Source organism: Ictidomys tridecemlineatus, chromosome 9 (assembly GCF_052094955.1).
Source record: "Ictidomys tridecemlineatus isolate mIctTri1 chromosome 9, mIctTri1.hap1, whole genome shotgun sequence".
NCBI lineage: Eukaryota > Metazoa > Chordata > Mammalia > Rodentia > Sciuridae > Ictidomys > Ictidomys tridecemlineatus.
In genome coordinates this window covers 19,409,174-19,697,531 of record NC_135485.1, presented here as the reverse complement: position 1 = coordinate 19,697,531, position 288,358 = coordinate 19,409,174, and the positions used below count along the sequence as shown (strand labels likewise).

General features: G+C 38.1%; 2 protein-coding genes and 2 long non-coding RNA genes across 8 annotated transcripts; 2 read left to right on the top strand and 2 right to left on the bottom strand.

Annotated features, from left to right (window-relative positions):
- Positions 1–9,756: 9,756 nt before the first annotated feature.
- On the bottom strand, positions 9,757–21,647 carry LOC144366645 (uncharacterized). The gene is made up of 2 exons (XR_013425746.1): positions 21,522–21,647; positions 9,757–10,621 (listed from the first exon to the last, which is right to left on the bottom strand). It is a non-coding gene; the product is annotated as an uncharacterized LOC144366645 (long non-coding RNA).
- Positions 21,648–53,832: 32,185 nt separating this feature from the next.
- Tbc1d19 (TBC1 domain family member 19) lies at positions 53,833–195,490 on the bottom strand. 3 transcript variants are annotated; one of them, XM_005318905.5, is made up of 21 exons: positions 195,357–195,490; positions 166,025–166,097; positions 165,135–165,180; positions 158,420–158,495; positions 149,098–149,172; positions 147,896–147,959; positions 146,656–146,702; positions 143,147–143,257; positions 125,218–125,290; positions 120,688–120,726; positions 118,539–118,651; positions 112,832–112,906; positions 108,804–108,866; positions 95,420–95,504; positions 93,064–93,108; positions 78,179–78,211; positions 74,326–74,435; positions 71,966–72,057; positions 65,419–65,534; positions 60,760–60,830; positions 53,833–59,791 (listed from the first exon to the last, which is right to left on the bottom strand). In XM_005318905.5, exons 1-21 carry the CDS (start codon positions 195,453–195,455, stop codon positions 59,717–59,719), a joined length of 1,581 nt encoding a protein of 526 aa, XP_005318962.1. In that variant the 5' UTR covers positions 195,456–195,490; the 3' UTR covers positions 53,833–59,716. The 3 variants fall into 3 exon arrangements, with proteins under 3 accessions (XP_005318962.1, XP_040148500.1, XP_040148501.1); XM_040292566.2 differs by lacking the exons at positions 158,420–158,495; positions 166,025–166,097; positions 195,357–195,490 and adding an exon at positions 148,253–148,331; XM_040292567.2 differs by lacking the exons at positions 165,135–165,180; positions 166,025–166,097; positions 195,357–195,490 and adding an exon at positions 148,253–148,331 and having other exon boundaries at positions 158,420–158,456.
- Positions 195,491–195,564: 74 nt separating this feature from the next.
- LOC120892390 (uncharacterized) lies at positions 195,565–203,560 on the top strand. 3 transcript variants are annotated; one of them, XR_013425745.1, is made up of 4 exons: positions 195,565–195,985; positions 198,925–199,511; positions 200,365–202,239; positions 203,046–203,560. It is a non-coding gene; the product is annotated as an uncharacterized LOC120892390 (long non-coding RNA). The 3 variants fall into 3 exon arrangements; XR_013425744.1 differs by lacking the exon at positions 203,046–203,560 and having other exon boundaries at positions 200,365–203,009; XR_005737049.2 differs by lacking the exons at positions 200,365–202,239; positions 203,046–203,560 and having other exon boundaries at positions 198,925–199,579.
- Positions 203,561–274,790: 71,230 nt separating this feature from the next.
- Positions 274,791–286,427, top strand: Cckar (cholecystokinin A receptor). Its single transcript, XM_078021164.1, has 5 exons — positions 274,791–275,182; positions 275,832–276,083; positions 279,378–279,639; positions 281,963–282,090; positions 283,103–286,427. The coding sequence occupies exons 1-5, from the start codon at positions 275,071–275,073 to the stop codon at positions 283,636–283,638; spliced, it is 1,290 nt and encodes a 429-aa protein (XP_077877290.1). The 5' UTR covers positions 274,791–275,070; the 3' UTR covers positions 283,639–286,427.
- The last annotated feature ends 1,931 nt before the right edge of the window (positions 286,428–288,358 follow it).

Genomic DNA, 288,358 nt, shown 5'->3' with positions numbered 1-288,358 from the left:
GAGATCCTGTGAATTGTGGAAGCTGCAACCTAGTACTTCAGGGATCCTACTGAAGAGGTCAGAGGTGATAAAAATCTCAGTAATACACAAACTCTGCCCAACTCTGGACCCACACCTAATTATAAGGGCTTACCTATGTCTCATTCTTTCAGTCTTTTACCGCGTGTTGAAAGTCAGTTTTAGAGGAACATCTGGTCTACACAGGTAGAATGTCACCAAAGAACCGAAAAGATAATCCAGCTAAGTTACAGATAGGAGCTTGGGAACCCTCTGGTGACATCTCCACTAGAATGTGAGACTGGCCTGCAGTGCTTAGGAGTCCTGGTCAAACAAGGGTGTTTTCATCCATGAATGAGCATTATTTATTCAGAGATGACGGAGAAGGTGATTTGCAAGGACCTGACACGTTGAATAAACAGTCTTGTAATCTTCCTTCCAAATTCAAGTGTGAGATTGAATGCTGACTTGGGAAGGTCACCTTCATACAGAAATCTCTTTTGTGGATCATGGCCAATGAAGACCAGGAAGCCCAAAGCAGATGGAATGGCCAAATCATAGAGACGCATCCCTTGAATCCAGTCCCTAGAGGGTTCCTCTATTGCCTGATAGGTGTGGTTGGGGTGCCAAAAGGTAAGCTAGTGTCCTGTTATTCTGGAACATCCTGGGCTGTCACCCACATCAGGTTACACTACTTACTAAAGAAATTCCTGAGTGCAAAACCCCACCACTGAGTACTCCGCCATGCTTTGTTCACATACATCACAAAACACTGCCAGGACCCAACGCAGCAGCAGGTTGAGTCCTGATGGAGCCAAAATAAAGGGAATAAACCATACCTGCCTCTAATAAACCTTTACCTTGTACAAAATGGTAATTCATTTCTTAGCCTAGATAATTGCTCTGTTAAGTCATAATCAGTTTAACATTTTTGTGTATTAGTGAGGAGAGAAAATTAGAAGATACCACAAATCTGCATGGGGCAGATTCCTATGTCCTTCCTTCTCCTCTCCCTCACCTCCCACCATAGCCAGAACAGAGGCCCAGGAGGGCCACACCTGTGTATTATTAAACAACTGAACTGCAGTATGGCTTTTCCCATTAAGGCATTTTGTGCAGGCAAGCATTTTATAATAAACTTCCCATGAGCTCATTTAAAGCTCCATTTAAAAGCAAACATTTTTCAAAGTGAGCTCCTTCTAATTAGTTGTTATTTGAGCTACATATTTCCTTTCAATCTCGGGTACTGGGGAGCTGTGGAAGCCCAGGCAAAGTGCATAGCTCTCAAGAAAGATAATTTGTTCGATAAAGGTTGAGGATGCACTCAATGACTAAGGAGAAAGAAATAAATGGATTTGTCTGCTCCCCCTTCCTGACTCCTTCCCAGTCTCCTGCGTCAGAGCCTCCATCATCCATAAGATTCATCTAAAAGCTGACATGTACTCCGTGCCTACCAATTGCCAGTGCTGTCCCAAGGGTTAAGGCCAAACACAGCATTTCCAGGCACTATTCTAAGTCCTTTACACTTCTGAATGTATCAGGTTATCCCTAGAATTCTGTAAGGAAGTTAGCTTCACAATTCCCATTTACCAATGAGGAAACCAAGGCACAGGGAGGTCAAATAACTTGTCCAAGTTCACATGGTTAAGAAAAGGCAAGGACCTGAAGGTAGCAAGGCTCCAGAGCCCCTCCCTTTACTAAGCTGCATTATACTTGGGCATGCGTAGATGTGGGGAACGATATCTTGAAATGGAAATTTTTAAACTGAGCTTCCAACAGGTATTTTGCCACCTAAGGAACAGGCTAGTCCAAAGATGGCTTGGAAATGGCAAAGTGGTTTCTGCGTGATGATCTTTCAGTATAAAACTGTTAGTTCTAAGATTCTATGAAATGGCCACACTTGTTTCTGTACCTTCATTTCATCTCTGCCCCTGTAAGGATTTCTGAAAGCACTACCAGAAGAGCCTACTTCAGGCCAAACTAGAATTCATAGGTGAAGTGGCCTCCATTTGAGACAGTTGAGGCTACAGTCTAAGAGGCTGAAATTAATTTTCCCAGTTGATGTGCATCATCTACCCAGGAGCAGAAATCAGAGTGAGTATGCCTTGTGTTGACACACAGAGCCTGTTGGTCCTCTATGAGCCCATTTTACAGAAGAGGAATGCTGGTAACACCCCTGGGGACCACATGCCTAATGAGCACCAGAGCCCGGGCTGAGGAATTCTGATTTGTACCACTTGGCAGTTTCCATCTTACCATTTAATACCACAATTATCAACACATCTGCCAAACAAGATCCTGGGGAATAATTTCAAAATGATTTTAGAATTTTCAGATATGGATTTATTGGATTCCCTCTGTTAATCTCAGAGCCCATGAAAATGGTTTCCACTCTCCCAAACATTTGCTTGAATAGTTCTAGGCAGGTGGTGTTTTGGACCTCATGTTTTGGACCCCAAGGATGGATTTGGTGACTAAGAAGAGAGCCCCTTGAGATAGTAACACATAGAAAGATGGGTATTTCAACTAAGTGAAAGTGAAAACAAGGCATTTTCAATCCGTGTGAGCATTTGTCACTTACTGAGATCAAATCAGTGACAAGGAATCAAAGAAAGGTTATGAAACCAGCCAGCTTCAGTTCCCCAGAGCTGTCACCGGAAGACCAAGCAATCAACCAAGCCACGGTGGTTAAAAGTTAAAAATTAGTTACCTTTCCCCCTGATACAATTGAATAAGCACATTACCAGTTTATAAAAGAGGTTGTGAAATCTCCTAAGGGGGAAAAGAAAATATTATGTAACCAAATTAGAGGAGAGACTTGCCCCTTATCTCAGCAGGGGGTTGAACTGCATGGCTGGGAGGTTCTTTCCTGTGTCATAACTATTATTATTTCTCTGGAACGGTTTATCTTTTATGGCTAATAACAATCCACTCTCCTTCATCCTTTCTACCTACGTCATTGCCCACACCCAGAACCATTATAAACATCTACCCAGCATGGGGCACCAACCTTCCTCAAGTGAAAACAGTCATCTTTCCTGCCTGCTAACAGGTTTATAAACCTTGAAATGTCATCGTGCCAGACTCTGCTGAAGTATTTATGATTGTAACAACTCCACTATCTTAATAAGGGTAGTTTCTTTGTTTGGAATCAAAAACATGGTGAGTAAAGAAGCCATTCATTTTTTTTTTTCTAAATAATGTTCACCTGCTATAAACTGACAGTAAAGGGCACTGGTACATATAAACTTGTTTTAAATATCCTGCTTTTAATGATTATTACCATCATGAAATATGTATTAAGTAGCTGGGCAAGAAGGCTCTGACGAATTTTACATGATGGGCAGGTGGAACAAGAAGTTCCATGGAGAGAAGGAATTACATTTTCCTTCAATTACAAAATGTGGCCTTTAAATAAACAAGGATGCATATATACTTCCCAGAGGTGAACTCGAGGTCCATTACAACATTTTAACAAGGAGACTTGGGCTACCTCTGAAGCTTAGTTTCCTCCTTTATATATATAATTTAAAACACATAACAAAAGGAGCTAGAGTTGCTGAAGGTCAAATGGACGTTTGGATCCTACCACAGTACATGTTCAGCTCAGTTTAGCTATTGGTATATTCCCTTACTAATAGCACTGAGGATCAAACCCGTATCTTGGTGCTTGCCAGGCAAGTGCCCTCCCACTGAGCTACGTCCCCAGCCCTTCTGGTTTTATTCTGAGGCAGGGTCTCCCTGCATTGGTGAGGCTGACCTCACATTTGTGATCCTCCTGCCTCAGTGTCCACAGTAGCTGGATTATAGCCGTGCACCACTAAGCCTGGCTAGTTAATGCTTATTAAGGGCTTAACTTGTACCAGACCCTGATACAAGGGCTTTACTAATCTTACTGATATCATAACAATCCCAATAATGTAAGTACAATTATCCTCATTTTATGAATGAAGAAAAGGAGTTATGGAGATTTTTAAGTAATTTTACGTAGTTGTCACAGAAATGCTGAATAATAAGGCGGGATTTAACCTTTTAACCTACTATGACTACCCAACAGTACCTCTCAGGTCATTTTATTTAACTTATGGTAGGTCAGATCAGTGATAAGAGAAAATTGGCAGTAAATATTCAGAAACAATGGACAATGAGTGTTTCTAACCAAGGCCTGGAATTTTTCTTTATGCACAAACAGAAAATATCATTGGAAAAATACCAGAAATGAATACTGAGACATACCCTTATATATCTAGGTCCTTTGGAAGAACAGCAAAACAATCCCAAATCTTTTGGTATCAAGAGACAAATCAAGAATGTCGTAATAAAAATAGCTCTTCCTATCTCTGAAAAAAAAATGCTCATCTTGATTAGTAATTGAGATAGCAGTAAGCCAGTGTATGCAGCGGAGCTACAGAGGGACAAATTCAGATAATCTTGTGCAGGGTAACATTGCCATGCGTATCAAAAGCCTTAGCAAACATAGCCTCTTACTCAGCAATTCAATTTTTTTTTCTATACAAAGTTATATATACACATGTTCATGTAAAGATTATTTAAACAAAAAAATTGAAAAAGAATCCTAATAAGGAATATATTATACATATGGCCATGTAAACTTATTCTCAGGAATGACCATGCATGTGGGCAAAGGTTTATCAACACAGATGTTCATTATAGTAAACAATAAATAATAGCAACATTCTTCAGTTATGGTTGGGTGCAGGTCTCGCACAGTGTTGTTAGAACTTGGTCCCTCTCTCACGGTCTCTTGATGTCTCGTCTGTCTGTCCTCCTTATTGCTGCATTTCCAAGAATGTTCTTCCCGTGTGGCTGTGGCAAACATGTCCGTGAAAATGTTTCAGAGTCGGTCCCATCATCTGTCCATCCTTGGCAAACTCTACCAATTGCCTTTTCAACAAGAGTTAAAATAAAGGCCCTGGGCCCTATTTTCACTGGCCACCTTGAGATCATGTACCTCATCTCTGGTCTAAGAAAATTGCCCTGAGAATGGAATGCCCCAATTGGTTTTGACTGGGCCATGGGCCCATCACTGAAGCCAGATGTGGGGTCTGTCTAGATGGTATGGAGTCAGAGGGGAGCAAGGAGTCTCTCTAAGAGTCCACAGGGTTCCATGAAAAAGGAATAAGGGAGGGATGCCAGGGAGATAACAGACCACAGCGGCAAAGAAACAAAACCCGTGGACCACAAGTTGCATTTTGTTCAGATGCTGGCTCAGCTTGGTTGGGAAGAGCATTCCCAGCCTTGCACCATGTAGATCTCTTGTGGTGGCAAGTGACAGGAAACAGAATATATTGGCTCCCATAACTGCAATTCCAGAATTAGGGCTGGCTCCCAGTGAGCCTCAGCCACCCAGGGTTTGCCTCTTCCTGTCTCTGCAGGGTGCTGCTTTATCGCCAGGCTCCACCAAAAGTCCCTTGGCAACTCTCCTCCCAGTAACAGATTTCTCTGGGAGGGTCCGATCCTTATATCTCCATACTCTGCCAGGTGTCACCCAGGGACAGAGACTGTCTTTCAGGGTTTTCCATACGAGTCTTTGTGATCGTCACCTCTTTCATTAGCCCAGATTGGATCATGGGCCCATCCCTGACCAATGTGGCTGGCCAGAAGGAGGACGTGTGCTGATTGGCTTGAGGCAGGTAGAGTTCATTCCTGGGCAGAGTCAGTCCCATCCAGACACCACTGTGAACAGAAGAGGGCATCTTCCCGAGGACAAGCCAGGCAGGGTAGGAAGTCATTTGTGCTACACAGGGAACCAGCAAATGTCCAGCCCAATTCTAGAGGGCTCAGACATATTTTAAACCCTAGCTACTATTCATTTCCACATGGTAAATACCTATTGAAAAGACTTCTCGCTTGTGGACTAGTGTATCCCCACTGAAGAAGTATAAATTTATCATAGGTCTTTAACCACACATCAATTTAAAAAAAAATGTTTCTTAATTGTAAATGGACACAATATTTTGATTTTGTTTATTATTATTATTTTTTAATGTGGTGCTGAGGATCGAACCCAGTGCCTCACACATTCTAGGCAAGCGCTCTACCACTGAGCCAAAACCCCAGGCTACACATGTCAATTTTGAACCTTTCAAAAGGGCTGCTGCTATGAACAGGGGCAGAAATGACCAGAATACCCTGTAAGGGCCCTCCAGAGCCCACAGGCTGCCTCTCTTCTCCTGGGCTCTAATAACCTGAAAAAAGGGAATTTTATTTTTTTCATGTATTTACATGAAACTTTGTTTAGGGAAACATATGCAGCTTTGAAATGTCAGCACACTGGGAGGAAAGCAGGAAGTGTAGAGAGTTTGGTGCTCCTCTTATTTACAGAGTGGGTTCAAAGTCGTGCTGGGTTAGCAAGAAAAACAAACAAAATGATCCGCGTCTGCTCTGGGTGACATCTGTCCACTAGGACAGTCACTTGCTTTTGGAGAAGGCACAGGCTAGGAATGAGATGTTTTCTTTTCGTTTCCAGAAAGCTGTTTGGAAGGATCCTCCCAGAGCCAGCCTCTGATGTGATAACAAGAAGACCTCAGCAACGGACAGCTTAACGGGGAAAATCTCCAAGGCGAATGTCACTGCAAATGAGGGACAGCTGTGAAGGTTAAGTGATTAAAATGCTCTATGCAGACAACAGCGGGACTTGGCACATGTTGTGACTGAGTGATCTGTTTTCCATGTAGCAACTGCTGTGGAAAAATTCCCCATCTTGTCTCACATGAGTCAACAAAATTCTGCAAAAGCATCATGAAATGTCAGTGAGCACATTTCTGCCACCAGGGCCCAGGAGATGATGATGGCGGTAGTGGAGAGAGGAGGGACACCGAAGGAGGGCATCTACCTGGCCACAGAAGGTGTGCCACATTGGGAGAATGGGGACCCAGGAGGCCTACATAGGATGAGTAGACAGGGACAAGGACTTCCAGCACCTCCTGTGGAAAGTCCTGGCTTCAGACTTCTCAGCACAGTCACAAATTTTCCCAGCAATCTCACCAGCACTCCAGGACCTGCCTTTATAGGCAGTAAAAGTGAGATTCGATTTTTCTCATCTGATTCCCACCAGGAGTGTTTTATCTGTCAGATTTTCTAGGTCCAAGACCCAGGTCGCATGAGATTCCAGGAGCCCGTAAATGCATCTGAGTCTCAAAAGAAAACAACTATTGCTCCGAACTACACAAAGAGCGCTACAAAACCCAAGTTTGTAAGCGCTTAAGTAAATGCATATGAAGCATAGAACTATAGCAATTTCATTCGCTCTTGAATTGATTGTTGGTACAAATTTCATTACATCTCAAAACAACTTTAAGGTTAGATTTTATTTCACTTTAAAAGAATTTCCAAGTGTATGATGACTGCTGAGAATCAGAGCCAATTGCAAATTAAATGAATCACTCACTGCCAAATGATTTCAAAAGCATCATTATAATATTACTTCGAAAAAATTTCTGCCAAAATGATGTCTCATGTGGAAGATAAGTGCATTCAAATCTCCGTGCAAAGATGTGAGGTGAGACCTTCAAAAGAAACAAAGGACAGGGTGGCAGTCCTAGTCTGGGATCTCTGGTGGTTTACTAACAGGCATGCTTGATGGCAAAGGTCCTTCTGTTCATGTATCACATCATCCTTGCATCCCTACACCAGTGAATGCAGAAGTGGGGCTCACAAGCCTGAGGAGAATAATTCCAGATCATTCAGTACCCAAGCAACCGATAGCTACGGGTCTATTACATTCCAGGAGCTTTTGGAGGAAACATTTGGTTAGTCTGAGGAGCAGTGAGAGGGGAGGGCAGTTGCAGAGGAGCAAGCAAGGCTGAGACCAGCAGGGATAAGAGGAGAGAGGGATCAGCAGTCAGATGAGGTGGGCCTCGTGAGCCCTTGTAAGGAGTTGATTCTGAGAGGGATGGGAAGCCACGGAGGCAAAGCGGGGGCAGAATCTTGATTTCTAGTTTAAAAAGGTGTCTGTGGCTGTAGTGTCAATCCCACAAAGGTAGCAGGAAATCCATAGTTTCTGTACTGTGATGGCTAGGATCATCACCCAGACGACAGGCAGTGGACAGCTGTGTGTGGTGGAGACCCTGAGAAATCATAAGAGGCTGAGACTATGAATTCTTACTGGTTCTCCACTATCCCATACTTCATCCAGAGGACACAGAATCAAAACAACCCCAGAGCTGGAAAGGGTGCTCCAGGAGCCTGGACACACCAGCAGGCCCTCCCCAGTGGACCTTCCACCCTCCTGCCTTGACCTCCTACGTGTCACGTCCACACGTGAGTCTCTGAAGCCTGCTGTCCTGGGAGAGGACACACACCCAGGATGAAAGCAAGCTGCTCGCGAACACTGACGCACAAAAAGATCTAGCCACCCTTTTGTTTTAGGAACCAGTTACTGGGGATTTATTGTGCCCTTGCTTCCAGAGGCTCTCTCAGGAGGTCACAGCCTGCCTTTGCTTGTTGAGCGTCAGTCTCCCTGGCACCCATTTCTTCAGGGATACCACAGCCATTGTTTCCAGAAGCACAGATGATTTTGGTTCATATGCGCTAAGCCTGAGGCTTAACCACACACCTGAGGTTGGGGAGGACGCACCTTTACAGAGGCCTTTGGGGGCTCTGTAATAATTCCAGATCATTCAGTACCCATGGTGCCTACCGCAGTGTCAGGAATGTGCCAGGCGGCGGCAGGCCTGTGGGAACAGGACTGGCACCGGGCAGGGGTTAAAAACACATCTTAAAAGTAGGAAAGGAGTACATGCCTGCTTAAAGATATTCACATAATATGAAAATATTTTAAAGTTAAAAGTAATAATTCTTATTCCCTCAGGTGAAATTGCTGGGAATGGCTTGATTTATGGTCTTTCAGATCCTGGGTGTTTGTGGGTCCCCTGACATTGAAATATGCATTTTAACAAGTTCACTGGGCAATGCTTATGCACCGTAGAGTTTGATCTTGTCCTTGACCTTTCTGTTAACACCAAATGTGTATATATGCATATAGTTTTGCACACACATATTTGTTGAAATTAGACACATACATGTAGAAAAGAATTCATACAACACAAACTGAATGCAACTTATTTTATTTTGGTTTTGGTAATGGGGATTGAACCCAGGGCTACTTTACCACCAAGCTACATCCCCAGTCCTTTTTTTTTTTTTTTTTTTTTTTTTTGAGACAGGGTCTTGCTGAGGGGCTCACTAAGCCAACGAGGCTGTCCTTGAACTTGGAATCTCCTGCCTCAGCCTCTCCCATCATTGGAATTACCATTTAAGTTATTTATGACTTGCATTCCTCCTTGGCCCATACAACAAAGTTCCTAAAGTCTCCCCTAAGGTAGTAGTTGTGAGGATTGGTTGCAGCCAATGTTCCCATTTACCTGTAAGTATTTATGCATCTGAAAGCATCTTCATGAGGGAAAGGGTGCAATTAGAATCAATGGTTACCTAATAATGAACATTCAGTTGTGTTCTGACTGGCCTCACACTTTGGGGTCCAAAAATATGATATTTTAAGACAAATTTCCCATGTTCTAGCTGGAGCATAGAAGGGGTGCAGCTTGTATTTATGGGAGCTATTTGAGCAACAATCCACAATCTAAGGATGCAGATTAGTATGGTGCCTATTCTGGTCAATTATTGCCATGATACAAAAACGAAATTTGAATCTGCTTTAGAGAATATATCCTCAAACTGTGTTGGACTTTTTTCCTTTTGATTTTAAATTTTGACATAATTGCAGACATAGACACCTTGGAAGAATACTATAAAATGTTTTACTTATGTACCCAAAATGTTTTTACCATTCATCACATTTGTTTTATACACATACACACGATTTTGTCCTGAACCCTTTGAGAATCAATGTTACTAGTGTGATCAACTTCTCCCAGTCTTCCTGGGACTTTCCTGATTTTAACATTGGGAGTCTTGTATCTTGGAACCACGTCCATCCCAGGGAAACCAAAATGATTGGTCCCCATGGTTCAGCCAATGTGCCCATTTACCTGTAAGCACATAGGCATCTGTTCTGAAAACAAGAACGTAACCACTGTACTGTGACTGGAATCTGGAAATTAGCTTTGAAACAAAATGCTATTCAACCTGTGAACTTGGTGTGGGTTTGTCGACCTTCCCAACAGAGTTCTTTATGAAAGGGAAGTCCCAGATCATTGCTGTATTCATTTGTCATGTTTCTTCTCTGGTTCAGTTCCTCAGTCTTTATCTGCCATGACCTTGATGTTTGTGAAGATTATAGCCAAATATTATGTGTTCTGTCCCTCAGTCTGTGTTTGTTTGATGTGTTCTCATGATTGATTCCAGCTATTTATCTTTTGGGCAGGAAAAATCACAGGAATCAGGTCCATGGTGTTGCTCGATCTCATCAGGTGTATGAACTGTGGTCACTTGATCGAGGCGCTTTCTGTCAGCTTTCTCCACTGTGCAGTTGCGATCTTCCTCTTTGTAATGAATGGAGTGTTGTGGAGAGATATTGGCGATTATGTAGACATCCTGCTTCTCATTAATCTCTCCCACTTTTGTATTCACTGATGACTTTTGCCGAGTCAGTTATCTTTATGATAGGTTGGATTTCCTGTTTGAAAATGTTTCATGGATTCTTTATAAAAAAAAAAAAAAGTACATGGGTTTATGGAGGAGATCACAGGGTACAATGTAGCAACTGCTCTATTAAAAGAAAGTAAAGCAGGGGTTGGCCACCTAAAAGCCCCTAGGTCAAATCTAGCCCAACGCCTGTTTTTATAAATAAAGTTTTATTGGAACATGGCCACCCCCATTTGCTTGCTTTCCTATTGTCTGTGACTGCTTTGGCACTGCAACAGCTGAGAAGTTGGAACTGAGACTACAGTGACAATATATTTGGCCCTCACTGGAAAAGTTTGCTAACCCTCCCTGGAAGGCCTGGGGCCAGAGCTCTGCTGAACGGAACTTCAATGCAGTTTGACTCACACTGAGGGCGCTTTATCACTCTGTGGGCCCTGGGAGAGGGTAGCAAACACAGCCATGCGTCTAGAAGCTAATAATACGCAGGGCTCCCCATCAGGTTACCACACACTTAGAGGTGTCTGTCCTGCCATCTCTTACTCAAAAGAAATTAACTTTTAAAAAGGTATAACTATATATTATCAAGAAGAAAGAAAATTGTACCAAGTTATAGTAATTAACTACAATTACCCGAAATTAGCCTGGCCAATGCCACGTTGTAAAGAATGCCCTCTTCATTTCTAGCTCATATTGGGTATGACAAGACTCCAGGAATCAAAAAAAATTTTTGAACAACTCTTGAAGTGTGTAACATGAAGACCATGCCTGTTTGGGCATCAGGGTTGATAAAGCTAAATAGTAGGAGGCTAAAAGTATCTATCAGTCATTTACATATGAAGTCATCTTTATATCCAGAATGTATTTTGCTCAGTAAAGCTCTCTACCCCCAGCAGAGTGAGGCTTCTGTGTTGCTCAGAAAACTGTGTTTTGTGATAAGAAGAGGAAATTCTGGAAAATCAATTAAGAACTCAAAGTAACTTAATCTTGTTGATTGTTCTCTTGTATGGGACACACCCATGTGGTGCTGCAATGACCGGCTCAGGAAAAGTCCTGCTTTGAAGGCCAAGCTTATATGATTAAAAAAACAGAGAGAGTTAAATTTCTTTTTGGTGCATTTTGGCCACAAAACGTTGATGTAAATTTTTCCAAAGCCAAGACAACGATTTCTTATTGGTAAAAGCCATCCGTGGGAGATTCCTGCTTAAGATAGTCTTGGGATGAGGAGGTGAAAAGAATGTTAGTGAGCCAGAGAGTTCTTGCTAAATAGAGCTCTTTGCTTATTAAAAAGACTTGAGACTCTTGGGGAGCCTGTGACTTCAAAGCAGATCAAGCAACTAGAACACTGGACAGAATGTGGAAGGTATGGAAGAACAATGGACATGGAACTCCAAATGCAGCATGGTGGAACGTGGACAAGGCCAAGCAGGTGTATGTGGATGAGACTCAAGCACAGACACAGAAGCCCAAATCACTCCCAGCATAAGGTTAAGCACAGGCAGCAAAGGACAGCAGTGTCCTGAAATAGACCAATAGGAAGGAGTGGTCCCCTGTAGCCCCTTGCAGTCTTAGCACAGTGCATCAGAATACCTTGCTAAAAAACAAAGCTAATGCCCTTTTGCACAGAGAAGTTGGGGAAAGGATATTTGGAATAATCAAATATTTTACTCTCTTAAGAGCTCTTAGGTTTCTTGCATTCCAGTTTAGAGTTGCTGGAACATTTTCACATACATTGATTTGTTTTATTATCACGAATCACTAGGAAATAGGAATCACTGTCCTCTCTATACAGATAGGAAAATCTAGGACCTAGAAGTGAAGCGACTTGCCCATAGTCAGCCTAACCTCCAATGTGGGCTCTTGACTTGTACCCTTCCCTGGGTACTGCAGGGACTCTCTGATTGGTCATTCCAGTTGATGTGCAGCAGGAAACTGTTCATCAGGGTAGATGGAGGGAGAGACTTTAACCAGGGACTGCTTACAAGGCTGTCAGTGCGCAGAGAACAAACGAGGTGGTTGAAGCACTCAGGGCCTGAAGGAGTGGGGAGCAGTTACTATGCCTAAGAGCCAAAGGCAGAAAGGGAGGGTCAGGGTTCCACAGATCATCACTGGATGTCAGAGCTGCAAAGGTCAGGGTTCCTGGCAGCAGCGACTTGGGAAGCCAGGCAGGTAGTGCCAGCAATGGACGCTCAAGAGAGGAGGAAGAAGGGAGGAAACGCCTGGCCTCCTTCCCTGTTGGCCTGAGCTGGCGCTGGCCCCTTTGGGAGCCAGTCAGTGTAAGACCATCCACAAGGGTTCTTCCTCTTCTGGGTGGGGCAGGGGGGTGGGGTACAGATCCTGGAGCAAGTGGGAAAGAAGTGCGGCAATAAAAAGGAAATTGTTAGCACCCAACTTTCACAAAATTGGAAGTCTAGAAAATGTCTAAAACTAAAATTAAGTTGAACATAATTTACACCAGCTCAGCCCTGTGGGCCAGATATACTCTAGAATTCAGAATATTTTGTATTCTAGAAAGATACAAAGAACAATTAACTGTGTGTATAAGCTGTGTATTACATAATATTGCCCAGCAGAACCCTGGAGTAAAACATGTGCAGATTTCTGCAGCAAAAGTTATAAATCTTTACTCTGAGATAAATATTGATTATAAATAACTTCTCATTAGTTCAGGTTAGTGTTTGCTACCACATGAATGTGGGTGTCCAACTTGCCCCTCAAAATTGAATTTTAAGGTCATTATTGTGAACACTGGTTGTCGTTGGATCATTTTTCTTTTCCTACCGACTTATCCATGTGTATGTTTTCTGGATTCTAGAAAAATGAGAATTTGCCTTATATTGTTTTCAAAAATTATCAACTTAAATTAAATCAACAACAAAAGAGGATGGCAATTCACTTTAAACGAGTCTGTGTCCTGGAAATGATTCACAGCAGGATTCCTTTAAATAGCAAGCATCCTGGTGCTTATGATCAGGCAACAGACGCGGGATTCCACACTACTCTTCCTGAGTGGCCTTGAGCGACCTGTGAAGGATGGGCCCCTGAAGGTGAAGAGGACATCTTGCATCTCTGCACCCCAAAGGGGTGGCGTCCTCTGCTATGCCCAGGCTCAGCAGAGTGAGGAATGGCTTCTTGGAACTCAGTGAGGATCGCTGGTGGTGATTTTGCTGGCAGGAATTCCTGGTCTCTAAAGCTCTGAAAACCACAGTTCTCAGAACGACTTAACAGGAAGCCTCACCCAGTAACAGAGGAAGCTGAGGAAGGAAGGGAAGATGGCAGTGTTGGGGGAGGGTCACAGATGAAACAATAAGCGAAGTCACTGGCTTGGGACGACGTGGCCAGGGAAGCACCCCACCTATGCCTCGCTGGCTGCTCCTGGAGCCTGCGCCAGGCACCCCACACTTTTGCTGAAAAGTCCTCCCTAAGGACTTTGCACTCAGGGTTCCCTGTCTCTGGGACGCTTCCTTTCCCGGCTCCTCACCTCCAGTTCTTCTTCTGAGCCACCACCATCCCTCAAGACCTTCCAGGGCGATGCTCACCTTGCTTTTAAGGAAGTAATTGTTGCCATCTTCTCTCTCTTGCTGCCTGCAGAGCGGTTTGGACTTTCCTCCTAATAGTCACCCTATTGCCTTGTTTGGAAGAATTGAATCCCTTTACAAAGTTAAATGATTTGTCCATTGACTACTTTTTCATTAAATCATACATTAAAAAAACCCTACTCTGCATAATACAGCATTTGGCTTGGGAGTCTGAAGATACATAAGAGTTTGTGCGTTCTGGAAGTTCTAGTCTAGAAATTGTGAGAAAGTGGGCAACATCCGAACAAGGCAGCCCAAGAGCCCAAAAGAGGGACACGTTAACGAGCTCTGGAGTCTGCTGGGGGTGGTCAGGAAAGCTGACACCTCAGAGACAAGTGGGAGGTACACGACTCAACAGTGGGTGAAGGGTGTTCCTGGCAGAGAGAACAGTCATGGCGTGGGGCCAGAACTGGAGGATCAGGATGTGTTCCCAGAACTGTAAAGAGCTGAGCGTGGCTGCCATAGAGAAGTCAAGTCGGGGAGTGTGCAGGAGAAGGGACGGGGAAGAGGGAGCCCGACAGCAAGCAGAGGCCTGATCATGAAGGGTCTTACAAACCTCGCTGAGGAATTGAGGCAGCTGAGCTCACAGTGCCTCCTAAGTGACCTGTACAGAGGAGACTTGAGTTATGTCCCAGGTTTCTCAGGTTGAGGTCTCGCAAAGCAGATTCTGAGACAAAGTCCCAAGTGCAAGTAGGTTCATCAGGAGATGATCCTGAGCACTGTCGGGGAGTGTGTGCTATGACGTGCATGAGTGTCCCCCACAGGGCCATATGTAAAATAGCACACCGTGGGATTGTAAGGTGGGGGAAAGCTAAGAGGAGGGCCTCAGCACAATGGAGGCATGCTTTCCAGAGGGCTCGTGGGACCCCTGCCTCTTCTACCTCATGATGTGACCACTCACTCTGACATGTGTTCTAGCCACGGTTACCTGACACCTTGTTTTTGGCCACCAGAGTCCCAAAGCAATAGGGCTGCTCAGTCTTGGACTTGAACCTCCAAAACTGTGAGCTAAATACCCTTTTTATCTTCATACGTAGCTTCTGTCAGGTATTTTGTGTCATAGCATAAAGCTGACAGAGCCCAGTGGGGAGGTGGGTCAGGACGTGGGTCGGGAAAGGGAAGGCGGAGGACCCTGAGAAGCAGGTCGCTGCTGTGAGCAGCCCAGGTCAGACCTCTGGAAAATGGAAGAACATGTTTCAGAGTCACCCCACCCAAGGACTGAGGAGGCTGGGGTCCCACCCTCCAGCTCCCCTCAGCCGTGGTTGAGGGCTGCTCTCTTGGGTGTCACTCACCTTCCCTGACACCTGCCCTATTCGAAGGCACACAGGGGAAACCCCTTCTCCTTCAGGCAGACAGTCAGAGGTGCCTGGAGAAGCCGTGGCCACCAACAGGAACTGCGGGTGAGGAGGGACACCGGGGGATAAAGGCATCTGCTACATCTGCTGATTCAGACAGAATAATGTGGGAAACATGGCTGGTGTTGGCTCTTCACTCTTGTTATGGGTCAGGGCAGCAAAGACTCAAGGGGAAAACTGAAGAGAGGTTGGTCAGGGGATTACAGCATCGAGGGCCACGAGGGCAGGGGAAGCCAGGCCACGCTCCTAGGTTCCTAGAGGAGGGGGCCTGGTCTCCTCCCGACTCGGGTGGGACAACGTCCCATAGTTCCCCAGAGATCGGAGCTGCGCAGCTCAGCCATGCTCATGCCCATCGCTCACTGCTCTGCTTGCCCTCCTTCCCCTGACCCACTTCGCTGCTCCTGGTAATCAGTCCTTCTTGGGATCGGCTCTCAGTTAACCTACTTGGTCGACGGTGAGAGCTGGAGTCAGGGGAAGAGGTTGCTCAACAGGAGTTGAGCAGGTCGAAATCGCAGCCCTGCCAAATTTCAGCTTGCTTGGCAGGAAGCTGAAGGCAGAAACACTGTGTCCCGGCTCTCGCCCAGTTTCCCAGCCACAGAGGACAAGGAAGCCTTCGGACATGGCTGGTCGAGAGCAGCATCTCCCGGGGCATGGAGCAGGGAGGGAAGGGAGCAGCACACTGAGCAGTGTCCACCCAGGCATCCACACCACCAGGACAGTCACTGCTTCATGACAAGGCACCACATCACCCCGCTGCGCCTTTATTTGTGAGCTCCTCACCACTTACACTAATTTCTTCAAAGACCCTGCATTTCTTTGGCCCCAGAATAATCGGACCCGTTGAGCAGAGCAGGTGCTCACATCCATTCTCTGTGGAGCCAGGAGTCCCAATGTTGTGTTTGCAACCAAAGCCCAGCGCTCACTTCAGTGCATCATGTCTTTTCAACAAATAAGAAGTAACTGCTGCTCAGCAATGACCAAATCATTCCTATTTACCCCGACAGTGATAGTTTAGTTGGCTTTAAGTCAGCAGCCAAACTCCTTGATTTCTGGTGTCCCTTTTAGCTTCAGGTTTCTTAATAATGATCTGACTTGACGTGCCACTTTTGACCTAAGGTGAAAATGTTCTATCTCCTTAAATGTAGAGTTTCATCTAAAATCAACGTGGGCAGAGGGAGGCTGAAGGAGTTAAAATCATGGATACCTACTGTGTGCCAGGCTACATGTGTTTGTTACCCCTTTAAAGATGGAGAAATCAGGGTTCAGAGAGGATGAATAACTTGCTCAAACTCACACAGCTCTTGGGATAGAGTCAGGAATGCAATCTATGTCATATTAACGTCAAAGTTCAAATTATTCTGCTCGAATAAATGGATTATTGCTCAGAAAATCTGTACTACTTAGTTTTAGAAATGCAAAAAATAAGGAGGGATCAAATTGGTCCCTTTACGATAACATGATGTTGCTTCTTGCAGAGATGTGCCCTTCAGCTTCACTGTCATCAGTGACTAAGAACCTGGGCATGGGAGACAGACCACCTGCCATCAGCCTCTCACTTGCCACTTACTGCTTATTCACCATGTAACCTTGGGCAAGCTAGTCAATCCCCTGTGCCTCCGTCCCCAGGAGGAGTTAAGAGTCCTCACTGGAAGGTTGTAATAAACACTGAATGAAGTTAATTGTGCCTGGCATGGAGTTAGATCAGTTATGATTATTTCTGAGTCTGCTTTGTCCTATGATCTGACATATTCTGTAGATAAATATATCTTAACCTCTGTCCTCGCCTCTAGAACATAGGGATTGACCTTGAAAGGTCAGGAATCCGGGACCCAGAGAGAGAGAGTGAGAGAGAGAGAGAGAGAGAGAGAGAGAGAGAGAGAGAGAGAGAGAGAGAGAGAGAACCCTAGAGGAGCTGAGTGCTTTCATGTCCCTGGTGAATTAATAGTGTCACATGTGGATGGACAGAATGAACTTGCCCAGCAAGTGGCAACCTGAGGGGTGGCTGGTTCTAGTCAGAAACATTATTTTGGTCTGTGGTTTCTCTGAGCCATTTTTATCTTTGCAAAATTACCCCCTTGGGAAAACGACCAAGCTCAATACATATATAAATAGACAATGTTTGAGAGAGGAAGTGAGATGTCCCCAGAGAGGCAGGGCTGGGGGGCTTAGTGTGTGCCCCGCACCTGGCACACGGGCACTCCTACTGTCCAAATCATGGCAGGGCATAAATGGAGTTGGTTGTGAAAGGCATTCCTCCCTGCTTGGAGGAGGATATTGGATGGCAGGTGGTGGTTCCGGAATCTTAGGTCATATTGAAATGCCCTTGGCAGAAGGCGGGGGGTACTGACTGTCTCGCCTCTAAGTCGAGGTGGTGGGAGCCCTGGATCCCCACTCTCTTCTGAGGGAGCCTTCTCTGTTAGCACCCTGATATGCTCCTTGGGAATGTGACAGGATAAAGGAGAAGGGAAACCTTGGCCTTGCTGGGGGGTTCAGAGACAGTATCTGATTCCCTCACTCATCCCCAGTTACTGGGTGTCATGCTGGTTTCCTGGGGCTGCCATAACAATGGATCACAAACTGGGCGTTTTGAAACAACAGAAATGTATTCTCTCACAGTTCTGGAAGGCAGAAGTTCAAAATCAAATTGCTGCCTGAACTGCACTTTCTGCAGGCTCTCGGGGACGAAGCTTCCTTGCCTCTTCCTAGCTTCAGGCTTTTGATGACGATCTTGGAGGCTGCCTGGCTTGTAACTGCATAACTTCAGTCTTGGCCTTGGTCCCTACATAGCCTTCTCTCCCCTGCGCCTGTGTCTCTGTGTATCTTCACGCGGCCTTCTTCTAAGGACACCAGTCATTGGTTTTAGGGCTCGGCCTATACCTAGGGTATGACCTCACCTTAACTAACTGCATCTGCAAAGACTCTGTCCAAATAAGGGCACATTATGAGGTTCTGTGTGGACATGAATTTGGCGGAGAGGACACTGTTCAATCCAGGACAGGTGACTTTTTCATGCCCGGCATCCTGCCAGTTGGCCTGGATATAAAGATGAGCAAAACCCCTGCCATCTCATAGTCTCCTGAGAAGATAGACATACACATGAATCATTTGCAATTCCATGAGCTAATGCCTTACAGTAATTGAACATTTACTAAGCATCTGACATAATTTTAAGATATGGACATTTAAACTTGTTTGAAGCCTCGTAATAAACCTAAGAGCTGGGTTCTATTATTATTACCCTACTTTGCCGATGAGAAGACTGAGTTTCAGAGAGGTAGATAGCATGCCAAGGGTCCCAGGGCTGGTTCTTTGGACAGCAGAGGTTAGGGCTTGTCTCTCTGAGGAGGTGGCTTCCTAGTGGAGACTCAGCTCAGGAGAAAGCAGCAACTATGGGAAGGCTAGGGACCAGATGGGAGGAAGACAAATGTTCCAGGCTGGAGCAAAAGCCAGTGTCAAGGCCCTGAGGTTGGCACCGATATGGCATGCTTTTGAGGGGGAGAAAGGAGGCCCCCTGTGGTGGAGCCCAGTGCCAGGCAGCCCAGAGGCAGGGGAGGTCAGAGAGAAAGAGCCCTGAGCCTGTGCGCAGGAGCCTGCATCTAATACTTTGAACATTCTCCTGCAGTGGAGCCCTGGGGCTGACTTGCCCTCTGCAAGTTCTCTGCCTGTGAAGGGAGAATGGACTTTAGTGGGCACAGGTGGAGGTGGCAGGGCAAGCTGGGTGCTGCTGGCAGAACTGACTGATAACCATGAAGGGTCAGAGGGCAGAAGAAAGCACTCCCTTTTGGTCTGAGTGACTGGATGGACGAGGACACCCTCAGGGAGACAGGAAGAAGGGGCCAGGGAGGAGTGGTGGCAGACAAAGGCTGTTTCGTGTGCCTGTTGGGGATCCATTATTTCTGGAGCCAGGGGACTGAATCTGAAGGAGGCCACCTAGACTGGGGATCCTGCTGGCCACAGCCGCTTGGGACTGCAGGACTGTGTTCCCAGACCGGTTGCCCAGCAGAACCCCCCAAGACAGCATGTTCAAAAATACAGACCAGAGGGCTCAGGGATCTGTCCTTTGAACAGGACTAATGTGAATTGGTGATAGTTCACTATCACTAAGCAATTTTTAAGTGCCAGCACTTTACCCAGCTTTGTTTTAAATCTCCTAAGGATTCTGTGAGGTCAGCGCTGCTCCCTCCGCCTTTCAGATGAGAACACCAGAGGAGCCAAGAGGAGCCAAGTGATTTGCCCATCATCTCTTGGGGACTGTCAGCATCCACGGGAAGGACTTAGGCCACTTGATCAAGGCCCTGAGCCGCTTTCAAGAACCTCAGGCCTCCTTTCCTTCTTTCTTTCAGCGTGGGGGTTTCTTTCCTCCCCACAGCTTGCCTCAGAAAAGCGACTTTCCACTTCTTGTGCTAAGTCTAGGTTAGAAGTTTCAGCTGTCGGTCCATCTCCTCTTTGAGTAAATATTTAAATTTTTTCTCTTCAACCTTTCTAAATAAAATAAATCTTGCCATTTCCGGTTTCTTTGAGAGCTCCATGTAAGGCACCCAGGGAGAGCGCTGGGACAGTGGAGTCCTGGCATGAAGTTGAGGGCCAGTGGAGGCAGGAGAAGGGAAGGCCCCAGGCCCTGTTGGCCTCCTCTGCAGCTGCTCTGGCCACGCTGGCCTCCCCTCGCCTGGCTGTGAGGCCTGTGAGAGCAAGGACACTTACCCAGAGACCACGGTGCTCCCCAGCTCTCCCACATTGTCATTTAGCTTAGGTCTGCCCAGCTCCCTCCCTCTGGATGAGAGGCCATGAAGGGTGTCGCATTTCAGAGACTCTGGATGCCAGGGCCAATGCCTAAGATCTGGCACCAGCTCCATGTTTTTTTAAAAAAAACGCATCTTTTTTTTTTTTTTTTTTTTTTTTGAGGGTGCTCACTGGACCCTCAAAGACAAGTCCCATGAAAGAGGCATTGAAAACGCTGAGTCAGCCTGCTCCTGAATGAATGTCACTTGGTTTCCAGAAAATTCCCTTTGTTCCCTTTCTCCATTCGCCCTCTTTGCTTTGCTTATCATTTACCTAGAGTTTATCTAGACATGCCAGCAAAGTTTCTTGTTCGGAAAACGGAACAAGATTTTTGATGTTTGCAAAATCAGAAGTGAAATGGAGACATGTGCCTCTTCTCCCTTTCCCCAGTCGTCCTCTTTCCTCCCTTGTTCTGCCAGCAACCCCACCAGCTTGCCAAGAGCCACCCAGGAACAGATTTCCTCTCTAATCTGTTGCATCTGTTCACCCACTCCTACTCCCTGCTAATCCCTCCCAATGCACTGTTTGCCACAAATGGGCAAGGGACAACTGGAAGCAAGGCCCCGGGCTGATTCCTGTGGCTCCAGCCACTCTCCCTTGTTCTATTCCCTTCTGAGACACAGACAGGCCGCCACCTGCATTCTACCCCCCAAGTGACACTTAAGAACTCTTAAGTCACAAGGTCAGTTTCAAACTCTCTGTTCACGAGGCCAAGGCTTTGTCATTTATATGTTTGAGCTCATTGATTTTACGCCCATGACTTAGTTATATTTATCTGGGAATGGTTCCGATTCAAGCCATGGGAAAGTCAGGAGGCTTGGGCAGTATTTATGGTTCAGTAATTGCCTTGCTGTGGGGCCCTGGCTCAGGAAATAATCCTTTCTGAGCCGGCATTTCTCCATTTCAAAAACAGTAAGAAATCTTCCATGCAAGAGCTATCTGTCAGGTATGCTGACTCTGCTCATAGAAATCTTGATTTATTTCCTTCTTTCCTCCCTTTTCCTTTTGAGTTCTTCTATAGTACCCCACAATGCATCCTTGGTTCCCAGGAAACCTGCATAGGGGACTGAGAACTAATCTGTTCTGAATTTTTGTGTCCCCTGGCCCCACCCCCAAATGCATATGCTGAAGCCCTGACCTCCCAAGTAATGGTATTAGGAGCTGGAAGCTTTGGGAAGTAATTAGATCATGAGGTGAGAGCCCTCAGGAATGGGACTGATATCCCTGCAAGAAGGAAGAGACTTACTTCAGAGCTGCTTCTCTCTGCCATGTGAGGACACAGTGGGAACGCGGCTTTCTGCAAGGCAGGAAGAGTCTTCACCAGAAGCAGACTGCTGGCACCTTGATCTTGGCCATCTTTGCTCCAGAACTGTAGAAAACAAATGCCTGTTATTTAAGCCACTCAGTCTGTGGCATTATGTTATAGCAGTCCAAGCTAAGACATTATTCTTCCTATGTTTTATTCCAGATTATAAACACCAATGTACATCTATAAAGATACATATAAGGTGTTTGCCACTGTTTTAAGTGTGTCTATATTTTGCTTTTTTTCCCCTCTAATACATAATACCACCTTAAAAATATTTTTAGTGTAGATGGACACGATATCTTTATTTATTTTTTTATGCAGTGCTAAGAATTGAATCCAGTGCCTCACATGTGCTAGGCAAGCACTCTACTACTGAGCTATAACCCCAGCCCACATAATACCACTTTTAATTCACCTGGTTTAGTTTTAATTCCTTGTTTGTTTTCTTGTACCAGGGTTGAACTTAGAGATGTTTAACCACTGAGCCACATCCTCAGCCCTTTTTAAATGTATTTTAATTAATCAATTAACTTTTCAGATCAGGGGATGGAACCCAGGGCTTTGAAAATGCAAGGCAAATGCTTTGTCTCTGAACTACATCCCAGCCCTTCTTTTTGGGTTTTGTGTGTGTGTTTTTTTTTTTTTTTTAAATTTTGAGACAGGTTCTAGCTAAATTGCTTAGGATCTTGCTAAATTGCTGAGGCTGGCTTTGAACTTGTGGTCCTCCCGCCTCAGCCTTCAGAGTCACTGGGATTATAGGTGTGCACCACTTGCCTAGCAAATTCACTCTTTTTAATGGCTGCATATAACCATGGTACAGCTGTACTATAATTTATTCAACCACTCTCAGGTAGATGATTCACTGTTTCTAATTTTTGCTATTATTTACAGTAGAGTACTCTTCTGTATAAATATGCCCTTAGATTTTGAAGCTTTTATTCCTATGGGATAGATTCCTGGGACTGAGATTTCTGGGTCAATGATATATATAGCTTAGTGGTAACAGATGTGACCATATTGATTTCAAAGTGAGTGTATCTACACACGTTTCCAAGCAGAAATGTAAAAAAGTCCCCAAGTTCCCTTTAGCCACAGGGATTTTCAGTCTCTTTTCCCTGAGCATCGTAAACTGATGTGTCATTGTACCTTTTCACAATATGTCCCGATCTGATGGAGCTGGAGCCTCCTTTCATCTACGTGTCAACCACGTGCAATCACTTTTCTATGAATTTTCTTCAGATCCTTGGCTCAGTTTTCTATTGGGGTGGTTATCTCTGTCTTGTTTACTTGTTTTATAAGAGTTCTTTGTATATTATGGCTATTCATTCCCTGTCTGATCTCCGGGTTGATAATCTTCCCCTTCTGCTCAATCTGTTGGCTTAGAGTCTTAGTCTGTTGAGGCTGCAATAACAATAGACGTTAGACTGGGTAGCTCAAGAACAATTGAAATGCATTGCCTCTGGTTTTGTAGGTGAGGTCCAAGATCAAGGAGGCAGCAGAGTTGATTTCTGGAGGTCCTGTTTCTCATAGATAGTTCCTTCTCTGCCCATACATGCTGGGAGGGTAGACAAGCTCCCTGAGGACTCTTTCAAAAGCATGCATGACCTGATCACCTTATAAAGTCCCACCTCTTCATGCCATTACCTTAGGGGTTGGATTTCAACATATGGATTTTGGAGAGATACATACATTTAGACCACAGCATCTCATTTCTGGAATTTTTTTCCAAACACAAGTATTTAATTTTTATTTGGTCATATATATTTGTCCTTTTATAGCTTCCAAGTTTCTAGTCTTTCTCACAAAGGTCTCACCCACATTAGATTTTCCTTGATCTGGTATTACTTTTGTTTAAATGTTTACACATAGGTCTTCAAATCACCTAGAATTTATTTTTACATATAAGAGAGGGATCCATCCATTTTTATTTTCTTCTGATTAGAAAATCAGTCATTCTACCACACTAATTTTTTAAAATAATTTTAGACTTTGATGGGCCTTTATTTTGTTCATGTATTTATATGTGGTATTTTTTTTTTTGAGAATCAAACCCAGTGCCTCACATATGCTAGGCAAGCACTGTACCACTGTGCCACAACCCCAGCTCCCTGCCATACTAATTTAACGTCCAATCCTTATTCAGTGAGTTCAAAGTTCCCTTCCTTTCCCATCCCTTTTCTTTTTCTTTGAGAAGGGGTCTTGTTATGTTGTTCAAGCTGGTCTTGAACTTGAACATTCAAGTGATCCTTCCACTTCACATCTCCAATAGCTAAGACTACAGGTGTGACACTACCCCTAGCTTCAAAACAAAGTTTTGTTTTTTTTTTTTAAAAAACTGTTTTTTTAAAGACAGCATTATCAAGGAATAACATACCATAAAGGTGGCCCTTTGTTAAATGACATTGGTAAGTTGATAGTTTTACGATCACTGCAGCAATCCAGTTTTAGAACATTTCAATCACCTCTTGCACTTGTTCACCTTCCAGCCTGGTCATCCACAGCTTTGATCCCTGTCTGTAAAGGTGCCTTTTCTAAATATGAAAAAGAACTCTTTATCCTACTTGAAATATAAATATGTAGATATGTAGGTCTGTTCTGGAGTCTGTGTTATTTCACTGATCCACTAGTCTTTCCTTCAACTTAACAGAAATATGAACAAAGAATATGAAGAGTTTTTGAGAAGAAAATACAAATGACTCTCAAAAGGAGCTCAATCTCACTCCAAACAGGAAAAAATAATACAAATGAAAACTATGCTAAGATACTATTTTTTGCCTCTTTAATTGGCAGTAATCCAAAAGTTTTGTAACACACTGTGTTGATGAGGCTTTGGGTGAACGCATTCTTTTTCATTGCTGGTAAGACCATAACCCCGTGGGATGACCCCACTGTAAGGCAATTTGGCAAAATTTCAAATGTGTATTCCCAGCAGTTCTACTTTTGGGAAATTATTCTACAGATATATTTTAATTAGGAAAGAAAGATATATAATTTGCAACAGTGCTTTTAGTAACAAATTACTAAAAAACCACCTCAACTTCAGTAATGGGCAATTAGTTAAATTATGGTACGTTTATAAAATAAAAACCTTAGGCAGTTAAGGTAATAATGACAAGAAAGCTTTTTCAAACCTTTAATACAAATATCTCAGAGATATAAACCAAAGCAAGATTCAGTGTGTAAAATATGCTGTGGTTTGTGTAAAAATATGGAAAAAAACAGGATTCTGTATTCATATCTGCTTATTATATGTATATGGAAATTCTGGAAGGATATATAGAGAGGGGATTGAGATAGAACTGGGTGGATATGAGACATAGAGAGAAAGTTTTTCACTGTGTACATTTTAAACTTAAATTTTTACCTAATCAAAATTTTCTCTTAGCTATCCTCAGACATTCATCCTTCTATATATTTTGAGAAATTTTATCCAGTTCTCAATACTGCTGGAAATCTCATAGTCATTGCATTACATTTATATCTTATTTTTTATAGGTGAATTTTTTAAGTCAAATTGTCTTCTTAATTAAGATGGTAATATTTTCCCATATGCTTAGATATTTTTGATAAGATACCATAATTTTTGGTTCTCTTATTGAATTTATAATAAAAATGTTGTTTTATGGTGAATGAAACATGACTCTGTTCTCCTTTCTGGGTACTGACTGCCAGAAGAGACAGCACATCTAGTTCTTTTATTAATCCCTGTAGAATTTTATAAGGTTACTTGTGTTTTCTGGGTAGTTAGCCACATCATCAACACAGTTTAGACTCTTTCAATATTTATAAAAGTTACTACATATTCTCTTCTCACTGAATATGTTAGAACCTAAGACAACATTAAATAATAAAAGTTCTTTCTTTCAAAGTTCCTGATTTTAATCGAAGTATTTTAGCACTTTGACACCTTAGTTAATATTGAGTTGAGCCATATGAAATGGGTGTTTTTATGAGTCGAAGAATTGAACATTGGTGGTTTCCTATGATTCAATATAAATGCTTGCTCTTGGCTTCCACACATATTTTTACTAATGCTTTTATTTGAAATCACTGCTAAGTTTTATCAAACACTTTTTTTAGCACTTGGGGTATGATGGTATGGTTTTTTTCTTTTAACATTATGGTATACCTTGAATATTCAGTGACCCGCAAAGAACTAGATTTCCATGTGTCCACACCCATGTGCTTCTCTTCCATATTGATTTGGGACATTCATGCAGCTTTAACCATTTGGACATTTGCAAGCATCAGTGTTTGATAAACATTTGCACAGTAGAAGTCGTTCTCTTGAAAACCCTCTCCCATCCCTTGGAAAACTGCAATAAAGCTTAGACTGTTCTACTCAATGATAGCCATCTTGGCCATTCTAGTTCTAGTCAAACTCTGGATGAAAACGATCACATACATGACTCATTTATACCATCTGGAGTAGAACTGCTCAACTGATTTCATCCAAACTACAGGATCACAAGGAATAATACATTATTATTGACTTAAACTGCTAGTTTTGGGGGTCATTTGTAACACAAAAATAGAAAATATGGAAAAATGTTATAGTAATGAATAATGTTGATAGGTTTTCTAATACTAAACTACTTTTGAAGCTGGTCATGATGGAACATGCCTGTAGTTCCAGTGACTTGGAAGGCTGAGGCAGTAGGATCACAAGTTTAAGGCCAGAATCTGCAACTTAAGGAGACTCTGTCTCAAAATAAAAGGGCTGGGGATGTAGCTCAGTGATACAGCACCCCATAATTAAACTTTAGATTTAATTATCCCTTTATTATTGTGTTGATTTCTATTTCAATGCTAGATTTTGGTCTTTTATTTTCATCTTAGTTTCTTTTGGGTTACTTTCTTACTCTTTATAATTTTAATTTCTTTTGAGAGAATTAATAAGCCTGCAAATTATTAATAACAACAATAATTCTTGACTAAGATAGGACTTTTTCCTTATAAAAGTAAATTTAAACAAGTAGTGTAGAATGCACATTCATATGTACACACACACACACACACACACACACACACACACACACACACACACACGAGACAAGATGGGCCAATCAAACTACCACCTACCCTCCCCCAACCAGGACTTGCTAGAACCATTGGGAAAGAGGATCTCTCTGTCCTGAAATTTCAGCCACTATCAAGTAAGATTATCTGGAGCTTCTAGAGGCTGTCTTTCTTGCCACTTAAACCCAATTTGAGAATAAAACCAACACAGTGGTACACAGACAGAAAGAGATGGATTCTTAATGACATCATGTGTACCATTGATCACTGTATCTGGAGCTGATTCATTCTGTTTGAACATTCTTGTTATGTGAGTCAAGTTCCACTTTTGTAAAATGAGTTTGAATTGGGCTTCTGTCCCATATTCTGGGATGAATTCTGATAGACACAGGCTACAGGGTGCCATTTTCCATGGGGATTAGATCTCTTGGCAGAGAGGTCAGGTCATCCTACACATTCTAGGCCTTGCTTCTCCGGTCTTCCCAGACATATCTCTCAAAGTTCCTGACTCCCTCCTTCATGGAAGGACCCTATATTTCTGCCAGTTATGCTTGTTTGATTTGCTTTGTTTATAGCACAACTCATTCAACAGGTTAGGTCTAAATTTACTTTCTCCACCTCTGCTTATCCTACTTTTTCCTTCAATCTACTCCTATCAAATTTTTTTTCCTCTTTCTCTTGTTAAGTCTCTGTTAGGCTCCATGTTGCTAAATCCAATGGTCAATTATCTGCCCTAGCTTATTTGACCTCTGCAGAATCTGACCTCATTTATCATCCTCTTTTGGAGACACTCTCTTCACTTGGCTTCCAGGACTCTACATCTGCCAAGGTCTCTCTCACCATGGCTACTCCTTTTCAATCTTCTTTGCAGGTTCCTTTCTTTTCCCAGTCTACTTACTATGGGGGCCTCTTTTGATACCTGCTTGATCCACGTGTTTTGACATATGATCTCAGCCAGTCTTACAGTTTGAAATGTTGTTTATATGCTGACAACTTCTGAGTATATAACTCTGGCTGTACCTTTCCCCTGAATTTCAACAGCAAACTTGACACCCCCACTTGGATGTCTACCATGCATCTCAGACAACACACCCAGAAAGGAAAGTCCTCATCTTCCCTTGTTAGGGATGCAAATCAAGTCAAGATGGTGCCTGGCAGTTTGCCAGGAGGAGTGGTTTGTGAAGCAACGCCAGCGAGCCATTAAAATGATGAGGATTCCTTATTGGCTGACTGCTGTATCTAGATGATGTTAAGTGAGTCAAGCTGTGTGTAATTAGTTAGGTATATATACCTCTGCTGTCCCTCAGAGAAGCGGCTCCTGCTACCTTGGGTGCCTGCTACTTTGAGTTCTCTCTCAGTTCCCGCTGAGTTCACTTGCAATAAAGTAGTTCCCACTTCAACCTTCAAGTTTCTTGTCACCTCCTGGTTGTTTGCCCAGCCGGACTGCGGCATTCCCTTAATAAAACTGCTCCTGCCCCATCTCATTAAGTGGCAGCTCTTTTATATTTTCAGGCTTTCAACCATGGAATCATAATTTATCCTTAAATTCCACCTCCAATTGGTCAGAAAAGTCATGTGACTCTCTGTCCCCCAATTCCCAGTGGTGCCGCGTTAGCCTAAGGTGCCATTTTTTAATCTCCTCTTGCCAAGATTATTATCTTGACCTCCTGGCTTCCACTTTGCTCATGTTTGGCTGTCTCCCCACTAGCAGTCAGAGGATCCTTTCATAACTACATCAGATCATATCATGCCTCTGCTTGGGACCCTCCAGGTCTTCTCAATTTGCTGGGAGTGAAAGTCAGCCTCCATTGGGTGGTCCCCTGGTCTCTCTTGATCCGGACTCTTCTCCTTACTCATTCCATGCCAGGCACACGGGAAGACTCCTTGCTGTTTCTTATACACAGGTTTGCTCTTGTCTGATTTCTTCTTCCCAGAATACTCCTCCCTGTTGTACACATGCCTTGCTCCCTCACATTCTCAGGTTTTGGCTTAAATATCACTTTTCAGTGAATCCTTCCCTGATCACTGTGTTTAAAATGCATCCTCAACCCTACTCCTGATATCTACTGTTACCCTCTTTGATATATTCTTCCCATATATATCTTACTTAATCATACACCATAATTTAACTATTTTCCCCTGGTACTGAAGATTGAATGAAGCTAAGGCAATGCTCTACCACTGAGCTCCATCCCCAGCTCTTTTTATTTTGAGACAGGATCTCACTATTTATCCAGGCTGATCTCAAACCTGCATTCCTTCTGCCTCATTTCCAGAGAACTTGAGATTAAGGTGTGAGCCATCAAACCCAGTTGATTGTATTTATTTATGTATTCTAGCTTCTATTGCCCTAATGTAAGCTCCGAGAAGGATTTTTTTTTTTTTTTGCCTGTTTTCTTCACCACTGTATCCCCAGTTCATAATGAGTACTCAAAAAAAAAAAAAGTCTGAAGAATCAAATCAGTGATTAAATAATACACAGCATCAGTTTGTTCTCCTCTACTATTAAACAGCTCTTCTCTAGAGAAGTCTGAGGTTCTCTGTGGGAACTAGCCAAAAGCCATGCAGAATTGGGAGCAGGGGAAAGATGAGTGATAGAGGAGGATTTTGGTGTGATTGTTCTGGGGAAAGTGTACAGGGTGGATTTGGGAGTGGGCAGGAGCTTGAGGAGGAGACTAGCACCAGGTTGGCCACAGGAGGCCATTTTAGTTAAAAGTTGACTTTAGGGTTTACATCTTAGTAATGGGGACAGAAAGTCACCCCTATAAGAGAAACACCAACATTCGGAATAGTAGCACTACAAAGAGAAGCCAGTTAACAGCTTCATTCATTCATTTATCTTCTACTTAAACAAGTATTTTCATTATTATTTAAGTGGAAAGGTGGAAATATTATTTTTGCATAAATCCACATTTGGTTGAAAAGAATGTCTCATTGTCTCATCCAGTATTATATCTCCTGGTATAATTCTTTTGTTTTTCTTCGAGGAACTTAGAAATGTGCTAATGAATGACTCATCATATATATATATATATATATATATATATATATATATATATATATATATATATATATATATATATATATTATTTTTTTTTTTACAATGCTATCTTTTGCCACCAAAATGCAAAACTTACAGCTATACAGTAAAAGTATTTTTGTTAATATTATCTCAGAGATTTAGAAAACAATACTTTGTGTCCAACAGCTTTTGCAACCTTCCCAAATAAATCTTGCTTTCTTTCAATATCTATCTATCCATCTATCACGACAATAGCAATTGTTTACATAGTTCATTTATGTATGTTCCAAGCACTATTCTAGGGGCTTGCATATGCTAATTAATTTAATTCTTACAACAGTCTCACTTGATAGGCTAATTACTGTAAAAATCTACACTAAATTCTCAATATCTTAACATAATAAAAGTATATTTTCACTCAAGCAATGGTTCAGTGGAGGTGTTTGGCAGTTGGCCTTCCACATGGTGACTCAGGGGCCCAGGCTCCTTCCATCTGGTAGCTAGATCATCCTGCAGACTCCCCCAGCCACTCCACCTCTTGTCCTATGAGACACTCTCAGCCAGCAGGTGGTGTAAGAGAGTATTGGAGGATCACCCTGGAAGGTTTCATGCGCCCAATTCCGAAAGTGACACATCATGTCCACTCACATTCCATTGGCTAGAGAATTAAGTCCCACAGCAAACCTAACTACAAGGAAGGCAGGGTTTAGAAGAACAGTCTCCCTATGTGGCAGCAATGGGTTTAACTGGCACACAGCCATCTCTGCCAGAGGCAGGGTACTAGTATTACCCATGGGAAAACCAAGGTGCAAAAGGTTAAGAAACTTGCCCTCTATAGTAAGTGACAGACTCAGGATTCAAGTCCAAGCTGTCAAGTTTCCAGAGTATAACTAGGGGCAGATCCACTGAGTCAGTCCAAGGTAACAATTGGTCACCGAAATAAGAGCAAGGAAAAAAAAAAAAGCAACAGTGATCCCCAGACCCCAAGAGAGCACTCATGTTCCTGGTCACTCTCAATGTGCTCTTTTCCCTGGGTGCGCAGCCAAGATGGCCTGGCTCAGCAACACCACCCTCCCCAGGGAGGCTTGGTAATTACGAAGCAGCCTTGGCAATCCTGCAATTGTTAATGTCTGTCATCAAGAGCACACTGTCCTCTTAGCAGGAAGCCAGCCTAATAGGTGTGTGTGTGTGTGGGGGGGGGTTCTGCAGGGCGAAGATAGTTGGAAGGAGGAGGAGAGACTAGTGGCATGAAGGCTTTCAAAGTATTCCTTCTTGACACATTTAATTTCTGTGACATTTAGAATGCCATAGGTCACTTATTTTAGGCTTTTTCATGGGATCAAGGCAGCAGAGAGGGTCCTGAAGACTGCTCTGCTCTCCACTGATGGTGTGACTTTGGATGAAACACCAAATCACACTCTATGGGCAAAATTAGTTGATACCATGTCCAAAGATAGGTTGGGGGTTCTCTTAAAACCAAATGTATCTCATTAAAACTATGGGTCCCCTCCCCAGAAAATGCAAATTTTCACCTGATTTTGCAGGGGTTGACAGAATTCCTGATGGGTACCCATGAACCATCCATCCATCAAGACCAGGCAGACACTAGGCACTGTCAGCTGGAATACTCCTGCTTTCCAAGGGCAATAAAGAATCACTCCCCTCGACTCTGCTGCCTCCTACGGAAGGAAATCTCCGGCTCCCCTCTTCTTCCTCTGTCAGCCTCCCTGAAGTCTTCATGGCCAGAAAGCGCAGCCCCTCCCCAAAACCCAGGGCCTGGGAGACTCTAGTGTCCTGGAACTGGGACCCCAGATCAGCTGGCCTTGGGCCTTCTCTGCAGTCTCTCTCAGAGGGTGAATCACACAGCAGATTGAAGATAGCTCTTCTGATTCCGAGATGATAGTGTTTGATGAAAGAGGCTTAAGGGCCCTTGCTTCTTCCCTTGTCCCATCTAATCTTTAAACACCATTTGCTTCTTAACTGTCATCTGAGAGTTCCTGCCTGTAGTAGCCTTTCCACTGCTCCCTGGAGATGGGAGAGAGAGTTGGCTGTGAGAGTTCCACAGCTGTCCTGGGCACAGGAAGTGCATGACTACTTGTAAAAGGTAAGGGGAACTATAAATACTATTAAACATGGGAGCTTCCAAGTTCAGAGGAAGCCCGGATGTTGTCAAGGTCAGGCTGCAGAGGAAAGGGGTCCCCTTAGGGAGCCTCACGACTTCCTTCTGATCCTTTAGTAATCCCAACTGACCTCCAGGGAAAAGCCAAAACTCCCTCGCACTTCAAGTCTTCTAACTGGGGCCCTGGTTTGCCTTTCCAGCCCCAAGAACCTGTGGCTCCAGTCACCCTCGCTTAGTGACATGGATGGTGACTCTGCCTTTCCAGGCCACACCCTCATCTTGCTCTTCTTGGATCAGAGATTGCCCTGTTCCCCCTTCCTACTCTTTTCCTCATGCCTGACTCACCCCTGTCTACCATCACTGGTAATAATCAGCACTGTTTTTGAGTGTCCACTATAAGCTAGGGGCTTAACACACCTTATGGCATTTGAGTCCCTCAACAAACTTACAAGGTAAGAATCATCATCCCTATCTGATAGGCTGTTAAACCTCCTGAAGTCGAAGTCATGTCACTAGTAAATGACAGAACTCTTGTCCAATTGACTTCACATCTATTCTGCTAGGCTGCTGCCTTCCCTCACCAACCCATCACCTGCCCTGCCTTCCACTGCCCATCCGCTCATCTAGCTGTGCCTCCTCCAAATACCTGCAGGCAGCAGGACAACTCTCTCCCTCCTCCAAAGCCCTGTGTCAGCCCTGTGTGGCATTTCTCCCTCCCTAGTGTAGACATCACTTTAATGAGCCTGGAAGCCCAAAGAACAGTGTCTCTGGCAAAGCCTAGCTAGCCCTGAATCTGAGGAGATTGGATGCTCACTGACAACTGGCTAATGACTGAACACTCCCCTTGCTTATTTTGGGCAGCCGTGTCCCCCAGGGAATGAGGAACCAGGAGGCAAGGTCTTGGGGTAAGCAGATCAAATGAAGGCAATTCAAGAAAGGTCAAGAAATGAGGAGCCCCTTGCCAAAGTACTCAGTCGGTATCTCCCTGAACTCAATGGAATCCTAGTTTAAAACTTTCAAAACCTTTTTTTACAGGAAAACACTGCCTTCAAGAAAACGGTGCCGTGAACATGGGACTTTAGCCTTGAGATTGTAATCGCAGGAAACGTAGTGTTCGGTTTCCTGAGCAACCATGATTCTTTTTCTTTCCATCCTGCTGCCTGCCCCTTTGTATTACAATAGGATCTTGGATGTTGGAATACAAATCCAAAACACAAAAGCATCCTAAGTGCTATTCTTAGAAAGCTCCTGGAGACCCTGGAGCTGCGTATTGCGTGTGCACACAGGAAAATGACACAGGCAGCAGTTGTTTGAACCCGACCCTCTTCCTTTTCACACAGATGAGCCGTGGTATTTCCAGTCATCTGTGCCATCCGTGCCATGTGCGCTGCACGCCTCTGTTGGAATGCCTTGGTCCCCACCACTGCCTGCCCCCTGTCGGGGCTGTTCTCCTCCTGGTCCTGGTCACACTTCATGCATCATTCTTACTGTGCTGTTCTATGGTCATCTGTTTACTTGAGTGCTTCCTACACCAAACTGAGAATTTTTTGTCCCAGTGCTGGGGATGGAACTCAGGACCGTGGTCATACTAGGCAAGCACTCCACTACTAAGCTCAAGCCCTCAGAATTTCTTGAGAACAATGATGTTGCCATTGTCATGGTGACAGTTAGCATTTTTCAGTATAAACGGATGGCAAATGTGTCATCTGGTCTTTGACATTACTGGACTTAATCCTGCTCCTGCAATCCTTTGGGACAGGTGTCCTTAGAGTTCTTGGTGCTCTTTTATTCTCTGGAGTCCTGTGCACAGTTCAGCATGGTCTCTTATTGTAAAAGCTTTTCCCCCCTCCCAAAGCTATTTGTCAGAAACATCAGGCAATCATTTTAGTGCTAAAGAACTTGCCATCTCTGAGAAATAAACTTTTGGAATTGAATTGCAAGGATCGTCACTGCCATATCAAAGTAACAGCTGGAGGGAGTAGGGGGACAAAGGCAGAGTATTGGGTATGGTGGGCTGTGTGACAGAGGGCAAGTCTTGTGCCACTCTGAGCCTGTTTTAACACATGGGAAGTAGGGGTGCTAGTTTCTTTGTTGGTGGTGCTGGGAACTCAGGAGGATACTGGCACAGGATTCAATCATGGATATTGTTATTATTACCTTATGGTCAACACTCACCTTTTCCTATTAGAGAATAATATAACTTGGAGCTTATCCTGAAGCTATGTCAAGTCATTTTTTTAATTCTCTAAAAGTAATTTTTCAGTGTTCCCCAATTCAGAGAATATGTCCTCTCATAAATTAGAAAGTGTTCAAAACTAGAACATAAACCTGCTATCCAAGATACAGAGGGATACTCAAACATGTTGTGGCCTATAGTTAACATCTTTCACTTTTTAAAATTAATTTTTAAAATTTATATATGACAGCAAAATTCATTACACTTCATATTACACATATACAGCACAACCAGAAAGTACAGCCCCTCCCCCAAACCCAGGGCCTGGGAGACTCTAGTGGAATGCATTGTAATTCTTATTATATAGAGAGAGCACAATTGTTCATATCTCTGGTTGTTTCCCTCATTTCCCTTTCCGGGGATTTGTCACTGATATATAGAAATGCCTTTGATTTATGGGTGTTGATTTTATATCCTGCCACTTTGCTGAATTCATTTACTAGTTCTAGAAGTTTGCTGGTGGAATTTTTGGGGTCTTCTAGATATAGAATCACGTCATCAGCAAATAGTGCTAATTTGAGTTCTTCTTTCCTATGTGTATCTCTTTAATTTCTTTCATCTGTCTAATTGCTCTGACCAGTGTTTCAAGAACTATGATAAATAGAAGTGGTGAAAGAGGGCATCCCTGTGTTGTTCCAGTTTTTAGAGGGAATTCCTTCAGTTTTTCTCCATTTAGAATGATGTTGTCCTGGGGCTTAGCATAGATAGCCTTTATGATGTTGAGAAATGTTTCTGTTACCCCTAGTTTTTCTAGTGTTTTGAACGTGAGAGGGTGCTGTATTTTGTCATATGCTTTTACTGTTGTCTATTGAGATGATCATATGATTCTTATCTTTAAGTCTATTGATGTGATGAATTACATTTATTGATTTCCATACGTTGAACCACCCTTGCATCCCTGGGATGAATCCCACTTGATCGTGGTGCACTATCTTTTTGATATGTTTTTGTATTTGATTTGCCAGAAATTTTGCATCTATGTTCATTAGAGATATTGGTCTGAAGTTTTCTTTTTTTTTGATGTGTTTTTGCTGATTTTGGAATCAGGGTGATATTATCCTCATAGAATGTGTTTGGAAGTGCTGCCTCTTTTCTATTTCTTGAAATGAATTGAAGAGTATTGGTATTAGTTCTTCTTTAAAGGTCTTGTAGAACTTGACTGTGTATCCATCTGGTTCTGGGCTTTTCTTGATTAGTAGGCTTCTGATGGCATCTTCTATTTTGTCGCTTGAAACTGTTCTGTTTAAATTGTGTATATCACCCTATTTCAATTTGGGAAAATCATATGATTCAAGAAATTTGTCGATACCTTCAATATTTATATTTTATTGGAGTACAAGTTTTCAGAATAATTTCTAATTATCTTCTGCATTTCTGTAATGTCTGTTGTGATATTTCCCTTTTCATCACGTATGATAGTAATTTGAGTTTTCTCCATTCTTCTCTTTGTTGGCATTGCTAAGGGTTTGTCAATTTTATTTATTTTTTCAAAGAACCAACTTTTTGTTCTGTCAATTTTTTTCAATTGTTTCTTTTGTTTCAATTTCACTGATTTCAGCTCTGAATTTAATTATTTCCTGTTTTCTACTGCTTTTTGTGTAGACTTGTTCTTCTTTTTCTAGGGCTTTGAGATATAATGTTAAGTCATTTATTTGTTGATTTTTTTTTTCTTTGAAGGAATGAACTTCATGCAATGAACTTTCCTCTTAGAACTGCTTTCATAATTCTTTTTTCATAAAAGGGGAAAAATTGGGTTGGCTAATATTTCTATTACATAGCTTTTCATTAAAAGTGCTTCTCTATCTTGGTGTAAGGCATTCCAAATTGTTCTGATCTTCTTGAGCTATTCAAAACAGTTTTCAGGAGACCTTCAGTCTGAAGCCAAATATTCCCCCTCATGCATTTCAGCAGGCCGCTCCTCTAATGCTGCCGGTGATGACAATCTAGAAGTGATCACTCCTCAGGCACTTAATTGAATTTTCAAGTTGGAAACTGCACCCTAGTGAGATTCTTTATTCGAAATACCAAGAGAAAACATAATCAGCTTCATTTCTTGCCATAACAATGGCAGTTTTCCATAATCTGACCTTCAGTTGACATCAACGGACCAGAAACTTTCTTCAAAGGAGTGTGTATATTTGTATAACCTAGATGCACAAGATGACGACAGGGGATTATCTTCGGTCATTAAAGATGTTGGAACATTTTTTATTACAGATGGAAAAAATAGCCCCATGGCTAGTTAGGATCTGTGTTTGAAGCTGACTTGAGTTGTCTTTGGTTGTCACAAGGCGTGGACTCCAACTGTTGGATTAAAAAAAAAATACCTTCATTCTTTAGGACTAATATTTAAAAGTAGATTAGATATACGACTCACACATTCTGCAGTCATATTTTGCAGTATGGTTGAGAGTCGTGTGTGATCATAAAGAAATGTTCAAATATACTCATAAACAAGAAAACTGTCTGCATTCTTTTTCCTGTGTAAGCTGTATTTCTTTTTCAAGGCAAGTTTGCTGAGGCACTGTCTTCAGGAAATGCTGGATTGTATTCTTCCATGACCTTTTGTTTGCTTTATAAGAAAAAAAAAACCTTTTTTAATCCACACATCCTTTTCTTCCAGAGTACAAATAAACGATCAGTTTACAAAGAGCACTGGCATACCCATGAGATGCCAATGTCAAGAGAAATTTAGTTTGATAATTAAGCTTTTAAGTTTTTTTCCCTTAAGTGTAGAATGTACAATGCAAAATTTAGGAGAAAGATGAAAAACTGTGCATACAGTTAATAGTAGAATGCATGGGCTAGGGCTGTAGCTCAGTGGTAGAGCACTTGCCCAGAATGCACTGGGTTCAATCTCGGCATCACATAAAAATAAACAAAATAAAGGCATTCTGTCCATGTACAACTGCAAAATAAAAAAAAAATGAGTAGAATGCAGGTTTTGATGTTAGCTGCTGACCACTCTCAAGCTCCCCCTCTCCATGGCCCCTGCCCTTGGCCCATTCTGGATATGATTAGAAAGCCCAGGTGTACCCTCCTTTCGTGCTAGTAGGAAGTTCATGCCACACAAGACGTCTGCACAGGAAGCCTCACCCCAGCCTTACCTTCTAACTGCAGTTCACACCCTAAGCTGGTCCCTTTTCTCCACTCTCTGAAGGCATTTTTGGACTGCCCTTGGGTCCTGCCCTGCTCTGCTCTACCCAGAGAAACTCACTGATGCATATTAAACCTTTCCATACTCTTGTATGTGTGAGATCAATCAGTTTTGACACCTGAATCAAATTTTGGGTGAGAAGAATCCATCCTGCCTCTGTAGTATGTTCACAAAAGAATACAAATAAGATTCCATTACATTTTAAAAATATATGTACACATTATACATGTGAGCAGGAAAAAGGCACAAAAACATACTACAACATTGGCAACATTGATTTTGAATAGTAGGGTATATATAGATTTTTTTCTTCACATTTCTCTGCACTTTTAAAACTTCTGCTAAAGATTATATATGTATATATATTATATATAATTCAAAAAGCATTGTAGCATGCAATAATAAGGAAAATGCTAAAAACTTTTATTAGTTTTATTATATTAGATTATTATTTTATTATATTGGTCTTATTATATTTTTTACTAATTCTGAATTATAAATACCAAAGAAAAACCCATATAAGAAAAATCAAGCCTCACATGATTTGTCCATCCTAAGAAGAATAAATAGAAAAAGGGAAAACAAATGCATGAAATATCACTTTTTAAGAACATTTTAATCTAATCTTTGAACTATTTGGATAAAAGTCAGCATGGGAAAATATATTTCTGCAAAAAATTCTATCTTTGGGACTCAAAAGCTCAACTGAACATAGGCAGACCTGGAGCCACTTAAAATTTTAATTAAAAGCATTTTAACAGTAACATCCTGTGTATGTGGCCATCTCCTGTCTCGCAGATGTTTACCCTAGAGACAGTAGGTTCTGCTCTGCAGACTTTCCTTTATATAGCCGAGGGTTGGGGAGAGACAACAATGAGATGCCGCACACTCCCGGCCTCCATGTGGAAGAGGCTTTATTTCCTGTCTCAGAGCCTAGGGGGCTGGTAGAAGTGTGCCCAACTGGCAGGTTGCAGAGTTAATGTTCAGAACTTGGTTCTCTGACTTGAAAGCCCCACTTGGCCACCTGGCCTCCTTTGCTTCAGCCTGATTTAAAGGGGCTGAGCAAATGGTGATGATTTCACTAGAGCAGAGGACCTCTGAACTGAGCCTGCCCTCCAATCACCCAGAGAGCTTGTTCCCCCAGACTACTGAATTCCACCAACAGGGATTTAACTCAGCAGTCTGGTATAGTGTCTGAAGAATATTTCCAACAGGTTCCCAGGTGATGGTGATGCCACCTCCCAAGGATGAAGCTGTGAACCAGCCAGTGAGAGCATGGACCTTAACTCTGGGCTTTCCAAGACAGTTGGTCCAAGGAGTTGATCCTAGTGGCCTTAAAAGTTCATCTAATTGGATGCTTAAAGCTGCCAGAGGGCCTGCATGGCCTCTGGAACCTTTTAATCTCATAGACAGCCAAGCTGTACCCACGGGGATTCCCTCCAGAGTTGCTTGGCTTCTTCCCTGATCCCCTGTTGTCTAACTAGCTATCCCTTAAATGAAGTCTCACTAGGTCAAATACTTATGTTGCAGGAGATTTTTTCTACTTTAGCCCTGAAAAGCCTATATTTAAATAGGAGGCGTTATTAGGTTGGGGGAAGCGAAGAGAGGAACTTAAACCTACTTAGATTGGTCAGAGAACACCAGAGGCCCCTCCCAAGAGGCTGGACAGACCTCACTGTGCATATTTGGTCACTTGCTAGCTGGGGTGTAGTCTTGGGGAGGTTGAAGCATCTCTCTGGGAAATGAAGCCTTTCCCTAGCTCTCCTTTGGGGAACAACAGGGATTAATTATCACCTGAGAGTTCAGCAGAGCTGAGAAATCTGCTGTCTCTGGGCTATAGGTCCCAGAGTGGCTTTCCCTGAAAGGGTTGAAACTGGAAGGAAATGAAAGAGTCTCAAAAATCTGGGGGGAGAAACAGTTACCCTGGAAGTTAAACAGGTTGTGTTTGGATGACCAGTGTTGGAAAGGCATTCTACTTGAGCCAGGTATTTAGTGTTCAGAAAAGTATCAGAGAACAAGCTCCAGCTGAACAATGCAGAATGATCCCAACATAAAAATTGAGATGCAAAACCCCCTACCTGGCTGCCTTCACACTGGAGATATTCTGAGGTCGGTTTTCTCCTTTTCTTCCAATTGTTTCCTTTCTAGCAAACCTAGAGAAAGTGAATTAGTTCATTCTACCATAGAGGTTACCTTTTTTTTTTCTCCTGGATTGAACCCAGGTGTATTCTACCACTGAGCTATATCCCCAGCCCTTTTTTATTATGAGACAGTGTCTCACTAAGTTGCCCAGGCTGGCTTTGAAGTTATGATTCTCCTGCCTCAGCCTTCTGAGTCACTGGGATTACAGGCATGTGTCACCACATCAGAACTAAGGTCAACTTTGGGCCCTGTGGAATTTTGGTGAGTGTTCCACCATCTCAGAAGTGGTCAGGTAAGGCAGTTAAGGAGATTCTCAATTTAAAAATAGGGATAAGAAAGCCTTATAATGCTATGTAAAGATATAAAATGATAAGATTTCTATAGAAGAAAATCAATTCAGCCTTGGTGTGGCCAAAGTGCAGGCCCACCCTCCTTTGTTTCACCACCAAGCAACCACACTCAGTCCTACAGGCCAAGGGATTTGAGTTAAAACTGGGCTACTGGACCAGTATTATGCTAGGCAAGTCCCTCACAATCTGCTGATGACAGTTGCTTGGGTCTTGCCAAAGGGAAAAATATGTAAATTATAAACTGGAATGAGAGCAGGGCATGTTAAGTCCTGCCACAGTACAGTTGTCAGGACAAATCTCACATGTCTTGAGTTGGAGTCAGGGTGAAAAACAAGTCAAGTTCTGTCATGCTGTGTCTCTGAGGCACTCAGCTCCATGGCCCTTCTTATTCTCCTCGCTTAAGTTCCTTAATGTTATGGCCAAAACTTTGCAGTCAGTCCAAAACTCAAATAAGCACCTGTGGGATCAGTAAGTGCCTTGGGTACTGTTGGGTAGCTGGACTCAGGAAGCCAGATAAAAGTAAGAGGAAGACAAGTGGGGACGTAGTGGGTGGGTAGACAGATGGTGAAAGCCCAGGCCGGGAGGAAAAAGTGTGTGCGGGCAAGAGCTCCTGCCCCGGGGTTGCATGCAGCAGCCTGATGCTGGTTGGCCCACAGCCCTAGGAACCACAGATCCACCCCACACCAAGTGTGAAGTACCTGGAGGGCCATCCAGGAGCCTACAGCATCCCCTCCTCTTCTCACAGAGTTCACTATTTTATCTCACCTGGAGTTCAGCTAGGACCTGGCCTTAGAGAGGCTTGCCTTGCCTTGCCTACTACTCATACTTACTAATATTGCTGACGGAAGCCCCAGGTAGTTTCATTTTACTTCAGAAACTCCTTGGACCAGCAGCACCTGCCATCTGGGAGCTTGTTAAAAATACAGAATCTCAGTCCCTACGTTGGTTCTACTGAATCAACACCTGTGAATTCCTAGGAACATGAAAGACTAACAGCATGGCCTTTAATACTGATTCCCAGCTATGCTTTGGAATCAGCTGGGAGTTCAAAAATACTGTATGCCAATGCCTGGAGCCCATCCCCAGCCATTCTGGGATTTAATTGGTAGGTGTTGTGGCTTGGGAATCTGAATTTAAAATTGATTCCAAGGGAGTCTCATATGTTGTAAAATTTGAGAACTAATTGCCTAAAGTTCCTTCATATTTTTCTCTTAGTCCAGTGTTTCTCAAATTTTAAGGAGCATAAAAATCACCGGGACAATTCAGACTCTTTCAATAAACCTGTAGCAACTGAGATTCCACATTACTAAGTGCTCCCAGGCAATGCCAATGCTGCTGGTCCAAGGATCAGGCTTTAAGAAGCAAAATTTTAAGGCATATGAGAGTGACTATTAGAAGAAAAGACAGTGAAACACAGGAAAAACTCAGAGGTGATGTACCTGGACCCAGGTAGCAGGGGCATGGGAGAAAGACCATGGGATTCAGAGTTGAGCAGACCTGGGTTCTAGTTATTCCCCTAACCAGCTGTGGAACCTTGACCAGATTGTATAATCTTTCTAATGATTAGTTTTCTCAATTTAAAAATAGGGATAAGAAAGCCTTATAATGCTATGTAAAGATATAAAATGACCAACTTCCAAAGATTTCTGTAGAAGAAACTCAAAACAAGGAAATATCACAAATTCTAAAAAATAAAATTCATGAAAACTTTCTTGAAATTAAAGAAAACGAAAAATGATTTGGGATTACATATTGAAAGAGCATATCACGAGCCTCAGAATACAACACAAAGCCACCAATGCCAGGCCACATCTTGCCTATCAGCTTAAAGAAAAAGAAAAAAATCTTTAGGAAATCTAGGCAAAAGAGCAAGAGACAAGGGAAAGAAAATCAGACTAGGTAGCTAGTTCTAGGCCAGAGATACTAGCAAGAATTTGATGCAAGTACTGGTGGTGGGTATTCATTCTAGTTACTTGTGGAAGTAAAACTAAGAATTAAGTGTACAGGTTCTCACCATACGTTCTGACAGTGTACATATGAACACACGAGAGGGACATTTGAAAACTTTTATCTCGGGTGATAGTTTTGTTGTCTTGGTATTATTGCATGTGAATTGTTAGGTACAGCAAATGAATAATACAGTATTTCATTCATCACCTATTATATCCTTGAGAACCATGTTTATTAGTGTGGAGAAGAGAAAAAATATATGAATTTCAGTAAAAATACTAAATCTGTATTTGAATTGAAGTTGCTTCTGAACACCTGCAAAGACCTAATAACAATAAAAAACCTAAGAGGAATGAATAACCCTGACAACTAGATTGTAACCTTCAAACAGTTTTTCATTTAAAAATATAAGAACTTCTTGGGAACTTGGCTGATTTACAATTTAGGTTGAAAATGTACAAGATGATGTTGAATCATCTCATCATACCAGACGACAGACAAGCTTTCAGTGATGATCAGAGTTATGCTGAAAGAATTGAGCAATCACCTTAAAGAGGCTGTCACTGACCAAAGATGGGCAATTCGAGCTTCAAGAGGATAAGAACAGCAATGGATTAAAATCCATAAAATATGTTTAAATCCATGAGTCCACAATGATATTTAAAAAACTTAACTACCACTTAATAATAAAAAATCATGACCTCATAACTAAAAAATAAAGGGGAAATAAACATATTCTAGCTTCCTAAATGTATTAATCTTAGTCTATTTTGTGCTGTGACAGCACAAAGACTGGGTAACTTACAAAGAACAAATTCATTGGCTCACAGTTCTGGAGGCTGGGAAGCCCAATATCAAGGTTCTGACATCTAATTATGGCAAAGAGAGAACATCCATTTCTGAAAGCCCTTTAAGGCACTAAACCCACCCATAAGAGTGGGTTCCTCATAGTTTACTCCCCTTTTAAAGGTCCAACATTGGCAATTAAATTTCAACATGTTTTGAAGGTGCAGTTCAAACCATAGCAGTACTGTAGCAAATTACTCAAACACAAAAGAAAACGTATATTGTATCTTAATAGATAGAAAAAAGGCATTTTTACAAAATTCAATATCAATTTCTAATTAATACACTCAATAAACTTGGAATAGAAGGGAACTTCCTTAACCTGACAAAAGGTATCTATGAAAAAACCTGCTGTTAGTGGAGAAAGAGTAAATGCTTTCCTCTTTAGGTTAGAAATATATGGAGAGGTTCACTCACAACTTCTACTCAACATTTTACTGGAAGTTTGAGCCAATGCAAGAAAAAAAAAAGAAAATGTCAGTGATAAGTCATTGATATTGGAAAGGAGGACATAAAACTGTCTTTATTTACAAAAATACTATCATTTATGTAGAAACTATTAGGGAATCTAAAAAGAAAGCTACTAGAAACTAATAAATGAGTTTAGCAAGGTTTCAGGATACAAGAATAACATGCAAAAATCAATTATTTTTTTTTACACATTATCAGCAATCAAACAGAAATTGATATTACCAGTTTATTTGTGTATTTATAATTGCATAAAATATATAGTACTTAGGAGGCTGGGGCAAGAGGATCACTTGAAGTCAGAAGTTTGAGGCCAGCCTGGACAATTAGTGAAATTTTATCCTAAAACAAAACAAAACACTTAAGGAAAATTCTGAAACGGATGTGCAAGACCTGTACATTGACAACAAATGCAGAGATATATTATGATGACATTGTTGAGAAATTTAAAAAGACCTAAATAGATAGATATATCATGTACACGGATTTAAGTATTCAGTATTGTTAGGGTGTCAGTTCTACCGAAATTGATCTATGGATTAAATAAAATCCCAATCAAGATCCTAGAAGATGTTTTTATATAAATTGACAAACATTAAAAGCTGAGCCAAGGGAGTATACTAAGCTGCCAGGTGCCAGAGTAGCTGATTAAGGCACTAAACAAAAATGAAAAAAAACAACAACAACATTCAAGTCTTCAATCACTTATTATGACAGTATAAGCACGAGGATAATCTAGGGAAAGTGCTGCCTCCCCTTCCCCCATCTATTTCCCACCCTCACCCCAGAGCTCTGATTGACAGACAGGTAGATCAACATAGATGTGGGGATTTGTATTAGTGGAAAGGGATCCAGACAAAAGACTCCAAAGTATTGTGTATCTGGTGACCAGGAGGCAAAAGACAAAGAATATGAGTGAAAAAGTGCTGGGTTACAGTAGAGAAAGGTGTCTTTAGTCTTTCCTTCCTCAACCAGAAGACAAAGTGCTTCTAAATATAGATATTGGACTAGAAATGCTGAGTTAATGAGTCTCCCTTTAGAGACTGCAGTGTTGGTGCACCAAGTCTGGTTTAGGGACAACAGCTTCCTCCCTGGAGATCTGCCTGGTAAAGACTTTTGTGGCTAGGTCAGAAAAATCTCACAGATTTTTGGCCAGAAGCCAGACTCCTCAATATGGAGATGCAGAGAATCCAGTATAGCTGGAGCCACTTAATTAACAACAAAGTTACCAGGCTAAAACCGCCTGCTATCAAATTCATGGGTATGACGTTTTTCATAATGTTTCCTGTAGTTATGACATCTCTGACATTTTTTAGGTGTTGATGGCTCTTTATTTTATTCATTTATTTATATGTGGTGCTGAGAATCAAACCCAGTACCTCCCACATGCTAGGCAAATGCTCTACCACTGAGCCACAACTCCAGCCCTATTTATTTATTTTTATGTGGTGCTGAGGATCGAACCCAGGTCCTCACACATGCTAGGCAAGCGCTCTACTGCTGAGCCACAACCCCAGCCCCTCTGACATTTCTGATGTTGGTGATTTTTTCTTTCCCCCCTCAGTCTGTATAGAGGTTTATCAGTATAGAGGTTTTTTTTTTCTCTCTCTTTTTTACTCTAATTCATCAATTTCTAATCCGAATCCTTCATTCTATTCACTTTGGTTTAATTTTCTCTTATTCTTTTCTAATATATATGTATCTATATATTATTTTTAAATTTTTTAAGTATATGTACTTTAAATGTACTAAATTTTAGTATACAATACATTATTGTTAACTGTGCACACAATGTTAAACAGCAGATCTCCAAAACTTGTTAATCTTGCACAATTGAAATATTATACCTATCATAAAGCAACTCTTCATTGCACCCTCCATTTGCCCCTGGCAACCACAATTCTGAGTATGATGATTTTAGAAACTTCATGTAAGTAAAATCATGCAGTGTTTAATCTTTGTGACTAGCTTATTTCACTTAGCAATCCTCAGGGACTCAATAGTTTATCCTTATTTTCACATATTGCAGGATTTCCTTCTTTTTCAAAGTTGATTTATATTCCATTGTATGTTTATGCCACATTTTGTCCATTTATTTATAAACATGAATTTAGGTTGTTCTTATATCTTGGCTATTTCAAATAATGCTGTAACAAACATGGAAGTGCAAATATATCTTTGAGATCCTGATTTCAGTTCCTTAGAATACTCAGAAAGGGGAGTGATGGATCATATGGTAGTTCTATTTTTAACTTTTTTTGTATGTGTGTGGTGCTGGGGATTGAACCCAAGGCCTTATGTGAGGGAAGAACTCTACCAACTGAGCTATATCCCACCCCTATTTTTAACTTTTTGAGGAACCTCCATACTATTTTCCAGAGTGGTTGCACCTTTTATGTTCCCACAACAATGCACAGATTCCAATTTCTGCATATCACCAACACATCTTTTTTTAAAAAAATAATAGCCATCCTGATAGATGTGAGATAATATCTCATTATGGTTTTGATATGCAGTTCCCTGATGATTAGTAATGCTGAGTACTTTTTCACATACCCGTTATTGTTTTTTTCTTCTAGGTTTTGAATGGAAACTAAGATTTTAATGTGAGACCTTTCTTCTTTTCTAATATTGGCATTTATGGCATATATTTCTCAGTGAACACTGCTCTAGCTCTATCCCCCCAAATTTGATAAGTTTTATATCAGTTTTCATTCAGTTCAAATACTTCTATTTCCTTTTCAATTCTTTTCTTTGACACATGGGTTATTTAGCAATATGATAGTTTCCAAATAGATCAAGACTTTTTTCAGATAATTTTGCTATTTATTTCTAATATTATTTCATCATTATCAGAGAACATAGCTTGGATTGTTTTGAATTTGTTGAGCTCATTTTGTGGCTCAAAATATAGTCTATGTTCACAAAAGTTTTGTGTACACTTGAGATGAGTGTTCTTTGCTATTGTTGGGTTGAGCGTAGCATAAATATGTTCCTATAGATTTTTCTACTTATTCTACCAATAGTAAGAGAGATACTAAAATCTCTAATTATTGGTCTTGTAGTCCTTCTATCAGTTTTGTTCACATATTTAGAAACTATTATGTGCATAAACTTTTAAAACTGTTATGTCTTCTTGATGAATTTAGCTTTTATCATGATAATGCTTGTTTCTTTGAAAATAACTCATCTTACTTTTGATTAGTGATACCATGCTTTAATTTTTCATATCCATTTATCCTAATTGTGTCTTTATTTTAAAGTGGGGTCTTGAAGGGAGTGTAGAGTTAGGTCTGTTTTTCTTTTTATGCAATCTGACAATCTTGATTAACTTCAAGTAATATCCCATGAGTATATATAGAATAAGAATATTAAACAGCATACTTACATTTCTGCCCTACTTGTTGTTTTTGTGTTATTATCATACATTTTCTTCTTTTTTTTAATTGATGTTGCTAGGGATTGAAGCTAGGCTTACTCATGCTAAACATACATGCTGTCACTGAGCTGTATCCCAGTCCCTACTTCTATGTAAGCCTCATGATTTATTGTTATTATTTTATATGGTTTATTTTAAAATTAGAGTAGTTGATAATAGCCTTTATAGATGCATCCCACATAGTTATTTCCAGTTTTCTTTATTTTTTAATGTAGATCTAGATTTTCTTCTGGTGCCAAGTTTCTAATGCTTGAAAGACTTCCTTTAGAATTTTTTGAACATTTTTTTAGTTGTATAGTTGTAGATGGACACAATATGTTTATTTTTATGTGGTGCTGAGGATTCAACCCAGTATCTCACATGGGCGAGGCAGGTGCTCTACCACTGAGCCACAAACCCAGTCTTAGAATTTTTTTTTAAAGGCACATCTGCTGGTAATAAATTCTTTTAGCACTTATATGGGAAAAAACAATCTTTACTTCACATTCATTTCTGAAAGGTATTTTCTCTGGGTAAAGAATTCTAGATTGACACTTTTTTTTTTTTTTTAGTACTTTATTGTTCCAGTATCTTCTAGTTTGAATGTTTCCAATAAATGATATGCTGCCATTCTTATCCTTGTTCTCTATAGAACAGGAAATTTGGGGATGCTTTTAAGATATTTTAGTATATTATTGGTTGTAAACAATTTTATTATGTGTCTTTTTGTAGTTTTCTTTATATCTCTTAAACCTGGGCTTTGATAATCATTTTGGACATGAGAGCTTTTTATTTTTCATCAAATTTAGAAAACTATTATTTTAATTTTTTCAGATATTCTTCCCCCTCTTTATTGAATCTCTTTTTGGAGATTTCAATAACAAGTATATTAGGTTGTTTAAAGTTCACATATAACTCACTAGTTATCTTTTTATATTTTTCCTGTCTTTTTCTGTTTCATTTTGGATAGTTTCTATTGCAATGTCTTCATGAGTCACTAGTCTTTTTTCTTTTGAAATGTCTTACCTGCTATTAAAACATTCAATTACTTTTTATCTCAGACATTGCATTGTTTTTCTCTAGATGATGTGAAACTTTAAAAAATCTTCCATGATTCCACTTAATAAGACCATTTCTTGTACATATAGAACATATTCATAAAAACATACTCTGTATTTTGTGTTATTTTCAATTGGATTTAATTTATTGATTTTGTTTTTACATGTCTGGTAATTTTTTGTTATATCAGATATGATAAATTTTACCTTGTTGAATTCTGGATGTATTTGCATTCTTATAAATAGTTCTAGGAGGGGTTAAGTTACTGGAAAATCATTTAATCCTTATTGGATATTACTTTTAAGCTTTCCAAAGAAGGACCAGAACAGCATTTAGTCTAGGATTAATAATTCCCACTGAAATGGCAAAACTTTTCTGAGTATTCTACCTAATGCCCAATGAATTATGAAGTTTTCTATTCTGGTTGGTGATAACAGGCGCTATTCCTGGCTCTGTATGAGCTTAAGAGATTGTTTCCTCTAAACCATTTAAATAGTTCTTTTTCATCTTTGGGTTGTTTCCTTATGTGCATGGTATGAAAAGAGTTCCCAGTGGAATAATTGAAGGAAATCTTTAGTAGATTCATAATTTTCCTTTTCTGCACATCACTCTCTTTTCTCATACTCTCTAAATTCTTGTTGCTTGTATCTCCTTGGATTCCTAATCCCATCTCTTCAACTCAAGGAGATCACCAGTTTCTTCCTTTCTAACTTTCATAATAGAAAGTTTCTATGGACAGTAAGCTGGGGCAATTTTTAGGCTCACTGTTCTCAGGGCTTGATTTCCCATGTTTTGAGGACTGTTGTTTTATATGGTCTGGATTTTTTTGTTTGTTTCAGGTGAATATTAGATCTGATTCTGGTTACTCCACTATCTTAGTCCATTTGGTCTACTACAACAAAGTACCATAGATTGGGTGACTTAAATAACAGAAATTTAATTTTAACATTTCTCAAGACTGGAAAGTATAAGACTCGGGTTTCAGTAATGGATTAATTCAGAGGCCTTTTCTCTTAGTTTGTAGGTGGCTACCATCTCACTGAGTGATCATATGACTTCTTCTTTATGAACATTTGTGGAGAGAGCTGCAATCTCTTCCTCTTCTTATAAAGACACTAATTCTAGCATGGGAGCTCCACTTTTATGACCTCTTCTAAACTCAAGTAGCCTTCAAAGACTATACCTTCTAATATCATTGGGAGTTAGGGATTCAGACTTTTAGGGGGACACTTTCTGTCCATGATACCTATCTTAGAAGTAGAAATCTTCCCAAATTGTATTTTGAGAAAGACTAAATCCATAACATGTTCTTAGTTTATGTCTATGCAATATTAAGGAACTTTGGGTTAGGCAATTAATCAGGTTGTTTTACTATAGGAATCCTTAGAGTCTAATGGACTAGTGTGTAGTATAAATTTCCATGAGAAAAACATAACATCAAACGTTCCCAAACTTATTGATCATAAAACCCTAAAATGACAGAGCACTTCTGATGAGTCCTAGTGTTCTGAACTCACTATTTTTTACATGACTATATATCTATTAATTGTATACATCTTTCAGGATAAGAATAATTTTTCTCCTTGATAATTAAAGAATCTAGTGTTAAATGTTTCCTATTCATTATCTCTTAATCTTCACAGTAACCAGCCCATTTAGCATTGATTTTGCATTTTATAGATGAAGAAATTAAACCTTACAAAGCTTAGGTCACATAGCTAGCACAGGTGGAGTTGAGATTCAAGTCCACTTCTGGAAGAGTGTAATAAAAAAAATGTGGGGAGGTTCTGAACAGACACTTCTCAGATAAAGATATACATTTTATCAATAAATATATTAAAAATGTTCAACATCTCTAGCAACTAGAGCAATGCAAATCAAAACTAAGATTTTATCTCATGCCAGTCAGAATAGCAGTTATCAAGAATACAGACAAAAATAAATGTTGGCGAGGATGTGGGGAAAAAGGCACATTCATACATTGCTGGTAGGACTGCAAATTGGTGCAACCAATCTGCAAAGCAATATGGAGAATCCTTAGAAAATGTGGAATGAAATCAACATTTGACCCAGCTATCCCATTCCTCAGTCTATACCCAAAGAACTTAAAATCAGCATACTACATAGATGTAACCACATCAATGTTTATAGCAGCTCAATTTACAATAGCTAAACTGTGGAAGCAAACTAGATGCCCTTCAATAGATGAATGGATATGGTATATATACACAATGGAATATTATTTAGCATTAAAAGAGAATAAAATCATGGCATTTTCAGGTAAATGAATGGAGCTGGAGAATATCATGCTAAGTGAAGTAAGCCAATCCCAAAATACAAAGGCTGAATGTTCTCTCTGATAAGTGGATGCTGATCCAAAACGGGTATGGGGGGGCATGGGAAAAATGGAGGAACTTTGATAGGGGAAAGGATAGGGAGGGTAGAGAGGGTGCATGAGGGTAGGAAAGATGGTGGAATGAGATGGATATCATTACCCTAGATACATGCAAGACTGCACATAGGGTATGATGCTACATTGTGTACAGCCAGAGAAATGAAAAATTGTGCTGCAATTGTGTATAATAAATCGAAATGCATTTTGCTGTCATATATACCTAATTAAAATAAACAAATTAAAAAAATTGTTTGCAATAGTGGTGACTAATTTCTTAGTCTCCAGTACAGGGTTGCTAATATGTATGGTTCTTTACAAAGTACAGGTATAGAAACACTCCCCTTCTCTTTCAACTACCTCCCTCACATGGAATAGGTGTCTGGTGGTTTCTTAGAGAACTGAAGATAATACTGAGAAGTGTCCTTTATAGTGGTTGAATATTCATATTGGTAATAGGAGTCTGGAATGTCAGGAGTGTTGCTCCCATTCTCTGGCTAAGGCCACTGACTTGTCTTAGGCCTAAAGTGTTGGGTTGGCCTTTTGCCTAAGAGAGTAGTTTCTTGTCCCTCACATAGTGGCCCCCTTGGACCATTTCTGCACTTGACCTCCAGTCTGGCATTATCCAGACCTCTGACAAATTTGGGGATGACTCTTAAAGAGGGAGTCCCATATTTTCTTTCTTTTCAAACATGCTTTCATTTCTTTCCTTTTTCTTTAGGCTCTCACACATAAAATACTCATTTATCCACTTTTCTCCTACTCTAGGGAAAGAAACCCATCAACACAAAAAGTATATGTCCTTTTCCAAATCCCCTTTCTCTCCTTTACCTCTCTTCCTCCATCCCTTCTTGGGTTAGTTCATTACCCAAGTCTTTGGTGGAATACTATAAATGTTATGGGTGCAAATTTAAGATGCATATTAGAGATAATTTGTGCTATTTCACAACCATTTATAAAAGAGTTCCTTTTGTCTGAGCAATTAAAATAGTCTCTCTCCATGTCCTGAACAAGTAGAAACAATGAATAAACAGAAGCCAAAAGAGGGAGAGAGAAGAACTAAATTCACTGATAAGCAATAAATAGGTGAGTTACCAAACTAGCATAGTGCTAGAGCAGAGACAACCATAGTGAGTGTCTAAAGAAGCAGCTGACAATAGTAGACTATGCTAGTTTTCCTGAGGAGGCAGCTGCCCTACCACATGGAGAAATGATCTGGACCAAGCAGTGGAGGTTATTACTCAGATACTTCTGAGAAGACTGGCCCATGTGTACATCTCTGTTTATCACCATTTCTATCAGATTCCAAGTTCCCTAGACATAATTACTTGAACTTTCTTCCTTTCATCTGATCTAACTCCCCACCCTTACCTCTCAGACCTGGATTACCTTCCAAGCAAACCATTACCATCTACCTCTTGGAATTCCCAATTCTCAATGTGAGTTCAATAAACTATGTTTTGTAACCTCTTTTCTGAAGGTTCTGTTTACCTTCTTACTTAACTAAAAGGCTATATATTCTGGGGACAGTTTCTCTGTATCCCTTTTAAAAGGAAGTTTTCTGTCTCTTGTCCAAAGTGCTTCAGCACCATCCTTACTCCTTAATGCCAAGGAGAGTGTTATTCTCCCTTCCCTCTTGCAAACCCCTTCTGCTCTGTGGAGGCTCACACCATCTGGTTATATCACTCTGCCCCCTCCATCCTGCTATCATCTACTAGTAGTCTCTGGGTCTTTTCTTCTTATTCTCAGGAAAGCTAGTTTATAACTCAATTTTCTTCTTTATCCCTCCTTCTGTGATTCTTTTTAGTGACTTCAATGTGTATGATTCATCTCACACCATGGACTCTTGGTGTTTTAACTTTCTCATATTTTCAATAGTGTTTTTTCCTACTCCAGTTATTCATCATGCCTTACATCTTGGCATCAACAGAAATGATACAACCTCCAAAATTTCAAATGCAAACATCTACAAATATGAACCTTTTAAATTACTTGCCTTGAAAAGGACCATTCCTTTAAAAGTGCTTTTTTACTTTCTTGCTTTGACCTTGAATCCATCATTCTGGTTTATTTATAGGAATCACCATTTGTTCCCACCTTTTACTTCTCTTTTCTAGTTTATATTACATGACCCATCATTATGATTGCTTCTTTGCAATCCTCAACTTCCTTGTCCTGTTCAGTGAGATTGGGAGTCCAATAAACAGCATGCTTTTCATGACCTGAGTTCTGCAATACCTGAGAGAGAAAATTAAAACTTAGACTGTTCATAGCAGAAGAAGATGATTTCTCTGGGTTTTATAATGATCAAATGAAAAGTTAATTCCAGAAAATGTGACTTCATTTCACAGCAAAGACTGACTTTTTAAAACTAACTCTTATACATATTCACTTAGTTATAGGCAGCACTAAACATCTATACCCTTTCCCTCTCCCCACCTCAATCCCATACCATGGGATCAAGACTTTGTAATACTTAGGCAATAGAGGGGTAGTGCAGAACATATGTTCTCTGGATCCCAAGAAAGAGAAGAGAGGAAGTTGGCTTTACATGCTCATTCTAGTATCCCAACCTGCCAATAATCTAATTCATTCATCTCCAAGGGAGGAGGGGTTTGGAGCCAGCTATATATCAGGAGCATTACACCAGTGAGAGGCCTCCACCTGGAAGGAAACATTAGAGCTTGATGATAAAATTTTCCCAAATATCACTCTTCCTTCCTTGTATTTGCCCAATGTTCTGTGGTCTTTTTTGTATCAGCAACAGAACAGTAGAAAGTAGTTGTCAAAATACCTTTACATGGCTGGGGGTATAGCTCAGTTGGTAGAGTGCTTGCCTTGTATTCACAAGGCCCTGGGTTCTAATCTCCAGCACCACACACACAAAAACCTTTTACATATTTGCCTCTTTTGATCATTATAAAACCCAGAGAAATTAGACATGTAGAGTCACCTATTTTATAAAAAAAAATTAAAACAATGTGAACTTATTACTGTCATATATTATAGTTAATCTGGTAAACTAAATTTATCTGAGAGGAGGTGGATTCATTTCCTCTTGTTGCTGTAACACGTTTCCACACACTCTGGGACTTAAAAACAACACTGTTTTATTATTTTATGCTTCTGGAAGTCAAAAGTCCTAAAATCAAAGTTCAGCAGGGCTGAATTACTTCTGGACTCTCTAGAGGAGAATCCATTTCCTTGCCTTTTCCAGCATCTACAGGTTGCCTGTATTTCTCAGCTCATAAGTTCTTTCCTCCATTTTCAAATAGCACCTTCAGTTCCCTGATTTACATTCTCTTCCTCTCTTTTTCACATATAAGCAACCTCCCCTGTCATAACATTGGGCCATCTGACAATCCAGGATCATCTCTCCATCTCAAAATTCTTAAGAACATCAGCAAGTCCCTTTTGTCATGTAAGGTAACATATTCACAGGTTTCAGGGATTAGGATATAAACATCGCTGGGAAGAAGATTTTTTTTTTTCCTACCATAGGAAGCAGGGAACCATTACTTGGAGAAAAATATGATGATTCTCTTTACTTAGGAAGTACTATCTCTTACCACACTTATTACTGAAAAAGCAATCACAAAAATGTACATATGTACTGAATGTCCAGCACAGTATCTTGCTAAAAGCAAGCATTTAATATTTGAATAAATATATGCATACCACATATTTATGAGAAAAGTTTTAAGGATAAATAACAGTTGAAGTAATTAAAAAACGATTTTCTTATTTTCGTGACAAGCACATTGACAATACCTGAAACCTACTGTTTAAAAGAATGATTTTAAGAAGTCATTGGGATGATCAGCAACATAACACTTCCCCAGGCTTATCTCATTGTATGTCAATGTCTCTCCTGACCTTCCTTCTGAATCTCACTTTCCTTGATGTTTATATCTAAATTGGCAACATCTATATTTATACATATTTTAAAATATTTGTTACATTTGTTCAGGAAAGATGTACATTTCATTTAAAATTAGGTGAGCTGCAACACTTCTGTATTGTAGGTTCTAGTTAGTAAGAGAAGCAAAATAAAATAAAAGGCATAGAGATTTGAAAGAAAGAAGCAAAACTATCTTTATTTATAGATGTTATATATGTAGAAAATCTTGGGGAAGCCGCAAAAAGGGCAGTAGCAGTAGTAATTGAGCAAGGTCTCAGGATACAAGGTCAATATAAAAATTCATTGGTATGTCTATATATTAACAAAAAACCATTGGAAAGAGAAATTAAAAATACCATTTACAATAACATCAAAATATGAAATAATTAGAGATACATTTAACAGGATTTATGCACTGTATACTAATACCACAACATACTGCTGTGTAAAATCATACAAGACCTAAAGAGAGTGGTATGCCATTTATGAATTGGAAGTCTCAATATTGTTATGATATCAATTGTCCCCAAACTGATTTATATAACCAATGCTCTCTCAATAAAAATCCCAGCAGGCCTTTTTTCCCCCCTTCTCATTTTGGTACAAATTGAAAAATGATCCTAAAAGTTATTTAGAAATGTAATGAATCTAGAATAGCCAAATTAGTTTTGACACAGGCAAATAGTTAGAGGTCTTACCCTACCCAATTTAAAACTTGCTATATGGCTATAAAAATCAAGACTGTGTGGCATTGGAATAAAAACAGGCATAAACCCATGAAACAAAACAGAAAGTTCAGAAACCAGCCTACACATACATGCAAATCGGTTTTGAACAAAGTGCAGATGTAAAAGGAAAAGATAGTCTTTTGAGCAAATGGTGTATATATGCATATGTAAAAACATGAGCTCAGTCCTCTACTTGCACCATATACAAAAATTAACTTAAAAAATGGATTGTAAACTTAAATCCATAAAGTTCCTAGAAGAAAATATCGGAAAAAAATTTTTGTGACCTGGAGTTATGATGAGATTTCATAGAATGCCAAAAATATAAATAATAAAAATAAATTAAGCCTCAACAAAATAAAAACTTTAGCTCTTTAAAAGAATAATTAAAATTATGAGATAATTATAAGCTTGGAGAAGATTTTCAAAAAACACAATGTAGCCTAAGTAAAGAATTCTTACAATTTAATAATAAGACAATCGATTAAAGGTGATTTTGTACTCTTGACAAAAGAATATTGTACATATAAATGGAAAATAAGCATGAAAAGATGATCAACCTCATTAGTAACTAGAGAAAAAGTTAAAACTAATTATTAGAATTACTAACATGTTAATACCAGTGTTGGTAAGGATATGGAATAACTGGAACTTTTAGAGATTGCTGGTAGAAATGTAAAATGGTAGAGCCATTTCAGAAAAAATTTGAGGGCTTTTTAGAAAGTCAAACATGTGCTTGTATATTATATAGAAATTATACTAGTACACATTTGCCCCAGAGAAATAAAGATATATATCCTTATGAAGACTTGTATTCAATAATAAAAAGGAATGAACTATTGATTACATAATAACATGAATAAATCTTAAAACAGACACAGAAGAGTACACATGCTGAAACTCTAGAAAAGGGAAATCTAATCTTTAGAGCTGGAAGTAGATCACTGAGTATTTGGAGTGAATGTGTGTATAAGTGGGAAGGGGCACAAAAAGAACTGTTTTGGATGATAAAAATATTCTGTACCTTGATTGTGACAGTGGTGGTATGGGTACATATATTTGTCAAAACCTAAGGAACTGCACATTTAAAATGAGTTTTATTTTAAAACATATAATTTTATTGTATATAATTATACCATAATAAAGTTGACTTAAATGAAAAAAAATTAAGTGAAGCATTTGCAGTTTTTTCCCTCAAAATAATTCTTTTTTGAACTTCCATAGGCAATGTCTCAAATCAACGTGGTAGACAAAATAGTTGGGTAACACTGGACAGGTAAGTTATTATTTGAACACAGAAAGTTCCTTATCAGTAAAGTAAGTGAATTAAATTAGATGACTTCACTTGTTCATTTAATAATCGCTTATTAAGTCTACTATGGGGCAAGCCATTATGTTAGATTCTAGAGACTTAAAGCTAAAAAAACCAAAACATTTTCTACTAGACAAGGCATCTCAGAGTAGCAGAAAAGAAAGATGAGCTAACATACGATCATGATATAACATATGTATATTAAGGGTTGGAGGAGGGTTCATGAGAGGAGTAGTCTTCCCTGTGTTGGGTTTTGAGGTACAAGTTACAGTTAGATAGAGAGAAGAGAAGGCATTCTAAGCAGAGGGAGCTGTGAGCAAATGACCAAAGGCAAAATATATACCCTGTTAGGTACTTCAAGTAGCTTAGTAGGTCTAAAATGTAGACCTCCTAAGGTCCTTGTAAGGTCATGGTTGCATCTTGATTGAAAGAAGGTAACAAAATACTACTCTAGTTTGAGCAGTGTGTAGGCAGGGGTTCTGTACCTAATGGTACCCATATTTAAAAAGCTGATCACCTAAAAGGGAAGTAACTGTCAGCAGTTAGGATCCTTCTGTTGCAAGGAAAATCCTATGGCTCATGTAACAAAATGGCCCATGGGAAGCCTGCAAAGACAAAGAAGAGCTTTTCATTCTCCATTCCTAGGTTGCAAAAGCTCAGACTCTGCATCCTTTTTCACAGTGAAAGTTCCCTGAAAATTTAAACCAAGTCTTCTAATGGTGTTTCATTGGCTTTCACTCCTTGCAGACAGCCTGGATCCTGGGGCAATCCCTATGGCCAGGGGAATGGCAAAAGGTAATTCCTTGGCCAATCCATGGATCCTGAGGTTGGGAGTAGCCTCACCTGAAGCACATGGGGGAGGGGGCAGAACTCCAAATAAAAATTAGAGACTTTGTGGAAGAAGGGAGTCTATAGATATGGAAGGGGAATTATGTTTCAAGAAAAACATCCAAACAATTTTGGATCACGTGAGAGGATACAAACTCACATGGACAAATTTCTTGTAACTTCTACATATAAGATGAGTCAACAAAAATTTCCTTGGGAATAAAGTGACAATCAGAAAAAAAAACCCCTTAATATTATAAGCACCATATGAACAGATAAACAATTTTACGGAGAACAAAGAGAGGGGAGTAATGCTAATTTATAAGCTCCAGGGTATCTTTACAACAGAAGAAAGTTTTTGAGGGGCACCTTAAAAAATGGAGAGGATCCCTCTGGCAGAGACAAAATGAATAGCTGCAGCTGGTCTAGGATCAGCATGCAATCTGGTGATGCTAAAGTTTAGGATAATGGATCAGTGTGGGAGCATAGAAATGGGAAGATCCAGCTGTGAAGAATTATTCCTGTGATGCTACAGAATCTGGACTTACCCTTTAAGCAATGAGAAGTTGGTGAATTTTTTTAGGAATAGAAATGACCCAATCAAATCTGCATTTACAGAACTATAGGAATAGATTAGACACTTTTTGAGACAAGAAGGAAGAAATTAAGCATGGGGAACAAAGTTAACTTTTGAAGTTGAAGGCTGAGGAGGCTCAAGCCTAATGGTTTCTAGTTTCTTTGGAAAATAGGAGAGTGCATGCTGAGTGTAACAGGGTGCTATGCAGTTAAGACAAGCTGGAAATTTCAATTATGCAGAACACTGGATTACCACACATTCAGATAAAAAGATTATTAAATAAGCTCTTCCAAATATTAGGTCACAGCATATAACATTAGTGGGTCAACTGAAATCTAGCAGAGCCAAACATAATTTGCCCAGGCTATTTCTTCATCAGTGCCAATGGCCATTGATAGAATAATTACCACTGCTCACTCAGATACTGGGATCACTGGCAGTGCAGATGTGAAGTCAGTGTTAGTGGCAGACAGGAGGTGACATGGGAGAATGCAAATGGAAGGAAGATAAGCGAGGTAGTGTGAGGAAGTGCTGTTAGAGATAGAGATAGGAAGAGCCTTATTTCCCCTTCCAGTATTCCAAAAAGTAGCAAAGAGCAGGGCATACCAGAGAGGTCTGCGATAGCAATAAAACATATGGCTGCTTACCAGGTTTGGTTTTGGGATTGAGATTCAGAATTACTGCTAGAGCCACATGTACCAAATGAAAGAATCTGCTCTGTCATAGTCCACTTATTTTCTTAGAGACATAGTCTCAAATTTTCAAGAAAAAAAATAATACAAATGCTAAAGTAATTGGGCAATCTTCATATATTATCTGTGCCATTTGACTTTAAAATGTCACATATGAAATTAGTTATCAACCATATCTTATATTTGCTTGGTGCTTTGCAGTTTAAAAATCACTTTCAAATATATATTTTTATTTGCTCTTATATAATCTTGTAAGCTAAACAGAGCAGATACAATAATTTTCTACTGTCCATTTCCCTCCCATCCCTAAATTGCAGTTAACAGAGACTTCAGCTAGGGCCAAATCCACAATATTCTGTATTAGACTACAAAATCATCTCTTTTAAAAAAGCTTATGAATATTCTAAAGAAGAAAGCCAAATATAGTAGTATCTGTACACATTTGACAGTGATAATTTAAACCACACTTTCTTCCCAATATTCTTGTCATCTTTTTAGAATGAGGGAGGTGAGTGATAACAGTCATAGATGTATACTTATCCTCTCCATGTATGTGCATTTGTACATGTTCAATGGCAAAGCATGTTATAAATGTGTCACCTTCAAAAGCAGTAAAATAGAATTTATTAAGAATCAGGAGTGATAGTCTTCATGGGAAAAAAATCAATCACAATATTTACTACTTAGAAAGTCAACAAATACCTGATGAATATAACTACATAAATAGATTTTCAAATCAATAAACTAGTTATACTAAACTTCATCATCTTTAAAGTTTTGTGCTAATTTTCAAACATTTCCTAATATATACTGTCAAAATAAAATATTCATGAAATACATCTGGATTAAGCTTAATAAAATCCTAGTCAATAAGAATCTTATCTATTGATTTACAGTTTTACTAAAGTGATCAGCCTCTTGACTTTGAACCTATAGTCAGAAGACAATGGGTTTTGGATTTTTTTTCACATACTATTATTCCATATTACTGAAAAGGTGGTTCTTTAGAAAGTAATATAAAATGAGGCCCTAGACTTATAATGAAGACCAAAATACAACACAATGCCTTGCATCATGGCTTCAGTTCTGGGTTGAGTGTCTACCTCAGCTGCTTGGCCTAGAAGTGGATCTTGTTAACTCAAGCTCCAGCAGCAATGGATGTGGTTTTGGTTCTTCTTTCTCTTCATTCCTTAGGATGCCCTCTTTGTGTTCTTCTAGAAGAAAAGAACCTGACAACAGGCCTCAGCTTCTAAACAAGAGATGGAAGATTGAGAAGTGCAGAGGGAAATCTCTATAATGTTCTGACTTTCAGCGAGTGAAGAATAAAATATTACTAGATGGAGAAAATAGTATTAAACCTTTCCCAGTAAAGATGCTTAAGGGAGAAATAAAATGGAGAGAGCAGAAAATCCTTAGTGAGTGAAAAGTTACTAATATCAAAAGTGTACCTTTTTCAGGCCTTCTCACATCATATTCTACCCCTGGCTCTGGGGGAAGAGCAACTTAAGACATTTACAAACATTTATAATACATTATCTAGGGATAAGTTTATACACTGACATAAAAGAATTGTCCAAGAAGCTACATGACCTCTTGAAGTTTATTACAGCATTTTTAGTTCTTATTGCATATATTCTTACATGCCTTTAACAAGTCAGGATTATAGATATAGTAAGCTCAATGTAGCAGAAGTTATGTTTATTGCTTCTCTCTTGAAAATCAGCAGCATGCAATGCAATATTTGGTGTGCAGAATTATTGTTTCAAAAAGTGAAAAATGACTTAGCTTTAACAGGAGGGAACATGATCTTTATTGGCTTATATGCAAAATTTAATTTTGGTTTTATGCAGAGTTTGCATAGTTCATGATTAGTTTCTAATGAAAAACTAGATGTCTTGTCAATGACCTTGAAGAAATCAGGTGACAGTAGCAAACAGGAAAATTTGAAGAAGTGGCATAACTTTTAAAGTAGAAAGGTCAGCAAGGACTGCCTGAAATAGAAAAACAAAAAGAATTATTAATTGCAAAGTGAAGTCTAGGAAATAAGATACAATAGAAACACTATTACAATGTAGTTTTGGCATGATTTATCTTAAATCTCTGTATGAAAGCTACAACTCCCCTCTTTTCTGAATGCATTAATGTTAGTACATGTGCACAAAGCTAAAATGTGCAGTAGAAAATAACCTAGACCTTCACAGGCTGAGCCTTCTTCAAATATACAAGGTAGCAAGAGTTTATAAGAGGTCTAACATTTCAACTTGCTTCTATAAATAAACGTACATTATGAATCCTAGACCCGTTATTATAGTCTAAGGAGTAACTGACTTCAGGAAATCATTTTGAGATGGAATTAATATTTATTCAGTTGCAAGACACGTAAACATCCTTTTCCCTTTAAATAAAGCATATTGGCAGCTATTTTAAGGATAAAATTTACATTTCTATTAGTGGTAACTAATAGAATAATATGGTAAGCCCTATTAATTGAACTATATTTCAGGTGTAAATTGTACCATTGAAAATAAATCAGCTTTAAATAACTAACTCACAATAAAAATAACCAAAAAAGCTGATATGTCTTTATTATTATCATCCACACACACACTCTTTAACACTCTCAACTGGCTTTTCTCTATTCTATAACATATGAATGTAAACAATAATAGGAAAACATAACACAGCTTCAATAGTTTCTATTAAAATTACTACGTTTCTGCTTGCTATAATGGTAATAATGGTTTTCTATAATAAACTCATATATGGTCCCTTCGTAAGAAGGTTGTTTTCAAGGGATTTAGGGAAATATGAACACTTAATATTAGCTCAGAACTTAGAGGTTTTACCAGAGTTAAAAAATGGGCTACAAGTGTGTCCTATGCATCAGATACTAAAGTGACTGAGCCTGGCAATCTCTCAGGAACTATTTCCATCCCATCTGAGTGAAACTTATCCTTACTTCAGCTGCAGCCAGTGATGTCACCTCCATCAGGTTCACTGCTCGGAAAGCAAACACGGCAGCTGCCAGGACTGGAAAAGAATGCACACTATTTCAACTGCAGGCCTACTCAACAGCTGGCAAAGTTCCTGCTATGCCCACAAGACACTCAGAAAGCTCAGGACCAGTGCTTGACACAGCTGCACCCCTGCATTTTGAGTTAAGGTCTTGTGATAAAAAGAAACTGTCTACCGTAGAGATCCATGACTGAAGGCTAGACAAACTGTATGCCAGTTCAGCGAAAAGGAAAATTCAGTGGTCCTAAAATAGTCATTTTATACAATGTTTCTTTCATACCTACAATTAAATTATAACAGTTTTTACATGGCATGAAGCTCTAAGGACTGTCCTATAAAATAAAGGTTTATTTTGACACAGGTGTTTCTTATTAATGCCTTGGGGAGCTTCGGGAAAGTCAATGAAAGCCAAATTTGTAAGTATATCAGATTGCATTTTATATGTACCCAGGAAGTTTCCTGATGGAAATACAACTTTTTTCTGAAAAAATGCTTTTATAATATTTGATTATATTTATATTTTATATACTCAGCATTGGTCTCTTCATGTTACAAATGGATATTTCTGTGGGAGGACTGCTCTGGGATTGATCTTGACACATTAATGTTGGCTAAAGGAAAAGGAAGATGAAATTTTGAAAAGTAGATTATAGAACAATTTGAACTTCAATAATATACATTACATAGAAAATACAGATATTATTTCCAATCAAAATCTACATAAGAGCTGGGGTTGTGGCTCAGCGGTAGAGCACTTGCCTAGCACGTGTGAGGCGCTAGGTTTGACCCTCAGTACCACATAAAAATAAATAAGTAAAATAAAGGTATTGTGTCTAACTACAACTAAAAAAATATTTTTAAAAATCCGCATAAGGTAAAAGTCATGCTAAAATTAAACACTTATTAATAAATAAATTACCATAAAACTATATGTGAGAATGAATCATGAACAATAGAAGAACCCATGTAAAATAAGAGGTAGGTGATCCAGATAAGGAGATGGAATTGCCGGGAGACCGTGCTTGATTTCTTCCCTTTATTTCTCCCATCACCAGTGGTAGTAGTGCTTTCTCTACTCATCAATTCATTGAAATTTAGGAGACTAGTTGTGATAGGTATTAAGAATTATTTGGAACCTGGTTCTAGGTATATTATATTATTCATGCAAACGTGAATTTTTAAAAATACATTTTACTATGAAAATAATAGTAGTTAATTCTTATACCAATTCTATAAATTAAATACTATTAGCTCAATTTTCCTAATGTAGAAACTGAGGCACAGTGAGCTGGGGGAATGTTTAGAGTCACTCAGGTAGAAAACAGCAGAGCCAACAGTCTTCTCTGGCTCTGCATCTATGCACCTAACCACTGCATGGTGCCACTAATGAGACTGAGGAAAGCAGTAGTCACTCATCCCTGACATAAAAATCCATATGCTTTCCTATGCAGGATGTGTTCTTCTGCCCCTCAGAATGGTTCCACAGAGATGGCATGCAGGATGACACCATGGTGTCCTGGCCATGGCAGCAGGTGTTTTGTGCTTGAGGAGTGGCTATCAGGAGGGAGGCTTCTTAATTTCCCAAAGCAGGGTGGGGTGCAACCAATGATTGGGAAGCTCAGGCACTTTTTTAGGGAACAAGAGATTTTGGAAAATCTGGCAAAAAACATTAGAACCAGTTAGAGGAAAATTCTCAAGAAAAAAAGCATAGTAGTAAAACAAAATTTAAATTCAAATCATCTGCAACTATTCAATGTGTAACAAGAGATTTGGGACAAAGAATTTTTCTTTAACTGAAAAAAAGAAAAGTATTTGAAAGTCATGGAGCTCCATGTTTATAAGCATATCAAAAGAAACCATTTTCTATGGGCCAGTTATGTAGCTTCCTAATATCTGGACTCATAGGAGGAACTAGGAACATGATCATTACTGCCTTGTCTGTGTATAACTGAACTGAGTTGCTGAAAGCTTGACAGGACATGCAAATTTTCTACCATATCAGAAAAGACCTTTACATGGTGGGAAGTTGTTTTGCCAAGAGCAGATAAGAGAAGGGGAAGAAAGCAGTTTACTAACTGACCTCAGCATCCACAATGCTTATGTGCTCATAACTTTTATTTATCTTGTGTCACATCACAGAAGTTCCTTTCTGTTTGCTTCATGTTTAATCTGCCCAGTCCTTCTGCAGAACAGGTTTGTTTGCCAAGGAGAAACAAACTTCTGGATATTTCTGATCAAAATCATGCTTTGTACAAAATGTGGACACTGTAATATTCATGTCTTATCTTTTAAACTATTCTCATTAATTATACTATTATGAACATGGATACCATTGCTTTAAATTGTTCTTTAAAAGGCTCTAATTTGCAATTTAAGCCAGAGATATTTATTAAGATATTCTTAAATACCAATAACTCACTTTATCCAAAAAGGTGGTCCCAAAATACTCATACTAAAAATGTATGAAATAAAATGAATTTGGGGCTGGGGTTGTGGCTCAGTGGTAGAGCGCTTGCCTAGTGTGTGGTGAGGCCCAGGGTTTGATCCTCAGCACCACATAAAAATAAATAAATAAATAAATAAAACAAGGGTATTGTGTTCAACTACAACTAAAAAAAAAAATAAATATAAAAAAAACGAATTTGTATACTTCCATATGAAATTATCTACCCCTGTGGCTTTTTACCTGAATTCCATGAGAGGGGAATTCAGATTTATCCAGTTTCATTTCTAGATGTTCTAGAATTCTTTCCTGTTGATTTTTAAAAAGATACTCAGGTAAAGTAGATGAATGAAATAGTGCAGATTACTTTTCCACCTATTCATCAGTATGTTTTTCATTAATGTATTTAGCTCATAGCATAGTGCCTGGTTTATAGAAAATACAGTATTCCACAGACATCTATTTCTTTTTTCCTTTAGGCTGCTAGAAGGTGATAAGGCATAGGATGAGAGATTTTAAATTGAAAGAGGCCTCGAAGGCTTTCTAATTCAATATTTTTTTCAAGTTACAAAACCTCTTGATTTGTCAGGTGACAGTTTAAGAGCTCTTTCTACTTTTGGAAAGTTCTAGTTATTAGAAAGTACTTTCTTATACTGAGCTCCCTTCTTTTAAAGTTTTATTTTTTTTGAAATGATATCAAATGCTATATATGATACTCATAAAAGTATTTGGCATACCCAGAGTAAGGCTATTTGGTGAACTGTCTATAGTCCTGTCACTTGAGAAAATAGTAGCAGAAAAGGAGGCTGCTTAGTTTGGAAATGGAAGACTTTGGGGAGAGGTGAGGATACAATAGTAGAAAAAACATAAAAATAACCTTGGTTTATAAGGAGTAAATTTAAACAAGTCATATTATCCAGAAATGAAATGGTCCTCCTGCTAAGGCACACATTACCCAATACTGAAGGGTTCAAACAGAGGATAAGAACTACTTGTCAGAAATGTTTGAAAAAGTTACCCTGATGTCCTTTAGCATTCCTTCTATCTCTAGATTACACATATCACTGTCATTTGGTCAAAAAACAAGAGGGAAGACCATTTTTTTCTCACTCATATTTGTATGGGCTTTAAAAAAAGCTGAGAAGGATTCTAGGAGTTAAAAACATCCCAGTCAGTGAGTATCTCTGATTACAACAGGGATGCTATTTATCTTCATGGTACTTTATTATTATTCTAATTTTCCTTTTTAAAATGCCACCCAGTTATTATAAACCCCTTAGCATTCAAAAAATGTTAATATGGTACCTAGAGAATATTTGAGCCATATTTTTCTTCAACTAAGCAATATTTCCAACGTAGTGCATACAGTGATTTTAAAATATTAAATATTTCAGGTAAGGAAGAAAATAGTAGGCCAACTTTTCTGCTATCAACCTATTGTTAGGAAGATTTCCCAATTATTATTTTTGTTTCCTGATAATCCCAATGATAAAAATAACTGAGTCTATTGCACTTACTCGTTATATTATTGCAAAATAATATAACGAGTGCGTATGTTGTGTTATAAATTTGCTTTGATGTATATCGTTTGCATGAACTGCTTAATTATAAATTAGAGATGAATCTGGCTTCCTGAAAAAAAAAACAAGAAAAATTTATTTTTGTCAAGAGAGAATACCCAAAAGGGCAAATTCAGACTCTAGAACATAAGTCACAGACTATTAGCAAAACACAAAAAGTTTTGAATCCAGTATAACTTGAGACCCAGAAGAACTAGATTTCAGCTCTGCAGGGAAACTCAGTCTTGCTTTGGATTTTAGGTACAGTTGAGTAGGGCACAGAGAACAGAATGCTAAAGAAGCTGCCCAGAACTCACAGGTGCTGGGACTCAGTAAGTCCTGGCTAGACTAAGAGACAGGTGAGGAAGAGAGAGAGAAAAGGGCTAAGAAAGACAAACTAGGAGTAGACTGGTATTGGGCAATTAAAAGACTGAAATATCGACTTCAGAATCTCTGTACTTATCTTCTAAACCAGATAAATATATTAAATGTTTATACATTAAAAATTATACAATAGTAGACTCAATCTCCAATTGTTAGAAAGGAAGGGGACCTTACCATAAAAACAACATGTATTTCACAAAAAAATATTTACTCTTACCAGCAAGAATTTCCAGAGAGTTATATCCTAGGATTCTATCCCACAAAAGCAAAAGCTGGTCTGTAGCTAAGTATCCAGAGAAAGCTCGAACCATCCATTTAAATGATATGCGAAGTCTGTAGGAAGGAAAAATGAAAATTAATTCTATCACTGGATTTTTTTTCCTCACAAAAAGGCAATATCAGAACATCCCATCCAAATAATATTAAGGCGATCCTCTGAGAGTCTTAGAGATCACCTGGATATTTAAAACTCCAACCTTTCCCTAAAAGCTGCAAAAGTGCAGCAGTGAGAAACTCCAAGACTTCCAATTGGTATTCTTAGGCTATTAAGAGAAAGATGTTGTATGCTGGGACCTCCTTTATGTTATATCTAGTCTTTATAAAAACTACATCTACGTAATGTTTTCCCGAGTATAATCAATGAGCTGATCTTCTAATAGTCTTAATTTCAGGCAGGCCAAGATAACCTGAATTTTTATTCAAAATATTTGCTCATTCAAAGGTTTCATATATATTTTTGCTAATGTTTATTTATGTACTTGAATTAAACAGTCTTACTTTTCACTCCTGTTTCTGTAAAAATATTTACGTAATGTTTTTTTGTTTCTCATGAAAATTCTTGTTTTCTAATAATTATATTTTAAATTGGTACATTATAATTATACAAAATAGTGGGATTCACTATGACATATTTACACATACACATGACATAATTTGGTCAATTTCATTCTGTAGTTCCACCCCTTTCTCTCCTTTCCTCTCTCCCCGTCATTCCCTTTCTCTAGTCTATTGATCTCCCTTCAAATTTCATGAGACCCCCCTACCCCGCTTTTCCTTTTTTCCCTCCACATATGAGAGCAAACATAAGACTCTTGACCTTCTGACTTATTTTGCTTAACATAATGCTCTTAAATTTCATTCATTCATTTACTACAAATAACTTATTTCATTTTTCTTTATGCCTGAATAAAACTCTATTGTATGTGTTCTTAATCCATTCATCTGTTGATGGACACCTGGGCTAGTTCCATAACTTGGGCATTATGAATTATACTGCTATAAATATGGTCATGTATGTATCCCTATATTATGCTAACTTTAATTCTTTGGGATAAATACCAAGGAGTGGGATAGCTGGGTCATGTGATGGTTCCATTATTAGTCTTTTGAGAAATCTCCATGGTTTTATATTTTTTCAATTTAATAAATTATACTCCTACATTTCAGTCAAATGGCTTTATAGGATGCATAAAATAAAATAATGGATAGGAGTTTTAAAGCACAAATGGCTTTACAGGTATTAACAGACCTTGGAAAAATATTTCTGATTTCAAACCCTTCATTTTAGAGAGGTTATCAGAACTCTGAAAGATCAACCAGAAAATTCAATTAAATTCCATTTCTGCTACAAAAAATTCTAAGAAGTATGAAATCCCACTATTTGTAAGTTACTTATATTATAATTAGTTTCTCCTTGAAACCAGGAAATGAGCTCCTTGATTCTAGTACTTGGGAGATAACAATCCCTCATATTTCTATATTACCTAAGAGCATCGAATTGATAGACACTGATAAATGCTAGTCCAACTATTTGTTGGAATTACTCTAACATTATATTGCTAAATATCTGTACTACTTTCTTAAGAAAGCAAAAGAGAGCTAGGTATGGTGGCACACACCTGAATACCCAGGGGCTCAGGAGGCTGAAGCAGGAGGATTGCAAATTCAAAACTAGTCTCAGCAACTTTGTGAGGCCCTAAACAACTTAGTAAAACCCTGTCTCAAAATAAAAAATAAAAAGGGCTGGGGATATGGCTCAGTGGTTAAGTGCCCCTGGGTTCAATCCCTGGTACCAAAAAGAAAAAAAAAAAAAAAAAAGGCAAAAGTGATCCCAAGGTTCTTGGCTGCTGTCACAGTACTAATTCTCTTAAGACTAAAAAAGACCCCCAAGTTTCAGAAACTTCTCAAAACCAGATAACTATTGGCCTAACATGATGAAGTGCATTTAGGCAATAGTATTGAGGATACCTTTTTTTTGAGAGAGAGAGAGGGAGGGGGGAGAGGGAGAGAGAGAGAGAGAGAGAGAGAGGGGGGGGGGGAGGGAGGAAGGGAGGGAGGGGGGAGAGAGAGGGAATTTTTTAATACTTATTTTTCAGTTTTCGGTGGACACAACATCTTTATTTTATGTGGTGCTGAGGATCGAACCCAGCGCCCTGTGCATGCCAGGCAAGTGCGTTACCACTTGAGCCATATCCCTAGCCCTGGCCACTAGATATCTTAATACTTGAAAATTGCATTTGACTTTTAAGTCTAAATAAATTATTATCTTCAACTAGTTTCATTTCACTAAAATTCTTAATGTATTATACATACATACACACACACACACACACACACACATATATAACATATAGATACACAGAAAACAGAATATCTGTTTTTTTTTTTTTAAATGAAGCTTACTGGGGTATAATTCATGTTAAGTAGAATGTGCCCTTATAAATGTACAGTTCTATAAGTTTTAATAAAGAAGAACCACATGAAAATTGTAGGACTAAAAAATACAATAACCCAAACCCAACCAACCAAACAAACAAACCCTAAAACTCCAGAGAAACAAAAAAACAAATTACTAGATAGATCTGATAGCAAAATGGGAAAGTCTGAGGAAAGAATGAATCTGGGTATAGGTCAACAGAGAAATGTCTAATCTGAATCATAAAGGAAAAAGTATTGAAAAATAATGAATAGAGCTTTGAAGACCGTTGGGACATCATCAAAAGTTAACATTTATGTCACTGTAATCACAGAAGAAAAGGAGAATTTGTATGGTACAGGAAAAAAAATTGAAGGATTAATGGTTGAAAACTCCCCAAATTTGTCAAAAGACATAAATATATAGATTTAAGAAGCTCAACAAACCCTAAACAGGAAAAATTTTAAAAGTCCATGCCTGGCTAAATCATGATTAAACTGCTGAGAACAAAAGATCTTGATAGCAAGCAGAGAAGGATTAAAATTATTTCTTACTGTAATGTTTAGTAGAATTTGCTAACGAAGCCATCCAGGCCTGGAGTTATTTGAAGTATTATATGATTACTTAAAGATATATACTTTAATCATATGGTACCTATTGAAAACAATTTTTAAAAAACAGTACAAATAATAATTCAATAGCAGAATAAAATTGAATAAAAACTACTCAAATTTCAAAAGTAGGCAGAAAAAAGAAAAGGATAAATGGAACAAACAGAAAACTCAAAATAGTACATTCCATACCAATAACATTATACTATCCACTTAAGAAATAAAGGCATTGATAACTGATAGGTTAAAAGTTAAAGAAAGAAAAAATATATCATGAGAATTCTAATCAAAAGAAAGTTAGAATGGCTATATCAATCAGGTAAAGTACATTTATTACTAGGAATAAAGAATGACACTACAAGATAATAATAGTACCACAGTTCTTCTAAAGACAGACTTTTGAAATATGTAAAGTAAAAACATATATAACAGTGAAAGAAGATGACAACATCCACAATTATAATTAGAGACTCTAATATTCCTTTCAATAATCAATAGGAAAAGTAGATAGAAAATTATTAAGGAGGGTATAGAAGTACACAGAAAACTTGTGCTACATTATCAACAAACCTGGTTTTATTGACATTTAGAAAACGTTCTGCCCAACACTTGTGGGACGAAAAATTCTTTTCAAGTACACATGGAAAATTTGCCAAGATGTATATGCTAAACTTCAACAAAGTTAAAAGAATTGAAATCATATGAAGTATGTTGTCTAACTGTAACAGAACTAAAATATAAATCAGTAACAGAAAGATATTATTCTTTTCAAATATTTAGAAATTAAACAATATTCTTCCATATAATCAATGGTCAAAGAGGAAGTCACAAGAGAAATTAAGAAGCATTGTGAATTGAATGAAAATGAAAAGACAACATATCAAAATTTATTAGGTAGGGTAAAGTGGTACTTTGAAAGAAATTTATAATATTAATGCTAAAAGGTCCCAATGATCTAAACACCAACTTAAACAAGTAGGAAGACAAGAGCAAATTAAGCCTACAGCAAGTATAAGGAATAAAGGAATAAATAAAATAGCAGAAATCAACAAAATTGAAAAAGAGAAACAAGAGAAAAATCAATATAGCCCCAAACTGGTTCTTCCAAAGATGAATAAACTAAATAAACCTTTAGCCAGAATCATCAAGAAAGAGAGATGATACAAATACTAATCTCAACAATCAGAAAGGCGAAGTCAGCAATGATTCTACAGATATGAAAACATAAGTAAGAATAATTAGGGAATATTATGATTAAATATGTGCATAAGTATAATAACTTAGATAAAATGCATAAACTATAGAAGCTCACTCAAGAAGACATGAATAACCTGACTAGTTCTATAGCTATTAAAGAAATTAAACTCAAAATGAAAAACCTTCTAATTGGATCAGTTCATTATGAAAACCTTTGAAAAACTGATTTATACTATGACTATAGGAATTTTAATATTTCCTTCTCCATAAGAATGTCAATGTTTGTCATAAGTCATTGAAATTTGTTCCTTTTAATGATTAAAGTGTATAAATTAGACTAGGAAAAAATACCAGAGTTTTAGTTTTTTAGCAATAAACTAAATGTGCTCAATCTAGTGAAAAAAACAGTTAGTATACAGAAGACAAATACTACATTATTTTATTTCCCCTTAACTCTTTCAGTGGCCTCAGAGTAAAGCTCTTTTCAAATGGGGTCTTTTTAACAGAGAAACATTATAGCTCAGAGGAGAAGACAGAAACAAAACACTGATAAATCATTTTGAAACTTCAGACATGGTATTTAAAAAGAGACAAAACCAGGGACTGGGGGTGTAGCTCAGTAGTCTAGCGCTTGCCTTGCATGTGTGAGGCACTGATTCAATCCTCAGTACCACATAAGAATAAATAAATCAAAAATGAAGATATTGTGTGCATCTACAAATGAAAAAAAATATTTAAAAAATGAGACAGAATCTATAATATTGAAGTCCAGAGCTATTCACCTATAACTAATACTGAGATCAGAGAAGAAAATTCAAACTTCTAGAAGGAGAAATCATAGGACAACCATTAGGTAGTTAAACAACTTGGTTTCGTTTAACAAAAGACTTTAACCTGTAGAACTTTCATAGGATGTTCTCTGATCAATTTACTCTATCCTGGCTTAATTTTAGCATTATCACATTTCTCAGTTTGTATTTGTTTCGACAAATGTTTGCCTCAGTTTTGACTAATATTTTTCCTTATGAATAGAAATTAGTTCATTTTGGTGATTCTTGTATCAGAGATAAAGAGCCTAATGAATAAGATTTTATTAGGATTTTAGTAATTCTTTCAAGAATTTTTTGCACATTGCAGTTACAATTACTACTTGATAGTTATTATTTTATAATAATAAAAACTGTTAGCTTGATTTTACTGAAGAATTACTATATATTTGCAAGTGCTTTACCATGATGAAAAAATAGCTTTCTGATGTGAAACTATTCTTGTTTGTGTGTGTGTGTGTGAGGGTTGCTTTGTAGCTTTTATTAACTCCACAGTGAAATCCTATGCTCCTGAAACTTAAGAACCATATTTCTATTTAATTAACATACATACAATTATACATGAAAACTACCAATAAATACTGAGGCAAGCAGGGTGTAGTGGTGCACACCTGTAGTCCCAGTAGCTTGGGAGGCTGAGGCAGGAGGATTTCAAGTTCAAAGCCAGCCTCAGCAACTTATCGAGGCCCTGAGCAACTCAGTGAGATAGTGTCTCAAAATAAAAAATAAAAAGGGCTGCAGAAGTAGCTCAGTGGTTAAGCCCCCTGCGTTTAATCTCTGGTTCTCCCTGCCCCACAAGAAAACAAAAACAAAAAACAAAACTGGGGTAAAATAAGGAGATTTTTAAGAAGATAAGGTTATTGTCAAAGAAGCATGTCATTAATTCCCTGAATTAGAATTTACTTGGTTCTTTGTTTTTTAATACTTGTGTTACTTTTATTATTTATTTAATTTTTTGTTCTTTTTAGATACACTTGACAGTAGAATGTATTTTAATATATTATACATACATGGAGTATAACTTATTCTAATTAGGATCTCATTCTTGTGGTTGCACATGATATGGAGAACTGGTTGTGTATTCCTTTATGAACATAGGAAAGTTATATCTGATTCATTCTACTCTTTCCTATTCCCCTCCCCTCTTCCCTTCATTCCCCTTTGTCTAATCCAATGAATTTGTACCTGTCCCCGACTCCTTATTTTGTGTTAGTATCCACATATCAGAGAGAACATTTGGTCTTTGATTTTTTGGGACTGGCTTATTTTACTTAGTATGATAGTCTCCAATTCCATCCATTTACTCACAAATGCCATAGTCTTTTATATGGATGTATAATATTCTATTGTATATATGTGCCACATTTTCTTTATCCATTCATCTGTTGCAAGACACCTATGAATCTATTCTTGTTAAGAGAGAATAATACTCACGGTTGAGCCCCAATTTCACGTAGATGGTAAAAGAGTTGAGGGAGATATGTTTGAAGAAGGGTCTCAAACAGCAAACAGAGTGACACAATACCCTGGATATAATTATGAATCATAAGAGAAACGGGTTAGTATTTAAAAATTAACTATGCCAACTCATTACTCAAAATGGAAAACAGGACACTATGAACAGAAAAAGTCTTTATATTGTTGAAAGGTCAAAAACAGGGAATGCACTAATGGATCTCTAACAGTGTATTTAAAGATATATTTTATCTCTCTGTGTACTCATAGATATGCTAAGAACTCTCCTTTTAACAACAGCCTCCCTACTAACCTTCTATGTAATACTTGGAGAGCCCAAGGTAACATCACTTTACAGACAACCTGCTACTTTGTAAGCTACATATTATTATGAACATCCAACAAAATTATTATTATTTCTTTTTTTTTTTCCTGAATTCATTCCAGTTTCCAAGTATTTTCCTGGTGCTATGACCACATCCTTTACTCTCTCCACATGTCTCTTTCTCTCCAGCCTCACCCTCTCAGGAAAATATTTGCTGTTCTTTTCACTCCTTCTTTGAAAAGACTGAGTGCTGACTGCTTGAAATTTGCATCAGGAAGTTATCAAACAAGAATGTTTGATCACTTAGTATAAAGTTTTTTTTTTTAACTAAAATCTACTTTTTGTAAAGAGCATTATTTGTAAAGTACAAGAAGTAACTAAGCAGATGGTTTTTCAAGTGTGTTTATTATTTGACAACTCTGAATAAAACCTTTTTTTGCAGCTTAGCATTCCTTGGGGTTGATCTTGGTAAAGAAGTTTTAATCCTCTTTTTGAATTTCTGAAGAAATAAGTTGACATGGCTCCAAATAATTCAGTGTGGCTGCAAGCCAGAAAAGAAGACGGCCTGTCTTTATTCCACTGAATAAACAAAGGGTAGGGCAGGGCTGACCTAATCAATTAGCTGAAAAGGGACACCTCAGGGCCAGCATACAGAGAGAAGGGATATACAGAGTTGCTCAGGGTCAGGCTTCATGCTCTGCATAGGGAGAACACCTTGGAATGAATTGGAGGGTCAGTTTTTTCTTTTTCTTTCTTCTTTCTTTCTCTCTCTCTCTCTCTCTCTCCCCCTCCCTCCCTTCCTTCCTTCCTTAACTCTGAAGCATTACATGACAGAATATGAGATTAAAAAATCTGATTCTAACAAAAAACTATTAGAGAAGAGACTTATTGATATTAATTATTAACATTTCTGGTTATTCTATATTAACCATTAATAATTATTAACATTTATATTAACCATTAATAATTATTAACATTTCTGATTATTCTATAATAACCATTAATGTAAGGTAATAACTAAATCATTCTCCAAGAAGAAGCCCAAGATAATTGGTGGTGCTTTGTTTATCTGTGACTCTGTTACTTGACAAGTTTCATTAGCAATGCAGGAGAACAAAACTGTACATAAGAAATGTGCAATAGGGATATAGTCTTAAAATAGGAGCAGGGGACAAAGAGCAGTTATTTGATTAGCAGCAGTAACACAATCGTCTCTGGGGAGAAACATGGTAGCCTTGAGACATATTCCAATTGAATACTTCTAGAGAGGCAGTCAAGTTAATCACAGGTAGGGCAAACTGGATTCAAAGCTGGGGAAAAGCATAACAGAATGAAATAAACACTGCCTTTACTTAGGTTTATAGGAAGGGGGAAAAGATAGAAGAAGGGAACAGAAAATAAAACAGATAAAAATATGCAACTCCTGGTAAGCTTTTCCTTGACCCTCATATTGAGGTCAAAGGTGCTTTACAATGAATAAATACAAAGAAAACATCTATTTACCACAGTAATTGATAAGTAGCCTAATAAGAAACTGAAAAACAAGACATAAATAAATGTTTGATTTTCATTAAAAAAGAAGAGATGATAATAACTATAATAATAACAATGAAAGCAGCAGCCATTTACTTACTGAGTACCTGCAATGAACCAAGTCTTAACTACCCTCCGTGCTTTGTAGACTGCTCTACAGCACCACGGATGATATAGTATTAACCTCATTTCACAGATGAGCAAATCAGCAAAGAAGGTGGGCATCCTTGTCAAGGATAGTAACGCAGATATTCTATGTTTGTTCTTTGAATATATAAAGATTAAATTAAATGTAGTTGAGAAGAAACTTTTTCCTATTACCAAAAATATTTAAATATGATTCTTCTCTTTTGTTTATTCTACAGAAATATGTTGTTTGAAATCACAAACTTTATATGACTTTATAATTTGAGTAGGAGACTTCTCTTAAAGGAGAGAACAGATTGGAGTATGATAAGAATCAAACTTTTTATGAACTTACAGAAGGATGAGAAGAGATGGAATGGAGTCTGAAGAAAAAACGTACATACATCTCACGGAATATCTGATACAATTTGTAAGGTTCATGATATAGAAAACAAAGTGGTGCAACTGAAAGAAAAAAAATTAATTGATAATACTTCCAAACTACTAAAAATTTTAAAATAAGCCCATGAAATATGAAACAATATGAATATTTTATAATAATCATATTCATTTATAAACAAGTTTAAAATCTTATCTAAATTTTTCATTTTGGCACAGGTGAAAGTTGAGTCATTAAATTATAAACTATTATACCATTTTAACAGTAGGCCGAGAATGACAGAACAGAATTATATAAAGGATATTAAAAATTAAAAGTAATATTTAAGAACTGCATAAAGTCCAGTCCTTTTTTTTTTTTACAGTACTGGGGATTGAACCCAGGAGTGCTCCACCACTGAATTACATCCCAAGGACTTTCTATTTTGAGACAGGGTCTTCCTCCATTGCCTCGGCTGTCCTAGAATTTACAACAGCACATTGGCAACTCCTTTTTTTTTTTAAAGTAACAAGAAAGTGACAATTAGACAACTCATTTTTACTTTGTCCCACAAAAGATTTAAGCAACTTTTCAAAGCTTTTAATTTTGAGTCAGGTAAGTTAAAATATGACTATCTTTTAGAATCAAGGACTTCAATTAACACAATTTGAAAATAAAGATTATGAGTAATACTTTGACACTATTGATCTATATTAGCATATCTCTATGTAGAGCAAGACACTTTTCATTGACTTCAAACAATGCTCTGCCAGAGAACTTATTTCTCTAGTGAACACTGAAGTACATTTTCTTCTGCACCTAGTTCTTGGCAATTACACACAGGTGGATCAAGTCAACCAGATATCCCACAGCAGGAAAGTGCTACTCTGGGAGACTGACCTGACCACAGGACTATTCTATGCTGACAAACATTGTCACACTTGCCTTCTTTTCAAGCTTTATGAATTTTATGTAGCAAAACATATTTATTATGTAGAGAGACAAAACTACATTACTTATATATTAATTTTGATAAAAATGTCTTTCTTTTAGGGTTATTTAAATGATATAAATTCAACAAATTAGAAGTTCTGAGACTTTATAATCTGCAGGTACACCCCAGAAGGCAGCGGGAATTAAGTAAGCCAGGATATCAGGGAGCTGATTTAGATCTCTTCTTTTTGACAAAATGAAAGGAAAAATGGTAAACTATTTTAAATGTCTGTAAGTATAAAAATTCAATTATCTAAGATAAAGAGCATTACATACAGTATTAATGATTAATAAGTCACTGAAAACTACCATTGCCAAAAAAAATTTTACATTTTCTGAAGGGCGAGAAACATTTTGAGATAGTTAAATAAATATAAAAATGACTATATACATACACATAGAAAAACATGTAATATGTATTTTATAGAGAGACATATAAAGTTTAAGAAGACAGGCATGTCTTACCATTAAAAAACTAACTTTAAAAACTTATCAAAATAAGTGACCGATTATTAAAGTTGCCCAAATAAGGGTATTCCACACATTTTAAAAGAATAATTCATGTTCTAATTGCAATAACAATCTAAGAGAAAGCAATGTGGCACAAATACATGGCATTAATATAAATTCAAAGTGAAAGTTTAGAATTTATTTTCATTTTAAAAATGATGCATATTTTATAGCTATTTATACATAAATTGATACATAAAAATCTATAAGCTGAATCTGAAGATTTTTTGAGTTTAGAAATTTTTAGTGACTGTTTCCAATGAAGGAATGAAGAAAAAACTTTAAAAAAATCACATTTCTAAAAAACATTTATGATACAAAAAATAAAATTAATTATTACTCAGGATAACACAATTGTTTATGCTGAATTTCCTTATATAGCTAAGAAATAGAAAAACTTTATTATATATAATATGTAAAAAATCTTCTACATGATTTAATTTTTTTAATCTCAAGCATTTTTCCTTATTTGGCTCTTACATAAAAATAAATTTAGCTTATTAGTTTATTCAACAAATTAAATACTGTATTGTAGGAATTTATTTATGAAATCATAATAACAATTATAATTATATACTAGTTTATATAAATGGGAGAACAGAAGGCAATTTAGAGAAAAGTTTTGAATAAATTTTTGAAAATTTAAGTAGCATAACTAAAAAAATAAAACAAAAAACAAACTAAAAGCGAAGTGGTGAAGTATTAACTTGAGTTTCTTAGGGATGATCTATGATTATTCTAGATACTCATTTTAAATGACTACTTAATTTAGTATCTGTAGTTGCTTAAAACAATTTTCTAAAATGGTGCACATAAACCTACATCAAACATTTTGCACCATCTATTTCCTTAGCTCTTGTTTTCTCTTAGCCTATTTAAATGACCATGAAAGTGAAAAGTCAGATCCTAACTCCAAGGATTAAAACAAAACAAAACATTCTTTTTGTGGTACTGGAGGCTCATTCCCATTCCTTTTAAAATTTTATTTTAATACAAGGTCTCTTGAAGTTGCCCAGACTGGCATCGAACTTGGGATCCTCTTCCCTTAGCATCTTGCATACCTGGTATTACAGACCTGGGCCACCAAGCCTGGATTAGTTTTTGTTTTTTGTTTGTTTGTTTTAATTTTGTGGTTCTGGGTCTTGAACACAGGGCCTGTGCACACTAGCAAGTGTTCTACCACTGAGCTATATCCTTAGCCCTCCATGATATATTTTGAGCACTGACAATTGCTAGAAAATTTAAACTTATGCAGCATCAAGTATTGTCAAATCACTCAAGTATGCCTAAAAACTATTTACTTGGAAAATCCCTGCAGTTAGAATTATTAAAAAAGGATAAAAGGCTAATATTTGTTATTATTAGAGGTAAAAAAAATTGTACTCTCAAGCTTTGAGGCTTTTCTATTTTAGATTTTTCATATTTATAAAAAATATGTGGGAAGGATACTATGTTATAAAATTTTATTCAGTATTCTTTTCATTGTAAGTTGTTAAAAAGTTTTATGTCATTCACCTTGACTGTCTGATGGAAACATGAAGGTGCTTTTATAAAAAGAAAAGTGCTAATTTATTGCTGATTCTTTTTACAAAGGTAAGACATTTATCTGTTTATTCTAAAGGGAAGAGGTAGAGATAAAGGGGACAATAACAAGTTTATGTGTATACATGAACATATTAAAATCAAATGATTTTAGTGCAGAGCATCCCTTCTTTTTCTACTCTTTGTTAAGCTTCTTGCATTTCTCACTCAGTGCAAGTGGGGCCCATGAGGCACTCAGCGTTCTCATTCCTGCACATGCCTTTTCCAGAGGATGACCAAATGCTCCAATGTCATTGTTGCTGTGTACACCAGTAATCTGGAGAAATCATGAGCTCAAATTCAGTATTGTTCCTCCCTTCAGATTCTTTCTGACCTATTCTTCTTCTTCTTCTTTTTTTTTTTTTAAGACTCATATAAGAATTAGTTCAGGAATTTAAGCAAACTGATTTTATACCTATTAGAATTAACAATGTGTGTCTCTGTTTCACTGGATTAGAATCAGATGGTAAATCTCAGAAAAAAAAACTTAAGAGTATTCTATTTCTAATCTATGCAACAATCATCAACTAAACAATTACAATGACCTATTATTTCTGATTTTTAAAATTTGGACAGATAAACAAATACTAAATTCAATGTTTAGAAATGCTCATAATAATTTGTTAAGTGTGTGATGATAATAATATACAGTGTTATCTTTATTTTTTCATTTTAAAAATGATGCATATTTTATAGCTATTTATACATAAATTTTCAACAATGAATATTTTAAAGCCCAACTTACCATACATGGAAAATCCATGAAAAGGGATGACACCTAAAAAATTTAAAAAAGTATTTCTTATCAATAAGTAGTATAACTCTGTTTATTAGGTAAACTTTAAAGAATTAAAACCACAAATAGAATTAGAGTTTTAGAATAGGAATAAGGTTTTCAAGGCTCTTGAAAAACATTACAGAAAACACCATGAATATTTAGAGAATTTACTACAAATTATATATGGGAGATGGTTTAGAAGAAATATTGGCAGGAAAATAGTACAAATTCAGTATAATCTTTGGCAAGAATTACAAGTAAAGTACACATCCTTTTCAGAGAAATACTCAAAGAGTAACTCAGTGTGCTAAACATCTTGTCATATTACAAGTGAAAAATCAGAATCTGTACAGACTAGGTTCAAAACAGAATTTCTGTAACATATATCACTGTACATCTAACACTGCACTAAATCAGGTTGCAAACAGTACAGAAGAAAGATGAGTTTACTTTTTTGAAAAATGGTATAGAATTGTTTTATTCATTTGACACGTTTAGAAACAAAGACTTGGTGTTGGCAGGTCATATAGAGTAAGTTCTAAGAAATCATAGTTCAGTCTCAGTTGAAAACATGTCCAGCAATAGGGGATGCATTAACTCCCAATGCAATGAGTATAATTTTGCACCGGTTAATTTGGGGAGAATTATTTCTCATGCCAAGTCAAACTCTGGCTCCCAGTAATGCCTATTTCTTATTCCTAGTTCTGACCACAAAGGTCACACAGAACAAGTCTAATTTATCTTCTAGAGTAGATGAAACTTTCAGAAACATTTGCTCTCTCTTTAGCCCCATCACCATAGGAGCTTTTAGCTCTAAGACTTCATGAGTTTCTTTAATTACTCCTCAGATGAAGTGGTCTTAAATAGCTTCCTATCTAATTTTCTCTGGGCAAGCCACAGTTAATCACGGACCTTAACGGGAATATCTAAAACCTCTTGGCATTTTTCTTCCTACATACCCCACAGCTAAAACAGTACATTTGGGAAGTAGTTTCTGGACCTAAGTAAAGGATTACATTCTTATCTCTGCTAAATTTTTCTTTGGTGAACCATTCTAATTGGAGATAATTCTGGATTCTCATGACTGTTATCTAATGTGTTCCTATTCTTCCTGATTTCACATTACTGGAAAATTTGATACATGCACTATCTATGTCCTCATCTAAGACAATATAAAAATGCTGACTAAGACAGGGTGAGAACTATAATTGTTACCAGAAACCTCCTGCCATGTTGATATCAGTTCACTAATCAGCACCATACTGCAATTAATGAAGAGCATGACTGGACATCAGCCAAACTTGGTTGGCTTCATCTGACTGTCACTTAAGAGCTCTGTGTGCCTTTGGGTAAGTTTTTCTAAGCTTCAGCTCTCTTATTTGCAAATCAGAGATAATGCTAGAACCCACTTAGGATGATTAATGAGATAATGACCATTGTTTAGTCATTAATAAATAGCTTAGGCTGTAGTAAATGTTAATTGTTGGTATTAACACTCATACCGTAGTTCACTTTTCTTTGTTTCTAGAAATATTTAAATTAAAAAATAACATAAGAGAAATCTAATTATTATATTTTTCTTAACTAGTATGCCAGGCCAGCTTCAGAAGTTTGTTAACATCACAACCAAAAATTCTTGGGACCTAACTTTTCCCATCTCCTCTCAGTTTTATAGCACGCTGCACAGATTTATATTGTCTAACTTTGGCTGAATACTGTGGTGCTTATCAATTGTCTTATTGATCTCTATTTGATTTGCCAACATATTCTTTTAGAACTTTCCCACTTTGCAAGCAGACCTTACTTTTCCTGTATGAGAAGGCTGTCACTGACATGAATTCTTTTGGTCTGCTCTTTATATTTCATTTTTTTCTCACTTTCATTCTCAGAGGAAGACACACCCCTTTTCATTTTCAGAGCTATTATCCTTACCTGTGCTTTGAATCCTGTTTCCTTGACTTTAACAGCTGTTGGTAAGCTAAGGTCACTGAGCAGCTTGTTTATGTATGGTCTGTGAGTTAAGAATGACTTGTACATTTTTTAAAGGATTATTTATAAAACAAAGAATAATATGGAACAGAGATTGTGGCTAGCAAGATTTAAAAGACTACCATTTGGCTGGTTGTTAAAAAAATTTGCCAATACCTGCTTTGGAATCCTGCTCCATCAATTATTCCCAACTCCTTCTCTATTCATTGTACAACAAATATGTATTGAACACTATTCTAACTAAGTACTGGAGCTGACATTTTATTATGGAAAGGAAAGTCATCATAAAATAAGTGAGTACATGCCAGATAGTTTTAAATGCTACAAAGAAAAAATAATGGAGGAAAGAGAGAGGATGGGAGGTCCAAGCTAGGGAGGAGAAGAGCAGGTCTCACTGTAAAAGAGCACTGAAGACTGGGAGGTGAGACTCACTAGATAAGGGGTGACCTGGAAGCCCTGGGCTTCTTGTGATGATTGTCAGAGACTGGGATGTTTATAGAACATATCTAATCTTGAGATGGACAATGGTGGGGTCTGTCTTTAGAAATGGATGGGTAAGTTCTATCAAAATATTTATCTCTCTTGTCTCATATATCACTGCAAAATTTCAGCCAAGAATATTATAAATATCTTCACATTATGATCATACTCATCATCAAAAGTCCATTTTCTTCCCAGACCCTTTTTGTCAAACAAATGTATAATCTCTCTTCTTCCTTTGAAGCCAACTTAATTTTTTAAAAAAGAAAACTAATTCTATTCACTCCCTATACTTCCTCATATACCAGGAAATGTTTTCAAACAATTTTCCATATCTGTGGTCCTAACTTCTTATTTATTGCTAAATGTAGAGGTTTCCTTTCCTTGAGCGTTGTAGTTAATGGCCTCACAGGAACTGAAAGTTCCTTCTCAAACTTAACCATACCATAGCACTGGTGACATTATGCAAATCAGGCTCCTTATCACTGAGAAACTTCAACTGTTCAGTTTTTTGTTTTTGACTAATTATCTCTCCTGTCCACTCTTTAAGCATAGCTACCTTCTATCAGACTTACTTTCATTCTCTTTCTGTCAGTATTCTCATCATTAACATATAATCCAAACTTTAAAAGCCCAGTATTCTGAGCCTCCTTCCAGAGACCCTATTTCTATAAATGATTTGCCACCTCCCTTGTTTTTCAGGGGAGAAAACTTTGAGCCATTTCTACTCTGGACTCATCCCTTAGTCCTGTCACCAAAATGTCATATGCCCCCTTTTGGTTCTTGGGTGCTTAACTCTAATGTCAGCAGCTTTATTCTTCCTCCCTATCCCATAAACGTACCTCTAACTCTCCCAAATTGATTGTTACCCTTCCTGTCTCTGGGTGCAGGACAAGGACTATAGACAATATTCTCCACTTCCAGCCCTGTCCCTGACTCACCCCTTCAAGATTTTCAACATACACCTCTTAGAAACATCTCTCTGACTCTTTCCCTCCTAGAAAGTCTCCTGCTCCTCACTGCAGGCAATGAGTTCAGGAGCACTTATGTTTCAGCTATTTGGCATGGCTGAGGTACCACCCTGGTGTGCTCCCGATGCTGTGCAATTCTGATGCTGTGCAATTCTGGCTCTGCCACTTTCTGCTGGAGATATGTGGGCAAGTTTCTTAACCCATTTTCTCATCTCAAACTGCTCTTAGACAAAGGAAGTTAGGACTGGGCCGAGGGTCCTGCTCTGGCCCTCCTCTAGCTCTTCCTATCTCTGAGTCCATATCTTCCCTTATAGAGCACATCCCAGGCCCAGAAATTCCCAGGCCTTTTTTGGTAGAGTTACCCTACTGATGGGTGTATACTCCAGGATACAGAGGTGACAAAAGGGTGGCTATTTGTGGAAGCATGAAACCTGGACAAGATGAAAAGGGGGTGGGACACTATGGGCTATGAACAGCTGATGAGTCTGAGAATTCTGAATTTGAACCTGGACTTCCAGATTGTTATGAAGGTATATGTATTAAGGCAAGAAAATGGAGTAGACTTTAACAGTTTATTAATCTGACGATAGCTTTTAAATACTTAGACATGATAGGTTGGCCTTTATTTATTTATTTTTTAATGTTTATTTTTCAATTGTAGTTGGACACAATATCTTTATTTTACTTATTTATTTTTATGTGGTGCTGAGGATCCAGCCCAGGGCCTCACACATGCTAGGCGAATGCTCTACTGCTGAGCCACAACTCCAGCCCCTGGCCTTTATAATACAAAGTTAGTACTTAGCATGTTAATTTCCTGCCCTTATATTACTGCCCTATAATCAGTTTTTATTTTTTTCTTTACCAACAGAATAAATCCTTTGAGTACAGGAAATATTTCTCACTTATCTCTATCCCCAGTGATAAACAGTGCTCAGAAATATAATAGGTACTCATTAAATGCTTGCAGAATGAATATATGAAGCCCTAGAGCATCTACCTCTACCATTCTCAGCCATTTATTTCCTTACCTACTTAAAGGTCCTATAATCAATCAGGTTCTGATGAACTCTTTTCTATCATCCTGTAAGAACCTCCTGATTGGTATTCTTTTCTCCAAACCCTCAGCTCCCAAAGCAACTTTTGAAATGGTTCAAATTACCTTGTGAAAATATTGATGAACCATGAAAAAGACCTCTATGACCATTATTTACTTATGATTATTCATTTATCAATCAAATATTCACTGAGTTCCTACTCATTAAATTAGCCAATATATAAAAATCTACTCTTCAGCCTCTGGAGATATTAAAATGAACATGTCATTGTCCCTCTATTTATGGAATTCACATTATGGCCCTGTAGTATTGGCAAAATGACTACAGGGTGCAATTCAAAACCTTTGACCTGGCCTAAACACTTACAATCATGTCCTGAAACCTGAGATGCACCTACTTTCCCTTTGCCATTCCCTCCAGACTCCATACTCGGTGTGTCATAGCCACATTAGATGATTTGTCATCACCAGACCTCATCATGCACTTTTTGTACTTTGGTAGCTTTGAGCTTGATAATTCTATATACTACTATCCATTCTATCAGAACCTTACCAAGGAGTTATAACCCCAAAGAAACATTTTCTGATCTCATAATCATAATTACATGTTCATCTTTTGGGTTTTCTGCCACTTTGTTCATAATTCCAACACTACTATTTCACCATATTTTGTTATAATTAGCTGGTTAGCAGATTGTTCAGATGTTGGAAATGTGTTTTATTTATCTGTATACATCTTGTAGTGCTATACACAAAATGATGATGAATATATGTTTTCTGAATCAATGAATGGGGAATAGGTAAATAATTATGAACAGAGAAGAAGCAAGATCTTTAATCTTCAATCAGAAGATTAGAACCCCACTGTGGGTTTAACACAAACCAGCTGGGTGACCTTAGGAACCAAACTCCAGAGCTTCAATTATCTGTCTGATGCACAAGACTGTCTCTGAAGCATAAACTAACTAAAATTAATGTGAGTTATGTCTAAAATAAATGCCAAAAAATTGTGAGACTTAAAAAAAACAGTACATATAAAGATCTTCCAATGGGAAGATTTTTTTTTTCACCAATTTTAAGGTACTCTGTTCTTTAGAAACTGAAAATTAAAACCAGATTAGAATAACACTGAAGGCCAGTATGCTTTTCTAATGACATCACAAGCATCAATCCCGGGTTTGGGGGCACCTAGGAAGAGAACTCAAATGTCATCTTTCTTCTTCAAGTCTCTTTAGCTCTTTGTGTCTTTGATTGAGTCTTTTTTCTCCCTGTGAACACACATCATTTTTGAACTTCTGCATTTGCTATTTCAGTTTATCTTCTTTACTAGTTATAGATTGAGCAAATAATAAAAATTGAGTTCTTTATAAACCAATCAATACAGATACTTCTCAAAATAAGAAATACAAATGGTCAACAAATATATAAAAATATTCAACATCCTTAGCAAGCAGGGAGATGCAAATCAAAATTACAATGATATTTCATCTCACTCCAATTAGAATGGCAATCACCAAGAATAAAAATAACAAATCCTAGCGAGGATGTAGGGAAAATTGTATATTTATATACTTATATATTGTTGGTAAGTCTGCAAATTGGTACAACCACTTTGGAAAGTGGTAAGGCGACTCCTCAAAAGACTAGGAATGAAACCACCACATAACCCAATTATCCCATTCCTCGTCTTCCAGAAGAACTATAATCAGCATATTATAGTGGCAATACTGATGTTTATATCAGCACAACTCACAATATTTAAGTTATGGAACCAGCCTAGATGCCTGCTGGCAAATGAATGGATAAAGACAATGCGGTGCATGCACACAAAAAAACATACTCAATGGAGTTTTATTCAGTCATAAAGAATGAAAGCATTTGCTGGTAAATGGATGGAACTGGAGGACATCATGCTAAATGAAATGTCAGATTCACAAGGCCAAGCAAGGATTGAATGTTCTCTCTCATGCGTGGAAGCTAGAGAGAGAGAAAATAAAAGAAATTACAAAATACAAAGGGTTTTCATGAAAACAGAAGGAAGACCAATGGAGTAAAGGAAGGAGATCAAGAGGGGGAGACAGAGAGTTATGGGGAAGTACTGGGAAATGAAATCTACCAAATTATACTTGAATGAACATACTAAATTGAATTCTGCTTATATACATAATTATAATGAAGTAACCAAAATAATAAAAATAATAAAAGGGGGATTAGTAGAGTAGAACAAGTGGATCAGGGTGAGGGAGGAAGGGAGAGAAAGGAAAGGCACTGGGGAAAGAGACTGATCAAATTATGAGCATGTGTGAACATTACATTGTTAAGGTCTGTAGACAAGTCAAAATATTGTTAAGGTCTGTAGACAAGTCAAAATAACACGTGGTATTTTGCCAGAGAAATGTTAGAGTTCATAAACAAGTCTGGATGGTGCCTGGCAAAATGCCAGAGGGAGTGGTTTGAGAAGTAACAAAAGCAAGCCATTAAGTGTGGAGATTCCTTATTGGTTGACTGATGTATCTAGTTTATGCTAATTAAGATAAGCTGTGCAAAATGTATAAATAGCTCTGTTGTCCTACAATAAACGGCTTCCATTCCTGCTGTATCAATCTACAGAAGTTATTCGTCACCCCCCGGTTATTATGCTGCAGCCGGACTGCGGCATTACATAATAAATTCTACTGTATGTATAAAGCACCAATTAAACAATATTACTCATGGTTAATCATTCTTTCACTACCTTTCCCCCAAGTTCTGGAATCTATAGTTGCTCCATAAGCAACTAGGTTAAAAGCTATTTGAAGTTAAGACCCACATATCATTTTGTGTATTATCTTCAGCATCCAACATAGTATCTTCTACAAATGAGATACTTAGCTCAATATATATTGTTAATAATGGGAATTTGAGCATTTTTAAGTATTATAAAGAATTACAAATAAAATATAAAAAATAAAATTCATTTATGAATACATAAGATACAGAAAAGGAAGGAGGCTCCAATAACTCAGTGTTGAAAGGCTAAATGATCAATGATGTCACACAGACTTGAGTTTTAATTTTTTTGACTTTGGGAAATTACCAATTCTCTCTTAATTCCTATTTTCATTTCTGAAATAGAGATAAACAAGAGTGACTTCACTGAGTTGCAATGAAACACATATGAATTAACGTATTTAAAATGCACCAGTATGATGTTTAGTGTACCACAAATGCTCATTAACCCCTAGCTATTTTATGTTCTCAGAAGGGAGAGTACCACATTTAATTATGAATTTAAACCTAAGAAACCTATTTCTCTTTTTGTCTGAATTAGATAAGAGTGCACTTTAGCTTAGCCAAGATTAACCAGGGCATAAGGCTCCAAAAAAGCCTCGTCTACTTTCTTGAAGAGGAACAAAATCAAATTCTGGCAAACAAAAGCAAGAGGCCTAAGAAGCAGTGAGGAATCCATTAACACCCTAGGGCACATACCACCTAGAACGTTTCTTTGATCTAAGAGGTTATCATGTTCTTGGCCAGTTTTTTCAAAATCCTTTCCTTGCCTCTCATCACTTCAGCTTCTCAAAGGTCAAGTTTCATTCACCTGGCTATCATCCAAGAGTACACCCAACAGGCATCAGCATGCTGGGAACAATTCTTGTATCTGGCCTTAAAGTTTTAGAAGCATGCTATGAGTAATTGTTTTAAGATCGTTGTCTTCTCTTATGCATATGAAGAAGGTCTAACATATGAACTGGTATTATATTCAATATACATAAGAAGATGATTTAGTGGGGCTTGACAAAGCTCAGAATGGTAAACATTGTCAACAAAAATAAACCTTGAATTAGATGAGATATAAATAGCAAATATGACTCAGAAAATACCCCAAATATTAATATGCTTTGCACTTACTAAATATTTTCCTTTCCTTTCCTCACTGATTTTATAATTCACATCTGATCCATTTCAACTTCATCCCAGCTGAAAGCAAACTATTACACTCTTTCATTTGGGATTACTTAGGACAGTTTATTTAATTCATTTGTTGAAATGATCATTTCCTCTGTTTATTCTCATTCCACATATAACCAACAGGTCTGTAAAAGTAAAAATAAAAATAATGGATAGTTTTCTAGCTATTTCCATTGCCTTTCTGAATTAAAATTCCCAGGTTATAACTGTTACTTCATTTCAATAGTTACAATTTTACAAAACATCAGAATAGGACCATATTTAAATACCAATTTAAAAGTCATATTTGAAATAAAATTTTAATGAGGTCTTCAATTTATATCTAAATTTATACTTCAAATGGATTTTGGAGTAAGAGATATTTTCAAGTTAGTTAATTAACGTAGATGACAAAGTACACTGCTACTTATCAAAGAGATTTAAGATTCATTATTTCTTCTAAGATCCTTTCTTAATCTTTGTTCTGAGGGGTTATCCTGTGTGCTGTAGGAATTTTAACAGCATCTACCCCACCTCCTACCCACTTGACAAGTCTTCAGATATTCCCTTGTATGTGTGTGTGTGTGTGTGTGTGTGTGTGTGTGTGTGTGTGTAGGAGTAACGGCCCCTAACTGACAAATCACTGTTCTAGAGTGCTGAAACTTCCCTAACTAGTGTTCTCTAGCAATTACTTGTTTTTCCTACCTTGCAGGAAACAAATGGTATTAGCAAATTATGATTTTTTAAAAAATCATTTAACTCTCAGGCAGACTTATCTGTTATTTTTCCTATAAGTTTAAGAAAATTCTAATCATTTCTGTTTGAATTCTTCTGTATTCTGTGTTCATTCCTGCATTCATTCCCTCAATTCATTTGCCCACTCATTAAATGTTAGCTGAGAACAGACTTTAGGCCATGCATAATTCTAAATGCTGGCTATGTTGCTTATGAAATTTAAAAGTCTTTGTTCTCTTGAAGCTTACATTCAAGGGACACTTTTTTTTCTACATACTAGTCAGGATGATCTTTTTAAAAGTATTAATGAGAAATCAGAAGAGAGCCATCACTAGAAGAGTGGAATAGGGAACTCCTAAACTCTGACCCTCCACCAAAGCAATGGTTAAGCTAGTAAGAATATTAAAATCAACTTTTTAAAGCTTTGGAATCTAGTAAAAAAAAAACTTAAAACAATATCAAGGGAATGCTTAATGAAAAAATAATTTAGGTAAGACAGTATTTTAGCATTTTAATTTACCTGCCTTCTATTCCCTGTACTCCAGCTTGGCAGCAGTCATGAAACAGCATACCACATTCCAAGTGTAACTTGCTGGTGCAGGAGGGAACAATACAGTTCTTGTATCAAAAATTTGTGTTTGTGTGTTTTGACCTGTTTAGAAGCTACCTGAGGAACTGTCTCAGATTTGCCTTTGTTTCATCTGCCTAATCTCAGAGCTTTCTTAGTATACAAGTGGCTTGCCAGGCATCATTTGTCAAGAGTGTAAACACAAAGGCAAATACTAGATTTTTCTCTCTCCCTCACTAACCCTGGTTATGAGGCATAACAGATGGGGCAAGTACTAGACAGACTAAAAAGCAATGGGATGCAGAGGATGGGGAAGGAGAGAATAAGTAAAAGCTCCTGGGGGGATCTAGAAAGCCCTGAGATGCCCTTAGGCTTTCACCTCCGTCTGACTTTTAGGCCCTGTGCAAAAAAAGAGTAAAGGCTAAGGGACAGTTGTAAATGGCCTGGGTAAGCCTTGAAGAAGTGATCCATTCCAAGCTGATGTTCAAAGTCTGAGAGAGTGTGTTTTATTTTGATATTTTGGTTGTAGATGTTTAAGGAATCTCTGTCAAATCACTAGCTGACAATTAAACTAATGGAGCAGAGACTTCAGTGGGCATACAAGACAATCTTTTTATAGAAATAGTTGAAAAAAGTCATTAAATAAACAACTGTAAAAATAAAACAACAATAATGAATTCTGGGGTGGGGAGAGAATCTGACGTCCAGAGTTACTACATTATAACGGTTAAGACAGCCCATTTTCAAATTGAGACCATAGAGGAAAGGGACCAGGGGGTGGAAGAAGAGGGGGAGGGAAAATGCTGGGGAGTAATATTGTCCAAATTATATTGTTATGTTATGTACATATGTGAATATGCAATACAAACCCCATCATTATGTACAACTATAATGCACCAATAAAGATGTGGAAAGAAAAAAACACAAACAGCCATATATTAAAAAAATAGCCAATTTTCAATAATGAAACAAATTAGACATAAAAAGAAACAAGAAATTATAGATTATCCCCAATGGGGTGGGGAAAAGAAACTAATAGACATTGTCCTTTAAATCAACTGTCTTCTTAGCCTGGTCCCTGTCTATTTCTCCTACATTACCTGTATCTGCTCATTATCATTCACTGGCCATCTTGGTGTTCTTCAAACCATTAGCTTGTTCCTACCTTTGACCCTCAGACACACTGTTCTTCTGCTTCTCTGTAGGGCTCACTCTGTACCTGCTGGTCTTTGTTCTATTCCATCTCCTCAGAGGTGCCTTTCCTGTCTACCTTATCTAAAATAGCCACGCTCTCCCTAACTTCCTATAATTTTCATTTTTCTTTCATTGTTTACTTATCACTGTCTAAAATTATTCTCCCCCTACCCTCATATGTCTCCTTTACTAGCATGTAAGCTCCTTGGCAGCAAGTACTTTATGCTGTGGATCACTTACTTACAGTCATGAGCCACAAGAGGGCTGAATATTTATCAAATGAATAAAGATTATGCATACATGTTGAATAACTGGTACAACATGTACAACAACAAAAATGAAAAGCTTTAAAATTTCTGTGAGATGTCTCAGAAATGTTCCTTACCAGTTGTTTAATGAATTTATTAGAGAAAGAGTCATTTGAATCCTCAAATGAAGTGAGAAATGCCTGATGCACTATGACCTGTCCTTTCCATCCTAAAGAAGGTAATCTCAGGTATGGGTGTGGCGTTGGTGGTACAAAAATCTCTGCCCACTCTAACCACACATCTTATCAAAGACTGAGTATTCCAGAGAGCTGCAGACAAACCTGTGTTTCCCTGTGGAGACTAAGAAAGACAGGCTGGTTTGTATGGTGGTAGAGGTAGAGGTGTCCTTGGGATTTCACAGTAATATTATCACTGGCAGGGGTTAGAAAACAAACTGGGTAAAAATGTTGCTTAGTATTGCCTAAGGTAAAGAAAAAAGGGACAGTAGACTGACTGGTCTTTGTCTTTTCTTGTTCTGCAACTTAAGAATCATTGCCTACAGAAAGGAGTCCTTAATTCTGGTAGCTTCTAAAACAACCTAAGAGAAGAAAATATTGTATAGAATTAAATTTATGAATAGATGCCAAATTATCTTAAAAAGTTTAATCTTTGGATTAAACTTTTTATTCTGGATGAAAATCTTTCTAAAACCTATCATATGCATTATTCACTTTTTCAATATATTAACCACTTTTCTTTCTTCCAAGAGAGACTATAATAAACTCAGTATTTTCTCAGGGATTAAGGTAATTGTGATAAGAAATTGTTTCTGAAGACAAGACAAAATCTGGCTTTGCCACTCACCAGGTGAGCAGGTTCATATTCCGGGCCTGTTTTTTATTTGTAAATAGGGATATAAATACCTGCCTCATGGGGCTAGTGTAGAAATCAAATGAGTTTAGCATGTAATATATTTAACACACTGCCTAGTATATAGTACTGCTAGAAAATGTTAGCTGGTACTGCTAGAAAAACACAGATTCTCTCTCTCTCTCTCTCTCTCTCTCTCTCTCTCTCTCTCTCTCTCTATATATATATATATATATATATATATATATATATATAAACACACACACATATATGTGTGTTGTAGCATATATATGTATACATATGCTCTAACTTGTAACCTAGTGATACCTTTTCAAAGGATATAAGATTATTGGTTTAACATAAGATAGTTCCAGGCTGCTTTACTGCAGTGCTTTCAAATACTGTTTTATAGTTTTAATATTTTCTTTTATGAGGTCTCTAATTTCACTTCTCACTGTTGTTTGTCATTTTTCATATTTATATCAGTCTCTCTCCATGTTTCTATTTTTGCAGGGGGCATAAACCAAGTTTGTTAGACATATGTGTTAAATGAGAGCTAATATGTTCTTAACTAAGTTGACAAAGGTGTTCTATGTAGAGAGAGAAAGAATTGAAATCCATAAACTTTGCTTTTGACTATTCAGAGGTATTTTATTTATTTTTTATTTCCTATTTCTTAATAAATAAAAAAAAAGTTACCAGAAAGTTAAGTTTCTGGAATAACTGATGCAACAACAATATTACATTTATATATATAAACATCTAAAAATTTACATTTATATACACATTTACACACACATAAATGTTACAAATAACCATTCTCTAATTTAATTCAATAAATGTTCATTACATTCTTACTAAATGCTAGATACTGGGGAACAATATAATCTTGAGCCTTCTGAAGCTTACAATATCAAGGGGGAGGTAAAGTATAATCAAACAGTGTCAAGAAAATATAGTAAGAGATACCAAAGGTTTTTTTTCCACCAGGTCTTATAAAGGCCTAGAGGAAGGGCCCTTTACCCTACCAGGGGATTCAGGCAAGTGCTAGTGCTGAGTCTGGATGGCAGCTGGGTGGAGAAAAGTTATTCTAAGAATGGAAACAGGAGAGGTACTGAAGCAGCATAGTTCTTTTGTGAGAGTATGTGGCTATGAGTAACAAGAAAAAATAGTTTGGTATTGCTATGATTAAAAAATAATAATGAGAAATGAAACTGGGAGGTAGATTATACAGGGAACAGATTCGAGAGGTCCTCATATATATGCCATGCTGAGAAACTTGGATGTTACTTAAGGGACAGGAGACACTAAGGAAATTCTTATGTGAATATAGCTCAGGAGCAGAGTGCCTGCATGAGGCCCTGGTTCTATCTCTAGCACCACAAAACAAAAAGACAACAAATAAACAACAATTTTTGAGAAAAAATGTCAATCTTCAGATTTTCATTTTAGATATACAATTCATCAGGGTACAAGACAGAGCACAAAACCAGAGAAGACAAGGAAGATAGACCAGGTAGGTGGCTAGAGATGGTGAACCTGGAAGGCGAGGCAGTAGCCTTTGTGTGGAAGAGGGTCCAAGATATGAAGAAGATAAAACTGCAGGACATGAGACTGACTGGAATCTAGGGTAACTACCAGGCTCCATGCTTTGACTTACTGGACAGATGATAATGCAGTTAACTAAAAGAGGAACAGTGTTTGCTTATTTTTTAAAATTTAGCTTCCTTTTTCCTTTTGGGGTCATAAGAAGATAAAATAGTTTAGGTTGGGACATGTTAACTTTGAGGTAGTCACAGAAGAGGTCAGAACTGGAGACAAAAAATTTAGAATAATTAACCTATAGATCCATGAAAGCAAATGAAAGCCCCTATGGAAAGCAGCAGAACAATGGTAAGGTATCTAAGGAGGGGCAGAAGTAGACAATCATGAATGAAACTGGAACTCTATGTTGAGAGGCCTTGGGAAAGAATAGTGCCATGAAAGCCAGTTTAAAATGTAGTGGTTAATAGAGCTAAACACACTCATTCACAGCTACATTTTCTGAGAACTCACTATGTGTCAGGCATTATACTGTTTTACAGACTGTATCTCATTTAATCTATAATCCACATGCTACAGTTGATGAATCTAAAGTTCAGAGAAGTCATGTAACTTACCCAAGATCATAGAGTGAGCTGGCAGAACTGGGATCTGAACCCAGGTCTGCTGTATTACAAAACCCATGTTCTTAACTCTGCTGGGGTAAAAGAACTTCTTCAGGATGCAACGTAATATCATCATAATAAGAACTGCTATATACTGTTTTTCCAAGAAGCATATCTTAAAAACTGCCTAACAATCTCAAATGAATATTTAATATCTAAATATTAAATATGAGGTCATTCATATTTGTTCACTTCAAAATAGATTATTTCAGTGGTAACCTCTTCATAATCTGTATTTCATAAATACCACACAGGTCAAATTATGAAAATAAAATGCAGCACAAGAAAACTCACTTCTGCACTGTTCCAATAATGCCAAAAGGAAGGTCCCAGCTAGACTACTGTTCCTCAGATGAAAACACATACCTTGACTTAATAAGCCTACTTAGCTTTCTCACAAATTATTGGTCCAAAGGAGAACCACAGAAGGTATGACTCGTTTAGCATGGAAAAATTCACTGAAGTATGTATTCCATGGACACTTATTTTAGATGATAAATCATTTTCCATTTAAAGACAGAGAATAAGAAAATCTCATTCCTATTTTATAGAAGTTGTAATTTTTGTATTTCCCACTAGAGGAAGCAATAGCATTACTCTTACCATTTGGTGGATAAAAGACGGCATATTCTTCTAATCCTAGTTTTCCTGTAAGAGAAAACCATAGAGGGTTTCAATATGATTTAAATCAATTTTTAAAATTAACTTATTATGTGAATATACTAATAATGGAATTTTCAAGAATACTATAGTCTGATTTTATTTCATATTATGGAATTTAAAAATTTGCCAATGTTTTGATAATAGCAAACCCTTTCATTAATTAAAATCAATAATATAAACTTCAGTACAAAGGAAGTGATACAAAATAAATAATAGAACAAATGCTTTCAAACTCCTTAAGCATGTAAGAAGGGAAAAAAATCTATAAGCATACCATTATTTTGCTAAATATAAATAATTCTTTCTTTTTAGAGAGAGAGAGAGAGAGAGAGAATTTTTTAAAATTTATATATTTTTTAGTTTTTCAGCAGACACAACATCTTTGTTTATATGAGGTGCTGAGGATCGAACCCCAGCCACATTTGAGCCACATCCCCAGCCCCCAAATAATTCTAATCTAGTCATTAAAGCAAGTTCTAAGCTTTGCAATATCTCATTAGCTTACATTTTTTATGGAATGTGCTGAAAAGCTAAAAGTTAAGTGTCTTTAACTGTACAGTGGTCATATTTTCTATGACCAGAGAATGGGGCTAAAATTTGAAATCAGAATGTCCTAGAAAGTATATTCACTATAATCAAATGTTTTTAAGAGTTTTACAAAGTAGCTTTCCCTCAAAGCTTTTAAGTTTCTCAGTTTGTCCCACCTTTCACTGAATATCTTTAGGTAGCTTTTTTCTTGACTATTTTTCTAACCCCTTTGAGTCTACTGAAAAGATATTCAGACAGGTGCAAGGAGTACACCTGTAATCCCAGGTACCTGGCAGGGTGAGGCAGGAAGATTCTAAGTTCAAGGCAAACCTGGACAATTTAGCAAGACCCCTTCTTGAAGTAAAATAGAAAAGGGGCTGGAAATGTAGCTAAGTGATAGAGTACTTGTTTAGCCTGTGTGAGGCCCTAGGTACAATCCCCAGTAGCAAAGAAAAAGTAAATAAAAATAAATTCATTCTTATGCTGGTTTTTTTAAAAAAGTCTTTAATTAAATTTTTTTTTTCTTGTTCTTGTTAGAAACAGTGGCAGAGAGGAGACAAAGAATAAGAAATATGAGAAGAGAAGTTTAGGATAGAGTAGAAACAATAAGGAGTAATTTTTGTGTAAAGAGAGAATAATGAAAAGGAAACTGATTACTGCACTAGATGTTGAGAGGCAAACAAAAATACAGTTATATAGTTTCTCAACCATATAGTTTATGAAATAGAAAAAATCTTAGATTATTTTTACTAACTTTTTTCTTTTTCTTTCTTTTTTTTTTAAAAGCAGGTTTTAAGTGTTTAGAGTTCAGAGGGAAGGGAAATTGATGACATTTTGGTGACACAGTGAGATATACTCAAATTCTTCAAAGTCCCAGAAAATTTTTTAGAGTGGGGGAAGGGAAAGCTTTCCACATAAAGAACATATGGAGGCTAGAATGAATATGGCATATTGTGGAATAATCAGGGTAGCAAAGTTAGCTAGTTTAAGACTATCATCCAATGAAGGGACTTGAAATCATAGCCGTGTTTAGAGGTGAGTCTATTAGGTAATTAAATTCTGTAAGTTCATTTTAGAAACAAGGAAATTAAGAGACCCCCAGGGTATGTGGAGCCCAAATCCAACACAACATGAAGTAGCATGTCCTAGGGCAGGCAGGAGTTGGAGCAACCAGGCGGGTAGGTCAAAACCCAGGAGAAATAGTTTCATTCTTCAAGGAAACACAGAGAAATCATATACAATAGGGCAATGAGCTTTCTGTGCTGGCTATTCATCACTTAATAAAAAGGAGTTGAGAAGGGCTGTCAACTAAAATTAGTTCAGTTTTCAAGATCTTGATATGGTGATATATTATAAGCAATTAGTGATAAAGAGAGTTACTAAAATAGGAATTAGAGCTCTAATAACACGTTACTTTAAAAGGCATTTTGAAAGAAGGAATATAGAAAATTAAAAAAAATTTAAAAAGCAAATCTATGTGATAAACCCATAGTTAGGAAAAGTCAACAGATACAACAAAATAGCAATACTGGAGAAAATTGAGAAGGCAAAATGTCTTCTGTAGTGAGAAAGTCCCTGAAATGCTGCTTCCGGGACCTGTGATACGTTGTATTGATTTAAGTGAGAATGAAAAGATAGTTAACGTCAACTGAGAAAAAAGTAATTTACAATTAAAAATTGGTAAAACCAATATAAGCTATGAAATAAACATTCTTGGCATGAATCTGTAAGTCTTAAATAAAACTCCTTAATATTACCAAAATATTACCTCTTATGTATGATTTCGGTGGTGAAGCACTGTTGTATGCAAAGTGACCCAATACTGACGTATCCCGGGAAAAACAAAGTAATACCTGGATGTAACATTGGAAAAAAATAAGCAATTAGGCACTGTTATAAAGTCAGATAATTCATTATTATTATTGGGAGGCATTAAGGTGGAATCCTTCAAGCTTAGTATCTTGCAATGGGAAGAGTGCCCTCTGTTGGTTTACCTATGTTAAATGTTAACAATGAGATGCCAAGTATAGATAGCCAAAGTTCTTCCAAAGATTTCTCAGTTTGCCACTAAAGTTTGAAGAATATCAGAAAATATAAGTTGCTAGCTACCAGTTGATTCTTTTCTTGTTCATCTGGAAATGAGAAACACCTAGATGAAATTTAACAGATGAGAAATATATACGGTAGACCAGGTAACCATAGTGTCAGAACAATGTGGGAAATGCAGAAAACTGGAAATAGTCATTGCTGAGATGCTGCAGATAGTTGGCCTTATCAGGGATGAAGGGAAAGAAACTCATGGTGTTTAGAAGGAATGGCAGCAGTGGTTTCCCAATACAGAATAGAAGTTAGTAGTCCTAATCATCAGGTAGACTGTGGCAACTCTATCTGGAGATAAACATCAGTATAGCTGAATCAGAATCAAGGATGCACATTAGAATAAACTGGATGCCGTCTGACAGTAGCCTGAAATTTTGGGCCAGGAGTCCAATCCCCAGGAAGATGACCAGTGACAAGAAATCTGGGTCCTGGGATTCTAAAAGATAATACCAAAAAAAGAATTCAGGATGACTAAAAAGGGCAAAATAGGGGCATAGAGTCAGGGTTGAACTTGTAGCAGAGTGAATGGAGAAGGAAACACTTTGTGTCTAAAACACAAGAAAAAAGGCACAGTTTTTCTAAAAGGATAGATGTGGAAATTGCATATTAGTCAGATTCAATGTTAAAATGTGTAACAACTATTGCCACTGATTTTATTGTTTTAAAAGACTACAGAAGTGATACACGTATATGATAAAAATGAAAAAGGCAGATAATCAAAGAGTAAGAAAACATCCATAATTCCACTACTGGTAATATGTAGATGTAAGGCCTGGAATACCATAGTCATTATCACCTATTTTTATATACACATGTACAATTTTTTTTTAAAAAAGGATTATGCATATAGTTCTATAACCTATTTTCCCTCAATGTTATAAATATTTTCTATATTCTTTTAGCTTTTTAATTTTTTGTTTTAATTAGTTATACATGATAATAGAATACATTTATTTACTTTGATATCATACATAGATGGGATATAATTTCTCATTCTTCTGAGTGTAAATGTTGTAGAATCATACTGGTCATGCAGTCATACACACACACACACACACACACACACACACACACACACACAGAGAGACACACACAATTTGTTTCGTTTTACTATCTTTCCTATCCCCACATCCCCTCCTCTCCCTCCCTTCACTTCCCTCTACCCAAACTAAGGTAACACTATTATTCTCTAGTGACCCCTGCCTTATTGTGAATTAGCATCCACATATTAAAGAAAACATTCAGCCTTTGGTTTTTGGGGATTGGGTTATTTCACTTCACATGATATTCTCCAGCTCTATCCATTTACTGGCAAATGCCATAATTTCATTTCTCCCTAAAGCTGAGCAATATTCCCTTGATTATATATACCACATTTTCTTTATCCATTTATCTATTGAAGGACACCACTTATGTATTAACAATAATTCATCTAGCCCATCTTGTTTTCCATTTCCCAGTTACAAGCAATGCTGCAGTGAACTTCCTTAGAACTCTTTATGTACACCTTTAGTTAACTTTCTAAAACTGGACTGTTTGGTCAAATACTTTACGCATTATATACTTTGCGTGGTGGTGTATTGCTACTGGGGATTGAACCCAGAGCCTCACTCATGCTAGGCAAGTGCTCTATCACTGAGCTAGATCCCCAGCTCTGCTTCAGGCATTTAATATTTAACACTTTAAAAATCATTGCCAAGGTAGGAATTTTTCTAATTTCTTATTTATTAACACATCTAGTAGTAAGATAGGACACTTTTTTCTTTAATTAAAACAGATTATCATCATTTCATAGATAAAAATGGCATATAATCATATATTGCTTTAATTTAATTTGTGAACAGAAAGGTATTCAACACATTTACAAAAATAATGAGTTGAATTTGCTTTGTTATTTTTTGATCCATTTTTAATTCATTTAAATGTTTTTTAACTTGATTTAAATTTTGTGTATAAGGATCTTTGGTTTAAGTCTAATTATATACAGTGTGTGTGTGTGTGTGGTGTATGGGAGGCAGTACTGAGGACTAAACTCAGGGCTTTGCTCATGCTAAGCACAAGTTCTACCACTGAACTACATATACCCCCAGCCCTAAGTCTAATTTTATTTTGAAAATGGTTTTGCTCAAATAATGTTAATTATTTTGACACAGAGATGTTTTTAATTTTTATATGCTCAAATCTACCATACTTTCTATCATACTTAGATATTAATCCATTTCCACATTTATAGTCTACGTTGGACTCTTAAAAAAATTCTAGATCCATAAAATGTTATTGAATCAGTAAATAATATTGACTCTACTCTTGCCAGACCTTCATGGACCACTGTGGTAGGCAGAACAATGCCCTCCAAAAATGACCATATCCAAATCCCTGGAAACCATGGATATGTTACCTTGTATAACAAAAGGGATTTTGCAGATGTGATTAAATTAGCAATCTTTACATGGGAATATTATACAGATTATCTGGCTGAGCTCAATATAATCACAGAATCTTTTAAGTGAGAGAGGCAACAAGCCAGAGTCAGATTTCAAGATGTTATCTGCTGGATTTGAAAATGAAGAAAGGGGCCACACAAAGAATGCAGTTTCATTTATTGCATTCTAGAAGCTGTACAAAGTGAACAAATGCATACTTTTTCAGAACTTCCAGAAGCAACATAGCCTGTGAGTATCTGTACGGTCACGTGACTATAGGCCAGTGAAACCCATTTTAGATTTCTGAACTTTAGAACTATGGATAATATATATGTATTAAGCCATGAAATCTGTGGTTATTTATTATAACATCAATAATAAGCTAATACCCAATAAGTTAATGCAAAATAAATGAATATAAGTAAAGTAAAAAATACAAGTAATGTAAAAATATATACTTAACAAATTTCTATCATTGTCTTACAGGGAAAATAATTCCTAATAAAATGTTCATATTAATTTTCCCTTAGTTAAGCAGAGTGTAGGTAGCACGGTACTTTTAGAAGGAGCTCTGTGCTTAAGTATATCCCTCTGGAGTCCCTGATGTCATAGAAAAGACAAGATATTTGGGACTACTCTAAGGAGAATATTGGTTACTTTAAGGTGATGATGCCAGAGGTGGTATGTTAGACAGTATGGGCTAATGTGAAACCCTGGGACACAAGCAGAGAGCTGCCAGCTCCTATTCTAACTTGAATTGTTACCTTTTGAGATTCTAATGTCTGTATGTGTAAGGAAATGACAATACAATTAAAAATTTGCTAGAATATGATTATATGATGATGATTTAAAATTGAGTTGAAAATTTAACTGATTACTTACAAATTAAGAAAAATTAAATTTTACTTGAGTGAGGTTATACAGGGTAATGATTTACTTTATTTATGGGAGTTTGAAGAGACTGGACTCATAAATGTGAATTTATGGTTGCTATAGCAGATCATATCTAAAATGTCTACATACAACTACAAAAGTTTTACTTGGCCTAAATTTTCCTTTATTTGTAGAAAATACATTTATGGTAAGTGATGTAAATAATTCTGAGAAATAGGTTATTTACATTATACAAAGTAGATAGGAAATTGCAGATATCAACTGGACAATCACTTTAACATCCAATTACTATATACTTATTTTCATTTGTGATGCTCTTACATTTTCCTACAAATGAATTTGGAGAATTTCAAATGATAAAATTTCAAAGATGGCTTTTTAAAACATTCTGCCCTAATTTAATTTTCATACATAAAAGAGCCATGTAGCTTACTGGGCTTTGAAAATTGACAGATCTGGCTTGGGGTTCTGGTAGCTGTATGAGCTGGGCTCTTGAGTCTCTGCTTCTTCATCCGTAAAAAAGGAATAAAGTTACCATGTAGGGCTGTTGTAAGAATGGGTTACAGAGTTGGAATTGCTCTAAGGAGAATATTGGTTACTTTAAGGTAACGTTGCCAGAGGTGGTGAAATCTATGAAGTTGAAGTAGAAAATACCAGGAATCTATCTTTCCACTTAGACAACAATTGTACTGGCAGAATATGTCTGATGTAACTATTTCAGAACTCCAGAGTCTATTGAAGTCTTACAACTTTTGAGGGAGGATTTGAATAGTAAACTGTGGTTTCCTTTGGTCAATTCAGCTCTTAGTACAGTAGCATCTACCCACCCTCAAACCAAGCCCCTTGGCAGGTAGATATGCATGTGTCCAGGAGCAGCATAAAGAACCCAAGGCAGGGGGAAAAGTACCCTATCCTCCAAATAATGGGTATATATACTCGGATTGTTGATTGCTGCTTCTGATCAGAGAGGCACAGATAGGCAGAGGGCAGGAATGGAGGGGAAGCAGAAATTATTTGTTGTGCCTCCTCCAAGTGTCCCAAACCCTTCCCCTCTGGCTGAAGTGACTTTCAGTGAATTTAAGGGAACAATCTCTCACCACTTTAATTCTTCCAACAGAAAAGGAAAAGGAAAACTGGAGGGGGGCTGCGGGGGTGGGGTGGGGGGGACTGCATGCCTTTGAGTAGCAAGGGAAGATGAGTTTCAGAATCCAGATGCAGTAATGGCCCCTATACTATATAAAAGCAAGGTCAGTTGATCCATTACAAGAGTAAGGGAAAACTGGGTATAAAATTGCAGGTGCATGTAAGTGGAGTATGTGTGGGGTGAAAACATGGAGATTCTCTTCTGATAGCCTATAAATATTCTTTGAGAAGCAGAAATCAAAGTCAATCAGCTGAGAGAAAAAGGAGATTTGAAGAGGTTGAAGGTACTCAAAGTTATCTAGGAGAGTGGATGTGTGAATGGACTAAGAGAATGAGGTAGATTTGGCAGGCAGAAGAATGGACTCTTAAAGTTAGTGGTCATGAAATTAAAGTAAAACTAGTTAGCATGGTTCCATGTGTAGCCACAATCAAAATCACGATGTAGCTACAGAATTGATAGGGAGCTCTATTTATCCAGGGTTAAGGCTTTGTCAGATAATTTCTTCTAAAACGAGGGAGAAGGGCAAGGGAGTTGAACACATATTCAAGAAGTGACTGGAATGCCAGATCATGCTGTTGACATGTGAGTCACATTTGTTCTCTCCTATCTATTCATAGAGATCTTGCTCTGTGTCAGGTGCTCATGAACTCTAACCTGAACTGCTGGAGCTATTCACTGCCATACTAAGCTACTCTCTCCTCACCAAACACAGCATATTCGTGATTCATATTTATTTTTGCTTTTCCCATCCTTCTCCTAATTCTTTAACTTTAAAAACTAAACATTTCCTAAAACATTTCTATTCTGCAGACACCACTCAATTCTGCATGACTCCTAGAATTTTAATTGTACTTGGTTAGAACTGAATAGAAATCTTTATTCATGTACTTATCAATTTATAACTGTGTCTTTTCTCTCATTTTCCACTAAGATGTGACTTAATATCTTCTTTTGCTACCACAGAAGCTGTATCAGAGTAAACACTTAATAATTTGACTAAATGGATACATGAATAAAAGATATCTAATTGCACTGGAAACTTTAATTTCTAGTTGTAAATGGATACAATATCTTTTTCATTTATTTATGTAGTGCTGAGGATCAAACCCAATGCCCATGAATGTGAGGCAAGTGCTTTACCACCGAGCCACAACCCCAGCCCTGTAAATCTTTTTTAAACTCCACTCAGTGGCATAAAAGCATCTGTAAATATGGCAAACTCCTCAGTTCTGCTACTAAGTATATGCGAGATGAGCAAGCATTTGAGGGAGGCTTGGGTGTACTACACAAAGAGTCAGTCTCCATGTTTTTCATTTATTATATGAGTTATTTTCTATCAATATTTTATACTTTTTGGACAACATGTTAACTTATATAGGTGTAATAATGCCATTCAGTACTGGAAACTGGTACTGTCAAACTACCCAATTTACTTCTGTTGAATAAAAGGTGTCTTTTGAAACTCTGACATAATTTAAAACTATCAAAATCTCTAAATATTTTTAAGAATTTCATGCAAAATAAAAACTGACTAAAGTTTGCAATACTAAAAAGCTGACTTATTACTTAAAGCATGATTTCCATAAAATTCAGTGCTTTTTGCCTACAAAATCTAAGTAACTTTAACATGAGGCACTTAGGAGCAGTTTCTGTGTATCCTAGTAACATGGGCCCATATTTTCTTTAAAAAGGGATTACCAGAGGTTTTCTCATCTGTATGTGGACACAGCAATGCCACATGCCAACTAATTTTGTAGTCTAGTCACAAAATCCAATAAATGGGTAGCAGCTGGAAGGGATATGGGGCCCAGACTCTAGACAGAAACACTAAATTGCTCCATTATCATTAATTTTCCCTGAGCAGTTGTGTTGCTACAAAGCTCTGCCAAAAGAAAGCCTGTAATGAAAGATGAGAAGCTTTCTTCTGACATACACAGACACATACATCTATAAATGTAGATTTTGTTTCCAAGAAAAAAAAAACAGAACTCAATTTTAATGCAATTACATATATTAGTTAAAATGAACTAGTAATAATTCAGACCAAGTAAAATAAATAATTAAAAAATATCACAATAGAAGTCCATGTGAGGAAAATTTACTTTTGCATAATCTCCCCAAAGAAGTCTATGTGAGGAAAATTTACTTTTGCATAATCTACCCAAAGAGAAATTTAGGTGTTTGTTGTAACAATCCTTCTGTTAAGTAACTGGGATCTTTATCTGCATTAAACCTTATTTCTACAGATGAATGAACAAAGAAAATGTAATACATATATATAAGAGAATATTATTCAACTTTTAAAAAGAAGGAAATTCCCCCATTTAAGACAACATGGATGAACCTGGAGAATGACATGTCAATTGAAATAAACATCTCACAGTGGAAAAATATGATATGATTCAATTTATAGGAGGTATCTAAAATAGCTGAAAAAATGGTGTTTTTCTGGGGTTGGAAGGGAAGAAGGATGGGGAATTGTTATTGAATGGGTTCAACATTTCAGGTATGCAAGATGATTTTAGGGATATGCAGAACATTGTGACTATACTTAAAATTATTATATTGAACACTTAAAAAGGTTTATTTAGTATCATTTCCAAAGTCTAAAATCAGCAGAATCCTTGAAACATAACTGAAGAAATTATTTAATGTTTAAAAATAACATAATTTGGACCAAAATATTGATAAAATGAAAAAGGTTAAAGTACACTCCTATATTACTTACTACACTAATTTAATACTAATGCTTTACACAACACTTTAAAACAATTTCCAAGAATTTTGTATTCATGTCCTGCCTCCCTAGCTAGCATATGCATCCAGAGGTAGTATCATTTATATATAATGTAAGGATCACAAAATATTTACTGATGATCATTGTGCTTTTTCTCAGAAAATGTATCCACTGTTTATAAATAATTCTGTTGTCTGGCTCAGTCCTCAGTAAGTTTTCTTAGAACTTACATGTATGTCACTAATATGTGGAAGAAACAAAAATAAACATTCCTTTAAGGATATTCCTGACACTATTTGGACAAATTGTTACTATTCTCATTTAAAACAAATGCTCTCAATCCCAGTAACTTGGGAAGCTGAGGCAGGAAGACTGCAAGTTTGAGGCTGGTCTCAGCAATTTAGTGAGATTCTATCTTAACAATAACAAAATAAAGAAAAAGGAGGGCTGGGATGTGGCCTAGTGGTAAAGCACCCCTGGGTTATTTTAGTATAAAAAATAAAATAAAATAGATAACCTCAGTAACTTTTTCTCCAAATGAGGCTGATTTGTTATTTGGCAAGCCCCTTTCAGTACCACCAAAGAGGGTTGGTAGTTGTCACTTCAAACTGGCAATCCTCTCCACTACAATTAACAAAAGTGACAAACTTAACAAAAAATTTACACTCTTTCTATTCATTCTCTGAAGCAGATTAGCCACAGACTATATATATCATGTCATTATGTATAATTTATGTGTTCATATACTTGGAAAACAGTTTTGTGTTCAGGATCAAAATAGCATAAGAAAATAAAAAAATTAACTAAGTGGTTCAATTTTGAAAGCATAGATATTTGGCTTTATTTTTTTAAATATATTTAACTGTGACATTAACCTATTTTCACTAAAAATCAGTTCATAAAAATGGATCCATCACATCTAGAACAAAACTGAGAAATCTAGACCTCATCAACATGACAGTAAATCTCAGTCAGCCAATAATTACTAATATTAAGCTTTCATATGAAAAATGGAAACTTTTTTAGTTAAAAAAAAATAATTCTTTCAATAAAAAACTACATTATCTTAAGAATTTTATTTGTTATTTACAGTGTGCTAGGCACTAAAATTACAATAAGAACCAAAACACACAATTTATATGAAAGAAACAATTATAAAATAATCAAGTAAGGTATAAGAAATACTATAAATAAAATATATTACACAGTACTTTGAAAAACACATATTAGATGTCTTTATGTTGGAGGTTAGAGGTTATTCAGGGAAGATGCAGTACATGTAGTAAATTGCATTTACCTGGGAGCTGAAGGGAAAATAGGAGTTTATTAGGTGAAGAGAGAAGGGTGACAGTCTTCCCTATAAGATGACCTGGAGGTCTTATTACCCTGAAGCAGAAAAGAGTTTAATGACGAGTCAATGATCAGGGTGGCTGGAGCAGCCAGCATCAGGGCAGAGAGTGAGCAACAAGGCGGGAGAGGTGAGATGGAGACAGGGTGGCAAAATCCCGTGAAAGACTTTTGTTTTGTTTTTTTTTTAATCACACAAGTGACGTGAATTTACTGGTGTTTTAAAAAGCCCAATAGGACTTCACTGTGCAGACCAAATTAAAGGTGGGTTGGCCAGCGTTAGGCAAGAGAGAGAAATATGATGGTCAGTTTACTCTTTAGTTGTAGTATAACAGAAGACTTGTAGATTAATACCAATAAAATAATTCCATCTTTGGAAGAAAACCAATAGAATTTTTATGTGTAACAGATTATAAAAAAAAAGTCAATGAGTAAAATCCAGCAACTATTAACTCTTGAGACAACAGAATTTTAAAACCTGGATTTAAAAAGTATAACACTATCCGTAATCAATACCTTTATGGAAAAAAACAAACTGCTTTGTCTTGTTTTAAATCAGATAAATAGCATTTTTAGGGTAATTCTGATATATAAGTACAGTTTAGTCCATACTCCATTTGAATTAAGAATATGAAAGCCCATGAAGGTCTGGTAAACTGCCCAGGACCGCAAAGACGTCTGTCTGAAGACAAAACTATTAGAATGTGAGTTAAATAGATGGAAAAAAAATAAATATTTATTTGAGCTCCTGAGATTCTCTCATTGCTTTTGGGTTTGACATTCTATGATATGTCTGGGCATGGGTATCTGTTCACTGAGTTTCTTTAGATGCGTAAATTAATGTTTTCCATCAAATTTGAGATGTTTTCAGTCATTATTTCTTCAAATTCTGCTTCTTCCTCCCTTTTCTCTTACTTGTATTCGTTTCATAAATATGTTGATGAGCATAATCATACCCTTAATTTTTCTGAGACTTTGTACATTTACCATCTTCCTTGTTCACTGATTCTTTTCTGATTTTCCAAATGTACTGCTAAACCTCCCTGGCAAATCTTTCATTTCAGTTATATTTTTCAATTCCAGATTTTCCATTTGGTACTCTTTTACATTTAAATTCTTTCTTTTTCAGCAGTACTGGGGATGGAAACCAGGAGCCCTCTACCTCTGAGAGACACCCCCAGGCCTTTTTATTTTTTTAATTTTGAAACAGGCTCTAAATTGCCACAGCTGGCCTCAAACTTATAACTCCCTGGCCTCAGCCTCCGAACTGCCTGGATTACAGGCATGCACCACTATGTTCATTTTACAATTTCTTTTTATTGCTTTTCTTGATTTGATGAGGCAATGCCATTGTAAATAGCTTTACCTATAGTAAAGATCCTGAAGAATGCTTTATTTAGGATGATTAGAACTTATAATTTTGGAGAGGTAGAATCTTGTAGGTTCAGAGCCAAAATTATCTTGGGCTACATATTGGGCCCATTAATGGCCATTTACCTTAACTTTTGTATCTGGCCTAACATTCTCATGATTATTATGTAAACTAGTTGGAATGTGTCACTCAACTTAGCATACCTCTAGCTTCCACCATCCTAAAGCTAAGAATACCATAAGACAACATCTAAATTCATGCAAGAGATACCCCCTCCCTTATTATAATCCACCTGCCTGATGCTCCCACCAGTGTAACTGGTATATATTTTCACCTACGACTTTCTTTTGTTCTGTGACTATAAGAGTTTATGTAACCTCTTTTGTGGTAATACATGTTATTCAAGGTAACTGAAGTCTATATTTCTGGGCCATGATCACTTATATTTGGCTCAGAATAAACTACTTTTAATTGTGTAGGGGGGGCAGGTACTGGGGATTTAACCCAGGGGTGTTATCCACCAGTTCTTTTTTATTTTTGAGACAAGGTCTCACTAAGTTGCCTAAGCTGGCCATGAACTTGCAATCTCCCTGCCTCAGCTTGCTCAGTCTCAGGGATCACAGGTGTGTGCCACCATGCCTGGTCAGAATAAACTATTTTATTTCCTTTAAAGTATGAACATTTTTTTATTTTGATACTATCACACTTTTTTTTACCTCTTTAATCATGGTTTCCTTTAGTATTTTTAGATATACTTACAATGGCTGCCTTAAAGTTTCTATTAATTCTAACATTGAAGCCCTTTTGTAGGCAGCCAGGGATTGTGGTTATTGTTATTTACTTGCTTCTTTAGTGACTTGGTTGGAATATGTTATTCAAGTCTAGTTCTCATACAGTATGAAGGCTCTGATGTACCTCAGAGGGTATAAATTTGGACATACCCACTCTTCAATGATACTGATTTTAGCAGGTATTTTTGACTATCTCTTCCTCTAATCTCAGTTAAGCATTATGTCTCTGTTGGTATCACAGATATCCTGTTTCACTAATCGCAAGCTGTTTATTTTACTGTTTGCAACCACGTCCTCAGGTAGAAACTGAGAAACCACAGTCTGATTCAATTAAGTTTGAACACCTTTGCACAAGTCATTTTTGAAATTTGTCTTTGAGGTTTGTTCCTATCCCACTGGGACTTGTTGTAACTGTCTCTCTAGTTCTCTTTGGTACACTAGCTACTTGTGGTTTAGTTGACACTCTCTTGGAGTTAAGAGCCTTCTATTAATTGCCTATCATTAAAATCTCTAGTATTTTAGACTCACTGGGTTGGAACTTTATCACACTCCGTATAAACTCATTTTCTTTGAGGAGAGTCTCAAAGATCCTGTTGTCAAGACTCCCTTTTCCCCTCCAAACAAAATCTCGGAGTCATTGCTTTGGAGCTGGGATGGGGACATTGACCAACTTCTCTTGGCATGACACTTCTACTTTCTGAGAACAGACACTGGCTAAGGAAACAACCTCTGGTCTTCTCTGCTCACCTTTCCCATAGAACCTCCACTCTACAGGCAAGCTGGGTGGGCATTCGAGCTCCTAGTAGTCTTGGCCTGCTAAGAGGAGGTAGAGCTCTTGAGGAGATCTCTGCCCTGTGGGAAGGGAGCCCCCAACTTCTAGGTAGCACTTCTTCTGGATTCAGCCATCTGTTAACACAGAACTGAGGGGGAAGAGTAGCTGTCTGCCACTCATATGGAGATACTGTAGCGCTTGACTAGGAACTAGAGGGAGTGGGAAGCCTGATCTTGTTGGCCATACTCAGAACTGAAGCTGTCATTTTGATCAGAGGGTGAGGGGAGGCCAAAAGTAGGTCTCATGTGCCACAAATGGTTTTCACTAGAATTTAGTAGCTTTTTATGAATAAATGCTTCTTACTGACTTGTTGTAGAATCTTGGGACAGTTTCCAGAGACTTTTATTTTTCTTATAAATAGTTTCCACTAGCTATGTTTTGTCTACTGGGGATAGTTCTGTGGATCTACTCATGCCACCATTACAGAACTGATAATTTCTTTTCAACATTTCCAAAGAACAGAGCTATCAATAAACTAGTAGTGTTATATAACTTTATATAACTTTAGACATTCAAAAGTTTACTGGGTACCAAGAACTAGACACAGTGCTACATATTAGCTACATAAGCAAGTAAACTTTCCAACTTTTATTTTTAGATTTCTCAACTCTTAATTAATATCCAATTTTATATTAAAGAATAGAATTTTAAATCTTTACTATTTTTTTACATTTGAAATTATAAAATCTCAAAATTGTTTCTATAGTTATTTCAAATTTTAATTTTAAAAAGTCTTATACTTAAGCTCTTAGAATGTGTGATTAATTAAGCCTGTTTGAGAGATTCTTATTTAACTTTATCTTTCCTTTAAAATATATATAAACCACCAACACCATTATCAAAGAAAACACTTGTTCATCCAAACAGCTGGGACTGATTTACGCTTAATCAATAAGAAATTATTATATGGAATCTATACATTTCCTTGATGACATTTATATTGTCATTCATTCAAAATCAATATGTATGTGTAATCTTTATCTAAAAAGTACATTATCTAGATAATTCTATGTGAATTACTTATTTTCTACTTATGATAAATTATTTTATCTTAGTAGATATGAAAAAGACCCAGGGAAGGATCCAAATCCACAGTATCACCATATGAAATTGCCAAGGAATAATCCTGACACTACACATTGATTTCAAAATATTTACTCAATATTTTTAATAAAAAGTATCATGTAAATACTCTCTCTAAAGTTATTTGGATGGATTAAATATGAATACAATTTAAAAATCTCTGTCAACAACAAAGATAGAAAACTTACCTCTGATTGTAGTATATGTGACTAAAAGGAACAGTCTAAAAATTCATTGAGGAACTTTTATTCTCCCACCCCATTACACTGTAAGGGCAAAAATTAACTTTATCTCAACTTTAGAACATGTAATATGATAAACATGATTTTGATTTTAGAAGGATTTAGTTAACAATAGAGATAACTCTTAAAGTATAATGATTCAGAAAACCTAAAACAAAAAATTACATATTTAAAATTTTAAACTTACCTGATATAAATAATCTTCAAATACAAAATAATAATCATCATTGCTTGCTGTCAACTTTACATCCTATGATAAAAAGTAAAGAATATGTTATTGTTTAGATATTAGACGGACCCCCAAAGTTCATGTATGAGACAATGTAAGAAGGTTTAGAGGTGACATGATTGACTTATGAGAGTCTTAACTCAATCAATGAATTAATCCCCTTCAGGTAACTGAAAGCAGGTGGGGTGTGACTAGAGGAGCAGGTCATTAGGGACTTGCCTTTCAAGTTTATATTTTGTTGTGGTGAGGAGAGCTCTCTTTCTGCTTCCTGATCATCATATTCTAAGCTACATTCCTCCCCCACACTTTTCTACCATGATGTTCTGCTTTACCTTGGGCCTCAAAGAATGGAGTCAGCCATGTATGGACTCAGACCTTCAAAACTATGAGCCCCAAATAAACTTTTCCTCCTCTAATTGTTCTTGTTAGGTCTTTTGGTCATAGCAGCAAAAAGGCTGACTAAAATAAAGACTGCTTTCTGAAAAGAACCCAGATGAATGTCTATAGTCCTAAAGCATAATTATTTAGAAATTATTTAGAAACAATGATGCAATGAATCTATTCCTTTATGTAAGATTATAAACTTCTCAATTAGATTTTATCACTGTTACATATTTACTTGACTAAGATATATGATACATTATTTGATCACTACTTCCTTACATTTTTTAAGGTTCAATTAGTAACTTTATTATTTATTTCAATTTTATATCCCTTTAATATTTAGGTGTCATAAAACTTGAAAACTAGATACAATCATAGCATCTAGAAGCAACCAAAATTAACTGGTCCCAAATTTCAGCTTTAATCTCATAATTCAAATATACATACTTGCCATTCCCTCAAAATACCAAATATTTTCTGGCCTTTGTGAATATTCATTTGCCAATCACCATTTGTTCCTAGGAACCTAATATTGACTTTTCATAAACTCATCTTCTAAGAGCTAGTCACTAACTTCTCCCGAGTCAAGTATTAGTTCCTTCCTTTAAATATAACTCTATTCTCACTTCCTGACCACTTTATAAGTTTCTGCTCTCCTTGATTTTTATATACTCAGCATCACCATAGTAACTTCCACATAGTAGCACCCAATACATGTTTGAAGAATAAAGGACAAATAAATAAAAATTAACAGAAATTACACGATGCAGCAGGTATCCTTCCCCAATAACAAATAAACAAAAGCCCAGAAAAGTAAACCAAAACATCTCCACTTTCCCCGAGATATCTCTGAACATTTTGCACAGTGAGTTGGAAGCTGCTGCTTTGTATAAGAACATGGATATTCTTTATATACAGAGATATGAAAAATTGTGCTCTATATGTATAATAAGGATTGTAATGCATTAAAAAAAACATGGATATTCCAACAGATCTGACAAAGATTTGAAATCCAGTTCAACTACTTCTAGCTGTAAGACTTTGATCAGGGACTCCAAGCCTAGGTCTTCATATCTGTTCATGGGACATCATTAGCTACTTCAGAAAGTATGGATAAATGCCCAGGACAATATGAGAAACAGAGCAGGCCCCCAGAAATCTATTTTAAAAGTTAACTCAAATCCTCTATAATTATAGTAATTTTCATTTTTTCATCAGTACATATATTTAAATACAGATCCCGAACTTGTATCAAAAAACCCCAGATATAAAGCACACCATACTTTTGGACCTAAGTAATATATAATCAATTCAACAAGTATTGATTGATTGGTTGGGATGAACAAAAACATCAAAACACAAAGAAATAAGAAAGACAAATATTTAGTTCCTAATGTCTACATTCTTGCTGACAAGAAAATATACATAGCAAAAATATGGAAAGAAGTACAAAGAAATATTGCAGAAGTCCATTATAACATAGATGAAACTTTGCTGGTGAGCACATCAGCAATTGGTAAGAATGAAATGAGTCATGGGTGACTGTGGAGGTAGTAAATGTGTACCAAGTCTGGAAAAACTTAAAGCCAAAGAACAAAGGGAAAGAATGGGGTGGGTCTTCTATGTCGGAAGACAATATAGGCAATGGTAGAGACTGGACATCTGTACCACTGGTGATACTGCCTCTTACTGAGTTAACTGGTTCTTGAGGACCAAAAATCTTTGCATGTTTTAATGGTAATGTGATTCTCCCAAACTCATCCCTAGCCAACAAAATCTGACTCTCTAGTATTTAACTTTTCTTATTAGAGAGAAATAATTTTTTTCCCTCAGGGATATGATAATGAAGGAAAGTTAAGAAACCCTAGTACAAATTATCAAGTCATAGTAACTTTTAGAAAACTGTAGGTATGGACACAAGGCAACTTTGTGGGAAAACAGAAAGCAGTTAAGGCAGAACCATTTAATAACTTAGTGTAGTAGGGCTGGAGTTGTGGCTCAGCGGTAGAGTACTTTGCCTCATATGTGTGAGGCACTGGGTTCGATTCCTAGCACCATATATAAATAAGCAAATAAAATAAAGGTCCATCAACAATTAAAAAATATTTTTTTTAAAATAAAATAACTTGGTGTACTGAGAGACTGATGATATTTTGTATTTAGAATTGCCTTGTCCCATTCATCCCTTTCACCTCTTTATTTTCAGTTAAATTTAAAACTTTGTCTTTGTTATAGGGAGTGTAATAAAGCTTTAATAAGTTTTAAAAATGCAACTGCTACATGCATAGGCCATAGGCCTTCATAGCTTCTTTTTTAAAAATAAAATATACATTTGCACTGGGGGTCCCTCTTCAGAGCGGCACCTCCAGCCTGGTATATTTTTCAGTTGCTGAACTTCTCATAACCACTTTATCAGCAGCCCCAGTGACTTAGTGTACCACTTCCATTTGTATTATTTTATTATTTTTGGTTTATTTCTTTTAGCAGTTGTTTTATTATTATTTTGTGTTTTTAAATAGCTTTTGCCTAAGTGTGTGTTTTTATTAGTACTCTGATTACAAAGCTGCAAAAGTTTTGCATGGTGTACTCTATTTTCCCCTAAAACTCTGTGATTTTTAAGACATATTATTGCAGAATGGGAGTCCTCCTCACCTCCAAGGAAAACACTGACAGCTTAAATGCTGGTGCCTACTATTCTTATGGTAGTTGCCAGGATTAAATGATAGTCTAGGTAAAAGTTTGGTACACTATATGGCAAATAGTAAGCAGTCACACAATCACAGTTGTTATTATTGCCCTTGGCCATGTTCTACTCAGACACATTTCAAGGTCTTCAACATGTTATCTTTTCTTCCCCATTTATGAGAACTGCAGTAAGAATCTCCTTTACATTTTGAATTATGAATTTAAAATCCAAGTCTCTTAAATAGTAAAATTACTAATCCGGCAGTAGTCATATCCTATGTTATGTGTTAAGCATCTACAACTTGACTCAACAAGTTGATTAACAGATGCTTGAAGACAAACATTCAAAGTATTCCTACCCTGAAACTTGAAATATATATGGCCATATATTTAGAAACTAAAACAAATTTTAAGACTTCAGTTCAAAGAGACATACAAGTAGGCCCTAAAGAATCATGAGATAAAAATGATGAAATTATTATACTCTGTTTTTCTTTTCAGTTGCTTCTATATTTTGTTTGTGTAGAAAACTTAAATTTTTAAATCTGTTTTTCTTACTGAAAAAACAGGAGGTCCAGGAAAGAATCATGAGGATAGATTCATAGGGAAATGGAAACACTGAATTCAGACTATAAGTTTGAAGGCCAACCTTAATTTTATAGGTAGAATGATAACTTAAAATTATTATTCATCTATTTATTTGAGACAAGGTCTCACTAAATTGCCCAGGCTCACCTAGCACTTGCAATCCTCCTGCCTCAGCCTCCTGAGTAGCTGTGATTACAGGTTCCTGGCACTAAAAATTATTTTTCAAGTTTAACATATATCATTGCACCTAGTACCTGACCTTCATATGAAAAACTCTTAATTTTTAATGATAATGGAATGAAAAAAAAACTATACATATTTTTACTTACTTTATATATTAGACTGTCCACCAAAAGGTCATGTTGTATCACATTCATCTTAAGTTGCTCATAATACAAGATGTCCTAAATGTAAAACAGGTCAAAATATTAAAGGTCAGTCACATTTATAAAGCCAGTCTCTATAACTTTAATAAGTAACAATCTTAATAATATCATAAATACTAAGAAAATAGGAACTCTGTTCTATTCATTACTACATCCCCCAAGCCTGACCAATATAAGATGTTCAACAAATATGCCTGTTCCTTTACTCATGATAACATCTGGCACTTTGTGGGTATTCACTCATTATTTGCTAAATTGATTTTCATTTAACTTTAATAGCAAATATAGTAATTTATTAAGTAGTTTCTAAATACAAGGCACCATTTAACAATTAAACATGAATTAACTCATCTAATCCCAATAAAATGGGATTGAATTTTATTTAATTTCAATAAAATGAAATAGATCAATGATTACTATTCCCACTAACATTTCAGAACTAAGGCCACAAAACTATGAGATTTGATTAATCCATACTGCCTAATATGCAAATTATTACAAAATAGTAAGTTCAAACATAATAAGTCACTACTAGTAGTAAAAACAATCATATGGTATAAAAATAAATCAGATTTTATATTAGAATATGGTCTCATAATACTTTAAAATTTGACTCTGTATCATGATGAGATAGGCTATGTTTATTTAATAGAGAATAAGAAATAGAAGGAAGAAGAGGAAAATTAAAAGGAAAGGACTAAGAAAGAAAGGAAAGGGAATGAGGGAGAAAGGTAAAGCGGGAGAAGGGCTTGAAACTGTAATAAAGTTAAGCATTAGATTAATACTTGATCAGAAAAAAAAAGTTGATCAGAATATTAAGGACAAAGGTCAGGATCAAATGGGTAGTAGCTGTCTTAAAGGGAGGTGGCAATATTGTCTCACTGCTTTAGCAGATCCCTACATTCTTCTGAATGCCACCATTCATCTCACAGACCTGGTCTCCACCCATGCCCACTGCTTGGCTTTATCATATACACTGTGTGATTCTTTCCAGAGACATTTTCCTAAACAAGTAAGAGTTGTGGGAAAGGATCACCTGGGACAAGGAGGAATATTTATTGCAGGATGATATCTTACTCTAAGTTTCTGGAAATACTGATTTCTGTATATTTTTCATATATCCATTTGTCTTACCAAAATGTCTTGTTTACATGTTTTTATTAGTATACTATCAGTAAAGGTAATATTGGTGTTCATTCTGACATAATTATACATGCATGAAATAGAACTTGCTCCATTTTAGCTTCCAGTACTTCCCTGTTCCCCTTTCTCTATGCCATTGGCATTCTTTCTATTTATTTATAGTTAGTTAGTTGATGCTATATAGAGATGTGAAGGTAAAATTCACTATTATATATATGTATGTATGTATATATATATACATACATACATATACATATATCATAAGCTCTTACTTATCACAGTCATTTTTTGATCTCTTGGATTTTCTAGGTAGACAATTAGTCATCTGCAAAGAAGATAACTATGTTTCTTTTTGTCCCCAAACATAAACCAATTCATTTCCATATCTTATAGCTAGGACCTCAAAAAACTATGATGAATAATAATAATGATAGTATTACTACTTTTTTCCTAATTCTAATGAAAAGAACTTTGGCATTTCTGTTTATTTTGTACTTATTGTGTTTTGAGAACTAGTCTTACTATGTTTCAATAATTCCATTTACTTTAAAGATTTGATTAGAAATGGCTGTTGAAATTAATCAAGGCCGTATGATACCTACTGACATTTTTTCCCCTTTAATACATGGATGTCTGAGAGGTAAAGGCCTACAGGCTGTGACACCCATCATTCAACACTCTCAGTGTTGATTCAGTTGATCCAAACTGGCCAGTCCAGTCTCCCTTTTTTCTCAGTGGTTCTCTAAGCTGCATGGTTGGTCAAACAAATGACCTTTGTGTTGAAGCAGATTACCCTTGAGAATTCTTATTAACATTTTTATTAAATGATTTTGCATTTTATTCAAGGACCTTTGTATCTCCCACATAAAGCACTGAGAATTAATAGGTCTTACAGACATTTGAAAAAACACTGCTTTAGAACAATTTTGGTAATAATTTATTTTAACTTGAAATTTGCTTTAACATTTTTACTGACATAAACAAAGAATATTGATTTAAGGAAATATTTCTTTAGGTAATATATATGGAACATGTATTCATATCTGCATTATAACCCATGAATTATAAGTACTCAGAGAACTTAATTTTAGTTGCTAAATTTATTTGAAATTGCATTTGTAATACTTTTTATTATAAATAAATAGTATTCCCTTTGTAATCAATGCTAGAGAACTACTAAATATTTTTAAAAGTAATCACTAAAATATTAATTTTAGTATCACATGCTTCCACAAAATACATCTTCAAAATGCTGTGAATGAAATGTTTTTAACTCTGAAGAAAATTTTTATTGATTCTTGTTTTTTTAAAAATATTTTTATAGTTGTAGATGGACACAATAATTTTATTTTATTTGTTTATTTTATGTGGTACCAGGGATTGAGCCCAGAGCCTCATGCATACTAGGTAAGCACTCTACCACTGAGCTACAGCCCCAGCCCGAAAATTTTTATTGGTTCTTATTGTTCCAAATGGCTAACTAGCCCATAAATATAATTCTACAGTATTCTAAAAAATTAATGTACAAATACTGATTCAGATGAATATTAAAATATTTTAATAGCAGAGCATTATATATGAAATACTGACTGACTGAATGAAAACTATACCATGTTGGTCAACAATTCTCATCTTTCAATAAAAATTTCAAATTTACAGATCATATGTGAAAAGTACTCCATTTCTGAAGTTTATAATTTCTATATATTGTTTCACACAATTTAACAATAACTTAGAATATATTGGCTTTTCCCAACATATCCCTTTACACTGACTTTATTACCTATTAAAATACAAAGTGAATTAAAAGAACCTATTGATAATTGACATTGCAACAAAGAAACTATAGACATAAGAATTACACAATTACATATGATCCTAAATTTACATATGTAAATTATATTGTCTAATTACGTACATATTTGACAAGTAAATATTTTATGTTTTGTTGTTTTTTGTATATCACATCATATACCTAAGTAAAATGTAAAATTTTAGTATATTTCATTTAAAATTTATCAGATGTTTAATATTCCAGGTTAGAACATAGAGATATAATAGTAATTCAGAGATGAGTTTCCTGATCTCAGAGAAATTTAGGTTAAACTTAAACCTTGGTTATCAAGTGATTTAGACATAAGTTCAGATAGAGTTCACAGAATTTGAGTTATGCTACTGTTTACTAGAATCAACCATTGTCTAATATATTTTATCAATACATGGGCAGAATTGTATACCTTATAGTTTCAATGTTTATTCAAAATAAAATTATTATGTGGATTTAAAATTTTGAGTTTCCTAACAAATGGATATAAATAGTAAATTGAATTAAGGGAAAAATGTTTTTTCCACCCAATTATAATTTTTGAAGATCTAAAAATATCTGTTAAACCAGTTATAGGGCAATTTGCTGCCTCAGAGCAGCACGAAGATATCCAGTTATCATCTGTATTCCTACCAGGACCCCTACTCACCCATGAATTAGGAAAGGTTTCCTGGAAGGCAAGGCACTATAAAATGCTGTGAATAAATTAAAGCCTGCAACTTGAGACATATAATAGTGATATTGACAAAATATATCTTCAATTCTAGAGGAAAAACTCAGGAGAATCTGAAACTAGAAAAGAGTTAGGAAATACAGATATCTAGTATGCTTCTCTTATTTTTACAGTTAAAAAAAATAAGATTTGGCCAAGCTAAATGTGTTACCTTGTGATTAAACTAATCCTCCTACTTCTCACTCTACATTACATTTTCCATTCAAAATATATAGTTTTCAAAGAAAATATATTTACTTAATAAATACTTGATGTTGGCGAGGATGTGGGGGAAAAGGTATACTCATACGCTGCTGGTGGGACTGCAAATTGGTGCAGCCAATGCAGAAAGCAGTATGGAGATTTTTTGAAAAATTGGGAATGGAACCACCATTTGACTCAGCTATCCCACTCCTTGGTTTATACCCAAAGGACTTAAAATCAGCATACTACAGTGACACAGCCACGTCAATGTTTATAGCAGTTCAATTCACAATAGCTAGACTCTGAAACCAACGTAGGTGTCCCTCAATAGATGAATGGATAAAGAAAATGTGGTATATATACTCAATGGAATATACTCAACTTTAAAGAAGAGTAAAATTATGGCATTTGCCAGTAAATGGTTGAAGCTAGAGCATATCATGCTAAATGAAATAAGCCAATCCCACAATACCAAAGGCCTGATGTTTTCTCGAATATGTGGATACTAGTTCACAATAAGGCAGGGGGCACCTGTAAAGAATAGTGTTACCTTAGGTTAGGTAGAGGGAAGTGATGGGAAAGAAAGGGAGTGGATTGAAGGTAGAAAAGATAGTATTACTATATGTATATATGTGACTACATGACCAATATGATTCTGCATATGTATACTCAGAAAAATGAGAAATTATATCACATCTATGTATGATACATCAAAATTCATAAATGCATTTTACTATCATGTATAACTAATTAAAACAAAAAAATTTAAAAAATAAATCACTAGTGTTATAATTTTAAAAAGGAAACATAATTTTTGACAGCATTGTTCATAAGAGATTTTAAAAATATACACATACATAAATAAATATACACATGAATTCAAAATTTGCAATGGCAAAAGTATATCTTTTATAATATATATTGTTTTATTTTCTTAAAGTCTGTATAATTACTAATTATAATTAATTTTAACATAATTAAATGTAATATGTAATTATTAATACCATTAGTGGTGACTATTTACATGCCAGGCATTGTGATAAAAGACTCACATACATTATTTTGTATACCTGACATGATTATTCTGTGATATACACGTAAGTATGGGTTAAGTGAGGCTTGAAGAAACTTAAGTAACTTCCTCAATGATATATATTTAGTAAGCTAGATAAACATGTTTAGTATAGCTAGCTAGACAGTTATAGATATATCTACTAGGAGTACTTCAGGAAGAATCAATGTCTTATAAAATTTTCCTTTATTAAATTGAATACCTGTCTATTGGTGAATTCCCTTCATATTCATCATACTTCATAAAATAAAATGTTCTTAGATTTGGAAAAATAATATGCCTATATAATCTGTCAAATTTTATAACCATGAGAATAGTACGTATTTAAAGGTAAATATAAGAACAAATCATTCATTTACTTTTAATACTGAGTTGCCCTTCTTTATTTCTTCGTATTCTAACATTTCCATTCTATCACACACCTTTATTTATCTAAATTATCAGATTCCACTTCTCAAAATGTTATTTATGGTTTTGTTGGAAATATATAGGATCACATAACAAAAACCTTCTATGTTAAGAACACTGATTAAGTTACATGTTAAGTTTTGTCTTAGAACCTAAAACTACAGTGATTTTGAAAATGGGGGGAGTAAATAACAGACTAAGAAACAAAAGTTTCCATTTTGAATTATTGATGTTTGAAAAATAAACATTAGTAGCTCAAATGTGACTCGTCATTTTTTCATCTTACCTCAGGTTGACTGGAAATATTCAAAATGAGGGCCCACAATTCAGCTCTTAGTGCTGTGGGACTGCCTTGTCTGATGTACTGTTGAGCAGCAGCACTATCTTGTTCTGTTAGAACTGTCAAAGGTACATTAGAATCTCATTAGAAAATTCATAATGTAAGAAGCATCACTAAATCTTTAATTATAAATCTTTTGGGAAGCTAACCATCTTTATATTTGAAAGATTATTAAAATATAAATAATTACACTTTTTCTTGTGGGAGGTCAACCTTACATATGACTGAGTTACACTCCCTGGCTAGGTGCTGAGGCGCTCAGTCGCAGAAATGTGGCACCCTTTTTGGGTGTGAGGGTCGGTGTCTCGTACATGGGTGTGTCTTGTCTTGCTACAGCCCCATGGGTGATGCTATGCTCACCTGTTCCTTCGTAATCTAACCCCTTGCCCTGTTAGGATAGAATCTTCCATGGAAGTGCCTTGTGTGTGTCCCCTTCTCTTACTGTGTCCTTGGGTGTGGCCTACCCAGGTATCAGTCAACCTGCTGACAGTGGACATCATGAAGATACTCAGCCCCCTGAAACCTGTCCCCTTGCCTCATTTGAATAGCTTCTCCTCAATAAAAGGGGTCAGCGCATGCTCTCTCTCTTTCTGCAGTCCCTTAAGGTCAGAGGAGCTGTCACAGCAATCCCAAAGAAAAAGGTATTTGTGTCTCTTGTGTGGTTATTTTGTGCAGCCCAGTTAGCCAGTTTGACTGGAGTGACTCCTGAGCATTTTAGTCGCGAGAACAGAAATCCGTCATTCTCTTCCTTTGATCCCTAGATTTTTTATATTGTCCCATTTATAACCCTAAAAGTGTCAAGTCTTAAGATTTTCTAGCTTCTACCCAGCCTGACAAAAGCTTTTAAATGTAGGTACCTTGAGAATACATTGCTTTAACTATAGTTCCCTGGATCGAAAACTACTAATGGTGCGTGTGTGGGTGTGTTAAATATTTAGTCTCTATGATCAAGAAAGTCATATCTATAAACCCTTAATTTTTTTTTACACATTCCAGTAAATCATGAAAGTTCTAATACCTGTAAATGGTACTGTACATGAAGTATCATTACTAAGGGCTATATAAGAATGTAAATTATCCATTCTATTGGATGACCTTTTAGCTAATCCAAAAATCAATATAAAGAGGGATTTTTAAAGGAGAAAAACAAAGAGCTGATGAAATCTTAAGACAGCCAAAATTATTCTTAAGCGGGCAAGTTTAGCAACTTGTCATAACTTTCATGTTTATTTTCTTTAATGAAAATATGTGTTATTCACTAAGTAAATAAAGAACCAAAAAATAAAACAAACAAAAAATAAGACACACTAGACAATAGTTGATGTCTAACAGTACATTTTATTATATTTCTCTTCAAAGAGGAAAAAAATCTTTTACTAAACAAAAATGGCATGACTAGAATAAAGGGATCATATAAAATAAAGAGATGAAACATTCTTTAATTTTCAATTGTGTTTAATGAAAGTGTCAAATCACACAATGAAGTCATTTAAATATAATTTTGAAAAACTGAACTAAGGAATTTGGTAGATAACTGTCATAGAAGGTACACTTCAACACAAAGACGTATCTGTACTTCAGAGTTCAAAGACACAATGGGATTTATAAACACAAGGAAAAGAATCATCAAAAGAAAGGAGGAAATTATTCTCCAGGATACAAAATAGCTGCTTCAGTTATTAAGTCTTAACCATTGTGACAGCCAGCAGGAACATACAGGAGCACATTCTCAATTAATACTAATGAGAGGTGTGTGGGGGCATCAAAGAAAAAACCTGTCACTTTGATTATAAAATTAAATTCTACTGCTGCTAGTTTTAATGTACTGTCACTGAAGAACGTGTGTCTGTATGTCTTCAGGGAGCCAACTGTGCACATCTTTATCTGACATTTATTGATGAGACTAAAATGATGCATTTCCTTCAACATAAAGATACAAATAAAGATCACTATCAGATTATCTGCATTGTTTAATATTACTCCTACTTAGGTTTTAGCTTTTCAGAGATTAAATTTCAGTTGGAGGTATTTTATGGAGACATTTACTTAAACTGTCCCATTTTTCAGAAATTGTAATAACTTGCTAAAAGCTTACCTTTTTGCCCAATACGTACATGTTCATTTTCAAAAAGTTCTAATAATATTAAAAGAAAATAAAATTATTAGACACAAATGTGATAAACCACATTTAGAATAAGAGGTATATGTCTTCTGGTAGTTATATTTCAATTATTTTAAAATTGAATGGCTTCTTAGAAAATAACAATAATATTTATTCTAATCACAGAAAAAACTTTTTCTAAGTTGTTTAAAAGTAAGTTCATATATTTAATCAGAAGAAAAAGCAGTGAATTAATTTTCCCTTTGTTAAAACAGAGTATTATTATCATATCCATCCTTGATGTTTTTTCCTAAAACAATCCCCAAACTAAAATTTGTTGATAACTTCCTTTATATAGTCATACTTCTTCTTAATCTACTGGTAAAGTATATATAACAATAGTATATCTTATACAGGTAAAATCTCACTATACAAAAGCCATTTAAAAAGATTTTACAGGAAAGACTATTTTTTTTAAGTATCAATCATATTGGAAAAAGACTCATAAACTAGACTATATTAAACTAAAACATCTTCTGTTCACCAAAAATCACCATTAAGAGAGTGAAAGATTAAGTCTCAAAGGAATAATATATTTAGAATATATATATCTAGCAAAAGACTAACATCCAGAATACATAAAGAACTTGTGATAGAAAATGACATGAGTCTAATAAATAACTTGAGTCTAATAAACATGTGAAAAACCTCTTGACCACATTAGTTACCAAAGAGATATAATTATAATTATTGTGAAACACACAATCACAAATGTAAATGACTGATAATTCTCAATGCAAAAGAAATATGGAGCAAATTGAACTTCTCATACAAAGCTGATGGGAGTAAAAATTGGTATAATCATTTTGGAAAACTGGCAGTATGTACTAATACAGAACTTACGTACATCATAAGATAATTACCAATTATCTCTCAGATATGTAAACAAAGAGACAGTACAAGAATATTCATAGTAACACTATTGATAAAAACTAAATAGTGGAAACAACTGAAATGATTATCAACAATAGACAAGATAAATAGTGATACACACACAGTGGATTACAATACAGGTATGAAAATGAGTGGTTTATCATCAATGTTTATAGCAGCACAATTCACAATAGCGAAACTGTGGAGCCAACCTAGATGCCCTTCAGTGAATGAATGGATAAAAACAATGTGGCATTTATACACAATGGAATTTTACTCAGAAATAAAAGGGAATAAAATCATGGCATTTGCAAGTAAATGGATGGCGCTGGAGAAGATAATGCTAAGTTAAGTTAGCTAATCCCAAAAAAACAAATGCTGAATGTTTTCTCTGAAATAAGGAGGCTGACTCATAGTGGGGGAGTGAGGGGGAGCATGGGAGGATTAGATGAATTATAGATAGGGAAGAGGGGAAGGAGGGAAAGGGAGAGGGTAGGGGATTAGCAAGGATGGTAGAATGTGATGAACATCATTATCCAAAGTACATGTATGAAGACAGGAATTGGTGTCAACATACTTTATATACAACCAGAGATATGAAAAGTTGTGCTGTATATGTGTAATAAGAATTGTAATGCATTTCACTGTCATTTATTTTTTTAAAAAATCAATAAAAAAGAAAATTAGTGGTTTATAAAATTCTACACAACATTATGAATCTTACAAACAACATTAAACAAAAAGACACAAAAAGTACATACTGTATGATTCCATTTTTATAAAGTACAAAACCAGACAAAACTAACCTATGATGCTAGAAGTCACAATAGCTGTTACCCTTAGGGGAGTAGAGTCCAGAAGTGTAGCTAAGGGGTTTTCTAGCATGCTGGTAACATTCTTTTCTTGATCAGGTTGGAAGTTACATAAATGTTTTCACTTTGTAAAAATTCACTGACATATTTAATGATCTGTGTACTTTAAAGCAAGTACATTATACATCTATAAAAGTTATTTTAAAATTATAGCAAAACAAAGAATAAGATTATGAAACTATGAGGGGAGAACTTTTTTTAAAATAATTTTTTTAGTTGTTGTGGGACCTTTATTTTATTTATTTATTTATATGTGGTGCTGAGAATTGAAGCCAGTGCCTCCCACATGCTAGTCAAATGCTCTACCACTGAGCCACAACCCCAGCCCCCTGAAGGTGCGAAAGTTTTTATCTTTCCCCACCCCAGAGAAAGATCAGTTGTTCAACTTCCTTTTCTCCTCCTTTCCCTACCTTCTGAGGAAGAAAGAGCTAATAACTGAATTTGAAAGATCCCAAGACAGTAAATAACCTTCCCAAATGATTAACTGTGTATGAAAGGTCATAACTTTGTATGACTTAGTAAGTAGAGCCTTGCTTCAACTGCCCCTTCTACATAACAACAGCAAATACCACAGTGATCTTCTAAGTCATTTATCACCTTATCTTCCCTAAGAGCAGAGATTGTCTCATATCTATCTACTCACCAGCTTCTGGCCCACAGCAAGGTCTCTATATGCATTTGTTGTATTACAAGTGAATCAAAGAAGCAAAATCTATTTTCTAAGTATTGTGTTACTATAACATTTAGAATAATTTTAAGTAATTCTTAAAGATTACTTCAAAAGTGAAAAACAAATATAATTTCAGGTCATGTTACTATTTTCTTTCCTTTTCTTATATCTGGCTATCATTGGCCATGGACAAAAGTATATTTTATTCTTATAAAATAAAAAAAAAAAGGCTAGCAAAGGTGGCAGGAGGGAGGTAGCATAGTATACTACACTTTGGAGACAACCTGCTTAGTTTTGAATCCTGAATCCACAACTTACTAGTTTTATGACCTTGAGCAAGTTACTTAACATCTCTACTTCTTCAACTATCTCGCATCATACAAGAAATGAATACCACCATACACCACCAGAATGACTAGAACAAAGAAGATGGGATATACTAACGGGATACATTAGGAAGGATGTAGCAACTGTGACTCTTGCACTGTTGGTGGAAGTATAAACTAGTATCATCTTCTTTGAGAGCTCCCTAGCAGCTATCTACTAAAGCTAAACATATATAAACCTTAGGACACAAAAACTGCATTCCCAGGTACATGCTCAACTGAAGAGAATGGTATGTTCACCAAAAGATACATGCTAGAATATTTAGAGTAGCCTTATTTACAATTGCCTCAAACTTAAAACTTCCCAAATACTTATCAGCAATAGATGGGGAAAAAAAGTGATATAAAGATACAGTGAAATACTATAAAGCAGGAAAATGACCTACAAATACATACAAGAAATGAATACCAGTATGACTGAATCTCACAAATAAAACATTAAAAAAAGATACATCAAAGAAAAACACCATGTTCTTCATACATATAAAACCCAAGAATGGCAAAATTTAAGAATGTCTGCTAGAAATCAGAATAGTAGTTATTGAAATAAAAGATAAAGATTGACCTGGGTTTGATCCCCAGTAACACACACACACACAAAAGGTAAAGATTGAAACAGGTTGGGAGGGGAGCTTCTGTTTATTCTGATTAATTTGTACAAATTAATTGAACTGTCCCCTCTGATGACATATATGCTTCATTATCCATTACTGAAGTTTTAAAAAATGGTAACACATATCTTAAAAGTTGCTAGGTGGTTAAAATGAGATAATATACATGAAACAGGATGTGCTAAAATAGCCATTTATTATTATTAGATTACTATCATAATAGTAATAATCAATAGCCAACTTCTTTATTTAATAGGAGAAGAAACAAGCTAAAAGATACTAGCAACTTGTCTGAGGCATGTAGCTATCCACCAACGAAAGAAAGGACAGTAAGTCCCCTAACCCTGCCCTGTATTATTTCCACATCATGGGCCTCCATACTTTAAGTCAATTTTTACTTCAATCTTTTTCTAATATATATTCATTAGTTGCACATAATACCTTTATTTATTTATTTGTTTGTTTGTTGTTTTTTGTTTATTTATTTATTTTTATGTGGTGCTGAGGATCGAACCCAGGGCCTCGCACGTGCTAAGTGAGCACTCTACCGCTGAGCCACAATCCCAGCCCTACCTCAATCTTATTATTGCTAAATGCCACTCTATTTTTTTCATGAAATGTACTTGTATCCATGAATACAGAAATTATCTAGATGATTAAAGTTTAAAAGACATGATTTTGAAACCCTAAGTCTACTTGAGGAAGACGATAGTGTTCACTTAACTTGGTGATACGAAAACAAAAATAGATAATGATGGCCAGTGAGGGAAATTGAGTGCGGCTGAGGAAGATTTTGCCCATGTAGCTACTTACATGTCTAATAAATTTTCAGAATTATTTTAAAGACCTTCAAATAAAAAGACTAAATCTAGTTGAACTCTGATAATTATAAGATACAGGATCCTATTCAATAATTAACAATAACAAGGAGAGACAAAAGCATGCTTTGTTTTCAGATAGTTTATGACACACCTTTGAGAAAAACAAGATAAACTTTAAACTCTCATTTATCACGTATCATTAATTATATGTCATATGAGAAAAATACTAACCAGGAGGCACTTGTGTAGAATCATCTATACCCAGCTGTCCTGTATTTAAGCCAAGTTCTGCAAAGCATTCTTTCTGAAAAATAATACATTTAGAATTAACACACATCTCAGACTTTGCTACATACTGAAAGATCACCTAAACATCAGCTTAAATAAAAATCATGTGACAAGAATCTATGTTTCATTCAAATATCTAAAAAAGAAAAAGACATTATCAGAAACATAGAGTAACAAAAAAGTCTACAATTGATGAGTGGGACAACCATAAATCATTTATTACATATATTACTATATAACATTTAATATTTCTATGTGAAATAAACATGAAGAGTAAAAATATAAGCCTAAGGAAAATTAATATATTTAATTGTAAAAGAATATTCTCTGAATGTGTATACTAATATATGTATAAAAGATATAATCTCTCTCCAAATGTAGAGCTTTTAGTAATATTTTTCTCTCCCCTAATTTTTCCTGGCTAAAAAACATTTTTACTTTGATGCCTTTGACCAATATAAGTGCTGCTCTTGTTTACAAAAACTTTTTCAAAACCTCCTCTTGATTTTGCTTTTTTAGGTTATAGACTTACCAGTAAAGTAAGAAATCCTTCTGAGTAAAGAACTATTACATTCAAAGCTTTCCTGAAACACATGCAATCACTGATAGCAGATGTAGCACTTACCAATTTTATATTCTAAAACCATTGTCTAAAATTACCAATACAAACTTGTATCTGGGCTTTCTGTAGTGTAGTACTTTATTCAGCTTTTAATCAACTAAATACCATAAATATTCAAAACAACTTATATTTGTTTTCAAGTAAATTTATAGTATCAAGTGCTCTGCTAAAATAAGGATAAACTAGATTTATTCTCCAAACTTCCTTTACTTGTTTAGTACTGTATAGGAGAGTAATTATGCTTGTCTGGCATTTGTTAAACATACAAAACCCCCATATTATTCACATTGGTATTATTTTCTAGGTAATTAAATATTTATATTAACATTTTCCTGTTTTATTGTTATTCTAATTGGTAAAACCATACTTCCTCCCCCTTTTAAAAAATGGAACTAGTTTAATTTTCACCTTTTTATCTGGTACTTATCTCCTTATTTATAAGAACAAGTGTATATTGTTATTTTTAATTCATTAGTTTCAGATATCTATTGATTTTATATGATAAATCAGGATTTTAGTGCATGTATATTATTTTTTTCTTCCTTACAATATCCCAATATAATTATATATCAATTTTTGGTAAAATACATAGTATAGATTTGCATTATTGTAATTAGGTAAATATTATTCACTCGTCAACCATGTTGTTTCCTTACATACCTTTCCTTACTGTTAATTTTTCCCCATACTGTTTTTATTTAAACTGCTTTTTCACTTTTACAATATTCTTTAATCATTTACCTCTTCCTATAGCCTTTACCTTCTCTGAAAAGACCCTTGTCAGTGTAATTTCACGTGTGGTTCAGTCTCTGGGATCATGTATTCTGCTGCGTTTCTCTTACAGGCATCCTTCCTGGGATCTTCGGCTTCCGGCTCTAGTCTGGGATCATTGTGCTCCAGATCTATTGTGGCCTTTATCCTGCAAATTCTCTTCACTGTCATTTCTGAAAATTCCCCTTCTCTTTGGTTGGAATCCTGTTGCTTGGTTCCATATTTTCAGTTTTGCTTATGACCTTATATGAAGCACTTCTAAGAGGTGCTGGCATGGAAGAAAATATTTTAAATCATATACATCTGAAAATGTCTACTCTACCTTCGCATTTGATTGACTGTGGTTACATATAGAATTTGAGAATTAAAGTCATTCAGATTTTTAAAGGCATTACTTCAAAATCTTCTGGCTTCCAGTTGTGCTGCTGAGAAGTCAGATGCCACTCTGAGTCCTGACACTTTGTATATATATTGCTATTCATCTACGAAAGGTTTCCAGTTTCTCTCTTTTAAGTGCTTTGATAGGGATTTTCTTTCATCCATGGCATTGAGTACTAGGTGTTTCATACTGGAGATCCCCATCTTTCAGTTCTTGGAAATCCTAATGATTATATTCCCTGTGTTATCCTTCTATAACTCTTACTGGTCAGATTTAGTCTTCCTGAATTGATCTTCTAATTAAAAAAAATTCCCTCCTATCTTCCATATCTTTTGCTTAATCTTATAATAGATTTCCTCAGCTTACTTTTCAACCCTTATGCCAATTTTTTATTGGTTCTTTTCAGTTATACATTAGAATTCATTCTGACAAAATTTTTAAAAGCATGGAATATAATTTGTTCTAATTCAGTCTCCAGTACTTCCCATTTCCCTCTTCTCCTCCCTTCACTGTTCCCATCACTGTACTCTACTGACCTTTCTGCTATTTACTTAGATTTTTTTTTTTTTTTAGTGTCTCATGGATATACATGATGGTAAGAGTCATTGTAGTGTATTCATATAGACATAGGAAATTTAAGTCAGGCTCATTCCACTGTATTTCCTTATCTCATCTTCCTCCCTCCCCTTTAATCCCTTTCATATACTTCACTGATCTTTCTTCTATTTTGTTTACTGCCCTCTTTATTTTGGTTAAGCTTCCACATATCAGAGAAAACATTTGACCTTTGACTTTTGGGGACTAGCTTATTTCACTTAGCATGACAGTATCCAGTTCCATCCATTTACCAGAAAATGGCATAATATCATTTTTCTTTATGTATGAGTAATATTCTATGGTGGATATATACCAGATTTTCTTTATCCATTCATCTGTTGAAGGGCAGCTAGGTTGGTTCCATAGCTTGGCTATTGTGAATCATGCTACTATAAACATTAATGTGGCTGCATCATTGTAATACACTGATTTTAAATCTTTTGGATATATACTGAGGAGTGGGATAGCCAGGTCATAAAGTGTTTACATTCTTAGTTTTTTGAGGAATTTCGAGTGGTAGCACTAATTTGCAGTACTACCAACAATGTATTAGTACACATTCCCCCCACCCCATCCTCACTAACATTTGTTGCTATTTGTATTCTTCATAACTGCCATTCTGACAAGATTGAGATGAAATCTCAATGTAGTTTTAATTTTCATTCCCCTCATTGGGAGAGATGTTGAACATTTTTTCATGAATTTGCTGACCATTTGTATTTCTTCTTTTGAGAAATGTCTGCTTAGTTCTTTTGCCTATTCATTGACTGATTTTGCCTATTCATTCTTTGGTACTAAGTTTTTTGAGTTCTTTGTATATTCTGGATATTAATGCTCTGAGGAGCAGGTGATAGAGACCTACTTCCATTTTGTAGGCTCTCTCTTTCAATGCTCATACTTGTTTCCTCTGTTGTGCAGAAGCTTTTGATGTTATCTCACTGATTTTTTTATATCTTGTGCTTTAGGAGTCTTGTTAAGGAAGTCATTTCTTTTGCAAACATGTTGTGTATAAGGGGCGCACATTTTCTTCTAGCTGTTGAAGGTTTTTTCACCTAATTCCTAGGTCTTTGATCCAGTTTCAGTTGAGTTTTGCACAGGGTGAGATATAGGGGTTAAATTTCATTGTTCTACATATGGATTTTTCCAGCACCATTTATTTAAAAGTCTATCTTTTCTCTAACGTATATGTTTGGCATCTTTGTCAATTGTTCTCATATGGATTTGCCTGTGTCTTTTATTCTATTCCACTGGTTGTCATGACTGTTTTGGTGCTAGCACCATGCTGTTTTTGCTACTATAGCTCAGAAGTATAATTTGAGGTCAGGTATTATGGTGCCTCCTGCTTCACTTTTCTAGGAATTATTTTGGCTATTCTGAGTTTCTTACTTCTCCAAATGACTATTTTTTCTATTTTTGTGAAGAATGTCATTGGAATTTTGGTGGGAACTGCATTGAATCTGTATAGTGCTTTTGTTAGTATGGTCATTTTGACAATATTAATTCTGCTCATCCAAGAACACTCAAGGTCTGTTGCCTAAAGTCTTCTTCAATTTTTTCCTTGAGTGTTCTACAGTTTTCACAGTAGTGGTACTTCACATCTTTTGTTAGATTGATTCCCAAGTATTTTATTTTTGTGTTTTAAGTCAATTACGAATGAGACAGTTTCCCTAATTTCTTTTTCAGCAGGTTCATAATTGAAGTATACGAATGCAATTGATTTATGAGTGTTGATCTTGTATTCTGCTACTTTAATGAATTCATTTATGAGTTCTAGAAGTCTTCTGGTGAAGTATTTTGGGTCTTCTAAATATACGATCATGTTGTCAGCAAGCAGAGATAGTTTGAGGTCTTTTTTTACTATTCATATTCTTTCAATTTCCTTTTCCTGCCTGATTGCTCTAGCTTGAGTTTCAAGAACTGTGTTGAATAGGAGTGATGAAGCAAGCATCCTTGTCTTGCTCCTGTTTTTAAAGGAAATGCTTTCAGATTTTCTCCATTCTCCAATAATGGTAGCTTTGAGTTTGTCACATATAACCTTTACAACGTTGAGGTAAGTTCTTTGTATCCCTAGTTATTCTAGTGCTGTAGACATGAATGGGTGCTATTTTTTGTCAAATGCTTTTTCTACATCTATTGAAATAATTATATGATTCTTGACTTTGATGCTAATAATGTGATGGATGACATTTATTGATTTCCATATACTGAATCGACCTTTCATTCTTGGGATGAGACCCACTTGTGCTATCTTTTTTATGTGTCTTTGTATATGGCCTTCCAACATTTTATTAAGGAATTTACATCTATATTCATGAAGGATATTGGCCTAAGGTTTTCTTTCCTTGATTTTTTTGTCTGGTTTTAGTATCAGGATGATACTAGCTTTGTAGAATGAGTTTGGCAGTGTTCCCTTCTTGTCTATTTTATGGAAAAGATTTGAGGAGGCTTGGTATTAGTTCTTCTTTAAAGGTCTGGTAGAACTTTGCTGAGAATCTTTCAAGACCCAGACTTCTTTGTTGAAAATCTTTTGATAGCTGCTTCAATTTAATTACTTGATATTGATCTGTTTAAGTTTTCTATATTATCATGGTTCAATTTGGGCAGGTTATATGTCTCTAGGAATTTGTTGATATCTTCAGGAATTTCTATATTATTGGAATATTTTCTATTTATTGGAGTTTCTGATGATCCTGAAGATTTCAGTACTGTCTGTGGTGATATTTACTTTTTCATCTCTAAGTTTGTTAATTTTAGAGTTTTCTCTTTGTCTTTCATTAGTTTGGTTAAGTGTTTATCCATCTTGTTTATCCTTTTGATAAACTTTTTGTTTCACTGATCATTTTTATTGTTTTTTAATTCTCAAAATCATTAATTTTGGTTGTGATTTTAATTATTCCCCCCCCCCTCTTTTTTTAACTGATTTTGGTGTTGGTTGTTGTTCTTTTTTAAAGGCCTTGCAATGTAATGTTAGATTATTTATTTGGTATCTTTCTATTCTTTTCACGTATTAGCTTAATGCTATGAACTTTTCTCTTAGACCTGCCTTCATACTATTCCAGAGCTTTTGATATATTGTACCACGATTCTTATTTATTTCTAAGAATTCTTTTACTTCTTCCCCGATTTCTGTTATCCATTCATCATTCAGAAGTGTATTATTTAATCTCCAGATGTTTGAATATTTTCTTTTTTTTTAATCTCACCATTGATTTATAATTCCATTCCATTTGATCTGACAGAATGAAAGGTCTTATCTCTCTCTCTCTCTCTCTCTCTCTTTTTTTTTTTATTTGCTAAGATTTTCTTTGTGACCTAAAATATGGTTTATTTTAGAAGATGTTCAATGGGCACCAAGAAGAAAGTGAATTCAGTATTTGACACATGAAGTAGTCTACAGATGTCGGTGAGGTTCATATTATTAACTATATTTTTTAGTTCTGCAAAATCTTACTTAGTTTATATTTGGATGATCTATCCAGTGGTAACCAGTATTCTTGTATTGTGGTCTATTTGATTATTAATACTGAGATGGATTTGTTTTATGTATGTAGATGCACCATTGTTTGAGGCATATTTACAATCATTGCATCTTATTGTTGTATGATTCCCTTATGCAGTATGAAGTGACCTTCTTTGTTTCTTCTGATTAATTCTGACTTGAAGTCCACTTTAGGTGATATGAAAATAGCTACCCCTGCTGGTTTATGCATCCTCTGTAAATGATATGTTTTTTCCCATCCTTTTACCTTTGTCTTTGTGAGGTAAGTATCCCACAGACAGCATATTATTGGGTTTTGCTTTTTAATCCAATCTGCCAACCTATGTCTTTTGATTGAAAAGTTTAGACCATTTTCATTCATTGTTATTATTGAGCTGATATTTATTTCCTGCCATTTTGATTTATTTCTAATGTTTAAATCACACTGGATTCTTTGAGTATTCTTGTAGTACAATTCCTCCCTATGCTCATTTTCATTTCTATTTTTCATTCCTTCTTCATTAAATATTTCATTGAGTCTGTTTTCTACTGCAGGCATTCTGATTATAAATTGTTTTAGCCTCTGTTTTTCAGAGAAGGTTTTTAATTCATCTCCAATTCTGAAGCTTAATTTTGCCTAATTTTTGGTATAGTATTCTTGGTTGGCATTCAATTTCTTTCAGAGCATGGTATATATTATTCCAACCCTCGTGGCTTTTAGGGTCTGGGTTGAGAAATCAGTTGAAATTTGGATTGGATTACCCCTAAATGTGACCAGCCATTTTTCTCTTGCAACTTTAAAAATTCTATCCTCATTGTATGTTAGGCATTTATAGACACATCATTATAATGTGTCTTGGAGTGAATCTATTCTGATTTTGTATATTTGAAGTCCTACATACCTCTTGTATTTAAATTTCCAACTCATTCTTAAGGTTTGAAATTTTTCTGATATTAAATCATTGAAAAGACTGTGTATCTCTTTAGTTTATATGTCAGTGCCTTGATTTACCCCAATGATTCTTAAATTTGACCTCTTGATGTTATCCAGATTTCCTAAATATTCTTGTCATGGTCTCTTAACATCCTTTCTTTATGGTCAACTTTATTTTCAAGATAAATAATTTGTGTTTGAGGCCTGAAAGTCTGTCTCAAAGTGGTCTAATCTCTATTGCTGGTGCTTTTTATTTAATTTTTAATTTCGTTTATTGAGTCATTTCCAAAAGTTCAGTTTGGTTCTTTTTCAAAATCTCTTGTTCACTTCTATTAATTTCTTTCTAATTTCACATCTTACATCTTCTTTTAGCTTGTAAAACATTTTAACTATGAACTTTCTAAATTCCTACTCTGACATTTGCTCTGCTCTGGCATCAGTGCAGTCAGTTGTTGAAGCATTATGGGCTGTTTGAGATGATTTGCTCCCTTGCTTTTTCATACTGTTTGTATGTCCACCCATCTACTGGTATAGTTCTCACTTCTTCTTTTAAGTGAGGTAATATTATGTGAGCTTCTTTTTCTTAAGAGTTGAGTGATTATCCAGATATTTTTAGTAAATGTGTGACTTCTGATAATTTTAATATAAGCACCAGTCAAGACTTGTACAATTCAACCTTACAAGAATCAAAAACATGTTGCTATTGTTCTCCACAGTTCCTAAAATCCAGGTATGAGCTTATAATAAAGTCCTATAATGTTTCAAAAATTAGTTATTAAGTTTAGTAAAATCACTATAATCTTAAATGAGGGCTAAAAGGGGGAAAGAAAAAAGATTGGTCAAAAAGGAGAGGAAAAATGAGAGAAAGAAATTAAGAAAGAAAAAGAGAGAGAAATAATAAAAAAAGAATAATCCACACCAAGGCAGAAAAGAGAAATACACTGATGATGTTATATTTGGAGCAGTAGCAGATAATGCAAGAGGATAAATAGAAGATAAGAAGAGCAAGTATAAACTACAGCTAGGAAAACAAAGATAGCAAGATTGATTCTAATCCATGCTTTCAACTATTAGATGAAATACATTCAAATGGGTGGAAGGTACAATATTGGTTATTGGTGTAACAATTACATTCAAGTTAAAGAGTTAGTTATATTGGGCTGGGATTTTGGCTCAGCAGTAGAGCGCTCACCTAGCATGGGCGGGACCCAGGTTCAATTCTCAGCACCACATAAAAATAAAGGCATTGTGCTGTGTCCATCTACAAAAAAGATTCATTTTCTCTCTCTCTCTCTCAAAAAAAAAAATTAAAAAAGAGTTAGTTTTATGTTAAAATGATGTCAAGAGTTATTTATAGTAAACCATATCAAAGTGAAGTAAATTCTGTTTGAATCTTGGTTTGAATTTCATTGGACAATTAGTAGATGTCCATCCTTCTTTGGCTATGGATCTCTCCAGAGTTTCAGAGGCACAGGAGTCAATTCCCTCATTGCTATATATCTCCCACCAGCCAATTCTGGCTTGTCAGCTCAGGGGCCTGCAGCTGACTACTCAGAGGATGCAGTGTTGTGGCATGACCCTGTGACTTCTGTAGGTTATCATGTACCTGCTCTCCTCTTCAGAATATTTTTAATGGTGGTGAAGATCCTGATAGCTATCTATGAGTGCAGGAATTCTGGTTGTGGTTTTTCCACAGGTGTTCTCTTGTGCAGAAGTATTCACCTAACAAACACCACTTTTTGAGGTACTGTAGTAAAGGGACTCAGGTGGTTCACCTGGGTTCTGGTTTCCACTGCCCCAGGTTTGAATGATGGACACTATTATGGTTTGAATGTGAGGTGTCCCCCAAAAGCTCACATGTGAGACAGTACAAGAAGGTTCAGAGGAGAAATGATTAGGTTGTAAGAGTCTTAATCCAATCAGTGAATTAATCTCCGGGTAGGGATTAAACTGAGTAGTAACTAAACTGGTAGGGTATGGCTGGAAGAAGTGGGAACGGGGGCATGGCTTTGGGTATATATTTGTATCTGGCAAGTGGACTTTCTCTGCTTCTTCATCAACATGTGGGCTGTTTCCCTCTGCCACAGTCTTTCGCCATGGTGTTCTAGCTTACCTAGAGCTGGCCTTCTGCAGACAAAGCCCTCTGAAACTGTGAACCCACAAATAAACTTTTCCACCTCTACAATTGTTTTTGTTGGATCTTTAATCACAGCAGTGAAAAAGCTGACTAAAACAGGCACTGATTTCCTCTATTAACTATATCTGATGCAAGGTCTTGACAGTATCCAAACAATGCCCTTTCACTTACCAGTTGTGACCACGGGTCAGGCTGGGGTACCAGTTAAGGCTGGGAGCAATCACTTCCTGTTGCCTAGACTCTGGTAACTGTATCTTCTGCCTAAGTTTCCTGGGTTATTTAGGGAACTTCTTCTAGCAGCCTTCTGTCTGTGGCTGTCACCATCCAGGAACTGGGTCTCTATGTCAGTGGATATTTACGCAACTTCCCTCTAGAATAGCCATGCGGGACAGTCCCTAGGCTTCTCAAGGTACCTCTTTCCAGTGGTCAGGACTCATGAAGTCCTGGTCAATCTGTTTTCTCCTGCTTGGGAACTAAGCTGCTTAGTTGCTGTCTCTGAGTTGAGTACAGGCTGCTCAGTGCTTTGGTCACTGAGACTAAGCAGGACTCAGTATACTTCTCAGCACAGACCCTTGTCAGCCCATTTCCCTTATTTGTGGGAAGGGAAAAGGAGGTTTTCAGTGATTTTTGGCTAAAAGTCCTGCTTCTAGAATTTCTTTTTGGACAAATTCTTAAGGGGGCCCACTGCAGGGGATTTCCCTCTCACTTAATTTATAGCTGTCTGGGAGTGGGAAGATCCCATGCTGATTTAAGGGGGTGACTGGCTGATTGAGGGCTCCATAAGATGGCTGCAGATCCCTGGCTCATGTTTCTTTCCATGATTTGGTTTTAAGCTGTGCTCTGTTTTTTTGCTTTTTTTTTTTTTAACTAAAAAAAAAAAAAACAACTTTCTGCATATCAGTGACAAATCCACTGAGAAGGAAATGAGGAAAACTACCCCATTCACAATTACCTCAAAAAAAAAAAAAAAACAACAAACAAACTAACAAACAAAAAACTTGGGAATCAACTTAAAGAAAGAGGTGAAAGATCTACATAATGAAAACTACAAAACCCTAAAAAGAGAGAAATCAAAGATGACTTTGGAGACTTGCTCTTGGATAGGCAGAATTAATATTATCAAAATGACTATACTACCAAAAGCACTATACAGATTTAATGCAATTCCAATCAAAATCTCAATGGCACTCCTCATAAATAGAAAAAGCAATCATAAAATTCATCTGAGAGAAAGAGTCCCAGAATAGCTAAAGTAATCCTTAGCAGGAAGAGTGAAGCAGGAGGCATCATTATACCAGACCTTAAACTATACTAGAGAGCAATAGTAACAAAAACAGCATGGTATTGGCACCAAAACAGATTGGTAGACCAATGGTACAGAATAGAGGACACAGAGACTAACCCACAAAATTACAATTATCTTATATTAGACAAAGGTGCCAAAAACATGCACAGGAGAAAAGATAGCATCTTCAACAAATGGTGCTGGGAAAACTGGAAATCCATATGCAACAAAATGAAATTAAACCCATCTCTCTCACCATGCACAAAACTTAATTCAAAATGGATAAAGGACCTAGGAATTAAACCAGAGACTCTGCATCTAAAAGAAGAAAAAGTAGGCCCTAATCTTCATCATTTGGGATTAGGCCCCAACTTCCTTAATAAGATTCCTATAGCACAAGAGTTAAAACCAGGAGTCAATAAATGGGATGGAATCAAACTAAAAAGTTTCTTCTCAGCAAAAGAAACAATCTGTGAGGTGAACAGAAAGCCTACATCCTGGGAGCAAATTTTTACCCTTCACACATCAGATAGAGCACTAATCTCTAGGTATATAAAGAACTTAAAAAGATAAGCACAAAAAAACAAATAACCCAATCAATAAATGGGCCAAGGACCTGAACAGACACTTCCCAGAAGAGGATATATAATCAATCAACAAATATATGAAAAAATGCTCAGCATCTCTAGCAATTAGAGAAATGCAAATCAAAACTACTCTAAAATATCATCTCACTCCAGTCAGAATGGCAGCTATCATTAAAGACAAACAACAATAAGTGTTGGCAAGAATGTGGGAAAACAGGTACATTCATACACTGCTGGTGGGACTGCAAATTGCTGTAGCCAATATGGAAAGCAGTATGGAGATTCCTTGGAAATCTGGGAATGGAACCACCATTTGACCCAGATATCCCTCTCCTTAGTATATACCCAAAGGACTTAAAAACATCATACTACAGGGACACAGCCACATCAATGTTTATAGCAGCACAATTCACAATAGCTAAACTGTGGAGCCAACCTAGATGCCCTTCAGTGGATGAATGGATATAAAAAAAAAATGTGGCATTTATACACAATAAAATTTTACTCAGCAATAAAAGAGAATAAAATCATAGCATTTGCAGGTAAATGGATGGCACTAAAGAAGATAATGCTAAGTGAAGTTAGCCAATCCCCCCCAAAAAAACATCAAATGTTTTCTCTGATATAAGGAGTCTGACTCATAGTGGGATAGGGAAGCATGGGAGAAATAGATGAATTCTAGACAGGGAAGAGGGATGGGAGGGAAAAGGAGGGGGCATGGGGTTAGAAATGATGGTGGAATGTGATAGACATCATTATCCAAAGTACATGCATAAACACCCGAATTGGGTGTCAACATACTTTATATACAGAGATATGAAAAAATATGGTATATATGTGTAATAAAAATTGTAATGCATTCCACTGTCATTTTTTTAAAATCAATTTAAAAAATAATAAATAATTTTTAAAAACCTCTTTAAATAAAAAAAGAGAGAGAATAAAATCATGGCAGGTAAATGGATGGAGTTAGAAAAGATAATGCTAAGTTAGCCAAACCCCCCAAAACAAATGTGGTATGTTTTCTTTGATATAAGGAGGCTGATTCATAGTAGGATAGGGAGAGGGAACATGGGAATAACAGACAAACTCTAGACAGGGTGGAGGGGTGGGAGGGGAAGGGAGGGGGCATGGAGTTAGAAATGATGGTAGAATGTGATGATCATTATTATCCAAGGTACATGTATGAAGACACAGATTGGTGTAAATATACTTTGTATACAACCAGAGATATGAAAAATTATGCTCTATATGAGTATTAAGAATTGTAATGCATTCTGTCATATATAATAAAAATAATAAAATTTTAAAAACTTAAAAAGAAAAAAATTTTTAGTTATAGATGGACACAGTTTTTTTATTTTGTTTACTTATTTTTATGTGGTGCTGAGGATGGAACCCAGTGCCTCACACGTGTTAAGCAAGGGCTCTACCATTGAGCTACAACCCCAGCCCCTGTTTGCTCTGTTTTAAGAACCCTGCTGTTCCTGTCACACTTTAAATTTTATCTGCCTTTCCAAATGTGTTTTAGTGGGTGAGCTTAAGAGATTTTTTGCACCCTCTTTCTCTGTTACTTCTCCCCACTTCAGGTTTGGGGCTAGGGAACTCTGCATTTACCTTCTATTCTGGTAACCAATCTTTAGGTCTCTCCAGTTCTCATACTTTGTAATGTTCAGTCTTAGAGCATTTACTTTGTCACCCACCTCTCAATTCAACTTTTCTTTCAGTGCCCATTTTCTGTGTTGTGAGGAGATCAGGACTCAATGCCTAGCTCCTTCCTGCCTGCCACTTTTTCAACCCATGTCCTCATACCAATTTTTGTTTTATATGTTACGCTCCTATTCCAAAAAGTTCGTTAATTATTTAATTTTAGTTTTGTTATGTTAATGAAATTCTTTTTTTTTTTAAATAGAGAGTGAGAGAGAGAGAGAGAGAGAGAGAGAGAGAGAATTTTAAATATTTATTTTCTAGTTCTCGGCAGACACAACATCATTGTTGGTATGTGGTGCTGAGGATCGAACTCGGGCCGCACGCATGCCAGGCAAGCGCGCTACCGCTTGAGCCACATCCCCAGCCCTAATGAAATTCTTTTTAAAATTCATGAGTAGTATTGGCTATTATCTGAGAATATTAAGTTTCTTTAAAGTTTTCTATCAGGCGTTCCCTCTAAAATCTGGAACAAGACAGGGATGCCCTCTCTTACCACTTCTATTCAATATAGTTCTCGAAATACTGGCCAGAGTAATTAGACAGAAGAAAGAAATTAAAGGCATAAAGACAGGAAAAGAACAACTTAAATTATCACTATTTGCACATGATATGATCCTATACCTAGCAGGCCCAGAAGGTTCTACAAAGAAACTACTAGAGCTAATAAATGAATTCAGCAAAGTGGCAAGATATAAAATCAACACGCATAAATCAAAGGCATTCCTGTATATCAGTGACAAATCTTCTGAAATGGAAATGAGGACAACCACCCCATTCACAATATCCTCAAAAAAAAAAAAATACTTGGGAGTCAACCTAACAAAAGAGGTGAAAGATTTATACAATGAAAACTACAGAACCCTAAAGAGAGAAATAGAAGAAGATCTTAGAAGATGGAAAAATATACTCTGTTCATGGATAGTTAGAACTAACATCATCAAAATGGTGACATTACCAAAAATTCTTATAGGTTTAATACAATACCAATCAAAATCCCAAAGGAATTTCTTGTAGAAATAGATAAAGCAATCATGAAATTCATCTGGAAAAATAAAAGACCCAGAATAGCAAAAGCAATTCTAAGCAGGAAGAGTGAAACAGGCAGTACAGCAATACCAGACTTCAAACTATACTACAGAACAATAGTAACAAAAACAGCATGGTACTGGTACCAAAACAGGCGGGTGGACCAATGGTACAGAATAGAGGACACAGAGACCAATCCACAAAATTACAACTATCTTATATTTGACAAAGGTGCTAAAAGCATGCAATGGAGAAAGGATAGCATCTTCAACAAATGGTGCTGGGAAAACTGGAAATCCATATGCAACAAAATGAATCTGAATCCCTTTCTCTCGCCATGCACAAAAGTTAACTCAAAATGGATCAAGGAGCTTAATATCAAAACAGAGACTCTGCATCTGATAGAGGAAAAAGTTGGCTCTAAACTATATATTGTGGGATCAGGCTCCAAATTCCTTAATAGGACACCCATAGCACAAGAGTTAAAAACAAGAATCAACAAATGGGACTTACTCAAACTAAAAAGTTTTTCTTAGCAAGAGAAACAATAAGAGAGGTAAAATAGGGAGCCTACATCCTGGGAACAAATTTTTACTCCTCACACTTCAGATAGAGCCCTAATATCCAAAGTATACAAAGAACTCAAAAAATTAAACAATAAGAAAACAAATAACCCAAACAACAAATGGGACAAGGACCTGAACAGACACTTCTCAGAGGAGGACATACAATCAATCAACAAGTACACGAAAAAATGCTCACCATCTCTAGCAGTCAGAGAAATGCAAATCAAAACCACCCTAAGATACCATCTCACTCCAGTAAGATTGGCAGCCATTATGAAGTCAAACAATAACAAGTGCTGGCAAGGATGTGGGGAAAAGGGTACACTAGTACATTGCTGGAGGGACTGCAAATTGGTGCAGCCAATTTGGAAAGCAGTATGAAGATTCCTCGGAAAGCTGGAAATGGAACCATCATTTGACCCAGCTATTCCCCTTCTTGGACTATTCCCCAAAGACCTTAAAAGATCGTATTATAGGGATACAGCTACATTGATGTTCATAGCAGCACAATTCACAATAGCTAGACTGTGGAACCAACCTAGATGCCCTTCAATAGATGAATGGATGAATCAAAAAATGTGGCATTTATACACAATGGAGTATTATTCAGCACTAAAAAATGACAAAATCATGGCATTTGCAGGGAAATGGATGGCATTAGAACAGATTATGCTAAGTGAAGCTAGTCAATCTCTAAAAAACAAATGCCAAATGTCTTCTTTGATATAAGGAGGGTAACTAAGAACAGAGCAGGGAGGAAGAACATGAGGAGAAGATTACCATTAAACAGGGACGAGAGGTGGGAGGGAAAGAGAGAAGGAAAATTGCATGGAAATGGAAGGAGACCCTCATTGTTATACAAAATTACATATAAGAGGAAGTGAGGGGAAAGGGAAAAAAATAAGAGAGAGAAATGAGTTACAATAGATGGGGTAGAGAGAGGTGAGGAGAGGGGAGAGGAGAGGAGGGGGGATGGGAAGGGGATAGGAAGGGCAGCAGAATATAACAGACACTAGTATGGCAGTATGTAAAAACGTGGATGTGTAATCGATGTGATTCTGCAATCTGTATACGGGGAAAAATGGGAGTTCATAATCCACTTGAATCAAATGTATAAAATATGATATGTCAGGAGCTTTGTAATGTTTTGAACAACTAATAATAATAAAAAAAGTTTTCTATCAGGAAGAAATGTCCATATCAAGATGACCTTCAGTTTACCTTCTCCCAGCACTATTTCCCTAAAAATGTACTGGGTTACCAAAAAATGCTCAGAGTAATGCCAGTTATAGTACTAAGTTTTGGGGGGGAGGGCTATGGCTGTGGTTTAGGGGTAGAGCACTTGACTAACATGCACAAGGCTCTTGTTTCAATTCTCAGCACTGTAAAAAATAAAATCTAAAAAAAAAAAAAAAAATTACTGGAAAACATAGGCCCTAGCTGCCCTATGTGGTGCCCTTTGTGAAGTCCTGGAAGCTATGCCCATGTGCATCATGAGAAATGGTTTTTACTGTGTATAAGACTTCCCTATGTTGTGCTTAAGGACTCTCAGTGATGTATTTGATCATGGTGTGCTGGTATGCTAATGGGATACGTTTCCTGTCCTATATCATTCCACAAATTTAAGTGAATCAAGTTATGGCCAATTACATCCTGTGTGAACATAAACCCAAACCTGAAATACCTACTAATAATAATTTCCTAAATTGGTTTTTCTTGGTTTTTCAGTTTTGTTTTGGGAGTTTCTTTCTTGGATTTAGTTGTGGTCTTTGCCTTTCAAATTAGAAGAGTTCAAATGTCTAGGGATCCAAGGTTGTTCATTCATATTTAGAAATAAGGAAATAAAAAAACTGCCTGGAAGCTCAGTCTTCAAGGATTAGACATACAGTGAGCTGGGCTTCACCATGAGGCTACTGTATAGCCAGCCAGTCTGTTTTTTATAAGGGTTCTTTACATATGTTAGTCTTTTCTCTGGTATTCTAGAGACGGTGGAGGATGGAAAGGCACAGTAGTGGTAATAGGAATAAGTGTATTATTCTCACTATTTGGCAGAATATTTTTTAATCCTTCTGTTTTCCATGCCTGATACTTGCCCTGTCTATGTCTACAGTTTCTGAGTTTATAGCCTTTCTGATTCTGTGTCTGGTGAATATACATCTGATCTCCTGTGGGGAAAGAGTTACCTAACTATGCACAGGGGTTGGAATCTTGGAGTCTATATCTTCTTGACCCAGACTTCCACATACTTTCTATTTTCAGTCTTCTGGATCACCATGGCCTCTGTGACACATAGTGTCTTATTCCTGAGCCCTTCCAGGTTCTATGGAGAAAATAATTTTCCTTCTTGTGTAAGTCAGTATTTAGTTATGAAACCAGTAATGAAATGTAAAGAAGGAAAAACAGAACTAGTAAATGCAGAAACTATGACGTGTCAATTGAATGAGAGTAAACAAAGAAGGAATTAAGAACTTAGCAGTCCTCAAAGCCACGATTTAGACATTTATGAAGAGGAAGTGGCTGCCACAAAAACAGAGAGTAGTGCCCAAAAGGGGCAGAACAACAACACAAAAATATAGTCTCAGGAGCTAGGCTGCTGAGCGCTGCTGAAAGAGTATTACTGGGCCTCTTGCATGCGTATCGGCTCGTTTCTGCACACAGGAACCACGAAGGGAGGCTCTTTCCTCATATTACACCCCAACAGTATCTTTCTAGAACTTTCTATTGACAAAGGCTAACATTAGGCCAGCTGATAAGGGGAAAGTGCTTACAGGGTCCAGTTCTAGAAATAATAAAGCAACACAAAATGCTGGATTTGGAGTTAAAAGATTGAATTGATTACGGACACCTCTCATCCACATTTTTCATCTTCTAGAGGTATTCAGGTTTGGCCTTTCCCCTAAAATGAGCTCTCCTTTAAAACACTAAAGCACAGAGTTCTAAGGTGTTTCCTATTTAAACACAGATAGTAGTTACATTCAGTACTCCTTATTGGTTTGGGGGTGATTAATGAAGAAGAATTGAAAATACATTAACTCTACCATCTCCCTATATTTCTTTTTTTTCTTTCTTTTTTTTTTTTTTTTTTTTTTGGTGGTGCAGGGGAGTACCAGGGATTGAATTCAGGGGCACTGGGCCACTGAGCCACATTCCCAGTCCTATTTTGTATTTTATTTAGAGAAAAGGTCTCACTGAGTTGCTTAGCACCTGTCTGTTGCTGGGGCTGGCTTTAAACTCCTGATCCTCTTGCCTCAGCTGGGATTACAGGCATGAGCCACTGCGCCCAGCCCTATATTTCATTTTAAAGCTAATACCTCTCTCTGAAATGTGATGGTCTCCAGAGCAATGGCAGTCACTAATTCATCCTTATTTCCCTGTTTCCTTCAGTGCCTCACCATGTTACAAGCTCCATGAAGCTGGTTAAATTAAATAAAATGTAGTTGCTTAAAAATAATTTTATAAAACTCACTATTTGTTCCAATCATTTTTATAGCCATAAAACAGGAACCTGAATCTCCATAAACCGTCTTATAAATCTATGCTGTTTATTAAAATAAGAAATAAGCAAAAGCACTTATAGATCAATGTAAACTCACTTTGAGTTCTACAAGAAAAGCACCCCACTTTGTCTATGTACATATTTGCAATAAAAAAGAAATGTTACTTTTATTAATTTGTTTAATGAGTACATTACTCTATTACCTTAGACACATGCTGCAATATAATATTTTTAATGGCTATCTTCTAAAGTGCATTAACTTATTTTAAAATGCCTATACTTACCAATTCAGGAATGTCTTTTACTTTCAGAGGAACTTGGATTAAACCCAAATGAGTCCTGAAACTAAGAGAATCACCATTTTCATAATTTGGGTTTCGAAGATTAATTAATACCTTTAAAAACAAATCCAACAAAATTGGTTAATTGTCAAGCAGTGATATTCTTGGTACATCAGTAAAAAATTAAAAACTGTTTGGAGTTATACATATATTTTAATCACATTTTAAAATTGTATTGAAATATTAAAATACAATACCATAAATACGCTTTTAAAATGATTTTAATATCCTAATTAATTATCTACTTTATAAAATTAAAAAGTTAAGAATTTAGTTAGAAAAAAAATCTTTTGATAGTGAAGAAAATAAAAATTGATTATAACATGGAAGTAGTTACCAAAAAAATTTTTAAAATGAACTCCAAGACTTTTAAAAACAGAAAATGATAAGATTTTGAGGAAGATGGTAGAATAACATTGCAGGGTATCTCCTCTAAACCAAATCCAACAAAACAAACAAAAACAAAAGGAGAAATTTCAAAAGCACAGCTAAGAAAAAAGACTGTTACAGCTTTCAAAAGTTTGCAGATAAAAATCATCTTAGATATTTGTATATCCTTTAAAATCTAGTAATCTTACTTCTATGAGTATGGAATATGAATATGAAATTTCATGCAGTGCATTCCATATGAAATTTGGACAATGAAAGACTATTAATCAAGCACTATTATAACAGAAGAATATGAGACAACTTAAATATCTTATTAGAGGAGATGACTTAAGTAAATTAGGGTTAATTCATATAATAAAATATAGCCTAATAGGCTTCCATTTATATAATGGCTATGAAAAATGTTTATAACATTATTAGTTCTCAAAATTAAAATGAAAAGTTCTGGGGATGCAACTCAGTGGTAAAGTATCCCTGAGTTCAATTCCAGTGCCAAAAAAACAAAAATAAAATAAAAAGTATAGTAACAATATGGTTACTGCTATGTAAGGATATATAGATAAATTTATTATTTGGTAACTTTTTAAATGTTTTTTTTTAGTTTTTGATGGACTTTTATTTTATTCATTCATTTATATGCAGTGCTGAGAATCAAACCCAGTGCTCTACCACTGAGCCACAACCCCAGTCCCATCTTTGGTAATGTTTTGTTATTTTTCTAACAACATATATTTTTCTGGACAGAATAACAATAACCTAAAAATATTTTTAATTGAGACTGTTGAGAAAAAGAAACCACAAAAAGTCCAGTGGAGGAGATTATAATGACAGAACACCATGATATCTGAAGAAGGCAACAGGAGTTGGTAACCAATGGCTGATAAAATGGAATGAGTTATGAGGCCAAATGACTTTTCTAAAATTATAAATATTATATCACAATTGGAAATATCAATGGTGTTTGTTTTAACAAATAATGTTTGTTTTAACAAACAATGTTGAATGTACATTAGTATAGAACAGCATAACTTTAGCCTAATTACATAAATAAAAAATTATACTGCATGACAATTCCCAAGCAGAAAACAGCAAGTGGAGAAGAAACTGAATATATGGATAACAGAAAAGAGAAAATATTAGAAATGCAGATATAATTAAGAAAATATTATTGAATTAAAGAAAAATATCTCAGTATGATTAATAAAAGAACAAATTCAGCAATAGTCCTCAAGGAAACAAGATGTTATAAGCTATTACAAAGTTATCTTTGTAAAAATTACATGAAATTCCAGTCCTTAAGTAACTATGTGCTAAGCACTATTCTTCCTGTTAGTGACAGAGCAGTTAAGGATAGAATTAATTCATAGCTGGTTTGTGGTAGCTTTGTTCTTACCTCCAGGGATACCTGTAAATCTCGTAATGCGACCCGTTAGTCAAGATGAGAAGACATATACTAACTAATCGTCTGTAATGGGCTAATTAATATCCACACCTTCCCTGGAAATATTCCATATTTGCTTACTTATGTTATATTTTGAAAAAATTTTTTGGCACCTGATTTAACCAATGGGGGTATAAAAGACCCTCTTGAAAAACTTGTCCCTGATTTAACAGACCAAGATAGCCTTCATGATCTTGATACTTTATAACCAAAGAACAAAGCATATGTTATGCAACTAACAAAGGACAGATGGAACGCTGCTGGAAATGTAAGTTTCTTTGTGTTTACTCGTGCTGCAAAAAAGTCTAATGGGGTGACCCTATGAAGTCCTGTGCTTGTTGTCAATTCCTTGACACTGTGTAATTGTTGCGGCAATGAACAAAACAGAAAGAAAACCTCCATCCAACCTTCCATTGTTATGGTAGAAAGCAGCCAATAAGCAAAATAAAGAAAGAATGGGTGACAAACGATAATTGCTGTATAGAAAAAGCTGGAAAGACATAAAGAAATCCAATCAGGAAGTTAGGGGGTGCTTAGCCGAGGTGATATTTAAGCAAAAATATGAGGAAGGAAGGAACAAGCAGGGCGGTATTTGGAAGAAAGTTGAGGGAAAGCAATGAGGCTAACATGACTGGAATAGAACAAATCAGGAGGAAAAGTAACAGGAAATAAACTCAGAGATATGATGGAGCATCAGATTAAAGAGGGTGTTTTGGGCCACTGTCATAACTTTGGATTTTATGTAGAATAAGATGGGACGCCACTGAATAACAGAAGAGTGACCAGTTCTGAACTGCATTTAAATTTCATTTGAAAGTTGTGCTAAGAACAGATTCTAGGTGGACAAGTAGTGGCCAGTTCAGTCACTACTACATAGTCCAAATGAAAGATGATAGCCTGGAGGTGGCAGTAGTAGTGATGATAAGAACTGGATATCATTTTAAAGGTAAAACTGACAGTATTACACCCAAGATCCAAGAGAAAGAGTAGAATTAAACTTGGGTGAATTAAAACGAGTTCCCATTGCCCAATGAGTTTCACTTAGATGTTTGCTATACCTCTCAAACTTAACTACACTCATCTTCACTAATGGACATGTCCCTCCTCCTATATTCTCCATCCCAAGCAAATACCTCTGCCCAACTACCCAATCTAGACAATGGGAGGCATTATCATTTCTTTTTATCATAGTCCCATATCTACTCAGTTCCCAAATCTTCCTTAAAATCTTCTTCAACTCTGTTAAATTCTTTCCATTTCCAATGCTGTTTTTTCAGTTTGACCCCTCATACTTTCCTTCCCTGTACACCTAAAACAGGGAAGGAATAAAAAAGGAAAAGATGTACTGAATACCGATATGTGCAGGCTGCAGGCTACATGATTTATAATCACTTATTTGTTAAGTAAAATCTTCCTACTTAATTTATCTGCCTCTAATCTTTCCATATTCCAATATATTTTCAAGGAGCAATCCAAACACAACTCTGATGCCATTCCACTCTTTCAGTGGCTCTAGGGTATTTTACAGGATGATTTCTCTGCCTGGAGATATTTTTTACATTATCATTTCTCTCACATTATTCCTTCATCTGTATATGTATAATTATCCAACTGAACCTACCTCAAGAAAATCCTTAGGTGCATATACAGGTCGGAAAAGGCTTAAATCTAGAATAAGATAGATTAAAACAAAATTTCAGTTAATATGTGAAATCTTAGTAGTAATAAATGACTCTTTCCTCTGTTTCTGTGCAAACAGATTAATTCAAATGCTTGCTGAGTACTGATTATTTGTGTTAAATATTGGGATAAAAAAATGAATACAATCTCTCTCCTTCCAGCCTAAATGGCATATTATAGAAAAAATTAAGTCTCATGGATAAATTAAAATAAATTATTTAGAAGTGAGTTAACAAAACATTGTCCTTGTAATATAAAGGTTCTATATGGGAATTCTCCAAGTACTTGGAATATAAACAATGCATTATTAGTGAATTCCTCTAGTTATATTGAGCTGTTTCCCCTTTTCAATTCTAATTGTGCACCGCTTCTTCTATTAAGACACTTATTTCTTAACCTATTGCCTTGACTTTTTTTTTTTTAATGCAGTAGAGGGAGGGCAGGAGAATGAATATGTATTTGTCTGTCTGTACAATTATAGGTATTCATTTATCATAATAAATGAAGTACAGTTGTTACACAATTTTTACCTTGATTTGATCTCATAAAAATAGAAGGGAAACTGATAAAGGAGAGAAAGGGATGGGGAACTATTGGAGAATGACATCTAACAAATTATGCTATATCTAAGTACAAAAATACCATAATGAATACAGTTTTCATATACAATTATAATGCACTAAAATAATAATAAAAATAAAAGGAAAATCAGTAGAGCAAGCAGATGAGGGTAAAGGAGGAGAGAGAGAAAGGGAAGGTACAGGGGAATGAGACTAATCAAATTATATGCTTACACAAATATGACATAATGAATTCTATTATTATGTATAATTATAATGCACCAACAAAAATGGTAAACATTTTTTACCTTAATTAAAAGATAAGAGTCTTGGGAATCAGTAAATTTTGTTTACTCTTTTGTAAAAATGTTTTAAAATGTTACTTTTTAAAAAGGATAACCAATTTAAATAGCCTCAAAATAATGGAAAACACAGATCAAAGTTAGGAATTCTTAAATTGCAAAGTAGGAGTATAAGCAAACAAAACAGATGACAGAAAAATCAGTGGGGAGGAAAAGTTGTTATCCTTCAAGAGTATTACTTATTGTGTTATTCTGGAATCATAGTGAGGAAGACAATTCTTTTCCCATTACTCCATTTTGAAGAAAATTCTTCATGTACCTGGTTCATCAGTTCCCATTTCATTCCATTTATTGAGAAGTTCTTTTTGTTCTCCAACTGGTCTCTAAAAAAGGTAAATTTCACATTGGTTTTATTTTTGAAACTTAGCAATGCAGTTTAAAAATAAGAATCAATAACTTCTTTAAAAATTCAATAATCTACCATAACAGAAGGAAAAATAATCTTATTAAATATGGTCAAACTTTTTGGAATTACACTTAAATTAATTATTTAACTATGACATTATATCTAGTCTCAAGGTGCTAATGAGTCCAAGAAAAGAAGATAAATGATCTGTACTGGCCAGTAAATTTCACAAATAAAAACTGCTCCTCAGCCACGTACTACATCTCTTACCCCATCCAGCAATCTCAGAAATGCATCGCAAGGGGGACTGGCCAAGAGAGTGTGACTGTGAGTCAGTAGCATCATCTTCCTATATGAAAGACAGTATATTATACAATACTACATATTTAGACAGTTTTCATATAAATTTATTCTTTTTTTACACCACCGTTCTGGTGCCTTCAGTGGCTTGTCTTGGGATATTATCAAAAGAATATCCACTATATCTGTCAACCACATGGGTAAATAGTAGGTAGGGTGAATAAAATGAAGGGAAACATTTTCTCTTATTTGTGGACAACTATGTAGAATCTAGAATGTGCCACATGATCTTTCTCTTCTTTCCCATTTCTAACCCACCAAAGCCCAGAGTGAAGATTAATATTGAGTATTAGATCTAAGGGGAATTCTAGTTCTGCAAAGAGATGATAAATTTTTCATTTCCTATATTACTACTACATTACCTATTACAAGATCATAGTATGCCTAAACTCCATCTCCAATTCAAGATTATGACTACTGTGCTGAATTAGCCAAAATGTAAGGAGATGAAAGGTAATTAAAATCTTTTAAGTATGCTCATAATTTTTATAGCTAAATGTCTAAATAATCTATACTATAAATTACACATTTCTACTTATTCTCAAAAAAGGTTTGTTAGAATAATCATTAAGCATTCATAATAGAAATCTATATAGAATATACCCACATGATTGGCATTTACAGATTTTTATTTTAAAACAAGCTAATATACTAGTTAAAAAGAAATAATGTGCCTAATAGTTATAAAATTTCATCATTCTTTTTTGTAATTAATTCACAATAAAATACTTAGGTATAAAAATGTTAAAAAGTACCTTTCGTGCCAATGGGATACTCAGTTCAGTGCACATACTATTTAAACTCTTCAAAATTCTTTTTTCCCAACTTCCCTAAAATATAAGGAACAATTCATTATTATTTTTCATTAATAACACTGGAACGAATCAAAAATATTAAAGTTATTATGAATTACACAGAAATGGTAAAGCTGGTTGAGACTGTTAACCTTATTCATAAGTTCACTCAACAAATACTGATTACTGCTTACTATGTGTCACGTATCCTTGGTACTGTGAATTAAGCAGTGGTACAACTTGAATATTAAATGTCTCCCAAAGTATTAAAGACTTGGTTCCCAGGGTGGCACAATTGGGAAGTGGTAGAGCTTGTGAGAGGTGGGGCCAAGTGTAGGTCCTTAGGTAATTGAGTCATGGCTTTGTTGGGGGTTGTGGATATAAGGTGAGCAGTTTCACTCTGCCATATGCTCCCTGCAACATGTTCTTCAGCAACCCTCCCAGAGACCTAAAAGCACTGAGTCTACTCAATCATGGACTGAAACCTCTAAAACCATGTATCAAAATAAACCTTTTGTCTTTATAAGTTAGTCATCTGAGTTGCTTTTTTATAGTAATGGGAAGCTAACACAGCAGTGATTAACAGAAAGTCTCCATCCTCAAAGAACTGACATTCTAGTTGAGAATAGAAATGTGGATAAATTTTAAAATGCCAATAAATCATATGATGATAAACATCATTAGGGAAAATGCAGATAATAAAAGAGTAAATTAAGTTTAATTATTTTATAAATGTATGATACTTACGAATCCCAATAACAACCTATTAAAATAAAAATGTACAGCTATTACACTGTAATTTTTCTAAACATGACATTTCACCCCTAAATATGTTAGAGTAAAGACCTTCTTCTATAAACCACAATACTGTTATTACTCCTAAAATACTATCAATATTTCATAATATTGTCTAATATTTAGTTCATTCAAAATTTTCCAGCTGTTCCAAACACACAGTTTTTTTTTTTTTTAAATCCAGGATCCCCTAACCCTAACACTAAATTTATAAAGTACATTTTTAAGTGACTTATCACAGTTCTACTAAGTGGATCTCCCACTGTACTAAGAATTTTGATTTACCACTTAACATTTAACATTAGATATTATACATAGTGAAAACAGTTAAAAGAAAAAATATACTGGAAACAAATTAGACATCAGAAGAAAGTTCTAAATGGGAAAGAGAAGAGAAAATGGCTATATAATTTACTTGTGCTTACATATATTATTTTTTTAAATATATAAAATGTGTTTCTTTACCCTCATTTTACAAATGTAGAAACGTAAAAAGAAACACATGAGAACAGAATGAGAAAGACTTAAGAACTGAAGAAATGCTGATCAAATATTTATCATTTTTTTCTTTGATCCAAAAAAGAAACAGGAACTAAGACAAAATTCACAACAAAAGAAAGAACAGAACTAAAAATTAGGGAAGACAAGAGGAAAAGGATGTTCAATTTAGAAAACCTGGGCTTTTTATAGCTAGAATGAGAGTAAATAATATATAACATCTGACTTTTCAAATAATGAAAATTCATTGATTTGACAAATATTTACTGGACACCAATTAAATACATGCCACTAAAGATTGATAAAACAGCATTTGTTTCACTAAGAAATACATTGCTTTTATGGTGGAGGAGGGAGGAGATAAGACTGATACACAAATAACAAGAGAGGAGTTATAAAAAGTTCCTAAGAAGTATATCAGAAAGAACATAAAAGAATGAGCAAAGAAACAAGAAGCTAGATATAACAAAACTTCTCGTTGTCAATGGAACTCATACCACTTTCTTGAAAATCCTTTTTTAAATAATAAAAAAAGAGATCCCAGTGGTTGGCCATGTCTTCTCCATTTCCTAGATAATGAAAAGGTGGTCAAGACTTTTACAAGGTACTCCTTGCAAGAATCTCAGTTAGAAGGTCAGAGAAGTCATTTTCATCAAAGTCTGGAGTTATCAGTGGAGTCATTTCCATAGACATCATAAACAGGAATAGGATTTCCTGACAATAAGGGGAAATCCAAGATGCAGAAGCAAATGACTGCTTTCAAGCTAGATCATACTTTAGGTTCCCTCAAGAACTCAAATTGTTACTAAGTGGATTCATTCATGTCTTCTTCACTCATGGACTCACTCATTAACATAACGAATACCTACAAAGCACAAAACTAGGACCAGTGAGTAAAAGTTATAAATATATGACATTTAATATGAGAACAAAGCATTCAAACAAGTAGAAAGTTTTAACCACAATAAGACTTAATGAAATCAGGTGTTCCCCAGTCCCAGAAATCATCAAGTGAAAGTAGATCAGAGATGAATACCTGCCAGAGTTTGGACTGGATAGATTCCTTACTATGATCATGAACATAAATTTCAATGTTTCTGATTGTTTCCTTTATGTAATATTTTAGAGGTGAAATTTAAACTGTATGAATATTTAATAGTAGGGTAAATTTTCTATTTTTGTTTAATTAATTATTAATTAAATCATAATTTACCGAAATATCCATTGAGCACCTCCCATGATCCATGCACTGAGCCAGAGACACAGTGGTGAAAATAGAGACCACAGAATTTATGTGACAATATAAACAATTAAAATATTGTGGTGTGAAAGCACTGGGCAGAAGATGGGAGACACAGGAAAACCTGAGTATCTGAGATTTGGGAGTTAGAGAACCTTCCTAAAGAAACTGTCATCTCACCTTATAACCTAAATGATGTAAGTTATCCAGAAATATATGGGATTGAGAGGAGGCAGTTTCAGGTAGAAGCAATGGTATAAGCAAAAGTTCTGCTGGAGCAAACGAAGGAGATTACACACTATTTGAGAGAAGAGAATGGCGAGATGAATGGAAGGAATGGATGGACAGTGTGAGAAGACAAGAAATGACACTGAAATAGTAAAGAGGCACAAGACCGTTTATTGCCTTGTAAGCTATAGTAAAGTTGAAAAACTCTCTCTTGAAAGTCTTAAAAATTTTAAGAAATGGGGTGACAATACAGAAGGCAGAAAGACCAGTTAGGAAGGGAATAAGAAGTAAGTACTATATAAATAACAAGATTCTCATTTTTGCTAATATTGCTGAATTGATAATAACTTGCCTCACAGAGTTGTCATGAATATTAAAGAAGTGGATACTTTTAAAGCACCAAAATGGTACGTGGCAAATAATTAGAGCTCTATATGCTGACTAGTATTCGTTCACAAGAAAATTCATGCACTTATAAACATCATACTTAAGCTTCTTCAAATACTACTTTCTTTGAAGCATCCCCAATGTATTTTACATGGAAATAGGGTTTTAAGATCACACAACTTTGAATAACACTGAAATAAATAAAAATAAACAGCATTCTTCATAGCAGAACTCTGAGCTTGCTTTAACATGCCAAATTAATTGTTAACATCAAAATAAAGTAGTACTGGATTAAAATCTCAAGTATAAAATAAATATCCATGAGTCTAGACTGCAGGTGTATCTCAATGGTAGAGCATTGAACATGAACAAGGCCCTGGGTTCTATTCCCAGCTCCATAAAAATAAATAAATAAAGCAAGCCATAACTCTATACTGATATAAATAAATGATTAAACAAATAAATGAGGGAAAAGAGACAACTTATACAAAGGAATTCCAAATAATATATGTACATACTCTTTCCTCAAGGAGGTGGAAGAAAAATGTCCCACTCCTTAGGTGTGGGCTGTACATAGTGATTTCCATCCAGAGCATAGTGTGGAAAGAGGAGGGGGGAAAATTAATATTATAGTAGAGAAAACTCACAAACACTACCTCAGTCAGGTGATTGAAGTCAACATTGTTTTTTGTTTTTTTTTATTACAAAGAGCAAAGAACAACCTGTTAAGAAAACACCCATACCCTGTCCTTTCCAGTTCTGCTACAAGACTTCCTGGGCACTTCCTTTTTATCACATAACACTTTCTGCCTTGTATTTCAGCTACTTGTGTACAAGTCTTATTTCAATTATAAAACATGTAGTTACCTAAATGCAGAATTTGTGTCTAATTTATATCTAAATCTCTACAAGATAGTGTCTTCTACTCAATAGGAATTCAGTAAATATTTTTAAAGTTAAATATTGTAATAATGTATAGAAGAAACAGCAAACTCATTTACTGATAATCCAACACAAACTCACTAAACTCCTTTAAACTGTTAATTCTTTGAAAAGAAATAAAACAAAAGTCAGAAAGATGTAGCAGAAATTACTAAAGAATGCAACTGTAAAAGGAGATCTATAAAATGATAAGAGAATACAAAGTAAGAGAGTGAAATTACACAGTAAATCAAAAAGGGATGCCATCTGAGCTGGTTCTCACACAATAGATGAATTTTCATAATGCAAGTAAGCAGAAAGGGCTTTCCAGGACAGGAAAACAAAATACTGAAAGTGTTAATGCAAAAGGGAAAGAGAAAGAATCATTTGGATAGGTACACAGGACAGTTTTAAGATAGCAGAGATTGACAATGTGGAAAGGGAAGCTGGGGACAGATAGTAAAAATTCTTAAGTGCTCAGCTTTGGAGAAGGAATTTCATTTGTTAAGCAATTTGGATTCACTGAAGACATATTAAAAGGCAGTGAGATATGTTATAAGGGTTCATCTTCTTGTAATTCAAGGTAATAGTATTAAGAGTATCTAAGGAGATGACAAGAGAAGATAGATTGAAAGTTGAAAAGTACAAGAATAACAAAGATTAAAGCACAATGTCTGAAAAAAGTAAGCACTCAATAGAAATCATCAATACCAACATTATCATCATCATCATCATCAATATATGGCAATGAAAAGAAAGAGCAGACTATAAGACTATAGGAAATAATTTATCAAACTTTGTGGCTATTTGCATAAAAAAAAACAGAGATCAAAGGTATTTCAGTCTGAATTATTGTAATACTGATGGCTATCTATTAAATAAATAGGGAGGTTAGGAAGAGATGCTCACTTTAAGAACAAAATAAACTCAGTTTTAGAAATGTTGAGCTTAATCTCACATTTAAGCAGATAGTTCATTTCAGAGGAATGGAGCAAAAAGAGATGTGGCAGTAAAAAAGAGGGAAGCTATGGTGACTTGAATAAAACAACCTGAATTTTTTTTTTAATTTTTTAGTTGTAAATGGATTTTTAAATTTTATTTATTTATTTGTTTGTTTATATTCAGTGCTGAGGATCGAACCCAGGGCCTCATACATGCCAGGCAAGTGCTCTACCACTGAGCCACAACTCCAGCCCCTGAATATTCTTAATAAAGTAAATGGCAAATGCTAAAAATGAGTAAGACAGTGATAGAAATGGGAGCCACTGCCGCAGTCTGGCTGGGCACAATTCAGGAGCCACTTGTCAAAAGAAACTAACTTTATTTTTAGAACTACAAACGCCAAGCAAAACAGCTCCTCAGGGAAAAAACCCTCAGAGCCCAACTGCCACCACCGGCTTCCACAAGCCTCTCACCCACACCAACCCCACCACCTCCCCCAATCCTCCTGCTCTTGAGGCTGATTGGCTGGGTCACGTGGGCGGAGCCAAAGAAGTCCCCCAGTGAGCAGTTCCGTGGAGGAGCCAATCAGCTAGATGTTGCTGGGGCCGCTGTGAGCCAATCATCAGCTGGCAGTCTGAAGGGCAGGGAAACAGCCCAATGAACATCACCGCAGAGGAGCCAATCAGCTAGATGTTGCTGGGGCAACTGTGAGCCAATCATCAGCTGGCAGCTGGAAGTTTGCTGGGGCCCCTTTGGCTGTGGCTCTCAACAAGCCACCCAGGTATGGGAAGGTTTTAGAAAATCTAAATATAAACCAGATATTAAGTAAAGAATGAAAAAGCATTAGCAGGCAGCACAAAGAATCCACTGAAAGTTAAAAAAAAAAAGACATGAATTTAGATTAATGATTAACAATTAATTATGTAATTTTCCCCTAAAGTAGTCAATAGTTTGGGAGAAACGTAGACAACAGAAGTGGCCTTAGTCTGAGGACTAGAACAGCAAACAAAATAGAGTAAGAGGTTATGAAGTGCAAGAGAGAACATGATGGAATGAATGGCATCGTGAAGTCCAGACTAAATAGTTTTCATTCAGAGAAGAGAACTGCCCAAGGGAACAGGAAACTAAAGAACTGGATGTCCCATGGAGAACAAACACAGGAAGATAGGCATACACTAACTGGAAGAAGAGATAATTCATATACGGATTATACATAGTGACTTTCATCCAAAGAATACAGTGTAAAAAGGTAGGGGGTATGGATATTGCAGTGGAGAAAACTCACAAAATACTACCTCAGCCAGGTGATCAAGGTCAGCATCAATAATAAAAATCATATGACAATGGTTAAAGAATAAATTCAACAAACATTTTTGAGAGTGTTCTGTGGTCTAGGCACTATGCTAGATGCTGAGTGCAAAAAGCACAGTCACTGTTTTTAATGAATATTTATTATTTAATGAATAATTTAGTGCAGGGGTTGGCAGACCTTCTATAAAAAGGCAAATAGTAAATATTTTAGATTTTGCAGGCTCAAGGTCATGACTGGAACTACTTAACTCTGCCATATTGTAAAAGCAACTATAGACAATTGCAAATGAATGAATATAACTATTTTCCAGCAAAATGTATTAATTCCTAAAATTTTCCTGCACCATTCTTTTTAAATTAATTTACTTATTATTTCTCCCCCTTACAACTTATTATAAAACTTTCCAAATATACATAAAAGGTGAAAATAACATTTCAGTGAACATTCATGTACAGAAGACCTAAATTCTACCATCAACATTTTACAATTAATACTTTCTCATGTTTCTAATACCTATCCATTTGTCTTTGCACCTAACAATTCATCTTATTTTTGCTTGCATTTCTAAGTAAGTTGCAGACATTATTATACTCTTCCCCTAATACTTCAACATGCATCATTAACTATAGTTCAATATTTTTAGCTCATTTTTGTTTCTCTTGAGGTAAAATTTGCATAAAACAAATGCCACATATAAGTATGCCTTTCCATGAGGTCTAGCAAATACATAACACATGTACAACCTAAACCATTACCAAGACATTGAACATGTCTGTCACTCACAGAACATTCCTTTGTATTTCTCCCAATAAATCTCCACCCTCAAACTCTCAGAGGCAATAATTGTTCTGTTTCCACCATGATTATTTTTCCCCATTTTAGAACCTCACTTCAATGGAAAAAAGTATATATTTTTAAGTAAAACTTTCTTTTACCCAAAATAATGTTTTCAAATTTATTGAATCAATACATTATTGATATTCATTGATACATTACTGATACATTGGTCTATCAACTGTTTATTTCTATTTATTCTTCAATCATAGCCAATTAATTGAAGGATATAATTTGTTATTTATTCTTCCAACTGATGAACAGCTGGGCCATTTCCAATTTGAAACTCATACGAATAAAGCTTCCATGGAAGTTCTTCAACAAGTCTTTTTGTGGACACTTGCTTTCCTTTACTTTGGGTAAATAACTAGGAAGAGAAATGTCTGCTCATAAAAGTCACATGTGTTTATTTTCACAATAAATTCTCAAACTTTTTCTAAAGCAGTACCATGGGAGTTTTACATGCCCATCAACAAAGTGTAAGAATTCAGGTTACTTCATAGCCCTATCAATATTTGTCTTGTCAGTCTTCAATTGTGGCCACTCTGTTGGTTGTGCAGGGTAGATTTTTTTTTTGTATTATTTTGATTTTGATTTTTCAACCTTTAAAAATGTTTTAAAAATTCCTAGCTTTCCAGGACTATAAAAATAGGAGGAAAGCTGAATTTGGACCATAGTCTACAGTTTGTTAATCCCCAATCTAGTGGATAAATCTGAAAAGAAGATACATTCCTTTATCGTTCACATGGATTTTTATCAGAAACGATGATATACTTTAAGAATGAACTCATTATTTTCATAATGGACTTTCTCTTCCTTCAGTCATGATAGAAAACCAACCTTTGTTTCTTATACTTAATATATTAAAACTGATACTTTCTTCATATCTTTTAGAAAATTCCAAAAAATATTTAGACCCAACTTTCTTAGTTTTAGTTTCTTGAGTTTAAATCCCTGCAACAAAGACCACACAATTCTTTTACAAGTGTATTATTTAACTATTATGTTTCATGACAAATAAGTAAGTAAATATTATCTCACCCTAAGAGATACTACCTTGAGAAAGAAATATAAATATTTCTTCAAATATCTCCACATTTTTTGTTTATATTGCCTTCTTTCACCATCTAATTTTCAGGATTTTTAAATAAAAATAAAAGTTGAAAAATTAAAATGTACCTATCATCTACTATTATGGAACTCAAAGCAGCAAAAAATTTTTAAGAGCAGCAAAATCATGATGATAATTACTGAAGCTGTGTGATGCATTTGTGGGTGTTTCTTCAGAGTATATTTGAAATTTTTCATAATAAAAACTTTTAAAAATCTAATTCCAAGGCTATTCTAGAGAGTGAAGTCCGACTCTTTGTGATGCCCATGGAGCACTTCAACAATGGCTACCAGAGAGCCCTACCCAGCATGGAGAAGAAGGCTCTGCCAAAGGGAGGAAGACCACGCTGTCCCAGTGAAGGACAGATAAGAGAATTGGGGGGGAAATGTGATAAAGCTTATTTATTGAGTTTCTATCCTAACAGATTTTAATAGCTTTTCCATTTAAATTATTTTATTATTTTAAAGTGATCTTAGTCATTGCCAATCCATTAGTATGTGAGAACAAACATATTTCAAATATAGTGTCAGTAACACTACTTTAAAGCTTGATATTTTAAGAGGGAGCACCTCAGCAATGGCTGTCAGAGAGCCCTACCCAGCATGGAGAAGGCAGCTCAGGAACAGTACTCTGACAAAAGGAGGTGAACCAGGTTGGAGGTGAAGCCAGTGAAGGACAGAGAGTTGGGAAATGTGATTCATTCATATTTAATGTTTTTAGTATCATAAGACATGACAACTAGATTGTCACATGATCATTTTATTACATTTTAAATGGCCAGTATAGTACACTTTCCCCTCTTCTATTCAGTTTTTTTCAGGATTACTAGAGTTAAATAGGTATAATCCTTGGTTATTGAAAATAAAGAGTATGCACGCACTAGGGACACCACTTTAGTGGTTCTACCCAGTCTTTCATATAATGAATAACATGTACTCCTGATATCAATGAGAACTTTACTCTGAATTACATAACTCAGCATGAAAAAGTAAAATTAAAATGAATAATAGCCAACCTGAGCTTTCCTCATGTATACCAAAGGTTCCTTGAGATGTTCAGGAGGTGCAGCAGGATGACTAGGTAAAGGATACCTACAAGCAAAAAGAAGCTGCTAAATATTATAAAGAACTCTTGATAATTAATTCTCTTGATAAGAAGTTATTTACCTCTATAGTCTATGTTATAAATGAAAGAGAATATTTGTTCTATGTGTTTACATGGGGTGCAAAAATCTAATAAAACTTTAATTCTTTTTGCACTAGTAATGAAAAATTTTTAATTGTTTTAGAAGTTAAATTGCTTGATAGTCTGAATTCATAAACTGAGCTAATCTCTATAGTTACTCACATGAAAATGTCTATTTTAGCACATAAATATTATAATATTAAGAGGAATTTTAAGGTTTAAAAAATGCATTAACTTATCAATACATCAAATCATTTCATTTCTCCCAATTTCTTTGTCTAAATGATATATATTTTTAAAAAACTGAAATGGTAATATAAACACTTCTTATGATACTAATCATGTTTTTTATATATATATATTACATAAACTCACAAATTGAACAAAATTTGAAAATTTTATGGCATTATGAACTCTATTTTCCAAGCAACATTACATTTTCCATTCGAAATATATAGTTTTCAAAGAAAATATATTTACTTAATCAATAAATACTTGATGTTGGCGAGGATGTGGGGGAAAAGGTATATTCATTCGCTGCTGGTGGGACTGCAAATTGGTGCAACCAATGCAGAAAGCAGTATGGAGATTTTTTGAAAAACTGGGAATGGAACCACCATTTGACCCAGCTATCCCTCTCCTCAGTCTATACCCAAAGGACTTAAAAACAGTATACTTCAGGAACACAGCCACATCAATGTTTATGGCAGCACAATTCACAATAGCTAAACTGTGGAACCAACCTAGAAGCCCTTCAATATATGAATGGATAAAATAAAATGTGACATATATACACAATGGAATATTACTCAGCAATAAAAGAGAATAAAATCATGGCATTTGCAGTAAATGGATGGAGTTCGAGAAGATAATGCGAAGTGAAGTTAGCCAATCCCAAAAAGCCAAATGTTTTCTCTGATATTAGGAGGCTGATTCATATTGGGGTAGGGAGGGTGAGTATGGGAGAATAGATGAACTCTGGACAGGGCAGAGGGGTTGGAGGGGAAGGGAGGGTGATTAGAAATGATAGTGGAATGTGATGGTCATTATTATCCAAGGTACATGTATGAAGACATGAATTGGTGTAAATATACTTTGTATACAACCAGAGATATGAAAAATTGTGCTCTATATGAGTAACAAGAGTTGTAATGCATTCCACTGTCATATATAAATTTTAAAATTAATTTAAAAATTAAAAATAAATAAATACTTGAGCCATTCTAAGTACTGAGTATATGGTAGTAATTAGAAAACCTCTGACGTTCTAGGAAAAAAGGCAGTCAATAATTATGAAAACAAATACATAATATCAGGTAGTAGGAAGTGCCATGAGAAAATAAAAGCAGAGCAATGAGATAGAAGTGAAGGCCTCTGGGGAAACCCCTGCCAAAAAAAACCCCTGAGTCTTTAGATAACTTAGTAGCGCTTATCTTAAATACAAGATAATCTAAAACTATCTCACATTGTGTAATAAAGAGGCATGTGTTTCATTATATCTAAATTTAAAAAGATTTTAAAATTTAGGATTGAAAATTGAGAGCATTTACTGAAGATTTTAAAAGTTATTTAATAATCAAAGAAATTTATCCAAAAATACAAGTAACAAGAGGCAACCAGAAAGTGTTTCATATTTAGAAATACTTAAAGAGCTAAGTGTTCAAGGTAAAAGAGAGAGAAATGTGAACAAAACACTCTAAAATTTTGCCCTCATAAGAGTTTACATTTAGTAATTTGAAGAGAAAAGAGTTGTTAGGTAACACACTCTTGTTAGGCAATCACACCCTTGATTCCTGCTTCTTGTCCCCCTCAATACTCCTCATATTTCCCTACCAACTGACAGAAACTTATTTTAGGCAACAATGAAACCTTCCTTGCCCTCATCTAGCAAGTTCCTAACCAGTTTTCTCTGCTTCCAGACTACTGGCAACCTACTTGCCAATTTGCTTGACTGTTAATCAGCATCATGTTTTCTTTATTTATGAACAAATGTATTTCCAATGTCAGATATAATGTCTGGCACATAACTAGATAACTAATATATTGTTGAATGAGTAAAATACAAATGTGATCTTTGTCACTAAAAATTTTAACATAGGACGCAAATCCTCGTAGGATCCAGTCTACAAAGTCTTAAGTAAGCACATCCCTGCCTACATATTAGATTCTTCCAGACCCCTTCACCTTCTTAGCCATACAAACTTTTTTTTTTCTTCTAAAGTGCCACATTCTTTTTACCTCTGTACTTCTAGAGTGCTGGTCCCTTCTGCCAAAAATGCTTTTTCTCTCTACTAATTCTAGCTCAGTGATTCTGATCTCAGTCTGAACACTGTTTCCTTTGGTTAGCCACCATGGCATCCCCAAGTCTAGTTAAGTGCCTGTCTTATGTGCTTCTTTTACTTACTGTACCTTAGTTACCACTTTAAAGTCTGTGTGCCCCTGGGGGAAATAAGTTTCATAAAAGCAATAATTATCTAGCTTACTCATTCATTATTCTCATTACCTCGGAGAATAAACAAAAGGTGGTATTTAAAACTAAGAGGGCAAAAGAGAACCACATAATTTTGGAGGTACCCAGGTCCACCGCTTAAGCACTCTCTCAGTGAAAGCCATGAAGAGACTCACTCAAAACCTTGTGGTCTAGTGTAAGCACCCATTATCCTAACAGCTTCTATTTTAGGATCCTTGCTACTTGACACTCATACCTCTCTAAGGCATGGTAGACATTTACATTTATCTGCTACAATAGTGGACTATTTGTGTTATAACATATGTATATGTTAGACACATTCATATATTTACACACATACATACGTATATAGTAAGGCATTTGTTTTGTTTTGGTTTTGTATGTTGCTGGGGATCAAACCCAGGGCCAATGCATACTAGGAAAGAGTTATCCCTCAGCCAAGATTTTATTCAAGTTTTATTTACTTCTTTAATTTATATTCCTTAAGGGAAAATAACAGTCATCTAATTCTTCATAATCTGTTCTGCACAAATTGCAGTGAAGACTAAGACACAGAAAGAAATCAGTACATTTCGGCTGTCTTATTTAAATCTTTGTAGTAAGGTTAGAATTAATAATTACATTAAGTCTCCCCAATTTAACAAATATTTATCATGTGCTAGCATTGGTTAGGTGGCTCAATAATTTTATAGACTCAATGTCACTTATTTGATGCTATTAGAGATACTAAAAGAAACAATATAAGAATTCTTATTCCAAAATATTTTTAATTCAGTCAAAAGATAAAATACAGACATACGTCAGACGCAGTAAAAATCCATGGGTTTTGGAATCAGATAGCTGGAGGTCAAGCCCTAACACAGCTATTTATTAGATATATCATCTTCAACAAGTTACTTAAGTGGACTACTATGGTTTGATGTCTGTTTTCTCCAAAATTCATGTTGAAATTTAATTGCCTTGTGACAGTATTAAAGTTCCTCTGAGAAATGATTAGGCCATGAGGTCTTCACCCTCATAGGCTTTACAAAAGGAAGAGTTTAGCTTCCTTTTGCCCTTTCTTGCCCAAGTGCCTTTCATAAGGTGACAATGCAGCAAGAAAGCTCTCACCAAATGCTACCACCCTTGATATTGGAATTCCCAGGCTCCAGAACTGTGAGCCAACAAATTTCTGTTACTTATAAATTACCCAGTCTCAAGTATTCTGTTACAGTAGCACAAAAAAGACTAAGATATGGTCTAAGCCTCCTTTTTCTCTTCTGTAAAATGGTAATAATAACAAATTCTACTTCACAGGCTTGTTACAAAGACTACATTAACAAGCTAATGTATATAAAATGCTTAGCATAGCACCCGCTGCAAAATAAGCATGCCAGCAATGTCAATTATCATTATTATAACACTGATTAGTTAATAAATATTTAACTAATTGCTTAAAATAAACAAAAAAGATAATTAACCAAAATACACAATCTGAAGTGGGAAGAGCTAACCTATCTGTGTAGTCCAAGTATTCCACACACCTATTCGGCATGAATGCATGTTTAGCTTCAATTATTTAGTATTACCTAATGAATACTCCTACTTTACTTTTTACTTTCTTTACTCATCCATCTAATGGTTGTAGCTAATGAAAAAAGGTACAGAATATACTAAGTCCACTTTATTCTCCTGACTTATGTTAGGGGAGACACTTCATCCCACTTAGAATATGCCTTTCTCTGTGACAAGAACTCCATCACCCTAACTCTCTCCAGGTCCTCACTATACTACAGATAAATTTAAATGCTTTATCCAATGTTGAAATCTGGGAAGAATAAACTGAACATGCTCATGGTGATACACTGGTATCTGACTGGAATATAAAGTCTATTTAGTTTTAGAGTTTAGGTGAGGCACTCATTTTGCTTTTGCACTAAGCTATGCTCTCCTACCTAATCTTTAGCAGTCATAAAGTGTAATTTCAATCTTCCATTTGCCATTTTGTTTTCTTTTTAACTTTCTATTTGTTCAGAAACAAAATGAGGAAGAAAGGTAGTACTACTGAGCTCCTTTAAAATTCCCAACAAGTTATTAAAAATATATTTATTTAAAGTTCTATCATGTAGAATGTTGGAAACATGATAATGAATGAAAGATAGTCCCTGCTATCAGGTAAAAAAAAAAAAAGATAGTCCCTACTGTCTGCCACACAAAACTGCTTTCAGGAATATATTGTCACAAAAATAGCAATCATTAATAAAACATCCTCATATTATCCAATGTTTGGAATTATATACAGGAGGCAGCTTATTGTCATGATAAATATCTATTCCTCTGATTATTAGTACCACCAAAGGTATAATCACAGTCAACTTCAATTAATAGGTAGCACCTAAGTTGATATTATTTAAGAATTCAAAAACCAATGGGGAAGATAGTAATAAGCAAAGTAAATATTAATTTAGAAAAAAAAATGTGTATCTAAAGCATATGTCCACAGGCCTTCATCTGTGTCTTTTAATTTCAGAAGGAAAAAAAAAAACTGGAAATAGTCTGGTTAAGCTGTGTAATTTTATTTCCCAGTTAATCATAGATTAGAGAGGGCAAGTTAGAAATGGAAGTGTTAGAATATTAGAAACAAATAAAGTGATAGCAGTAAAAATGCAAAACAAAACAAAACCAACAGGCATAAGAACTAAGACTATATGTTCCATGAAGGCAGAATTGTGTTTACTTTCTAGATCCCCAATGCCTAGCACAATACTGGCATATGGCACATGGCAGTTACTCAATAAATAATTTATTCATAATAGAATGTTGAATAAACTACAAAAGCTAACATTCTGGATTTGTATTTTGTGTGATGGCAAATAGTTCTACATGTTTTAACAGACCCTGATGGTAAATCTAGAGAAGCGAAAACACTGATGTTGCCAGGCCCAGTGGTGCACACCTGTATCCAGTGGCTCAGGAGGCTGAGGCTGGAGGATCACAAGTTCAAAGCCAGCCTCAGGAACTCAGCAAGGGCCTAAACAACTCAGTGAGGGCTTAAGCAACTCAATGAGATCCTGTCCCAAAATAAAGTATAAAAAAGGGCTGGGGATGTGGCTCAGTGGTAAAGTGCCCCAGGGTTCAATCCCTGGTACCAAAACAAACAACAACAACAAAAAAAATACTTACGTTCTTAATGATGACACCAATTTTGCAAAGAAAAAGGGCAATTGTTTTTATATTTGTAAGTTTGTAAGGATAGAAAAAAGTGTAATATCTAAAACTATGACAATAAAAAGAATGTTAGTAAGCTCCAATTATCTGAAATATTAAAAGAAATATTCCCTAATTATGCTGAATGAGTGAATTGGTTTTTTTAAATATTTATATTTTAGTTGTAGTTGGACACAATACCTTTATTTCACTTATTTATTTTTATGTGATGCTGAGGATCGAACCCAGGGTCTCAAATGTGTGAGGCAAATGCTCTACCACTGAGCCACAACCCCAGCCCAAACTGTTAATATAAAATTCTTGGTGATAACAAAAACCAATCTCTTCATTATTAATTACCAGGCAAGGTTGTAGTAATTTTTAATTATATTAACTTACTTGAAATGCCATATAAATATGAATGAGAAAAAATAATACAATGAGCATACAGAGCGATATTTGGGGGTTTTTTGTTTTGTTTTTTCCTTCAGAAGTATGTTTACTGCATTTGAAATGATACATCAGTGATCTCTGAGTTATAAAGGGTAAAAGAAAATCCTCTCATAACAAACTGACAAAGGTAAAAGGTAAAACACTTTCACAACAGCATGAACCACACACTCAGAAACAGATCTGGGTTTAATACAAATGACATAATTCCTGGTCATCTGCAGCCACTTTTATAACTTCATACAGATAATGAATTAGGCTAAAATGCACTATATATTTGGTAGACTTCAGGACCAGTATCCTTAGTACATCACAAAAATATTTTGATATCCCAAAGAAGCAAGACTTGCAAGTAAGCATTTTAAACATAACTTTTGTTACTTACAAAGTAAATATAGCTTAACAAAACTGTATTTCAAAATAGGTGGGAAAAACTCACACATTCAGTTCACTGTAAACAGCATTCTGAAGTTTCTTCTCCCAACCTGTTTTTAAGGAATAAAAATAAGAATAAAATATATTAACATAAAGTTCATTAAATAACATACATCTTAACAAAATTTAACTCACTAAATCTTTGGCATCAGATTCGTTTGTGAAAGAACTTTGTCAAGTGCTAAATGCTATGTAACACAAGGTATTAAGGAATTACTTACTACACCTTTACCATGACCCTCAGCTAATACTGAGTTACAAAGTCATCAACATTATATATTTTTAAATTTAAACTTTTGTGCCATTTTCTCAAGTTGTGAGAAACATTTCCTTCTTCGTCTATCAAGGTGCTCGCTGAAGGCCAAAATCTTTGGATGTTGCTATGACAAATGTGCCAAGGGGAAGGCAGGAAACAATCTGGCACCTGACCCAGACAGGCACAAGTAACTAGTTACAATTAACTAGTCACTAAGTTCTTGGACAACAGATACAGATTATTATGAATTACCATCACTTAATATCTCATTTTCCATATGCATGGATTTCTATAGAGAAACTTTCTTGTTCTACCAAAAAAAAAAAAATTTAAGATTTTCTTTTTGTTTGAAAGCACAGAAGAGGTAGAAAAAAAATGTAGAAAGAAAAAAGTCCCAGGTGAAAAGCAAAATGACAAGGTACTTTACTAAGAATATACTTACAACCTTAAGGACATTTTGCAAGATGAAAAAGATATTTAATAGTGATTATAAAGCACAGAGTGTTCCTTATTCTTGCACCATGGCTGATAGTTCTAATTATCACTAGATAGAAACCTATTCAGCATAGTTTTTATAATTTTGAATGAGTAACTAGAAGTATGGGGACACTTAAAGAATTAGGAAAAAACATACAAACCTGACACTTTAAAGTATTCTTTAATGTCTTCTTTTAGTGATTCAAGTTTAATTTCAGGTCTCTGAAGGCTGGCCTAGTTTTTTGAAAAAGAAGAAGAAAAGACAGGGATCAAAAGTGAATCATTGGGGTTGATAATATAATGCTAGTGTAATTTTTAAAAAAGGAATGTCCAAATGTGAGTATTATTTGAAAAATTCACTTTGAGATATACAGAAATATCTGGAATAACTCATAAGAGAGAGAAGACTTTCCTACATAGTCTTAAAACAGACATTCCTTGACAGAACACTATAGTCTAATCAAAATATAAAAACTTGAAGTTTAAAAAAATGTATAGCAGTTATGAATGCTAAACATCAGATTTTATATATTCATTCACTTAATATTATATCCAACAGATATAGCACCTATACCTAATGACCAAAAACCCAAGTTATATCGATGTAAATCTATTTTTATACAATGTCTTCCTCTTTGGATTGATACTAAATGTAAATAGGTGTTTACTGTGCATATTTATGAAAAACACATTAAAACTACCAGTCTTTCATCTTCAAGTTCATGCTTTCTATTCTACTGGTTTCTCATACTGCAATTTTTACCATAAATAATATATTTCCTGACTTGTAATGTCTTTGTTTACTCCCAAGGTGTTGATGTTTCATCATTTAGCACTCTCTGTCAAATTCAAGAAGCAGCCCATTTGAGTATTTCATAAGCATTCCAAACCTAAGAAATCAAAAATTGAGTTTGTCTTCTATTTACAACTTTGCTCCTTTCTTCTATTTTTAAAACTTCATCCATGAAATTATCACCCACCAGATCTTCCATGTCAGAAATATCAAAGTTATTCTCAATTCCACCCTAATTCTTCAAAGATTGGACTCCTTTTTTGGAAGATGACACTGGTAGCAGAGAGCTGGGTTTCTATTTGTTCATTCATTTTGGTATCATTTTTTAATCTCCCTGATTTCCATAGTGGGGAGGAAAAAAACAGATCAAGCAACTAGATAACTAAAACCCTAAGGAAAACATTTACAACAAAATTAAGTTGTAAGATATCCCCCACAAATTCAAAATTCAATCAGCTGGGACCAAACACAGTCACAAGACCTGTATGGAATTAACATCTGTGCAAGCAGCAGCAGACAGAAACATCAATGGGATAGCTGATGTGGGTGAATGCAAGAGAACCCCAAATTAGCTAACATCCTCTAGAACACATGATGAGCCAATTTTAAAACAGGAATTAAAATAGGGAGGGCTTTTGCCAAATCCAATATATAGTAGCTGAGATGTGAAGAGGTAGGAGCTAACAGCTATTAATTTTTAAAACTCACCAATTAGCACTCCTTTGTCTTGCAAAGTCACACAAAGAAGAAAATGTTGACAGATTAACTAAAACTGTAGATGACAGGGAACTAACTCGGGGCCATGAAAACCAGTTAATAAAGAACAAAGCATTTAACCTGTCTTTCTTATGGGAACTATACCACTAGTTAAGCAGATAGTAAATGAAGGGAAATGTCTCTTTATAAAAGCACTGCAGCTAATAACTAAAATAGATAGGATATAATTAGAATTTCACAATTTTGCAATACCAATGAATTACTAATTCTAGGCATTGAGCAGAAACAGCTATTAACATTGTAAAAGAGAACCAGGTAGTATATGCTTCTCAATGAAAGAACACTCTATTACCTATAGCCAAGCCAAAGGCTGATGAAGCCTTGGGTCCAGTTGTCCATTTATAAGATATACAAAAGATAGAAGAACATGTTGAGTAACATATGAATTTAGAATCAGAAAAATCCAAGCTGTGGAAATCTCTAAGACAAATGGTCCAGTTCTTCAGATAATAAATTGTAAGGGAAAAAAAAAAAGGGAGGAAACTGATAAGTTAAAAAACTTAAAAGACATATCACAATTTCTTTAATTGACAAGACTAAGCTAAACCCAAGCATATATATTTTAACTAATAAAACTATCAAGAAGTGCAGAAAAGCGATTAGCATAAACATCAGATTGTCAGAGAGGGCAGGGTTTGTGACTGGAATGGACAAATGGTGGGGCTTCTGGTGTGGTTGACAGTTTCACTTCTTTTTACAAGGTGGTTGTCACTGTCATTCACCTTAAAACAATGAATCATACACTTGTGCAGGATTTTTTAAACTGGGGGGTGATTCTATTTTACAATAAAAAGGTTCAAAATATAAAAAGAAGAAATTTGTCTTCTAATCTATTTCTAACCTACATTTTAAAGTCCAGCCTCTAGTCTGTGTCCCCATCACTTCTTATTTGGACCACTATTACAACTGCTGAACTGGACCTCTTGCCATTTTACTTAAACCGCAACCACACCCCACCTGGCATTTCCAAGTCCCCTTACTCTATTTTTCTTCTTTCTTGGCATTTATTACCTCCAAATATACTATATGGTTAATTGATTTATTATGTTTATTGGCATATTATACACCTTGTTACATTAAATTGGTAAACTCAGCTACAGCAGACATCTCTTTCTCTTTTACAGTTGTTAAGTACTTAGAATAGTTACTTTCATGTAGGAAGTACTCAATAAATATTTATTAAATGAAGGAACAAATTTCTCCCTTTCACAATATATCCTCCAGTGTTTTCTTCCTAAATGTAAGTCTGTCATGGTGTGGTTCTCCATAACACACAAGAAGTTTAAATTTTCAACAGGCATGTTGAGCCCTTCCTTCACAATGCAGACCCAGCTCCTCCCTACAAATGTTATCTCCTCCTGCTGCTCCATCAAGAACAACACCCTCACTGTCCTCTCACACCCCCTCAGCACACACACTCCACTCTCTAGTTGCAGTGAACTGTATTCACTGATCCCCCAACTGCCAAGTCCCTGAAGGGCTCCAAGATTTTGTTTCTATTGTGTCATCAGATAGAAGGGCTTTCTCACCACCTGGAAACAACTACTAGCTTCCAAGACATCCCTCAAATACCACCTCCTTTGCCAACTCTCCCAGCAAATACAGAACACTGTTCCTCTGTGATTGTATTTACCAGATTACAATGTAATGTTCAGCTTAGGGATTTGTCTTTCTGGCTAGAGTACAAATTCAAGGACAAGAGCCAGGTCTTCTTTCTTGTTGCATCCCAAGTATTAGGTATCCTGATAGTGTTGTTTGACAAAATTACATTGACCAAACCACATTCTATTCTTTTTAGCCAATTTCCTTCCAAAACAAATAAGGAACTTCATAAAATTATTTTTAACTAAACAGAGTGGATTCCAATCTGTTGTTCCCAGGAAATATTTTAAAAGCTGTAAAATTCCTGCTCATTATTCAAAAGGAAATAAGCTTTCTTTTACTAGCCTGTATTTGGAAATGAATCAGAGAGCACAATTTAAAGAATTTTAAGAGAAAAGAGAATGTGGTTTACCTTTCTAAACATTTTTGATATTTCAAGGTTGTTAGACTTCCTAGATATACTTGTTATACTAAAGGCAAACCAAATTCACTAACCATCCAAGCTAATTGTAAAAATCCTCAGATATTTAAGATTTAAAAGCAAGACAGTGGGCTGGGGTTGCAGTTCTGTGCTTACCATACACAAGGCTCTCGGATTGATCCCCAGCACCACCAAGAATTTAAAAAAAAAAAAAAAAAAAAAGCAGGACAGTGAAGACAAAGAGGACAACATGATAAGGCACAACCATTCTGGAACATGACTTAGAAGCATAGCTCTTTTTGCAAATAAATCTAAATATTATTAGGAATTCTACTGTGTAAAATACAATCAAATTGGTATTATTATGCAATAAAAACAAAGAAGGCTTTTTTCTCAATGGCTAATGTCATAATTAACACTAAAAAGATACAACTTTATTCTGATATAGCTTCAATATCTAATTTACTTTTGTATTGTGTTTTGGTTGCTTGTGTAGAGAAAATTTTTGATTCACAAATGTAAACATAAGCATTTCTAATAGCTTTCCTGGCAACTTCAGCACAGTCCCAAATTAAACTGATACAGGAAATTTAAAGAGAAGTAGTTGGAAATTTTTTGTTTGAAAGATAGATACAAAAATTATTTATCACAAATATAAAAAATCAGACAAAGAGCTTCCAGCCCTTACAACTGCTAACACTATGTATAACAGTATTACTGCCACATGGCCCAGTTGTCGTGTAACAGCAGCATGCCATGCCAGGGACTATAATAAGCTCATGCATGGGTCCCTTCCCTGGCCAACACCAAGCACAGCAAACCTGCTGCAGTAGAATCCTCACTTGCACAGTGTACCTTGAGAAAGCATGTGCAAATCCAAATGTTTTTTAAAAACCAGCACAGCATTACATTCTTCCTCATCCACGGCATATTTATAGGCTCTCCCAAACATATGAAGAGATTAAACAAGAGATAGAGCTTTTTTTCCTAGGATCTATCCGTCAACAAGTTTAAATTTAGAAGCAGAGTAGTGAACTATGTACTAAAGGTTTGATACTTAATGCGTTTAGAAGATTGTTGTTTCTTCCTATAACTTTTAAATTAAATGTTTTTCAATGAATAGAATTTTCAGAATCCTTGGATAAAATAGAGCACAGTTTGAAAACTACTTGGAACTAATGGCATTAAAAGTTCTGGAATAATCCCAGCCTTATTTAATAGCTTCACCATGTAATTTAACTTCTCCACATCTTAGTTTCTTTATTTAATAGGGAAAACAATACCTAAACTAAATTATTCAAGTAAAAAAATTTTCAATTACTTTTAGGCTACATAATATAAGATGTGCCCAAATGGAAATGGGCTAAATATTTACAAAAGACTGTCAGGGAAGGAGATAGGGGGTTGAAGGTAGAGATTTTAAAAATATCTACAACAAACATTAAGACTTCTCTTAAACAAAATGCCTCTAGCTTACCAAGAGAGCTAAAATACACTGCAGCAAGAGAGCATACAATAAACTCATAGTTATGGCCCTGCATATATCCTTCACCCATACTGATATTCTCCACCTTTCTGTACCCTAAAAACAAATGGCCTTCCTTCCACCAAACCCCCCCCCCACACACACACACCTAGTTTCTATTCCTAGCAACAGTCTTACTTCAAAGCCTCCATCACTAGAAATCTTAAATTTCTAACTTTATTGAGTAAAGGAAACTGGAGAGGCAAAGAACTGAAGTAGCAGCTCTGCCAAAGACACAGTGAGGCAGGCTGGGGGGCACTCCATGCAACAGGCATAGGGAAGTCTATACACAGGAGCCGGAGGACTTAGTTCCCTCTAGCGAGACCTGGACTCTCCACTTCTCACTAGGCTGTCATTTAATTTTAAGATTCATCAATCATTCCACGCCCAAAGAATCACAGAATCTCAGGGTTAGACGGGCCTGTAGAGTTCCTCTATGTCAACTAACCTTGTAAGGCCTGCCTCCAGTCTCCAAGTGACTTTCTGGATAAGAATCTTAGAAACTTAGAAACTCTAAACTCGCTTTCCTACTACAAACTGCTCACATTCCTACCTTAGTCAACTATTAAGGTTGAACTATTTTGTTAGACAGCTCTTCCTTATTATGAGCTAAAATTTACTCCCCTTAATATCTGCAACCACCACTCTTTGGGTCACAGAAAATAAATTTAGTCCCTTTTCTGTGAGAAGCCTTCAAATACTAGCTGTTGTGCCTTCCCTGAAATTTCTCTTCTCAAGGCCACACATATTCCCAGGTTTTTCAACTTATCATTGTACAAGTCTTCTTACCACCCTGGCCATTCTCTAAGCAGTTCCAGTTCAACTTGTCCTTAATTGCTGTAGCTCTTTATTTCCACTGAACCACTGATTCTCAACCTTTTCAGTCTCAGATCTTCATTATCTTAAAAATTATTGAGGATTCCAGAGTGCTTTTGCTTATTTTTTTTTAATTTTTAAAATTTTTTTATTTTTTATTGTTGGTTGTTCAAAACATTACATAGTTCTTGATATATCATATTTCACACTTTGATTCAAGTGGGTTATGAACTCCCATTTTTACCCCGTATACAGATTGCAGAATCACATCAGTGACACTTCCATTGATTTACATATAGCCATACTAGTGTCTGTTGTATTCTGCTGACTTTCCTATCCTCTACTATTCCCCCTCCCCTCCCCTCCCACCTTCTCTCTCTACCCCATCTACTGTAATTCATTTCTCCCCCTTGTATTTTTTTCTGTTTCCCCTCACTTCCTCTTGTATGTAATTTTGTATAACTCTGAGGGTCTCCTTCCATTTCCATGCAATTTCCCTTCTCTCTCCCTTTCCCTCACACCTCTCATCCCTGTTTAATGTTAATCTTCTTCTCATGCTCTTCGTCCCTACTCTGTTCTTAGTTACTCTCCTTATATCAAAGAAGACATTTGGCATTTGTTTTTTAGGGATTGGCTGGCTTCACTTAGCATAATCTGCTCTAATGCCATCCATTTCCCTCCAAATTCTATGATTTTGTCATTTTTTAATGCAGAGTAATACTCCATTGTGTATAAATGCCACATTTTTTTATCCATTCGTCTATTGAAGGGCATCTAGGTTGGTTCCACAGTCTTGATATTGTGAATTGTGCTGCTATGAACATCAATGTAGCAGTGTCCCTGTAGCATGCTCTTTTTAGGTCTTTAGGGAATAGACCGAGAAGGGGAACAGCTGGGTCAAATGGTGGTTCCATTCCCAGCTTTCCAAGAAATCTCCATACTGCTTTCCAAATTGGCCGCACCAATTTGCAGTCCCTCCAACAATGAACAAGTGTACCCTTTTCCCCACATCCTCGCCAGCACTTATTGTTGTTTGACTTCATAATGGCTGCCAATCTTACTGGAGTGAGATGGCATCTTAGGGTGGTTTTGATTTGCATTTCTCTGACTGCTAGAGATGGTGAGCATTTATTCATGTACTTGTTGATTGATTGTATGTCCTCCTCTGAGAAGTGTCTGTTCAGGTCCTTGGCCCATTTGTTGATTGGGTTATTTGTTATCTTATTGTCTAATTTTTTGAGTTCTTTGTATACTCTGGATATTAGGGCTCTATCTGAAGTGTGAGGAGTAAAGATTTGTTCCCAGGATGTAGGCTCCCTATTTACCTCTCTTATTGTTTCTTTTACTGAGAAAAAACTTTTTAGTTTGAGTAAGTCCCATTTGTTGATTCTAGTTATTAACTCTTGTGCTATGGGTGTCCTATTGAGGAATTTGGAGCTCGACCCCACAGTATGTAGATCGTAGCCAACTTTTTCTTCTATCAGACGCCGTGTCTCTGATTTGATATCAAGCTCCTTGATCCACTTTGAGTTAACTTTTGTGCATGGCGACAGAAAGGGATTCAGTTTCATTTTGATGCATATGGATTTCCAGTTTTCCCAGCACCATTTGTTGAAGATGCTATCCTTCCTCCATTGCGTGCTTTTAGCCCCTTTATCAAATATAAGATAGTTGTAGTTTTGTGGATTGGTTTCTGTGTCCTCTATTCTGTACCATTGGTCCACCCGCCTGTTTTGGTACCAGTACCATGCTGTTTTTGTTACTATTGCTCTGTAGATAGTTTGAAGTCTGGTATCGGTATACCGCCTGATTCACACTTCCTGCTTAGCATTGTTTTTGCTATTCTGGGTCTTTTATTTTTCCATATGAATTTCATGATTGCTTTCTCTATTTCTACAAGAAATGCCGTTGGGATTTTGATTGGCATTGCATTAAACCTATAGAGAACTTTTGGTAATATCACCATTTTGATGATGTTAATTCTGCCTATCCATGAACAGGGTATATTTTTCCATCTTCTAAGATCTTCTTCTATTTCTCTCTTTAGGGTTCTGTAGTTTTCATTGTATAAGTCTTTCACCTCTTTTGTTAGGTTGATTCCCAAGTATTTTATTCTTTTTGGAGGATATTGTGAATGGAGTGGTTGTCCTCATTTCCATTTCAGAGGATTTGTCGCTGATATACAGGAATGCCTTTGATTTATGCGTGTTGATTTTATATCCTGCCACTTTGCTAAATTCATTTATTAGCTCTAATAGTTTCTTTGTAGACCCTTTTGGGTCTGCTAGGTATAGAATCATGTCATCTGCAAATAGTGATAATTTAAGTTCTTCTTTTCCTATTTTTATGCCTTTAATTTCTTTCATCTGTCTAATTGCTCTGTTCAGTGTTTCAAGAACTATGTTGAACAGAAGTGGTAAGAGAGGGCATCCCTGTCTTGTTCCAGATTTTAGAGGGAATGCCTTCAATTTTTCTCCATTCAGAATGATGCTAGCATGAGGCTTAGCATAGATTGCTTTTACAATGTTGAGGTATGTTCCTGTTATCCCTAGTTTTTCTAGAGTTTTGAACATAAAGGGATGCTGTACTTTGTCGAATGCTTTTTCTGCATCTATCGAGATGATCATATGGTTCTTATTTTTAAGTCTATTGATGTGGTGAATAACATTTATTGATTTCCGTATATTGAACCAGCCTTGCATCCCAGGGATGAATCCTACTGGATCATGGTGCACAATTTTTTTGATATGTTTTTGAATCCGATTCGCCAGAATTTTACTGAGGATTTTTGCATCTAGGTTCATTAGAGATATTGGTCTGTAGTTTTCTTTCTTTGAAGTGTCTTTGTCTGGTTTAGGAATCAGGGTGATGTTGGCCTCGTAGAATGATTTTGGAAGTTCTCCCTCTTTTTCTATTTCCTGAAATAGCTTGAAAAGTATAGGTATTAGTTCCTCTTTAAAGGTTTTGTAAAACTCTGCTGTATACCCATCCAGTCCTGGCCTTTTCTTAGTTGGTAGTCTTTTGATGGTTTCTTCTATTTCCTCAATTGATATTGGTCTGTTTAGGTTGTCTATATCCTCGTGACTCAATCTGGGCAGATCATATGACTTAAGAAATTTATCGATGCTGTCACTATCTTCTATTTTATTGGAGTATAAGGATTCAAAATAATTTCTGATTATCTTCTGTATTTCTGAAGTGTCTGTCGTGATGTTGCCTTTTTCATCCCGTATGCTAGTAATTTGAGTTCTCTCTTCTTCTCTTTGTTAGCATGGCTAAGGGTTTGTCGATCTTATTTATTTTTTCAAAGAACCAACTTTTAGTTTTGTCAACTTTTTCAATTGTTTCTTTTGTTTCAATTTCATTAATTTCAGCTCTGATTTTAATTATTTCTTGCCTTCTACTTCTTTTGCTGTTGTTTTGCTCTTTTTTTTCTAGGATTTTGAGATGAAGTATGAGATCATTTATTTGTTGGTTTTTTCTTTTTTTAAGGAATGAAATCCAAGCAATGAATTTTCCTCTTAGAACTGCTTTCAATGTGTCCCATAGATTCCGATATGTTGTGTCTGTGTTTTCATTTATCTCTAAGAATTTTTTAATTTCCTCCTTCATGTCTTCTATAACCCATTGATCATTCAGTATGCTATTGTTCATTCTCCAAGTGATGCATGATTTTTCCTTCCTTCTTTTATCGTTGATTTTCAGTTTCATTCCATTATGATCAGATAAGATGCATGGTATTATCTCTACTCCTTTTTATTGTCTAAGAGTTGCCCTGTGACATAATATATGATTTATTTTTGACAAGGATCCTTGTGCTGCTGAGAAAAAAGTGTAACTGCTTGATGTTGGGTGGTATATTCTATATATGTCAATTAAGTCTAGGTTATTAATTGTGTTATTGAGTTCTATAGTTTCCTTATTCAACTTTTGTTTGGAAGATCTGTCCAGTGGTGAGAGAGGTGTGTTGAAGTCTCCCATGATTATTGTATGGTGTTCTATTAGACTCTTGAACTTGAGAAGAGTTTGCTTGATGAACATAGCTGCACCGTTGTTTGGGGCATATATATTTATGATTGTTATGTCTTGTTGGTGTATGGTTCTCTTGAGCAGTATGTAGTGTTCCTCTTTATCCCTTTTGATTAACTTTGGCTTGATATCTATTTTATTTGATATGAGTATGGACACTCCTGCTTGTTTCCAAAGTCCATATGAGTGATATGATTTTTCCCAACCTTTCACCTTCAGTCTATGTATATTTTTTTCCTATCAAATGCGTCTCCTATAGGCAGCATATTGTTGGGTCTTGTTTTGTGATCCATTCTACTAGCCTGTGTCTCTTAATTGGTGAGTTTAAGCCATTAACATTTAGGGTTATTATTGAGATATGGTTTGTTCTTCCAGCCATATTTGTTTATTTATGTTACTAAACATGGTTTGTTTTCCTCTTTGATTATTTTCCCCCCTTTACTGTCCTACCTCCCACTGTTGGCTTTCATTGTTATTTTCCATTTCCTCTTCCTGTAATGTTTTGCCAAGGATGTTTTGAAGAGATGGTTTTCTAGCTGCAAATTCTTTTAACTTTTGTTTATTGGGGAAGGTTTTAATTTCATCTTCCATCCTGAAGCTTAATTTCACTGGATACACAATTCTTGGTTGGAACCCATTTTCTTTCAGTGTTTGAAATATGTTATTCCAGGATCTTCTAGCTTTCAGAGTCTGTGTTGAAAGATCAGCTGTTATCCTGATTGTTTTACCCCTAAATATAATCTGCTTCCTTTCTCTTGGAGCTTTTAAAATTCTCTCCTTATTCTGTATGCTGGGCATCTTCATTATAATGTGTCTAAGTGTGGATCTCTTACGATTTTGCACATTCGGCGTCCTGTAGGCTTCTCGGATTTGGGATTCTGTCTCATTCTTCAAGTCTGGGAAGTTTTCTCGTATTATTTCATTGAATAGATTGCTCATTCCATTGGTTTGGACCTCTATACCTTCCTGTAACCCAATAACTCTTAAGTTTGGTCTCTTTATGTTATCCCATATTTCTTGGATGTTCTGCTCATGGTTCCTTAACAGTCTTGCTGAGCTGTCTATGTTCTTTTCAAGTTGAGATACTTTGTCTTCATTGTCTGATGTTCTATCTTCTAAGTGTTCTACTCTGCTGGTAGTATTCTCAATTGAGTTTTTAATTTGGTTTATTGCTTCCTGCATTTCTAGGATTTCTGTTTGTTTGTTTTTTATTACCTCTATCTCCCTGTATAGTTGATCTTTTGCTTCTAGGATTTGTTTATGTAATTCATTGTCAAAGTGATCTTTCATTGTCTGATTTTGCTATCTAATGTCTTCCTTGAGACTCCAGATGATCTGAAGCTTTTATAACCTGAATTCCTTACCTGACATTCCATCTGCTGCAGCTATTACCTCTTCTAAAGTTGAGTTGACCTACATTGCTTGTGGTCCTTTCTTTCCTTGTCTTTTCATACTGCTCGCATTTCTTTCTGCTTGGTGAAACTGTTGTGTTTTTGAAATTTTCACCCTATATATTTATATTGCTCTTGAATAGTTGAAAAGTCTCCCTTGCAGGGCGGGCAGCGGCTGTGCTCCTCCTCCAATTGGGGTGATCTGTCTACCACGCTGGCGGGCCTCTGGGTCTGTTCTGCCGGTCGGTCGCAGGTCTGCCTACCTTGTAGGAGCGGGCGGCAGCTCTGCTCTGCCCTTCCTCCAATTGGTGTGACATGTCTATCATGCCCGCGGACCCCTTGGTCTGTTCTGCCGGTCGGTCGTAGGTCCGCCTACCTTGCAGGCATGAGCAGCGGCTCTGCTCTGCCCTTACTCCAATTGGGGTGACGTGTCTACCACGCCGGTGGGTCGCTGGGCCTGTTCCGGGCGCGGGAGGCAGCTCTGCTCTGCCCCTACTCCAAATGGGGTTATGTGATTTCCACACGGGCGGGTCGCTGGACCTGTTCAGGGTGTGGGCGGCGGCTCTGCTCTGCCCATACTCCAATTGGGGTAACATGACTACCACGCCGGCGGGCCTCTGGGCCTGTCCCGGGCGCGGGCTGCAGCTCTGCTCTGCCCCTACTCCAATTGGGGTGACATGTCTACCATGCCGGCAGGCCGCTGGGCCTGTTCCTCCGGTCAGTCACAGGCCTGCCTACCTTGCGGGCGCAGGTGGCGGCTCTGCTCTGCCCCTACTCCAATTGGGGTGACGTGACTACCATGCCGTCGGGCCGCTGGGCCTGTTCCGGGCGCAGGCGAAGGCTCTGCTGTGCCCCTACTCCAATTGGAGTGACATGTCTACCACACCGGCAGGCCACTGGGTCTGCCTACCTTGCGAGTGTGGGTGGCGGCTCTGGTGCTTTTGCTTATATGAATTACATGTATTGATACTTACAGCATTAGAAGTTAAAATACAAATAATTTTAAATAATTGCTTATTAGTACCATAATTCCTTAAAAAATTAAACATGGTTCAGGAATTCTACTTTTTAGTACATACCTGAAAAAATCAAAGCAGGGACTCAAACAGATATTTCTATACCAATGTTTGTATCAACATTATTCATAGTAGCCAAAAGGTATAAACAACACAAATATAAATGGGTGGATCGATGGATGAAAAAAATGTTGTATACGCACACGATGGAATATTATTCAGCCTTTAAAAAGGAAGAAATTCTGACTCATGCTACAATATGGATGAACCTTCATGACACCATGGTGTGTGAAAGAGACCAGTCACAAAGAAGTACCAGAGAAGTCAAACTCAGAGTCACAGAGTAGAATGGTGATTGTCAGGGGGTGGGGAAGGAGATAAAGAATTATGATTTAACAAGTAAAGGGTTTCAGTTAAGATGAAAAGGTTCTGGAGATGAATAGTGGTGATGATTGCCCAACAATTTGAATGTACTTAATGACAAAGAACTGTACACTTAGTGGTTAAAGTGTTTTTTTATTTTTATAAATAAATTTATAAATTTATTTTTATTTATGTATATTTTACTAAAATAAAAAAATGTCCAATTCATTTTAAAATAAGAATAATAAAGCTCTTCTATATTAGCTTAAAAATAATTTATCTAAAGTAACTGGATTTTCAGAAATAAAAATTAAGAGATACTATATTACATTTTTGCAAGTCTCTTTCATGTTTGGCTTAATAGAACTCAGATGGATTCTTGAATTTGACATGGTATTTAATATGTGGTTCTGTGTTGTTTTGATTGATATACATGAAACAAAATTGATATACATTCACTGATATACATGAAACAAAGACACATATATGTGTATACACACATACACACATATATATGGAAAAAAGAGAAATATTTCCCTATCCTTTTCAGATAACTGGAGATATTTTCATTTGAGAAAATATTGAATTTTTTTTAAAAAATTTGATTAAGTAGTGGTTTTCCAAAAATTAGTTGTGATGTGGAATCTGACAATAAATTTTTCATATTCTAAACATAAAAATGCATTGATCTGCCTTGCAATTTGATCTCTTACCTATATATGATTCTGTAACATGTGTGTTCAAATATATTGGTTAACTAGGTTATGTGGCTGAAACATTTCATTAAACAGTATCAAAAACTAACATTCATTAATATCACCACCAATATCATCAGAAACATTTTTAAATATTGAGAAGCCATCAAGTTCACAGTGTTTTCAAACTCTAATTTTTACTTAAAGCTTGAATTTTGTCATTGGCAACACATAAAACTTTCCTTTGAAGTGACAGACTCAACTTCACTAATCTTTTTAAAAAATCAGCCAAATATTTTTTTAATGACAACATGAATTGTAACAAATAACATACATGCGAGATATATATATAATGTGTATATTGTGTGTGTATATATATATTTATATATATTAATATATACATGAATATATAAACAAAGATACAAAGTAAAATGATAATTTCAGAGGTTGGGGAGGGGATGATGAGTTATGATTTAACAAGTACAGGGTTTCTTTTACATGCATTTATATATGCTTTTATATATATATATATATATATCCATGTACGTATTTATATATACAAGTGAGTATGAGTAACAATAGTTTTTGGTCAGCCACTCAAGGGTTTCGTTTTTTAAAGCAGCAATTCAATTTGGAACTCAATCTCATAAATGCTTTTTTCTAGATAACCACCTTCTATCAGTATGCAGCAGAAGTGACTTATGCATACTTTCCATTCATTAAACGGAATATTATATTCAGTGTATTCAGTGTATGACAATTAATAATATGAATTATTTACTGTTTCACCAAGAACATTGAAGTCAAACTGGCTTTTTTTTTTTCATTATAAGTATGTGATGGTAAAGGATGTAATGACTACTAGAGAGTTTGGTATTAGTGTCTTGATTTACATATTAGAAATTGAACCCATCACTATTGCCATTATACTATAAAAAAGGGCAAAAATAGCTTATTGTTATTATAAAATAACTGTGCTCTGAAGTGGTCTTAGGGACCACCAGAGTTCCACTGACCAAGCTTGAACAACCATTGCACTAGACTAAAAGCTTCTTAAAGAAAAGTCTTTCTTTATATATATATATATCAAGATGCAGCACAGTAGCTATTACATAGCATTTAATTAATGCATTTTTATCCACTCTTTAATGTACTAATGATTTCTTGGACAGACCTACAATCTGCAACCTGCAACCCATGAAAAATGGAAGAGGACTAAGACATTGTTTTTGTTCTCTGAAACTTTTAGTATAGTAAGGAAGAGAGCCAATATTTTAAAAGCCAGTATAAGAAAGAAAATATGTTACAACAGAGGTATCATCTATAGAAAACTGAACAATTCTTACTGAAAAAAATTGAAAAACAGAAGCAGAGCAACACAGGCTGAGTGGAAAGAGTGGACAACAGCATGGAAACAGCCTCATGTGCTCTCAGTTTGTGGAACAGCCAAAGATCCAAAGAAACACGGGAAAGAAAAGACAAGAGGCTGAAACTAAAGCACTTGCTTCTGATTCTATCCATCCTGCTCATTAGCGGCAGATTAATGTTTCCTAAAAACAATCCCATTCCTTCACTCTGCTCAGAATACCTCAGGAAGCCCTTCACTCCCTGTAGCATCAAGGCAAACTTATTCAGAAATTTACAACCCTCTAAAAATCTGGTCCCACCCAATCTATATAATCTTATCTGTCTAGAGAGACCCTATAAACCCAGTGCTCTTACAATAGGAACTCACTCCCACCCTCCCACCTTGAAGCTTTCCAGATTTCTTAGATCTCCAGACAGTTCCTTTCAATAGAATATGTCCTATTCATTTGTATTGTTTTTCAATAATCAATTGAATGCTTCCAATGGGACAGTTGCTGGGTATAAAAAGAAAAACATGATACCTTCCTTTTTTTTGAGGAACTCACAGTGCATTTAGGGGTATAAACAAAAACCTCAGAGAGAAGTGCTACTAAAAAATAAAAAAGATAAAATGCCCTTTCCCACATCAATTCCTAAACATTCTTATAATTAGCTTTTGGTCTGGACTTCATTTAATTTCTCTCAAGAGTCCATTGCTATCACAGTGGACAAATGTTGTAGCCATGAATAAGTTTTAGTTTCCAGTTGGAGATTCTGGCTCTCTAAAAGCTGGCTGTGCCTTCTACTCAATCTGTGTTGAATAATTCCAGTCCTGCTCTGGCTTCTCTCACCTGAAGATGAATCCCTCACTGGCTTTCTTTTGCTGACATCCCCAAACTGACCAGCTTTTCTGCCAGCACTGACTGTCTTCTCCACCTTCATTCACATCTTTATTCTTGGCCTCCTTTCATGATGTACTTTAAGCCTGAAACAATTTTCAGTTCACATCTAATAACCAGTCTTTTCCACCTCATTTCAACTTGGTCTTGCGAATTCAGGAACCCAACATGACCTTTTCTAAACATCTCAATGAAACAAGAGTTTTACTTACACAAGCAAACCCACATTTTAATATGTATCGTCTACCTCAAATACATATACTACACATAGGCAAGAACTTCCTGGGGCTGGAGATATAGGTCAATTGGCAAAGTGCTTGCCTAGCATATACAAGGCACCACAAAAAACAAATAAAAACACTTCTTTATTTTGAAATCCTGTATGTCATCATTCATTTATTCACAAGTAAATAAAGTAAAGGACACAAAAGTAGACAAAGTAGAAATGGGTAAATATGTCATCAATTCCTGGTTCATGCCAAATACAGAATCACTCAATTATTAATATGTTAACTGTAGTAGTCCAATCTAGGTCTTCTTTTATTAAAGGCCAAATCCTACCCTAAAGAGATATCAAAAAAGAAGATATTAAACTGTAATCATGATATAGAATTTTCAATACCAGTGTAGATCCTGTATATTTGAGATATAATTTTGTAAATTTCAGCAAGGGATGCCATAATGAGATGCTCTGGGTTTCCAATAAATGATAACAGCCTATTAGTTGTATTGTTCCCTCTCTCTTCAAAGTCTATCTTTTCAGGTTCCTTCCTTTCACAATCCTATTATTTATAATGATAATCTGAGTAACAAGACTTATTAAAATTTTAATGGAACAGAAATAACATTTGGGGTTTTATCCAACATCCACTTTAAATAAGAATAATGAATAACAAAACAAAATAATAATTCTGAAATGTGCTAGAAATCAAATTTGGAATTAGACTACCACCCCAATGTCTAGGAGATGAATGAGGAAATTCAATTTTAAGATGTAGTTGACTTATTAACTCAGAAATATTCGGAAAACAAAAAACATTTCCCCTTTCTAGAAAATACTTCACTCTACATGAGGATATATTAAAATATAGTCAATGTTTATATGCACTAAAAGAGAAGAGTCATTGGCAGGGGAAAAAATCTAAAAATCACATTTGTACTTAGCTCTTCTAAAAGCAATGAGAGGATTTAAACATAGAGGATTTAAGTTTTTAAAAGTGATATTTTGTTTGGACTTGTAAAGAACACCCAGTCTTCCTTTTAAAGAGCACTTACTATGAAAAGTATATTATCTTGTTCAATCCTCACAAAATGAAATGTATATTTCCAAGTAGTATGGAATAGCTGGTAACTGACTAGCACCCCTTCCTAGAACAAATAACAGAGCCCCAACACACAGAGAGAGATACACACACAGATTATTTATTTGAAGGTACATACAGTTGCTAAGAAACCAGAATTGGACTAACAGGAGAAAATCTTGACAGATGAACTGGCTACAATAGCAACATTTTCTTTGGGATTATTAGCCTATTCTGAGCATGGACAAGACCTGAGAATTGGGTCAAACTCAGAACAAAACCCAGTGCATGGGGCTGGGGATGTGGCTCAAGCAGTATCGGGCTCGCCTGGCATGCGTGCGGCCCGGGTTCGATCCTCAGCACCACATATAAACAAAGATGTTGTGTCCGCCGAGAACTAAAAAATAAATATTAAAAAAAATTCTCTCTCTCTCCCTCTCTCACTCTCTCTTTAAAAAAAAAAAAAAAAAGTAGTTTAAAAAAGAACAAAAAACAACCCAGTGCATGGCTACCAAGGCAGAAGTCAAGCTTTGGCAGAGACTTTGGAAATCTTAAGCACACAGTTGTTAGTTGTTTGTTTCCTCACAAAATTTTTTTGAACACTGAAACCATGTGTGGTGGAAGGTGAAAAACCTAAGCAGGGAAACAGTGAGAAAGTAGAGAGAGTTCGGGATCCAAGTGGGAGGAAAATCTACAGGGTATCTCAAATCCTTTGTTGAAGAACCTGAAAAGACAAAAAAGAACCAAAGAAAGATTGACCCTGAGAGACTAAACCCCAGACTCAATATATCCCCTAATTGGATTAATGTAACTGATCACAAGACTCTCTGACCCCTGGTGGGAAGGGTGAACGCTCTATAATGGAAGATATCATCTGAAGGGTCCATAGTTTTTTCATACAGATTACATGGCATTCAACTAAGTCATATCAAGAAAGTCACACAAAAAACTAAGAGAAAAAAAAATAGACATCCATGGGTGACCAAATACTGGTATTAAGCTGATGAAAGCTTTAAAATAATTTTGAGTGTTTCAAAGCATAGTATTACCAAAGGGGGGGTTGGAAAAACATGGAAAAAACTGATAAAATAGATGAAAAATAGAGAATTTCACCTAATTCTTTTTTTATCACCAATAAAAAAAGAACCATTTGGAATTTTAGAACTGAAGAATATACAATATGAATAATAACCCATTAGATGGATATACCAGAAATATGAAAAAGCTTAAAATATGTTTAATGAATTAAAGGTCAAAGAAAATATCCAAACTGAACAGAAAATAATAATAACAATCACAACAATAATAATAGAAAATTAAAAGTTATTAGAAAGTGTGGTACTTGGTGAAAAGAGCTAATGTATAAATTGGAGACTCAGAAAGAAAGGAGACAAAAATGTGGCAGAATTAATATTTGAACAAATAGTCATCAATAGTTTTCCAAAATTGGTGAGAGGTTTCAACTCTATATTTAAGAAGTCCCAAAACTCCAAACAGAATAAATTAAGCAAATAATAATACAAATAACAATACCATATCAAAAAGTACATCTTAACTAGTCTGCTGAAAACCAAAAACAGAAAGAACATGTTAAAAACAGCCAGATGGATGTGAGGCATACATGCATACATGAACTCAGTGACATCTGACTTCTCAAAAGAAAACAAGTAGGACAGAAGACAACAGAATGACACCTCATTATGCTGAAAGAAAACTATTGCCAATTCAGAAGGATAATCCTACAGTAAGTATGGCAATGCAGAGGAAATAATAAAAAGGATAACAACGTGGTTAAGAGTGAAAAAATATTCACCAAATATTAACACTACAAAACACTCATAGCAATGTCTTATGGGATTTGGAGTATACATACATAAAATGCACATCAAAAATAACACAAGAGGTCGATCAACCCACTGCCTACTCCACTACCGCCATTGCCACCGCCTCTGATGCCACGGCTGCCAACCTGGGGTTGCCTGGAGCCTTCTTCCTGGGCTGCCACAGAGGCTGCTGCCTGCCGGAGGTGTCTTCTCTGGACACGGCCTCAGTTACCTTGGACCCAAATTCCCACACTGCCTGGCGTCCCACGATGCCTCTGTGGTTGCTGCTGATGATAAATGAATGGTGTTCTGCATTTCTGTTCTATTCTTATGACTTTAATTTTTTTTCTCTTTAGTTGTATTCTTCCTGTCTCTTGTCTATTTTGTTGGATTTTCTTTCCAACTTTTCAACAATCAACAGCCAATCTCTGTCAGCTCCTCTTCCACTCTTCCTGTGAATTTTTACTTCTAGCTTCTCTCTTCCTTCCTCTATATTGCTACTGCACCACCTCTGTTCTCTCATCCACCATTTGAAATTGTAAATCATTTTAACAAATATTCTATTTGTACTATAGATAGTTATTGAACTCGTCATTTTGGTTTAATGTGAGAAAGCAGAAGACTCCTTAGTGGGAGCTATTAGGTTTAAGGCTATATATTGTGTACACTGGGTGCTGTTGATATTGGTCTCACCAGTAAAGATGAAGCACTGGAAACCTCAGGGACAGTATAGGTCTAAGGGTAGAATTTATCCTGCATTAGATTCATACTTTTAAATGGGAAAACACACTAACAACATGAAAAAACAAGGGAATAAAGCACCTCAACAAACCAAGATGCTTCAACAACAGAAGCCACTGATAACACAGTAGAAGAAATGTCCAAGAAAGAGTTCAGATTGTATGTAGTTAATTTGACATATGAAGTAAAGGATAGTATACAGAGTGAAATTAAAGAAAAAATACAGGAAGTGAAAGACCTCTTCAATCAAGTTAGAAATCATGAAAAAAAAAATCCAAGCAGAAATCCTCTAAATGAAGAAATCAGTAAACCAAATTATAAATTCAATAGAAAGCATCACCAACAGACTAGACCATTTGGAAGACAGAACCTGAGAAAATGAAGACAAAATATATAATCTTGAAAGTAAAGTTGAACATGTAGAGAAGATGGTAAGAAACCATTGACAGAACATCCAAGAATTATGGGATAACATGAAAAGATCAAATTTAAGAGTTATCGGAATAGATGAAGGAGCAGAGATATGAATCAAAGGAATGCACACTTTTTTCAATTATTTAATGGCAGAAAATCAAATACATTCTTTAAAATTATTGAATAATCAAAAATAGTGAAGTAAGAAAAAATAAGAAGCAAATGGAACAAGTAAGAAGAAAATATTAAGATGAGAAATAGGAAACCAAACATATTAGTAAATTCATTAAATATAAATAGACTTAATAATACAATTAAAAGACTATAATTGTCAGTCTAGATTTTAAAAACAACTAGAGGATGCTTTCAAGAGACACACCTTAAATAATAAGTCACAAAGAGGGTGAAAAAAGAATGGAAAAAAACCACACCATACAACTCCTAACAACCCAAAGAAAGCAAATGTAGTTATACTAACACCATTAAGGCAAGAACCATATTTAAGATAAAGAGGGATATTTCATAATGATAGGGGGTTAATCCAAAAGGAACATATCACAATATAAATCTATGTAAAACCAATAAAAATAATCATAAAATAAAAGCAAAAATTGGAAAGAATTAAAGGAAAAATAGAGAAATGGAGTAGTTTCCCGCTTATCCTCTATGGTTTCAGTTACCTGTCGTAAACTCTAATCCAAAAATGTTACATGAAAAATTCCAGAAACAAGAATTCATGTTTTAAATTGCATGCCATTTTACATAGCATTATGAAATTTTGTACCATTCCATCCTGCCTGGGATGCAAATTATCCCTTTGTTCAATATATCCACATTGTACATGCTACCCACCCATTAATTACTTAGTAGCCACATGGGTTATTGGATCTATTGTCACAGTAACACAGTGCTTGTGTTCAAGTAATCCACAGTTTACTTTAAAATGGCCCCAAAGCGCAAGAGTACTGATGTTGGCAATTCAGGCATGGTAAAGGGAAACCATAAAGTGCTTCCTTTAAATGAAAAGGTGAAATCTCTCAATAAAAAAATAAATAATACACTGATGTTGCTAAGATATACAATAAGAATAAATCTTTTATCCAAAAAATGGTTCTAGTTTAAGATTAGTTATTATTGTTCATTTCTTACTGTGTCTTATACATAAATTAAACTTTATCATAATTATGTATGTATGGGAAAATTATAGTATATATAAGATTCAGTACTATCTGAATTTAGACATTCCATGAGGTCTTGGAACATATCCCCCATGGATAAGAGAGGACTACCATACACAGCCATGGTGGGTGATTCTAACATTTCTTTCATTAGCTGAAATAACAGAAAAAAGATTCAATATGAATATATAAGAGTTGAATATCATAATTATAGCAACTTGACCTCAGTGATATATATACATAATCTGATCTAACAGTGACAGTATACATACTTTTATAAGGTCACATGGAACATTCAGCAAAAGTGTCTATATAAAACAAGCCTCAGCAAATCAAGAAGAGGAAGCAAATCAGCAAAGCATGCCTCAGCCTAGAAATCAACAACAAAAATATAAAAATCAACAACAAAAATATAAAAAGAATATCTCAATTGCTTGGAAATTAAGCAATATAATTCAAAATAATACTACTGTTAAATTTTAAAAATAATATTTTAAAATATTTTTAATAAAATTATAATAAAAACATGACTCATTCAAACTGTGAGATGCAGTTAAAAACAGTGCTTAAATGGAAAATTATAATCTTCACTGTATACTTTAGAAAAAAATAAAGACTTCAAATTAATAATTTAAGCTTCCATCTAAAGACTTAGAAAAAGAATAGCAAATCAATCACAAAGGAAGTAGAAGGAAATTAGCTGGGCATAATGGCACACACCCGAAATCCCAATAGCTCAGGAGACTTAGGCAAGAGGACTGAAAGTTCAAAGACAGCCTCAGCAATTTAGTGAGGTCCTAAGCAACTTAGTGAGACCTGTCTCAAAATAAAAAGAACCAGTGATGACTTAGTGGTTAAGTGCTCCTGGGTTCAATCTCAAGCACCACCACACTCACACAAAAAAAGTGGGAGGAAATTAATAATATAAGCTGACTTGAAATTAATAGAAAATCAGCAAAACCAAAAATTGAATCTTTGATGAGATTTTAAAAAATGATAAACCCCTAGAAAAACTGTTCAAACACACACATAACACAATCATCATTACCAGAAATAAAAAAAGTCTTCAAACACACACACACAAAATTAAAATTTACTAGAAATTTTTTGGCCAATGACTTATACAACTTAAATGGATAAATTCCTTGAAAAGCACAACTTAACAACACAGACAATAGAAAGAATAGAACATCCGAATATTCCTATATCTATTACATCTGAATCTGTTACTTAAAACTCACCAATACAATATTAAAGAACAAAGCGGGAAGATCAACACCACTAACTTTAAGACTTAAGTTAAAAAATCAAAATGTTGTGGAACTGGTGAAAGTATACACAAACAGAATAACAGAACTTAATAGAAATTTATAAATAGATCAAAACAAATATAGTTAACTGATCTTTTAAGAAGTAGAGATAATTCAATGAAAAACCAATCTTTTCAACAAATGGTACCAGGACAATTGGTCATGCATGTATGAAAGGAAGGAAGGAGAAATGAAAAAGAAAAAAATGAAAGAGGAAGAGCAGCAGAGAAGAAAGGAAAAAGAAAGAAAAATGAAAAGAAAAAGATAAGACACAGACCTTATAGCTTTCATAGAAATTAACTCCAAATGAATCATAAACCTACACATAAAACAGAACTATAAAACTTCTAGGAGATAACACAAGAGAAAAATCAGGTGACCTGTAGTTTAGTGAAATATACAACCCATGAAAGAAAAAACTGACAGGCTGGACTTATTGAAACTAAAACTACTCAGAAAGGTACTGAAGAGAATGAAAACTAGTCACAGACTGGGAGATATCTGCAAAACACACCTGATAGTGCACTTGAACCAAAATATAAGACAATTTTTTAAATTTTTTTGCTTTTATTGGGGCATTATAATTGCACATGATAATTGGGTTCATTCTGACTTAATCATACATTCACAAAATTTAATTTACTCCATTCAGTCCCCAGTTTCCCCATTTCCCTTTCCTCCTCCCTCCTTGTATTCCCTTTCTCCTACTCTACTGGTCTACCTTGCACTCATCTTTATATTTTTAATAGATGCTTTAAAGATAAATATAAAGGTGGAATTCACTGTAGTACAATTGTACATGTACGCATTATAATTTTATCAAATTTATTCTAAATTTTCTCCCCTTTCAGGTCCTTCTTCCCTCCCCCTCAATATCCTACTTCACTGTTATGATATCTGACCCCACCCAACCCTACTTACTTTGCTCCAACTTTTATATACGTGAGAACATTCGACTGTTGATCTTCTAAATCTTGCTTATTTCACTAAGCATGTGTTCTCCAGTTCCATCCATTTACTGGTAAATATCATATTTCATTCTCTTTTATGGCTAAGTAAAACTCCATTGTGTATATACACTACATCTTCTTTATCCATTTATCATCTATTGACCAGCACCGGGGCTGGTTCTATATATTGGCTATTGTGAGTTGCACTATTATAAACAATTATGTTGTTGTATCACTATAGTATGCTGTTTTTAGTTCTTCTGGATAAATACCAAGAAGAATCATACAGAAGTTCCACTCCTAGTTTTTTTTTTTTTTTGAAGATTCTCCATACTGCTTTCCAGAATAGCTATATTAATTTGCAGTCCCACCAACAATGAATGAGTGTACCTTTTCCCCTCATCCTCATCAGCATTTATTATTAGTTTTATCCTTGATGATTGCCATTCTGACTGGAGTGAGATGAAATCTCAGTACAGTTTTGATTTGTATTTCCCTGATTGCTAAGGGTGTTGAATATTTTTTTATGCATTTGTTGGCCAGATTTATTTAGTTTTGTTTTGTTTTTGCAATACTGGGGATTAAACCCAGAGCAAGACAAGTATAACCTTAATGTAATTTAGTGACAAATAATATATCAATACTAGTCAACTGTAACAAATGTACCACACCAATGTAAGATGTGAATGATAGAGAAGACTATGTGCAAGGAAGAGGGAGAGAGGGAACTCTGCATTTTCTGCTTAGTTTTCCTGTAAACCTAAAACTATTCTAAAAATAAAGTATGGGGCTGGGGTTGTGGCCTACCATGAGTGAGGCACTGGGTTCAATTCTCAGCACCACATATAAATAAGGAATAAAATAAAGATCCATCAACATCTAAAAATGTTTTTTAAAAAAGCACATTCAGTTAAAAAGAAAACTTCCCAAATAGAAAACTTTAGACATTGGCCTCCTTGGAGAATTCTTCCAAACACCTAAAAAATAACAAATTTCATAACATACTTGCAGAGAATAGGAAATAAAGAAGGAGGTAACACTTTCTTACTCATTTTATGAGGCCAGCATAACCTTGATAAAAAGCTTGACAAAAATATTACAAGAAAGAGGATCACACACCAATTTTTCTTTCTCATGACATAGCTGCAATCTTAAAATTATTCTGCTAACTCCATTGTAGAAAACCATTCTAAGAGAATGTTACTCTCAGTCTTAACAATGAGGATAAAATAGTATAATCAACAAAAATCATAGCTTTTGTACCCATTAAAAAAAAAACCAATGAACTAAATTCCAAAGAATAACAATCTCCTCAAAGGACAGACAGGACTACAGACTATTTCACCTTTGGCAGAGCACAGAAGGAAAAGGGGGCTACCCTACAAGGGAGCAAGAAGAAATCAACTAAAATGTTCCTATTACACACGCACCGAGTGTGGGCCAGCATGTCAGTTTGGAGTAGCTAGGAGAATTCACAAAGCAGAAGAGAATTTGCTCATTTGGATGCTCTTTTCCACTTGTCTCCACCAGACTCATGAAAGATTGTGGGAAAGCAGGAATATTCAAAGACAGCACACTTTTGTGGCACAAATATGTAAGAAGGGCTGGGCTGCCAGTGTAAAATAGGCATAAAACTATTTTATTGACCAAACTTTCCTCTCATGCTGTGAAATAGTTGCAAAATCTCTTGGGCCCAGGATCCTACATCAATACAAAGCAGAAATAAATTAACACTAGGGAAGGGCAGGTCTCTCTTTCACCCAATACCTGCCACAGATACAAGGCACAGTTTGGTTATGCCAAAGGTAAGGAAGATCCACTCCCAGGACAAAGCACACGGACTGAGACAAGAGAATAAAGAATCAAGCCCCGCTGGGGGAAGAACAAAGGCATGGGGAGAGATCTCCCTCTAAGTAACAGGCAAGCAGAGATGAATGAAAGGTGAGGATAACACACAAATACTGAGACACACTCACCCATTCCCCAATACCTATTCCAAATAAAAGGTAACACAAGCCCACCACTGAAGGAATTTGAAACCTGTGGCACACTGAGGGTAATGACAATAAAACCCAAACCTAGCCTGACTCCTGACTATACTGTCTGAAGCCCCAGCCTCAGTAAACATGGAGAATTCTTGAACAAAATTTCCCATCTTAGATCCTTGGCCTAATTGACATTTATAGAAAAGTACCTTCAAAAAATTATCAATTTTAGTACCTGACCTAATTGAATTTATAAAACAGCAACAGCAGAATGAAAGTGCTTCTCGAGGGTACGTGAAACATTCAACAAAATAGAATTTATTCTATTATAAACAGAACTTTAACAAATTTGTAAGAACTGAAAACATGCACATATTGTTAAACCAGAAATCAGAGGAAGGTATCAGTAAAAATCCCCTAAAATTTAAAAATTAAACAATGCTTTTCTAGACAGCTGTGAATCAAAGTTAAAGTCACAGCAGAATTTTTTAAGTGAAAATGCAATAGAATATATCTTAATTCAGCTAAAACATAGAGGAAAATTTACAGTTTTATATCAGAAGAAGAGTATCAAATCAATAATACAAATTTCCACTTAAGTGGCTAGGAAAAGAGCAATTAAACCCAAAGCAAGCAGAACACCATAATAAGTTAAAAAAACTAAAAGACTGAAAACAGGAAAACAATGAAGACAACAGCTACCTCTTTGAAAACACCAATAAAACTTGCTAGGCAGGCTAATTAAGAAAAAAAGATAAAATACCATTATAATATCAAGGATAAAAGAGGAGCTATCACTCAAAGGGAAATAAAGGGATATAAACAACTTCGTGTGAATAAATTTGATAATGTAGACTAAGTACCACCTTTTATTTTTTATTTTTAACTGACACATAAATGTACATATTCATGAGATATGCTGTGATGTTTTGACACGTGTATACAATATGGAATGATCAAATCAAGATAATTGTATCCATCTCCTCAAAACATTTATCATTTCTGTTCAAACATACAAAATCCTCTCTTCTAACCATTTTGGATAATCCTTGTTAACCACAGGCAGCCCAGAACACTGGAGTTGAACCCTCCTATCCAACTGCATTTTTGTGCCTTTTAGTGAACCCCACTCATCCCCCTCCCTTCCCAGCCTCTGGTAACCACTATTCTACTCTCTACTTCTACAAGAACAACTTTTGAAACATTAAGAACTACTAAATCTTACAAGAAGAAACACATAACCTAATTAGTCCAACATATATTTTTATATTGAATTTTTTATTAAAAACATTTTTTTGGGAAAAAAAAAAACACAACTCCCAATCCTTGTAATTTCATTGGGAATTCTATAAGACACTTTAAGAGGAAATAAAGGTAATGCTTCACAAATTCTTCCAAAAAGTAAGAGAGAAGAAAATACTTCCGACTTATTTTATAAGATCAGCATTACCCAATATCAAAACAAGATAAAAACACTACAAGAAAACTACCAATATATTTAATGAATAAAACCACAAAATATTTAGCAAAACATCAGCAAACTGAATCATCATATCAAAGTGCAATTTATCTCAGAATGCAAAATTGGTGAAATATTCAAAGTCAGTCAAAATTATTCACCTTACCAACATACTGAAAGGAAAAAAAAAATCACATAAGCATCTCTACACATGCAAGAAACATATTTAACAAAATTTATCACTCATTCATAATAAAATTCTCAGAAAACCAGGAACAGAAGATAGCTTGCTCAACTTGATAAAAAGCATCTATACAACATTGCACTGGAGTTGTTATGTAGCACAATTACAGTAAGAAAAAGAAATAAAAGGCATACAGATAGAAAAGATAGCAAAACTGTCTTTATTTGCACACGATACATGTATCTGGAAAATCCTACCTAAACTATGAAAAGTGTGCTATAACTAACGAGTAAGTTCAGCAAGGTCTCAGTCTTTTATTAAGCACTTAGTAAATAGACCAATATCAATTATATTATAGTATACTAACAATAAACAACTGGTAATTGAAATGATAAACTTATTACTTAAAATAGTATCAGAAACATGATATACTTAGAGAAAAATCTAAATAAAAAGTATATAAAATATGTATACTAGAACTACAAAACTCTGACAAGAGAAAATAAAGATTATATATAAATATGAAAAAATAAACTATGTTCATGAACTAGAAAACTCAATATCGTGTTTGATTTTAATTCTCCCCAAATTAATCTACAGACTCAACATAATCTCAATCCAAATCTTAAAAGAGCATTGTAGTAATTTAAAAGTTGATTCTAAAGTCCTTTACTTTGCCATATAAATTTTAGAAACTATTTTGAAAAAGAGAAACAATGTTGGAGGACCTGATTTGAAAGCTTACTATAAAGTTACAAAACTCAAGATAGCATAGTACTGGCATAATAATACACAAACGGATCAATGGAACAGAATAAAGAAAGCACTAGACACAATTGATTTTTAACAAAGTTGCCAAGGAGATCAATGGAGAAATGCTAGGCTTATAAACAAATGGGTACTGGAAATACTGGACGTTCATTCAGAATAAAAAAGCAGGGAGGCTTTACCTTGCAGTTTTTTTAAAAAAAATTAACTGAAAATGCATCACAGACCTAAACATAAAAGCCAAAATTATTAAACTATTAAAACAAACACTAAAAAATTGAGGCTCTGCATTAGGCAGAGACTTTCAGGGCACTAAAAGCATAAATCATAAGAAATGGTTAAAAATTTATGTTATCAAATTTTGCTCTTTGAAATTTCCAGTTAAGAAGCTGAAAATACAAAGTGCAGACTAGGAGAAAATATTTGCAAGATGCATATCTGATGAAAGACTTGTATCATATATAAAGAATCCTTGGGCTGGGGTTGTGTATCAGTGGTAGCCCTTACCTAGCATGTGTGAGGCACTGGGTTCAATTCGCAGCACCACATATAAATAAATAAAAGTAAAAGTCCATTGACAATTTTAAAAAATTAAACAACAACAACAAAAAGAATCCTTACAACTCAACAATAAAAAAAAAAAACACCCACAAACGTTAAATGGGCAAAAGATTTGAAAAGACTATTTCACCACAGAAGATACAAGCAATTTCACCACAGAAGATACAAGCACATGAGAAAGGTTTAATGTCATTTTTAACTAGGGAAATACCACTATGCTTCTACTAGAGGAGTGTAATAAATAAAATGAATTAATCAAAAGTAATAAATAAAAAGCCATCATCGCTTGCTATTAAAGATGCTGAACAGTTGCAATTTTCATAACTGCTGATGAGAATGTAAAGTGCTATTTAGGAAAAGCTCAGAGGCCATTAAGACTCAGCAATTCCATTCTTAGGTATTTGAAAAAAGAAAAAAATATCTAAGCAAAAAGCTATTCTAGAATGTATATATCAACTTTACCTTTAATCAGTAATCCACCCAAATACCATGGGATATCCAAACAAGGAAATATTACTCAGTAATAAAAAAAAGAACAAAACTACTGAAATATCAACTGCATGCATGAATCTCAAAAGCCTTATGCTAAATGACCAAAGGCATGCACAAACAATTTACATAGTCTATGATTCCATTTACATGACACAACAACAACAATGAAAAGCGAAGGTCTCTTAATCTATGCATTCACAGAGCCTACTGCATTACAAATTAATAAAGGCTGGGTGGACTAAAAGGGGGGAAATCACTGCAGAGAAGATAAAGGGCAACAAAGTATACAGAGACCGGGTGAGGGGAAAGCACCTAGGTCCCAAATCCACCCACAAGGCAAAAAAAAAAAAAAGTGAGGGAAGCCATGGTCCAGGCCACTTTTAATAAACAGCTGAATGAATTAGACGAGAATAGATTAGTGAATGAGCAGCCTCGGCTCTTCTCGGGCCTGAAGAAAGGCGTGATGCGCCCCACCCTTCTTTTTGAAATCTCCATCCCACGCCTGCGCTGAGCCCGGATAGAGGAGATTTTAGAGTCCAGCGGGGGAGAGCAGAGGCGAGACCCGACTTGGGTGAGTTGGGTGAGGCGAGTGCCCAGGGGACCGGCGGCCCCGCGCCCGGCCCGGCCCCAGCCTCCCCCTCGGCCCCACTTACCCAGGCCTGCCGTTCCAGCTGAGCGTACAGATTGGAGCCCTTAAGCTTTTGGACTATCTGGGCAATAATGAGGGACAGATCCGACTCTTCCTGCAACATTTCCCCTGCCCTCGCCCGCCAAGCCGCGGGGACTGACCACGGGCACCGAGAGAACGCGCCGCCGGGTCGCGCTCAGGGCCGGGGATACTTCTCTGGGACCTAATTACGCTGGGACTCCTCCAGCGGGCGTTACCAGGCAACTGCCGGGCCGTGTGTCCGTGCCTCTCGGGTCCCCTCCGCGCCTGAAACCCCCAGCACCTGGGTTCCGCCGGCTGAAAAGGACCAGGGAAAGGCTGTAACTTTCACCTCATTGTTCTGGCCTGGTCTGTGCTTGAAAGGCGACATTAGAAGCCCTGGCCTCCCGAGCTACGACGTCTCGGAAGCGGAAGGGGGAACCGAGAGAGATGTGTGTTTGTTTTACTATAGGATCATGGCTCGGCCGCTTCTCAGTTTCCGCAGCGCTGTGAATGCAACCATAGGGCAAACCACCCGCTGGACTTCCCAGGGTCTGACGGGGTGTGCGCTGGAGATCCCAGGTTCCTCCCCTGTAAAATGAGCCAACTCACAGGATCCTGTGACGATTACCTGAGGTAAAACCCTGAAGGCACCTAGACTGTAGGGAGCACACGATATTATTTCATTTTCTTCTCTTTCTATTCCCTAGTTATATATTATTCCTAGCATTCCAAACCTATTCCCTAGTTATATGCTAGGAGTAAGTAGACAGTCTCTTCTCATCTAACAGCTAAAACTAACTAACTAACTAACTGTGTGTGTATATATATATACTCTCACACATATACATATACATACATATATATGTAGGTTTTCTACAAAGTATCATCAACTCAAGGATGAATCAGACGGTCATCTTGGTGGAATTTACCATCTAAGTTCCTCCTCTTCTGTGTATTCATTAATTCGATCATTTATTCACAATTCATTCAGCTTTCAACTTATTATTTCTTATAAGAAATTATCCAACCACAAAGATTTGATGAAATATAATTCTTTGGGGGTGTGTGGGGGGGTACTGGATAATTAAACTGAGCCATATCCCCAGCCCTTTTTTTAAAATATTTTTATTTAGAGACAAGGTCTGGCTGAGTTGCTTAGGGTCTCCCTAAATTGCTGAGGCTGGCTTCAAACTTGTGATCCTCCTGCCTCAGCCTCCTGAGCCGCTTGAATTTCAGGCTTGCGCACTGCGCCCCGCTTTAAATATGATCCTTATCTTCAAGGAAATATATTGAAAAAACTTTTAGAACTAGAAGTAAGTGATTCAACTAATCCCATTTGGATAAATTTGTTTATTAAGCTAACTTTGGAAAGAGGTAAACAGGAAAGAAAATGTGTAAAGGCAATTAATGACCAACTCTACAAAACATACTGTTTCTTCACAAAATATTCTCCCCCAACTCAGAATTTTACAATTCCATAAATGAGTAGATCATCTTAGCTCTTTGGACTCCCTCCAAGGCAATACCCCACCCATCTATGAATCTCAATACAATTCTCACTTGAAAGAAAGAGGAGAGAGAAAGAGAGGGAGAGGGAGAGAGGAGAAAAGACAAAAAATCAAGTAGAGGAGAAGGAAGAGGAGAGAAGGAGAGGAGAGAAGATAGGAAGACAACTATGGTAAAAGTTCTTTAGAGATGGGGGTGATATGTAAAGAGATAAAGGTGTTCAGTTAAATTAAAAAGGTCATAGAGCATAAAGAGGACAAGAAGAAAACCACAGTACTGGGAATCAGATAAGTTTCTAGCTCTCTTCCTAGTGTATACCCTAGGAATTTCATGAGTCTCTTCACCCACCAGAGTTTGACCTTTCTCATCTGCAGCAGGAGGGTAGAAAGCCTGAAGGAAGTTATAAAGATCAAATATACCTAGTATTAAAATATTAATAAATAGTAATAAATTAAATATTGAAACTGAGATAATTAAGTAAAAAAAAATATGCCCAGTGGTATTTATAAGGAATGGGTAGTGACTAAATAAACATAGCAATACATTGAAAATTCCCAGAACTATATCACGCACAGATAGAGGCTTAAGATCATTTTTTTAAAAAACAGAATAATTTGTAACCTTAAAGCAACTAAGAAGTTTAGATTTCATTCTGAAGGCATATTCAAATTAAAAAAAAGCTTCAATCCTCATGTTCAAAAAATATTACTTACGTACACAGAAACAGGTGTGTTGAAGTATAATTCAATTCTAGAATGGCTTCTCTTTCTACAATTCAATTTGACAAGACCTTTCAGAACACTTGTTCCAGGCTAGGAATGGCAGAGAATACAAAGAAGAGTAAAAAATGGTCTCTTCAATCAAGGAATTCTCAGTCCCAAAGGGGTGGTGTAACTTCTTGAGTCTCCACCTGTGTATATGGAAATTCTATTACTTTAAAGTCATTGTTCTATAAGAAATTGAAGGGGAAGAATCCCATCTTCATCCCACCGAGGGGGACTTTGTCATGTAAATCCTTATTGTACCCAGAGTGAGTGAAGTTTGAGAAAAGCCATTCATTTCTGATATTTCAGAGTAAAACATAACTCAACCTAGAAGATGAATAGCAAATGGGTTCCAATCTCACCTGAGTAGTTACAACTGTATAGAGAAAAAAGAAAAATAAATGCAGAGGTACAACTGCTCAAACTGCACTCAAATTTACAACAGAAATACTTTGGGGCCAACCAGTGTGGGGATCTGAGCCCAATCCTGCCTCTCTCAGACCTACTCTACCTTGATCAATTTTACATATAATGCTGTGTCAAATCTCCCCAGAAGTGGGCAGAGAATGCATTTGAAAACCACTTCTTAATAGCATTCTATGACAAGGATGTGGACCACATCAGAAACACCCTGATTAACACAAATGCCCAGTCTGTCATAAAAGCAAGGTACACTTCAGCTATAGCCTATGATATATTCTTAATTTATTCACACAAGTGTGGCTTGCATAAACCCTACCGTGTACAGTGAAAAATATTTTCAGTTATTTTAGAAGGAGATACTGATTTTAGCATGCTCTGTCAATAGAATAAACTGAGTTGCATGTTGTCATAAATTTACTTAACATAAATAAAAACTATTATATGCATTGAGTGTGTTCTCAAGGTCACAGACCTCATTGTCTGGAAACAAATGAGCTTATAATGATATCCATTACCTGTCACTGTGCAGTTTGCTCATACATGCTGGCCCACGATCTTAGTGCTTTTCAAAGGCTCTTCTTGTTACTTCTGGAAGTCCTCCCCAAGTAATACACGAGGGTTCAGGAAAAAGTCTACACATGACCTTCTGTTCTTCCTACCTCAGCAATGCTTGATAATCTAAAGTCACTGTCCAAGGTGCTGTTTCTTGGTGCTGTCAAAACAGCAAAACTCCAAAGATGCTTGAGTCCCAGGGTTTACAAAGGCCTCACGAAAAATCATGGAAATCCTGTCTGATTCTTACAAAGGGAGTCTGACCTTATTTCTGAGCTCAGATTGAGTATCAAGCCATCTTATTCTCTACTCTCTCATTGTCCCCAGGCAATTGTATATGGACGAAGAGGACTGGGCTGCTGGCTCCATAAGTAATCTCAGGGACTGTGTTGACACTATGCTAAATATAAAACAGGAGAAAACCCAACTTCAGTGGTTTAAATCATAGGACGTTTATTTTACCAACAAGTCTGGAAGAGAGCCCATGGTTGGTTCAGCATATTAACAACGTTATCAAGAACCTAAGTGTTCCTCCTCGTTTCCAGTCTTCTAACCTCCGCATATCGGCATGCCCTTCCAGCTGACTGCCTCAGTTGCAAGACGGTACTTCAGCTCCAACTATGCATCCTCCTACTGCTGCCTTGAGAGGCAGGAAAGAAGGGGACACAACAAAGGTTTTCTCAATGACTGTATATGTCCTATTTTGAGGAAAGGATATTGTCTCGAGAAGCTCCCAGGAAGACTTTGCCACTATCTTATCACCTAAGGCTTGTCACGTGGCCACCCTAGCTCCACAGGAGTCTGGAAAGATGATCTGGTGTTTTTTTTCCTCAATTCTGGGTTGACTCTGCTTTGTGGTGTGCTTTAGTCCAAATAACACCAGTGTATGATGGTGCTGTGATAGGAGCACTTGGGTATGAGCATCCCTCACTGACATGTGATTCAATCAGACTACAAATAAACTACTCAGAGTTCAACAATATCCAGATTATGTACTGTACACACACAGATGGCTATGCTCAGACCAGATCCCAAATATATATTATATTTCTTATCTATGTGACATTTTTCTCAGTATCCTGGTGACATTTTAAAAACTAAAAACAAATAAGACCTTACAAACTAAGGTCTAAGATTATATGACAAGAGCAGAACATTTGCAAATGTTATTTAAAAAAAAAAAGACAGGGGCTGGGGGTGTGGTTCAGTGGTAGAGTGCTCACCTAGCATGCTTGAGGCACTGGGTTCAATCCTCAGCACCACATAAATATAAAATAAAGGTACTGTGTCCACCCAAAACTAAGAAATAAATCTTTAAAAAATACAAAAATCTGTAACTTGGGAAGAGAATAGTTTGTTCATAAATTACTCTCAACTGAGGCCTTCTTCTCCTTAGAGGTCACTCTCCTATAATTCTAGGTTATTCTGTTTGGATGTACAAACAGGGATGAACACTGAACATAGTCTCATACTATTTGGGGCAAAAGAGTGGTAAAAAGTGACATTCTAGTTTCTCCATGTACTTCCTGCAGGTTTTGGGTGACGGTAGAGTTGGATTCACTTGGCTCATTTTCTCCTCCATTTTATGATGACAGCTCTGCTTACTTACCTTCTCCAAACTACATCCAACACACACACATACCACACACACATTTTCACTTCAGATGTTTACTTTTTAGTGGATCTCTCTTATTTTATATGGGCACTTCTCTGTGGTTTTCTGAGAAACTGACATGCCATTGACCATCTTTTTTTTTTTTATTCCAGTTGTCTTGAAGGCAGACAAGCATATGTAGGACAGCTGTGATATTAATACTTGCGAGCAAGTTGAAGATTCCAGTTGGGTCTGTTCTTATCCATTAGGGGAGTTAACAAGCTGTCCACATAGAAGCAGATGAAGAATTAGAATTAAGTTACAGACCTAGAAATGCCAGAGGTCCAGTTATATGGGAGTGGAACCTGTGTGCGATCAGAGCATACAACTCCAAAGCAGAAGCAGCAGACTCACAGCTGATCGCATTTACAGGAGGGATCCCAGGGCAGGAGCCAAGAGTCTGATCCAGGACTGGAAACAGATAAGCCTGGACAAGCCCTCTGCTGTGAAAGGATCGGAGCCATGGACTCTGAAACAAAGTAGGCATCTTGGCAGGAGAAGCCTCTCAAGTGGAAAATGGAATTACATGTTTCATACAAAGGAGAAAGAGGGGAGAAATACAAAGACTGCACCAAAACAATGGTTCTTAGCTCAGATTTATCTTGTGTTCTCATGCTTTATATCAAAAATCCATGAAACTTTATGTATAGATTCCAAAATATGTCTGTGTTCACTGTAATATAAAAATGTTTGAATATTGCAACATCCAGAAAATTCACACACTAGTTCTATCCTTGGTTTTCAGCATTCTTCCTGTCACCCAAAAGCATGCTCCATGGATAGTCTCCCAGAAGTCAAAGTGACATTGCACTCCATGGCCCACCTGAGCCAGGCCCTACTCATTGACCTATCCTGTTTTATCTTCCTTCCCCTCCCTTCCCTGTCTCACTTCCCCCATTTCTTTTTTTTTTTTTAAATATTTTTGAGTTGTCAATGGACCTTTATTTAATTTATTTGTATGTGGTGCTGAGAATCAAACCCAGGGCCTCTCACATGCTTAGGCAAGCAGTCTACCACTGAGCCACAACCCCAGCCCCTCACTTCCCCCATGTCTTTACTACTGGAATCACTTTCCAATATACTTTCAGGCTCAAGTTGTTATGTCAGCATGTGCTTCTGGAGAATCCAACCTGTGTCTAGTACCTAATAAGGTTCCCAGAAGGCAGTAAGCGCTGGTTGAGGGAAATCCCAACCATTTCAAATGTTCTCCAGGGGGCACTGTTTGGCTGTGTTCTTGCAGCCTTAAACATGACTCTCCAACTCAACTGAGTCTTCCAAACTTCACACTGGAAAAGAAGAATGCCAAGAGTGATGTATCAGTCTAGGTTCCCCAGAAGAACAGAACCAATGGGGGACGTACAAATAAAGTGGGGAGGAAAAAGGAGAATTGTGGGAACTGGCAAGCCTGAAATATATAGAGCAAACCAACAATTCTTCAGGTAATAGTTGATATCTCCATCTTGGGTCTGAAATCCATAGGCTGTCAGGCAGAATTTCTTTGATAAAAGAAATTCTTTGAGGCAGAAAACTTTAGGAAATCTCAGTTTTGCTGTTAAAGCCTTCCACTGCTTGGATGAGGCCCACCCACACTGTAATCTGTTTTACTTAAAGTCAGCTGATTAAACACATCACATCTACCAAATACTTTGATAGCAACATCTGGATTGGTATTCAACCAGACAACTAGGTGCCATAGACTAGCCAAGTTAACACAATATGAACATCACAAGATGGCTATGACACAGCTCTTGACATAGCTCTTGAACTGGCCTTGTCCTAGTCACAGTTTCCTCAGAGTCTTATCTACTTTGATCCATCTATCTTCCTGACATCCTATGACACATCTATGCTGACTTTCTGTTTTACAGGGCTCTCTGGCTCTTTATCCTGAAGTATTGTTCTACTGTCCTTGGTTTCTCCACTGCACTGGACTGCATTCTTGGAGACTAACTACAGCTGTGTCCAGGGCCCCTTCCAAGATGACCCTGGTAAGCACCTGGGTCCATTATGCTTGGTCTCTATCTATTGAGATATGAGATGCTCTCCAGATCCCATAAATAAAGAAATAGATAAGTGAATAATACATTAATGATAATAAATAAATTAATTATATTAAATAGTAAATTATACACAATAAATAAATAAATTTTAGAAGTTTGATTCATGAAACTAAACATGGAATTAAATAAATGTCAAATAGCACTTTGGATTTCTGTTAAGGAAAAGAAAATGTGGCAAAAATCAAATTTCAGTCCCTGGCGGATACAAGAGGCATAGCTATGATTCACCCCGAGTGTTTTAGTCAGAGCATTTTTTAGTGATGTTACTTAATTTCAAAACATACTGGAAACAATTTTAAAGGGCATCATTGACTCATTACATCAGATAAATAAATGTTTCCATTTCAATTGACTCACTTGCTGGCCCACTTCACTTGACAATACAAATAAAGAAAGAGAAGAGAAAATGGGGCTGGTTTTCAGGGTATGAGTAAAGGTGTGAAATTGTTTGTAAATTTTAAGAATTGTTTCTACATTCCTGAAACATTAACTGTCAGAACAAACTTGGCAAACCAAAGCTTTCATTTCTTTTCCTTTTGAGAACAGTGGAATTTGTTGTTTCCAAGAGTAGAATTAAGAGAATTGTTGCAAGTCATCACACAAGATGACGGAGGCGGGGTTCCAAGCTCTTATCCTAGTTTTCTGATAATTTCCCTCATAATTTTCCACTACTCAACAAAGTTCATTTGGTGTGTGTAGATTGTTGTCTTGTTTCTTTTCTTTTCTTTTTTTAGTTCTAGGACTTCGGAGATTCAACATGAAGGGAAAGAAACTAATATTATCTTATTTAACCCTTGGAATGCCGCATCATTATTTTCTCTAATTTTTATAGGCTAGGAAGCCTATAAAACATTTGAAGTTAGATAATTTGTCAAAAGTCACAATAAAGTTTAGAATAATACAGCTGTTATCTGAACCCAACTTGCTCACATTTCTTTATTTTGCCTCAAAAATGCTTAGGTCTAGTAGGGAGGATGGTTAGCATGTTCAAGATTGCAATTTGACAGGAGGAATCATGCCTGATGTTTATAGCACAGTGGAATAACTGGTACATATATTCAATAGAATATTATATTCAGCTTTAAAGAAAAATGAAATTATGGCATTTGCCAGTAATATATGGAACTGGAGAAAATCATGCTAAGTGAAATAAGTCAATCCTCAAAACCAAAGGCTGAATATTTTCTCTGATATGCAGATGCTAATTCACAATAAGGGATGTGTGTGTGTGTGGCAGGGGTGGATAGAGTTACTTTAGATTAGGTAGAGGGGATTGAAGGGAGGGAATGGGATAGGGGAATAGAAAGGATAGAAGAATTAATCTGATATTATTACCTTATGAACATATATGATTGCATGACCAATATGATTCTACCACATGTACAATCAGAAAAATGAGTAATTATACCCCATCTATATATGACATATCAAACTGCATAAATGCTACTGTCATGTATAACTAATTAAAACAAATAAAAAATTAATAATAATAATAATAAATTAATTATACGTTTTAAATGAAGTTCTCAACCCAAAGAGATGAAAAATGTTGGAGGTGATGTATCTACCAATTACCTAAAACACCTACATTGTATACATGTATTGACATATCACACTGTGTCTCATAAAAATATACAATTATTACATGTCAATTCAATTTAGAAGTATGTACAAAAATGTCAGGTCTCACTTTTGTTCAATGAGCCCAACTAGTAATAAAAATGGCAACTCCAGAAATCTTCCCTCCTAGAATGATAATATTAAATTGGGGGACTTCTATTGAGTAAAAAAAAAAAAAAAAAAGCTTACAAAGGATAAAAGAAGAGACCGTTTCTTTTTATTCATTGTGCATTTTTGCACATCTCTGGAAGAAGTTCATCTGGACATCTAAAACCTTCCTCTATATTATTAATTTCTAGGTATTAGAAGAATAATAAGATTTTATTAAACTTAGAGATGCAATCTGGAAAATGTAAGAAACATAATTAGTAAGAAAAAAGAATGTGGAGTCCTGCAGCTAAATAATACTATTTTTGATCTTTTCTTCTTGAAAATGCATAATGTTTTCTCTAATAAATGGATAGACCTTAGGGTCGGTTTGGTATTCCTCATCTCAAAGATAACAGTAAGATTCAGGGAGTTATTAGTTTCATATCTGAAAGCAATTATTTCCTCAGTCTGTTCCCTGATTTAAATAAGTCTTCTTAGACTCTGAAGTATGTCATCACTTACCAAAAAGACCATTGTTTCCGTGGAAAGATAGTTAGGAGTCCATTTTTTGGGGGGGGGGTAGTAATCTATCTAGAAAGACTGAGGTATTGTTAAATAAAAAATTATATATTTTGAGGAATCTGATTTAAATTTAAAAGATATTGTCTTTAGGCTCTTGCAAAGAGGAGAGATCATCCAAACAGAAGAGTACATGGTCATGAGGTTGGGACTCATGTTCAGGTAGACATAGATTAGATATAAGAATTTTACCAGTTGTGTGATCCTGGGTACTTTTATAGGCTCAGTATGCCTCAATTTTATTATCTATCATACGGGAATAATAATGCTTTCTGCCTTAATGAAAATTAAATAAGACATGGAGCAGAAAGAGCTTAAAAGCAGTAGGCCTCATAAATGTTTGAAACAGTACTTCTCAAACTTGGGTGAGTATTAGAATCATTGAGAGAACTTAATGAAAATACAAAGATTAGGGCCCTAGTCTATTTCTATGAACCTGGGACTTCAAATTCTCTAATAGTTTTCTAGATGATATTAATGCATATCCAAGTTTGAAAACCACTGGCTTAAACATTAACAATAAACATTTTTTCATCTCTCACATATGCCAGGCATTGTGATAAAGATGCTAAAGACACAGAGAAAAATGTGTCAGTTAGGATTCAGCTCAAAATAAACAGAATCACTCTAGAAAGGGATTCAGGGGAGGGAGCAGAAGAGAGAAGAGTATAATACTGGGGATTGCAATGGAAAAAAACAATGTTATATGCATTTATGAATATGTTCAAATGAATCCCACTATTATGTATAATCATAATGCACTTAAAATAACAGAAAAAAGATTTGGTAAGGGCCATTAAATATTTACAAAATATTTAGAAAGCTTTAGGAGCAGGTTCTAGACCTCATCTCCCACAAAACTCTCCAAACAATACTGCCAAGGTGGCCCACCAAGTCAGCTGCTGTTACCACCACAGTGGGAGGCGGGGTGCAGGGAACAGAAGACCACCATCAGGAACTGTTGTGTTTGAGGATTCCCTGCCTTGGGTGCCATCCAGTGATCAAGAGGCTTCCTTGACTACACCAACTGCCTCTCAATGCCCTCAGAGCGAGGGACTGAATACTAAAATGCAGAAAAACCCAGCCACTCTGTGACTGCTTGTTCCAACAACACCAGTGGCAACTAAACATGGTCCCTACCTCACTCCACCTGCCACATCTCTCATGTGCTTATCTAATTGGGGAATCTAATGCACATTTGAAGACTGGAAGAGAACATTTTAAGCTCTCTGGCAGTGTAGGAAGACACACTGGAAAGAGGTTGGAAGAGCTCTGAGTGTCAATCTACTATAATGATCATAATGATTGTAGATAAATGTTATTAGTCTTCTAAAGCTACAATATCAAGCTGCCACAGAGTGGGTACCTTAAACAACAGAATTTAGTTTTTTATAGTTCTGGAGGTTGGAAGTCCAAGATCAAGGTGCAGACAGTTTCCTTCTCACTGCGTCTTCACATGCCTTTCTTCTGTGGTCAGGCACCCTCCTGGTATCTCTTCTTGTAAGAATAGCAATGGTACTGAACTACAACTCCACTCTATGACCTCATTTAAACTCAATAACCTCTTCACAGGCCCTGTCTCCAAATACACAGACATTGGGTGTTAGGGCTGTAACACACAGTCTGTGAACTTGGGGAGGGCCAAGTTCAACCTATAATAATGAGTAGGACAGGCCTCCGCCATGGGAGAGTTTGCTCTAGAGGAAAGGATATGAACAAATGGATACATTGCAGGAGCTGGGCCATAACAGAAGCATGTGGAGATTATGATGAAAATACAGTACAGATGGAGGTAAGCCTTTGACCATGAGTGATCTGTGTTGGTACAGAGCTGATAAGTACATTTTTTAATTGTGTGTGTGTGTGTGTGTGTGTGTGTGTGTGTGTGTGTAACGTTAGGTATGGAACCCAGGGCCTTATACACCCTAGGCAAGCACTCCTGCTGCTGAACTATATAACCAGCCCAGTTTTTTATCCTTATTAATTCTTCTTTTCCATCTCAGATCTAAGGGTCCAGTATAAACTCAAATGTTTGGTTCTGAGGAAAGGGACGGTACAAAACATTGCTGTAGGTAGTTGCTGACCCTTTGAACCAACCTCAGTCCTCTAGCTGTCAGATAAGTCTGGTTGCAGAGGGAACAAGATAACTTTGCCCATTAGCATCCTCTTTACTGACAAACGCATAATATAAAAGGGAGCAGTTTTGAACTCTCACTAAGAAGCAGACTTGGTGTTAAGAACCTTACCTGAATATTTCCTGTAAGCCTCATCTCAAAGTGATCTATGCATTTAGCTGCAGTGCCACTCAGAACTCTAACCTCTGAGGTGGTAGTAGTCAGAGGTGGGCCTTTGGGAGGTGACTATGTAATGAGAGTTCTGCTCTCACGAATGGGATTAGAGCCCTTTTCAAAGAGGCTCCAGAGAGACCCTCATCCCGTACACCATCTAGGGACACAGCCAGCAGGTGCCATCTATGAACCAGAAAGTGAGACCTTACCAGTCACCAAATCTTTCTAGTGCCTTGATCTTGAACTCTCAGCCTTCAGAACCACAAACCATAGATTTCTGTTGTTTATAAATAAGAAGTTTACCGGTACTTGGTGAAAGTGGCCTGAACTAAGGTGACAGTTGACGAGACTGAAGCTTACCTGGAGTCACATGGCAAAAAATGGGAGATTCCTGGGCCGTCTGTTCCCAGTACCCGGGCTCTCATTTATGGTGCCAGGAAATCCAGGTGCTCTGCCTTCTAACTCGGGGTACTAGGAGAAGCACACTGATCCCACAGTTAAAATCTAGAGCTGCCAGTAACTGGCTCTTTGTTCCCCCTCAAATTCATTTTTGCCCTTTAATCTTTGGTTTTCTTTTGAACTTTTACCTGTAAAATCATTTGATGCTCACTTTATTCTTTTTTTATATATTTATTTAGTTGTAGATGAGCACACAGTATCTATTTATTTTTGTGTGGTGCTGGGGATTGAACCCAGTGCTTCACACATGCGAGGCCAGCACTTTACCACCGAGCTACAGCCTCAGCCCCTCACTTCATTCTGTATCCAGTCCTTTTCCTCGCTGGCTCTGCTTGTTTTGTTCAGCGTGGGGTTTTGGTTATTTCTAAACTTCACAGTTTCCCTACTTTTTTTTTTTTAATATTTTATTTTTTAGTTCTCGGTGGACACAACATCTTTGTTGGTATGTGGTGCTGAGGATCGAACCCGGGCCACACGCATGCCAGGCGAGCGCGCTACCACTGAGCCACATCTCCAGCCCCCTACTTTTCTTACAGGGTTTTCTTTCCATGTTTCATGGCAGCTTGGAACTTAGTTTTCATTCCAGAGAAAAGAAAGAGATCTAATTAAGGCCGTGTGCCCTAGGTGTTTGGATATTCCATTAGCACAGATTTATTGGGTGTCTTTCATGTGCCAGGCTCTGCCTAGACACAGGATTTACCAGCAAACTGGACCATTGGGGAACTCATTCACACCCCATTGAGAATGGGCTTTAAATACATAACTGAATTTTTAAAATGGACCAGTTTGAATAATATGGTTGTTGTGATGAAAACAAAAATCAGTCGTGGAGAAGAAGTGTAGGATATGTGGATTTTGTGGTCAGGCTCAGCATCTCTAAGACAGTGACATTCAACAAGGCGGGCTCAAGCTGCGTAGCCAATGAGCATCAAGTTGTATTCACCATATGAACCACTAATACATACTTGCAGGTAGTTAATGCTTGTGTAAACAAATGGAAGGAAGCCCCAGCAGCTAGTGCTTAGAGGTTTGGTAGCTGTGAATGTAAAAATTCTGAGACTGATGAATAATTAAGAATAGACTTTTCTCATTTGGTTCAACATCCTATCTCAGTAGATTTGTTCTCCCCTGACTTCTGGGAACCAGGGACTTCTTTGCAGGCCTCCCAGATGAGTGTGAATCTTGGGAAGCACAAGTTAGGTGTGGATATTTGTTCCTGAGAGTAATCAATAGAACTCAAGGGTTAGTATTCCAGAGACCCTGCCATTATATTGAAACTTGTAAAATGATTATCCTAATGAGCATTTACATTTAAAACATACCTCATTATGCCAACAGTACGCCAGCTTCTGATTACAAATTGCTACTAGATTGCTCAGTCCTTTCTTTTACGTGATATTTTCCTTGCAAGTAATTTTTGCTTTTATGAGTTGTACTATTTCATATCCAACTAGACTGTATTCACTCATTAAGCTAGTAATCACCAAAATCTGTGGCTTAAATTTCCCAATTATATTCTGGTAGAAACAAATTGTTTCTTGACGATCATACAGGTTTGAATTCAATGGAGTTCATTTCTATAAATCTGAATGATAAAAAAAAAGACCCTCGAGCAGTCATAAGATATTTGCAAACAGCTATATGTTTGTTATTATGTAGCCAAAATATCCAAACAATTTTCTGGATTTTTAGTGGGGGCGAGGGAGGTTGTTTTGTGTGTTTTCAGTTTTACTCCACGTGATTCGGGACAGATGCAGGCAAGGACGTTTTTGAGTTTTAAATGCTTAGTCGTCATGACAGTTTACAGCCAGCAGGACACATTGGCTTTTCTCAGAAAGAGGAGTTACTCCAAGGAGTGAGATCCTAGTTTCTCCATTTTCTTAAGAATTCTTGGACTTTAATTTGGATGTGACCTTTTTCTTTAAAATGAACTTCTGAGTTTTAAATGGAAATATTGAGGAAAACATAAAACAAATAGTCAATCAAGATTTTAAGAGCTTTATCTTTCAGTTCATGTTTTCCTTCCTTGTAAAGCAACAGGGAGCTGAATGGAAAATCACACTCTTTGAGACTAACACATCATCTGAAAATATTTCCAATGATCTCATGGAGCCTGGGAAAAACCTGCTAATGCTCCTTTCCTTGTCCAGAATTGGATTTATTCCAAAGGAATCATGCTAGTCACCATTCCCCTAGGTTTGAAGTAGATGGGATAAGTATCTCTTTGGAGCCACCAAATGCTTTTGAGCTTATAAAATGGTGCCAGACAGAAGAGCAGACAGAGAACTAGACATCGACTCAAGAGATCCAGCTCTTACTCTGGTAATGCTTAGAAATTAAGAGTAGAATTCTTTGAGTCCGGATGTCACCCGAAAACATGATGTGGCTCGACAAGATCACCTCTAAAGATGTTCCATCAAAAATTTATGGTGATGTAACATTTCCTGTTGTAAGGAAGGAATTATGTGGTAATATAGTAAAAGAGCTCTATTTTTAAAAATCCATTGACATTTTTGGAATTCCATTTCATGTTAAATTTCATGGATATACAGAGAATTATAAAAGATTAGTGCAAGTAGTAATAATAAATCTAGGCACAAAAGATAATGACTATATTATATAAAAATGATGTATTGATAGGCATTGATAGGAATAGCAACATCTCCTACTGCTCCAATGTAGATCAGTAGGTTTATTGGAACACCAGAAAACACCTGTCGTGTATAAATAACAGTACATTTCAAGTGACTTTTTTAGTCCACCAGATTTCAGTTCTTACATTAGCAGCTTCTTGGATAACTATAACATTTAGGTTTGTGGCTCTAACTAGTCAGAATTTTTCAGACTTTTTTGTCCTTTTTTTCCTTATATACATTGGAAAAGGTTCAGTGGAATAACTCTAAGATTCCCCCATCCCTAAAATTCCGAGGATCTGCATTTTTGCATGGTGGGAAAATCTGGACTAAATTCAGCTCAACAAATCTAAGGAATCTATGTTACCAACTGTGCAGACTTGGAGACAAAGGAGTGATTTGCCAGCAAGCAAAATGGCTTCCTAAATAGGAAACTACTTCAGGGGTCTCATTAAGGCAGTCTTCAAGTTCCATGCCCTCCCTTCCCCCAAAACCTCTCTTGCTGCCTGACTTATAGAACTCGAGATTCATCTGTTTAACTTAAGACCTTATCTTCTGGAAAAATACAAATGCCTCTGGAAAGGTCAGACATTAAACATTATCCGTCATTTTTACCTTTGTTTGCATAATTTTTTTTCTTTTCAATTTGACCCTGTCTTACTCCATAAAGGATGTGAGGCTCCTTAGTGTGTGAATGAGTTAAGCAAATGGATTTCTGAGATCAAATTTGATGAAAACCCACAGGAGCCCAGGCAAAATGCAAGAGGGAGAGTGCCACCAACAAGAAAAGCTCTATGTAAATTGCAAAGGGCTGTTAAAAAAATATATTAGAGATCATGACCAAGAACAGGGAGAGGCTGGATGCTTAAAGACAAACCTTGCCCATTTCCCAGTGATTCAGAGTCCACCCTGTCAACAGGTCAGATTATCCTCCTTCTTATGGGGCTTAATGTTCCTTGTCTAATTCTTTGGACACATTATTAAAATGAAACTCATTCATAATTTCCTTCTTACCTTGCTCATGTTGCTGTCTTATTTCCTGAATTGCACAGAATTCTGTTAGCCACAGGACTGTCTCAGACTACAATTTACACAGTCTCATGATCGACATTTCCTGGAAATGCAAACATCCTTTCTCTGTCATAAATAGGTATCTATTAAACCCAGGAAGGGGAAAATGACTTTAATTTTCATTGACTCTCTCAACATTGCCAGAGCTGATTGTAGCAAAATGGATAGTTCTGGCATAATTAGCAAAGGAAAAAAATCACGACCTGTTTTTCAAAGAGAGAAGCTTTAGCTGAACACAAAATCTTTAAGAAAATCTTTAAATTAGATTATACAGATTGCATTTGTGGGAGGCCACAAATATAGACTAGCTTCAAGAAGGAAAGAAGAGAGAAGTTTTGGACAATGAGGATTAGACAGAAATATCGTACCTTCCTGGAAGATGCCAATCAGGAAAGAGAAGCAAGGGCTGAGATTGTGGCTCAGTGGCAGAGCACTTGCCTAGCATGTGTGAGGCACTGGGTTTGATTCTCAGCACCATGTATCAATAAATAAAATAAAGGTCCACTGACAACTAAAAAAAATATTTAAAAAATAAATAAAAGAAAAAGAAAGAGAAGCAAGCTTCTTGGGGTAGGAAGCCAGTCCCTTGGAGTGGCCTTTCCAACCTTGCTGCTGAGACCTAATTTTGAACTGTCTCCACACTTAGACAACAACTGCACTGACAGAATTGGGCTGATAGAACTATTTTGGAACTCTGGAGTCTATTGAAGGCTTGCAACTTCCCAATGAAGTCTTAAACAGTACACTGCAGTTGATTATAGTTGATTCCAGCTCTTAGCAACAGTTGCTCTTAAGATAGGCAAGTGTGCATATATCCTTGGAACAGCTTGCACAGTTTGTGGGAGTCAGGGTGGGCAATAAGGGCCTTATCCTTCAAATGCTTGGGATCTTTGTTCAGACTGCTAATTATTGTTTCTGATCACAGGGGTACAGAGAAAAGACAGTGGCCATTGTTTTTAACCACCCCACATTGTGATATACAGAGGACTAAAAGGCTAGGACTTTGTTGACATTTTTATTTTTATCTTTTCCCACTTTTGAGAGCCAGACATTAATGTGTACAAAAGCAACCATATTTATGGGGGAAATTAGAAAATCACCATGCATGCCAAGGGAAAGACGTGGGCTCAGAAAAGACCTGAAAAGACCACCAGTGTATACTTTAGACTGATTCTAGGCCATGGAGGCAACCAATAGAAACAAAACAGAAGAAAACAACAAATTTTTTAAAAAATCAAACCCTGGAGTAGGGGGAGAATCTGACTTCCAGAGGTACCACAATATTTGATTCAAATATCCCACTTAAAAAAATCAAAAAGCATACAAAGGAAAAGGGGAAAATGACCATTTTGGATGACCCATCCAAAGGGGAAAAAAGATTACAAGAGAATACTGTGAACAACCAAACCCCCCAAAACTGAACAACATGGGTGATGTGAACAGATTCCTAGAGACTCAAAACCTACTAGGACTAAATCATGAAAAAATAGAAAAGCTGAACGAACATGTAACTAGTAAGGAGATTGACTCAATAATAGACAACCTCCCCACAAAGAAGAGACCTGGAGATGATTGAATTGGTGAATTCTACCAATCATTTAAGAAGAACTAACATTAATCCTCAAACTTTTCCACAGAATTGAAGAAGGAAGATGTCTACTTATTCTGTAAGAATAATAATTCCTTGACACCAAAGCCAGACAAGACACCGCAAGAGAAGAAAACTATAGACCAAATTATCTTAAGAATATTGTAAAAACTCTCCACAAACTACTAAAAGGCCCAGTTCCTCAGTGTGGTGAAAGGATTATACACCACAGCCACCTGGGATTTATTCCTCAAGTAAGAGACAGGTTCAATATCTGAAAAGTATTGAGTATAATACAACATATTGACAAAATGAAGCAGGGAAACCACACAATTATCTCAATATAGAAAAGGCCTTTGACAAAATTCAGCATCCTTGCATGATTACAAAGCCCTCAAGAAACTAGGAATAGAAAGAAGCTCCTTGACATGATAGAAGTCATATATGGAAATCCCCACAGCAAATGTCATACCCAACAGTGAAAGATGAAAAGTTTTTCCCTAAGACAAGGAACAAAGCAAAGATGCTTCTCATTACTGGAGTGGCCAGAGAGATTAGAAAAAGAAATAAAAGACACATGTTTTATTCAGCTTTCTCACTGCTGTGACTAAAAGACCTCACCAGAACAATTGTAGAGGAGGAAAGGTTTATTTGGGGCTCACAGTTTCAGAGGTCTCAGTCAACAGAGAGCCTGCTCCATTCCTTAGGGCTTGAGATGAGGCAGATGTCATGACGGAGGAGAGTGGCAAAGTGAAGCAACTCCCACGATGACCAGAGAGCAGGGAAAGACTCTACTTGCCAGATATAAAATATATACCCCAAAGGCAGGCCACCAATGACCCACCTCCTCCAGCCACACCCTACCCACCTTCAGTCTCCACCGAGTTAATCCCATCAAGGGATTAATTAACTGATTGGGTTAAAAGTCTCAGAACTCAATCATTTCTTCCCTAAACTTTCTTGCATTGCCTCACATATGAGCTTTTGGGGGAACACCACACTTCTAAACCATAACAGCATAAAAATTGAAAAAAAATCTAAAAGTGGCTCTATTCATGAATATGATCTTATCTGTAGTTTTCTACAGATTCCATGAAAGATTTTTTAAAGATTCTACAAAAAGAATTATTCCAATTTAGCAAAGCAGCTGAATATTAAGACAGGCAACACACAAAACTAAGTTTCATTTCCATACATTAACAATGAACAATCCAAAAAAAAAATTATGAAAGCAAATCCACTCATGATAACATCAAAATATTTAGGCTTAATCAAGGAGGTGGAATACTTGTACAATGAAAATTGTTTTTAAAATGCTGAAAATTTTAAAGAAGACATAAATAAATGGAAAGACATTCCATATTCATGGACTGGAAGATTAATTATTGTTAAGATGTCAATACTACCCAAAGTGATCTACAATTTAATGTGATCCCTATCATAATTCTAATATTATTTTCAGAAATACAAACATCTATCCTAAAGTTTATATGAAATGTCAAGAGACCCCAAATACTGCCTCCCCCGCAAAAAAAAAAAAAAAAAAAAAAAAAACTTCAAAAAGGGAAGAACAAAGCAAAACTTCAAAAATGAAAGAACAAAGCAATAGGACTCAAGACTTCTAATTTCAAAGCTTACTTCAAAAGCTGTAATAATCAACTATGTGATACCAACAAAAAGACTGGCACATAGGTCAACAGAATAGAACAGAGTCCAGGAAATAAGCCCTCACATACATAGTCAAATTATGTTCAACAAGGGTGCCAAGGTCATTCAGTAGGGAAAGGCCAGTCTTTTCAACAAATGGTACTGGGATAGATATCCACATCTTGGAAAAAAAAGTGAAGTTGGACTCTTACCTAACACCACATACAAAACTTAACTCAAAATGGACAAAAATCTAAACAGAACATAAAACTATAACACTCCTAGAAGAAAGCACAGGTGTCATGACATTTGACTTGGCAAAGATTTTGGATGTGACACAAAAACGTAGGCAATGATTTAATAAAAGAAAGATTGCCCTTCATGAAAATTTTTAAAATTTGTGCATCAAAAGACACAATTGGATACAGAGAAAAGTCACAGAAGGGAAGAAAATATCCATGGGTTCTATCTGCAAAGTCAATCAACAAAGGATTGAAAATTTTTAAATGAATTTCTACTGAACACGTATGGATTTTTTTCTTGTCATTAATTTCTACCAGTACAGTACAACAACACTTATTTATTAGAATTTATAAGTAATCAAGAGATAAATTAGAGTACACAGGAGGATGTGCACAGGTTATACCATTTTATATAAGAGACTTGAGCATCCCATGGATGACTATCTGCAGAGGTTCCTGCTAATCAGTCCTCTATGATGCTGGCCTTGGCCTTAGCTTAGATAGCTTTTACAATGTTGGGGTATGTTCCTACTATCTCTAGTTTTTCTAGTGTTTTGAGCATGAAGGATGCTGTATTTTGTCAAATGCTTTTTCTGCATCTATTGAGATGATCACATGGTTCTTATCTTTAAGTCTATTGATGTGATGAACTATGTTTTTTGATTTCCAAATGTTGAACAAATCTTGCATCCCTGGGATGAACCCCACTCGACCATGTTGCACTATCTTTTAAATGTGTTTTATTTTTATGCAATTTGTCAGAATTTTATTGATAATTTTTGCATCTATGTTCATCAGGGATATTGTTCTGAAGTTTTCTTTCCTTGATGTGTCTTTGTCTAGTTTTGGTATCAGGGTGATACTAGCTTCATAGAATGAGTTTGGAAGAGTTCCCTCCTTTTCTATTTCATGAAATAATTTGAGGAGTATTGGTATTAATTCTTCTTTGAACGTCTTGCAGAACTTGGCTGAGAATCCATCTGGTCCTGGGCTTTTCTTAATTGTTAGGTTTCTGATGGCATCTTCTATTTCTTTTTTTAATATTAATTTTTTAGTTTTAGGTGGACACAATATTTTTATTTTATGTTTATGTGGTGCTGAGGATAGAACCCAGCACTCCATGCATGCTAGGCAAGCACTGTACCACCGAACCACAATCCCAGCCCTGACATCTTCTATTTCATTGCTTGAAATCAATCTATTCAAATTGTGTATGTCCTCCTGATTTAGTTTCAGTAGGTCATATGTTGCTAGAAATTTGTTGATGTCTTCAAGATTTTCAATTTTATTGGAGTATAAATTTTCAAAATAGTTTCTATCTTCTGTATTTCAGTAGTATCCATCATGATATTTCTTTTTTCATCATGAATTTTAGTAATTTGAGTGTTGTCTCTCTTTTTCTTCATTAGCATGGCTAAGGGTTTATCAATTTTATTTATTTTTTCAAAGAGCCAACTTTTTGTTTTGTCAATTTTTTAAATTGTTTCTTTTGTTTCAATTTCATTGATTTTAGCTCTGATTTTAATTATTTCCTGTCTCCTACTGCTTTTAAGGCATTGATTTGTTCTTCTTATTCTAGGGCTTTGGGATGTAATGTCAGTTTATTTATTTGTTGACTCTCTATTCTTTTAGTGAATGAGTTTAACATGGTCAAGTGGGGTTCATCTTAGCACTGCTTTCATAGTGTCCCAGAGATTTTGGTTTGTTGTATTATTATCCTCATTTACCTCTAAGTATTTTTTAAATTTCATCCCTGATTACTTCCACTATCCATTCATAATTTAATAGTGCAGTATTTAGTCTCTAGGTGTTAGAGTACCTTCAATTTTTTATTTTATCATTGATTTCTAATTTCATTCCATTATGATCTGATAGAACAAAGGGTATTATCTCTTTTTTTTTTTTACTCTTGCTAAGAGTTGCTTTGTTGCATAAGATATGGTCTATTTTAGAGAAGAATCCATGTGCTACTGATAAGAAAGTGTATTTGCTCATTAATGGATGAAATGTCCTATATGTATCTGTTAAGTCTATATTATTGATTATATTGTTCAATTTTCCAGTTTCTTTGTTTAGTTTTTGTTTGGAGGATCTATCCAGTGGTGAGAGAGGTGGGGTTAAAGTCACCTAGTATTATTACATTGTGGTCTACCTGCTTATTGAAATTGAGAAGGGTTTGTTTGATGTACGTAGGTGCTCCATTGTTTGGGGCATAAATATTTATGATTGTTATGTCTTGTTGATATTTAATTTTTTAAAGTAGCATGAAATGTCCTTCTTTGTCCCTTCTGATTAACTTTGGCTTGAAGTCCACTTTATCTGGTGTGAGGATAGAAACCCCTGCTTGTTTATGTGATCCATGTTAAGTGTTATGTTTTTTCCCATCCTTTCCCCTTTAGTCTGTGGATGTCTTTGCCTATGAGGTGAGTCTCTTGGAGACAGCATATTGTTGGGTCTTGTTTTTTAATCCAGTCTGTTGTCTATTTCTTTTGATTGATGAGTTTAGGCCACTAATGTTTAAAGTTATTATTGAGATATGATTTGTATTCCAGGTCATTTTGGTTTATTTCTGGTTTTTAACTTGAATTAGTTCCTCCTTTAATTGACTATTCCTTTAGTATAGCTCCTCTCTTGGCTTGTTTTCACTTGTTTTTTCTTCTCATCTTCATGGAATATTTTGTTGAGGATGTTCTGTAGTGCAGGCTTTCTAGTTGTAAATTCTTTTAACTTTTGTTTATCATGGAAGGTTTTTGTTTCATCTTCAAATCTAAAGCTTAATTTTTCTGGATATAGAATTCTTGGTTGGAGTCCATTTTCCTTCAGAGCTTGGTATATATTATTCCAGGGCCTCCTAACTTTGAGTGTCTGGGTTGAGAAATCAGCTGAGATCTGAATTGGTTTACCTCTAAATGTAATATTTTCCTCTCATAGCCTTTAAAATTCTATCCTGATTCTGAATGCTATAGATTTTCATTATAATGTGCCTTGGTGTGGGTCTGTTACAATTTTTATATTTGGAGTCCTGTAAGCCTCTTGAATTTGATTTTCCATTTGATTCTTTCTTTAGGCTTGGAAATTTTTCTGATATTATTTCACTAAAAAGATTGTGCATGCTTTGGTTTGTATCTCTGTGCTTTCATCTACCCTGATAAAACTTAAATGTGGTCTTTTTATGTTATTCCATAGTTCTTAAAAGTTCTGTTAATGATTTCTTAACATTTCTCTGTGGTCAACTCTACTTTTAAGATTATATATTTTGTCTTCATTGCCTGAGGTTCTGTCTTCCAAGTGGTATACTCTGTTGGTGATGCTTTCCATTGAATTTTTAATTTGGTTTAATGCTTCCTTCATTTCAAGGATTTCTGTTCAGAATCTCCCTCTCTTTATTGAAGTGATCTTTCATCTCCTGAATTTTATATCTGATTTCATTCCTTACATCATCCTTTATGTCACAGATCAGTTTAACTATGTGCATTCTAAACTCCGTCTCTAACATTTCTTCCTCTGTGGTGTCAATGGATTCTATTATTGGAGCATCTTGGTTTGTTTGGAGTGATTTGTTCCCTTGTTTTCTCATGTTGCTTGTGCATCTACCCATCTAGCAGTGTGAATCCTTCAGAGGACAGTTTTCTGCCCTTTAGATTTATAGTGTCCCTGAAGATTTCCAGTACCTTGCCTTTAAAAGGGAGATAAACAATAACAGCACCCAATGCAAACAGTATACAGCCTTAAACCAAAAAGTTCCTGTTAAGACATCTACAGTTGTGTAGCAATAAACAGAAAAGATGTGTTCAATTACTGTCTACAATTAAACAGTTTTCAAAAGGGTTTACAATTTCAAATGGTGGATAAAGAGAGAACAGAAGTAGTATAGAATGTGATGTTTATGAGGAAGGAAGAAAGAAGATAGAAGTAAAAAAATTGTACAAAGAGTAAAAGAGAAATTAATAGAGGTTGGCTGTTAGCAGAAGAAAAGAGAGAAAGAGAATCAAGGGAAATAAATAAGTGAGAAGAATAATATATTTAAAGCAAAACTTTTTTAAAAAAAAATTATTTTTTAGTTGTAGTTGGACACAGCACTTTTGTTTTATTTATTTATTTTTATGTGGTGCTGAGGGTTAAACCCAGGGCCTCGCGTGTGCTAGGCGAGTGCTCTACCACTGAGTCACAATCCCAGCCCCTAAAGTAAAATTTTTTTTTAAAAAAAATTAAAAATAGAAAAAAGTAAAAATAAAAGAATACACAACAAATCTGTAATATACTATTTAGATATTCCAGTCCTCAATAACTGATGCATGAAAAATACTTGATTTCAAAACTGTAGAAATGTGAGAGAGAAAAGAAAAGAAAAAAGGATCTTGATGAAAAATTGAACAATTGTTTCCATTGGAGTTCAAAAGTTTCTCAGTTTTCCCTTCTCGGCATTTGGTGGGATTGTCTGGAGTTTTAGGTCAGTGCACCTCCAAGGCCCAGCAATTTCCAGTCCATTTTGGAAAATTGCACCCCAGGAATCTCCTTTGGGTTCCACTCAGGTGGTATAGGAGCCTGTTCTTAGCCCACTACTTTGCCTGTGGTCTCCATGATTCCTGGTCTCTGATTTAATCTGCAAAGTCAATTTCTTCTGCCCCAACCCTTTTGAATTCCTGGTCAAGTGCTTCTCTCCCAGCCAGTCCTGCAAGCAGCTGGATTGGAAGGACTGGGGGAAGCCAGGCGAGTTTTCATAACCTAGATTCCCCTGAGTGAACCTCTCTACATGCTTGATTTTCTTCTAGTCATTTAGGCACTCTGTCCTGCAGTGTGGGCTTGTCAGTTTTGGTTTTCAGGCCAGACTTGGGTCTGCCAGTTATCAACTCCCCCAGCTCTTGGTCCCCAAGCAGTGACTGCAAAATGGTTTCATCCACTGTCCTCTGTGTGTGCACACTACCAAGAGAGATGGTGCCTTCCCTCTGGTACACAGATACTGTGTAAGCACAGCTTACTGTTTTTTATAGCAGTGTCTCTGATCTCTAAGCTTTCTGTACCCTGACATGCCTCAGTCTTCCTGAGAACAGGGGTTCCTCTAATGCCTTCATTGCTTTACTGTATTCACACTGGGACTGCTCTGGTTTGTGCCTCCACCTGCTGTCTGTCACAGCTGTGGGGCTGGGGCTCTTTCCCTCGTTTTATTATACAAGATCTCCTGAGTCCCTAATCTTTTTTGGGTGTCCAGTATTAATTTCCAGTAAAGTCCTCCCTAATTCTTGATCATTTACCCACCTTCCACCTTGTTGAAAAGCTGCCTGTCTGCTTTTCTTAGTTCATGCCATGAAGCCATTCGGAGAATGATCCCTCTATTCTGCCATCTTGCCACCTTCCCCCAAATAACAAATGTTTAGAATATTCACCTGAGATGAAGCCAAACAAGCCTTATACCACCAAGGAAACACTTGTCTTCCTACGGGGAAACAATGTGGTTACAAACAAATACACAGGTATCTGTTGCAAAGTATTGTTGGAAGATGTACCAAGAAATACTGCTGCAAAATTTAATAAATTAGAATGAGCATGAGTGAAATTATGGCATTTGCCAGCAAATGTATGGAGCTGGAGAATACCATGATAAGCAAAATAGTCCAGTCCCAAAGAACCAAAAGCCAAATGTTTTCTCTGATATGTGGATGCTATAAGGGCGTGGGGACTAGGGAAGAAATAGAGATACTTTGGATTAGAATGAGGGAAGTGAAGGGAGGGGAGGGGGTATGAGGTTAGGAAGCATAATAGAATGAATTGGACATTGTTATGAACTAGGTACATATATGACTACATGACCGGTTAATCCTACATTGTGTACAACCAGAGGATGAGAAGTCATACGCCATTTATGTATGATGTGTCAAAATGCATTCTATAGTCATGTATAACTAATGAGAACAACAGCTACAAAAAAGAACTGCGTGGCTCAGAGGTAGAGTGAGTGCTTAGCATGCAAAGCCTGGATCAATTGCGAGCAACAAAAGATGAGGAATAAGAATTACACGTGTGTGTGTGTGTGTGTGTGTGTGTGTGTGTGTATATGTGTGTGTCCCTAAGGAAAGATGTCAGTAGAAGAGTTCAGTAGTGACTCAATAAGAAATTACTTTCATTAAAAAACAAAAACAAACAAAACATAGGTTTTAGTTAAAACCTATATTAGTGTAACTCCTGATAGGGCAAGAGCTTTGGTAGGAATAAATAAACACATTAAAGGGCAAGTTTTGAAGATAAATTCCTATGGAGTAATTTGCATAAGTATGCTTCAGTGAGATGAGATATGACTTCAGAAATCTTAGGAACCTGTGGTAAACAGAATTATTTTGGTCTCAATTCTTCATTCTCTTGCTATAAAATTACACTTCCATGTCCTTGACACGGGCTTTGGTGGACAGACTATTCTTGCTGCTCTTGATCTTGGACTTAGGGTGTGACTCATCTTGGCCAATGGGATATAAGGAGCTGTCTCATGAGCCTTTAAACATACTTGCCAATTTCACTTGGCTCTACCCAGCATTCCTTCTGCTGTCCATTAGCCTGGAATGAGACACATGGAGCAGGCCTTCTGCCCAGAATGCACTCCAATCACCCACAGCCAAAAGCAGAGGTGTCCCTGATCTGTGAGCAAGAACTAATGCTTATACCAAAAGCCATCGAGATCCCAGTGTTGCTGGTCATTCGTCATCAATGCAGCTAGAGTGAACTAATATAGTACCCCACATACAACACAATTTTCTCAAGGCAAAGGTATTGTCAAAAAGATGCTACTCATCTTTCTTTGATTTTAGTTTTGTTTTCTTTTGTTTATGGTGCTGGGGCTGGAAGCCAGCCTTGCAAATGCTCTAACACTGAGCTGCATCCTCAGCCCTCGTCTTTCTTTTACAATAAACAGTATTGCAAGTTTGCCAATAACAAATGGATGTCATTAAAACAATGCCTAGCAAATATTTTTGAAGAAATGCAAATATATCTCATCTGTCCCTTCAAGGGGAAGGTAATTTTTTAAGGGACAGGTAATTTTTAACAATGAGTAAAAAAGTTATTGTTTTCTAAAATATATTTATGCTCTGAAAGGATCATTTTGAAAACTGGTGTTAAAAGTCTTCCCTGATTATTTCATGATGCTTCTCCAAATAATTTGTTTGTCATCTGCAGAAACAGCCAAAGCTAGACATTCAAAAAACTTGCAAACTGGATTTCATAGTGCTTAAAAACTCTCTACTGATCTTTAGACAAATGTATTTTACTGTGCAAGTTATGGCTAAAAAAAAGGAAAAGAAAGAATTGTTTTTTTCAAACAAAGAATTTCAGTGGTTTTAAAATCCATTTGTTAAATATATAGAGATAAAAAATACAGTTAATTTGCATGAACAAATGATTGACATGAGGAAAGATGGAAATTTCCTAGCTGAATTTCAATAACAACTCTTGCATAATTGATGGATGGAAATGAAAAATGAGCATCATGATTTGGTAAGCAAAGCAAACGATTTACTCCTTCCAGCCGAACCTGCATATCTTTGTGAAGTGTCTTTTTCAGCTGTGACAGACATAAAATCAAGTAGCAAGCTAAAATTAGAACCAGACCTTTTGATTGCTATGATACAAAATGTTAAATTGAGAGTTGCAAAAAATGGTCATGCATATTCCATCCTTTTGCTGCTAATCAAAATATTTTTGTTACTATTGATGATAATAATGGAAATAAATGATATTTTGAGTACAAAAGATTTATGTATCATAAATAAAAACACTATTTGAAATATTTTATTTTTATAACATCTTTTAAAAAATGCCCATTTTTGCACGATTCTATAATGTCTCTAATAATGATACATTAAGCAACTTAGAAATAAGTGAACATACTTGTATGCAGAATAAACCCTCAAAACCATTTTACTGAGAGGAATGTCTCAAGCAGAAAAATTTCATTCCCACCCACCTAAAAATTAATGTCTATTTCATCAGGTCCGTGGGCTAACATCCATACCTTCCTTTTCAACGTCTTTAGTTTTCCTTAGTGGCTTTTTTTTTTTCTCTATGCGCACTTCCATGTTGCTTTGAAATCAAGCATAGGAGCATCCACGCTTGATCCTGTAACCATCCTAGCTGAGGTTCTATTTCTCTCCTTTTTATGTGCCCACCGATGGTGCCCGTGTTTCTTGAAATTGACGGACATATTGCACCTCCCTTGTTTTTTTGTTCTCACCCTACAAGCACATTCCTCACGCGCGCATGCTCAGTTCCCTTTCTTCAGATGCTACAATATGACTTCATGCCTCTGAAACTGGTGATTCTCTTGTCCCTACAGAGCTGAGTGACAAATCTAAAAGTCTTTTTGGGTCCTTGATTTTCTTGTCCCCAAGTAAATTGATCACTCCTGCATGTTACATTTTAAAAGTATATTAAAAGAAAATCTCATGCTCACATTTTGCATTGCTACAGGAAATTCAGTTTCTTGGTGGATACAACTGAGGATTACTTGGTGAGGGATGCCAGCCATCACTCTTAAAATGGTTGTACAAGGCTGCTCTGCTGGCTACATCTTGCAGTCCTGACACTGTTGCCCAAGTGTGGACATATCCTCTGTGCCAGTCCCTGTGGCCCTGGTATACAAGTTTATTATGAAGAATTATCACATTGGACAAGAAAAATTAAATATCCTATCAATCATGAATCAGAGACCCAAAATCCCCAAATTCACTGGGTTGGCCCTTGCATTGGGAGGTAGTGATGGAATGAGGTGGTGGGGAGGGGGGCCAGGCAATTGATATTGTCTACCTCCTTGGCTCTAAGCCAGGACTCGTGTTGCAGAGGACCCTGTCCTCAATCAAATTATATTTTCTCCAAGTTCCAATGTTCCATCTGCAGCCCCATAAAGAGGGAGTTAAACTTCCAAAAGTCTCATACAATCTCTGCCCCCAAGGAAGACCAAGCTTTTACCTTATATAAAGCAATTTAGTTCAATGGTTCTCAGCCCTGGATACATATTAGAGTCACCAGGGGAGCTTCTACAAAATTTCCAGTGATTGGACTGCACCTGTGGAGATTCTGATTCACAAGTTCTGAATTGGTGCCAGGATACGGTTATATTTTAAAAGCCCCCCATGTGGTGTAATGTGCAGAGCAGAGCTTAGTCCCGGCTTCCTTGTTCATTCTTTCAGCTTCTCAATTCCAGTATAAGGTTATACTCTTTTGCATAGCTAAAGGCCTGAAGCCTCCTATCTACCAACAGGAAGGGATTTCAACTTGCCCACCTTTAACAAAACAAATAATAGACAAAAACTTTGAAATTATTCACTTTCCTTAAAGGCTGCAAAGCCCAGACTTAACAAACAGGCTGGGCCCAAGGTCAGTGCTCCAGGTTTTTGTTTGTTTGTTGTTCTGTTTTTATGAGGAGAGATTTCCCTAACCTACGGGAGACCGTCTATATGGGTCGAGTGGGATTGTGCTGGTGAATCAAGTTTCATCTGTCTTTTCCAGAACAAACCTGGGGAAATAAGGCTTCAAATATTTATTCTTTCCTGGGGGCACTGAAATAAGCACTGCTATTTCACCATTTTTTTTTAAGAGAGAGAGAGAGAATTTTTAATATTTATTTTTTAGCTTTCGGCAGACACAACATCTTTGTTTGTATGTGGTGCTGAGGATCCAACCCGGGCCGCACGCATGCCAGGTGAGCGTGCTACTGCTTGAGCCACATCCCCAGCCCATATTTCACCCTTTTCACTGCACCTTTCTCCTAACTTGGCCAACGTGATGCTCATAAGCCAATCTCCCTTCTCACCTCTGGTTTATTATCACCTTTTCTTCCTGTTGCTTCCCAGACTTCAGCCATTAGCTCTCCACTTGGCTTTTCCCCCACACTTCCTCAGATGGGCGGTTCAAGATGATACATTCAGCAACGACATCAAACTGCATTCAAGGTATCTTATTCAGTGCTGGGGATACATTAGTATTATGGTTTGGATGTGAGGTATCCAAAAGCTTACCTGTGACACAATGCAAAAATGTTCAGAGGAGAAACACTCGGGTTGTGAGAGCCTAAATCTAAGCAGTGACTTAATCCCTGCTAGGGATTAACTGAGTGATAACTGGAAGCAGGTGGGGTGTGGCCAGAGGAGGTGGGGCATTGGGGACATGGCTTTGGGGTATATATTTGTATCTGGCAAATAGATCTCTCTCTCTCTCTCTCTCTCTCTCTCTCTCTCTCTCTCTCTCTCTCTCTCTCTCTCTCCTTTCTGATCACCATGATGTGAGCTGCTTCCCTCTGCCACCCTTCATCCATGATGTTCTAGCTCACCTCAAGGCCTGAGGAATGGAGCCCTCTCTCTATGGGCTGAGACTTCTAAACCCATGAGCTCTCAAATAAACTTTTCCTCCTAAAATTGTTCTGGTCAGATCTTTTAGTCACAGCAGCAAAAAAAGCTGACTAAAACAGCTGGAGAGTTTAAATCAGCATGGCCTCTGCTCACAGGGCTTACCCTCCACTGGGAGGAAACCAATGAGTTCAAAATGGTAAATATAGAGATGCAAGGTGCCTTAAGGGAAGGGAAGGATTCCCATGAGTGCCTGTAACAAAGGAATTCGTCTAGTTTGGAAGACTAGGGAAGGTAGCTCTGACACTTCAGTTGGACCCTCAGGGATGGGTAAGTGAAATTCCTGTGTATAATGGCCTTGAGCCCAATTTATTTGGGAACTCCTTGAAGGAGGAGTCTCAAACTTTTGCTGTATCCTGCTGCTCTAGTTTAGGTCTCAAACGTCTCCCAAAGGCCCATATGTTAATTGCTTTTCCCCAGCTTAGTGCTATTGGGAGATGGTGGAGACCTTCAACAGGTGTGGCCAAGTGGGAGGTCTTAGGTCATGGGGGTGTATCCTTAAAGGGGATTGTGGGATGCCAGTCTCTTTCTCTCTTTCTCTACCCAAAACTCCATGAGGTGAATGGCTTAAATATCATGTACTCCCCATCATGATGTACTGCCTCACCACAGGCCCAAAAGCTTTGTGGCCAGATAATCATGGACTGAAATGTCCAAAACCATGAGCCAAAATAAACCTTTCCTCTTTTTAAGTTTCTTATCTCAGATGTTTTACTATAGTAATGGTAAACTGACTAACACATCAACCTTCAATATCTACTTTCAGAAGCTCAGCGAATATTGATGTAAGATTTACCCCAGATAGCCAAACACTTCTAGGTGACCACCTGCTTGTCTCTGCCCATCCAGCACAGAAGCATATCCTGCCACTCTGATAGAAAGTTCTTCCATCCCATTCCTTAGCCATTCCCTGTGGGCCATAGTCTGCTGTTCCCTCGGACACAGAGAATGGTTTGAAGATGGAAAAACAAACAAAGTCTTTCTTTGGGATTTTTCCCCTTTAGAATTGAGGGGACAGGAAGAGAAAAACATGCAATGATGAAGCTGCTGGTGTCCTTTAATAGGTGAAAATAAACAGAGAGAGACCAAAAAATATGTCATGCAGATGAGGTCGAATCCTGGAGCATTAGGGTCCAGTTGTAAATCCAATGCACCTGAAGCTGCCACAATTCCTGCAAGGCTTACTTTAAATACTGTGAGCTATTCCAGTCAGGGAGTTGACACTGAGTTTGCTTTGGGTAGTTGCCATTAGTTAAAATCCTACATCTGTGTGGTCCAACTTGTCTTGTCTGGATGGTCTAACTTGTCTTTAATCATCAGGAAAATTAGAGGCCATGATTTATTATAAGTAAAACAACAAATGATAAGGCAGGGGATGAAATGATGAAGAAGTGGGTTCCACTGTGAGGAAGGTCCATAGGGAACCACTCAGTGAATAGCTGTCATTCAGTATGACAATGTCCATGACAGAATCACATATAGGGTAACATGATCTATTCCATTATAATTCTAATTCTATCTTGTTGTTTATAATTTTTAGAAAACAGTATTCAAACGATGCTTGTTTCTGTCTTCTCACTACCCTAAGCATGAAGGTAGGTGGAAGATTTACTTTGAAATGCAATGAAGTTTTTAAAATCTTACTATCTCTTTACTGCATGCCTATTTTTCTTTGCTGAAGAGTACAAAAGTATTTGATAGAGGGAATGTTCTAGATGTAATGTTTGTGTCCCCATTCATATGTTGAGACCTAGATCCCAGTGTGATGGCACTGCAGGGTGGGGCACATGGAAAGCAACGAGGTCATGCGTGTAGAGGTCCTTTCTAAAAACATGACCCAGAGAGATCCCTGCCCCCTACTGCTACGTGAAGTCCTCAGTCTGTGGACCGAGAAGCAGGCTGGCACCAGACACTGCATCTGCCAGCACCTCCAGATGGACTTCCCAGCCATCTGGGAAGAGCTGTGAGAAAAACTTTTTGTTGTTTATAAGCCACACAGTGTATGGTATTTTTGTAATCACAGCCCAGAATGGACTAAGACAACATTATTAGAGCAGGAAAACAACCTGTTTCCCTCCTCCACCATGAACAAACTGGTCTTTACACCTTCTTACCCATCTCCATTCCTCTAAACCATCTTTCTTTGGCCCTTTGCAGATTGTGTCAAATCCTGTCTAACACAGAGAAAATGAATCAGGACCCATAGCTCTAATTGCAGATAAGGAGAGCTTCTTGGGATTTTCCTGGGGGTAAGTTCAATGTGGTTGGGTGCCAGACAGCATTGGGGCAGCCTGGGAAGGGGGAGGAGCTGAGTCCTGAAAGCCCGGGTGACCCAGGGCATTTAACTAACCTCTGTGGGGGGGGGGGATGATGACATCACCTCCTCTGGGACTCCACATGCCTGTCCCCTAACGGCCTCCCACCAACGGCAGCTGCCACCTTTCTCTAGTGTCAGGGCCAGTGTGGGTGGCACTGCAATGCCACACCTCCATCTGTCCTGGTCACAAAGTCGTCCCCAGCCTGAAGCGCACCCCAAAATTTCTCCCAAATTATCTAATTTGTTTCTCTTGAAGTTCACTTTGATTCACGTGGATCATTTTTCTCTCCAGTAAAGGTGACTTTGAATTATATTTATTTTCCCCAAAGTGGTGACAACAAGGCTCAGTGGAGTAATCAACCAGCAAAGTAAATAAGCTTGGAGATGTTTTCACCCACATAATAAGAACTAAATCATTTTGACCTCTATCTCATAGGCTACCAATCAGCATGCTTCTCCAGGGTGACTTTCAGTCTACTTGTACCACATCGTTCTGATTTAATGAAGAAAATAATTATTGGATTTTTATTAATTGCTCAAAGCTGTGCTGGGCGGGGAGAGAACCAGGAAAAAAAATTAATGCAAGAACTTTTGTTGAATAAAATATCAAAAGTGTAAATCAAAGCAGGCTGTGGTGGGTTTGCTTTGTGATCCTGCAACAGAAACCGTCATTGCATGAGCCTGAGATTCCCGGCCCCATGCTGTGAGAGCTGGCGGTGGCATGCCACCAGATTATGCAGCTGGACTCTTTACATGGAGTCATTTTTTAAAATGTAGAACTTGATTACCTTTTTCTAATTGGTGCAAAATACCAGAGGATATTTTGATAAACAAGGGGTTTCATGTGTTTTCACTGGCCTTGAGTCCAACACGGTTCTACAGGACATTGCGTCTTAGTGGGAAGGCTGAATCTGGATACAGAGTCCAGAGGACAGAAAAGCAGATGGAGCAGGAACACAAATGTGGGGGTGTGAGCACATCAATGTGGTATTTAAACTACAGGACTAGTTAAGGTCCGAGGGGGCAAAGCATGAGGATCCAGGAGATAAGAGGTCTTAAGAAAAAGCCCTGCGGAAATCACAAGGAGGCCGAGAAGGAGCGGCCAGAAGGGGGGACTCAAGACAGAGCGACGTTCCAGAACTCAAGAATGAGAGATCTTAGAAAAGGAAGGAGTGTAAACACAGTGTATTCATGGGTCTTGTGCTGCCATCACAGAACACCTGAGGTTGAGTAATATATGAAGAACAGAGATTTTTGCTTTTACCATATGATTTATTTTTAATTTTTTTAGTCATACATGACAGCAGAATGTATTTTGACATATAATACATACATGGAATGTACATACATCAATCATATTGTCTATTCTGCTGCCCTTCCTATCCTCCCTACTCCTCCCCTCCTCTCCCATCCTTTCTCTCTATCCAGTCTAATGTGACACACTTTTTTTTCTTTTTCTCCTCACAACATCATACATGTATTCTGTATAACCATGAGGTTCTCCTTCCATCTTCAGTGCAACTCCCCTTCTCCCTCTTTTTCCCTCTTACCTCTCTTCCCTATTTAGTGGTAGTCCTCTTCTCATGCTCTTCCTCCCTATCCCATTTTGAGTCACTCCCCTTATATCAGAGAAGACATTCAGCGTTTGTTTTTTAGGGATTAGCTAACTTCACTTAGCATAATCTGCTCTAATGCCATCCATTTGTCTGCAAATGCCATGATCTTGTTATTTTTTTAGTGCTGAGTAATATTCCATTGTGTATAAATGCCACATTTTTTAACCCATTCATCTATTGAAGGGCATCTAGGTTGGTTCCACATTCTAGCTATTTTGAATTGTGCTGCTATAAACATTAATGTGGCTGTGTCCCTGTAGTGTGCTCTTTTTAGGTCTTTTGGGTATAGTAGTCCAAGAAGGGGAATAGCTGGGTCAAATGGTGGTTCCATTCCCAGCTTTCCCAGGAATCTCCATACTGCTTTCCAAATTGGCTGCACCAATTTGCAGTCCCACCAGCAATGTGTGAGTACACCTTGTTCCCCAAGAACAGAGATTTTTTTGTCTCACAGTCCTGAAGGCTGAGAAATCCAGGAGCAGGGTGGGAATCTGGCGAGGCCCTTCTTGCTGTGTTCTAACATGGTGAAGGGCAAGCAAATGTGCATGAGGAGAGGAAACGGGGCTTTTATCAGGAGACATCCTCATAGTAACTAACCCACACCTGCAACAATAGCATGAACCCCCCCCCCTGAGACGGAGTCCTCCTGACCTCTTCCCCTCTCGAGGGCCCACCTCTCAACCCTGCTACAATGCCAACTAAATTTCAAAATGAGTTTTGGGGAGGATGCTCAAACCACAGCTAAGAGATACTATTTCTTCATTCATGAGATTCATAAGATTGATGGAGTTTAACAAGGTTTAATAAACTTGTAGTGGGTTGAATGGTGACCTCCCAAAACATGTCCAGGTCCTCACCCCTGGAACCCGTGCAGGTGACCTTATTTGGGAAAAGGATTTTTTTGTAATTAAGATAATAATTTTAAGATGAGACAATCCTGAATTATCCAAGCAGGCCCCAAATCCAATGACGAGTGTTCCTATCAGAGTGAGGCAGACGGAGATTATGCAGACAGAAGATGAGAACCTGCCAGGAAATCAGAGATGGAGGGATGCAGGACTTGGAAGGCAAAAAATTCCCTGGGGTAGGGGGCCTCCAGAGGGAGGAAAGCCTGGCTCTCCCCCCTTCCCCACCTCCAACTTGGACTTTGCTCCTCTGGGACCTTGTCATATAAGTACAAGTTTGTTCATTGACACATTATTTGTAGCAATAAACTGGAAACAATCTAAACATGTTGGTCTTTATGTTAAATGAACTGAACTCCAGAGTTCAATAAAAACTTAACTCTCAGCTAGGAAGGGTGGGGTAGGACTGTAATCCCAGTGACTGTGGAGGCTGAGGAAGGAGGATCACAAGGTTATCCTCAGTCACACAGCCAGGCCCTAAGCAACTTAGCGGAGACTCTGTCTCAAAATTAAAAATAGAGTTGGGGATGTGGCTCAGTGGTTAAGTGCCCCTGGGTCCAATCCCAGTATCAAAACAAAACAACAACTTAACTCTCTTTTTCTTTTCTTTTTTTTTTTTTAATTTTTTATTTTTTTTATTGGTTGTTCACAACATTACAAAGCTCTTGACATATCATATTTCATACATTAGATTGAAGTGGGTTATGAACTCCCAATTTTACCCCAAATGCAGATTGCAGAATCACGTCGGTTACACATCCACAATTTTACATAATGCCCAATTAGTAATTGTTGTATTCTGCTACCTTTCCTATCCCCTACTATCCCCCCTCCCCTCCCCTCCCTTCTTCTCTCTCTACCCCATCTACTGTAATTCACTACTCTCCTTGTTTATTTTCCCATTCCCCTCACAACCTCTTATATGTAATTTTGTATAGCAATGAGGGTCTCCCTTCATTTCCATGCAATTTCCCTTTTCTCTCCCTTTCCCTCCCATCTCATGACTCTGTTAAATGTTAGTCTTTTCTTCCTGCTCTTCCTCCTTGCTCTGTTCATAGTTGCTCTCATTATATCAAAGAAGACATTTGGTATTTGTTTTTTAGGGATTGACTAGCTTCACTAAGCATAATCTGCTCTAGTGCCATCCATTTCCCTGCAAATTCTATGATTTTGTCATTTTTTATTGCTGCATAGTACTCCATTGTGTATAGATGCCACATTTTTTTTATCCATTCATCTATTGAAGGGCATCTGGGTTGGTTCCACAGTCTTGCTATTGTGAATTGTGCTGCTATGAACATCGATATGGCAGCATCAAGATTTATACAATGAAAACCACAGAACCCTAAAAAGAGAAGTAGAAGAAGATCTTAGAAGATGGAAAAATATACCCTGTTCATGGATAGGCAGAACTAACATTATCAAAATGGCGATATTACCAAAAGTTCTCTATAGGTTTAATGCAATGCCAATCAAAATCCGAATGGCATTTCTTGTAGAAATAGATAAAGCAATCATGAAATTCATATGGAAAAATAAAAGACCCAGAATAGCAAAAGCAATTTTAAGCAGGAAGTGTGAATCAGGCGGTATAGCAATACCAGATTTCAAACTATATTACAGAGCAATAGTGACAAAAACAGCATGGTACTGGTACCAAAACAGGCGAGTGGACCAATGGTATAGAATAGAGGACACAGAGACTAATCCACAAAGTTACAACTATCTTATATTTGATAAAGGGGCTAAAAGCATGCAATGGAGGAAGGATAGCATCTTCAACAAATGGTGTTGGGAAAACTGGAAATCCATATGCAAAAAAATGAAACTGAATCCCTTCCTCTCGCCATGCACAAAAGTTAACTCTAAATGGATCAAGGAGCTTGATATCAAATCAGAGACTCTGCGTCTGATAGAAGAAAAAGTTGGCTCTGATCTACATATTGTGGGGTCGGGCTCCAAATTCCTTAATAGGACACCCATAGCACAAGAGTTAATAACAAGAATCAACAAATGGGACTTACTTAAACTAAAAAGTTTTTTCTCAGCAAGAGAAACAATAAGAGAGGTAAATAGGGAGCCTACATCCTGGGAACAAATTTTTACTCCTCACACTTCAGATAGAGCCCTAATATCCAGAGTATACAAAGAACTCAAAAAATTAGACAATAAGATAACAAATAACCCAATCAACAAATGGGCCAAGGACCTGAACAGACACTTCTCAGAGGAGGACATACAATCAATCAACAAGTACATGAAAAAATGCTCACCATCTCTAGCAGTCAGAGAAATGCAAATCAAAACCACCCTAAGATACCATCTCACTCCAGTAAGATTGGCAGCCATTATGAAGTCAAACAACAACAAGTGCTGGAGAGGATGTGGAGAAAAGGGTACTCTTGTACACTGCTGGTGGGACTGCAAATTGGTGCGGCCAATTTGGAAAGCAGTTTGGAGATTCCTGGGAAAGCTGGGAATGGAACCACCATTTGACCCTGCTATTGCCCTTCTCGGACTATTCCCTCTCTTTTTCTTTTCCTTCTGGGCTAGCTCTTTTCCACAACCAGATGAAATGGCAAGTTACTCTCATACTTTTCTCCAGATATTTAAAATAATAAAAAGACTATTGGTAGTTTTAATTATAAGATTGCTCCTATTGTATTAACTTAATATCTAGTTCAGGCTAATATTAAAATTGTCATATTCTTATCCTAATCAAGGACCTCCCCTACGCTCATCCAAGTTTTGGGGCAGGGGGCAGGGGACATGGAAGGCTGCCATTTTTCTTCCCTAGCTCCTCTCTTCCCAGACCATGTGGAGTCTGCCAAACTCCTCCAGGGTTGAAGCACCAGGGAATGTGTGGGAGGAAGAGAGGTTAAGTAGGAAAGGCCTTAGCTGTTTGTTGCAGAGGAATCTGCAATGGTAGGCGTCAGAGTACGCAAGCCATGTTTATAATGACTGCAGTGTCGATCCGCATGCTCTCTTGCCCTTCCGTCAAATCAGACTGACTTAACAGGAAAAGCTTGTTTCTCCCCCAAGGCATTGGCAACTCCCTCCCACTCCTCAGGAGAGCACTACACTACACTACTCTGCACTACGCAGTCTTCTAGAGTCCTCTAGACTGTGGCTTCTCCTCTTGGTGGGCAAAGAGAAAAAAAAAAAAGCACAGAGGACCCCATAGGTAGTGCTTTGGAGCCAGTTAGAAGGTGTCTGTCACGTTACTTCTGTGCATGCTCCATTGGTTGTGACTCAGTCCCCAGGTCCCCACCCACCAGCAGACAACACAGCTGGGAAATACAGTCTATGCACCATGGAGTTGGGATGCACAGCATTGTCTCCACTGTACGCAGATTCCCAGAGGTGACTGGTTGTAGGGTGCATTCACGGACCCACCAGAAGTGCCCCGTGTGATTGTGGCTTCCTTTAATGTAGACAGTTCCCCCCATCTGGCTAGCTATTTCAAACTCTTCCAAAGCCTGGGCACATCTGCCCTGCACTCTTGCTGTTGGAGTCACAGCACCCTTCCAGAGAGTCCTTTAGTGGAGTTCAAGATGGTTCCAAGCAAAGTCATCCCAAGGTGCTCCCAGCTGGTCCACCTCTGCTCCTCTCAGTGAAGGGTTTGCTACCGGTGTGGGCCTTTCGACTTGGCCACCTTGGGCTACTCCAGCAGTCACCTGCCTGCAGGATTTGTCAGAAGTGGGTCAGTTACCAATCCTCGGGCTCCTGTGACTCCATAGGCACAGGCCAGGCCCTCAGATGTGGCTGGAGGTGGGAAAGTGGCCCCTCTTCTCTGCACTCATCACAGGAAGACAATCTGCAACACAGGCAGCTTTCTCCACCTTGACCCTGAAAGATCATCCACAGGACACCACCAAACAGGGTTTTAAAAAGATCCTTACAAGCCTTGCCTAGATGGTATAGCATCTCACTTTGAAATGTGGAAGTTCTGGACACATTGTTTGACTTATGTATCTTTTCCACACAAATTTTTCTTGTGTCTCCAAAAAGGGTGACATTCTTTTGACCCTCAATCAAACAACAACAAAAAATGTTATTCTACTCCTTTTCATAGAACTTTGATTCTGTTTTCAGTTTTGCAATTACAGAGTGGCTAAGGACAAGTTATGTTAAAGGTTCGAGCCTTAGTTTCTTTACCAATAAAAGGGACAAACAGCATGCAACTCACAGGTCAAGGTGGAGGTTAAGTGAAGGATTTTCTGTAAAAGCACCTCAGACCACACTCAGAGTAAATGTTCAGTAGAGCAGATGTATCTTTGCTTCTATTTTAGAACAGAGATAACCAAGCTATTTCCAACTGCAAGTGAATAGATAAAATAGTTTGTTTATGATTAAGAAATATTATTGAAGAGAGGTCCTAGCAAGAGGATAATTTGCTAAAAACCAGACCCAAACTTTCCCTTTCCTGATCCTGGGTTGAATGCTCTTCTTTTGTAGGCAATGGACTACTTATTTAAGGTAAACTAAAAGTAAGAACAAAAGTTAAGTTTATATTTTGCTTACTTTCAAGCACCCCCAAACCCAGTCCTGTATAAACAACTCCAAATTATAAAGTCCATCTATTTCTCCCTGAGAATGTCTTTTCTGAACATGAAGTATCCTGGGTAGACTGGTGACAGGATCTGAAACAAAACAAAGAAAATAGATCCAGCATGCAACAGGCACTTGGGTTCCTTGCCAGTGTTTGGATAAGCTGTGGCATATCCAGAGACTTGCTAGGTTTGCATACATGAGGATAGTGCAGTGGGTGGTCCTGGTGAGTTAAGCAACCCCTGGATGTGTAGTTCATACACTGAAATCACAAGCCAAACCAAAAGGCTTACTGTGATCATCTGGGTGGTTTCTCTCACACTATTTTATGATCAAAGCATCTTCTTTTGCTGAGAAATTGGATGTGTCTGAAAAATGGATAGATCTGTTAATTTCAGGAATCAGGGATAGGAATTTCATCTGTTTCAGATTCCACTGGCTTGAATGGCAATTATTAAGAATACAAGTAACAACAAATGTTGGCAAGGATGTGGGGAAAAAGGTACACTCACATTGCTGGTAAGACTACAGATTGGTGCAAACACTCATAAAACTTGGAATAGAACCATCATTTGACCCAGCTATCCCACTCCTCGGTTTATACCCAAAGGACTTAAAATCAGTACCCTACAATGATGCAGACATATCAATGTTGATAGCAGCTCAATTCACAATAGCTAAACTGTAGAACTAACCTAGGTGTCCTCTAATAGGTGAAAGATTAAGAAAATGTGATATATATAGACAATGGAATATAACTCAGTCATAAAGAAGAATGAAATTATAGATTTGCTGGTACATGGTTTTTGAAACTGGAGAATATCAATCTAGGTAAAATAAGCCAATCCCCCCAAAATAAAGGCTGGATGTTCTCTCTGACATGCAGATGCTAGCTCACAATAAGGGGTGAGGAGGGAAAAATAGAATTTCATTGGATTAGACAAAGGTGAAGGGAGGATAAAGAGGATAAGCTTGGGGAAGACAGTAGAATGAATCACTTTCCTGTGTTCATATATGAATACACGAAATTCCACATCACGTACAACCATAAGAATAGAAGTTATACTCCATGTATGTATAATATGTCAAACTACACTCTACTGTCAAGTGTATTTTTAAAAATTAAAAAACAAATCATATTCCTCTAGCTTGAATTAAGCTCCTGCCATGTGCTAGGACTCTCAAAAGTTCTGAACACACTTTAGAAGTAAGACAAAGGAGAGAGGCAGATTGGACTCAAGGAGAGCCTTTATCTCTGATAAAGATGAGCAGTATGTCTGAAGGTAAGTGGATTTTATAATTCTGAACCCCCAAATTAGATGCACCTCCCCTGATCCAGGTATCAAGGAACCAAATCCATATTCCCACTTAAGGGAGGGTGTCTGTAGTGTGCAGAGCACAAAGAAGCAGTCAGAAAGAGGAAGAGCCAAGCTGAGCATGTGTGTTAGTTTCTCCCCGTTCACCAATTCACTATGTCCTTCTCCGACTCCTAGGTGGAAACGAGTAAGAGGGACAGGGGACAGGCCAGTGTCCTCAAGCAGTGGAGGGGGACAGCAAGGGTGAGGGAGAAGCGCTGAGGGTGCTGAGGGAGGACAAGGGACAGTATGTGTGAAGTCAGCAAGCAGGCTCTCCAGCCAGCCACCTCTGCCTCCTGGTCCAGCCAAGACCAAGCCTGGCAACAGGTCTGAACCCTTCACACGCCCCAGGGAGCCCCTACCCATCTCTCAGAGCTGTCTATCAGAGATGCCTCCTACTGAGGAGCTTCTACTCCCAGGATCTTCCTGGGTCTTCCCAGCAACCTTGCTGGTTTGTGTAAGGAACTTTCTTTAGTTACTATTTAGATTATGAGGAAAAGGAAACCCAGACAGTCTTCGATGAAAACTGGCCCATACCATACGCCTGCATGTAATCTCCAACTGCCAAGTTCATTGCATGCTATTTTAAGTTTTGAACCAAGAACACCAAGTGAGGAGTGTTTGGAACTGAGTCATATTATTGGCAGTTTTCTAGGAAAAAAAAAAAAAACAACCACAAATATCTAAGGCTAAAGAATGAAACACAAATTTCCTCCAGTTACCCTGGTTCCTGTCCTTCCATAGTGTTAATTTTGACTCCCACTGGATTCTGTGAGTGGCCCTTAACTCCCAACCTAGTCCTGTCCTTGTGTCAGCTGGTTTGAGTGGCGTTTCTGTTGCTTGTGACTGAGACACTGGTGAAGACAGAGGCCACATGGCTTTTTCAAAGTTATACACACACAATGACACAACTATGACTTGAGCCTAATGTTCTGTTTCCAAGTCCTGATGCACACTGCACCCCACCCACAGCCTCTCAGCATGAAGGTCCCAGGCTGCAGTTGCCCGTTTACTGATTTTGGGCAGCTGCCCACATTGCCAGGCTGGGCCATGGTCAGAGTCAGAAGCCCATGGGCTTTAGAGTCAGCTACACCTGGGTATGAATCCCGGTTGGCCATTCTTCAGCGGTATGACTTGGTACTATCGCTTTGCCAATACTTGAGATTCAGTTTCTTCGAAGGTAAAATGCTGATAACATGGCACTTCCCTGATGGGGTAACTGTAGAGTTAATAAGCAGATGTCTGGGAAATGTTTGACAGAGTGCTGACCATATAGAAACTGTGAACAAATATTAGCAAAAATATATGGTCAATCCTAATTATTTGCAGATTGCTTATCTGTGAAATCATCTACTCACTAAAATTTAACCCCAAATTAGTCCTCGTAGTGCTTTTAATCACCCAGCCTGTAAGTTCCCAGCTGAGGTGGAACAAGGAGAGTCTCTGCCTGCACATTTCAGCCACACACTGTAAGTGTCCTTTTCTTGGACTGTGTTTTTCATATTTTTGTTCATCTTGTTGGTGATTTTGCTTTTTAAAAGCACACCGCACAAAAAGGCTGTGATGTGCCTTAGAGAGAAAAATATGGGTGTTAGATAAGATTGGTTCAGGTCTGAGTTCAACTGCTCTTGGCCACGAGTTCCATGTTAATGATCAACAGTGCATGTTAAATAAGGTGCCTTTAAGCAGAAGCACACAGAAAACAAGATGAAAATGTGAGCAGAGGCCTGGAGGAATCTAACCCTGTGTCTCCTGGAGGCACAGCAGCGTTTGCTAATTCACAGTTCATGGCAATGTTACGGAATGTAACCACAGTGAATACTGAGAATCAACTGTAATAACAGCAAAAACAACAATATATCAATGGTCACTTGTTTTCATTAATGACACAATAACCAGAACTGTTATTATTGATGAGGTAGGACAATGGAGCATTGACTTCCAGTCCCCAGGTCTCAAGATCACCAGGACTCTATTTGGTCACTGCACCTTATTCAGCCCTTTCTTAGATTGAAGTGATCTGGCAAGCTTTCATTTCAGACCCTCCAAACATCCATTGCAGGCTGAGGGCAACTGGCTTTGATGAACGGCTGTAAGATGTCATTTTCATCATGATTTGTTTGGCTGCTAATGGGAGATGTTCACATGATGAAAGGGTTAGGGGAAATCATTTCTGGGAGAAAACACCAACAAAATCAGCGTCATTTTCCTCCATGAAAGGGGAATAAGCATTAGGGGAGCTTTCCCGTAAGTGGAAGAACACTCTGGAACAGTCAGGCGTAAGTAGCTACTGTCTCTTTTTGGTTGAGCTATTGGTACAATGAAGATTATTTCTGGAGTTGAAATTTCTAGAATATTCCATGAATTCCAAGTTAATAATGAGTCCTGAGCTACTTTTTTCCCCTTTAAATTGACTCTGCTATTTTCTGTTGGCAATAAGAACAACATATGTTCATGTTTTTTTTAAAAAATAATTCAAACAATGCAGAAAAATGTACAGAAAAAAGTTAAAAGTTTGCCTGTAAACCTGTCACCCAGAGATGACTTATTAATATTGTGATGAATGGTCTTCCAGAACTTTTTTTTCTATACAATTCTTCTTACAGAGGAATCCGTGAAACAAATCTTCAAATTTCATCTGACACCTTTGGCGTGAGCTCATAATATGGTTTTGTTCCCCTGGAAACAAAGGAGCAAGCTGCTCCAGCCAAAGACTGGGCCTCTTTTCTTTAATGACAGAAAATCATCTACAAATCTCTGGAGTGCTTGTTTAGCTGTCTTGTATGTTGGTTGTGTACATACACACATACACACACACACACACATTTTTATATTTATTTCTCTGTCTTTAAACTAGAGAGAAATTTCTTTTCAACCCAAGTAGGAAAAAGGAAGCTGTAAGTGAGTTTTTTCATTGGTCCATTATTGCTACCCTGGGGCAGAATCCTTTTCTACTTGTTCAGAATAACTTATGCAGGGAGAGGGAGCCTACTTCTTATCTCCAATCCCAACCAAGAATACCAGCTCGAGCCCAAGGATCATGGGGGAAAATAGATTCCTATCTTCAGGCAGGGACTGAAACAATACGGGGAAAAAAATCACAGTAACCAATAATCGTGTAGCATTTACTATGTACTGGGTGCTGCCTTAAGGCCTTTGGGCATTAACTTACTAAAACCTATCAACGAACCAAAGAGGTTGAAAACATTTCATAAGTGAGGAAATAAAGGCACAGAGGGTTAAGGGGATTTCCTCAAGATCTCAAAGCTGGTAAGTGACAGAGTGGAGCTTAGAAGCATGGTCTGTGGGGGCTGGGGATGTGGCTCAAGCGGTATCGAGCTCGCCTGGCATGCGTGCGGCCCGGGTTCGATCCTCAGCACCACATACAAACAAAGATATTGTGTCCGCCGAAAACTAAAAAATAAATATTAAAAAAAAAAAGAAGCATGGTCTGTGGTTCCAGAGTCTATGCATGCAACCATCATGCAACCATCATCCAAACAGACTCTTAGCAACTCATGTTTTGGGGTGTTGCATTGATAGAGAATACAAGGCTTGAGAAACTCCAGTATAAAAGGCATATGAAACCCTTGAGTAAGTCTTGAAGATTGCTTATCGGAAGAGTAGCAGATGAGAAGAGGCGTAGGGAACACGGAGAGGTGGGAAGACTCCCGAGCAATGGTGTTGAGGGATGGGCGTGTGAGTGTTCCAGGTACTGAACTTCTGAGCTGGGTGCATTTGGAAACATGACTTCACTTCTCTAAGCCTCCACTTGCTCATTTGCCAGACCAGGCTGGCGATGCTCATCTCGCAGGGTTGCTGACGAGATGAGACACTTCCTGGCCCCCTGTCTCCTGCACTCTGCCTTCTTGCTTTCTGGTGCCTAGGGAACCAGGTGCAGCCACCGTGTCCAATTGCTTCCTGCTCGCCCACATGCAGAACTCAATTTACTTTTCAGTTTTCTCCAAAGAATGTGCTGCACAGAAGCGGTTATAAGTAACGCAGATTATACTGAAGATTGTGCAAGGGCTATGATAAAGAGCTTTACCTATCACCCCCATAGTAAACATCTTAATGCTTCCTTCCCCAACTCTCTGCTAAGTAAGCTGCCATAGGAGTGGGTGGGTTGTGGGGCTGTTTGAATGCCAGATCCCTCTTCCTTTGTTTGTCCCAAATCCACAAATCTACAGTTTTAGATTCCTCCTTCTCTTTCTAAGATCTTATTCCCCAAGCAATTCCATGCAATCATATTACTTGGGCTCTAAGCCAGCTCTGAATTCTACACTCACGTATGCAAACTTGACACACTATTTAGCAACTAAGTCCTCCATAAAGGGTCACACTCTCTAGGATACTTATTTTGCATAAAAATTCTCCCAAACTCATGGGTTTCACATAACTGCAAGCATACATCACCTTGGGGTGACTGCACCCAGCCTGATGGTTCCTCTGACCACAGGCTTCAGTGGGAAGCATCACAGTCAGCAGGAGACGGGAATGTTGGCAAAGGTGTTGGCTCTCTGCTTGGAGATGGACAGGAGAAACTCAGTTACCTCTTGGTGGCCTCTCCATGTGCCCATCCAGGTTTTTCACCCCATGAGAACTCAGGGGTGAGGAGCTTCAGCTCCCGTAAGACACAGCCTTGGTCATTCTATGTAAAAGCTTCCACCACTTTCCATTGGTCAAAGCTGGAGCTAGCTCACATTTAGGGGAAGGGGAGGCAAGGAATTGGAGTCCTCTTTAACCCATCACACCATTGTTCTGAAAAAGTGTTGTAGATAGCAATACCTTTTCAGTTCCCTACTCAAAGTACTTGACAAACAAATGCCAGAATGAGATTTTCTAAACTTTTCTGTTTCTTGTAATGAAATGTGGACACTGGACAGTTGATAATGGGGGATGCCAAGGACAGAAAATACTGACCAAGAAAAGACCTAAATTTTCACATCTGTAAAATCTCAGATCACTGCCTTCAGGACAATTAAGAGCTTATCTACCAGATAGCATCTTTATCTCCTCTCCACGTAGGGCATATCGCTCATCCCCTGCAGTGGGTCAGAGATGAAGGGGTCCACCCAGCATCTGCTGCGCTCCCAGGCTCAGGACCACTAACTATCACATACTCCTCAGCTCATCACTGTGCTAGGACTGAACAATTTTTCTTTTCTTATTTATTTATTTATTGCAGATTAAGTTTATTAATATCTGAATGCTATGTTTTAATCTGACAGGAAATCAAAGGCATTATATTTTATATTGCCAGAAAAAGCAGTTGTCAGACCCTGGCTACCATGAATCCAAATCCCAATGGTTTCCGGTAGCCGTAATAAAAAGGAATAAAGAGGATTCTTTTGAACTGCCCCATGTCTGCCTCCACTCTAGCAATAATACATTCAGCAATAACCTTGTAAACAGAGCTGAGGGAGCTGGAGGAAAAATCTACTTCGTGACTCGAGTCATTCCTCTTTCTAATTAAAAGAATCTCATAAGTCTAGACATAGATTACTTAAATTCCTCTAAAAGACAGAAAGTAATTTGGACAATCAAAATAATTAAACTTTCCAAATATATAAGAGCAATTCTTAAGAGACTGTGGGAAACGAAAGCTCATCCCTTTAGAAATGCCAATAATCTTCTAGAGTAGAACAGAGTTCCAGGCGATTCTGAGAGCCTGGAAAAAGTTTTATTTAGGACTGAAATTGTGTGATTCCTAAAGACCATCCAAATAGATTTTATTCCCCTGACTTTAGCCTTATGTGTGTGTGTGTGTGTGTGTGTGTGTGTGTGTGTGTGTATTTTAAAGGGGGCAAACAACACCATGGGGTGATCAGTCAAATTGTTCATAGGTTTGACGTAAGAAAGATTGGATTTTTAAGTAGTTGAATCTATCGATCGGTTCCTTTGTGATCTCTTCTATTGCTTTTATGCTCCAAAAGTCCTCCTTAGTCCTAAGATTGGTTCAATATTCACCTATATCTTCCGCAGTTCCTTTAGTACAGGTTAATTCTTTAACTCATTAATTGCTAGAATCTGTTTTAAAGGATAGATGTGAACATTCATTGTATTTCTGGATGGCCAGCAATTCTGAGGCATCCTATGAGTGGGAGAAGTGGGTGTCCAACCACCTTGTGAGTTTAACTTCCCCCATGGTAGAAGCCAAAAACCAGAATCCCGGCTGCCTTTGTAAATAGTACACAGTTATGTAACCAAAGTCCCACTGATCAGTGGGTTTCAGGTGCCATCTCCATGGAAACCAGCGACGAGCAGGATTAGGGGCCTCAAGAGGTCCAGCGAGAGGAGGGTGGTGGCACAGGCCTACTGATTTGGAGGCAGTGATGGCCGAGGTTCTGTGGCACCGCCCTTTGCCTGGCTGGAGCAGCGAGTTCCTTTGGTATGTGGGTGGCAGAGGTGGGGGTGTACGTGGGGACAGTAGATTTCCACTAGAGCTGGTCTGTCTATAATCTGGCATTGTCCCTAGATGTCCTCAGATATGATTCCTGTCCTTTTTAGAGAGTTCAAGGCTACCATATGCTTTAATTCTTTAATCATTTCCTTTCCCACTTCTATGAACTGGTTTCTGTTGTCTGCAACCAAGAACACAAAGACTAATTCAAGACTGCTGTGAGGGAAGGATAAAATTTAGTTTTCCCAGATAGCTAATCAATTGCTCAATATGAATTGTTGAATAATAATAATAATCCATATTTCCCCCAATTAACTGGAAAGCCCATTTTGTTTTCTTAAATACACCAGGTTGGTTTTGGTGCTCTCGATTCTGTTTGATTGATCAGCAGTCAGTGAAATTACCTGGGAAAGGAAGGAGAGCAGACAACCACAAACCTTATTCTGGGCTGTGACAGTGAATCTCTGCTTTCTGATTCCAACCGCAGATAATTGTGTTCTTGCCTTGACTGCTATTCATATCGTTTAAGGTAATATGATTTTTACATTCTGAGTCACCCCTCTAATTTTTTCCTTAAACAAAGCCAACTGAGGAGATGTCTAACCCTCTCCATACCCAAGCCAAGAAAACATTCTGAAGACGATTGGAGAATTCTGTCATTTAACAGTTTGAGGCTACCAAATAAAAATTTGGATGACAAACAGAATTTTTCCATTTTATTTTAGAGGATGAGAGTTAGGGACAGCGCTCTCTCTCTCTCTCTCTCTCTCTCTCTCTCTCTCTCTCTCTCTCTTTCTCTCTCTTTTAGGAAGTGCAGGAATTAAGCAACAGAAATGTTTAACCCATCATCTTATGATAAAGTAGACAGTGGTCAGCATTGATGCCCAGGTGTTCCTATATGGACTCTGCCTCCAAGCCTCAAGCTTCAGAGGTCAACAGTCTTAATCGGGGTGGGGCTCATAACAACCAGGTTCAAATGCCAGTTGTTCCATTCACTGACTGTGATGTGGGCCTACAGATGACAGCCACATGGGCTTCCAGGTCTTACAAGGTGTATAAGTTTCCTAGGGCAACTGTAAAAAAAAAATTACCACAATCTTGGTGGCTCAAAACAACAGAAATTTATCCTTTCACAGGTCTAGAGGCTAGAAATCTGAAACCAAGTTTTGATGGATCAGTTTATTCTGAAACTTCTAAGAGGATTTGTTCCATGCCTCTCTCCCAGCCTCCAGGGGAGGTCAGCAATTCTTGGCCTTCCTTGGCTTGGAGGCGCAGCTCTCCAGTCTCTGCTACAGCTTCACATTACAGTCCACTCTGTGTGTCTCTGTGTCCTCACCAGTTCTTACAAGGACATAAGATGTCACAGAGAAGTCTGTCGTCAGTGGAGAATGATCTTTTCTCAAGACCCTTAGCTTAATTACATCTGCAAAAGGCCTATTTCTAACTAAGGTCCCATTCTGATCACATAGATTTTGGAAGACACTCTTCAATCCTTTACAGGGAGCAAGGGGACAGTGAATCCTGGAGCAGGGCTGAGGTCAGTCTCTGATTCTGTATTCTGTAAGGATGCCTGGGAGCCCCAGAAAAGACATGGGTCAGAACCAGGGAATTAAATGAGGAATCAAGAGACCCAGCTCATCCCAGAAGAGCAGAACAAGAGTGAGAAATTGGGATGTCAACAAAGCTAGCAGGAAGGGCAGGGACACTTGGGAAGTAGGAAATAACCAAAGGACCAAGGGAGGTTGGACAGAAGAGACGGTTTCCTGCCCTGACTACCTACATTGCCCTTCTGCTTCTGTAAGAATCGATTCTGGGTCATTTGGATGGGGTCCCAGCCTCTGGCTCCACAGGAGAGTCCTTAAGTTGATGCTGACCAGACAGTCGGTTCCCACCCATCAGCAGATGGAGTCTGGAATTTGTTTTGCAGAATAGATATCTGTTGTGCCCAGGGAAGCTTGACTCTCCAGGGCAGCGTCCAGGCCAGTCTGTAAGCCATGTCTGTGCTCGCTCCATTCCCAATGTTCATCAATCCCGATGTTCACCAGGATTCTCTACTTGGAGTGCAACCTCGGCTCATCTACTGGCCAGGGTACCACTCCACTGCGGCCGGGGGCTGCTCCAGAACGCCTGGCCTGCTTTTGCTACTAACATCACTTGCGCTCTTCTGGTTCTTCTCTGAAGGATGGCTTCCTCCTCCACTTTCCATCCTTGTGCTACCAGCGGCTTTACCTGCACCCTAGTTCTCAGGTGGGCTTGTGACTTGGGTGCGGCCAAGCAGCTAAATTTCCCTCACACTACTGATGAGTTGAGGGAAGCATGTCACCAGTCAGAGTCAATGAACCATAACTAGGCTTCTCCTGGGACTTCCTGGAGAGAGAGGCATGCACTGTTTCCTGATGATTGTGAACATGGGGGATGGAGCTCTGGAGCTGCTAGTAGCCATCTTGCTTCTGAGGTGAAAGAACAGACTAAACATATAGAAAGGTGGAGTTCAGAGATGGAAACGGGCTCCTAAGGACTTCAATTGAATCTCTGGATCAAACGTTGAAAGTCAGAATATTGCCAGAAATTTCTAATTTCTTGAGGTGATAAATTCCCTTTTTTGCTTAAGGTAATTTGACTTTGTTTTTATTTCTTGAAATTAAAAATTCTCATTAATGCTCACTCAAAATTTGATGGATCCTATTCACCCTAGAACTCTGCCAATGCCTGCCTTCTGGGATCACTGATGCCCAGTTTCTTGAAGTTGTGCTTTTACTATGGACCCCAGTATCACTTAGGATTATCTGGATTTGATGGTCAATCATTACCTTTAGCTACCCAGAATCTGCATATCCCACCATTTCTATTCAAATGGATCCCTCTTTGACTCCAGATCATTATGGCATGAATACCTGGCCCAGGGTTCCTTTCTGTTTTGGTGGGTTTGGGGATTGATTCCAGGGCCTTGTACATACTTGGTAAGCTCTCTACCTGAGCTCCATCCCCTCTCCTATGACCAAGGGCTTGAGAATCAGTTCTTCCACCCAGAGAATAGTATAGAAACGGAGGGACAATATTCATAGCAGAAATGATAGTTTGAATCCAGTAGACACATTAACCGTGGTAGCGTGGTCAGAAAGTTCCAGAGGTGTGGTCTTGTCTATGTTTCTGCTAACCTGGGTTTCTACCGCTTTTTTCCCAATTGGTTCTCTAAATCTTCCATCCTTTCTGTTAGAAACACAACACTGTCTTAATGACTCCTTACCTTTCTGCCCAGCTTTTGCAACCAAACACTCTGCTGATACACTTGGATGTGCACAGTAGTCCCCATTAAGCCATGAATACCATGGCCCATTGGACACTGCTTTTTGTATGGAAGGTGGGGGAACTCAGGAAGAAGCAATCAAGAGCAGTGATGAACAATTTTTTCTTCCTAAATTGAAGTGAAGCCAGAAATATACACTACTCACAGGAAGCCCAGTGAGTCTGCTTAACAAGCCACCTAAACCCTGTGTCCTTTGCTTTCCTCATATGTACAGTAGATATGATAATGTGAACCTGCAAGATTTAGCAAGAACGAAACCCCCCACTAGGTTGCATGTCCTGTGGGACAGGCATGTGTATATCATGCTCACTGTGGTATTCTTAATGCCATCAGTGCCTAGAACCTGTCAGCATTCTGTAAATCATTCCTGAATAACTTAAAATTTAATAAAATAGTGTTTATAAATCAATTAATGCTATGATTAAATGTTTATGCCTCTCCCAAAATTCATGCAGAAATCATGAGAAGATAGCCATCTATGAACCAGGAAGCCGACCCTCTGCATGCCCAAAGCTTCTGGCACCTTGATCTTGGAATTCTCATCCCTCAGAACCATGAGAAACAAGAGTTTGTTGTTTATAAGCCTCCCAGCCTAGAGTGTTTTGTTATAACAACCCAAGTGGATGAAGACAGATCCCCTTTGTGAATCCAGTATCATGAACCTCCATCAGGGAAAAAATGTGCACTCCCCAACAAAGAAAATGTGCACACAATTTTAGAAAGTTCATGAACTTGGTAAGACCCAGTCAAACTACAGGTTAAGAACCAATGTGATAACATCCTTAAACTATGGAGTCAAATAACACTTGTTACAGCAGACTCAGCAAACTAAGTCCCACTATAGAGAGTAACTCTGATTATAACAAGATTATCAGGACTATGATGTTCAGCTCCAGGATTATCACTCAAGTGTGGTAGGTCTCCAGGGTCACGTTATCATTGGAGAAATATTCCTAGTTTGGAGGAGCATCAGAAAAGTCAGACTTTTTCTCTGGATTTTCTAGACGACAGTGATTTAAGTGTTTTTATTAGTTAGGATGAGTAACTCTAGCTGCTGTAACACATGCTAGTGACTCAGCAAAAAACAAAACAACAACAACAACAAAACCCACACATTTATTTCTAGTTTACACAAAGTTCAATATAGGTTAGATGACAGTTGCCTTCCAGTGTGACTCAGGGACCTAAGCTCTGTCCACCACATGACTCCTTTATCTTTAGAGACCTTTGCTTCAAGCCTTGTAGAGAACAAAATAGCATGGAAAATGGCACAGTAGATGGGGGGTTTCCAAAGCAATAGAACTAATGTGAATGTTTACATGAATAGACAATGATCTATTTTAAGGAACTGTCTCAAGCAATTATGGAGACTGAGAGTCCAGAGTCTGTATGTATAGTTTGGATCTTAAATGTTCCCCCAAATCCTATGTGTGAAAGGGTTGGTCTTCAGGGTGGTACTATTGGGGGGCAGTGGAACCTTCAGAAAAATGGAGGCCAGTGATATATTTTTAGGTCATTGGAGGTATGCCTTCAAAGGAGATTGTGGGACCCCCATCTCTTCCTCTATGTTCCCTAGTTCATAATGAGAGTGGTTTTGCTCCACCACACATTCCCGTCATGATATACTGTTTCATTACAATACCAAAGCAATGGGACCAATTGATGGACTGGGACCTCCAAAAATATGAGCCAAAATAAACCTTAGCTCTTTATAAGTTAATCATCTCAGGTATTTTGTTATAGTAATGGAAAGCTGTCTAGCACACTTCAGGATGGGCCAGAAATCTGAAGACCAGGAAAGGATAAATGCTGCACTTCAAATCTGAAGGCCATCTACTGGCAGAATTCCTTCTTCAGAATGGTCTTTCATTGTATATAGAAATTCAGCTGATTGGATGAGGCCCACTCACATTATGGAGGATAGTCTGTATTAGCCTACTAATTTAAGTTTTGATTTTATGCAAAAACACTCTCACAGAAACATCCAAAATAAGATTTGAGCACATATGTGGGCACCGTGGCTCAGCTACTTTGATATAAACCCAGGCCTCACACATTGTACACCTTATTTTCAGTCCTGGAAGTGGTATTACCTCTGACCACCTTCCACTGTCGCTAACTTATGAGAAAGCCCCAACCTATATTCAAGGGAAGCCAAGGAATGTAATCTTCCCGTGTATCTAGAAAGAGGAATCGGTGAACACCCAGCTAGTCTTGGTTTGTAGTGGGCTTACAACAGAAAGGATCTTGATCTGGCAAAGAACTATCCAGATGTGTTGGAAAATTGCTAAGAGAGCAGAGGGTGCCAGGATATAGGACGAGCTGGAAACTCAGAGCAGAGGGCAGGTCAAGATCACACTAACTAAATTTACCACCAGGAATCTTGTTTTAATAATTTAGTTCAATTAAACTAATGGTAAGACTTGACCAATAGCCTACGTTGAATTTTTTTTTTCTGGGAAGACATAGCTATAAAAATCAGCAGAATAAAAAATGCATGTGATGGGGATGTGGCTCAAGCGGTACCATGCTTGCCTGGCAGGCGCCGGGCGCTGGGTTCGATCCTCAGCACCACATACAAATAAAATAAAAGATGTGTGTCCGCTGAAAACTGAAAAATAAATATTAAAAAATCCTCTCTCTCTCTCTCTTAAAAAAAAAATGCATTACTCTGCTGTAGAGTTTTTCACTTTCCAATTCTTAGTGCATGGGAAGTCCCTTTCAAGAAGGAACTTTTGACACAGACATAGAAGCCAGAGGATGGAGACAGAATAAAAAGTGATGGTTTTCAGGTAGTGAGGGTAATGGTCAGACAACATGAAGAAGCCAAGTCACAAATCACCACTATTGCCTAGGGCCTGTCATTTACAAGAAGGATGACATGATGACATACCTTACAATGAGACGACTAGAGTTTAGGACCAAGTCTCCCACACTACACCCCAGGCAAGGTACTCTTTTTCAGTTTTATGTATCATTACCATCATTATCATTTGTTGGAATCAAACCCAGGGCCTTGCTTATGCTAAGCACACACTCTGCCACCGAACTACACCCTCAAGTCCTTCTTCATTATTTTTTATATGAAGATTTAAAATCTTACTGGTAAAAGAAATATGGAGCATATGATCAGTGCTCAGACTTAAAGTTGCGTAGGAAAGCATCACTTACAACAAGTCAAAAGTCTTAAATGCTCAGCATGTCTTATTTCGTTCAAGCATCACAACATCATAAGACTGATACTATCATCGTTCCTATTTTCCAGATGAGGACGACAAGGTCAAGAGTTATTAGCTGGCCCAGGCACACAGCTAGTGAGGGAGATGGCTGGGGTTTAGCCCAGGCAGTCTGATTCCAGAGCTGTGCTTTTAACCACATAATCCACACAATGTATAATCTCGAGTGTAGATCAACTGCAACCCTGGTTCCAATTACAAAGACACATTATTTTGGGAACAGAAATGGTGGATTTAGATAGAGATTAAAGACAGGCTTAGAAAACATGATGGACGTTGCACTTCAAATCAGAAGAAAAAGGATTAAGCTGCTATTTACTAAAGTATGTTGGAATAACTGGCTACTAACTAGAAAATTAAGTTCCTACTTCTCTATGAAGAAAAGTAAAATAAAATATTGAAAATATGTTGAGGAAAAAAATGACTGTTGCTTGAGGAAGATTTTCCCAGTAAAAAGAAATCAAGAAGATCATTGAATCAATACATAAAAATGTATTCAACTGCGTAAAAATGGAGGAATAGTCACTACAATATTTATAACAACATCAAGAGTCTTGTTGGTGCGTGGCACATGCCTGTAATCCCAATGGCTCTGGAGGCTGAGGCAGGAGGATTGCAAGTTCAATTCCAGCCTCAGCAACTTGGCAAGGCCCTAAGCAACTTAGTGAGGCCCTTTCTCAAAATAAAAAATAGAAAGAAAAGGCTGGGGATGTGGCTCAGTGGTTGAGTACCTCTGGGTTCAATCCCTGGGACAAAAAAAAAATCTATAAAATCAATAAGAAAAATTTTAAACTTGACAGAAATATGATCAATTATATGGACAATTCACTGAAGAAATATTTATGGTTAACAAATATTAAGAAAGTAACAAATTTCTCACAATAGTAAAAAAGAGTGAATTATTTTTGGTACTGAGGATTGAACTCAGGGGCACTGAGCCACTGAGCCACTTCCCCAGCCCTATTTTGTATTTTATTTAGAGACAGGCTCTCACTGAGTTGCTTGGCACCTCACTTTTGCTGAGGCTGGCTTTGAACTCGTGATCCTCGTGCCTCAACCTCCAGAGCCACTGGGATTACAGGTGTGAGCCTCCATGCCTGGCAAAAAAGAATGAATTTAAAATAGCAACAGGATTTCATTTTTTACCTGCTGCCTCGTGAGAGAGAGAGAGAGAGAGAGAGGAAGAGAGAGAGAGAGAGGGGGGGGGGAAGGAAGGAAGGAAGGAAGGAAGGAAGGAAGGAAGGAAGGAAGGAAGGAAGGAAGGAAGGAAGGAAGAAGGAAGGAAAAAATTGATTACTGCCATGTGTTAGCCAGCATTTTTTTAAAAGGCACTTTCATACACTTTGGAGGTATATAAACTGATATAGCCTTTTTGGAGTGTTACTCAAAAATATCTATCAAAAATATGGATAAGTGTAATCTCTGACCCAGAAACTCCAGTTTGAGAAATAGAACATTCAGAAATACTAGTGTCGGTGTGCAAAGATCTGAAATATTATAGGATTATTGACTGCTGACTCTATTACCTAGTGAATGTGTACTGACTGAACAGTGAATGACTATAAGCATGTCTCCATGATGTAAGGTGGACTGCAGAACTTAGACTTAAGTTAGTGATGTAAGAGTCCACTGGGGTGTAACCAGGTACACCGCAGACCTCACCCAGTTATCAGCTGCAAGCACAACCGAACTAGGACTCCAAAACCCAAACTTCTGGGGGCTGATGGAACTAACCAGGACCTGAACAGAGAGACTGAGACCCCCATCAGTGTTTTCCCCCCTGCACCAGATTCCTCCGGCCTGGATTGAGTTCCAGTGACCTGGATTTAAGACACATCACAGGTGAACATCTGGGACCCTTGGGTGTAGACTCAGTTAGGACTTAGACTTAGGATGTGTGTTGGAAGTGTGATGAGCATCAATAAAATAGATTTGATTGAATCTAACTGCGCCTGAGTCTATGGTAACCACTCATGACAACCATCAATTGGACAATGGTTAAATAAATCATGATTTGACCAAACTATGAATCTTATATAACATTTGTGAAGAATGAGGTACAAGCTATGTGTGTTCACCTGATAAGCCTTTATCATATACTCTGAAATTAAAATAAATGACTACAGAATAGTGTAAAACAGTCTCGATGGCTCCCCCAAGGGAGCGGAAATTGAGAATGAGCAGAAGTAAATAGTTTCTTTATACATATACATGCTGGGTTTTTTTTCAAAGAATATGTTTGAAATGCATAAAAATGTAATTTGTTGACAGCAGTTATTTCTAGAGAACTGAACTAGGTAGAGTGGGTTCATGGACTGCAGGACTGTTTTCAATTTGAAGCTAATATTCAAAATGTTTGCAGTAAATATATATCAATTTTGTGATAACAAAAATCATTGAGAGGAAACCATACACAATAAAAAGCCAAAGAAAGAGACAGGAAACATAATCCCTAGGTCAGCAGGTTTTACTGATTTTTTTTTTTTCCTTTAATCTTTGTCTCTACAGAGAGGGTGACCCAGAGTACTCAGGTGCCAAACACGTTGATTAGCCAGGCTCCAAGGCGTTTATTCTTAGGTGCTCAGGGAATGGGACCACGTTGCTGCAAAGCCATTAACTATTATTTTTTTAGTTCTTTGGAAGGATAAAGGAAGCCCTGGAAAAATGAGACAAGGTCACCACTCTACTCAAAATAAAAAAAAGGATGACTTTGAGCATTGTAGGCTGAGCATTTTTAACTTTGTTTTTACACTGAAAAGCTGTTACACAAGGTCCTTAAACAACTAAAGTACACAGCTGTTAGGGGAAACATCTGGGGCAGGGAGGGGTAGCCTCACAGCGAATAGCCCCTGAGGCTTTCCAGTCTCACTCCCAGGGGGAACTCCTCGGGTGCTTTGAAGATGGCCCTGAGCAGAGTCCAACATCCCAGTCTAGGAGTCAGCTGAGCTGGGACCTGTGACCTCTGCCATCTTAGAACATGTGGGTTGTGATCAGGACTTGGTAGCAGACTCCCAGGTCACCGGGCGCAAGCTAGAGAGCATCTTGGCTTTTGCAACCAAAACTTTCATCTGGGGTTGTAAAGATGTCGACTTTTTATAAATTCTGCATTAAGTCAATTCCACCTTCAGCTGCCTCTTCTCTGGGGGGGGGGTCCTTCTTCAAGTTTTATATCTGGTAAAAAGTAGGCCCTTTTCCAGGTCATTCTCAATATGAATTCTGGTCAGCTTAGACAGGGTCACTGACCAATTTCCAGTGGTTCCCAAGTGTCATATGACTCTCATATCCTTGTGTGGAACTCTTGGGTCAATTCAACTTTATTGGAGCTAACCCTCTCCTGAGAGTGGAGAGATGTGCTCCAATCAAAATTGGTATAGTGCCAATAAAAGGGAGAATGGATTCTGGGTAAACAACAGACTACAATCACATGAGGCCAATCATTAAAAATAACTGAGTCTCGGTTTCCTCATCTGTATAATGTACACAAAGGCCCCATCTCACAACATCATTGAGGGGATTAAAGTAATATAAATAAAAGCACTTGTATTCAGAAAACACTATTCAAATGTTTATATCACCACTGACCTTGAATGATAGAAAAATTCAAATGAACAAAATAAAAAGAAAGAAATGAATTCAGAAAAAGGTATGCCACTCAGAGAGGGGGCAAATCAGCCTGGGCCACAAGTTTAAAAATAAAGGAGTGAAAAGATCAATGGCTGTTAGGGATTGGAGGAGGATGGATAAATAGGTGGAGCACAGAAGATGTTTAGAGTGGTGAAAATTCTCTCTTTGACACTGTCATGGTGGACACATATCACGTATTGTCCACACCTATGGGAGGTAGAACACCAAGAGTGAACCTTAGTGTAAACAGCAGACTTTGGTGACAATGATGTGCCATGGGGTTCATCATCACTCGGGGTGAGGGTGTTGTTGAGGTTGTGCATTTGTGGGAACCTCCTGGAAAAAAATTTACACGGCTTTGCCGTGAACCTAAAATCAATCGAACAACACACAATTTGTTTAAATAAGGGTCAACATGGCAGTTTGTTGAAGAATTACTCCTGACATTGGCATTGGAAATGTCCGTCTGAAACTGTGAACCAGGGAAGTCTCTGACGTGAGCATGAGTGGGGATTCTCCTTCTTGGTGCCCAGGGACTGGAACAGCAGTGGCTCAGCCTCCAGCCCAGAATAGGCTCTCAAGATGGAGGGACACTAGCGCTACTCTGCAGCCCTTCTTGAAATGTAAATACAGGCGCACTTGGGCTGCCTCCGTTCCCTGGCTCCCAGACAGACGGCCTAGAGTGGGAACTATACACATTTGGAAAGATAAAGGCATTAAGGTTTGTTTTATGAAAAGCAAACATTTGTCCAACATTTAGCTTGTCAGGGCCTGCGTGGGCAGGGCATTAGATAAGGCTGACTTCTCGGGAGGGAACAGGCCTTTTTCTTTTCTGTGATAGAATGAGTCTCCGCGAAGAGCACAGCTGGGAAGGAGGCTGCCTCCTGGTTTAACTCTCACCTCTGCCAAGACCCTGGCAGGTGCTTCAAGACCTCTGACCTTCATTTGCCTTGTCCATAGGTTGGGGCCAATATGAATACTCACTCACTTTACAGATACACTGTGAGGATTCAATGCATTAATTCATGGGAACCCTAAGTTATAACAAAAAATATTAGCTAAAATCATTATTATCCTAACTGAGCAAAATTTTATCAATGAGGGCATTTCCCATCTACACAGGATAGGCGATCTATCAGATTTCAATGAGATCCATTTTTTTTTTTTTTGGTGGGATGGGGGCACCAAGGATTGAACCTAGGGGCGCTTAACCACTGAGTCCCATCCCCAGCCTTTTTTAGTTCTTTATGTAGAAACAGGGTATCGCTGAGTTTCTTAGGGCCTCGTTAAGTTGCTGAGGCTGGCTTTGAACTCATGATCCTCCTGCCTCAGCCTTGCCAACTGCTGGGATCATCGGTGTGCACCACCACCATGCCCGGTCCCCAGTTTTCTTTTTGGTTGCATTATTACCTAAACTCAAACGCCCCCTAACATTAAGAAAAGGAAGATTAAAATTACCATTTATCAAGACTCAAAAGGATCAGAACTGTGCCTGTTCTTGCTTATGGCCGTGTTCTTTCCAAATAGAATAGTGACAGGGGCCTACAAGTTCAGTAGTTGGGCATCAAGCAATTTTACTCACATTTTTTATTTAGACTTTACGATACCGAAAAGTGGGTGTTTATTGTCAGTTTAAACATAACCCAAATAAACCAAGGCCACCTTACAGGAAGCTCAGTCAGACCTGAGGACATAGAAAGAACACAAGTCTTTACTGCAATGGTGTTGGGCTGGGGTGGAGCAGGACAAGAAGGCCAAGCAGATGATGGCAGAGAAGGAACTGCCCTGCAGAGCCCACCCAGGTCCCCTTCCCATAGCTCAGGATGCCCCTGGCCGGGAGCTCCCATCTCATCCCACCGCCCGCCCCATGATGCTGTTCTTCCTCAGCCACCTCACATTCTGTATCCCCCTCTCCTTCCCACTTCCAAATCATTTCTCCGGGTTAGAAGTCCAATCCTGGGCTGGGGATGTGGCTCAAGCAGTAGTGTGCTCGCCTAGCATGCGTGCGGCTCTGGGTTCGATCCTCAGCACCACATACAAATAAAATAAAGATGTTGTGTCCACTGAAAACTGAAAAATAAATATTAAAAAATTATCTCTCTCTCTCTAAAAAAAGTCCAACCATGTTCTTTTTTCCCAAAACATAATTACATTTTATTTATATAATATATGAAATTAGTTTCCAGCAAAATAATAACCTAATCCCCAATTCCTCTCTTTGCTGTGGTCTGAGTCCTGCTGAATTCTTGCCCATACTTGTTTCTTTTTCAGGGTTCTGATTCTGAAGCAGAACTTGCCCTTATTCCATCAATCTTCACCTTGACCTTTGTGCTGATATTTTTTCACTACGTAAATCGACTTTCCTTGACACCTTGGCTGCTATCTGCTCTCAAATTCCCAGGCATTTCTAGTATCCCCCTCCTCCTTTTCCCTGCTGGTGCAATTCCACGCTCGGTACCAGTACTTCCCTCATCCAGAAACTCTGACTCTGGAGTGGCTAGTTTTTCAGTATCTTCTCAGGGTCATTTAAAACACATTATAACTTTATCCGTCAAAAATAAGCTCATTTACAATCGCTATAGTTCACAATATTAAAAGACAAGGCCTTTAAAAACAAATGTGGAGGGCTGGGGACATAGCTCAGTTGGTCAAGTGTCTGCCTCGCATACACAAGGCCCTGGGTTCAGTCCCCAGCACCACAAAAAAAAAAAAAAAAAACACAAAAAATGTGGAAAAAAATGTGATAGTCCTTCCTTTCAATGGAGAAGGTGCCTATCTGCTCCTTGCAGTAGGAATAAGGCTAATTCTAAGTCATTGTCACCGCTGATCTTGACTAAGTTCTTACTATGTTGTAAGGTCTGTGTATTTGCCTTCCTTGCTCCAAATTCATATGCTGATACCTAACCGTCAGTGTCCTGCTATCAGGAGGTGAGGCCTCTGGGAGGTGATTAGGGCATGAGTTTAGGGTTCCCATAAATTAGGTCCAAGGGAGCTTGTCCATCCTACCATGTGACCCAGCTAGCAGTTTCCAGGAACCAGAAAGTGGGTCCTCACCAGACACCAAATCTAATGGCACCTTGATCTTGGGTATTCCAGCTTCTAGAGCTGTATAAAATAAATATTTATTGCTTAAAAAACACAAAGTTTATGATATTTTGCTCAAGCAGGTCAAACAGACTGAGAAAACACTTCTCACTGTTTAAACTTTATTTACCAATACTGTGAAGGAAATCACAAAACCCCTGCATTTATATAAACAAATGAATGTCTTCACATGTTGCCTGCTTTGCTACCTTTATATTCAAATGACTCACTTGCTCCTAGATTTGGATTTCTCCCTGGTAAGAATCCTTTGCTTGTTTATAAGTTTGAGCTATAACAGAAGGGGCATTGCCCATTTCAGAGTTTTCTCACGGCTATAAGTTTTTTGGTACTAAACAATGAAATTTATAAAAGGTGAGTTTCTCCCATATTCTCCAGTGTTCCAGTAGGAATGAGGACAAATAGGCTACTGGTTCCCACCCTCCTTATTGACAGGGTGTATTCACTGCAAGAATTGCCCATGTCAGTTAAAGATCTCTGCAACTATCGCTTCCGTGAGTCTTTTTCCTCCAGGATTAATTATGTAATGGTGATAGATGTTAGAGATTTGCATAAAGGGCTTCCTTCCATCCCTGCGTTCATAGGGTTTTTCTCCAGCAGGAAGTCTGTGTCAGGCAAGGCTGGAGCGCTGACTGAGGGGCCTGCCTTCTCCAGGCACCACATTCATAGGTTTCATCTTTGTTATAAATTCTTTGATGTCCTGTAAAGAATTGAGCATTTGCTAAAAGCCTTGCTCCACCCACCGCATTCACAGGTTCTATCCACAGGATGAATTCTGTAATACAGTGTAAATACAGAGTACTGGCTAAAAGCCTCCTCACAATTATTTATACCCCTACCATTTTCCTCTGGCATATATTCCTTGATGTTGAGCAAAATGAGATTCTCACTAAAGCTGAAGACCTCTTCTCCATTCATTACCCTCCTGGGTTTTGTTCCTTTATGAATTATGTGATGCTAATCACATTTTGAGCATTGATGAAGGTCATCCCATAGTTCTTACGATGAAAGGGTTTCCGCCCAGAGTGAAATTGCTGCTCTTACACAGAAGAATCAAATCCTTTTCAAATTCGTGACATATCAAGATTTTTTCATCTTGCATAGGTAATTTTGTGCTTTATTGTGAATGTTTCTTTTGAAACTTTGATCATGTGGATGATATTTATGTGTTCTCATGATAACAGGGTATTGGACAAAAAAGAACTAATTTCAGATGAAAACTTTCCCCAAACTTGTTATATTTGTGTTCTTTTCACAGAGGGAGTTTGGATATGGCTCCTTCTGCTTTCAAATGGATTCTCTTCTCTTTATTTTTTTCCTGAACAAAAATATGGGCTTATATATTTTTTCCATCAAGAACATTCTGCATCATTCTTGATAAAAAAAAAAAAAAAAAAATCCCACTTTGGAGTTCACCTCTCTGCCACAAAACAAAACTGCTTCCCTCTCTCTATCCCTGGCTGGGATAGATGGGGCACAAAATTGGAACTGAAAACTCACAGCCACTATGACAGGCAGAAAAATGGCCCCACAAAGATGTCCACACCCTAATTCCTGGAATTTAGTAACATGATACCTTACCTGGCAAACAGGAGGTGGCAGATGTGATTAAGACCAAGATCTTGACATGGGAAAATTATCCCCGATTATCCAAGCAGGATCAGTATAATCACAGGGGCCCTCAAAAGTCAAAGAGGGAAGCAAAAGAGGGAGAAGTGACTACAGAATAAAAGGTCAGAAGGATGGGACGGAAGGACTCCAGACACTGTCACTGTCTTTCAAGATAGATTAGCCATGAGCCTCTACAACCCGGAAAAGATTAAAAAACAAATTCTCCCCTGCAGCCTGCAAAAGAAACGTAGCCTTGTGTGACATTTGCTTTCAGCCAAGTGAGACCCTTGTCAGATTTCTAACCTGCAGGAATACATTTGTGTTGTTTTAAGCCACCAAGTTCATGGTGATTGTTATAGAACCACAGAACACGTGCACAGCAACAGTGACCATCACACCTGCCGCCATGAGGGTACAGAACAAGAGAAGCTCATGGGTCGCCATCTTCTGTGACAGATGTGGGAGTGTGTCTCTCTCAAGGCCCTCCGTGAGGAGCTGCAGCGAGGAGAGCCGTAGCTGACAGTACCTACAGCAAGCCTGCCCAGGTCTAAGCCTAGACGATGACTGAGCATGGCCAGGTTTCCGGAGCCCAGCCACTCCTGCCCAACAGGGACTCCTCCAATGGACACTGTGCCCTGGGTGCCCCATCCTGCAAACAGAGGCACGTCTACTCAGTCCTTCCTTCTCTTTATTCACACATTTCAAATCTTCTTCTGCTTCTCCTTTTCTTTTCCCTTCTATCCTTACAGGCATTTCTCCCAGCAAATCTCTGTTCTTCTCATTTCATCCAGTGTCTGCTTTTTGAAAGATCTAAAATGATCTATCTTCTAAAGCCTAGCTCCAAACTCCCACGTCCTTATTATATTTTGCCAGGAAAAAGGCTCCCACTTACTCCCTCTGACTCACCACTACCACATCATTTTGGGGGGGGGGGGCACCAGGGATTGAACTCAGGGGCACCTGATCACTGAGCCACACCCCCAGCCCTATTCTGTATTTTATTTAGAGACAAGGTCTCACTGAGTTGCTTAGCGCCTCACTGTTGCTGAGGCTGGCTTTGAACTTGAGAACCTCCTACCTCAGTCGCACAGGTCACTGGGATTACAGGTGTGCACCACCAGGCCCAGCCACATCTTTCTTAAATAGCATAATTGGGACTCTCTTGGTTTCTTTCTTGTCACCTCTTATCCTGATGGAACCTATCCCTAATAACTGATCAAGCAGTCAAAGAATCCTTGCTGTTATAATATGACTATGTGTCTGTGTGTGTCTGTGTGTGTGTGTGTGTGTGTGTGTGTGTGTGTAACACTGCAAGTGTTTATAATCTCCTATCATCTTTCCTTTTTTTCTCTCACATCAAGAGACCCAAGGCTTTGAAAGAAAGTGATTTGACCAAGGTCACACACTGAGCATATGATAAGATCACTTTTAGTTCCAGGTCTTGCTAAGGGTAAAGCCCAGCATATTTCAACCAAAGCAAGCCCATCCTTTGTGTGCAAGTGTATTTGTTGGAACTCTAATGGGTGTTTGCTTTAGGCTTGAGGTGCACCTGGAGGAGTAGTGGGGAGAATCTTATCAAGATCTCCTTCTTATGAGGATCTGAGAATCCTCCTGGGGAACAACTCATGCCAGGCTAGAGTCAGGTACACAGCTGTCATCCAATCTTGGCAGGATCAAAACCAGGAGGAAGAAGGAACCTCTTGAGCCCACCATGGAGTCCCATTGTCACCTCCATAGTTTGCCCTCTGACCCAGACCCAGAGACTCATTCCTGAGTCCTGGGAAGAAGGAATTACAACAATGAACTGCTTTTCAATGTATTTGTCAAAGTGAAAATACACGGTATTATCATATTCAGTTTTAATAAAGCAAAGAAAAACATCCAGGGCACAGAGACAGTGTGGAAAATACTAATCATAAATAAAGTCCCTCTCAAGGCAGCCAGAAGCAAGAGCAGGCTGGATATTGAGTAGTCTGTTCCTGCAAGTGAGGGGAATTGCAATAAGACAAGAGCTGGAGGGAGCGGCGGAGATAACAAGGTAAAAAATTCTGAGAGCAGCTGCCCACCGGTCCTGCGGCTCCAACAATACTGAAGTCAGTCTCCAGAATATTCAATGCCTCATAAAACACTCTCCATGATTTATAAGCAACAGGGATTACTCTGTATCAGGGCTGTTCTCCCAAATTCTGTTTTGTTTTGTTTTGTTTTTATCACTTAAAAGGGAAGTGGTGCTTCCTACCTTCTGAGAGCCATAGCTCAGTTGGTAGAGTGCTTGCCTCGCATGCACAAGGCCCTGGGTTCAATCCTTCGCACCACAAATAAAAACAAGACAAACAAACTGAGAGCCTTCTCTTTGAATTCAGTGCCCCACGTGGCGCAGTCCTAGCAGGTGGACTATGCCTGATACATGAATGATGGCTCATCCACCTAAAACAAAACAGCACATGCTCACTGCAAGCAATTCCCAAATTAAAAGAAAGAAGAGGCCACCCTCCCCTCTCCACCCAACTGCCTCCACTATAGGAAAGCATAGCGTTTTTTGTTTGTTTGTTTGTTTTTTGGGGTTTTTTTCCTTCCTATTAAGCCGGAAACCCTGTGCCTGAGCCTTTACTTCATGGCTGGGGTCATGCACAGATGCCACGTTGGTTGTTGAGAAGAGTCAGCTCCTTGACAGGGGAAAGGCTGCCAAGGCTTCCTACAGCAGAGTAAAGACGTGAGAAAGCCAATGCCCTTGACGACCTCTGGGAGATCCAACAACCCACCGCTGGCTCTGCGCATGCTCCTGCGTTCCCCCTGGGTCCCCTGTGTCAGCTCTGAGCCCGGCTCCTCCCACCTCCAAGGCAAGTGCATGAGGCAACTCACTGAGGGTGAGGCTATTCTGTCTCTCTTGGCCCTCGTCCTTAAAAATTCCCACATAATTCATAAATAATGAACTAGATCTCTAATAGGAATGCAGGCTCAAAATTTTTTTAACTGATGAAGGACAGATGAACAAAATTTAGGTACCTATTTTAGTCTCTTATATTTCAAACTTTCCAGATCTTTGAAGCTATCCATCCCCCCCTCACCCCTATTCTTTCAGGCATCAAATATTTATTGAGTGTCTTCTTATGCCAGCCTTGTTCCAGATGTGGGAATATAACAGCGTGTTTGATTTCCCTTGGCTTCATAGAATTTGCTGGGAGATATAGGTGGGGAGAAACTATTTTATTTATTATGATATTATTACATCGTGATAGGCCTAATTTTAAAAGTAAGCAGAGGCTAGAGATGATGGGTGGTACTCCTCTACATCTGGTCTTCTGAGAAGGGGGCAGTCAAGTGTGAGTTTTAAATACAGAGTCCAGCCATGTAAGCTCGGGAGAGGCTGATGTGACGGAGACTGTGCAGAGCAGCTGCCTAGACAAGGCATTTATTTTTGTCTCCAATACAAGCAATTCAGAGCTGATACATAGGGACTGGGAGCTCTCTCTGGAGTATCCGTTTTGTGGTGTTATATCAGAATACCACAGACTGGATAACTTATGATAAACAGAAGTTTATCATGGTTCTTCAATGGGGCAGTTCAAGGCATCTGGGAGGGTCTGTGTGCTCCGCCATTCCCTGGTGGAGCCCTTCTGAGCTACTTATCTCTCATCAGGCTCCACCTTCCAACACTGTTGCCTTGGGGACCTGGTTTCTGGCACTTGAATTTTGAAGGAGACATTCAAACCAGAGCGTCTCCCATCCCCAGAGTTTACAACAGCAAACTATGATAGACTCATGGGCCAAATCCAAGCCACTCTGTTTTTGCAAATTCTTATGGAATACAGCCCTATTTACCTATCATCTATGGACTTCCTTCACACTCCAAGTAGAGCTGAGTAGAGGTGACAGAGACCCCATCACCCAGAAAGCCAGAGCTGTTGACTCTCTGCCCTGGTATGCGAAAAGCTTGCTGAGCACTGCTGACTTACTGGTTCACTTTCCCCAGGGTAAGCAGTCAGCATCACTGGAGATGTTAGAGGTATGGGCTCTTTCTGTGGACCTCAGCTCATAGAGTCCTTTAGGGTGGCCATGGATGAAGGGTTTATGGTAAATTCTGTGGCCTCCATTCCCCTTCCCCACCTCCTCACCACACCCATAAACATGGCACCCCAGCCCTGAGTCATGCCTCATCAATGCTCTGTGAACTGCAGGCTGCAGGGGGAAGGAGGGGAGGCCCTGCTGTAGGACAAAGGAGCTCCCCTGTGCCTGCTGGAGGGCCCACAGCATGCAGGACTCTGAGCTGTGAAAACGGGAGCCCTGTGATTCCTGCAATGAGGAACTCCCAGAGCCAATCAGGAAGCTGCACTCCAGGGAGGGGCCAGGGACAGGAGAGGCGGGGCTGGGCCCCCTGAAATGCCATCTCCAGCGGGCATACACTGCAGACCCGGCTGGAGGCCTTCTAGCTGCACACCAAACGCCAGTGCGGGCCGTTCTGCACCTCGGCCCAGCTGGCCAGAGGCCCATTGGAGGACCATGGATCTGCATCGCATCAAGATTTCACGATTTTGTGAAGTTGGTCCAGAATGAAGCAACTCGAGTCACACCACGATTTGTAGATAGGAGGTCTTACCTCATCATATTTCATTGACAGGACCGTGTTTAAAATCACAGATAAAGAATACCAGGCTTGAAATATTTCACACAGATGAGGAGGCAGCGGTGTCTCTTCCTGCCTTCACCCTCCAGCCTGTGTTACATCTGGATTTCTGGGCCTCCCTCTCATGCCACCTTGGTGTCCATTTAGGAGGGTACGTACATAATCAGACCCAAGAAATAAGCCAGGACACGAGAAGTCATTTATCTGAAGCTGTGTATGTCCGTGATCTAAAAGTGTCAGACCTGCTTCTCAGGCTTTATCCCAACAGAAGGGAAGGCTGGGTGACATGAGCCAGTCCTACCGTGGTCACCATGGGAGAACAATGGGAGAAGGAGAGAAATGTGTGGGAGGAAAGAAGGGAAAGGGTGGGAGTCACCTGCCCCATTATGGAGGTTCAGAGTGTGAATGGCCCAGGCCTTGGGACAGACACCCAGGCTGGGCCTCTTCTCAGGGCCTTTTCCCCTGGATCCCTGTATAGGCCCAGCTTCTCCTGAGTGTTCTACTTCCAGTACCCGAGTTCACGCTCAGCAAGCACTGGATGTGGTTTATTCTAAGGAAAAAGACTCACAAGCCCAGTAGGGCCCTGCTTTCACATCCGCCCTTGTTGTGGTCTGGCTGTGAGGTGCCCCCAAAGCTCAGGTGAGATACTGCAGGAAACCTTCAGAGGTAAGATGATTGGATGATAGGTGCCATGCCCTGAGCAGTGGATGGATCCATATGATGGATTAATCATTTGAAAGGAACACTGTACTGGGTGCTAACTGTGGGCAGGTGAAACGTGACCGAAGGAATTAGGTCACTGGAGGCATTTCCTTGGGGATAGTATGTCTTGTGCCTGGTTCCACCTGCTTTCTCTCTCTGCTCCCAGCTGCCACGAGCTGAGCAGCCTTCCTCAGCCACCATGCTCTGCCTCACCTCAGTTCAGGGACATAGCCAGCCATGGACACAGCCTCTCAAACTGTGAGCCCAAGTTAAACGTTTCCTCCTATAAGCTGTTCTTGTCAGGCCTTTTGGTCTTGATGATGGAAACCTAACATTGCCTCCAACAGGAATGCGAGGTAGAACCCGGGGGCTGTGGGAGGGAGGGCACTGACAGTCAGGAGGGAAAGCCTGGTTGGGGAGGGGGGCGTGTTGCAATGCCTTAATCCACATGGCAGGGACTGTCACCTTGGTCCTGGTGGTCAGAGAGGCACCCAGCATACTGAACGGAGCACTGGAAACCTGGTAAAGGGGTTCTATCCCAAGAAAGCATTGGGGGGGCTTGCTTTTGCTTTTGTTTTTTAGGGTTGCATGGTATGAAGGGAAGAATGTTTGATAGAGCCGCCCTGGAAAACCATTTTACAATTTCTTAAAAAGTTAAACATCTACTTAGCACAAGATCCAATAGTCCCACCCCTGGGAATGGACCCTCGGGAAATCTAAACTTAGCCTTGCACAAAAGCCAGAACAAGAATGCTCCTCACACCAGCTCTACTAATTATCCCCACAAACTGGAAACAACCCAAATTGCCTTCTGCAGGCGAATGGACAAGTGCACCATGGTCCATCCACACCCAAGAATACTGCTCAGCAATAAAAAGAACAAACAACAGTGTGGATGGATCTCCAGTGCGTCGGGCTGCGAGAAAGAAGTCATCTTCAAAAGGTCACGTATTTTCGATGCCATTTGTAAGATACTCTCAAAAGACAAAATGATAGTGATCGAGAATGAAACAAGATGGGCTTGGGAAGGTGCGGCTACAAAGGGCATCACTGGAGAGTTTTGTGGTAATGGGACAGTCTGTAACTTGATTGTGGACATGAGTACATGAATATGTGCATGTGTTAAAATTCAGAGAGATGTACACATAAACCCCAAAGCCATTTTTACTCTATGATCATCTAAACCACTCTTTTAACATCTTAAATACATTTGAAGAAGTGCTTGGTATGGTTTATGGAGACATGGGTACTATTTCTCACCAGGTATGATATTAACTCAATCCTTCCATTCATTCATCCATCCTTCCACTCACCCATCCACGCTTCCGTGCATTCACACAAGGCTGGTAGTTAGGGTGCACAGAAGGTAGAGTTTCTGTTCATAAGGAACCCATCTAGCAGAGGGGAACCGTGGAGTGAGGCTGATCACACAGAAAGGCTTAAGATCATTCAGCCTCAGAGGGTGGTCTCTGTGTGGTCTCTCAGAACAAAGAGGTGGTCTTACAAACAAAGATTTTGTAGGTGATTTTTCAGAAGGAAGAAGAGGACAGGATGTCTCTGCATCTCCACAGGCTGAGGCTGTTATGAAAAATGTTTTCATAAATTTGCTTTAAAGTTTTTTGAATGAAAACAGAATTTGACTTCTATTCAGGCTTTCCCCTGCTGTGTTGACAATTTGATTTCTACAACATGGGCCAGAAGTGAAAATAAAACAGACCTGGTGTACAAGTTACGAACTAAAATCAGATGCAATATTTTTCTATCATTCGACATGAAAAACCTTCAGTTTTTGTTTTCTTGTAGAAAATAGATCCATACTCAATGGGTAAAAGTTGGGGGGGTGAGATATTATTTTGGCTATACATGGAAGAATCTTTTTAAAATTAGCCATGAATGACAATAAATAATTACCTTTGAACAATTATAAATGTCAGGTAATGAGCCAAGCATTTTATAGCTACTGCTTTCTACTTCCACATCACATGGAAAGAATCTAAAACTCAGACAGGTATCTTTTTTTTTTAAAATATTTATTTTACATTTATATGGTGCTGAGGATCAAACTCAGTGCCCCGTGCATGCTAGGCAAGCACTCTACCACTAAGCCACAACCCAGCCCCCAGACAGGTATCTTTTGAAGTCCTCAGAAGTCAACGTTAGTGCCCGGATTCCAATCCAGGTGTATAAATTACAGAGGACAAGCCACAGACTGAGAGAAAATATCTGTAACGTAGTTAGAAAGTGTTTAGTATCAGAATGGCAAGCTAATGTACCAATGACAAAAAGAAAATGCATAGAAAAATGAGCAAAAGGAATAAGAAATTCACAAAAGAAAAATACAAATTGTCAATAAAACATAAAAATGTTCAATATCACTAGCAATTAAAAATGTTAACTAAAATAATGAGAAATAATTTTTTTATTCATTAGATTGGGGGAAACTGAGGATTGATAAAATAATGGTTTAACATGAACAAATGATAGATTTTATACATTGATGGAGAAAGTACAAATCGACATCACCATTTCTCAGGGAAATTTGATATATATATATTATATTATATATTTTTTAAATTTGGTACTTGGGATTAAACCCAGCGATTTAACCACTGAGCCATATCAGCACTTTTTATGTTTTATTTTGAGTCAGGGTCTTGCTAAATTGTTTAGGGCCTCACTAAGTTGCTGAGGCTGGCTTTGAACTTATGATCCTCCTGCCTCAGCCTCCCAAGCTGCTGGGATTACGGGTATGTGCTACCATACCTGGCTCATTTATATATTTTGAAATGCACATATTCTATGACTCAGTAATTCTACTATTTTGATGTTTCTTTGAGAGAAACACTTGCCCAAGTGGCTGAGAAAAATACACAAAAGTTTTCTGTGCAGCTTTGTTTGGAAGAGAAAAATACTAGAAACAACCTAAAATCAGTTAGCAAGACCTGGGCTACAGTGTGGTCCCTCATAGAATACACAGGAAACTAAAAAAGGTCAGTTTCCAGAAAAAAAAAAAAAAAAAAGCAATATAGTATCACTTGGGTAAACTTCCTCATAATACACAACCTTATCACATAATTTTCATAGATGTATTGGCATTTAACAGATTTTTTTAAAAATATAAAGTGAGATGGTCACAATGGTTATTTTGAGGAAGGGACCTGTAATTGGGTGGTAGGGAATTTAGACATCTAAAATTTGAATTTTCATTAGAGAAGATGTAAACCTGTGTCACCTCATAACTAACAATACTTTTAATAAAAGAGAAAGAAACCAGATGTGTCTGACTCAGGGCCTGAGGATGTTGTTCAATTCGTTCTCAACCTATGGTTCACGGTGAACAAGTTCACGAACTTCCTAAAGTCGTGTGCACTTTGTGTGTGTGTGTTGGGGAGTGCACTTTCTTTCTTTCTTTTTTTTTTAATAGAGATTCATAATATTGGATTCCCAAAGGCATATATCACTTAGGCCATCCTGGCTGCTTATGGGAAAAAAAAAACAAAAAACCTATGACTGGTCTGGCTTATAACGTACAGACGGGCATTTATTTCTTACAGCTCTGGAGGTGGTGACGCCTCCAAGATCAAGGCAGACTCAGGTCTGGTGAAGGCCCACTTCCATGTTTCACAGAGCGTTACTACATCGTCCTGTGACAGGAGGGCAGCTCTTTGTGACCTGATCACCTTCCCCAAAGCCCTACCTCCAAAGGCCAGGACTTTGGGAGGTCAGGACTTGACTTGTGAATGGGGTAGGGGCACAAGCATTCAGTCCAAAGCTGGGTCCAAGACCCAAAGAAGGTCTAGAACAACTTTAGTGGGAAACGTTGCTGTTCTATTGTTGCCTTGGGAAAGTGACTCAGCCTCCGTGGAAAGTGGACCCCCCCCCACAGCAAGAGTCCCTCCCTCCTGAGGGTAAGCGAGGACCCGATGAGCCAGCGTGCATAAGGCACTTGCAATTGAACTCAGAAAGTGTCGGTTGTTATTATTTTTGCTGTGGCTTCCATTATTCATGGTTTGGGAAAAGCAATTCATTAAAAAGACTTGAGCTCTCAAAATATGTTTGTCACGAATAAAACTGATTTGACCCAGTCTGAAAATCCTGTGATTTCAGACTCTTAAGTTGTCTTCCATCTGTGGGGATGATAAGTGACATGGAATGACACCAGTCCTCCCACCGTTTAGTGGATGCGTACAGCGCACTAGACATTGGAGAAAGGGCTGGAGGTCAACTGGTGTGACCGGGGCCCACGGGGCGCTGCCCTCAGGAGCCTGCCGTCCACTGTGGAAGTCTGAGGACCTCACTGTGGGGGGCTTTCTGGGGTAACCAGATTTCAAACCCAAGCTTGCATTGTTGACGGACAGAAAACGTGATTATTTTTCGTCCTTAAATGTGACGCTCCTTTGGTCTATGGGGTCATGAGGGAGCTGAAATCAAGAGTCTCATCGAGCCCCACTTCCCCAGGAATTGGGCCAGATAAGCCTTGTGTGCCTGAACACTTCAGGCCACTTACAGCTCTGATGGCTTTCACCGTTAGTCCAGCTAATGGACTCGGTAGCTGTTACGATCCTAAAATAGAATGGGGACATGTGGGTGGACCAGATGTCCTTTGGGCCTGACTCTGAATGGTTCCTGTAAGAGGCAGGCTGTGTGCCACCCACACCACTGAGGCACGTGCACCTCGGGGTTTGGGTGACCTCGGGGTGCTCAGCAGCCCCAGCCTGACCTAAGGGGACTGACCAGGGACGGTAGTAGGGCAACTGGAGGCTGAGCTGAGACATAGACTTCTTGCCACCCCACAGAGGCACATCTGGCCCTCACACCCTCTGGTTTTCCTGGGGGCTTTTGTCTCTCAATTTTCAGAGGCAAAAAGGAAGCGAAGAGGCCTTGGGACGGGGGCTGGTGGCCGCAGTTGATGGGATGTTCCACAGGAGCTTTCCGTAGTCTGGCCCCAGAGGGGGCGCCTGGGCGCTCCGTCCTCACCTGTGCCGCTGGTCCTCAGGGATCCCTGGGCAAGGACAGATGGAGAAGCATCCTGTCCCTGGGCTCTCATGGGGGATTCCAGAGGGTTCTCCTGCATCTCTCTGGAGTTCAGACCCAACTGTCACACACACCATGAGACCATGTGACCTGGCGAGTTGTACACTATGGACCTTAGGGACAAGAACCAGAAACACAGAGTGAGGGAGGTCAGCGATGGACCTGCCCGAGGAGGGTCCGTGGAGCCGCACAGCAGGGACACAGACGAGCATCCTCCCAGCTGCTCTCGCAGCCAGTCCCTCCTGGCATCCTCCCTGCGTGGCCCTGGGGTGAAACATTCTAGGGTAATCCACTTTGGCTTCCTGTTGTCCCAACTGCAGGGAGACCCGTACGTCTCTGCCAGTTTCTGCCATGCATCTGAAATTCCACTCGTGCCCTGAGCCTTGGAGGCTCACGGGTCCCCTCCACCATCGAGCTGAGGACCACACAGGAGTGAGAGTCTCTGTTGGCCTCTGCCCTCATCAGACTTGGAGAATTGTTCTGGAAACACTTATGCCGTATCCGTGTAATGAGAGGAGTGTGGCCTTTGGCACCAATCCTACGGGTCTGCATGCCTCGTCTGCAAAAGGGAGCTACAATATCTATCTCCAAGGGGTCTTGTGGGGCATGGGGGGTTACCATAGCAACATGCAAAGCTCAGGGCTCCTGTCTTCATGGAGCTTCACTCTAGTGGGGACACAGATGGGACTCAAAAGTCACATGAACAGAATATCCCAAACCACTGAGAGCTGTGAGAGAAAAGACCCTGGAGCCACGGAAGTATCCCACAGGGAAACCTGTTCTGGTCTGGTCCCATGGGAGAGTCCCCCAGAGGAGGAGGCAGCCGTGTGGGCGGGGTGGTTAATGGTGGGCAGAACCGTCCAGGTAGGGAGAACAAAGACTCTGGGGGAGGCGGAGGATACAGGCTGAGAGGTTGGCCCAGGGAGAAAGAGAGGTGGGAGCTGGGGAAGGATGCAAGAGGAGACCACAGAGGGAGGAAGGATCATCCTAGTCCTGCTGGCCCTTCCTGGATTGGGCGGGAGAGTTCTAAGTAGGAACGACATTCTGGTTGATATTTTCAAAAACAGCGGGCAGACTACTACATGGAGAAGGGATCAGGAAAAGCAGGGAGACCAGGGAAGGGAGGCCCTGCCATCTTCCGTGTGAGAAGTGGGGGTCACATGCACTAGGGCCATAGCTAGGGAGATGAACACAATGAATACTTTGGGCTGAAACCTACATTGATTGTCGGGGATCCAGACTCCCTCTACTCTCTTGACCTGCTATACTCAACAAAGGCACCCAACTGTGGAGCGAGAGGGCTGCTCCAGCTCCAGCAATCAAATCTTCATTCTACTCAAAGTAAAGATGAAAAAGAAAGCAAAGGGCACACTCCCTGTTTGTAAGGTTACTTCTCAGAAGCTGCATGTTCATTCCTTCCTCCTATTGGCCAGACCTTTGTCTCACAGCCCTATCTAGCTGCAAAGGAGCTGGATAGGGCTATGTGAAAACACAGCATTAATTCTTAGCATCAAGTATCTAAGTAAAAACCAGGGACCCCTGTGACTATGTAAGGAGGGAAGAGAAGCGGTCTCTACTCCATGCAGCAGTTTTATGGTAGTCATTTGTAAATTAAACATCACCTTTTTAAAATAGGCTTCCCATCGCTTGATAGAGAAAACATTAAGACCAAATAAATACCCCGTCTGGAATGGTCTTGCACAGACTGTTCTGTGGCTCATTCCCTCCTCTCCTGTCACCTCCTCAGAAGGGCCTCCGATCCCCACCACTCCCCCAAGCCGCCTTGTTCCTCTTCATGACACTGTCCACCCTGACTCCCTCTGTCCACGTGTCAGGCTGCTGTGTCCCTCAGGAGGGCTCAGTAGGGGACAGACAGGGTCCTGCTCTCTGCTGGGGACGGAGCCTCATCAGTTCCTGCCACTGAGGGGTGTTCCATGCACCTGCGGTGACGGATAGGAATCGGGCAAAGTCCATGATCATTACGGATGCTCTGGCCTGTCCTGGATTTGATTAAGTGACAAAAGAAGAAATAACAGTCAACACAGGGGAGGCTCAGCGGGCACCTCTGGGGACAGAAAGCACGCAAATCAAAGCAGTAACCAGGTACCTTTTCAGTGTTAAAGCAGCTCAATGAAAATGTTGCAAGAATGCTGAGTCTGGACAAAAACATGCTAAGCCAGGCTTACTAGCAGCCTGACACTTCAGGATGGTCCTTGGGGAAGCCGTTGCCTGGGCCTGCCAGGGGGCCAGGACCCTCCAGGGACAGCGCCACAGGATGACATTCACACTGACCCCACCCCCACGGAGGTGGCCTGATGGCTGTCCTGAAGTCACCATTGCATAAGAAATGCCGCAAAAATATGTGTGCCCAAGTGTTCGCCACAGTGCCACTTATAAAGACAAACAGCTAAAAATAAAACTTAAACATCCAACCATTTGGGAATATTTTAGTAAACTCAAGTATCTATTCTTAATAGAACAACAGACATCTGTGCAGTACCAAACCACTGCAGCATTAAGCCAAAAGGAACGTTCAAAATAATATTTATGTAAAATTGTTTTTAAATTCTCTGAATGATGGGATTTTTTTACGTTCTCCTTTATCTGAACCAAATACAGAGTATTACTCCAGTTGTTTGGTTTTCTAAACAACTCACTTAGAGGAAGATCTGGGAGGACACCTGCTAACTACTCACACAGTTTCATCCTGAGGCAGCAGCCATGAGGATGATTCTGACATTCCTATCAACATACACCACAGTACATTATTGTCATTGTCTTTTGGGGAGAGTACCAGGGATTGAACTCAGGGGCACATGACCACTGAGCCACATCCCAGCCCTATTTTGTATTTTATTTAGAGACAGAGTCTCACTGAGTGGCTGAGCACCTCACTTTTGCAGAGGCTGGCTTTGAACTTGAGATCCTCCTGCCTCAACCTCCGGAGCCACTGGGATTACAAAAGTTGATTGAGCCCTAGTGCCGGGTCTTGCATGTACTGGGTATTTATTCACACACGCCATGACATTTATTGTCCCATCAGCCCCCTGAGGTGAGTGGATCACTGTGAACCCATTTTACAGGTGAGGAAGTGGAGACTCCGAGAGGCAAAGCTCCTTGACCCATGCCTGGCAAATGACAGCCTCAGGCAGATGTGGTGCTGGCCTTCCTCTGTAGTGAGGATCGGATTAGTCGTCAGATAGGATCCACTGTCAGACAGGATGTCTCCAAGAAGAGTGGCCAGGAGGTGGCCCCAGGCACCTGCCCTCCTTGGTGGCTGCAGCTTGGCTGGCACCCAGTGGGGAAGGAGGGGTGTCCCACTCAGCCACTTCCAGAAGGCTGAGATGGCTAGGGGAAGGGAAGGGGAGAAGGCTGTCAGGCTGCAGCCTGGAGCAGCGAGGAATTCAGACAGAGACGCCCTGAGCAACAGGCTGCAGGGAGACTGCTGAGAGGAAGGATCACAATAAGAAATGTCATGCTGCCCTGTGAATTGGGTCTCACGCACCCTCAGTGAGCCGCTAACCACCTGAGGCTCCTCCATTGAGCTCCTCTGGGAGGGATGTCACTCTAAGAACAAACCATGCTGGCCCTGAAACTTGCTTGTGTTTACATAGACCCTTCTCTTTCTCTTAATCAAAAACATCGGCGTTGAGCATGAGATAACGTTATGGTGAGTACAGAAGTACACATGGGGCTCTGCAGGGTTGAGAACCATCACTCCCTGAGAGGGAGAAGGGTGTGGGGAGCAGTGATTAATCTCATTTCTCCGGGAACCCATTGCCATTTCTCATTTTTCTTTCTTTCTAGACCAGTATTTGGCAAAGAAGAAAGGCCCCGTACAGATAGGGTTTGCAGGAGGCTGTGGGCTTATGCTCTGCCCAGGATCACACGTCTCAGTGAGGGGGGAGGGACCCAAACCGTTCTGTCTCCATTTCGCCCGTGTGTGTCAACTTAACCTGGAGCAGCGTCCCACCAGAGGACAGGGCACCAAGTGAGAAAGCACCCCTGTTTGCCGGTCTGCTGATCGCACATCTCCCGTGGTGGACGGCCCTTCAGGAGGACAGGAACGTGTCTGCTTAGCTACAGATCCCTAGCACCTGGCGCAGCTCCCGCCACGGACAAGGCACTCAATAGACTGTCTGTGGAGGAGGGAAAGGGGGAAAAGGGGGACTGACACCTGGGAACGCAGCAGCTTTTCCTGGAAAACTCTAGCCTCCGCCACGGGCGTCTCTTCTTTAGTGTAACGGTTAGATCACCCTGGCTCACGAGCCCAGAGCAGAACCACCAGGAGGAAGAGGAGCACAGAGCGGAATCCTAAAAGGGTACAAAAGGGCCTAGCTTCTCAGTCTCATTCATTCTCCTCTCTCTCTCTCTCTCTCTCTCTCTCTCTCTCTCTCTCTCTCTCCCTCTCTCTCTCTGTCTCTCACACACACACACACACACACACACACACACACACACACACACGTCTGCACGCACACAATACACCACACTAGTGTACTAGAGAGACAGATCATCCATCTGGCCATGATAATAGGGCTAAAGACAGCATCCCTAAAATTATTTTTCCATTAATAATAACAATTAGTATCCAGCACTGTGTTCCGGGATTGTTTGCTGTGTACCGCTTCGTTTACAGGTAGCATTACTTTATGTCTATTTTCTAGAAGAGCAAACTGAGACTTGGAAGGGTTAAGTGCTTTGTTCATGCTCCGCAACTGGCCAGTGGTGAAGACCAGGCTTAGAGCCCCTCGGCCTGCTGCCTGCCCTCCCACTCTGCATGTTCCCAGGGAGCCTCCCCATGGGTCTTCAAATTGCCAAGGTTGCTGGATTAAAAGGCAGATTCCCAGAATCAAAATGGAGCAAATTATGTAATATGCATTTATGAAAATGTCAAAATGAACCTCATAATTGCATAAAACAAAAAAGCACTAATAAAACATAAATTGATTTAAAAATCCCCAAATGCCGATTCCCAGGCCTTGGGGCTGAAGTTATCAGAATCTCTGGGAGGTGATTCTGCAAATCTCCATTTTTTTTTTTTTTTTTTTGGTGGTACCAGGGATTGAACCCAGAGGCAGTTAACTTCTGAGCCACCTCTTCAGCCCTTTTTATTTTTTATTTTTGAGACAGGGTCCCTAGGTTGCCTAGTGCTTCACTAAGTTGCTGAGATTGGCTTTGAACCTGTGTAAGACTCCATTTTTTTAACCACCAACCCATGTAGTTTGGATGTGCACCAAAACTGGTGAACCAGCACTCAACTATGCTGCCTCCCCCTTGTGATAGTAGAGAATCTCCAGCACCCCACCCCCACTTCTTAGCAACCAATGGACGTGGAAGATCAGATAGAGAATGAAGGAAAGGAGGGAGACAGAAGGAAGGAACTTGCCTCCAGTTAGTCTCCATTCTAGTTCGGGGGTAGGGGGGGCGGTCAGCTCTGCTCTTCTGGTTTTGGGGCCGGCAGCTTCCCCAGCTGCTCAGGGGCCCCTCTGTAGCCAGTGATGCCTGCCCAGGAAAAGCAGATTAAGCAGCGTGTACCAGCAACAGCAACGAGGTGACATCTAGCTGTATCCAGGACTCAGTCCTGAGTGCTGTTCCCTACCCAGATCAGGACACTGCTGCTCAGGGTCAGCTCCCAGTGGGCAGGCTGCAGGGGAAGAGTCGAGAAACAGAGAGCAGACCTCTAACTCCAAACGGGCCACAGGAAGTTAGAATAATGGAGAAGGTTCCACGGTGCAGGAAGTGGCCTGAGGATGGGGCTTGCTGAGTCTCCCAGGGGATGTCCACTGCTGGTTCTCCCCAGCAAAACAAGGGGCCACCCTGGGTCTCAGCCTCCTCTTCCATTATTATTGGAAGCCTATTAATACTGTCATCTGTGATTTATTGAAAGCTTTTTGTGCATCAGACACTGTCCCGAGTCAATCAGTCAATCTTCCTTACAAATATCTATGAAGTCATCTTGATCTCGTTTGACAGATGAAGAGGGTGAGCCTTAAGCAGGCTAAGCCAGTGGGCCACCTTCAGGTAGCCAGAGAGGCTGAGGTCTGATCCCAGGTCTGATCTGAGATCAAAGCTTGTCCTAATCACTACTCATTGCTTCACCAATGTCCCTCCCACTCTGGCTTTTAAGATTATTTGCCCCAAACAGCAGGTGTTCATGGTTCAAGGGGAGGAGGGACCATTGTGTCTCCCCAGCCCCACATCCTCAGCCCTGGTGAGGAAATGCCAGTTCATCTGGCAGCAACTCGGCAGAGACCCAACATGTGAGTGCACAGGGGCCCCAGAGCTATCTGACCAATAGATCAACTCTCAGCCTGACCAAGCATGGCTCAGAAAAGCAGATTCCTGTGCTGTCATCCACTGCCCAAGTGTCTAGACTGAAGAGACCCTCTGTACGATGGGTGGCAAGTGCTACAGGGCTTCCTGGAAGACCTAGACCCCTAAGCTGGTCCCCACTCTAACCTCCCCTCCTATCATCTGTTCCTCACTTATTCCTACTTCTATGTCTTCTTCAAACAGGCCACTCTCATTCCCACCACACCACAGGGCCTTTGCACTGTCTGTGACCCCTGCTTAAAAAAGGTTTATTCTTTCGGCCTAGAAACAGCTTTCGCCAGATCTTCATAAGCCTTCCTCCTCCTCCTTGTCACTTATATCTCAGATCATGGTCCCCTTCTCAGGGAGGCCTTTCCTGACTGTCCATCTAAATTGGCACCCTGAATCCTTTCCTGCCCATTACCTCTCCCTGCTTAGCTTCCTTCGTGGTGTTTAACACCATGTGAGACGATCTTACTCATTATTTGCTGATGTGCTAAGAAAGTGCCTTGCAAATGGTAGGTTCTCCGTGTGCATGGGTGTGTGTGTGCGCGCATGTGTGTATGTGTGTGTGTGCGCGTGTGCATGTGTGTGTGTGCGCATGTGTGTGTGTGTGTGTGTGTGCATGGGTGTGTATGTGAGTGTGGTGTGTGTGTGTGTGTGTGTGTGTGTGTGTGTGCTGTATGAATGGAAAAATGAATGAACGGGAAATTTACTCACTTTGTGGTAGTCAGGATCCAGGAACCTGAATTCAAGTGTCCCCCTCCTTCTGGTTAACAAGGGCAGAGACCACACAAGACAGCGCTGAGCTTGGTAACAACTGCACCACCACCCAGGAGCTGTGTCCACACACAGCTGGGCATTGTTCCAAAGATAAAAAGGCACTAATTGCTTTTCTATAGGGAGGTAGGAACACAGTCCCTCCATGTCCCCTCATCCTGAGGGTCTGCTTTGTTGGATCTGTTTCTGTGTTAATTGGTCCTGCCTCACCCAGCCAGCATGGGCTTCATCCTGCATGTTGGGGTGGTGACAGGTTCCTCTACAGAGAAGACAGGTTCCAGAGCGGTGCCTGTGTGCATATCTGTGCAGGCAGAGGTGTGTGTGTGTGTGTGTGTGTGTGTGTGTGCATAAAGCGGCACATTCTGGGAAGGGTTAACTGGCAGCCAGGCTGCTCAGGGACCTCAGACTGGCCAGGCACGGGAGGGGTGGGCCTGGAAGGTGGAGCAGGCTGGGCTCACACCAGCTGCCTTTCCACCCCAGGAGTGCAGATGCCTGCCCAGCCGGGGCGCAGAGCTCAAGTCGCCCTTAGGGATGGCTGAAGGAGGGCACACCTGGACACGGCTCCCTCCCTGCCCCTCCAGGCAGGGTGCACCGAGGAGGCTGTCAGGAGAGGAATGAGCCTGGAGTGAGCCATCCACAGGCTCTCCGGCACTTGGAGAGCAGCAGCAGGCAAGGATGGACGTGGTCGACAGCCTTCTCGTGAATGGGAGCAACGTCGCTCCCCCCTGCGAACTGGGGCTCGACAACGGGACGCTGTTCTGCTTGGATCAGCCCCGGCGCTCCAAAGGTAGGTGCCAGAAGCGATTCTTTTAATTCAGAAAACTACTGAGTTCAGGGAGAAGTCAGCACAGGCAAGATTGATAAAGAAAATACAATAAAGTCATTGTGACACAGAGTCAGACGTGCCAAAGTCTGGCTAGAAGACCAAAAGCAGAGGAAAGTCAAAAGAGTGGTATTGTGTGTCGTGGGAGAGTGGAGACGTGTGCAGGACAGGAAGGGGACAAAGGCAGCGGGAGGCAGAGCTGAGAGCAGCAAGAAGGGAGAACAAGTGTAGAAGCCTGGACTTACACGCCCGACAGAAAGGGCACTGTCACAATTCAGCAGTGGCCTTTTCTTGGGGAAACCCGGCGTGAAGAAGCAATTAAAGCAAAATAATGGTCAGTGTCTAGGAGAGAAAGCCCTCACGATTCAGAAGCGTTGTCCTTAAGAAAAAGGGTTTCCCGGGGCAGCTCTTTTAACAGACCAACCTTTTAGAAGCAACCGAATCACACGGTGCTTTTCTCAGTTTGTTTCTGCAAAAATGATGGATGTCAGCTCGGGAATATTTGGGTTTGAAGATGCCCACCCGTAGGGGCACAGGTTGGCAGGAAGGAGCCATCCGCTTGGTGCGCTGAGGTTTTAACATTCTGCTCCCATCACCTCGTCCCTCCCGGCAGAGTGGCAGCCGGCAGTGCAGATTTTCCTGTACTCCCTGATATTCCTGCTCAGCGTGCTGGGGAACACGCTGGTCATCACCGTGCTGATCCGGAACAAGAGGATGAGGACCGTCACCAACATCTTCCTGCTGTCCCTGGCTGTCAGCGACCTCATGCTCTGCCTCTTCTGCATGCCCTTCAACCTCATCCCCAACCTGCTCAAGGATTTCATCTTCGGGAGTGCTGTTTGCAAGACCACCACCTACTTCATGGGTGAGTTGCTGCAGGTGACTATTTCTAGAGTTCTCCCCAGACCCCTGCTCAGCCCAGAGCTTCCCAAGCCCTGGTAGCCAGGGCACGGGAGCCCCGTTGAGTTTGAAAACACAGAGCACGTGGCTGTGTCCGGCTGTGCACAAGGACAAGGACGCTGGCAATGGTTGGACAGTTGGTTCCTTGTTGTGTGTCAGAAGTTGATGTGGAAACACAGAAGGGGTTGTTTCTGTTTTCTCTTCGAGTTTCTGTTCTGTCTGTGCCTTTCTGGATGCCATTCGTCGTATCCTGATCTCTTCCCAACTTGAACTTGGGTCAGGGCTTCGAGGGATGGTGAGGGTCACGGAGGAGGGTTCTCTGGGGTTGGGCCTCTTATTTTCTTAGGGAACAAGGTTATTTTGAGCCAGTTTTATCACAGGTCTAGTTTTTCTCTCAGGATTCACTTCCCAGACCGTTCCCCCTCATAGGGCTAGGACCTGCTCAGGCAGAGAGAGAGTCTCTGTCCCTGAAGAGGAGTCGAATATGTTCTGGGGGCAGTGGTCAATGAAATGACCCTGACTGGCTGGGATAGTGCAGCTCTCTGCTAATGCGAATCAAAATTAAAATGTTGATTATTGAACAAATCTCAAGAGCTACTATCTTCTGGGTGCTTTTAATGCATCCGATGTTGTGCTAAATGCTTTTATTTCCATGGTCCTGTTTTATCGTCCAACCACCCTACGGAGTAAATACAGTTATTCTTCCCTTTCTCATCAGGAAGGAACAGAGCATAGAGAGTCAAAAATGTGCTGAGGACACACGGGCGCTAAGTGACACAGCAGGGATTTGACCCAGGTTAGCGGCCACCACAGTGTGAGCACACAGCCTTAGTTTGTCAACTTCTGTAGTTCTCCTGAAGCTGAAAAAGAAAGAAAGAAAGAAAGAAAGAAAGAAAGAAAGAAAGAAAGAAAGAAAGAAAGAAAGAAAGAAAGAAAGAAAGAAAGAAAGAAAGAAAGAAAGGAAAGAAAGAATGTGTTTCTTGGTCCCCTGTGTCTGCCAGATTGCCTTGTCCCTTGCCTGTTGTGCAAACTCATTGAGAGAAAGGGAGAAATGGAAATGAGAGGGGATTTGTTTTTAGTTCTGACCCAAATCTTATAAAATATACAGCACTGAGCTGGTGAGGGCAGTCCTCAATGACTGGAAAGCTTTAAAAGCCTTTATTTTTCCCAACCGAGGAAGCGGGATCCAGTACAGACAAAATGAAGATGAATTGCTGAGCCTCGTGCCAGGGACAAGTAACCAAGAACACGTCAGCCGAGTCCAAGGCCGACTCTGAACTTATCCTTTAGAAAAGGACTTACAAATGACAAGGATCACTGTTAAGCAATGAAGCGCTAACAATGACGAACATTCCAGAGTGCTTTACATTTGCAAGTCCTGTCCACATACACCGTAGGGTCCTTCTGTTTGAGAACCTTCCTCAGAGTGCATGAAAGATCGAAAGGGAGCCCTTGCTTTCCTGGTTGCACAACGTTATGAGCACCAGGAAAGGGTTTGTCTTTAAATGGTTAACTTTGTGTTATGTGAATTTCACTTGGGCTTCTAATAAGAAAACTTTTAAATTTTTAAAAATTACAGTAGGGAAAAAAAAAAGAAAAATTAAATAACCAAAATAGGAAATCAAGACAATTCAGAAGGTATTTGGAATGTCATAGTGACTTTGTTAGATTTTTAATTTCAGCGATTTAGAGTCTTCTGTCAAATTTGTGGTCTTCTCAATATTAACAATGAATACTCATTAAACTACTAATTTGTAGTGAAAGAAAGAAAGAAAGAAGAAAGAGAGAAAAAAGAAAGAAAGAAAGAAAGAGAGAAGAAAGAAAAAAGAAAGAAAGAAAGAAAGAGAGAGAGAAGAAAGAAAGAGAGAAAGAAAGAAAGAAAGAAAGAGAGAGAGAGAGAAGAAAGAGAGAAAGAAAGAAAGAAAGAAAGAAAGAAAGAAAGAAAGAAAGAAAGAAAGAAAGAAAGAAAGAAAGAAAGAAAGAAAGAGAGTGCTTGCCCGACAGTGTGAAAGTGGGTTTTACAGTTACCCAGTGTGGACCCATTACACAAGCTGATAGAGTCTGGGGCTGTCCTGTCCACTTTAGTGTTGTTCTGTAGGGTGACGTCCAGGAAGACACAGCAAATCCTACACCAGAACAAACTGGTCGGTCAATGGTTTGGGGATTGATAGAACTTCTTTAAGACTCTAAGGACAGCTAGGCTAGGCTCCCTAGAAAAAGAATTTTTGTACATAGCTAAAGATAATTAATTTATATCCATACTCATGGTAAGTTGCCAGGTTAAGAACCTCTGTTCCTAATTCTTTATTAATTCTGAGATTTAAGAAATCATAGTGGGACTGAAGACCTAGCTCACTGGTAGAGCACTTCCTTAGCATATCCAAGACCCTGAGATTATCCCCAGCACCAAAAAGAAAAAAAAATCATAGTAAGAGGAAATGATAAGAGTCAACAGAAGTCATAGCTGAAGGATTCAAGGGTAATTTAAAGACATGATAATAAACATATATACATAATATAAAAATTAGGGGAAATTAAGTTTTTTGACTATGACCCAAGAACATGTTTTGAAGTGAGATGTATTTCCCACTATATTGGTGATGTACACTTAATAAAATACAGAGAAACAAAAGAACAAAAAGGAAAACCCTAGTTCTCTCATCTGGAGAAACCTTTAATTGTACTATAGAACATTTCTCTTGCATTTTTTTTTACTGAATATTCTTTTCAACAAACTACATTTTAAAATGTAGGATGTTTCAGTCTTAAAAATAACATGTACTAGAGCCTTCCAAAAATTAATGCTTCTAGCTCAAATCCCAGTGACCTTTTGGGTCAGAGCCCTGAGAGTCTTGGGTTTTTAAGGTCAATTTAACCAAACAGATCATGTGTAAAATCAGAGCTTTTCTTTAGGTTTCTGTGTAGGGGTGCCATATTTTTATCCCCCTGTTATTAATTAATGAGCACCCTCAGCCCAGGCAAGAGTTCAATTGCAATCAAAGCTCAATAAACTTATCTCAACATTGGCAGGGAGATGTATTTGCAAATACATTTTGTTAACTGCCTTAAATCCTTTCAGAACAAAGCTGGGAATAGATCATCTTTCTGAAATATGCATGCACAGTATTTCTTTACCCCTGGAGCATTCTCCTTTGAGATTAGACCTGTGCAGATCAGATATGCTTTTATGCTTTAGCTAAAGTGCAAATAAACTTTGGATTTCAGTGCCAACATAATCAGCTTCTTTCTTCCTTCCCAGGCACCTCTGTGAGTGTTTCCACCTTTAATCTGGTGGCCATATCTCTGGAGAGATATGGTGCAATTTGTAGGCCCTTACAGTCCCGCGTTTGGCAGACGAAATCCCACGCTCTGAAGGTGATTGCTGCTACCTGGTGCCTCTCCTTTACCATCATGACTCCGTACCCCATTTATAGCAACTTGGTGCCTTTTACCAAAAATAACAACCAGACCGCAAATATGTGCCGCTTCCTACTGCCAAATGATGTTATGCAGCAGTCCTGGTAAGGAGGCACTGTGTTTATTTATTTTTTTTTAAATATAACTTGATACATCTGCAGCATGAAAATCTGGAATGCCTTGGCCAGAATACTTGGGGGATCAGGGTCCTGGAGACTTTTTGAGTTGCTAACCGCTAATGAGGCATTTTAACCTCATCCTAGAGTAAGAGTAAGCAAACGCACAGCTGGAAAGCTCTTTTTAAAATGCCATATGTAGATTGCTTCAATCTATACTATTGAAACCCTCTAGGGTAGATAATATCACTGCGCCCATTTTACAGATGAGGGAACAGAGTCCTGGAAAGGTCAAGTGGCCTAAACTCAATAAACCAAATTCACGTGGAGCAGAGTCTCTGTGCTTAATGACTCTGCAGTATGCTTGCAGAAGGTCTAGTGGAGGTTTAAGCTAGGTGACTCAGAAAGCTACAATTTTCTAAAGCACTGAAGATAGAACAGAGAGTGACTCCCAGATCCCCGCGTGACTATTAGAGCTGCATTGTGATGCTTGCCCAGAACACTTGACCAGAGAAAGGCGAGATTCTAATACCTGTTCCTTGGCTTACTAGCTGGGTAACTCTGGGAAAGTTCACACAGTGCCCTAGGCCTCAGGGTCTTCATTTCTGCAAGGGATTAATACAATAAATCTACCGTATTGGGTGGCTCTAAGGCTCCAGTAAGAACATGAGTAGAAAAAAATGTCTTTATAAAGAGGTGATACAAATACAGAGCATCATTTTTACTAATTCCAAGGATGTTTTAGAAGCCAGAAGTAGGCATTCAGAAACAGAGGCTCAAGACGGAGATCTTCTCTGCTTTCTCTGCCTTCCTCCTTCATTTTAACCAGGTAGCACACGCACCCACAAAAAGAATTATGCTACATGGGCTGGGGTTGTGCTCAGAGGTAGAGTGCTCACCTAGCATGTGTGAGGCACTGGGCTCCATCCTCAGCACCACATAAAAATAAAAAAGATATTGTGTCCACCTATAATTTGAAAAAAAAAGAATTATGTTACAAAGGAGAGGGATATTTCTAAGACCTGAAAGGGAATCTTATCAACACGTCCAGTTGTGATGAGAAATGGCCCAGCCGCGGTCAGCCTCTGACAATTTGATGGCCTAATTGTGCAGCCTTGCACTTGCCAGGCTGCAGAAGTGATTTAGGGGCCGGACTCCTAGAGAGGAGGCCGCCGTGCCTCGGGAAACAAATGTGTTTAGAGGAAGCAGAGTTCTACCCAGCCAGGCACTCTACCAAGCATGCCACCGTGGAGAATAAACACCCAAGGAAATCTTTGAGCTGCTGGGGGGTCAGAAAGAGAGAGGATGCCATATTTCATAAAACAAAAAGGAGATTTTCTATCATCCCTGTGTAGGCATATGAGTATTCTCTTGCTATAAAGTCAACAAACTGTGTATTGTGATGCTTATGAGTAGTGACTCCAGCGATGTATTGCTTGGGTTCAGATTTCAACTCTGTCACTAGCTGCGTGACTTTAGACACGTTATTTAGGTCTCAATTTCCTCTTCTCTGAAATAGGAATTAGAATAATAGTGTCTACTTCAAAGGTTATTATGGGAGTTAAATGTACTATTTTATGTAAAATGCCTAATCTGGTGTGTAGCACATATGACAAATCCTCAATGAACGTAATCTCTATTATTATGATTATTAATTTTGGTAACATAATATGTAAATCACATATTCTCATTTTTAAGCTATTAATATTTTTAATGTAGTTTTTATTTATTCTTTTTAGATATACATGCCTATAGGATATATTTTGACATATCATACATACATGGAGTATAGCTTCCCATTCTTGTGGTTGTACATGATGTGGAGTATATTCATGTATGAACATAGGAAAGTAATGTCCGATCCATTCTACTCTCTTTCTTATTCCCATCCCCTTCCATGTTATTGTCTTTTTTTTTTTTTTAAGACAGGGTCTCCCTAGGTCACTTAGGCCATCCTCAAGCTTCTCTACCCTCCTGTCCCAGACGCCTGACATCTGGGATCACATGCATACATCACCAAGCCCAGATTTTCATTATTTTCTAACACGTAAACTTGTTCCAGGCACAAAATCATGCCAACCTTTTTCAATTTGACCAGTCCTTCACAAGACGTTCCATCTAAAAAAAGAAAAGAAGAAAACAACTTCCAATGACGGAACCTCCAGACATGGAATTTTCAAGGGTATTAAAGACTAGTAATGAATGTGTCTGCTCAGACCAGCTCAAACAAAGATGCCCCTAGATCACCCCTTCCCATTTGAGTCTGAAGGTCCAGAGTTGCTGGTAATTGGATTTCTTTCAATTTTATTAGGCACACGTTCCTGCTGCTCATCCTCTTTCTTATTCCTGGAATTGTGATGATGGTGGCGTACGGATTAATCTCTTTGGAACTCTATCAAGGAATAAAATTTGATGCTAGCCAGAAGAAATCTGCTAAAGGTAAATATCTTTTAACTGTCTGTTTACGTCAGAAGAGCATGCAAGCGTGTTGTCTTGACTTGAGAGGACACACCAGACCCTTCACAGAGTATACTGAAGTCTTTGAAGACAATTCTTATGAAACTCTGTTTCTTAGGCCCAGGATTGGTTCCCACCCTCTATTTCTTCATCTATAAGATGGGGAAATAATTCCTTTCAAGAGGGCACCAAGAGGAATAAAAAGAGATAATACACATATCACCCAGTTATCAGCAGAGAGCCACACGTCCCACACTTTCCGTCCCCCTGTATTCAAGTGGACACCCTACAATAACCAAGGCTAATTACAATCCTGACCTGTGTTTGGGTCTCTCCAAAGGCCTCAGAAGAAATCTGACAGACACTCCACAAGCCCCATCCTCTCTCCCCCCGTCTCATGCTCACTCTGCAGTGACCACAAACCCTGACCCCTTCCCCACTCACTAAAATTGTACCAACACCTGTGTTGACATAGCCTCTGCCTTCTCACTCCACCTCCTCACTTGGCTTTTTACTACGTAGACAACTTAGTCTCTCTGACTTCTGTGGGTTTCCTTGACTCTTTCTCACCATCTCACAGTAAAAACTCTCTGAAACTTAGCAAGCAAGCAGGAGCTTCCCCTAGGGACCAGGAAAGACAGGAAAATTATCTAATCATTTCTATCCTTATACTATTTTGTCCCAGGTATTATTATACATTGTGTCATTCACATATATTATTAAAATTACATTTTATTTGTGTACACACACACACATACACACACACACACACACACACACACACACACACACACACACGTTTTAAGTGGCTTTTCATTCCAGGGAGAGAACTAGTACGGATCAATTCTTACCCAAGGTCAGCGTAGGTCAAGGTGACCTTGATCCTCCAGTTCAGGTTTGTCTTGGCCTCCCAGATGTAGAGGGGCTGAGGCTCCATGCCCTCTGTCTGGCATGACCCTTCCTGAGCCATAAGTGATGTCCCTTGCCCTCCCAGAGAGGAAACCGAGCACGGGCAGTGGCAGCCGATTCGAGGACAGCGACGGCTGCTACCTGCAGAAGTCCCGGTCCCCGAGGAGGCTGGAGCTCCAGCAGCTGTCCACCCGCAGCGGCAGCGGCAGGCTCCACCGCGTCCGGAGCAGCAGCTCGGCCGCCAACCTGATGGCCAAGAAGCGGGTCATCCGCATGCTCATGGTCATCGTGGTCCTCTTCTTCCTGTGCTGGATGCCCATCTTCAGCGCCAACGCCTGGCGGGCCTATGACACCACCTCTGCCGAGCGCCACCTCTCAGGGACCCCCATCTCCTTCATCCTCCTGCTCTCCTACACCTCCTCCTGCGTGAACCCCATCATCTACTGCTTCATGAACAAACGGTTCCGCCTCGGCTTCATGGCCACCTTTCCCTGCTGCCCCAACCCGGGGCCCCCGGGGGCGAGGGGAGAGGTGGGAGAGGAGGAGGAAGGCAGGACCTCGGGGGCGTCCCTGTCCAGGTACTCCTACAGCCACATGAGCGCCTCTGCCGCACCCCCCTGAGCCCGCCGGCCCTCCACTGCGCTGGGAGGAGGGGGCCAGGGAGGGGGAGGAGGAGGGAAGTGCAGCAGGCAGGCCCCATGTCCTGTGGAAGCCTTCCCTGGCTGCTTTCCATCCTCCCCCCAGTTCCAGAAGGAGATGCACTGGCGGGGGGGGGGGGCGGGGGCCTGACTTGGTTTCCAGGTAGGTCAAGGCAAGACATTCCCAGTGACATTCACCATCAGAAAGCCTCAGCAAGCCCCTGGGAGTCCCCCAGGATCAGGCTGCAAATGTAATTACCAAGCACCTGTTCAAAGTGGAGATTCCCACCCTACTGAGCTTCAGAAGGTTCTGGAACACCCAAGGTGGGTTCCTGCTTCTGGTAGTGATGCTTCTGTTCTCTGTTTCTTCTGCTACTGAAGAGCGGTGAAAGCTCCTTGCCCCCCCCCCCCCAGCACCCTGGGCTTTCACTACACACAGTGACCTCCTCCACCAAGAGAAGCGAAGCAGACCTCCTCTGGCCATTTTTGTAGGAAGAGAACAATATGATTTTTTTTTTTTTCATCTTGAAGTTAGTCAGGACAGAGGCCCATGTTGTCATCAGACGAGCAAAAAGCATGTTTTCTGAAACACAGAATTTAGAGCTCATGTTTCCACAAAGAGAAGGGAGTACAAGGAAAGAGCCAGATGGAATGGGATCTTACCCTACGGAATGTTGAGCAGCAGAAGGTGCATAGGATGTTTTTTCTACTTTCGTGATCTAGATTGCCTAACTTCTCCTTTATGTGGTATTTAACATCATAATTTCCTTGCCTTCACTGATTTTTCATATTCATCTATACTTCCTCTTCCAGAAGGACTTTCCTGGTACAGGAGAATTGTAAGGCCAAGGGTAAAAATGTCTATAGTCAAGCCCCCAATGCAGACTCATCCTAATTGGACTTAGTCAGCAAACAGCTTTTGAATGCCAACACTGTCTATGCTTCTAAATGCAACTTGCTAATAACCAGTTAATTGTATGTGTGTGTGTGTACATTGGACATATAATTATGTTCTTTACATATAAGGAAACTCTTTGGTGTGTTTAAAAATAGAATTAATAATGGATGTTGGAATTCAGCTAGTATTAATCATTTTATTATCCTTCCTAGACATACCAGTTCATGTGAACTTGTTGTTGGCAAGATTAATGTTGAAACCTCTCTCCTCTAAGAAATATCAATTTAAAACAAGATGTGCATTACACACTCAGATACCAAGAAGTGCATTTCTACAATAGTATGTACCAGCACTGCTTTGTTTTTCTTTTAAGAGTAACCTTGTCCTATTTGTTTAGATAAATTAATATGGACATCTTTTTAAAAAATGCAGACAACTTTTGACAGAAGCATGTTTGCATGCTAGCATGGGAAGTAAACAAGTACACGAATTTTAAAAAAGGAAGTTCCCAGCTTCATGCCTTCAAGTATCTGAGAAGAAGTGAGCTTGTCTTTTGCTTCTTATTTCAGAGGCCATAACCAAACACTGATCCAGGCCTGATGCTCTGGGTGGTATAGGGTGAGGGATTTCAATTGTCAAAAAAAATAATAATAATAAAAAATTTTAAAAGGTGGAAGGGGAATGAAGAGAGTGACAAGAAATGCTGGGTTAAAAGACACTGTAGAATCTGGCAAGATGTAAGCATTGCTTTTGCTTAACAGCAGGTGATCTAAATGGGGCTTTTCAAGCTAGAGCATTCCTTCCTCTGACCACCATCTTAAAGATTTCAAGGTAAAAGTTCAACCAACTAAAATGTGTCCTGCTAAAATTGTAATGATAAAAGGCCTAAAAAATAAAAGTATCTCCAATATTTGAGGATGTCCTACACTAGCTACAATTTTCCTGTGAGAAGAGTAAGTCTTCTCCTCTGGCAGCAATTAGCATATAAATGAAGATAAACTAGTAATCCCCCACTATTGGAAACCTCTGGAAGTTCCAAAGATATGTTATCCTGAAATTAAAGTTCCCAGATTTAGCTAATAAAAATACAGATGCACAGCTAAATTCTAATAGATAAGCAATCAGTAGTTCTTAGCATGAGTATGTTCCATGCACTAAAATACACCTTGTATTTTATATAGCAGCGCTGCCCTGAAAACTTTGAAAAAGCATGTAAAATATATATATATATATATATATATATATATATATATATATATATATATATATATATGATTCCCAACATAAATTAATTTATTGGTAGGTCTTTCGCTTAAGGGAAGCTTTTTTTGTAAAAAGGGGGAAAAAAGCTATTAACTTTCAGAATCTGATCTTTGAAAAGGTTTGTTTTGCTGATTAAAACTTTTTTTAATATAATGCTCCTCTCATACTTTGCTTACTGCCTCTATTCCAAGCTAAAGCAGTTTACTAATTTGACTTTAAACTGAATCGACCCAATAGAGTTAAGAAAACAAGTACATCAGTTTTCTGGCATTTTTCCAGTGTCTTTGTCTTTCCTTCTTCACCGGAGTGGTGAGTTAGAGCACTGGAATGGAGAGCTGTCTCTGCTGTGTAATTAAATCATGTGTCTCAGTGACTTCTTGTGCTCCAGCCACTGTGGTAACCTCTCCTCACATACTTTTGGGGGTAAAACGAGCAGTGCCTGGATTTCCAGAGCTTGGTTACACATGTCCCTGTATGCTTAATAGTGTCCCCTCCGTTCAAGCAAAATGTGATGAGTTGAGCCTCCGTTGTACTTCCCTCCTGTGTTTTGCCAGTAAATGCATACAGTAAGTGTTCAATAAATGTAGTGACCACTGTCACTCCTCCTGTGCTTTGGGTGGCCTCCCTTTCTGTCTGCAGCTGTGGGGAAGACTCATTTGTGGGGGTGGGAGAAGCAGAATTTCTGCTAGACTTTTCCCAGTCCATATGCATCTCACCCAAGGTCCTGAAGTGGGACAGTGGGTGGGAGCTTTCCCTCCCTCTTCCCGTTGCCTTGGCTGTGACCTCTCTCTCCTCGGTGGTGTGTGTGTGTAGGTAAAGGGTGAATGTAATCCATGATGTTACTAAGGGAGGTGTCGTTGCTGTTGATGGGGTAACAAGGGCTGGGAGCTCCTGGTTGGTAGAGTCCTTAGCTCTCATATCCCTGATCTCATTGTAAACAGACAGACGGACATTTCTACTTCATGCTCAAGAACCCAGCTCCCCCCTAGGGCAGAGGAGGGCTGTCAATGCCCACAGGCCCTGCTGGCTGTTCCTCCCACCCACTTGCACCCCTGCAGGGGCCCTTTGGGAGCCTGGGCCACCCCTACTCACGCCGTGTCCACTACTTCCCTGTGGCTGGCTCTCAGCTCCAGATTGGTGCTTCCCTCCCTCTTGGACTGGAAGTTTCTGACCTCTCTGACGTCCTGGCCCACCTCAAGCGGATAGCTTCCCAGATTCCCAGGCCTGCTCCTGCCGACCAGGGCCAGCCCGGCACATGGCACTCCACCCACCAGCTCTCGGAAGCACAGCTGGATGCAACTACAGCTCCCCTTCTCACCCAGGAAGAGCTGGACAAGCTCAGATCACCCAGCACTGGGCATTGCTCATGCCCACTACAGACTCTCAGCAAGTGCTTCAGGAATAGAGGGGGATGAGTGAGTGAATGAATGAAAGAAATTGAATAGATTGTCCCCCGTGCAGCCCTTCTCAGGCAGGGCACGTGGGCAGGGCACACCTTCCCAGCCAGGGCTTCCCGGGCAGTGGCAGCGGAGCTTGATCAGGGTGAAGCTGACCAGCAAGTGACGTTCTCTTTCCTCCCAACCACACAGTATGTGACATCCAGCACATCTTGCTTGCTAAATTAATGACCCTAAAAACCACTTCTGTGGGTAAAGAGGTAAAGTCCAGAGATCTGTGTCCCAATCTCAGTGACTGTCACTAACCAGCTGGGTGGTGACAGGCTAAGTCACATCCCGTGCCTGGGGACCCGTCCCCTCCTGTGCATATTGAGGGAGGAGGGGTTGTGGCTTCATATATGATGCTGTGTGACTGGGAGGGACAGAGTTTGCTGTCCTTTATCATCCCCACCCACCCCTTTAATTTCGCTGGCTTTGTATTGGCTTGGTGATTAGAGCAGGTCCGTAACACCCAAGCTTACAACCCCCTCTGAGGAAGACTGTTCGGGAGAGGGGCCAAGTCCCAGAAAGGAGTCTCCAAGCTCCCAGCTCTTCTAGGTCCCAGCTTCCCAGAGCGACTGGTGGAGGCTGATCCTGGAACACCAGCCCCATTGCCGCTGAAATATGGAAACAAAAATCCACTCCCCTAATAAATTTGGCCGAGGAAGGACAGGGACACCAACATTTATTGAGCCCTGGTCCATATAGGCAAGTCTCTGTGACAAAGGCGACAGCAATGAATGAATGTTACATGTGGATTCTTATTTAATTATGCCAACAACACACACAAGGTACCATGTTCCACATCTCGCAGGTGAAGAAACTGAGGCTCAGAGTGTGAGGTAACAGGCCCAAGTCAGACAGCCAGTAAGGGGGGAGGGCAGGAGAAGCCCCATTTTAACTCACCAGGCTGCTGTTGAGAAGAGGGACATTCGTTATTCTAAGTGACCAACAGATGGCTGTGTAGTGTCCCGTAGTGATTTCCAGTTCCTGGTCCTTGTGTGGTCACACTCTTAGGGAAGGAAGTCCCTGTCTTGCCCCCTCTCCTGCCCTCCCTGTGGATAGTTAGCCCTCACTCCAGCCCCTGCCTGTGGAGGACCTGAAAG

Excerpts from the sequence above, each read along its gene's own strand:
- Cckar (XM_078021164.1), top strand. The coding sequence starts at position 275,071 with ATGGACGTGGTCGACAGCCTTCTCGTGAATGGGAGCAACGTCGCTCCC. Across the intron at positions 275,183-275,831 it reads TCAGCCCCGGCGCTCCAAAG|AGTGGCAGCCGGCAGTGCAG; the intron begins GTAGGTGCCAGA and ends CCCTCCCGGCAG. Across the intron at positions 276,084-279,377 it reads GACCACCACCTACTTCATGG|GCACCTCTGTGAGTGTTTCC; the intron begins GTGAGTTGCTGC and ends CTTCCTTCCCAG.
- Tbc1d19 (XM_005318905.5), bottom strand. The coding sequence starts at position 195,455 with ATGTTGCAGGAAGAGTCGGATCTGTCCCTCATTATTGCCCAGATAGTC. Across the intron at positions 118,652-120,687 it reads TGTACGTATTGGGCAAAAAG|TTCTAACAGAACAAGATAGT; the intron begins GTAAGCTTTTAG and ends TACCTTTGACAG. Across the intron at positions 93,109-95,419 it reads ACCGAAATCATACATAAGAG|GAAAACTAGGATTAGAAGAA; the intron begins GTAATATTTTGG and ends TTTCTCTTACAG.